The sequence below is a fragment of the Hemitrygon akajei genome, unplaced genomic scaffold (assembly GCF_048418815.1).
Source record: "Hemitrygon akajei unplaced genomic scaffold, sHemAka1.3 Scf000075, whole genome shotgun sequence".
NCBI lineage: Eukaryota > Metazoa > Chordata > Chondrichthyes > Myliobatiformes > Dasyatidae > Hemitrygon > Hemitrygon akajei.
The window spans coordinates 2071885-2360242 of record NW_027331961.1 but is presented as its reverse complement, the minus strand read 5'-3'; the positions used below and the strand labels follow the sequence as shown (position 1 = coordinate 2360242).

Genomic DNA, 288358 nt, shown 5'->3' with positions numbered 1-288358 from the left:
AGACCAGAGAGTCTTACTTCAGTGGCTGGAAAGGAACCTGGGAGGCAGGATTTATGAACATTTGGAGAGACAGAATATGATTAGGAGTAGTCACCATAGCTTTGTCAAGGACAGGTCCTGCCTTACCAGCCTGATTGGATTTTTCGAGGATGTGACTAAACACGTTGATGAAGAGACAGCAGTGGATGTAGTGTATATGGATTTCGGAAAGACATTTGATAAGGTTCCCCATGCAAGTCTTATTGAGAAAGTAAGGAGGCATGTGATCGAAGAGGACCTTGCTTTGTGGATCCAGAACTGACTTGACCACAGAAGGCAAAGTGTGGTTGTAGACGGGTCGTATTCTGCATGGAGATTTGTGATCAGTGGTGTGCCTCAGTGATCCGTTCTATGACTCCTTCTCTTCGTGATCTTTAAAAATGACCAGGATGAGGTAGTGCAGGGATGTGTTAGAAAATCTGCTGATGACACAAAGGTTGGGGGTGTTGTGGAGAGTTGACAGAAGTTACCGGATACATCGATAGGATGCATATCTGGGATGAAAAGTGGCAGATGGAGTTCAACCCAGAGGAGTGAGACGTGGTTCATTTTGGCAGCTCAAATATAATTGCTGAATATAGTAATAATGGTGAAACTCTTGGCATTGCGGAGGATCAGAGTGATCTTGAGGACCGAGTGTATTGGATACTCAATTCTGCTGCGCAGGATGACTCTGTGATCAAGAGGCATACGATACATGGGCCTTCATCTAACGTGGGATTGAGTCTGAGAACCGAGAGGTAATGTTACAGCGACATATGATCCTGCTCAGCCCCCACTTGAAGTACTGTGTACAGTTCTGATCACCTCTCTACAGGAAGGATGTGGATACTATAAAGAGGTTTACAGGGATGTTGCCTGGATTGTGGAACATGCCTTGTGAGATAAGGTTGAGTGAACTTGGCCTTTTCTCCTTGGAGCGACGGGGGATGAGAGGAGACCTGATAAAGCTGCAGAAAATGATGAGAGGTATTGGTTGTGTGGATGGCCAGAGGCTTTTCCCTAGGGTTGAAATGGTTGATAACAGACGGCACAGTTTTAAGGTGCCTGGAAATAGGTTCAGAGGAGATGTCAGGGGAAAGTGTTTTAACGCAGAGAGTGGTGCGTGCGGGGAATGGGCGACCGGCGACGGTCTTTTAAGAGACTCCTTGTCAGTTACATGGAGCTTTGAAAAATAGAGGGTTATGCGTAACCCTAAATAATTTCTAAAATAGGTCAATGTTCGGCAGAGTATAGTGCCCGAATGACCTGTATGGTGCTGTAGGTTTTCTATGTTTCTAATAGGATTGCTGGTCCCCACAAGAATTGAAACGCCGCCCTTATCAACGGGGTCCGGGCAAATTAGCGATGCTGTATCAAGGGTCTCAGCCGCTCCCACATCGGTCTCCGAAAACTCCAGCTTCACTGACAAATTCACGCGCACTACGACCCCAGATCTCTAGGGTATTTCAATAATTAACAGACCCTATTGTGTGGGCCTCAACGACCGTCGCCGGCAGCCTATTCCACGCACTCAGCACCCTCTGCGTGAAAACCTTACTCCTGACATCTCCTCTGTATTAATGTTTATCGCCGTGCCACAGAAATAACGCAAATTTATACTTTGTTTCAGACCCTACACCACTTAACTCACACAGGTCAATGCCCCAGTCATTGTAAGTCCAGTTCTGTACATTTTGCTACACAACTGAAGACCTTTGCGTGCAAACTGACCCAGGTGTACCTGGAAAGTGCTCTGCCTGATATCTTCGCTCAGGATTCATCAGAACATAAAACCCAAAGACATAGGAGCAGAATTAGACAATTTGTCCCATCGAATCAGGTCAGCCATTTAATCATGGCCGATCCTTATTTTCCCCTCGCCAGTCCCACTCCCGGGTCTCCTCCCCGCAACCTCTGATGTCGTGTCCAACTAGGAATCTGTCGAGCTCAGCTTTGAACATACCCGACGAGATGGCCTCTACAACTTCCTGTGGTAATTAATTCAACAAGTTCACCCCACCATCTCGGCACTTCTGTTTTAAATGGACGACCCTCTATCCCTAGGCGGTGCCCTCTTGTCCCAGATTCCCTTATCATGGGAAAATATATTTCCACATCTCGTAGGTCAGCATTTACACATTCGGGAGTTTCAATGCCACCTTCTCCCTCCATAATTCTGAAGTCCCGCGAATACAAATCCAGGGGCATTAAACCCTCCTCGTATGAAAATCATTTCATTCCGAAAGTCACCCTTATGAACCTACTTGGGACCCTCTCCAACGCCAGCACACAGTTTCTCAGATGGGGCGCCCGACAGTGTTCACCGTTCCCAAGGGAAGGCGTCAGCAGTACCTTGTAGAGCCTCAGCAGCGCATCCCGGCTCTTGTGTCCCAGACCTCTGGAACTGAATTCCAGCATTGCATTTGCCTTCCTCACCACCCACTCAATGCAATTCCAGAAGGAGGAAGTACGGTCCAGTTTAAATGAGCAAAGGGTTAATTGGCAATGTGATACATAGACACAGACTGCCCGGAGGGGAATTCCACACGGCAGGGTATGAGGAAAATCAATGCCTTTGAATGGAAAATCCTCCAAAAAGTAATGGATATGGCCCAGTCCATCACGGGTAAAGTCCTCCCCACTACTGAGTGCTTCTACCTGAAGGGTTGCCGTAGGAAAACAGCACCGTCATCAGATATCCTCACCACCCAGGACATGCTCTTTTCACGGTGCTGCCATCAGGTGGAAGGTACAGGAACCTCAGGACTCGCACCACCAGGTTCAAGAACAGTTACTGTCCTTCAGCAATCAGGCTCTTGAACAAAGCTGATAACTACACTCACTTGCCCATCCAGTGATATGTTCCAACAACCAACAATCTCACTTCAAGGACACTTCATCTTGTCCTTTCATGTTAACAATATAGCCATATAACAATTACAGCACGGAAACGGGCCTTCTCGGCCATTCTAATCCGTGCCAAACGCTTACTCTCAGCTAGTCCCACCGACCGGCACTCAGCCCATAACCCTCCATTCCTTTCCTGTTCAAATACCTATTCAATTTTACTTTAAATGACAATATCGAACCTGCCTCTACCACTTCTACTGGAAGCTCGTTGCACACAGCTACCACTCTCTGAGTAAAGAAATCCCCCCTCTTGTTACTCTTAACCTTTTGCCCCTTGACTCTCAACTCATGTCCTCTTGTTTGAATCTACCCTACTCTGAATGGAAAATGCCCATCCACGTCAACTCTATCTATCCCCCTCATAATTTTAAATACCTCTATCAAGTCTCCCCTCTACCTTCTGCACTCCAAAGAATTCAAGATTTCTCTGTAACTTAGGTGCTGAAACCCAGGTAACATTCTAGTAAATCTCCTCTGTACTCTCTCTATTTTGTTGACATCTTTCCTCTAGTTTGGTGACCAGAACTGTACACAATACTCCAAATTTGGCCTCACCAATGCCTTGAACAATTTTAACATTACATCCCAACTCCAATACTCAATGCCCTGATTTATAAAGGCCAGCGTACCAAAAGCTTTCTTCACCACCCTATCCACATGAGATTCCACCTTCAGGGAACTATGCACTATTATTCCTAGATCCATACTGAATTCCTCAATGCCCTACCATTCACCATGTATGTCCTATTTTGATTATTCCTACCAAAATGTAGCACCTCACACTTATCAGCATTAAACTCCATTCGCCATCGTTCAGCCCACTCTTCTAACTGGCCTAAATCTCTCTGCAAGCATACCAAAGAACAGTCAGGGTTATATTGTATTTATCACCGGAGGGAAAGAGATGGCGTGACTCCGTGTAACTCTGTCTCACTTACCAGTGACACGCAGAGTGACGGTCTCTGAGGTGTGGGGGCCTCTCACTGGAACCATTTCCACACGGTATTCCCCACTATCCAGCAGGTTCACCGACTTCAGCAGAAGCGACCCACTGGAGATGAGTATCTCAGCCCGCGATATGTAGGCATCGCCAATATACACGTTTTGTCCGATCCACCGGGCGACTGTTCTCCCATTAAAAAGCCATCTTCCTTGACTGACTTTTCCCGACGTCCGCACTGAAAATGACGCATCATCCCCGACGGTGGCCGATATCTGGCTTTCCTCCACCTTGATGATAAACTGCTGAGACTCACCTGAGGAAGAGAAAATCGGATGAGGGAAAAGCGACAAACGCGGATAGGTACAAGAACTGCACTTCGCTCAATCAGTACAGACAGCTGTACTTAACTCAATGAGATCGTCTTTTATAACCTGCCCTTCTATCCTCCAACCACCCGGCGGTCTGTTGATTATCCGACCACCAACGGTTTAAGGGCGTGACCCTCACCCGCCGTTATGTGGAGACAAAGAACGAGAGCTGCGAAGGACAGTCCCGACATCCCGAGAGAGCAGCGCCGATCTCTGTTACACTCGGAGACTGAGCCGCACTTCCTGGTTTGCGGGTCATATATCTGGATTCTGACGTCACAGGCGGCAGCGCTGATTGGATCAGAGAGTCTGTACTTTGCTCAAATCTGCAACAAATCCTGTGTGCTGTTCTACAACTAACTGCTGTTGTGTGGAATCCGATAATGTTATCAGAGTTTCTCTCACCCACCGACATGAAGAGAAAGAGAGAGAGTAAAGTGAACGTCATCCACACGATCCCGAGAGAGCGGCGCCTGTCTCTGTTACATTCGGAGAGTGAGCCTCATTTCCTGGTCTCCGTGGCAGATGTCGAGAGTGCGTGAGAGCTGTTTGGTTTGCAGAACGAGAAACGAGGAAAATAAACAAATTTAAGGAGCTGAATAAACAAAAGGCTATTCGGCCTTCGAACATCTGCTGTCATGTTTAACCAGCTGAGGTAGCACTTTCCTCAAAACTACACTCCTCTGAAATAGATAGAATGCTTGAGTGTTGTCGCCGCACGTCAGCGGCTGGATTCTATTAGGTGATGGAGGAGATCTGGTATTGTTATGTCAACAAAGACCGGGATATGTACGGACCTGCAAGGTGGGGAGCGTTCTGTCTGTTTCCATCACCGTCTGGTCTGCGGGCCCTAATGCCCGGGATCGACACAGACTGCAAACAGCTGTGCACACAATCACACCCATCACGGTACAAGCCTCACCATAATCCAGGACATCTTGAAAACGTTGCGCCTCCAGAAGTCAAGGTCCCCAGTTAAAGACCATCGCCATCGGCATTCGGAATATGAGCCCTTCCCATTAGAGCCATCCGGAATCATTAGTTAGAACCGCTCAATGCTCCCTTCTCATTATTACAGTCAGGGATATGCTCTCCTCTCATTACTACCTTCCCAGATATGCTCTTGTCTCATTACTACCATCCGGAATATACTCTTGTCTCATTACTACCATCCGGAATATGCTCTTGTCTCATTACTACCATCCGGGATATGCTCTTGTCTCATTACTACCATCCGGAATATGCTCTTGTCTCATTACTACCATCCGGAATATGCTCTTGTCTCATTACTACCATCCGGGATATGCTCTTGTCTCATTACTACCATCCGGAATATGCTCTTGTCTCATTACTACCATCCGGAATATGCTCTTGTCTCATTACTACCATCCGGGATATGCTCTTGTCTCATTACTACCATCCGGGATATGCTCTTGTCTCATTACTACCATCCGGAATATGCTCTTGTCTCATTACTACCATCCGGAATATGCTCTTGTCTCATTACTACCATCCGGGATATGCTCTTGTCTCATTACTACCATCCGGGATATGCTCTCCTCTCATTGTTACCATCCGGGATATGCTCTTGTCTCATTACTACCATCTGGAATATGCTCTTGTCTCATTACTACCATCCGGAATATGCTCTTGTCTCATTACTACCATCCGGGATATGCTCTTGTCTCATTACTACCATCCGGGATATGCTCTCCTCTCATTGTTACCATCCAGGATATGCTCTTGTCTCATTACTACCATCCGGAATGTGCTCTTGTCTCATTAAAACCATCCGGGATATATTCTTGTCTCATTACTACCATCCGGGATATGTTCTTGTCTCAATACCACCATCCGGGATATGCTCTTGTCTCGTTAAAACCATCCGGGATATGCTCTTGTCTCATTACTACCATCCGGGATATGTTCTTGTCTCAATACCACCATCCGGGATATGCTCTTGTCTCATTACTACCATCCGGGATATGCTCTTTTCTCATTGTTACCATCCGGGATATGCTCTTGTCTCATTACTCCCATCCGGAATATGCTCTTGTCTCAATACCACAATCCGGGATGTGCTCTTGCCTCATTATTACCATCCGGGATATGTTCTTGTCTCATTGCCACCATCCGGGACATGTTCTTGTCTCATTGCCACCATCCGGAAGAAGGGACATGACTCTGAAGACCCACGCTCAATGATTTACCTACTGTCTCAATGCCACCATCCGGAAGAAGGGACATGACTCTGAAGACCCACGCTCAATGATTTACCTGCTGTCTCAATGCCACCATCCGGAAGAAGGGACATGACTCTGAAGACCCACGCTCAATGATTTACCTGCTGTCTCAATGCCACCATCCAGAAGAAGGGACATGACTCTGAAGACCCACGCTCAATGATTTACCTGCTGTCTCAATGCCACCATCCGGAAGAAGGGACATGACTCTGAAGACCCACGCTCAATGATTTACCTGCTGTCTCAATGCCACCATCCGGAAGAAGGGACATGACTCTGAAGACCCACGCTCAATGATTTACCTGCTGTCTCATTGCCACCATCCGGAAGAAGGGACATGACTCTGAAGAACCACGCTCAATGATTTACCTGCTGTCTCATTGCCACCATCCGGAAGAAGGGACATGACTCTGAAGACCCACGCTCAATGATTTACCTGCTGTCTCAATGCCACCATCCGGAAGAAGGGACATGACTCTGAAGACCCACGCTCAATGATTTACCTGCTGTCTCAATGCCACCATCCGGAAGAAGGGACATGACTCTGAAGACCCACGCTCAATGATTTTCCTGCTGTCTCAATGCCACCATCCGGAAGAAGGGACATGACTCTGAAGACCCACGCTCAAGGATTTACCTGCTGTCTCATTGCCACGATCCGGAAGAAGGGACATGACTCTGAAGACCCACGCTCAATGATTTACCTGCTGCCTCATTGCCACCATCCGGAAGAAGGGACATGACTCTGAAGACCCACGCTCAATGATTTACCTGCTGTCTCAATGCCACCATCCGGAAGAAGGGACATGACTCTGAAGACCCACGCTCAATGATTTACCTGCTGCCTCATTGCCACCATCCGGAAGAAGGGACATGACTCTGAAGACCCACGCTCAATGATTTACCTGCTGTCTCAATGCCACCATCCGGAAGAAGGTACATGACTCTGAAGACCCACGCTCAATGATTTACCTGCTGTCTCAATGTCACCATCCGGAAGAAGGGACATGACTCTGAAGACCCGCTCAATGATTTACCTGCTGTCTCAATGCCACCATCCGGAAGAAGGGACATGACTCTGAAGACCCGCTCAATGATTTACCTGCTGTCTCAATGCCACCATCCGGAAGAAGGGACATGACTCTGAAGACCCACGCTCAATGATTTACCTGCTGTCTCAATGCCACCATCCTGAAGAAGGGACATGACTCTGAAGACCCGCTCAATGATTTACCTGCTGTCTCAATGCCACCATCCGGAAGAAGGGACATGACTCTGAAGACCCACGCTCAATGATTTACCTGCTGCCTCAATGCCACCATCCGGAAGAAGGTACATGACTCTGAAGACCCACGCTCAATGATTTACCTGCTGTCTCAATGCCACCATCCGGAAGAAGGGACATGACTCTGAAGACCCACGCTCAATGATTTACCTGCTGCCTCAATGCCACCATCCGGAAGAAGGGACATGACTCTGAAGACCCACGCTCAATGATTTACCTGCTGCCTCAATGCCACCATCCGGAAGAAGGGACATGACTCTGAAGACCCACGCTCAATGATTTACCTGCTGTCTCATTGCCACCATCCGGAAGAAGGGACATGACTCTGAAGACCCACGCTCAATGATTTACCTGCTGTCTCATTGCCACCATCCGGAAGAAGGTACTTGACTCTGAAGACCCACGCTCAATGATTTACCTGCTGTCTCATTGCCACCATCCGGAAGAAGGGACATGACTCTGAAGGCCCACGCTCAATGATTTACCTGCTGTCTCAATGCCACCATCCGGAAGAAGGTACATGACTCTGAAGACCCAGGCTCAATGATTTACCTGCTGTCTCAATGCCACCATCCGGAAGAAGGGACATGACTCTGAAGACCCAGGCTCAATGATTTACCTGCTGTCTCAATGCCACCATCCGGAAGAAGGTACATGACTCTGAAGACCCAGGCTCAATGATTTACCTGCTGTCTCATTGCCACCATCCGGAAGAAGGGACATGACTCTGAAGACCCACGCTCAATGATTTACCTGCTGTCTCAATGCCACCATCCGGAAGAAGGTACATGACTCTGAAGACCCAGGCTCAATGATTTACCTGCTGTCTCATTGCCACCATCCGGAACAAGGGACATGACTCTGAAGACCCACGCTCAATGATTTACCTGCTGTCTCTGCAATCGGATTTCTGAACGATCCATTGATCCATGAATTCGACCTCACAGTTCCTCTTTTATTTATTTGTTCATTTACTATTTTTTTATTTCCTTTATTTATTCGTTCATTCGGTTGTTAACGTATTTAAATAATTTGTACATTTTATGCATTTATTATGTATTTATGTTACGCCGCCTGGCGTTTATGACAGCAGTGATAGCAATTCTCTGAATGGGTCTCCCCGATGGTGAAGGATTCCCCATTGCTGGAGCGGCCATTGCTGGAGCGGCCATTGCTGGAGCGGTCATTGCTGGAGTGGGGAATTGTTAGCGTGGGCCGCCTTTAGTTAAACAAGCTTAGGCGAGATGACGCTTGGACAAACGCAGACGCATGCTCGAAATAAGGAATGAAGTTTCTGGTAATTTGATTTCTTTTCAGTGTTATGGCATAGCTATCACGCTGAGAATAGATGTGGAGTCAGTGTCGTGTTCCTTGTGTGAGATTTAGGGAAACTGAGATACCACCTCTATCCCCCGCATAAATACATCTGCACAATGTGCATCGGGTGCAGCTCCTGAGGAAGCATGTTGAGGAACGGGAGTTGCTGTTCGATGAGCTTCGTATTCACACAGGACAATGAGGAGGTGATAGGTAGAAGCAACAGGGAGGGAGTCGCCCGAGATGAAGGGGGCAGTATCATGGGTGATCGGCAGGAGAGTGGAACGGAATATACAGCAAGAGCAGTGCCCCCTTGTGGCCATGCCCCTCAATAATAAGTATATCGCTTTAGATGGGGTTGGTAGGTTGCCGGGGCGTGGGAATGACCAGGAAGAAGATTCTGCGAACAACTCTGTGGCCCAGAAGCGAATGGTGGAAGAGGAGTGCTATGGTGATTGGGGATTTCCTCAGTTAGAGGACCAAGACGCATATTCTGTGGACATGGAAGAAATACCCGCTTCCTCTCGGAGTCACACGTCCGAGCACCATGATGAGTTTATCATGAAAGAGGCGAAGCTGCGCTGTTGCTATCTGACGCGGGCAAGCGGTCTGCCTGGTGGACTGAGAGCTCCTTGGGCTGGAACGCGGCATTCAGAGTGTGGGAGGTGAGCCGTCTCGGTGACACAGAGAACCCAAATAGACCACATTAAAAGACCGTCAAACACTCATGTGCAGGAAAAAAGATCAAACCGTGAAAACAAATGTAAACAAATGGCATAGATACCAAAATAAGAGACAGGTTCTGCATTCAATAAGCGGTGAATCTCTGGAATTCACTTCACTGGAGGGTTGTGGAGTGCCCACCCCTGACTGATTTCAAAGATTACTCGTCATCAAACGAATTGGAATTCATAGATCTGCCTTGAATTTGTTGACTGACAGAGCAGGCTTAAGGCTGTGACTGTCTAACTGATGCTCCAATTTCCGATGTTCTTATCGTTTTCTTATTGAAATCCTTCGTTTCCCTTCGAAACAGGAATTTTAACCTTCAGCACTGTGCTCTTCTCTCTAATGAAAGTACATTGGACGGAACAATGCTACAGAACAGTTACACTGTGCCCCCTCGCTTCACTCTGGGCTGATATCCACCGTACCCCTTGCTCCTCTGGTCGACTTCGGTTCTCTGGCCAATTCCGTGCACTTCCAGGAGCAGGACCTGAACCGCTGGCAGGCTTGTTGGACGAATCTTTAATGTTTATGTGGAATTCGCGTGATCTCCGGTGCATGTAGACAATTCGCGTGTTGCTTTGTGCTTAATTGTCTGAAGATTGCAGCGATAACGGCTCTGAAGATGAACGTCTTACAGATTTGTGTGATGCTGGAAATTGCTGCTGTATATCTGAAGAGGTATTTTAATTATTTTACACGCTTGGTGCAATGTTTTGAAATCAGACAAGGCGATTCTAAGGATTCAGAAAAGACCTTGGAGGTTGAAAGAGACAAGGCGCGGGGGGGGGGGGAGCGGCTCGGGGAGGCGTGCGACCGTTGCTCCCATGTTCACCTCGGGTCTGTTTCTTCCACACTGCCCCCTTGTGGTGACCAAACAAACTAACAAATAAATAGACAACTAGATAAATGAATAAATAAATACAAACAAATTGTGCAAACAATATTATGGAAATAGCACGGATAGAAAAATAAGGGATGGGTTCTACATTCAATAAGTGGTGAATCTCCGGAATTAAATACACTGGAGGGTTGTGAAGTGCCCATCCCTGACTGAATTAAAATATTACACGTCATCAAAGGAATTGGACGATATCGATCTGCCTTGAGTTTGTTGACTGACAGATCAGTCTTGAGGCTTTGAATGTCTAACTGCTGCTCTGATTTCCTATGTTTACAAATGCTTGATGCTCCAATCACTGAACATGAACTTCAGAAAGCTATGTTGTCAATGCTATCAGGTAAAGCTCCTGGACTTGATGGCTATTCGGTAGGATTTTACAAAATACAATTACTCTCTCCATATCTATTGGAAGTATTTCATGAATCTTTTGAGAAGGGCATTTTACCTTCTTCTTTTTATGAAGCTTCTGTTTCCGTAATCCTTAAGAAAGATAAAGATCCTACTGAATGTTCATCATATAGACATATTTCAAAATTAAATGTAGACGCAAAAATTCTCTCTAAGATATGGCTAACCGTTTTGAAATTATAACAAAATTATTTCTATGGCACAAACAGGCTTTATTAAAGGCCGCTACTCATTGCCCAATGTTCCGAGATTGATTAAAATTATATATTCATCATTATCTAAGAAACCCCAATGTGCTATTTCTATTGATGCAGAAAGGCATTTGACAGAGTTGAGTGGGCATATCTGTTTAAGGTATTAGAAAAAATTGTTTTGGTATTAATTTAATAGAAGGATTCAAATGATCCATAAGAACCCTACTGCTACTGTTATTACGGATAATCTTAGGTCCTCTTTATTTCACTTTCACGAGGTACTAGACAGGGATGTCCATTAAGCCCTTTATTATTTAATCTTGTACGGGAGCCTTTGACCATAATACTTCGTGAAGCTAAAAATATTCATGGTATCTCTATAAATGGGACTATACATAAGATTTCTCTTTACGCAGATGATCTTTTGGTTTATATTTAGAACCCTGAAGAATCCATTCCTCATCTTATGGACATAATAAATGATTTTGGACAATTTTCAGGATATAAACTTGACTTAAATGAAAGTGCATTGTTTACACTAAATGCTTCTATTTCCATATATAACGATATTCAATTTAGAATTGTTGATTCTTTTAAATATTTAGGTATTATAATTACTAAAAAATATAATGATCTTTAAAAAGTTAATGTAGTTCCATTAATGTAATTTATGAATCAATTATTTTCTGGATGGAAACCACTCACACTTTCTTTGATAGGTCGTATCCATGCCGTGAAAGGGATGATTTTAACCAGACATTTATAAATTTTTCAAAATATACCTATCTTTTTAAATTAAAAAAATTAGATCAAATTGAATGTATTATTTCGTCCTTTATTTGGAATAATAAAAGATCAAGAATTAATAAGCACCGTTTACAAAAATCTAAAAAAGATGGTGGACTTGCACTTCCTAATTTAAAACTGATTTATTGGGCTGTTAATCCTCGACAATTATGTTTTTGCACGACAAGAGCCAAAAACCAGCTTGGATTTATTTGGAATTAAAAGCTCTCAAACAATTTCATTTAACCTCACTATTCGGAGCTCCATTACCTTTACATCTCTCTAAAATTCCAAATTTAATCTCTAGCCTGTTGTTACACAGTCCTTACGGATTTGGTTTCAGTTTCGCAATTTTTAAAAATTTTAAACAATTTAAATTGTCCAGCTCTCTATATCGATGTTTTAATTAAAGCAACAACTGTTCCCATTTTTCTATTGTGGAGAAATAAGGGGTCTGTTTCTTTGCAGATTTATTTTGTGATGGTCGATTGATGACTTTTGAAGAGTTAATTAGTAAATATCCTCTCTCTCAAACACTTTTTTGCAATACTTTCAGTTTAGACATTTTTTACAATAATACTTATCTAAGCTTCCATATTTGCACGAATCTGATTTGCTCAATACTATTTTGAATATGAATCCTTTAGTAAGAGGTTCTATTGGTTGAATTCATAATTTATTTTTACTACAAAAGATAACCTCTCACTAAAGGTTAAACAAGATTGAGAGAGAGAACTTAATATGACTTTTGTTAACGAAGATTGGTTGCGAGTTCAGAAAATTGTCAGTTCTTCTTTAATATGTGCCAATCACTGTTTAGTTCAATTTAAAATTGTTCACTGTTATTATGTAACAAAGGAGAGACTATCTAAAATATTTCCGAACATAGACAATTACTGCGATCGGTGTAAAACTCAATTAGGCAGGTTGTCTCAATGTTCTGGTGATGTCCTTCATTAAAATCCTTTTGGAAATCTTTATTTTCTACAATTCCTAAAGCTCTGAAAATTAATTTACAACCTAATACATTAACTGCTCTATCTGGAATAGTTCCGCATCATATTCAGGGTATTTCATCTTCAGACCAACATGTAATTGCATTTGTTACATTGTTGGCAAGAAGGGCTATTTTATTAAAATGGAAAGACACCTCTGTCCCTACATTAATTCAATGGTTTTCTCAAGTAATGTTATGTCTCAGATTGGAAAAACTCAGAAGTAGAACTTTTGATCCTCGATTTGATTTTGATAGAGGATGGGGCTCTTTTGCCAAATATTATCATTTAATTTGAATTATTTTATATGGTTTCCTTCCAATTTCATTTAAAATAAACATGAATTGGCGGTTGATGATTTATTGATTATGTATATGGACGATGGTAATTCTTATTGCTTGGGGAGTTGATTCCTAATGTTTTCTTTTTCTTTTTCTTTCTCCTGTAGTTAGCGGGTTTCTCTTTTTTCCTTTTTTCTTTATATAATTTTAAAATTATCATATATTATCCTTTTTTGATAAGTTATTTTCTTCAGCTTTATTAATTGTATATATTGTTGATGTATCATGTTATAGCTGTCGAAGATTATGTATCAATAAAAAGATTTTAAAAATGAAAATGAATATATTTCATTACAGTAATTAATTTCCTGGTTTATTGATTTGTTTCAGCCTGTTTCTTTGCTGTAAATCACAAAACCAAACAGGTGAGCTCTACCTGCAGTCTGTTTCTGAGCCACCTGGAACCTCCTGTACACACCAAACACTCCCGCGCCCTGTTACTGAGCTTAATTACCCTCCCTCCTCTGACTCCATCTTGCATTACTCACACAGACACAGTGTCTTCTCGTTCAAAGTGCGCATCTGCTCTCCTTTTCACCCTCCAGGGGTCCCATGGTTTATCCTGGTTTTACTGTCAAATTACATATCCACCACCCCTTGTTACCACTGTCCATCACCTCTCAACCCCTGCCGTGGTCTCCATTTTTACACATCTGACGTCACTCCCATTTTCCAATCAGCCGCGTTTAACTGGACACCTCTGTCACGTGCCGGCTCCCATTGCACCCTCCACGCTCGACTCCTTATATAAATATCTCCCTCTTTATCATTCAGAAGATGACAGGCGATGACAGTGGAGAATTCATTGATACATTTTCTAACACCATTTCGACTCTCTGCCCGTAGCAACTGCCCATCAAAGCCTCGCTGCTGGATCACTTATCCCACACTAGATCTTGCACCAGCCGACTTTGTAAACTATCTCACGGCCCTGGTGGTGTTCAGTATCGCTGCAGGGTCTCGACACGACCCGTGACGGCTCATTGACCTCCACAGGTTTTGCATGACCGCTGATTTCTCAACATTTATTGTGTCCACTATTTCCACACTCTCTCTCCTGTCCTTTTCAGAAATACATTTTGTGCGTGACCTGCTGTAGACTTAATTTCGCAGGTGCATGTGCTGTTTCCTCAATAATAGACCGCTGCAAATTCCCCAAGCTGGAGGTCAAACTTACCTCACCTCATTTCTACGTTTCTGCTTCTTCCGCTTTCATGAAATAGCGAAGTCTCCTTCACCGCGCTCTGTAGTAACTTCGGTAAAACATCAGGAGTTGGAGAAGAGGACAACCGAAGGCTCAACACACTCAATTGTCAGACCTTGTGAAACCTCCTGTTGCAGATGGTCAGATCCAAGAGTCGAGCTTATAAACATATGTCAATTTCATTTGGACTCTGCTTTCTCTCTGCACCTGTTCCCCCACAAAGTTCCGCCTTCCCCACAAGTATAAAACAATATGCGCCAACCTCCTCAGCTATTTGCCTTCTTCCTCAATTTACTTCTGTGCGCTCTTTTGCAAAGAGCTGAATTTTAACCCTTGACAATCTTTTCTAAACATTCACAAATGCAAAGCAGGTTTTTGTTGAAGGCAGCACAGATTATATAGATTGGGAGCATTTAGAACTTCAGCTGCAGGGAGAATTTGTTTTTTTCAGTGTAATGCCTCCCAAATTGGAAGAAAGAAACTCTCTAAGTAAATAGGTTCTGGTTCACGCCTCCAATTCCCATCGCGGGTGCCTAAAATATCGCAGTTACGTCATTATTTATCGCCAAAGCATTCGTGCCCGTATATTCCTGCCGCCCACCGACTGTGAGTCTGAGGTTGCAGTCAGATCGGCCGAGATCTCCTGAAGTCGGGGAGCTGGCTCTATATGGCGATTAGCCGACCTGAGTTCATGTTTGAAATGTCAGTGGGTTAACTTCAACAGTTCGTCCGATATTCTTTCTGGATTAAAATAAGTGACTAAATAAATTGAAACTCGTAAAAAACGTGTTTTTGTGATCAGTATACAAAGGAGTATTTGTGAGCTGCAGCGAGGATTTGCCAATAGTGACGTCACCATCGTGAACCACGTGGGAACTTGCGGGGTTTTGGTTGGACAAGAGCACAGATGTACAGCTCCTGATTGCACTGCAGACAGGGTTCACGCCCCCCAACATAGGGAGCCAATCAGAAAGCAGGAATAATTTATTTATACTGACTGTTACTAATCTGTTTACTTTTTTCTTTTACTTCCCGGCCAAGAAATAGAGGCCTTGAAATTCTGAACATATTTAGGAGAGATAATATGAAAAAAATTCTGGACACTGAGGGGACGAGTTAGAACGTTTCTGGCCAATCAGCTACGAGATTCTTGAGTGATGTTTTAGTCAGAGTGCTGGGGGCGGAGGTGGTGGTGGAAATGGTATCTGACGTCACTGTTTACTGTGATCTGATAATGAAACTGCTGCCCCAGTGACCCGCGACCAGCTACGCTATGGTGGAGCACCTCAGTGGAAATAGGCTTTAAAATGCTTTCTGATACAAAACATACAATCCAGGACATAGTCAATTGATCAGACAGCATCCATGGGGGCGCAAAGAAATATCAACTCGACCTGGGAGCCTTTTACCTTAGCGCCTATAACACATCCATGCACCAGCCGCTTACACTGCATGAGAATGAGAGCGTTAAAGGGACACGTGTTCAACAACAAAGGATGCACCTTCTGCAATCCCACCAGACATTCGTGTGTTTATTCAATCACCGACCGAGTGTTGCATTTTGTCAATATCTCAGACACCTCAAACACGTCATCCTAGTATTAATGTTTTACTCACGGTCATGGTCTGGGCCAGAAATTTGTAAATATCTGTGAATTTGTCACCGCAAAGTGTTATCATTTTTTCCAAGACTCCTTGTTTACGTTACATTGTTGTTTATTTTTCCAAACCAGACCGCTAACTCTGTATTTCACAATGCCTGGAATTCCCTTCTGCTGTCCATGTTCGTGCACCAACCCTACCACCCCCCCACCTCCCACCCTTTCCAAATGCTCTTGTGCCTCTGTGACCGCGGTTTGTGGCGGAAGGCGGAGGAGTCGTTCCTGGCAACTGCTGGATGCATAAACACGCATCAAGGTGTCTATTGCGGTCCAGAATAATCCCAAGACAAGTGTCAGGGGGTAAAAGGGCAGATAGCAATATGGTTGTTCGACCAGAGGAGTCTCACATCATATAACACAGTATTTAGTGAGCGAATAGTTGTACCTTGCTAATACGAAGGCCCGGGACGGGTCGGATGAAATCATTGGAATTATTGTCACGTGACCGTTTCAGCCGCTGCTCCAGGCTCCCGGACAAGAGAAGATCGAGGCGAGTCTGAAGGTTGAGAGTCACACACTGCTATGTTTCAGATCCTCACGAAGCATGACTTTAGAAACGGAACCGCCTATAATGTGGGCAATGAGATTATTGAGATCATATCGCACAGCAACGCTGAGAGGGCAAAGGTTGGTGGAAGCATGAGGCTGCCTATCATGGGATGTAGGAGTCCGGGTTGCGGTGAGAGAACTGAGCCGCTGCGATAAAAATATGAGCCACACCCTTCAGTGATGTCTCGGAGTGAAGATGTGACACTCGAGAGACGTGTGATGGAGACACGGATAATGGTTGGAAAGAAAAGGTAGAAGTTCTGAACACTGGCTTCTTCCCCGATGATTGTCCTTCTCATGTGTGAATTCCCGGCCAACCGGCCTCTTCTATTCACCAGTGACGTCATCCGAGGAAACAATATACAATTCATGTTGGCTATCTTAGCAACCGGAGGGGAATAAAGTTGATGAGACCAAATACGGGCGATATTTCATTATTCAGCGTCAGACATCGTGTCAATGAGAATTTGCAGACAATTTATCTGTTTCGCAAGGCCACAGGCCCACGACAATTATTCCTCGGAATAGCAATGACTTGCTGCGCGTCGCCGCCTGACACCAGTCTCACAGTGTTACATGTCTTTCGTCTGTTAATCACTGGGCAATCCTTAACCCTTAAGAAAGATAAAAATCCTACTGAATGCTCATCATGTAGGCCTATTTCGTTATTAAATCTGGACGCAAAATATACTTTCTGAGATAATGCCTAACCATTTGGAAGTGCTAGCTGAAATTATTTCTAAGGCTCAAACAGGTTTCATTAAAGGCCGTTCCTCTTTGTCCAATGTTCCGAGATTGATTAACATTATATATTCATCATTATCTAAGAAACCCCAACGAGTTATTTCTATTGATGCAGAAAAGGCATTTGATAGAGTTGAGTGGGCATATCTGTTTAAGGTATGAGAAAAATTTGTTCTGTTGATAATTTGAACAGATGGATTCAAATGATCTATAAGAATCCTACTGCTACTGTTATTACGGATAATCTTAGGTCCTCTTTATTTCACTTTCACGAGGTACTAAACAGGGATGTCCATTAAGCCCTTTATTATTTAATCTTGTACGGGAGCCTTTGGCCATAATACTTCGTGAAGCTAAAAATATTCATGGTATCACTATAAATGGGAATACACATAAGATTTCTCTTTATGCAGATGTCCTTTTGGCTTTTCTTTAGAACCGTGAAGAATCTATTCCTAATCATCTGCACATAATAAATGATTTTGGGCAATTTTCATGATATAAACTTGACTTTAAAAAAAATGTGAATTGTTTACACTCAGTGCTTCTGTTTCCATATATAACGGTATTCAATTTAGAATTGTTAATTCTTTTAAATATTATGTATTATAATTACTAAAATATATAAAAATCTTTATAAAGATAATGTAGTTCCACTAATAGACTTTATGAAACAATTATTTTCTGGATGGAAACCACTTACACTTTCTTTGATAGGTCGTATCCATGCCGTGAAAGTGATGATTTTAACCAGACATTTAAAAATTTTTCAAAACATACCTATCTTTTTTAATGAAACAAATTAGATCAAATTGACTGTATCATTTCGTCCTTTATTTGGAATAATAAAAGACCAAGAATTAATAAGCACCGTTTACAAAAATCTAAAAAAGATGGTGGACTTGCACTTCCTAATATAAGACTGCATTATTGGGCTGTTAGTACTCGACAATTATGTTTTTGCTATATTTGCACCACAAGAGCCAAAGACCAGCTCGGATTGATTTGGAATTAAAAGCTATCAAACAACTTCATTTAACCTCATTATTAGGAGCTCCATTACCTTTACATCTCTCTAAAATTCCAAATTTAAATCTCTACCCTGTTATTAAACAGTCCTTACGGATTTGGTTTCAGTTTCGCAATTTTTTAAAATTTTAAACAATTTAAATTGTCTAGCTCTCTATATCGAAATGTTTTATTTAAACCTTCTATATGTAATCCCATTTTTTCTATTATGGAGAAATAAGGAGTCTGCTGTTTTGTAGATTTATTTTGTGATGGTCGATTGCTGACTTTTGAAGAGTTAATTAGTAAATATTCTCTCTCTCATATACACTTTTTCCAATATTTTCAGGTTAGACATTTTTTACAATAATAGTTATCTAAGCTTCTATATTTGCACGAATCTGATTTGCTGGATACTATTTTGAATATGAATCCTTTAGTGAGAGAGTCTATTGGTAGAATTTATAATTTATTTTTTCTACAAAAGATAACCTCTCACTAAAGGTTGAACAAGATTGAGAGAGAGAACTTAATATGACTTTTGTTAACGAAGATTGGTTGCGAGTTCTGAAAATGGTCAATTCTTGTTTTTATATGTGCCAATCACTGTTAATTCGATTTAAAAATTTTCACCGTTATTATTTAACAAAGCATAGACTATCTAAAATACTTCCTAACATAGACAATTACTGCGATAGGTGTAAAACTGAATTAGCCACTTTGTCTCAAATGTTCTGGTCATGTCCTTCATTAAAATCCTTTTGGAAATCTTAATTTTCTACAATTTCTAAAGCGCTGAAAATTAATTTACAACCTAATACATTAACTGCCCTATCTGGAATAGTTCCACGTCATATTCAGGGTATTTCATCTTCAGACCAACATGTATTTGCATTTGTTACATTGTTGGCAATAAGGGCTATTTTATTAAAATGGAAAGACACCTCTGTCCCTACAATAATTCAGTGGTTTTCTCAAGTAATGTTATGTCTCAGTTTGGAAAAAAATCAGAAGCTGAACTTTTGATTCTCGATTTGAATTTGAGAGAGGATGGGGCTCTTTTGCCAAATATTATCATTTAATTTGAATTATTTTATATGGTTTCCTTCCGATTTCATTTAAATTAAACATGAATTGGCGGTTGATGATTCATTTTTTTGTATATATGGACGATGGCAAGTCGTATTGCTCCGGGAGTTGATTCCTAATTTTTTTAATTTTTTTTTCTTTTTCCTTCTTTTCTTTATATAATTGTTATCATTATCATATATTATCCTTTTTTGATAAGTTTTTTTCATCAGCTTTATTAATTGTTGAAGCTCTGTATCATTTTATAGCTGTCGAAGATTATGTATCAATAAAAAGATTTTAAAAATGAAAATGAATATATTTCATTACAGTAATTAATTTCCTGGTTCATTGATTTGTTTCAGCCTGTTTCTTTGCTGCAAATCACAAAACAAAACTGGTGAGCTCTACCTGCAGTCTGTTTCTGAGCCACCTGGAACCTCCTGTACACACCAAATACTCCCGCGCCCTGTTACTGAAATTAATTACCCTCACTCCTCTGACTCCATCTTGCATTACTCACACACCCACAGTGTCTTCCTGTTCAAAGTGCGCATCTGCTCTCCTTTTCACCCTCCAGGGGTCCCATGTTTTACCCTAGTTTTACTGTCAAATTACATATCCACCACCCCTTGTTACCAATGTCCATCACCTCTCAACCCCTGCCGTGGTCTCCATGTTTACACATCTGACGTCACTCCCAGCTTCCAATCAGCCGCGTTTAACTGGACACCTCTGTCACGTGTCAGCTCCCATCGCACCCTCCACGCTCGACTCTTTATATAAATATCTCCCTCTTTATCATTCAACAGATGACAGTGGAGAATTCATTGATACATTTTCTAACGCCATTTCGACTCTCTGCCCGTAGCAACTGCCCATCAAAACCTCGCAGCTGGATCACTTATCCCACACTAGATCTTGCACCAGCCGACTTTGTAAACTATCTCACTGCCCTGGTGGTGTTCAGTATCGCTGCAGGGTCTCGACACGACCCGTGACGGCTCATTGCCCTCCACAGGTTTTGCATGACCGCCGATATCCCAACATTTATTGTGTCCATAATTTCCACACTCTCTCTCCTGTCCTTTCCAGTAATACATTTTGTGCGTGACCTGCTGTAGTCTTAATTTCGCAGGTGCATGTTCTGTTTCCTCAATACTAGACCGCTGCAAATTCCCCAAGCTAGAGGTCAAAGTTTCCTCGCCTCATTTCTCCGTTTCTGCTTCTTCCGCTTTCGTGAAAAAGCGAAGTCTCCTTCACCGCGCTCTGTAGTAACTTCGGTAAAACATCAGGAGTTGGAGAAGAGGACAACCAAAGGTTCAACACACTCCATTGTCAGACCTTGTGAAACCTCCTGTTGCAGATGGTCAGATCCAAGAGTCGAGCTTATACACATATGGCAATTTCCTTCAGACTCTGCTTTCTCTCCGCACCTGTTCCCCCACAAAGTTCCGCCTTCCCCACAAGTACAAAACAATATGCGCCAACCTCCTCAGCTATTTGCCTTCTTCCTCAATTTTCTTCTGTGCGCTCTTTTGCAAAGAGCTGAATTTTAACCCTTGACAATCTTTTCTAAACATTCACAAATGCAAAGCAGGCTTTTGTTGATGGCAGCACAGATTATATAGATTGGGAGCATTTAGAACTTCAGCTGCAGGGAGAATTTGGTTTTTTCAGTGTAATGTCTCCCAAATTGGAAGAAAGAAAGAAACTCTCTAAGTAAACAGGTTCTGGTTCACGCCTCCAATTCCCATCACGGGTGACTAAAATATCGCAGTTACGTCATTATTTATCACCAAGGTATTCGTGACCGTATATTCCTGCCGCCCACCGACTGTGAGTCTGAGGTTGCAGTCAGATCGGCCGAGATCTCCTGAAGTCGGGGAGCCGGCTCTATATGGCGATTAGTCGACCTGAGTTTATGTTTGAAATGTCAGTGGGTTAACTTCAACAGTTCGTCCGATATTCTTTCTGGATTAAAATAAGTGACTAAACAAAATTGAAACTCGTAAAAAACGTGTTTTTGCGATCAGTTTACAAAGGAGTATTTGTGAGCTGCAGTGAGGATTTGTCAATAGTGACGTCACCATCGTGAACCACGTGGGAACTTGCGGGGTTTTGGTTGGACAAGAGCACAGATGTACAGCTCCTGATTGCACTGCAGACAGGGTTCACGCCCCCCAACATAGGGAGCCAATCAGAAAGCAGGAATAATTTATTTATACTGACTGTTACTAATTTGTTTACTTTTTTCTTTTAATTCCCGGCCAAGAAATAGAGGCCTTGAAATTCTGAACATATTTAGGAGAGATAATATGAAAAAAATTCTGGACACTGAGGGGACGAGTTAGAACGTTTCTGGCCAATCAGCTACGAGATTCTTGAGTGATGTTTTAGTCAGAGTGCTGGGGGCGGAGGTGGTGGTGGAAATGGTATCTGACGTCACTGTTTACTGTGATCTGATAATGAAACTGCTGCCCCAGTGACCCGCGACCAGCTACGCTATGGTGGAGCACCTCAGTGGAAATAGGCTTTAAAATGCTTTCTGATACAAAACATACAATCCAGGACATAGTCAATTGATCAGACAGCATCCATGGGGGCGCAAAGAAATATCAACTCGTACTGGGAGCCATTTTACCTGAGCGCCCATAACACATCCATGCACCAGCCGCTTACACTGCATGAGAATAACAGCGTTGAAGAGACACGTGTTCAACAACAAAGGATGCACCTTCTGCAATCCCACCAGACATCCGGGTGTTTATTCATCACTGACCGAGCGTTGCATTTTGTCAATATCTCAGACACCTCAAACACGTCATCCTAGTATTAATGTTCTACTCACGGTCATGGTCTGGGTCAGAAATTTGCAACTCTCTGTGAATTTGTCACCACAAAGTGTTATCATTTTTTCCAAGACTCCTTGTTTACGTTACTGTTATGATCCAGCAACAATTAATATATAATTGAGACATGTTTTTATAACAAATAAAACATTTATTAGACACTGCTAAAAAAAACCCAAAAGTTAACAAACGACTAACTTAACCGGAAGTTGGCTGCTATGCGGCATCTTGAACAATTCTTAAAGCGATAATGTGAAACTCGAGAGACTTATGATGTAGACATGGATAACGGTTGTAGATAAAAAGTGATAGACGTTTTGAACGGTGGCTTCTTCCACGATGATTGTCCTTCTCATGTGTGAATTCCCGGCCAACCGTCCTCTTCTATTCACCAGTGACGTCATCTGAGGAAATAAACAAACAATTCACGTTGGCTATCTTATCAACCGGAAGGACATAAAGTTGGTGAGTCAAAATACGGGCGATATTTCATTATTCGGCATCAGACATCGTGTCAATGAGAATTTGCAGTCAATATATCTGTTTCGCAAGGCCACAGGCCCACGACAATTATTCCTCTGAATAGCATTGACTTGCTGCCCGTCGCCGCCTGACCCCAGTCCCACAGTGTTACATGTCTCCCATCTGTTAATCACTGGGTAACTTGGAATCACTCACAGCCGGGGCTCTGCCCAACTCATCGGCTTGACAATAATGAATGTGTTCCCTTTGCAAGTTATACTTGGCATCGACAGCCTCATGTTCTGCTGACTTACCTCTTCAGGTCACTGTAAACAGATCGATCGCCCAGAACCAGTCCCTGTTAAACGGAAGTAAATCATGTGATCAGCAAAAGTTAATAACAAACGCAGTCTGTGAGAGAGGAGAATTGGAAGAACACCGAAAAGGACTTGCACACATGTAACAAATCGGCTCGGACAGACCGTGGGACAGAGGGACCAGGGTTAAAAGAGATCCTATTACACATCACAGGAGTCAGGAGAGATCCAGTAGACCATAAGACACAGGAGAAGAATTTGGCCATTCGGCCCGCGAAGGCAGCTCCACCATTCTATCATGGCTGATTCATGACAATTCTCAACCTCAATCACTTGCCTCTTTATGTAATGTTGGACACCCTGATCTATCAACTTGCCTTCTGTCCGTAATGTTTGACAGCGTTATTAATCAAGGAACGATCAACTCAGTAGTCCTCGAGCAGGATTCGCTGTAGTTTAACAGGCAGGGAGTAAAGCAGGAAAGTGCAATGTTGCCATCACTGACTTTGAGGCCGCAGCCATATCCGGCAATAAACTGCACGGATACACCACACTCCGGCTGAAGATATTGCTCCTGATGCCTCTCTTTCAGAGGGAGCTCCTTGAATTCTGAGTTTGTGTCCTCTGGGCACAGAGCGCCCCAGGATCAGAGACCTCCTCTCCACGTCCTCTCTATTTAGGGCTTTCAATATCCAAAGTTTCAAAGTTATCGATCCCTCAATCTCCTGAACTGCCGTGAGCTTTGGGATAGAGTCATTAAACGCTCCTCATACCTGAAGTCTCCCTGAAGGCAAGCTAAGGCACCTAATGTGTTGAGAGAATTTGCGGAGGTTATAGTGGACGTGTTAGCAATCATTCGTCAGAACTCTCTAGACTCTGGGTAGGTGCCGGCGGACTGGAAGACAGCAAATGTCACGCCAATTTTTAAAAAGGATGTAGACGAAAGACTGGCAACGATAGGCCAGTTAGCTGAACATCTGCAGTTGGGAAGATGCTTGAAGCTGCTATTAAGGAAGAACTAGCGAAACATTTAGAAAGAAGTGGCGCTTTAGACAGACGCAGCATGGATTCAGAAAGAGCAAATCCTGATTGACAAACGTACTGGAGTTTTTTGAGGACATAATGAGTGCAGTGGATAGAGGGGAACAGGTGGATGTCGTACACTTGGATTTACAGAAGGCGTTCGATAAGGTGCCGCACAAGAGACTTATAAATAAGATACGGATGCAGGGAGCATGATGTAAATGGGCGTTTCTCCGGTTTGTCAGTCAGTGGTGAGTGGGGTATCGCAGGGGTCGGTGCAGAGCCCGCAGCTGTTTACCATTTGCATTGATGATTTGGAAGAGGGGAGTGAGTTTAACGTAGCAAAATTTGCTGACGGCACTAAACTGAGTGGAAAAGCAAATGGCACGGAGGATGTCCTGACACTGTCATACTGATGGTGTGCTCCACCGTGCAGACTAACACATGATACTTCATGAGTTCATCCGCCATTTCTGTGTCTCCCATTGCTGCCTCTTCGACTTCATTCTCGCTGTTGGATGTCTCCCTTCAGGGTCAGTTTCTTACTGTGTGAGGTGGAAACAATTACTTCAAAAAGGGATTGACGCAAATAATCCCCTCACCGTGTAAGTGGAGTTTCCATCTTGTTCATTGTTCCTTGCGCCCTGAAAAGAGAAATTGAAGATGTCTATTTTGCCGTTTAACCAAGTGCTCAACAATTGTATTCTGTCTCTCCACATGTAAACCCCGAGGGTATCAATCTTCACATTCATTGCAGCTTGCAGCAATATTGCAACATTCGCCATTCGACGCACTGCGTGTTTCTGATTCAGTGTGAGAGCAATATCTATTTTCTCTAACATCAGGAGCGCTCCCGAAAGACATAAATTCATTCGGAAACACTCAGCAATAAGGGTAGCATGATGCATGTTACTTGATGAGGAACTCGTCTCCAATACCATTCACCTTGAGAGATAAATCTGGATCAGAATGTGCCCGTGACAGATTGGGGATACGGACTTGTGGCCTCAGGACGCTGACCGTATTTGCTATTTCTCGTAAACGCTCACAGAGATCATTGCTGATCACAGTCAGACAGGTTCAGATCTGACCATGTTTTCCCTGATCGGGAAAGGAAGCGGAAAAGCAGAAAAAAACAGTGGAGAGGAAGGTTTTCTAGCTGGAAGGTGATAGGTGGGCCTGGACACTGGGGAAAGGTAAAGGGCTAAAGAGGATGCTGGACCATGGCAGAAATGGAAGTGGAGGGGCACCAGGGGAAGTTGTTGGGCAGGTGGGGGAGAAGATATTTGAGTCCAGAGTGGAGAATAAGTGGAAAGTGAACGAAATACCGATCGGAAAATGTCGACCGATGTTCGCTTGCAAAATAATGACCGAGATCATGAACATAAAACAAAGCTCCGACCTGTTCATTCCTTAAGAAATTTTCATAGGTTCTCGATGCGTTCACGGTGTTTGTATCCAAGGTGCCTGCGGGAACAATACAGATACGTCACACCGGTGAAGAGCATCATGGGCCGTTGTTAACACAGCAGTTGTCAATCCGGCCATAAAACAAAATGCCAGCGATAGCATGAACTACATTCTATGTAACCATATAACCATTACAGCACGGAAACAGGCCATCCCGGATCTTCTAGTCCGTGCCGAACGCTTACTCTCACCAAATCCCACTGGCCCGCACTCAGCCCATAACCCTCCATTCCTTTCCTTTCCATATACCTGTCCAATTTTACTTTAAATGACAATACCGAACCTGCCTCTACCACTTCTACTGGAAGCTCGTTCCACACAGCTACCACTCTCTGAGTAAAGAAGTTCCCCCTCGTGTTACCCTTAAACTTTTGTCCCCTGTCTCCCACAAACGCCAGAGCCAGGTAATAAGAATTTAGGTCAGATACAGAAGGGAAAATACCATACCGTCCCTCCAATTATATTGTGATCCTGAGTTGAAAATTTCCATCTTTTTAACTAGTCAACCCACCAACCCAAGCAGCATTATTCGTGACCATGGATGAAAACCTCCAGCTTCTGTGCGTTAGGAACTAACATGTTTAAATGAAATATTAAGATATCCGTGGGTTCAGTAATAGAACAGTTGAAATGCAGTTCACTCACCCTTCCTTCCGGAATTGACGCTCGTGACGTATTGGGATTGTGGCGGATCTCTGATCCTGAATAAACAGAAACAAAGGACAAATTAGGAATCCGGCAGCAAGTGACTTTCTTGCACTGATACACCAAATGATATAATTCCTATTCATCCATTGGATACTCCCTGGTTTTTACTACAAACTATTCCGGCTATCAGATGCCCGATTCCAGTCCTACTCGATCTTCACAGCAGTGGCCATATTAGATTGCACAGCGATAGTGTTTTGGGCTTTCAGATCTCAATTTGTCCGGGGAAAGTGACACATGTATCACTGAACGCTTCCGCTTTCAGACAAATGTTCACATTTCAGGAAAACAACGCTCACATGAAATCTTAATGCTGATTCTGTCCCCGGACTGTCCCTGATCTGTGGAATGATTCCGGAATTGCTGATCAATTTTAGCAGCTTTTGGGAAATGAGATGTAAAAACACAAACAGATGGAGTCCGAGCGGTCCAGGTTTTTAAAAATCACCAGAAGAGAGGCGAGATTTTACCAACTGCTCCATTATACCCGAAATTGATTGTTGTCGACAGGGTTGCCGATTGTTGTATCCAGTCACATATGGCAAATTTATTTCCCATGATAGGGGATTATAGGACAAGAGGGCACGACTTCAGGATTGAAAGGCGTCCATTTAGAACAGAGGTGCGGAGAAATTTCCTTAGACAGACTCTGGTAAATCTGTGGAATTTGTTGCCACGAGAGGCTGCGGAGGCCTAGTCATTGGATGTATTTAAAGCAGAGATAGATAGTTTCTTGATTATCCAGGGCATCAACGGGTTTGGGGAGAACGCAGGTCAGTGGAGATGACTAGAAGACTTGGGTCAACCTATGAGTGAATGGCAGAGCAGACTCGATGGACTAAACGGCCTACTTCTGCTGCTATATATTATGGCCTTATGCTCTGATATGCGTTACCGCTCACCGAAAGGACATCAGTGCCTGGTGGACATCTCCACCCATGCACCGTTCGTGTTCCATTCCTGAGCCTTTCACATGTCCCGTCACCAGATATTTATCTATTTCCCTCTCCAGCTTGTGTAATTTGCTTCATTCACCTGTCGCATCACAAATTTGTGTTAAAGCTTCCGATATCCCACTTCTGCAAAAAAAAAAAATCTACCGCACCAATTAAAAGTAGAGGCGATATTCGGAGAAAACAAGCATTTACCCGCCAGTTTTCCTCGCGATCAACCATCCACTGACTCCGCCGATGAGGCCCACGCCAAGTAAACCAAGTAGAATGCCCACGATGGCGCCAGAGCCGAGGGTACGATTGTCATCTGTTTTTGCTGATAACACACATGGAATATATATATATATCTATATCTTACATTCTGGAAATAGTTCTTTATCAGTGGCAAATTCATTTTCACTGCAATTTGACTGGTTCAGTTTAGAGTTGTATATTGTGTCACAAGGATTATTCCCGGAATGAAAGGGTTAACATACCAGGAATGTTTAATTGGTCTGGGTGTGTACTCGTTTGAATTTAGAAGGATGGATGGGGCTGGGGGGGGGGTATCCCATTGAAACTTTCCGAATGTTGAAATGTCTAGACAGAGTAGATGTGGAAAGTCTGTATCATACGGTGGGGGAGTCTAGAATGTGGAGGCACAACCTCAGGACAGAGGGGCGCCAATTTACAATAGAGATGCGCAGAAATTTTGTCAGGCAGAAGTTGGTGAATTTGTGAAATTAGTCACTACAGAAAGCTATGGAGGCCAGCTCGTCGGGTGTATTTAAGACAGAGTTTGATAGGTTCTTGAATGAACACGGCAACAGAGGCTATGGGGAGAAGGCCATGAAGTGGGTTTGAAGAGCGTGGAAAAGGATCAGCCATGGTGGAATGGCGAAGCAGACTCGATGGGCGGAATGGCCGAATCCCCGCCCCTATGACGTATGCTCTGATTGTCTAGAATAGATGTCATCTATTACCACGGGTTTCCTCTGTCACAACTCAATTCTGAATCTACGTAGCCACGTTTCTCTCCAATCCTTGATTCCTGCCTTTCCGCATGATCGCATCGCGGGGAACCTTGCCAAACACCTCACTGAAATCCATATACACCTCTGGTCGTCCTTTATTGTTAAGTCTTACCACCTCTGATATTGTCCTGTCACAAACACTTTTCTCAAAACAGGAATAAACCTTAGCCGTTCCGGACGGAAATGGTGAAATTAAAGTAGTTGGTGGCTTGTGATTGGGGAGGTTATTTTAGATTCTCTGGTCAGCATTCAACGCTCGTGGCATCGTTAAAGAAACTATTATAATGATTCTGCTTTTATTCTGAGCAGCCATTTATAAACAGGAGTGAAGGTACGGAGTGAGGAGTGAGGAGTTTGGGAAAGGGATATGTTTGGCTTTTTGCCCGTCATGTTTTTGTATACACTAGTGAGAGACAATTTCACTCACTTTCTGCGGTGACATGGGCAGTAAGATTAAAGCTTCTCTTGGTTACGCCACTGGAAAACCTGACGTTTATAATAACCAATGTTAACCGAGCTCACTGACACAAGGGTGAGTTCCTGCCTTGTCTGCCGGAGATTGTTCCCGTTGTACCATGGATATATACCCCGGGGGACTGACAGAGCAAAGCAAGTTAATGTCAGTTTTGACACAATATTTGAGGCAACTGGACTCTCTGGTAGAATTCTGACCTTCTATGGCCTATCTATAAAATGAGAATCCCTGTCGAGTTTCGTAATATCCGATACAAATGATGGTTGTTGGTTACCTGTGTATTTACAATAAACGTCCACTTCGGTCACTCCAGCGCCACTGCTGAAAGAGTTGCTGGCGATGCACTTGTACGTCCCTGCGTCGATTCTGTTCACACTGATTATAGTCAGTTTCGCCTTGTCGGGAGATGTAAATATTCTGCCGTTTTCCCGGATGGGTTGGTTATCCTTGAACCATGTCCGTGTCTGAACGGCGCCCGACGCGTCACAGCTCAGTGCGATGGTATCGAGGTTTTCCAGGGGAGTGGAATTATTGGTCGCCACGGCAACACCACTCACTGTCTCTGTAAATACAATTAAAATACAAATGGTTTTACGCTTGGTTTTATCTACACGTGTTTTGAGTCGACAACCCAATATCATCGCATTCCCTGTCCCTCATCCCCAGATGTTTCGACATCAGGTCAGATCGCAGACTGAATGGAACTCCGGCAGAGTCTAAATACTTAACGCTCTTACTTCAGGGGACTTAGTAAATTGGCTAGAGTTGAATTGCCCTCTGGAACAAATGGTAATCAGCTGGTAAAAACGTCCCTGATGGGTGTTGCACAGAGAACGCCAAACAGAACAATGATGCGGCCTAAAACTACAAGGTGTGATAGAAAATGCATGTCAAGTGTGCAATGTTACAATAAGTGATGGGGGATTTCAATAGGAAAATAGATTGGGAAAATCAGTTGGGTGCTGGATTCCAGCAGGCGGAATTGGTAGAGTCCCTGCGAGCTGGTGTTTCAGGGCAGCTCCGGGTTGAGCCCAGTAGAGGATCATTTATTCTGGCTTTGGCGTTGAGCAATGATCCAGAAATGAACAGAGACCTTAAGGGAAAAGAAAAGAAACAACTTCGATAAGTGTTTATAATATGATCGAATCCACCCTGAAATCTGTGAAGGAGAAGCTGAAGTTATAAGTATAAATATAACAATGGGTAAATTGAATTACAGACCCGTGAGACGGGAGTTGGCCAGAATTGCTTGGAAATGAGTCGATTATTAAAGATGAGGACTCAGGGTACTTAGGGGATAGAAAAGGCTGCAGTCAGCATACTTCCCTCAGGGGGAAATCTTGCCTGAAACATCTGCTAGAGTTCTTTGAAGAAATAACAGGGAGGATAGATAAAGGATAACCAGTTTATGTTGTGTTCTGGAATTTTGAGAAGGCCATGACAAGATACCATACGAGGTAACGGTATTATAGGCAAGATTGGCGAAAGCTAAAGAGGGAGCTTTATCTTTTTCTTGATCTCTTGCCAGTGAGTAGTGTAGGCCCTGCGGCTCACAAAGCTGTGCCGAACATGTCCCTACATTAGAAATTACTAGACTTCCCCATAGCCCCCTATTTTTCTGAGCTCCATGTTCCTGTGAAACGTCTCTTAAAAGACCCTATCGTATCCGCCTCCACCACCGTTGCCGGCAGCCCATTCCGCACACTCACCTCTCTCCGAGTAAAACACTTACCCCTGACATCTCCTCTGTACCTACTCCGCGGTACCTTAAACCTCTGTACTATCCACACGAAAAACGCAGCGTATCATCTTGTACACCTCTATCAGGTCACCTCTCATCCTCCGTCGCTCCAAGGAGAAAAGGCCGTGTTCACTCAACCTATTTTCATACGGCATGGTCCCCAATTCAGACAACATCCTTGTAAATCTCATTTTAAATCTTATTCACATCATTGTAAAAGACACCCGGAGTACTGTGAGCAGATTTAGGTCATTTGTCTTGGAAAGGATGTGTTGAAGTTGAACGGCTTCAAAGGAAATTCTCTCATATGACTCTATCGTTCAACGGTTGTCATATGAAGAGCATTTGATGACTTTGGGTCTGTATTCACTGGAATTCAGAAGAATGAGGGGTGACGTCACAGACAACTATCGAGTGGTGAGAGGCCTTGTTAGAGTATGTGGAGAGGATGTTTCCAGGGCCTCCCACGCTCTGAGATTAAGGTCTCAGATTAACCATCCCCTTCTCCCAAAGTCTTTCAACCGTGTTGACAGGATGTTTCCTATCGTGGGGGATTCTAGGAAGAGATAACACATATAGAGTGGATGTGGAGAGGATGTTTCCTATAGTGGGGGAGTCTAGGACCAGAGGACACAGATAGAGTGGATGTGGAGAGGATGTTTCCAACAGTGGGGGAGACAAGGACCAGAGGACACAGGTAGAGTGGATGTGGAGAGGATGCTTCCTATAGTGGGGGAGTCTAGGACAAGTGGACACAGATAGAGTGGATGTGGAGATTAGGTTTCTGATAGTGGGGGAGTCTAGGACCAGAGGACACAGATAGAGTGGATATGGAGAGGATGTTTCCTATAGTGGGGGAGTCTAGGACCAGAGGACACAGATAGAGTGGATGTGGAGAGGATGTTTCCTGTAGTGGGGGAGTCTAGGACCAGAGGACACAGATAGAGTGGATGTGGAGATGATGTTTCCTATAGTGGGGGAGTCTAGGACCAGAGGACACAGATAGAGTGGATGTGGAGAGGATGTTTCCTATAATGGGGGAGTCTAGGACCAGAGGACACAGATAGAGTGGATGTGGAGAGGATGATTCCTGTGGTGGGAGAGTCAACGTCAAGATGACACAGCTAATAACAGAGAAACCTCGTTTTAGTAGGGATCTGAAAGGGTATTTCTTCAGAAGAGGTAGTAAATATTTGGAATTGTTTGCCACAAGCAGGGGTGGAGACCAAGTCTTTATGTATATTTATCGCAGAGGTTGATAGATTTTCTATTGGTCAGGGCATCAAGGAATACAGGGAGAAGGCGGTGTTAGCATTCATTTCATGTGGACGAGATTGTAAAAGCAATGATGTGATCTTTCAACTGTTTAAGCACCAGTGAGGCCTCACCTGGAGTATTGTGAGCAGATTTGGGGCACTGTTCTTGGAAAGGATGTGTTGAAACTGAAGGGCTTCAAAGGAAGTTCACTCACATGAGTCTATTGTTTTCATATGACGGACATTTGATGCTTTGGGTCTGTATTCACTGGAATTCAGAAGAATGAGGGGTGACCTGATAGCCAGTCTCCTTCCTCTCAACTCTTCTGGATTCTAGTGAATACAGGCTCAGAGACATTAAAGGCTCATATTATGACAAGTCTTTCAATCCTGGAATCATTTCCGTGAACCCCCTTTGAACCCTCTCCAATTTCAGCACATCCATTCTCGGGTAAGGGGCCAAAAACTGTTCACAATACTCCAGGTGAGGCCTCGCCAGTGCTTTATAAACTTTCAATATTCTATGCTTACTTTTATATTCTTGTCCCCTTGAAATGAATGCTAACATCGTATTTCCCTTCCTCACAACAGACTCAACCTCTAACCTTTAGACAATCCTACACAAAGGACTGCCAAGTCCCGTCGCACATCATTCTTTTTTGTTGTATTTTTCTCCATTTAAAATATAATCAGTGTTTGACACATGGGCTAATACAGTGATACTGGCGGTAAACGTTCAGTCGATGTGGTGCTCACGTAATCGTAACGTCAGAGCTAACTGTCCTGCTTTTCATTAACCACCAATAGGAAGCATGTCTCCCTCTTGCCGTGCACTCCACACTAACTGTGTCATTGTGTTCTACTGAGTCAGCGTCATTCGATGTGGTGTTGGGCCTGGATACGGCTTCTGTAAAAATACCACAGCTCATGTATCACGTGTAACGTACTGTGCTGAAATGATGGCTCCAAGGAGATATATTCTGCTTAAAGCAAAGTACTACAGATGCTGTCTATATTCTGGTCTCCTCACTACAGGAAGGATGTGGAAGCCATAGAAAGGGTGCAGAGGAGATTTAGAAGGTTGTTGCCTGGATTAGGGAGCATGCCTAATGAAAACAGGTTCAGTGAACTCGGCCTTTTCTCCTTGGAGGGACGGAGCATGAGAGGTGACCTGATAGAGGTGTACAAGATGATGAGAAGTATTGATTGTGTGGATAGTCAGAGGCATTTTCCCAGGGCTGAAATGGTTGCTATGGTAGGACACAATTTTAAGGCGCCGGGGAGTAGGTACAGAGGAGATATCAGGGGTAAGTCTTTTATGCAGAGAGTGGTGAGTGCGTGGAATGGGCTGCCGGCAACGGTGGTGGAGGCGGATAAGATAGGGGATTTCAAAAGACTTTTGGATAGGTAAGTGGCGCTTAGAAAAATGGAGGTTATATGTAAGCCTAGTAATTTCTAAGGCAGGAAGATGTTCGGCACAGCCTTGTGGACCGAAGGGCCTGTATTGTGCTGTAGGTTTTCTATGTTTCTATGTTTCTATACTGTCATAGACATGTGGGCGGCACTGGGGAGGGAAACATCGTTAAACTTTCCGCTAGATGATTTAGAACTAATCATTTCCAGCTGACTGGAGAAACAGACCGTTTTCAAAAATAGAGTAACATACAGAACAAATGATTACTTGATGGACTAGAAGACGGAACTGACATCCGGCACGAACAAGTGCGAGCAGCCCGCAAACAGAAACGGCGATACACAGCCACGCACAACAGTGAGAACTGAACAGTCCGAGAGCAGGTCTGGCAGAGTTCACTGGAGTCCAGGTTCTGCAATCACCGTAAAGGTTGTATTGTATTCTTTCACCACAGGAATAAAATGAAAGTTATTGTCCGAGATCGCATGACTCTGTCTCACTTACCAGTGACACGCAGAGTGACGGTCTCTGATGTCATGGAGCCGCTGTTCGGAACCATAGTCACACGGTATTCCCCGCTGTCCGACATGCTCACCGACTTCAGCAGAAGCGACCCGTTGGAAGTGAATAACTCTGCCCGCGATGTGTACTCATTACTTAAAGACCCGGTTTGACCGATCCACTGGGCGACTGTTTTCTTAGTAAAAACCCAGTTTCCATTCTTGACGTTGGATGACGGCCGCACTGAAAAAAGCGCATCAGCCTCAGCGGTGACATTTATCTGGCTGTGCTCAACGATAATAGTAAACTGCTGGGACTCACCTGAGAAAGAGAAAATCATATGAGGAAATGCGACAGACGCGGATAGACTTGGGAACTGCACTAAACTCAATCTGTACAGATACCCTGGATCTGTTCTTAGCTCAGTAAGGTCGATCCTTATTACCTGATCTTCATGCCTCCTACTACCCGCCACTCTGATGGTTATCCGCAACTGAGGGTTCGAGAGAGTGACACTCACCCGCCGTTATGTGGAGACAAAGAACGAGAGCTGCGAAGGGCAGTCCCGACATCCCGAGAGAGCAGCGCCGATCTCAGTTACACTCGGAGACTGAGCCGCACTTCCTGGTTTGCGGGTCAGATATCTGGATTCTGACGTCACGAGCGGCAGCGCTGATTGGATCAGAGAGTCTGTACTTTGCTCAGATCGACATCAGATCCTGTCTGCTGTTCTACGACTATCTGCTGCTGTGTGGAATCCGATACTGATCTCAAAGAGAGTTTATCTCACCCACCGACATGAAGAGAAAGAGAGAGAGTAAAGTGAACGTCATCCACGCGATCCCGAGAGAGCGGCGCCTGTCTCTGTTACATTCAGAGAGTGAGCCTCATTTCCTGGTCTCCATGAGAGATCCCGAGAGCCCGTTATCTGAAAAGCCGGAGCTGACTGGAGCGCAGAGCGAGAAGGCGGAGAATGAACGAACCAAAAACGCTGGAGAAGCAGAAGGCTATTCGGCCCTCGATACTCTGGTGTCTTCTTCTACCAGATCATGTGGAATGTTCCTCAAAAGTACTTCCCTCCGGGATAGATAGACTGGCTGAGTGTTGTCGCCGCAATAATCTTGCACACAAGGACAGCAAGACCAAGGATGTGATTGTGAACGCCGCGAAGGAGAAGTCGGGAGATCACACACCAGTCCTCATTGAAGGGTCGGCGGTGGAGAGGGTGAGCAGGTTTAAGCTCCTTCTGAGAGAATCTCTGCTTGATCTCACATAGTTATACATTCACAAAGAAAGGCACGTCAGCGGCTGTATTCCATCAGGTGATAGAAACATAGAAACAGAGAAAGCCTACAGCACAATAAAGGCCCTTCGGCCCACAAAGCTTGAAAAGATTTGGTATCGGTATGTCACCAAAAACTGGGAAATGTTCGCACATGCAAGGCGGAGAGTATTCGGACTGTTTCCATCACCGTCTTGTGTACAGGCTTCAATGTACAGGATCGACACAGATTGCATAGGGTTGTGTACAGCAATCACATTCATCACAGTGCAAGCCTCTTCATAATCGAGAAAATCTTCAAAAGATGGCTCCTCAGGAATACCAGGTCCATAATTAAGGGCGATCACCGTCAGGTATTTGCTCTTGTCTCACTACAACCATATGGGATATACAACCTTCCTATTAGTACAAAACGGAATATGCTTTCATCTCATTGCCACCATCCGGGATGTGATCTGGTCTCATTCCTCTCATCCTGGATATATTCTCGTTTCCTTATCGCCATCTGGAAGGTAGGTACATGAGCCGGAAGACCCACGCTCTATGAGCTACCAATATCTTCTGCAATCAGATTTTTTTGAGCGGTACATGGACCCATGAAAGCGAGCTCATAATTCTTTTTTTTATTTGTTAGTTCATTTTTTTTCATTATTTAATTTATTTATTTTTTCATTCGCTTGTTTACTTACCTAAATACTTTATACATTTTATGCATATATTACTTACCAATAAACTGAGGACGCGTTGCGCCACCTGGCGGTTATGACAGCAATGACGGGACTTCTCTGAATTGGCCTGCCAATGTAGAATGATTCTCCATTGTTGGAACGACCATTGCTGGAGTGGTGAATTGTTAGAGTGGTCCGGCTTTTGTAAAACAGGCTTATCGAGAACACGCTTGGACAAACACAGCCGCATGCTCGGAGTAAGGAATGAAGTTTCAAGTAAGTTGATATCTTGATTTTTGTTATTACATAGCCAGTGCGCTGAGAATAGATGCGGAGTCAGTGTCATTTCCTTGTGTGAGATTTAGGGAAACTGAGATACCACCTCTAACCCCCGCATGAATACATCTGCACAACGTGCATCAGTGCAGCTCCTGAGGGAGCATGTTAAGGAACGGGAGCTGCTGTTCCATGAGCTTCGAATCACACGGGACAATGAGGAGGTGATAGGTAGAAGCAACAGGGAGGGAGCCACCCGAGAGGAAGGCGACAGTATCACAGGTGACCTGCAGGAGAGGCAGAGGGGATCGGCAGCCGGAGCAGTGACCCCTTGTGGCCGTACACCTCAATAGCAGGTGTACCGCTTCAGATGCATTTGGTGGGTTGCCGGTTGTGGAGATTACCGGGGGGAAGGTACTGAGACTGGCTCTGTGGCCCAGAAGGGGATGGTGAAAGGGGAGTGCAATAGCGATTGGGGATCCTCAATTAGAGGATCGGAACGCATATGCAGTGGACATGGAAGAGACACCCAGTTGCGCTCCGAATCCATGGTTTATCATGAAGAAGTCGCCGCTGCTCTGTTCTTATCTGATGCAGCCTATCAGGTAGCTGGTGGACTGAGAAGCCTTTGGGCTGGCGCGCGACATTCAGAGTGTGGCGGGTGAGCCGTCTCAGTGAAAGAGAGGACTCAGAAATCCTTTGTGTCCCTTCGAAACAGCAATCTTGTCCTTAGGCCCTGAGCTCTGCTCTCTAAAGAATGTACATTGGCCAGGAAGATGCGATGAGACAGTGGTCGTGCTCCCGTAGCTTCACTCTGGCCTGATACCCACCGCACCCAGTCCTCCCCTGGTCGATCTCGCTTCTCTGGCGGAATTCCCCTCACTTCCAGGTGCAATGGTGGCATTGCTGGGAGTTTATCTTCGACGAGTCGTTGCTGTTCACGTGGACTTCATTTGATCGCCGGTGCATGTTTAGAATTCGTGTGTCTGTTTTTGTGCTTAATTGGCCGAAGACTGCGGCGATAAAGGTTAAGAAAATATACATCTTGTAGATCAGTGAGCTGACGGAAATTGTCGCCCTATATCGCCAGTAGTGCAATGTTTTTAAATCGGATGGGCGATGTGAAGGACACAGAAAAGATACTCGAGATTGAATCTGACTGCAAAGTTGGGCGGCTCAGGGTCGCGCGTGGCCAATGCACCCATTCTGAACTCGTGTCTGTATCTTCCACACTGCCCCCTTGTGGTGACAGCGTCCCGCCTGACTTCTGCACTGACGCTCTTTCAACTTTGCCAGTGAAAGTCTGGCCGTCACTGTATTGCCGCCGGCGTCATTTATCGCCGGGTGCAGTTGTGTTTCTCCTTTTGTCAAGCCCAGCCACTGAAATTCTACGAAGTGAAGCTGCCTAATGCAGCAATACCCTTCGCATATGCAGGAAATTATATTGGGGCTATAAATGAGAGACACCTCTGCATTATCGCGCCTTTACATTTGTTCTGCAAACGGGTAGCATGTCTTCCGCTTGTTAGTTGCTGTTCTGTTAATGCCGATCTTTAAGAGGACGTTTTGCAAAAACAGCCGCTGTTCCCGCTGATACACTAAGCAAAAGCTACTTTGCAGAAATAGTGATTGAATGTCATTTGTTTTGTTAATGCTGATATTCAGGAGGTTTTTGTTGGGCAATGCGGAGAACACCGTTACTTTGGCATGAAACTGTGAGATGCTCTGAAGACAAGGATCCTTGTGGGTTTATAACAAATACTTTGGATAATAAAAGTACGTAACATTTTTGCAACCTCGCAGTGCCGGAAGGACATCACACATGGAATCCAGAGCACATTACACTTAGGTTAAGTCAAGATGCCTTGAGATCTCGCGCCACCAGATGATCTATGAAGATGTGTCAAATTCGCGATTCCTGAAACAATACTTATGAATGAACGCTGAGAGACATTGACAAGATAGTTGCCGAAAATTCAGATTTCCACTTCCATTTCAAGTTCGCAAAGTGGACACGTGAAACGGTCATTAATAAGTTCGGTAAACACGGGGCGTGAAACAAACAGCCTGGCCCCTTCTTCCCACTCCAACCAGCGTGAATATCACGGCCAATCTGATCTTGCTGTCGCTTCCATATTGCAGAAATAGTGATTAAGCGGCATTTGTTTTGCTAATGCTGATATTCGGGAGGATTTTTTTCGGCAATGTGGAGAACACGGGTATTTTGGCTTGAAACTCCAGCATCTCTGAAGACAAGTATCATGGTGGTTTTAGCACAAATCGGTAAATCCTGGGGAGGTTGGAGAGAGAGGGTGATGTGGAGATCAGGAAGAGATAAAGTGCTGAGATGGGGGAATATAACGGGAAAGGAAATAAGACCATGGAGGAAAGGGAAGGGAGCGGAGAACCAGATGGAGGCGATGGGCAGGGAAGGAGATAAAGTGAGAGAAGGAAAAGGGAACGGGGAATGTCAGAGGAGAGCCGAGCAGAGAAGTGACAGAAATGGACCAAGTGAAGTTGAGGACAGGTGGAGTTGGAGGCAAAGCTGATGAATTTGATCAGTGGAATAGACTATCCATGCGGACTATCCCTAATCAGATTGTGTCTCTCCAAATGACCATAAATCCTGCCTCTCGGGATCTTCCCCAACAAACTGTCCACCACTGAAGTAAGACTCACTGGTCTACAAGTTCCTGGATTAATTTAATCATTCGTTCATTCATCTTTGTCATCGATTTACGCATTTATGTGCTTCGTCTGTCTGTCTGTTTGTTTATTCTGCAGCTACGTTCGCCCGGAGAATAGAGACGATTGTCTCACCAATCCGCACAGGTAAAGTCCACCACAGCGAGAGGAAGGTCAGATCGGGGCTGCAATTTGGACAGTATTTTAATAGGCAAATGACACCTGAGTTACTGACTCAGAGACGGGGGTCTGACTGTCACGTGACAGCTGAAGGATTATTGTTCAACTTAGCAAGTAAATCAAAGTCAAAGTAAAATATATTATCAGTGTACATACATACACGTCACCACAAGCACCCTCAGATTCTTTTACTGTGGTCATATTAGCAAATCTATAGAACTGTAACTCTAAACAGGATCAGTGTAACTGTGCAAATGCAGATATAAATAAATAACAAGGAATCACGACTATGAGATAACAGGATAACAGGGTCCTTAAATCAGCGTGGTAACCTCCTTTTGGTGAAGAGTCTGATGGTTGAGGGTCAGTGACTGTTCTTGATTCCGGTGCTGCCAGTCCCGAGGCAGCTTTACCTTCTACCTCATGGCAGCGGCGGGAAAAGTGCACATACTGGGTCGTGAGGATCTTTGTGATGGTGGATGATGATTTTTCTCTGAGGCGTTTCACGTGGATCTGCTCAGTGGTTTGGAGGGTTGTGCCCGTGACGTACTGGGACGACTGCGCCACCTGCTGGGTGATTTGCCGCTCGAAGCCATTGGTCTTCCCACACGATGTCTGACTGCAGACTCTCAGTGCACTTTCCGCAACACATCCACAGAGGTTTGCCGATGTACTTCATGACATGCCGGATCTCGTCAGGCTCCTGAGGAATTAAAACCGTTCTCGTGCTTTGCACGCAATTACATCTCTGCGGTGGTTCCAGGCCTGATCTGATGAGAGAGTGGCTCCCATAAATTTAAAGTTACTGACCTTCTCCACCTCTGATCGTCTGATGATTACTGGCTCATGGCCCTTTGGTTTCTCAAAGGCCGAACATTTATTTGATGATTACGTCGCTTCGCTCGTGACTCTCCCTCCGATGAAAACAATTTGCTATCACACGTAGAGCTGTACAGTGCAGGAGCAGAGCCTTCGGCCATCGAAAAAAAGTAAATCACATGCCCTCTCCATGACGCGGTGGAACTGACGCCGCGCCCTCCTCTTCATGGGCTGTCATTCATTTACCATGAACACCAATACGTCGGTCACGATCGTAACTTGATCTACAGCTTCCCAGCTGAAATGATTGGACTACAGCAGAAAGGAATAATTCCAATCCTCTTTTAGTTCTATTGGCAGAGCCCGTGTCTCGTGTCAATGGAAACATCAACTATTACACTCTCAGAAAAACAACGATACAGTTGTTTTCCCCTGTGACGCTAAGGGCTCAGTTCAGATAGAGCATGCTGAGAAGATATCTAACCGAAGCAATATCTTATAGGTATGCAGGTAGCTCATTACGTTAGTTTACACTCAATATCACCGATCACAGAAACAGCATACAATCTCTACTTCTGTTGTAGATGGATCAGGCAATATCAGGATTCAGCCGCAGGGTCCTGTTGTCACAGATACTGTCACAAGTCTGAAATTAACTTTTTCTGCCCAGTCAGTTCCCAATGCTGACTCTAGATGGCGCAGTGGAGTTGACAGCAGACAGGACTGGGCGACACCATCGAGTCAGTTGTCAACGTTGCCAGTGGAAATTGTACTTGCCAGGTTCAGAACAACGTAACGGTGAAACGCAGCGGCTTTTCTGTAAAGATCAGCCTGTCGCGTAAATAAAAGTTTCTGCCGATATTCCACTTCAATGGACAACTTAAACGTCTAAGTAATTTTATTTTGCAATTTTGCAATTTTCATGTTGTGGTCTTCTGTCGACGTCGGTCACCAGAGGGAAAAAATATATGTAGTGAATATGGAGCAGAAATGCAGATATCACAGGGGGTCTGGAGGGATTTATTTCGAGGTCAATTTGCGGAAATTGAAAATATTCATGTAAGTGTAAGGCGAATAATATTTAATGTTTCCCAGAGGATAGGGAACTAAAGAGCAGGTAGAACTCTCCGGTTAAAATTATGGAGTGCCATGTCGGTCTTTCTGCCTCAGTAACCGAGGGCCGGTGCTTGTCATCAGGATCGCTCAAAGCCGCTCTTCACAGTAGCAGCTTCACTCGACATCACCACATATTGTCGAGTGAAACTCCTGACGTTCTGAGAAGTAGATGCGTTTCTCAGAATACAGATCCCCGAGCAGTGCAAGCCTGACTTCACTAAGTTAAGGAAGCTACCCCTTTGTGAATAAAATACAGCCGCCGGAGACAGTGAGCGAACCAATCTTGGAGCCAGTTACCGGGGGTAGGAGTAACATAACATTAAGGGGTAGAAACACAAACCGCTGGAAACACTTAGCAGGTCGGTCAGCATCTGTAAAAGGAGAAGCAGGAGTCGAGATTGCAATGCAGGACGGGAAGGCGGGGAACAACAAAGCGGCAGTAAAATATAAAATTAACCTTCACCGGAGCGGGTGGGACATGGGGCCGAAGGGATTCGTCCAGCAGTTCTGACAGAGGATCTTTGACTTGAAATCTTAAACATTCCTTCTCCACAGAGGCTGCCTGACCATCTGAGTGTATTCCGGGATTTCCTTTTTCTTGATATTTCCAACATCCCCAGCGCCTACGTTGTCATAAAATTCAGTCGAATCCAATTTAAATATAAAAGGAAAGATACCTTCATGTAACCCGTCCTGATGGGTGACCACTGGGAGATCCGGATTTTTCAGGTGATCGAAGCTTATGTCCCAGCAATGCGGTCTCCCACTCCACGCCGGGTCTCACCGTTCTCTGTCTGTAAATCCGTCAAGACCGTACACCCCTCTCTCCGAACCTCCCCTCCCCTTTACCCTTCCTTGTTTCTGAAGCACCCGGCAAGCATTACACATCTCCTCATTTCTGTCCCCTACAACCACCCTGTCTCTGTAAACACCTTAATTGCTGTTTCCATTAGGGTCTCTGTAACCCTCTCCGGTCCCGATAACCTTCCCCATCTCTGTTACTGCCCACACTGTTAACGAAACAAATTAAGTTTCCCGGGGAGATCTGGACCTTCTGTTGTGAAGATGCAATTTTTACCCGCTGCGTTACTATTTGTGGATGGGACAGAATTGCAAGTTTAAATCCGTTGTGTTTGGGTAATCCTGTTCTGATTTCAGGATTCATCTACCCAGGGTGGAAGTTGAAGTCCTATGGAAAACAACGTTAAGGGTGAAGTCACTTGTGACGAACAAGGGAATTCCTCAAAGACGGACATGGATAAATGATAACAAACCATCCAGGATAATGACAGGAGGTCTCAATCTTCATAAAAGGCTGATCTGAACGTAGCCCATCTTCACAGAAAGGACACAGGAAAATATAAATGTACCGTGAGCAATGATTTCAGTTGTGACGGCGCTGAGATCTACCTTCAAGTGAAAAGTAAGTTTGCAGGTAGCTCATTACGTCAAATTATCTTCCGGATAACTGAATACAGAAACAATGATTACAGATTATGCCAATAGAGGGCTCAATGGGACAAGTTATGTGCTGACAGGACAGGACTACGCCACCGAGTCAGTAATCAACGTTGACCGTAGAATTATACTTGTCAGGTTGAGAACAAAGTTACCATGAAACACAGCGGCCTGTCGGTAACGATTACAGTGCCGGGCAAGTGAAAGTTTCTGTCGATATTCCACATCCAACCACCGCTTCGACATCTGAGCAATTTTATTTTGCAATTTTCACGCTATTCTATACTGTCCACTTCAATCGTCCAGAAAAAAAAGCTGGGTTGTCAGGGACGCGGAAGATGGAGCATATATACCAGAGGGCCTTAGGAGACTGTCATGGTCCGTTTCGTGAAATTTCAATTGATGTTCACGGTCCGATTCACGGTCAGTTCCTTATTCCAGTTTTTTCATGTTTCTTCAGCTTCTGTTGAAGCAGCTGATTCGTGTTTGGGCTGGCCTCATAAATAGCTTCAGGATTCAGCCTCTGGCTGCTGGATTGTTCCTCTCCAAACCCCCTGTCTGTGTCCCTTCTCTGCACCTTCCTCCTGGAGCCTTGCCTCGCCTGAAGCCTTGTCTCGCTTCGCCTTGTCTCGGCCTGGAGCCTTCCCTCGCTTTGCCTTTCCTCTGCCTGGAGCCTTCCCCGCCTCTCCTCACCTCTGCCTGGAGCCTTGCCCCGCCTCTCCTCACCTCTGCCTGGAGCCTTGCCCCGCCTCTCCTCACCTCTGCCTGGAGCCTTGCCCCGCCTCTCCTCACCTCTGCCTGGAGCCTTGTCCCGCCTCTCCTCACCTCTGCCTGGAGCCTTGTCCTCGCCGGGTTCTGGAGTCCGAGCCCGAGTCCAGACGCAGGTTCTGGGTCCTTGTCCAGTCTCTGGCTCGGAGCCCAAGCCCAGGCTCCTAGTTCCCAGTTCCATGTCCTGGTTCCCTGTCCTAGTTAGGTCCCAGCCCAGGCTCCTAGTTCCCAGTTTCATGTCCTGGTTCCCTGTCCTAGTTAGGTCCCAGCCCAGGCTCCTAGTTCCCAGTTTCATGTCCTGGTTCCCTCTCCTAGTCAGGTCCCAGCCCAGGCTCCTAGTCCCCAGTTCCATGTCCTGGTTTCTTATTCTAGTCAGGTCCCAGACAAGGCTCCTAGTCCCCAGTTCCATGTCCTGGTTTCTTATCCTAGTCAGGTCCCAGCCTAGGCTCCTACTCCCCAGTTCCATGTCCTGTTTTCTTATCCTAGTCAGGTCCCAGCCCAGGCTCCTAGTCCCCAGTTCTATGTCCTGGTTTCTTATCCTAGTCAGGTCCCAGCCCAGGCTCGGAGTCCTTGTCCCGTTCGGGGCCGGTGTCATGTCCAGCGTCCTCTCTTCTTGTCTTCCCCCGCTTCCTTCTCACGCCTAGTCCTGTTCCTGGTAGTTTAGTGTCTGTGTCTGGCTTTTGGGTCCGCTCCCAACGCCCACATTATGGCAGAGACATATTTATAAGTCAAAATACCGGATTTATTTTAATACCAATTTGACTTAGATGATCATTTAAGTCAACCGCGAATAATGTCCCATGCTTGCCGGAACATTTCAACTCTGAAGCTAAAATAATGGAGAAACGTGCCGGTTTATCTGCCTCTGTCACAGAGGGACATTCTGTGCCCAATGCTTGTAAGCAGGATTGCCCACCGCTTCTCTTCACACCGGCAGCTTCATTTGGAATCGCCACCGACTGTGCAGTGAAGCTCCTGAAGTTTTGAGAAGTAGATCTCTGTGTTTCTCAGAGTACAGATCTCCGAGCAGGGCGGGCGTGACTTCACGAGGTGAAGGAATCGATCCCTTTGTGACTGAAATTCAGCCGCTGGACGTATCGAACGAACCAATCTTAAATCAAATTAAAATATGCAGGCAAGGAAAAAGAGGCAAACGAAATAAAAGGCGTCTTCTCCATGATTCCGTACGACTGTAGCCGGGAACCTCTTTTCATAAGCTCCACGTCATTTGCCATTCAGGCCAATCTGTCGGTCCCGATTGTAACCGGGTCTACAGAGCCCAACTGATAAGATCGGACTGCAGTGGGAAGGAGCAATTCCATTCCTCTTTCAGTTCTATTGACAGAGCCCGTGTCTCGTGTCAATGTAAACATCAACTCTTACAGTCCTCAGGAAGAGAACAATAAAGTTGTATTCACCTGTGACGCTAAGGACACAATTCAGATAAGAGACGGTTAGAAGACACCTGACCGAGACAATATCTCTGCTTTCTGAAAAACCTAATCTGAACATAACCCGTCTGAGCAGAAATGACACAGGAAAATATAGACCTACTGTCAGTATTGATTACAGCGCTTACATCTCTTACTACCTTTCCTTAGTCCTGACGAAGAGTCTCGGCCCGAAACGTCGACAGTGCTTCTCCCTATAGATGCAGCCTGGCCTGCTGCGTTCCACCGGCATTTTGTGTGTGTGTTGCTTGGAGTATTGTGTCCAGTCCTGTTCGCCTCGCTATAGAAAGTATGTGGCAGCGTTGTAAAGGGTACAGATGGGATTTACCAGGATGCTGCCTGGTTTAAAGAGTTTGCATTATGATCAAAGATTAAGGGAGCGAGGGCTTTACTCTATGGCGAGGAGGAGGATGAGAGGAGGCATGATTGAGCTGTACCAAATATTAAGATGGAGTGGACAGCCAGCGCCTCTTCCCCAGGGCACCACTGCTCAGTACAAGAGGACATGGCTTTAAGGTAAGGGGAGGGAAGTTCAAGGGGGATATTAGAGGAAGGTTTTTCACTCAGAGAGTGGTTGGTGCGTTGGAATGCACTGCCTGAGACAGTGGTGAAAGCAGAGACACTAGTGAAATTCCAGAGACTACTAGACAGGTATTTGGAGGAATTTAAGTTAGGGTTTATATGGGAGGAGGAGATAAGGGTCGGCACAACATTGTGGGCCGAAGGGACTGTACTGTGCTGTATGTTACATGTTCTATACAGGAGATACTGTGTTGCTTTGACCGTTTTCTTTTTTTCTGGTTCAATTTCAACTGCAGAAAAAACATGAGGAAATGATGACCACAGATTCCCATTCTGTTTTCTATAATTAGCAGACACTGTAGATTGAGACATTGCTACAGAGCAAACCAATGCATTTGCAACATGCACCTTCCCTTCCCTTCCTCCAGGACCAGCAGGGAATGGTCGATGTGTGCACAGTCTGTAGAATACAGCACAGTTACTCGCCAGGTCAATTCTGTGAGAATATTCGGACGACCATTCACACCACTACCAAATACCTCACCCCCAACCTAACAACAGTTCTCGCCCGGAAAATGAGGAACAAGGCGATTAAACGTCACTTTTGCCAGCAAGAAAATCTGTGTGTGTGTGTGTGTGTGTGTGTGTGTGTGTGTGTGTGTGTGTCTGTGTGTGTGTGTGTGTGTGTGTGTGTGTGTGTGTGTGTGTGTGTGTGTGTGTGTGTGTGTGAGTGTGTGTGTGTGTGTATGTGTGTGTGTGTGTGTGTGTGTGTGTGTGTGTGTGTGTGATATACATGCTGCACGTACATTGACTCCATGCCAGTTTCCTTAGTAAATACAGACGCAACAAACCCATTAAAGGTCTCCCCCATTTCTTTTGGTTCCATGCATAGCCGACCACTCTGATCTTCAAGAGCACCAGCTTTATCCCTTACTATCCTTTTGCTCTTAACATATCTGTAGAAGCACTTTGGACTATCATTCACCTTGACTGCCAAAGCTACCTCATGTCTTCTTTTAGCCCTCCTGATTTCTTTCCTAAGTATTATTGCACATTTTATACACATCAAGTACCTTGTTTGCTCCCTGTTTCCTACACATGTTATACATCTCTCTCTTCTTCTTTATCAGAGTTCCACTATCCCGAGAGAACTAATGTCCTTAACCTTAATCACTTTGCTTTTAATCCAGACTGGAACATACAAACTCTGGACTCTCAAAATTTCTCCTTTCAAGGCCTCCTACTTACCAACGACATCCTTGCCAAAGATCAACCTGTACAAATCCACTTTTTTTATATTCTTCCTCATTTCTTCAATATTGGCCTTTTTCCCAGTTTAGAACCTCAACCCAAGCATCATGTCTATCGTTATCCACGATCAAGTTGAAACAAATGATGTTATGATCCCTGGAACAAAAGTGTTCCCCTGCACACATTTCTGTCACCTGGCCTAACTTGTTTCCTATTGGGAGATCTAATATTGCATCCTCTCTAGTCGGTACATCTGTATATAGATGGAAACATGGGAAACAAGCCGAGTTGCAGGAAACTTGCTGGGTGATGGGTGTGTGGCCTATGTTTTAATGTTTACTACAGCCCTGTGAAAATGATTCACTGCTTGAGAATGTGTTGAGAATGGCTCCAGTGAGGTGTCAATATGTAGTACAGCCGACAGTCCTGATGGAGAAACAAGCTATTACTTACATCGATCTGCAAAACTGTCAGTATGTTTTTCACCATGAACTGGCCTGTGGAGGGCGGTAGTGATCGATGGAGGGAGAAGTGGGTTGTTCTGAGAGTATTTCTGGTTCATTAGAACTGCTGAAAAAACTTATTAGGAAGTAATTAGGAAGTCCTGACGAAGTGTCTCGGCCCAAAACGTCGACAGTGCTTCTCCTTTTCGATGCTGCCTGGCCTACTGTGTTCCACCAGCATTTTGTGTGTGTTGTTTGAATTTCCAGCATCTGCAGATTTCCTCGTGTTTGCTCTAGAAGGTAATTACCACAGTTTCGTATTTCTGACATATCTATTTTAAGCAGACTGTGTAGTTTTAGACCCTGCTGCAGAGCAAATGAATGCAATTGCAACATGCAAGTTCCCTTCCCTCACTACCGGCACATAATGGCCGATGTGTGCACAGTCTTAGAATGCAGCATAGTAACCTACCAGGACTATTCTACGAGAAACTCCGGACCAGCACTTCCACCAACTACCCCAGCACCACCTTAACCGTTCTCGCAGTGATGGCAAAAGTCAGCAAGGAAAATAAGGAACAAAGAGACGAAACTTCGCTTTTGCCCACAAGATAATCTTCTGGACTCCAGACAGAGCCGACAGTCTTTCCCGCTGCCCACCCCTTCCTGAAAGATTAACGAGGCATTGCAGGCTTTACCTTGTAAAACATTTTCATTCTGAATGAATTTTATTTTGAATTTTTCACCCCATCCCCCGTTGGCTCCTGGGATCTCTGCGATTGCGTGCAGGACCTCAGTTTTGGTGACGCTTCACGGGGAACGGACTAGATCCAGGCACTGGTCGCTAGCTGGGTTTGAACAACAATGCGGTCACGGCTGATATCACCATCACTGTCCTTTCGGTTCAGCGGACGACCCCTCACCTCTTCTTCTTATTCTGGAATATTGTCCCCTTCATTTCTAGTCCTGGTGAAGGGTCTCGCCCTGCATCGTCCATAGGTGATGCTGGAACTGCCAAATTCCTGCAGCATTGTGTGTTTGGTCCTGCAGGGCGCTGGGCGTTTGTACAAAGAACTGTCTGATTATTGATTGAAGTGGATTCCCGAGGAACGGGTTCAATCCCAACATCCCGGTGTGTGTGTGTGTGTGTGTCTGTCTGTCTGTCTGTGCGTCTGTGCGTGTGCGTGTGGAATCAACGTGCATGGAAAACTGCAGGGAGATTGGTTGTGTAGCCAATAGTTTAATATTTATTATATTCCTACGGAATTGAATCAAGGCTTGATAATGGGTTGAGAGGGTCCTGTGTGCGGTGTGAGTATTATACTTAGTACAAGCTCCAACCCCGATGGAAAAACAGGCTATTATCTACATCGATGTGTAAAACTTTGTATATTTTGTTCACCGTGATCTTGGGGGTAGGGGGGAGTGATCGATAGAGGTGGAAATGGGTTGTGTTGACAGCATTTCAGGTTCAATTACAACTGCTGCCCTACTGTGAGGGAGTAATTACCACAGTTTCGTATTTCTGACTTATCCATTATTAGCAGACTGTGTAGTGTTAGACCCTGTGTAGTGTCACGTACACCGTGACCGGGTTACCGAACCAACAGAAATGGAATAGACGTTGCAGTCTGGTATTAATGTAACTAATAGTGTTTATTAGTGAACTAAGTAACACAGTACTATAAAATGCAAATATATGAAACAGTTTAGCAATGATATATACAGAAGTGTAAACATAGGAATCAAAACCAAGCGGTTTCAAAGTCTAGGGGTAAATGGATAGTCTTACGATGGTGAAGAGTTCCGTTCAGTTTAGGTCGACGTAGTTGCTGGTGTAACGTTGGGGGGGGGGGGGGGGGGGGGGAGAGCGGGAGGCTCTTCACACTGACTTATCTATTATTAGCTGGCTGTGTAGTGTTAGACCCTGCTACAGAACAAACGAATGCAATTGCAACATGCATGTTCCTTTCCCCCACCACCGGCACATAATGGCCGATTTGTGCACAAACTTTAGAATGCAGAATAGTAACCTACCAGGAGTATTCTACGAGAAACACCAGACCAGCATTCCCACCACTACCAACTACCCCACCCCCACAATAACAAATGATCTAGAGCTGAGACGAAGATCAGCAAGAAAAAAAAGTGGAACTAGGAGATAAAACACTACTTTTGTCATTAAAGCAATTTTGTCCCGGACGAGCCCCCGATTTGTAACGTACGCCGTGACCGGGTTACCGAACGAGCAGAAATGGAATACACTTTGGAGTCTGGTATTACTGTAACTAATAGTGTTTATTAGTAAACTAACTAATACAGTACTGAAAAATGCAAATATATGAAACAGGTTAGCAATGATATATACAGAAGTGTAGACATAGTAATCAAAACCAAGCTCTTTCAAAGTCTCGGGGTAAATGGAAAGTTTTACGATGGTGAAGAGTTAGGTCGAGGTAGTTCGGGTGTAACGTTGGAGAGAGAGAGAGAGAGAGAGAGAGAGAGAGGAGAGAGAGAGAGAGAGAGAGAGAGAGAGAGAGGAGAGAGAGAGAGAGAGAGAGAGAGAGAGAGAGAGAGAGGAGAGAGGCAGAGAGAGAGAGAGAGAGGGGGGAGAGAGGGAGCGAGAGCGAGAGGTGATCCCGTTGCCGTGGATCTTTCCGTTGTCTTCCTGTTGCGGTCACCGACTGTGACCATACCGGGCACGACCGTTCTTCAGTGGTGAGCCTGTCACCCAGGCAAGGGTGGACAGACAAACAAGCCCCCTACCGGTCGCACCTTCACACACTGTGAGCCTCTGATCGATCCTCCAAATCCCCACCTTCACGTGGGTGCACAACTCTCTTTCAGTGTCCTGTGGTGTGCCTCCCTGGAGTATCTGCCTACGTCTTCGCAGACCTGCTTTTTATCTCCTCTTGCAGGGCACCGACCGTCCATTAGGCCCCGGTCCCGCCTTGCTGTCTCTTCATGGATTTCACAAGCAGGAAAAGAAAGTGTCCTTACAGCAAAGGTAAACTATCAGCCAAGGAGACATAATATTAAATCATGTTTCTCTCTCCCTCATCTGCGCATATATCTCTCTCATCTCTCATTAGCAGCATAGTTCATGGGGGGGGGGGGTGTCAACTCTGGACCATGTTAGCTTGGTTTACTCATCACACCCTCACCCTTTTAGGACATTTTTACGTGGGGGGGGGAAATTAAACATGCATGTACATTACATGACATATGTCATTCAATCTGCTGTTTTCAGGCGGAGATCAGAGCAATAGATAACTGTGTCTATGAACTAGGATAAGAAGCATAAAATAACCATATAACCATATAACAATTACAGCACGGAAACAGGCCATTCCGCCCTCCTAGTCCGTGCCGAACTCTTAATCTCACCTAGTCCCACCTACCCGCACTCAGCCCAGAACCCTCCACTCCTTTCCTATCCAATTTTACCTTAAATGACACAACTGAACTGGCCTCTACTACTTCTACAGGAAGCTCATTCCACACAGCTATCACTCTCTGAGTAAAGAAATACCCCCTCATGTTTCCCTTAAACTTTTGCCCCCTAACTCTCAAATCGTGTCCTCTCGTTTGAATCTCCCCTACTCTCAATGGAAACAGCCTATTCACGTCAACTCTATCAATCCCTCTCAAAATTTTAAATACCTCGATCAAATCCCCCCTCAACCTTCTACGCTCCAATGAATAGAGACCTAACTTGTTCAACCTTTCTCTGTAACTTAAGTGCTGAAACCCAGGTAACATCCTAGTAAATCGTCTCTGCACTATCTCTAATTTATTGATATCTTTCCTATAATTTGGTGACCAGAACTGTACACAATATTCCAAATTTGGCCTTACCAATGCCTTGTACAATTTTAACATTACATCCCAACTTCTGTACTCAATGCTCTGATTTATAAAGGCCAGCGTTCCAAAAGCCTTCTTCACCACCCTATCTACATGAGACTCCACCTTCAGGGAACTATGCACTGTTATTCCTAGATCTGTCTGTTCCACTGCATTCCTCAATAATAAATCAAAACGAGAAGAAAAGTTGCGGCAGTATTCATGGGTCCAGAGGTCATTCAGATATCTGATCGTGGAGGAGAGATACTGTTCCGGGTGGACTGAACGACTGTCTTCATGTTTATATACCAACTCCCTGAGAGAAACATCAATAATTGGACATAAATGACCTAATAATTCATGACTGTTAATGGAAATAAAACAACTTCAGAACGTTTTAAAAAGAGAGAACAGTACAAAATGAAGGGCACTTTCCCTGTCTCTGATATTCTAGCCTCTACACCACTCCCTCTCTGAAACCGGAACCATTCTATGCACACCCTCCCTGTCTCTTTAGACATCTTGCCCCCACGCCCATCCGACTCTATGAGTGCTCCGGCAGCAAAACCCATCTGTTTCTCTGTAACCACAGCCTTCTCCCAATACCACCTGCACCACTACACAGCTCCCGGACTCTTAACCCCGCTCCTGCCCCCCATCTGCAATCTGGAGCCTCCTCCAGTCCCCAGACGTTCTCTGTTTCTTTGTCCCTCTTCAAGCACTATACCCTTCCCCGTTTCTCTATGGCCTTCTGGCCTCTACAGACACTCTCTCTCTGTATCCATATCAATTGCTACTCCCTTCACTGTCTCTGTAACACTCCCAGGCCTCTATCGCCTTCCACATCTCTGAACCTGTCTGCACACTCAATGGAACAGTCAATGTCCTTGGGAGACATGGCTCGTGCACAAGTGTAGATCATATTTTCACTTGTCGTACCTATTTGTTGTTGGGGCAAATTGCAAGTTTTATTCTGGTTTGGGTGATGCCTTCTGTCAGATCTGTGGCAAATATGGATATATGATATATATGTACAATATATTAAATACATCTTACGGAAATGAATGTTTGAGAGACCTTAACACAAACCGCTCAGTGAGGGGTTTGTTAAGGGAGGGGTGATAAATTCCTGCCTTGCCAACAACACCCAGACCCATCCCTTAAAGAATCCGCACCACTCTTTGATGAAAATATTCCTCTGGGAATTGTTTCCCTGGTGACCATTTCTCGCTGAGTTATGTCTCAGAGGAGAGAATAAGCTCGCTGTGTAATCTATCAACACACAATGATATTGGAAAATCAGCCCACCTCCCTTACCCCAGAGCCCGAGAAACTTACCCCGTACTGCTAACCCTCTCTGCTCCTCACTAAGCCATCTAAATGATAACAACTGGGTCTGGGTGCCTGGATCAAATTTAAAATCAGCACCAACTCCATCTTCACTGACATATGGCCTTCAATCTGTTGTTTTGTGGTGGAGATACAAGTTGAACAAAAATCATTTCACGAGATTACAGTGAAACATCGACACGAGGGAGACTGATATCCACATGAAATGATCAAACTATGGGATCAATCAGCATTTTGCAAATAAGAAGCGACGTCACATGTCGGCGTATAGGAACATTGGAAAAGGGGGCTGAATCTATGTCTCGGATTGATAACCATTCACTGTGCCAATTCACGCAGCAATCAGGAGTCAACTCAGGGTTTCAGCACCGTTTTCCATTTTATTGCATTTATTATTCAGCCATGAAGCGCGGAGTAGTCACTTCGGGCCTTTCAGCGACCGATGACAAACCCGATTAACAGAAGAGATTTACAAGGTTGTTGCCTGGATTGGGGAACATGTCTTATGGGAACAGGTTCAGTGAAATTTGTGTTTTATCCTTGGAGCGACGGAGGATGGGAGGTGACCTGACAGATGTGTATAAGATAATGAGAGGCATTGATCGTGCAAGAGCAAGAGGTTTTTCCCCAGGGCTGAAATGGCGAACACGATGGGTATAGGTTTATTGTGCTCGGAAGTAGGTACAAGGAGCTGTCAGGGGTATGTTTTTCACACAGAGAGTGATGGGTGCGTGGCGAGCGAAGGTCTATACAATGGGACTTTCCAGAGACTCTGAGATTGGTACATTGAGCTCAGAACCAGAGAGGGCTATGCGGTAGGGTAATTTTGCTATATAGATCACACATTGCAGCTCATACACAACTGATCACGTGTCGAGAATAGAGTACGGACGGGATAGGGATTCGACCAGCGGTCATTCATTCTATGGAAATCCCCTGATACGCCAAAGCACCAGTCTGGGTTGACGCGAGAGAACTAAGCTGCTGCGACGGAAACGAGACAAAATCTTCTGTGATGTCTTTGTCGTGAGGCTGGGAAACGCGGAAAAGGTTTAATAGAGACCTGGAGAACGATTACAAAGAAAAAGAAAGCCATTTTGAACGGTGGATTTATCCTCGGTGGTTGTCCTTTCTCTGTGCAAATTCACGTTCCAACCATTGGCTTCCGTTCACCAGTGACGTCAGCTGCGGAAACAATTCACAATTTATGTTGACTACGTCAACAACCCGAAAGTGCGGCTGCTGGTGAGGGCAAATACGGGTGATGATTTCAGAATCTGTGTCTGACATTGTGACAATGCAACCGCAATTAATTTTTTGTATATATCGCTATAGATCCAGGAAAATTATTCCTTTCAATATCAATATATCGCTGTGCGATGCCGCCTGACTCCAGACTTGCTCTGTTACTTGTCTCTAAACTTCTAATCTCAGGGTGACTATGACATGCGCACAACCATGGCCCTGCACGGCCCATCGGCTTGAAATTAGTGAATACCTTTCCTTTACAAGTGACATTATGTGTCGGCAGCCCCAGATTCGGTTCACATACCTGTTCAGATCACCGTATACAGATCGATACTCCAGGACAAGACCCTGTTAACGCAAGGAAATCAGCAGGGTTAGTAAAAATTATTACCGAAAGCATTTATGTGTCAGAGAAGAATTCGAAGAACATTGAGAAGGACCTGCGCATTCTTAACAATTCGTGTCTGAGAGAAACACGGAACAGTCAGGCCATGATGAAGAGAGGATCAGAGACACAGTTATGATTATTAAATATCGCAGGAGGCACTATAAGTTCACAAGAGCATAAAACACAAGAGCAGAATTCGGCCCTTCGGTCCATTGGTCTCCTCCACCATTCTATAATGACGGATGGATTTTCCCTCCCAACCCCAATCATCTGCTTTCACTCTGCAATACTTGAAACTATCAACGTTGCTTCGCGTAACCCGGGGCCTTTGTCCCCAGAGCCATAAGGGACAAACAAATTACAGAGATACACCGCACTTCGGCCAAAGATATTCCTCCTCATCGCTCTCTTCTGAAGGGTTCTCTGCATTCCATAGTAGAGGAATTAGTACTCACACCATCCATTCTATACCATGCATTCTATAGCGCCGCCCTCTGGTCCCAGACCAGCACCCCCTCCCTCACGTTCAGAGAATCGCTCCACGCCCAGTCAGTGTAGGTCTTCCCATGGTTCATCTTTCAATGAGGTCACCCTTTCATTCTTCAAAACCGCAGTACACAGAGGCCTCAAGCTAACAGGCGTATTAGCTCCTGTCGTTTACTTCCCTTTCTTCAAGAAGAGCAAAGTGATGTTTGCAAATTTCCAATACTCCAATACAATTCCATGATGGTATGAGTACTAATTCCTCTACTATCACTTCAGCGGCCTATTTCAGACCCCTGGCGTGCAGTCAATCTCATCCATTCACCCCAGGTTATTTATCCACCTTCCAGATTGCCTAGCATTTTCTGTTTATTATAGTGGCTGCAACCACTTCCGTGTCCTGACACTGTCATACTGATGGTGCCCTCAACAGTGAAGGCGAACACGTGATACTTAATGAGTTCCTCCGCCATTTCTGCCTCCCCCCGTTACTGAAACTTCGACATTCTCGCTGTCGGGAGTCTCACTTCAGGTTCTGAAGTGGAAACAATTACTTCCAAAAGGGATTGACGCAAATGTTTCCCTTACCGTGTAAGTGGAGTCTCCATCCTGCGCTTTGTTCCTTGCACCCTAGAAAGAGAAGATTACGTGTTATTTTTGAGACGTTCAAACAAGTTCACAGCAATTGTATTCTGACTCTCCGCCGATAAACCCCGGGAGTATCAATGTATCACATTAGTTCGTGCTTGGGACAATATTGACTCGTTCACCATTCGCTGCACCGCGTGTTTCTGATTCGGTGTGTGTGTGTGTGTGTGTGTGTGTGTGTGTGTGTGTGTGTGTGTGTGTGTGTGTGTGTGTGTGTGTGTGTGTGTGTGTGTGTGTGTGTGTGTGTGTGTGTGTGTGTGTGTGTGTGTGTGTGTGTTACTCACATTGATCGGACATTTTAAAAGACTCTTTCATGAAATATATTACAGCAAGGGTAAGATATGATTTTGCATCACTCAGGAGTTATGGATTCTGGGGAATTCTGGGGAAATTCTGCAGCTGCTGGAAGCTCACACATAAAATGCCGCAGGGACTCAGAGTGTCGGGCATCATTAATTGAATTCATTAATCTGTTCACGTTTTGTGCAGAGACCCTTCTACTGGGCTGGGAAGAAGGCAGGAAGACGCCTGGACAAAATGGAGGCCAGCGGAATGAGGACGGGCTGGGAGGTGAGGCCTGATGAGTGGGAAAGGGGGAAAGGCTGAAGAAAAAGTAAAACGTAGAAACATAGAAAACCTACAGCACAATACAGGCCCTCCTGCCCACAAAGTTGTGCCGTACACAACCCTACCTTAGAAATTACTAGGCTTAACTATATCCCTCTATTTTACTCAGCTCCATGTACCGATCCAAAAACCTCTTACAAGACCGTATTGTATACGGCTCCACCTCCGTTGCCGGCAGCCCATTCCACGCACTCACCACTCTCTGAGTAAAAAAACTTACCCCTGACAGCTCCTCTGTACCTACTCCTCAGCACCTTAAACCTGTGTCCTCTTGTAGCAAGCATTTCAGCCCTGGGAAAAAGCCTCTGACTATCCACACGATCAATGCCTCTCATCATCTTGTACGCCTCTATCAGGTCACCTCTCATCTTCCTCTGCTCCAAGGAGAAAAGGCCGAGTTCACTCGAACTATTCTCATAAGGCATGCTCCCCAATCCAGGCAACAACCTTGCAAATCTCCTCTGCACCATCTCTATGGCTTCCACATCCTTTCTGTAGTGATGCGACCGGAACTGAGCACAGTACTCCAAGTGAAGTCTGACCAGGGTCCTATATAGCTGCAACATTACCTCTCGGCTCCTGAATTCAATCCCACGATTGATGAAGGTCAATACACCATACTCATTCTTAACCACAGTGATCCGATTGCAGAGGCGAGTGTACCATAGGGGAAGGGGAAGAAGGAGGGTCACCGGAGGGAGTTGATGGGCAGGTGAGGAGAAGAGGTAAGAGGCCGGAGTGGAAAATAGAAGAAGAGAGAAGTGAACTGAAATACTGGTGGGATAAGGTCGATGTTCATGCCATCAGGTTTCGGTCTACTTTGCGGAATATAATGTGTTGTTTCTCCATTAACGGAAAATAAGATCCGGGATCGATCATCCAGGATGGTGTTAAATGCCCAATCTGTGCCGCAGGGCCCGATGGACGCTACCCATCACATTACTGATGTTCTTATCTTCTCTTTGCAGAGAAATGAGTGAGATCACGGACATAATGCAAACATCCAACCTGTTCATCCATTTGGACATTTTCATAATATTCCGATGAGTTTACGGTGTTTGTATCGAAGGTGCCTGAGGAAACAAAACAGATATGGCACAAGGGTGCAGAGCGTCAGGAGGCTTTGCTGAACACAGCAGACGTCAAACCGGCCCAGAAGAAAAAGCCATTGATAGCATGAGCTCCCTTCCCACCAAACGCCAGAACCAGGAATTGAGGGCCGATATTGATCAATTTGAAGAGAAATTAAGTTGCATGAACTACCATTCCATTAGTTCGCTGATATTGTAATCTACAGCAGAAGTTTAAAATCAAATGTTAAGATTCCCCTGGACTCAGTATTAGAACAGTTGAAACGGAGTTCACTCACTTTTCCTTCCGGGATTTCTGCTCGTGCCATATTTGGATTTCGGTGGATCTTTGGTCCTGAATAAGCTGAAGCAAAGGACACGAAAATAATTCGTCAGGAACTTATTTTCCTGCGCTGATGCACCGAATGAGAATGGCTGCTATAATTCCATTCGATTCTTTCTAGATAGTCCTTAATACACTTCCGTTTATCGGATGCCCTGTATATTCCAGCTCGATATCATCAACGGATGGGATAAGTCGACAAAAATGTTTTGGACTTTTTGACAGCTAATGCTGTTTACAGATATATTGCTGAACACAAACCTTTTTAAGACAAATGTTCAAATTTCGCCGTGAAGGATTGATCGATTGATACCTGGAAATATGGTGTTGTAGCTATCAGTGAAACATGGTTGCAGGAGAGTGTGATTGGCAACTAAATATTCCTGGATTTTGTTGCTTCAGGTGTGATAGAATCGGAGGGACAAGAGGGGGAGGTGTTGCGTTGCTTGTCAGAGAAAATATTACAGTGGTGCTCTGGCAGGATAGATTGCCAAGAGGGCTCATCTAGGGAGTCTATCTGGGTGGAATTAAGGAATGGGAAGGGTGTAGTAACACTTATAGGGGTTTATTATAGACCACCTGATGGGGAGTGAGAATTGGTGGAGCAAATGTGCAAGGAGATAGCAGATATTTGTAGTTAGCACAGGGTTGTGATTGTGGAAGATTTTAATTTTCCACAGATAGACTGGGAAGCCCATGCTGTATAAGGGATGGATGATTTGGAGTTTGTAAAATATGTGCAGGATAGGTTTTTTTTTGCAGTAATACATAGAGGTACCAACTAGAGAACGGGCAGTTTTGGATCTTTTGTTAGGGAATGAAATAGGTCAGGCGAAGGAGGTATGTGTTGGGGAAGGATAGGACTGGACCCAGGGTTCAGATTTTTCATTGGAGAAAGGCTAACTGAGGAGATGCGAAAGGATTTAGAAGGAGTGAATTGGAACAATTTGTTTATGCGAAGAATGTAATAGACAAATGGCGATCACTTAGAGGTGACATTTTGAGTGTACAGAATCTTCATGTTCCTGATAGGTTGAAAGGAAAGGTTAAAAGTTTGAGAGAGCCGTGGTTTTCAAGGTATATTAGAAACTTGGTTAGGAAAAAGAGAAATATCTACAATAAATTTAGGCAGCATGGAGTAAATGAGGTACTCGAGGAACACAAAAAATGTAAGAAGAATCTGAAGAAAGAAATTAGAAAAGCTAAAAGAAGATACGAGGATGCTTTGGCAACTAAGGTGAAAATAAATCCGAAGGGTTTTACAGTTATCGGATGCCCTGTACCAGTCCAGCTTGATAGCATCGACAGATGGGATAAGTAGACAGAAATGCTTTGGCCTTTTTGACAGATAATGCTTTTCACACACATATTGCTGAACGCAAACCTCTTTCAGACAAATTTCAGACAGACAACTTCGCCGTGAAGGCGGAATGCTGATTCTGCCCACAGATGGCCCCTGCTCCGAGCAACAATGTTTTCTGCCGAAATTCTCATACAATCATTAAGGGTAGGAAGGAGATTATGGGAAGAAATGCGTTTACCCGCCAGTTTTTCTTGCGAACAGCCATCCACTGAATCCTCCAACCAGGCCCATGATAAGTAAACCAAGTACAATGCCCACATCGCGCCAGAGGTGAGGGTACAATTGTCATTTGTTTTTGGTGCTAAAACAGAAAACAAGCATATATTTTCATGGCGAAAACTCATCTTTATTTAAGAAATGATAATTGATCCACGCTCCAGAACGTTCTGGTCGCTGGTCTCGATATTGAATCAATTTAAGTCAATGATTATTTGATTTTGGTAAGCCATTTAGAAGGAGGAGTGAAGGTAGGGCGTGAGGAGAGCGTGAGAGGGAAATGGTTTGGATCTTTGATCATCGGGTTTACATGGACGAATGAGAGACACATTCACTCACCTTGTGCGCTAAGTACACTTTGTAAGATAATTGTTCCGCCGTTAGTAACCCGACATGTATAACTACCAACGTTAACCGAGCTCACTGACACAAGGGTGAGTTCCTGCCCTGGCTGAGGGAGATTGTTCCCGTTGTGCCATGCATATATACCGCAGGGGACTGACAGAGCAAAATAAGCTAATGTCATGTTTGACGCAATATTCGACACAACTGGACGCTCCGGTACAATTCTGACCTTCTCAGGTCCATTTATAAAATGAAAAAAAGACGTTGATTAGAGTAATATCGTGGCGGATCCCGGATATTCTGACCTTCTCTAATGAGGGAAACAATGAGAACATGTGTTGATAAATGTAATTTCCGGTACAAATGCAGCGGTTGACTAATTGTGTACTTACAGTAAACTTGCACGTAGGTCTCTCCAGCGCCAACGCTGAAAGAGTTGCTGGCGATGCACTTGTACGTCCCTGCGTCGTTTCTGGTAACACTGATTATAGCCAGTTTCGCCTTGTCCGTAGATGTAAATATTCTGCCGTTTTCCCGGATGGGTTGGTTATCCTTGAACCATGTCCGTGTCTGAACAGTGCCCGACGCGTCACAACTCAGTGCGATGGTATCGAGGTTTTCCAGGGGAGTGGAATCATTGGCCACCACAGCAACCCCAGTCACCGGCCCTGTAAATACAATGAAAATGCAAATTTATTTACACGCGGTTTTATCTACATCACGAACATAATATTTGGATGCTGCCAACTCAATATCGTCGGCATTCCCAGTTCGTATCCTTATGTGTTTCGATATCACGTCGTTATCCAGCTTGAACTAAACGCCGGCACTGAGTTTAAAGTTTTACTGCTGTTACCCAAGGGGACGGTGAGCAACCTATTCCCGTTTCAGATGGTCCTCAATGCTTGGACTTTCCCGCAGTGAGAATATACATTATCTATCAAAGCAGACTAATACAGAATTGCACTTGGCTATAGTTTAATTGTCCCGTGGATCATGTGAAAATAAGCTACCTTTGCCCCCTGCTTTTGAGGCCAAAAGTAGAGAGATTTCGCATTTAATACGTGGCTGAGGAGTTGGCGGAGGAGGGACGGCCATGTGAATTAGGATCATGGGTTTTCTTCCAGGGATGTTGCGACTGGAGAGAAGGGGCTGTTTGCTCCTAAACTGGGGACTGTTGAATATCCTTGTGGGAAGTTTTATTGTTGGTGCACGATAGGGTCAAAACTGGAGTTGCAGGGGGATGGGAACCAGATTGCTGGAAGGGTTTGTGGAGATCTTGTGGAGAGACATATCGGTAAGACGTCGGCTGCTCGGGGCTGGGTGTTATATGCAATGAGCCAGAATTGAATGGGGACCTGAAGGAAAACTGAAACTTTGGAGTAAGTGATCAAAATATAATCGAATGCATCCTGAAATTTGAGAAGGATAAGCAGAAGTCAGATGAACCAGTATTACAATGAGTTAAAAGGAATTAGAAAATCACTTGTATGAAAAAGAACACTGGCAGGGGTGACGGCAGACGAGTAAGAAATATTCTAAAGGAAAGATGACATAACCGATGGATAACAAAAGAAGTCAAAGCTAACACAAAGGCGAAAAGGATACTATACAAAGGAACAATCATTAATAGGATGTTAAATGATTGGGAAGATTTTTAAAAATAGCAGAAGGCAACTAAAACGTCATCATGAAGGTAAATATGGAATGCAAAAGCACTCTAGACAATCATATTAAAGAGGATATGCCAAGTTTCTTCAGATTCATGGAGTGTAAAAAGAGAAGCGAGAGTGGATATCAAACTGCTGGAAGCCGAGAGAGGAGAGGTAGTATTTGGCAACAACGAATTGGTAGACGAGTTGAATAAGTATTCTGCAACAGCCCTCACTGTGGAGTTCACTGGCGATATGTTGGACTTCCCAGGTATCAGAGGTCATGCAATGAAAGCATTCATTAGCAGGGTACGGGAATATAAAAGCAAGGAGACAATGCTGAAACATTATAAACCAGTGGTGAGGCCCCACTTGGAGGATTGTGATCTGTTTTGTGCCCCTTATTGTAGAAAGGATGTATTGAAACTGGAGGCGTTTCAAAGAAGGTTCAGCAAAATAATTTCAGGATTGAACAGCTCTTCCTAAGAAGAGGGTTTGATGGCTCTGGGCCACCATCCACTGGAATTCAGAAGAATGCTGGGTAAACTCACGGAAACCCTTCGAATTGCGAAAGGACTTATTGAAGTGGATGCGGAAAGGATGTTCCTTATGGTGGGAGATTTTAATACTAGAAGGATCAACATCTGAATAGCATGGCGTTCCTTTATGAACGGAGACGAAAGGGCATTTATTTCAATCGAATGTGGTAAATCTGGGAATTGTGTTCCTTAGACAGCTGTAGAGGCCATGTCGTTATGTAAGTTTAAAGCTGAGGATGATAGATTCTCGATGGATCAGGGCATGAGAGAATATGCGGAAACGGCTTGTGAGTGGGTCTGAGAGGAATGTTGGATCAGCCATGATGAAATGGCGGAGCAGACTCCATTGGCCAAATGGTCTAATTCTCTTTCCTTTGCTGTATCGCCTTGTCGTCTTAACTGCAGCAATTAACCATGTGCAATTCAATCCGCAATTCAGATCAAATCCGATTCACATTTTCATCAATACACTTATTCATAAAGATGCACCGTTGTCAAATGATATTGCCAGACGATATTCTAATCGGGTTCAGGCATTTAGTTGAATTACACGGGCCTGTCTCCACCAACACCATTAATTATAGGACCTCAACAAGGGAGGAACGGACTACCTACCGAAAACATTGATTTGCGTGGTTGAGGCATTATTCCTTTTTGTAACCATGTTATAAGCCTCACAAGTATACTTCCCCGTGTGGCTCACAGGGATGTTGTCGAGGATGACCTCATACCCACTTTGTAGGTGGGCACCGTTCAGTTGCCAATTCAATTTAGCATCTGGGCGGGACTCTGTGAAACATGTTAACCTTATGGTGCTTCCGGCAACGTGAAAAGAGGAGTTCGGTTTAGAGATGATATATGGACGATCCGGTCCGTCTAAAACAAACGGACAAAATAGATTGCATCAAATTACACAGGAAATGCAACAGAGTTCCTCAGCGAGAGAGGAAGAACAGCCCACCACCAGAGAAATCGCTCCTACACACCGGAGAATGCATTCGTCTGGAAGTCACACGCGGGAAAGAGGAGAGTCGGGACACTGTGTCAGATTATCCATGTCTTACGAAACTATGAATTGCACAGTTACCTCATATCCCAAAACCCGTCTCCTCCTCCAAGCTGGATTCAATGCACGCCCGTCATAAGCGTATCGCTTTGTATAACTTCCCTATGTGTGTGTTTTGTGGGAAAGAGTTCAGGAAAACTTTCCAAACAAAATACCCAGCGTCTCTCTGCAACTTGCAGTGTAGATGCAATAACTCATGTAATCAGGGTTCGAGCCGTATGTCATGTGGGCCCACACTATACCGTCATGTCACTGACCACGTGTGCAATTATAGGGACACTCCAGTTTACAGAGTGTTATGGTAGGACCCGTTTTCAGTTCCAATATTCTAGGTTTAGTCTCTATCTGTGAGGACCGGTGGTTGTAACACCACTGCAAGTTATGATTTTCATCCCGATCTAATAGCTGTAACTTCCAAGTTCTATCTATGGACGTTTGCCAGATGGGTTGTGGGGCTGATAAGGGCTGTGGGCGTTTTACACTCTGAACTTCCCTGTCCCTTCCGGTGAACGGAATTATTATCAAATTCCCTAAACGGCCTTACACAGCGCCGGAGATTCAATGGTCCATTTGTCGAAAAAAGAAACATCTTTGTCCTCACTGTACCAAGTTCAGATCAGTTTTCATTGAGTTGAACAAATATCAAACCAGAATAAGAGCTTTGAAGAGATAATTTGGATATGAATGAATAGAACTGAAGTGATACTCAAAACTCAGCAGAGTCAAATCCAGATTTAATGAACATCACAATTGCCTTTGAACTGTGGGCGTTGGAAATGTTCAAAACACATTGTTTTGTGTGAAGACCCATGCAGGGCAGACCAGGCTATCCTGCACCTTTCTTTCACCTGAATTGCAGAAGTGAACCGACATAGTTGTAGTTTAACCGCCGCCGTAATGCAACTCGGATTTGAAATTCAAAATTTTAATTTTAATTCCCCAGCGTCCGAGATAGACCCGGATCCTTCTCCCAACTAACCGCTCAGTTGTTCCAAGTGTTAGTCGATAGTGTTTTAAACCTCAGGCAACGATCACTAAGGTATTCAAACACTCCCGGAACCCCGTATCTCGCAGGAACTGTGATATTATATGTAACTACCGGAGACTCGGGACACTTACAGTTGACATGAAGAGAAAACGGAGAGCTTGTGATTTCGTTAATCATGTTGCTTGCTCTACAGGTGAATCTTCCGTCTGTCCGTAGCACTCCAGAAACAGTGAGTGTGCTGTTATCTTCATTCAGAACAATCCTGCCGCCAGGAATTACCCTGCTATTCTCCTCAAGCCACAGGTAAGAGACATCCGTGCCTGTTGCGGAGCAGGTTAGTCTGACGGTGTCGCTGTACTCAATCAGAATGGTGGCGTTAGATGTTACAGTGACATTGGAAACAGGTTCTGTCGAAACATAGGGGATTGGTTAGTGCACGACACAAGAACAGAATCTGCAGGTTTATGAATTCCGTTACGAATCTGGAAATGAAATCAAACATTTATTATTCCATAATAAGTAACCATTAAGAAGTTATTCAATTTGATGGACATGAGGTTTTGAGATGGACGTTACAGGGTTCGGGGGAAAATTGCGAAGGTTGGAGGTTGGCTAACTGTGATCCATTCATCGCGACCAGTGGGAAGTATAAGCATACACGGTACAGGAACCGTGGTGTACAAAGGCCGTTGTAAACAGAGTCAAGAAGAAAAAAAAGACCTTACGAAAAGTTCAAAAACAGGGCAATGATAGAGATCTAGAACCTGTAAGGTAAGCAGGAAGGAGCTTAAGAATGAAATTAGGAGAGCCAGAAGGGGCCATGAGAAGGCCTTGCCAGACAGGATTAAGGAAAACCCCAAGGCATTCTACAAGTTTTTGAAGAGCAAGAGGATAAGAAGTGAGAGAATAGGACCAATCAAGTGAGACAGTGGAAAAGTGTGTATGGGACCGGAAGAGATGGCAGAGGTACTTAATGGAAAGTTTGCTTCCGTATTCACTACGGTTACATATCATGGCGATTGTAGGGATGACTTGCAGCGGACTGAATAGCCTGAGTATATAGATTCTAAGGAAGAGAATGTGCTGAAGATTTTAGAAATCAAGTGGGATAAGTCTCCGGGACCAGGCTGCTGTGGGAGGCGAAGGAAGGGATTGTTGAGCCTCTGGCGATGACGTATACATCGTCAATGAGGACAGGAGAGGTTTCCGGAGGATTGTGGGATTGCGGATGTGCGGTCTTATACAGGAAAGGGAGTAGAGTTAGCCCAGGAAATTATAGTCCACTGAGTCTTACTTCACCGGTTGGTAAGTTGATGGGGAAGATCCTGAGAGGCAGGATTTATGAACATTTCGAGAGGCATAATCGGATTACCAATAGTCAGCATGGCAGGTCAAAGGCAGGTCGTGCCTTATGAAATTGATTGAGTTTTTTGAGGATGTGATGAAACACACTGATGAAGGTAGAGCCGCAGGTGTAGAGTATACGGATTTCAGCAAGGCATTTGATAAGGTACCCCGTGTGAGGGTTATTGAGAAAGTAAGAAGGCATGGGATCCAAGGGGACATTGCTTTGTGGATACAGATCTGGCTTGCCAACAGAAGGCAAAAAGTGTTTCTAGACGGGTCATATTCTGCACAGAGGCCGGTGACCAGAGGTATGCCTTAGCGATCTGTTCTAGGACCCCTACTCTTTGTGATTTTTATAAATGACATAGATTAGGAAGTAGAGGGATGGATTAGTAAATTTGTTGATGACAGAAAGGTTGGGATGTTGTGGATAGTGTGGAGGGCTGTGAAAGGTTACAGCAGGACATCGATAGGATGTAGAACTGGGCTGAGATGTGGCAGATGGATTTCAACTCAGATAAGTGCGTGTTTGTCCATTTAGGTAGATGATGGCAGAATATGGTGGCAGAATATAGCATGAATGGCAAGGCTCTTGGCAGTACGGGTGATCAGATGGGGTCCGAGTCCATAGAACACTCAAAGTTGCTACGCAGGTTGACTCTGTGGTTAAGAAGGCGTACGGTGCATTGGCCTTCATCAACCGTCGGATTGAGATTAGGAGCTGAATGTAATGCTGCAGCTAGAAAGGACCCTGGTCAGAACCCCACTTGGAGAACAGTGCTGAATTCTTGTTGCTTCACTACTGGAAAAATGTAGACACCATAGAAAGGGCGTAGAGGTGACTTACAAGGATGTTGCCTGGATTGGGGAGCAGGCCTTAAGCGAAAAGTTTGCGTGCACTCGACCTTTCCTTCTTAGAGAGACGGAGGATGGGAGGTGACCTGACAGATGATGAGAGGCATTGATCGCGTTGATCGTCAGAGGCTTTTTCCAAGGGCTGAAATGGCCAGCACGAGAGAACATAGTTTTAACGTTTTTGGCAGTAGGTACAGAACAGATGCCAGGGGTATGTCTTTTGCGCAGAGAATGGTGAGTGTGAGGAATGTGCTGCCGGCGGCATTGGTGAAGGCGGAGACCGATAGGGTCTTTTAAGAGACTCCTGGATGCAGCTTAGAAAAATATAGGGCGATGTGTAATCCGAAGTAGCTCTAAGTTTCGGCACAGATTTGTGGGCCGAAGGGCCTGACCTGTGCTGTATATTTTCTGTGTTTCAATGTGTCTATATCTAATTAATCCTTTGGTTTGTTTTCTCCAGTAGGCAAATGGGGAGTAGATGCTGGTAGGACAGTGGAGTTTGTCTACATGGGCTTCCGTACGGCCTTCAAATGTTTTCACATAAAAATGCATCCGGGTTTAGGGGAAAGAGAGACATGTTAAGAGGGAAAGATATAAAAGTGATACGTATCCGTAATGAGCTGGCTGAGGAAGTGGTCGAGGAGGACACAGTTGCTACGTTTAAGAGAGACTTGGATAAATAATTGGAGGAAGTAGTTTGCTGTGTTCCTTGTTGTTTTAATATATAATTTAATGGTGTTTCAAAAGTTCACATTACCAATACCGATAACCGATACAACTGGCAAATAAATGGATCTGGTGAAGGAAGAAGTTGGAATGAATTGACTTCAGGAAAGGGTCACTTGGCAATGAGAAAGGTGACGCATAATCACTGGTCAGCACAGAGGAGAATTGCTGACAACAGTTTGTAATATCCTCCGGATAAGCTATCGTTACTGAAATGATGCAAAGTTCAGTGTCAGTGTCAATGTAATGGAGCCAATGAAAATTGTTGTCTCACACAGCCGAACAAATGCAAACTGGGGTTCATCTGAAAAGCATGAATTGCAAACCAAACAACGGATAATAACACGGATGTGAATTCCGTAATCAGCACCGGACTCGACATTACCAGATAGAAACACAGAAACATAGAAAACCTGCAGCACAATACAGACACTTCGGTCCACAAAGCTGTGCCGAACATGGCCTGACCTCAGAAATTACCTCGGGTTACCCATAGCCCTCTATTTTACTAAGCTCCATGTACCTGTCCAGGAGTCTCTTAAAAGACCCTATCGTATCGGCCCCGACCATCGGCGCCGGCAGCTCATTCCACGCACTCACCACTCTCAGGGTAAAAAACATACACCTGACATCCCCTCTGTACCTACTTCCAAGCACCTTAAAACTGTGCCCTTTTCGTGCTAGACATTTCAGCCCCGGGAAAAAGCCTCTGACTATCCACACGATCAATGCCTCTCATCATCATGTACAACTCTGACAGGTCACCTCTCATCCTCCGTCGCTCCGAGGGGGAACAGGCCGAGTTCACTCTATCCATTCTCATAAGGCACTCTCCCCAATCCAGGCAACATCTTAGTAATGCTCTTCAGCACCGTTCCTGTGGTTTCTACATACTTCCTTCAGTGAGCCGACCGGTATTGAGCACAGTCCTACAAGTGGGTCTGCCCGAGTTCCTATATGGCTACAACATTACCTCTCGGGTTTTAAACCCAATCCTTATGGTGTCTTAACCACAGAAGCAACCTGTGCAGCAGCTTTGTGTGTGTTACAGTAATATACTCGAACCCAAGATCCTTCAGAGTCTTACCATTGATGCTATAATGAGACGGATCTGGATACCTTAATCAGCACCGGGCTCTACCTTACCAGATGGAAACACAGAACACCTGCAGCAGAATACAGGCACTTCGGTCCACAGAGCTGTGCCGGATATGACCTGATCCTTGAAAACACCACTGGTTACCCATGACCCTCTATTTTACTAAGCTCCTTCTACCTATCCAGGAGTCTCTTAAAAGCCGTGTCGTATCGACCTCCACCACTGGCGCCGGCAGCACATTCCACGAACTCACCACTCTCTGCGTAAAAAACTTACCCCTGACATCTCCTCTGTACCTATTTCCAAGCACCTTTGTTATGAACAGACCTGATGGAAATGGGGTCCAGAGATAACCTCCCCTTGGGAACTATGCTGCTAATGACAGAGAGAGATGAAGAACAGAGAAATTGGGGGGCGGGTGGGCAGTGAATCGGGGTATACTTCCATTAATCTAATCTAATCTGGTTGTGTGAAATACTAGAGAGGCAAACAGCAGAAATGGATGTTGACGAATTTCTGTTAAGTCCGGACCCTGTGGGTTTACAGAGGGCTAAAAAGTCTGAATTGTGGGATATGGTGGGGACCTTGGAACTCAAGGAGGTTAAGAAAGGGATGACGAAGGCTGAGATACAACGTAAGATAGCTGAACATTATGTCGCGAGGAAGATATTCAAGCCGGAGATGTTAGAACACTTTCCTGGAGGGAAAGGGGTGGTCCAGTTACGTGTAGAAGAGATGCGTTTGGAGAGAATTAAGTTGGAGGTGGAGGAGGCAGAACAACAGCGTCAGTTCGAGAGGGGGAAATGGGAACGTGTGGATACCGGGGCAGACCGTGGGGAAATGTTTAATGTTAGTCAGGAGATTAGGTTGGTACCTCCGTTCGAGGAGACGGACATGGATCGGTACTTCTTGCATTTTGAAAAAGTGGCCGAGAGATAAGTGGGTGGTGCAGTTACAAAGTGTACTTAAAGGGAAGGCTCAACGAGCATATGCGGCGTTGTCTGCGGAGGTTGCAGAAGGATGAAAAGTTTGTGAGGAGCAATCCTTGCCAGTAAGCCTTTGGGAAGTTGAAAAACATACTGTGTTACCGCCCTGTGGGGATGAACCTGAACACCCAGTGGCGTATTTTTCTAATAAGTTCAATGTGCACTTGAGAAATTACTCCACTCTGGAAAAGAATTACTGGCACTTATCCTGGCGTTACAGCATTTTGAGGTCTACATTTGTTCGGCAGCGAGACCATTGAGAGTTTACAATGATCATAACCCCTTGGTATTTTTGGCTCGCATGAAGAATAAAAATAGGCGGTTATTAAGTTGGAGTATGTCGTTACAAGAATTCGATATTAAAATACAACATGTAAAGGGAACTGACAATGTAATTGCTGATTGTTTATCCAGGTGTTAAGTTGGAAGTATGTCTGTGTTACTCTTGTAGTTAATGACAACTTCTGTATTATATTAGACTCTGTAGTGTGCTTTACTGGTGAAAATTCCTGGAAGGATGAGGGTGTTATGTGTGCTGAACAGACCTGATGGAAATGGGGTCGAGAGATACCCCCCCTCCCCAGGGAACTATGCTGCTAATGAGAGAGAGAGATGAAGAACAGAGGTAGGGACATCTGCTACAGATGAGAGAGAGAGAGAGAGAGAGAGAGAGAGAGAGAGAGAGAGAGAGAGAGAGAGAGAGAGAGAGAGAGTGAGAGTTGATTTATGTATTTTGGCTCTTCACCGATTATTTATCTTCCGCTGCAAGGACGTTACGTTGCTCGTTAACATTCCTGAGGAGACAGCAGGAGTGGCTTAGTTTGATGGACATCGACATGTGGAGTTGATGGATGGCTGATACCCTGTCCATGGGGATATAAGAGGTCTGGGGAGACACCCCTCAGACACACCAGTGGACACTGAAAGAGTGTTGTGCACCCACAGGAAGGTGAGGGCTTAGAGGACCGAATCAGGAGATCGGTCACAAAGCTCACAGTGTGACGGCAGGGCCGGTGCGGCCTTGTGTGTATGTCCACTCATGCCAGAGTGACGACTCCACCACGGCAGAACGGTCTCCCGAGAACGGAGGGGTCATAACCGAATGATCACATCAGTACCACGGAATAAGAAAACAACAGAAGGTTTGCTGGCTGCAGCTGTTAAATCTCTCTCTCTCTCTCTCTCTCTCTCTCCTCTCTCTCTCTCTCTCTCTCTCTCTCTCTCTCTCTCTCTCTCTCTCTCTCTCTCTCTCTCTCTCTCTCTCTCTCTCTCTCTCTCTCTCTCTCTCTCTCTCCTCCCCACCCCCAGAACAACACAACAGCCAACTACCTCAGCACGGAATGAACTGAACTCTATATTCTCTTATGACATTTCATTTACGCCAAGACATTGATAGAGCTTGTTTATTACTGTAGGTTATTATTGCTACACTTCTGTTTTTATTATTGCTAACCTGTTTTATATGTATATTTGCATTTTTGATACTGTATTGCTTAGTTTACTAATAAGCACCCTTAGTTACAGTACCACCAGACTCCAACGTATCCTTCCATTTCTGCTGGTCTGTTAACCCAGTTGCGGAGTACGTAACACCTTAAAACTAGCAAACACAAAGTACACTGCAGATGCTGTGGTCAAATCAACACGTACAAACAAACTGGATGAACTCAGCAGGTCGGGCAGCATCGGTTGAAACGAGCAGTCAACGGATGCTGCCCGACTTGCTGAGTTCATCCAGCTTGTTTGTACCTTAAACCTAGGCCCTCTCGTGCCAGCGATTACAGTTCCGGGAAAAAAAAGCCTCTGACTATTCACTCGATCAATGGTTCTCAGTCAGGAGGGGGAAGGGGAAGAGTCAGGTACTAGAGAGTACCCCTGTGGCTGTACCCCTTGACAATAAGTACTCCTATTTGAGTACTGTTGGGAGGGACAACCTACCTAGAGGGGAAGCACAGATTCTGGTCCTGTGGCTCAGAAGGGTAGGGAAAGGAAGAGGAAGGCAGTAGTGATAGGGAAGTCTATAGTCAGTGGTTCAGACAGACGATTCTGTGGACTCAGGAAAGAAACTCGGATGGTAGTTTGCCTCCCTGGTGCCAGGGTCCGGGATGTTTCTGATCGCGCCCAAGATATCCTGCGGTGGGAGGGAGAACAGCCAGAGGTCGTGGTACATAATGGTACCAATGACATAGGTAGGAAAAGGGAAGAGGTCTTGAAAGAAGACTACAGGGAGTTAAGAAGGAAGTTGAAAAGCAGGACCTCAAAGGTAGTAATCTCAGGATTACTGCTTGTGCCACGCGACAGTGAAAATAGGAATAGAATGAGGTGGAGGATAAATCCGTGGCTGAGGGATTGGAGCAGGAGGTAGGGTTTCCAGATTTCTGTATCATTGGGACCTCTTTTGGGGCGGGTGTGACCTGTACAAAAAGGACGGGTTGCACTTGAATCCCAGGAGGACCAATATCCCGGCGGGCAGATTTGATAGAGCTGTTGGGGAGGGTTTAAACTAGTTTGGCAGGGGGTAGGAATCAGAATGTGAGTGCAGGGATTAAGGTAGAAGGACAATGGCATAATGCTAAGAGTTCTGAGTTGATGAGGAAGGACAGGCAGAGGACAGATCATAACTGTAGCCAGTTAAAGGGGTTGAAATGTGTCTATTTCAATGCTAGGAGTATTAGGAACAAGGAAGATGAACTTAGAGCATGGATTAGTACATGGAACTACGATATAGTGGCCGTTACTGAAACTTGCTTGGAGGAAGGGCAGGATTGGATGACGCAGCTCCCGGGTTTCAGGTGTTTTAAAAGGAATAGGATGGGAGGTAAAAAAGGGAGGCAGTGGCGTTGCTGGTCAGGGGTAGTATCACGGCTATAGAGAGGGAGGACGCTGCAGAAGGAGTGTCCACGGAGTCAGTCTGGGTGAAAGTCAAAAATAGGAAGGGGTCAATTCTGTGCTGGGAGTAGTCTATAGGCCCCAAAATAGCCCTCGGGACACCGAGGAGCCGATAAGCAAGCAGATTTAAGAATGGTGCAGGAAATACAGGGTAGTAGTCCTGGGTGATTTCAACTTCCCTCATCTTGACTGGCACCTCCTGAGTGCAAGGGGGATAGATGGGGCTGAATTTCTCAGGTGTGTTCAAGAAGGATTCGTGACACAGTATGTGGACCGGCCGACGAGAGGAGAGGCTATCCTGGATCTAGTTCTGGGTAATGAACCTGGTCAAGTGACAGACCTCTTGGTGGGGGAGCATTTTGGTGAGAGTGACCACAACTCCCTCAGCTTCAGCACAGCTATGGTAAGGGATAAAACCAGACGAAATGGTAAAGTGCTTAACTGGGGACAGGCTAAATTTGAAGGGATGAGGCAGGAACTAGCGAGAGTAAATTGGAAACAGATGTTCAAAGGGGAAAGCACAAAAGACACGTGGGGGGTGTTTAGGGACAACTTCAGCTGAGTTCACTGAGGCAAGGAAAAAAATGTTAGGAAAAAGGATCCGTGGCTGACGAAACAAGTGAGGCAACTCGTCAAGAGGAAAAATGAAGCATATGTTAGATAAAAGAAGCAGGAAGCAGGCGGGGCTCATGAGGAATATAGGGTAGCCAGGAAGGAGCTAAAGAAAGGACTTAGGAGAGCTCGAAGGGGGCAGGAGAAGGCCTTGGCATGTAGGATTAAGGAGAACCCCAAGTTGTTCTATGCGTATGTGAAGAATAGGAGGATGACGAGAGCGAAGATGGGACCGCTAAAGGATAAAGCGGGCAACATGTCCTTGGAAGCGGAGGAGTTTGGGGAGGTCCTAAATGAATACTTTGCTTCAGTATTCACAAGTGAAAAGGATCTTGATCAGGATGAGGTCGAAGCAGAGCGGGTCTGTGTGCTGGACAATGTGGAGATTAGGGAAGAAGTGCTGGATCTTCTTAAAAACATTAAGATTGATAAATCCCCATGGCCGGATATGATACGCCCCAGGTTGTTGTGGGAATTGAGATAAGACATCGCAGGAGCATTAGCTATGATCTTTGAATCCTGTTTGGCTGCAGGGGATGTGCCGGAGGACTGGAGAAGGGCAAATGTAGTTCCCTTGTTTAAAAAAAAAGATAATAGGGAGATTCCTGGGAACTATAGACCGGTGAGTCTTACGTCAGTGGTATGTAAACTACTGGAAAGGATTCTTAAGGATAGGATCTACGAGCATTTGGAGAAGTACAGTCTACTCATGAATAGTCAACATGGCTTTGTGAAGGGAAGATCGTGCTTTAAGAGCCTGATTGAGTTTTCTGAAGAGATAACAAAAGAATTTGATGAGGGTAGGGCAGTGGATGAAGTCTACAAGGACTTTAGCAAAGCATTTGACAAGGTCCCTCATGAGAGACTCATCCAGAAAGTCATGATGTATGGGATAAGTTGAGCCTTGGCTGTTTGGATAAAACAAAAATTGTCTCAAAGGAAGAAAGCAGAGGGTCGTTATGGAAGGAAAGTATTCTGCCTGGAGGTCGGTGACTAGTGGAGTGCCGCAGGGATCTGTCCTCGGACCTCTGCTATTTGTGATTTTTATAAATGACCTGGATGTAGGGGCGGAAGGATGGGTGAGTAAGTTTGCGGATGACACGAATATTGGAGGAGTTGTGGATGGAGCTGTAGGTTGTCGAAGGTTACAAGAGGATATAGACTGCAGAGTTGGGCAGAGAAAATGGCAGATGGAGTTGAATCCGGACAAGTGTGAGTTGATGCATTTTGGAATGACAAACCAGAAGACTGAGTACAGGATTAATGGTCAGTTACTTAAGAGTGTGGGTGAACAATCGGACCTTGGTGTTCAAATCCATACATCCCTCAAGGTCGCTGCGTAGGTTGATAGGATAGTTAAGAAGGCCTATGTGATGCTAGACATCATTAACAGGGGGATTGAGTTCAAGAGAAGAGAGGTCATGTGTCAAATCTACAAATCTCTGGTGAGACAGCACTTAGAGTATTGTGTTGAATTCTAGTCTCCTCATTATAGGAAAGATGTGGAAGCTATGGAGAGCGTGCAGAGGAGATTTACCAGGATGTTGCCTTGTTTGGACAACAAGTCATATGGAGCCGGGACTTTTCTCTTTGGAGCGTAGAAGAATGAGACGGGACTTGATCGAGGTCTACAAGATTCTGAGAGGTATAGATAGGGTGGATAGTCACTACTTTTTTCCCAGGGCACCGATAGCCAATACCAGAGGGCATATGTACAAAATTAAGGGAGGGAAGTTTAGGGGAGACATCAGGGGTAAGCGTTTTACACAGATGGTTGTGATTGCCTGTAATGACTTGCCAGGGAAGGTGGTGGAGTCTAAAACATTAAGGGTAATTAAGAATCACTTGGACAGGCACATGGATGAAAATAAAATGGAAGGTTATGGGGTAGTGTGGGTTTAGTACTTTTTAAAAAGCATTATATGGGTCGGCACAACATGGAGGGTTGAAGGGCCTGTACTGTGCTGTTGTGTTCTATGGTTCTATGGTTCTTATAGACTTGTTCATGTCTATCAGGTCACCTCTCATCCTCCTGTGCTACAAGGAGAAAAGGCCGAGTTTACTCAACCCAACCTCATAAGGCATACTCTCGATCCAGGCTCCCCAATCCAGGCAACATCCTTGTAAACCTCCTCTGCACCATTATTACTAGATCACTCTGTTCTACTGCATCAGAGTGTCATCAGCAAATTTACGAACCCATCCCTCCAGATCCTCATCTATAAAAACATTATAAAAATCACGAAGAGCCGTAAAACTGATCCCTGATGCACACCACTGGTCACCGACCTCCATGCAGAATATGACCCGTCTACAAACTCTCTTTGCCCTCCGTGTGCAACCCAGTCCTGGATTCTCAACGTAATGCTCCCTTGGATGCCATGACTCCTTACTTTCTCAATGAGCCTTGCATGAGGTACCTTATAAAATGTTTTTCTGAAATCTATATACACTACATCTACAGTTCTACCTTCGTTAATGTATTCATAAATCCTGCCTCTCAGGTTCTACAAATATCTCTGTTATCTCCACCGGCTCAGGGCACACTTTTCCACTGTCACACTGGATTGGTCCTATTCTCTTACGTCTTATCCTCTTGCTCTTCACAGACTTGTAGAATGCTTTCGGGTTCTCCTTAATCCTGTCCTGTCTTCTCATGTCCCCTTCCGGCTCTCCAAATTTCATTCTGAAGCTCCTTCTTGCTAGCCTTATAATCTTCTAGATTTCTATCACTACCTACTTTTGCACCTTTCGGCAGCTCTTCTTTTCTTCCTGACTAGATTTATAACAGCCCTTGTACACCACGGTTCCTGTACCTGTGCAGAACCCCGCGCAAATACCCCCTGAACATTTGCCGTAAGTTTCCCTGAGAAGATCTGTTTCCAATTTATGCTTCGAAGTTCCTGCCTGATAGTCTCACGTTTCCCTTTACTCCAATTAAACACTTCCGCAACTTGTCTATTTCCAACCCTCTCCAATGTTATGGTGGAGGGGATAGAATTGTGATCACTATCTCCAAAACGCTCTCCCACTGAGTGACCTGACATCAGACCAGGTTCACTACCCAATACCAGATCAAGTGCAGCCTCTCCTCTTTTAGGCTTATCTACATATTGTGTCAGGAAACCTTCCTGAACACACCTGACGAATTCCACCCCATCTAAACCCCTTATTATATGGAAATGTCAAACGATATTTGGGAAATTAATAAACCCCACCACAACGACCCTGTTATTATTACTCCTTTCCAGAATCTGCCTTCCTATCTGCTCCTCGATGTCACTGTTACTATCGGGAGGTCTGTAAAAACACCCAGCAGAGATTTTGACCCCTTCCTGTTCCTGTCTTCCACCCAGAGAAACTCCGTAGACAACCTCTTCATAACTTCCTGCTTTTCTCCAGCCGCGACACTATCGCTGACCATCAGTGCCACGCCCATCTCTTTTGGCTCCACTCACGGTCCTTTCTGAAACATCTAAAGACTGGCACTCGGAGTAACATTTCCTGCCCCTGATCATCCATGTCTCTATATCGGCCGCAACGGCAGAGCCCCGTGTTGATGCACGCTCTGAGCTCATCCGCTTTGTTCATAATGCTCCTTGCATTAAAATACACACATCGCAAATTATCAGTCTGAGCGCGTCCCTTCTCTGTCACCTCCCTCTCGCAGTGACTTCGCAATTCTCTGTTTGTGAGCCAGCCGCCCCTTCCTCTGTCACTTCAGTCTGGTTCCCAGCCACAGCAATTCTAATTTAAACTCCCCCTAATAGCCTTAGTAAACCGTCCCGCCAGGATACTTGGCCCACTCGGATTCAAATGCAAACCGTCCTTTTTGTACAGGTCACACCTGCCCCAGAAGAGGTCCCCATGATGCAGAAATCTGAATCCTTGACCCCTGCTCCAATCCCTCAGCCACGCATTTATCCTGCGTATCATTCTATTCCAATACTCACTGTCACGTGGAACAGGCAGTAATTCCGAGATTGCTACCTTTGTGGTCGTGCTTCTCAACTTCCTTTCGAACTCCCTGTGTCTGTTTTCATTAACTCTCCCTTTTCCTACTTATGTCGATGCTGATAATTGAAATAAAGAAAAAATAATCTCTCTGTTTATGGATACAAACTCCGACAATTTTCGACCACTTTTTGATGGAGAAGATGCTGAGAGGCAGCTTTTAAGAACAGCTGGAGAGGTGTAATATGATTAGGAGTAGTGGGCATGGCTTTGTCAAGGGCAGGACGTGCCTTACGAGCCTGACTGAAATATTTGAGGTTGTGAGTAAACACATTGATGAAGGAAGAGCCGTAGATGTAGTGTATATGGATTTCAGCAAGGCATTTGATGAGGTACCCCATGCAAAAATATTCAGAAAGTAAGGAGGCATGGTATCCAAGGGGACCCTGCTTTGTGGATCCAGAACTGGCTTGCCCACTGAGGGAAAAGAGTGGTTGTAGACGGGCCATATTCTGCATGGAGGTCGGTGACAGTGGTGTGCCTCAGGGATCTGTTCAGGGACGCCTACTCTTTGTTATTTTTATAAATGACCTGGATGAGGAAGTGGAAGGATGGGTTAGTAAGTTTGCTGATGACACAAAGGTTGAGGGTGTGTGGATAGTGTGGAGGGCAGTCAGAGGTTACGGCGGGAAATTGATAGGATGCAAAACTGGGCTGAGAAGTGGCAGAGGGAGTTCAACACAGATCAGTGTGAGGTACTTCATTTTGGTTGGTCAAATATCATGACAGGATATAGTATTAATGGTTAGGCTCTTAACAATGTGGAGGATCAGAGGGATCTTGGGGTCCGAGTCCATAGGACACTCAAAGCAGCTGCGCAGGTTGACTCTTTGTTTAAGAAGGCGGACAGTGTATTGGCATTCATCAATCGTGGAAATAATAGGAAAACATTAAGAAATAATACTATTTGATGGACATGAGGTTTGAAATGCAGACCGTAGACCAGAGACACGTCACTTCATCCTTGGGTAAGAAGGCATACTGTGTATGGGCCTTCATCAATTGTGGGACTGAGTTTAAGAGCCGAGAGGTAATGTTGCAGCTATAAAGGACCCTGGTCAGACCCCACTTGGAGTACTGTGCTCAGTTCAGGTTGCCTCACTACAGGAAGGATGTGGAAACCATAGGAAGGGTGCAGAGGAGATTTGCAAGGACGTTGCTTGGATTTGAGACCATGCCTTATGGGAATAGATTGATTCAACTTGGCCTTTTCTGCTTGGAGCAACGGAGGATGAGGGATGACCTGATAGAGCTGTATAAGATGATGAGAGGCATTGATCGTGTGTATAGTCAGAGGCGTTTTCCCAGGGCTGAAATGTTTGCCACAAGAGGACACAGGTTTAAGGTGCTGGGGAGCAGGTACAGAGGAGATGTCAGGGGTAGGTATTTTAGTCAGAGAGTGGTGAGTGCGTGGAATGGGCTGCCGGCGACGGTGCGGAAACGATAAGGTCTGTTAAGAGACTTTTGGATAGGTACATGGAGCATGGAAAGATAGATGGCTATAGGTAAGCGTAATAATGTTTACGGTCGGGACATGTTCGGCACAACCTTGTGGGCCGAAGGGCCTGTATTGTGCTGTAGGTTTTCTATGTTTCTATCTTTCTATACTGTCTGAGACAGGTGGGCGGCACTGGGGAGGGGAACATCGTTAAACTTTCCTCTAGATGATTTTAGAACTAATCATTTCCAGCTGACTGGAGAGACTTGTCTGTTTTCAAAATTAGAGTAAAATACAGCACAAATGATTACTTGATGGCCTTGAAGACGGAACTGACATCCGGCACGGACAAGTGCGAGCAGCCCGCAAACAGAAACGGGGATACACAGCCACGCACAACAGTGAGAACTGAACAGTTCGAGAGCAGGTCTGGCAGAGTTCACTGGAGTCCAGGTTCTGCGACCACCGTAAAGGTTGTATTGTACTCTTTCACCACAGGAATAAAATGAAAGTTATAGTCCGAGATCGCATGACTCTGTCTCACTTACCAGTGACACGCAGAGTGACGGTCGCTGAGGTTTGGGAGCCATTCGTTGGAACCATATTCACACGGTATTCCCCGCTGTCCGACATGTTGACCGACTTCAGCAGAAGCGACCCATTGTGTGGAAATAACTCTGCCCGCGATCTGTACTCATTATCTACAGTCCCGGTCTGATCGATCCACTGGGCGACTGTTTTCCCTTTAAAACACCAGCTTCCACTGCGGACGCTGGACGACGGCCGGACTGAAAAAAGCGCATCAGCCCCAGTGCTGACATTTATCTGGCTGTGCTCAACGATAATAGTAAACTGCTGGGACTCACCTGAGAAAGAGAAAATCATATGAGGGAAAAGCGACAGACGCCGATAGACTTGGGAACTGTACTTACTCGATATGTACAGATACCAGGGATCTGTTCTCAGCTCAGTAAGGTCGATAATTATAATCTCATCTTCATCCAACTAACCACGCGTCGTTCTGTTGATTATATGATCACCAGTGGTTGGAGAGAGTGACCCTCACCCGCCGTTATGTGGAGACAAAGAACGAGAGCTGCGAAGGGCAGTCCCGACATCCCGAGAGAGCAGCGCCGATCTCTGTTACACTCGGAGACTGAGCCGCACTTCCTGGTTTGCGGGTCATATATCTGGATTCTGACGTCACAAGCGGCAGCGCTAATTGGATCAGGCCCAATGACAGAATCTGTACTTTGCTCAAATCTACATCAAATCCTGTGTGCTGTTCTACAGCTATATGCTGTGGTTTTGCATCAGATAATATTGTCAAAGAGAGTTTCTCTCGCCCACCGACATGAAGAGAGAATGAGAGAGTAAAGTGACCGTTATCCACGCGATCCCGAGAGAGCGGAGCCTGTCTCTGCCACATTCGGGCACGTCAGCGGCTGCATTCCATTAGGTGATAGAAACATAGAAACAGAGAAAGCCCACAGCACAATAAAGGCCCTTCGGCCCACAAAGCTTGAAGAGATTTGGTATGGGTATGTCACCAAAACCTGGGAAATGTACGCACATGCAAGGCGGAGAGTATTCTGACTGTTTCCATCACCGTCTGGTGTGCAGGCTGCAATGCACAGGATCGACACAGATTACAGAGGCTTGTGTACAACAATCACATTCATCACAGTGCAAGCCTCTTCATAATCGAGAAAATCTTCAAAAGGTGGTTCCTCGGGAATACCAGGTCCACAATTAAGGGTGAACACCGTCAGGTATATGCTCTTGTCTCATTACAACCATTCGGGATATACACACTTCCTATTAGTACAATACGGAATATGCTTTTTCCCATTACTACCATCCGGAATATACTCTTGTCTCATTACTACCATCCGGAATATACTCTTGTCTCATTACTACCATCCACGATATTTTCTTATTTCCTTACCACCATCCGGAAGTAGTTACATGACCCTTAAGACCCACGCTCAGAGATTTACCAAAATCTTATGGAATCGGATTTCTGAACGGTCCATGGACCCATGAAAGCGACCTCAAAATTCATTTTTTATTTGTTACTTAATGTACTTTTCCTTTAGTTAATTAATTTGTTCATTCATTTGTTTGTTCACTTACCGAAATATTTTGTATATTTTATGCATATATTACTTATTCATGTACTGAGGACGCGTTGCGCCACCTGGCGGTTATGACAGCAGTGATGGGACTTTTTCTCTGAATTGGCCAGCCAGATGAAGAAGGATTCTCCATTGTTGGAACGGCCATTGCTGGTGAATTGTTAGAGTGGTCCGGCTTTTGTGAAAGAAGCTTAGGCGAGAACACGCTTGGACAAACACAGCCGCATGCTCGAAGTAAGGAATGAAGTTTCAAGTAAGGTGATTTTTTTTTAATTATTACATAGCTAGTGCGCTGAGAATAGATGCGGAGTCAGTGTCATGTGTGAGATTTAGGGAAACTGAGATACCGCCTCTATCCCGCATAAATACATCTGCACAACGTGTATCGGGTGCAGCTCCTGAGGGAGCATGTTAAGGAACGGGAGCTGCTGTTCCATGAGCTTCGATTCACACGGGACAATGAGGAGGTGATAGGAAGAAGCTACAGGGAGGGAGCCACCCCGAGATGAAGGGGGCAGTATCACGGGTAACCGGCAGGAGAGGCAAAGGAGATAGACAGTCGCAGCAGTGCCCCCTTGTGGCCGGACCCCTCAATAATAGGCGTGCCACTTCAGATGCATTTGGTGGGTTGCCGGTTGTGGAGATTACCAGGAGGAAGGTACTGAGACCGGCTCTGTGGCCCAGAAGGGGATGCTGAAAGGGGAGTGTAATAGCGATTGGGGATCCTCAATTAGAGGATGAGAACGCATATTCGGTGGACATGGAAGAGACACCCAGTTGCGCTCCGAATCCATGGTTTATCATGAAGGAGTCGCCGCTGCTCTGTTCTTATCTGATGCAGCCTATCGGTCTCTGGCGGAATTCCCCCGGTCACTTCCAGGTGCAGTACTTGCATTGCTGGGAGTCATGTGCGATGAGCCGTTAAAGTTCATGTGGAGTTCGTATGACCGCCGGTGCCTGTAGAGAATTCGAGTGTTTTTGTGCATAATTGGCAGAAGACTGCGGCGATACCAGCTCAGAAAATGTACATCTTGTAGATTTGTGCCCTGCTGGAAATTGTTGCTGCATATAGAACGTAGAACACAGAATAGTACAGTACATTACAGGCCCTTCGGCCCGCAATGTTGTGCCGACCCTCAAACCCTGCCTCCCATGTAACCCCCACCTTAAATTCCTCCATATACCTGTCTAGTAGCATCTTAAATTTCACTAGTGTATCTGCCTCCACCACTGTCTCAAGCAATGCATTCCACGCACCAACCACTCTCTGAGTGAAAAACCTTCCTCTAATATCCCCCTTGAACTTCCCACCCCTTACCTTAAAGCCATCTGCTCTTGTACTGAGCAGTGGTGCCCTGGGGAAGAGGCGCTGGCTGCCCACTCAATCGCCAGTGGCATTTTAATTATTATACACGTTCTGTGCAATGTTTTCAAATCAGACAGGGCGAGGTTATGGAGACAGAAAATATCCTGGAGACAGAAGGAGACGAGGTGCGAGATCAGACTGCAAGGTCTGATCGGCTCAGGGACTGTGTGACCATTGCTCCCAGTCTGACCTCGTCTCCGCATTCCGACACTGCCCCCTTGTGGTGACACTGTGCCGCCTGCTTTCTGTGCTGTTGCTCTTTCAACTTTGCCAATGGAAGTCCGGCCGTCACTGTATTGCCACCGGCGTCAGTTATCACAGTGTGCAGTTGTGCCTCTTCTTTTGTCATGCCCAGTCACTGAAATTCCTGCGTGAAGCTGCCTGATACAGAAATACCCTTCTGATATGTAGGAAATTATATTTGGACTATAAATGAGAGACACCTCTGCATTATCGCGTCTTTAAATTGGTTCTGCAAACGGGTAGCATGTCTTTCGCTTGTTAGTTGTTGTTTGTTAGAGCTGATCCTCAAGAGGACAATTTGTAACAACAGCCGCTGTTCCCGGTGATACACTGAACACAATCTACTTTGCACAAATAGTAATTAAGCGGCATTTTGTTTCGTTCATGCTGGTATTCGGGAGGATTTTTTCGGCAATGTGGAGAACACGGGTATTTTGGCTTGACACTCCAGCATCTCTGAAGACAAGTATCATGGCGGTTTTAGCACAAGTAGGTAAACCTGGGGAGGTTGGAGCGAGAGGGTGAAGTGGAGATCTGGAAGAGATAAAGTGCTGAGAAGTGGCAATATAATAGGAAAGGAAATAAGACCATGGGAGAAAGGGAAGGGAAAGGAGAACCGGATGGAGGCGATGGGCAGGGAAGGAGATAAAGTGAGAGAAGGAAAAGGGAACGGGGAATGTCAGAGGGGAGCCGAGCAGAGAAGTTTCAGAAATGGAGCAAGTGAAGTTGAGGACAGATGGAAGCTCGAGGCAAAGCTGATGAAATTGATATTTTTATAAGGAGTTTCAAGACACTCGAAAACTTCCACAGATATATAGCGTGGTGAGGATTCTGACAGGCCGTAGTGCCATATCGGGGGTGGTGGAGGGGTGATTGCAAACTGCGGAGGGTCGTAAGAAGCTACAGGAAGCTGTAAAATCATCATGGACACCAGCCTGCACAGTCTCCAAGACATCTTCAAGGAGCGGTGCCGCAGAAAGGGGGCATCCATCGGAAAGGCAACCCGGCACCCAAGGCATCCCCTCCTCTCACTGCTGCCATCTGTTAGGAGGGACAGAAGCCTGAAGTCACACCCTCAACGCTTCAGGAACAGATTCTTCCTCTCGACAATACGATTACTAATTGGACCTTGCACCCATGAACATTACCTCACTTTTTGCATTAATTTTAATTTAAATATTATATATATATATTCTGTCTGTAATCATTTATCCTCATTTATTTATTCTCTATATTATAATGCATTGCATTGCACTGTTACCGCTAAGATAACAAATTTCACCACATATGCTGAAGGGGTGTTTCTTTTCTGTAATTCTCAAAAAAAAACACGTGAGCACCACCTGCCATCTACTACTTCGGAGCTACCTACACACACACGCACGCACACACACACACACACAAACACACACACACACACACACACACACACACACACACACACACACACACACTGTCTACTCGCTCAAATTGCGCATCGGCTCTTGTTTTCACTCTCCAGGGTTCATAGGTTTTAAACCTTCAATAACTGATCCCATTTTTCTATTATAGAGAAATAAGGGGTCTGTTTTTTTTTTGCAGATTTATTTTGTGATGGTCCATTAATGACTTTTGAAGAGTTAATTAGTAAATATTCTCTCTTTCATACACACTTTTTGTAATAGTTTCAGGTTAGACATTTTTTACAATAATAGTTATCTAAGTTTCCATATTTGCACGAATATGATTTGCTGGATACTATTTTGAATATGAATCCTTTAGTAAGAGGTTCTATTGCAGAATTGGCAATATTCTTGCCAATTATATTGTTGGCAAGAAGTGCTATTTTATTAAAATGAAAAGACACCTCTGTCCTTACATTAATTCAGTGGTTTTCTCAAGTGATGTTATGTCTCAGTTTGGAAAAAAATCAGAAGTAGAACTTTTGATCCTCAATTTGATTTTGAGAGAGGATGGGGCTCTTTTGCCAAATATTATCATTTAATTTCAATTATTTTATATGCTTTCTTTCCAATTTTATTTAAAATAAACATGAATTGGCGGTTGATGATTTATTTTTTATGCATATGGACGATTGTAAGTCGTATTGCTCCGGGAGATGATTCCTAATGTTTTCGTTTTCTTCTTTTTTTTCTTTTTTCTTCCTCTTTTAATTAGTCGGGTTCTCTTTTATCCTTCTTTTCTTTATATAAGATTTGCTCATTTTCATATATTATCCTTTTTGATAAGCTTTTTTCTTCAGCTTTATTAATTGTTAAAGCTCTGAATCATTTTATAGCTGCAGAAGATTATGTATCAATAAAAAGATTTTTTAAATGAAAATGAATATATTGCTTTACAGTAATTAATTTCCCGGTTTATTGATTTGCTTCAGCCTGTTTCTTTGCTGCAGATCACAAAACAAAACAGGTGAGCTCTACCTGCAGTCTGTTTCTGAGCCACCTGGAACCTCCTGTACACACCAAACACTCCCGCGCCCTGTTACTGAGCTTAATTACCCTCCGTCCTCTGACTCCATCTTGCATTACACACAGACACCCACAGTGTGTTCTCGCTCAAAGTGCGCATCTGCTCTCCTTTTCATCCTCCAGGGGTCCCATGGTTTACCTGGTTTTACTGTCAGGTTGCTTATGTACCAGCCCTTGTTACCACTGTTGATCACCTCCCAACCTCGGCCGCGATCTCCACGCTTACACTTCTGACGTCACTCCCATCTTCCAATCAGCCGCGCTTAACTGGACACCTCTGTCACGGGTCAGGTCCCATCGCACCCCCCACGCTCGACTCTTTATATAAATATCTCCCTCTTCATCATTCAGAAGATGACAGTGGAGGATTCTTTGATACATTTTCTTACATCATATCCACTCTCTGACCATCGCAACTGCCCATCAAAGCCTTTCACCTCGATCCGCTTCTCAGCCACCAGAACTTGGTAAAGTGGCTCCCTGCCCTCCGGGTGTTCAGTATCGCTGCAGGGTCTGGACACGACCCGTTGACGGTCCATCTCCCTCCGCGGGTATTGCGTCACCGCTGCCTTCCCTCGCAAAGGCAAACCTGTTGCTCCAGACGTTCAGGATTTTCACGCTCTCTCTCCTGACCTTTCCATTAATAGATCTTGTTCGTGACCCACTGAACTCTTAGTTACTCTTCCCTCAACAACACGCCGCTGCAGATTCCAAAATCCAGATATGAAACTACCCTCGCCTGACTTCTCCATTTCCCCTCTTCCGCTTTCATGAAATAGCGAAGTCTCCCTCACGGCGCTCTGTAGTAACTTCGCTAAAAAAAATAAGGAATTGGAGAGGAGGACAACAAAAGGATCCACACACTCCATTGTCAGACCTTGTGAAACCTCCTGTTGCAGAGGCTCAGATCCAAGAGTCGTGCTTATAAACCGATGTCAATTTCCTTTAGACTCTGCTTTCTCTCCGCACCTGTTCCCCCACAAAGTTCCGCCTTCCCCACAAGTACAAAACAATATGCGTCAACCCCCTCAGCTATTTACCTTCTTCCTCATTTTACTTCTGTGCGCCCTTTTGCAAATAACCGAATTTTAACCCTTGACAATATTTTCTAAACATTCACAATTGAAAAGCTGGCTTTTGTTGAAGGCAGCACAGATTATATAGATTGTGATTCTTTAGAACTTTAGCTGTGGGGAGATATTTTTTTCAGTGTGGTCTCTCTCAAACTGGAACATGGAAACTCTCAGAGTAAACAAGTTCTGGTTCCCATCCAAGAGTCGTGCTTATAAATAAATGCTTTCTCTCGGCACCTGCTCTCCCACAAGTACAAAACAATATTCGCCAACTTCCTCTGCAAATTGTTTTCTTCCTCAATTTACCTCCGTGAGCTCGTTTGCAAAGCACAGCATTTTAACCCTTCACCATCTTTTCTAAATATTGTTATTTGCAAAGCTGCCTTTTGTTGAAGGCAAGCGCAGATTACACAGATTGGGCATCTCAGAACTGTGGCTGTAGCGAAATTGTTTTTGTTTCAGTGAGGTGTCTCTCAAACTGGAGCAGAGAAACTCCACGTAAACGAGTTCTGGTTCACGTCTCCAATTCACTTCTGCAAGCTGGCAAAGATATGGCAGTTACGGTGTCAGTTATCACAGAGTGCAGTCGTGTCCGTCCGTTTCCGATGCCCACCAACTGTAAGTCTGAGGTTGCAGTCTGATCGGCCGAGATCTCCTGAAGCAGGGCAACATGCTCTATCTGCCGACTGGCCGACCTGAGTTCACTTTAGAAATGTAAATGCGTTCACCTCAGCCGTCCGCCCGATATCCTTTATGATTTAAAGTAAGTCATTAATGAAATTGCAACTCGTATAAACGTGTTTCTGGGAACAATTAACTGATGAGTATTTGTCAGTTGCAGTTCGGATTTGCCAGTAATGACGTCACCACAGTGAACCACGTGGGAACTTGCGGCGACTTGGTTGGACAAGAGCACAGATGTACAGCTCCTGATTGCACTGCAGACAGGGTTCACGGCCCTCAACATAGGGAGTCAGTCACAAAGAAGGAATAAGTTATTTACAGCGTCTGTTACCGATCTATTTAGAACCATCGAACACTACAGCACAGTAGAGTCCTTCAGCTTTCCATGTTGTGCCGACCCAAATAATCCTCAAAAAAATGTACTAAACCCACACCACTCCATAACCCTCCATTTGTCTTTCATCCATGTGCCTGTCCAAGAGACTCTTAAAATCCCCTAATGTTTTAGCCTCCACCAGCATCCCTGGCAAGTCATTCCAGGCACTCACAGCCCTCTGTGTAAAAAACTTACCCCTGATGTCTCCCCTAAACTTCCCTCCCTTAATTTTGGACATATGCCCTCTGGTGTTTGCTGTTGGTGCCCTGGGAAACAGGTACTGGCTATCCACCCTATCTATGCCTCTCATAATATTGTAGACCTCTATCAAGTCCCCTCTCGTCCTTCTACACTCCAAAGAGAAAAGTCCCAGATCTGCTAACCATGCTTCATATGACTTGTTCTCCAATCCATCCTGGTAAATCTCCTCTGCAGCCTCTCCATAGCTTCCACATCCTTCCTATAATGAGGTGACCAGAACTGAACACAATACTCTAAGTGCGGTTTCACCCGAGATTTGTAGAGTTGCAACATGACCTCTCTACTCTTGAACTCAATCCCCCCGTTTATGAAGCCTAGCATCCCATAGGCCTTCTTATCTACCCTATCAGCCTGTGCAGCGACCTTGAGGGATGTATGGATTTGTACACCAAGCTCCCTTTGTTCATCCACACTCTTAAGTAACTAACCATTAATCCTGTACTCAGTCTTCTGGTTTGTCTATCCAAAATGCATCACCTCACACTTGTCCGGATTGAACTCCGTCTGCCATTTTACTGCCCAACTCTGCAGCCTGTCCACAGGTGAGTCTTGCTTTTTTATATTCCTAGACCACTTGAAATGGACGCTGTCGTTGCATTTGCCTTCCTCAAGCTGCAAGTGAACCTTGAGGGAATCCTGCAGCAGGACTCCCAAATCTATTTGCGCCTCAAGATTTTTTGATGTCACCCCCTCCGCCCGTCCGAACGCCGGCCGCAGTCCCAGCCATGGCCGGGAGGGGTCGCCGCTGCGCCGGGTCTTTCGCGGGACGGGACGGCGGGAGAGGAGGTCCAGTTGAAGGATCGACTTCCTCCGGCCCCCTCCCACCAAACCCGTCCAGCACCCCCACATCCGAGAGGGTGGGGCCGAACTCCGGGAGAAAGAAAACATCGGGCACAGGGTGAGGGTGGAAGAAATAGAGAGGCAGAGAGAGTGAGAACAAGAACAAACAAGTTTATTGAAGAGTTAGTGTCGACACTGAAAGATAACAGGTAGGTCGGGAAGCACAGACCGATCTGTCCTCGCTCTCCGCCGCCTCATACTGACCTTCCGGAATCTGAAGTGGATCTGGTGAGTGTTTGTGTTAATAGAAGCATAGAACCACAGGACATTACAGCACAGTACAGTCCCTTCAGCCCTCTATGCTGTGCTGACCCATATAATCCTCAAAAAGGTATTAAACCTATACCAACCCATAACCCAACATTTATCTTTCATCCATGTGCCTGTCCAAGAGGCTCTTAAATACCCCTAATGTTTTAGCCTCCACCAGCATCCCTGGCAAGTCCTTCCAGGCATTCACAACCCTCTGTGTAAAAAACTTACCCCTGATGCCTCCCCTAAACTTCCCTCCCTTAATTTTGGACAAATGCCCTCTGGTGTTTGCTGTTGGTGCCCTGGCAAACAGGTACTGACTATCCACCCTATCTGTGCCCTCTGGAGTGTTCTTTTCATTTCTGACGAAGAGAGAGTGGGTTTGAAATTCAGACGATATTTAGGACGGATAGTTTGAATGAACTTTGGACACTAAGGGGTAAAGTAGGAAAATGACATCACAGCTTCTGGCCAATCAGCCACGTGGTTTTTGAGTGATGGGTTAGTCAGGGAGCAGGGGAAATGGTCATTTGAAGTTCCTATTTAATATGAGCTGACAATGGCCAGTTAACCCGCGACCAGCTGCGCTATGGTCCCCATCTGAGTTGAATAGGATGTAAAATGTTTTCGGATACAAATTATACAATCCAGGACAAAGCCAATTGGTCAGATAGCATCTACGGAAACGCAAAGGAATGGTGTTTCTAACTCGGAGCCATTTTACCTGAGTGCCCATGACACAGCCATGCACCAGCCGCTTATAATGCATGAGAATAACAGCGTCGACGAGACACGTGTTCAGCAACAAATGATGCACCTTCTGCAATCCCACCAGACATCCGCGCGTTTATTCAATCACCGACCGAGTGTTGCATTTTGTCAATATCTCAGACACCTCAAATACGTCATCCTGGTATTAATGTTCTACTCACGGTCACAGTCTGGGTGAGAATTTGATAATTCACTGTAGAGGAACGAAAGAAGCTACAGAAAGTGGTAAAATCATGATGGAGACGCGAAATCTTCGGGGTAACCGCAGGTCTGTGTCTTTGCTGTCGCTTTGCTCACGCTGGAGTGCTCGGCGGCGGCGCCGATGTTTTTGTTTTTGCCGGTGGGGGGGGAGAGGGGATTGTTGCTCGCTGGCGCCTACGCGCGGGAGGGGGGCATCTGGGGGGGACTTTGGGGTTCTAACATTCAACTCTCCTTCATTCTTTGGGGCACTCCTCTGTTTTCCTGGATGGTTGCGAAGAAAAAGCATCTCAGGATGTATATTGCACACAATTTTCTGGCATTAGATTGTACCCTTGAAAGATTGAACCTTTGAGAATGATCCCAAAACAAATAGGGCTGGATGTCACGGATAAAAATCTGGTTGCTGGATAAGACGATACTCACATCATATCTCTCAGTATTCAGTGAGCTAATTCTTATAACTTGCTAATACGAAGCCGCGGACGGGTCGGATGAAATCATTGGAATTATTGTCACGTGACCGTTTCAGCCGCTGCTCCAGGCTCCCGGACAAGAGAAAATCGAGGCGAGTCTGAAGGTTGAGGGTCACACATTGCTGTGTTTCAGATCCTCACGAAGCATGACTTTAGAAACGGAACCGCCTATAATGTGGCCAATAAGATTATTGAGATCATATCGCACAGCAACGTTGACAGGGCAAAGGTTGGTGGAAGGATGAGGGTGTCTAACATGGGATGTTGGAGTCTGGGTAGAGGTGACTGTCGAGAGAGGTATGACGGAGACATGGATAACGGTTGTATATAAAAAGTAAGAGATGTTTTGCACGGTGGCTCCTTCAACGATGATTGTCCTTCTCATGCGTGAGTTCCCGGCCAACCGTCCTCTTCTATTCACCAGTGACGTCATCTGAGGAAATAAATAAACAATTCATGTTGGCTGTCATAGCAACCGGAAGGAAATAAAGTTGGTGAGTCAAAATACGGGCGATATTTCCTTACTCGGTGTCAGACATCGTGTCAATGAGAATTTGCAGACAATTTATCTGTTTCGCAAGGTCACAGGCCCACGACAATTATTCCTCTGAATAGCAATGACTTGCTGCCCGTCGCCGCCAGACCCCAGTCCCACAGTGTTACATGTCTCTCATCTGTTAATCACTGGGTAACTTGAAATCACGCACAGCCGGGGCTCTGCTCAACTCATCGGCTTGGCAATAATGGACATGTTCCCTTTGCAAGTCACATTTTGCATCGACAGCCTCATGTTCTGCTGACTTACCTCTTCAGATCACCGTAAACAGATCGATCGCCCAGAACCAGTCCCTGTTAAACGGAAGTAAATCACAGTGATTAGCAAAAGTTAATAACAAACGCAGTCTGTGAGAGAGGAGAATTGGAAGGACACCGAAAAGGACTTGAACACATGTAACAAATCGGCTCGGAAAGACCGTGGGACAGAGGGACCAGGCTGTGCTCCACAGTCCAGACTAACACATGATACTTCATGAGTTCATCCGCCATTTCTGCCGCCCCCATTGCCGCCTCTTCGACGTCATTCTCGCTGTCGAATGTCTCACTTCAGGGTCTGTTTCTTATTCTGTAAAGTGGAAACAATTACTTCAAAATGAGATTGACACAAATAATTCCCTCACCGTGTAAGTGGAGTTTCCATCTTGTGTATTGTTACTTGAGCCCTGTAAAGAGAAAAGGCGATTTATTTTTATCGTGACGTTTAACCAAGCGAGCACCAATTGTATTCTGACTCTGCACATTTAAACCCCGAGGGTATCGGTTTTCACATTCACTGCTGCTGGGAGTTCGCTGTTCGACGGACTGCGTGTTCCTGATTCACGCAGAATATTGACTGGAAGATTGCAAATGTCACTCCGCTATTTAAGAAGGGGGCAAGGAAGCGAAAAGGAAATTATAGACCTGTTAGCTTGACATCTGTGGTTGGGAAGTTGTTCGAGTCGATTGTCAAGGATGAGGTTACGGAGTACCTGGAGGCACATGACAAGATAGGCAGAACTCAGCATGGTTTCCTTAAAGGAAATTCCTGCCTGAGCAGATTTTTGAGGAAATTACAGGTAGGCTAGAAAAGGGAGATGCAGTGGATGTTGTGTATTTGGATTATCAGAAGGCCTTTGACAAGGTGCCGCACATGAGGCTGCTGAACAAGATAAGAGCCCATGGAATTACGGGGAAGTTACATACGTGGATAGAACGTTGTTGATTGGCAGGAAGCAGAGAGTGGGAATAAAGGGATCCCATTCTGGTTGGCTGCCGGTTACCAGTGGTGTTCCACAAGGGTCCGTGTTGGGGCCACTTCTTTTTTCGTTGTATATCAACGATTTGGATTATGGCTTTGTGGCTAAGTTTGCTGATGATACAAAGATAGATGGAGGGGCCGGTAGTGCTAAGGAAACAGAGAATCTGCAGAGAGACTTGGATAGATTGGGGGAATGGATAGAGAAATGGCAAATGAAATACAATGTTGGAAAGTGTACGGTCATGCACTTTGGTAGAAGAAATAAACGGGCAGGCTATTACTTAAATGGGGAGAGAATTCAAAGTTCTGAGACGCAACGGGACTTGGGAGTCCTCGTGCAGGTTACCCTTAAGGTTAACCTCAAAGTTTAGTCGGTAGTGAAGAAGGTGAATGCAATGTTGGCATTCATTTCTATAGGAATAGAGTATAGGAGCAGGAATGTGATGTTGAGGCTCCATAAGGCACTGGTAAGACCTCACTTGGCGTACTGTGTGCAGGTTTGGGCTCCTTATTTAAGAAAGGATATGCCGACATTGGAGAGGATTCGGAGAAGATTCACTAGAATGATTCCGGGAATGAGAGAGTTAACATATGAGGACCGTTTGACCGCTTTTGGACTGTACTCCTTGGAGTTTAGAAGAATGAGGGGGGACCTCACAGAAACATTTCGAAAGTTGAAAGGCATGGAGAGAGTGGATGTGGCAAAGTTGTTTCCCATGGTGGGGGAGTCTAGGACGAGAGGACATGACTGGAGGATTGCAGGGCGCACATTCAGAACAGAGATGCGATTTTTTTTTCAACGAGAGGGCGGTGAATCTGTGGAGTTTGTTGCCAGGGGCGGCAGTGGAGGGCGGGTCATTTGGTGTATTTAAGGCAGAAATTGATAGGTATCTGAACAGCGAGGGCTTGAAAGGTTATGGTGAGAAGGCGGGGGAGTGGGACTAAAGGGGAGATTGGATCAGCTCATGATGAAATAGCGGAGCAGACTCGATGGGCCGAATGGCTGACTTCTGCTCCTTTGTCTTTTGGTTTTATGGTCTGATATATTTTTTTCCCTGACAGCATTCATATGCATTCAGCAATTCGGGCAGCATGATACATGTCACCTGACGAGGAACTCGCTTTCAGAACCGTTCGCCTTGAGCGATAAATCTGAATGAGAACGTGTACGTGGCGGATTGGGGATGTTGTGGTGGAGGGAGTACATTCAGATTGGAGGGTTGTGACGAGTGGTGTCCCACAAAGATCGGTTCTGGTACCTTGGCTTTTCGTGTGTTTTATTAACGACCTGGATGTGGGGGTAGAAGGGTGGGTTGGCAAGTTTGCAGATGACACAAAGGATGGTGGTGTTGTGAATAGTGTAGAGGATTTTCGAAGATTAAAGAGAGACGTTGATAGGATGCAGAAGTGGGCTGAGAAGTGGCAGATGGTGTTCAACCTGGAGGTGGTACACTTTGGAAGGACAAACTCCAAAACAGAGTACAACGTAAATGGCAGGATATTTGGTAGTGTAGAGGAGCAGAGGGATCAGGGGATACATGTCCGCAGATCCCTGAAAGTTGCCTCACATGTAGATGGGGTAGTTAAGAAAGCTTATGGGGTGTCAGCTTTCATAAGTCGAGGGATAGAGTTTAAGAGGCCCGGTGTAATGATGCAGCTCTATAAAACTCTAGTTAGGCCACACTTGCAGTACTGTGTCCAGTTCTGGTCACCTCACTATAGGAAAGATTTGGATGCATTGAAAAGGGTACAGAGGAGATTTATCTACCTGTTTTAGAGAGTATGCATTATGATCAGAGATTAAGGGAGCTAGGAATATATTCATTGCAGAGAAGGAATATGAGAGGAGACATGATAGAGATGTACAAGATATTCAGAGGAATAGACAGAGTGGACAGCCAGCGCCTCTTCCCCAGGGCACCACTGCTCAGTACAAGAGGACATGGCTTTAAGATAAGGGGAGGGAAGTTCAAGGGGGATATTAGAGGAAGGTCTTTCACTCAGAGAGTGGTTGATACGTGGAATGCACTGCCTGAGTCAATGGTGGAGGCAGATACACTAGTGAAGTTTAAGAGACTACTAGAGAGGTATATGGAGGAATTTAAGGTGCGGTTTTATATGGGAGGCAGTAATCGGTTTGCTGAGGCGAGCGTGCCTTAGGAGAAAGGGGAGAAGGAGTGTCACCAGGGGGAGTTGATGGGCAAGTGAAGACAAGAGATAAGAGGCCAGAGTGGAAATAGAAGAAGAGGGAAGTGAACAAAAATACCTGTGGGATAAGCTCATCAGGTCTGGATCTATTTTGCGGAATATGACGTCTTGTTTCTCAATTAACTGAAAAGGAGTTCCGGGATCGATCATCCAGGACCTTATAAATTGCCGAAAGACCCGATGGACGCCTCCGATCTTATATCCTCTTTGCGAAACAATGACTGAGATCATCTCCATCCTACCTGTTCATTCCTTGGGAAGTTTTCGTAGTTTTGCGATGCGTTCACGGTCTCTGTGTCCAAGGTACCTGTGGGAACAAAACGGATACATCACAACGGCGCAGAGCATCGGGAGCCCTTGTTGAACACAGCAGACGTCAACCCGGCCCAGAACAAAACGCCATTAATAGCATGAGCTTCCTTCCCACCCATCGCCGGACCCAGGAAGTGAGGGCCGATATTGATCAATATGAAGCTAAATTAAGTTGGATAAACTATCATTCCATCTCTCCGCTGATATTGTAATGTTGAGCAGAAAATTTCGACTTAAATAAGTGGAAAACTCAACGGCAGAATTCGCATAATTCGTGACCATTCGCTCGGATGAAAACCTCCAGCTTCCGTGCACTATGAGCTCCTAAAGTTAAATCAAATGTTTAAATTTCCACGGGAACAGCAATGGAACAGTTGAAACGGAATTCACTCACTTGGTCTTCCAGAATTGATGCTCGTATCGAGTTTGGATTGCGGTGGATCTTTGACCCTGAACAGACAGAAACAAAGATCAATACATGAATCGGGCAAGATGTCAATTTCCTGCGCTGGTACACCGAATGAGAACGGCTCCTGTAATTCCATTTGATTCTCTCTAGTATTCCCTTTCACGGCACTGGTTATCAGATGCCCGATTCCAGTCACCGTCATGGGTAAAGTGGAGAAAATTGCCCGGGCCTTTTTGACATACACAGCTTTCCACACAGATATTGCTGAACGCAAACCTCTTTCAGAGAGACGTTCAAATGTCAGACAAACAACTCCGCCGTGAACGCGGAATGCTGGTTCGGTCCACAGATGCCCCTGAATCCGAGCAGAAGCCGTTTCCGCCGAAATTCTCAAACACTAATTAAAGGTAGAAATGAGATTCGGAGAGAAATGCGTTTACCCTCCCGTTTTCCTCGCGATCAACCATCCGCTGACTCCGCCGATCAGGCCCACGCCAAGTAAACCAAGTACAATGCCCACGATCGCGCCAGAGGTGAGGGTACAACTTTCATCTGGTTTTGGTGCTAACACAGAAAACAAACATCAGTTTTACATTGCGAAAACGCATCTTATTTTTTTTTAGAAATGATGACTGATCCACGCTCTGAATCGTTCCGGACGCTGTCTCGACATTGAACATTGGTTTGGTCCAATGTTCTGACATCATGTCGATGCCATTCGTCTGTAATCCGTAAAGACAACATAGTGTTCAACTCACCACGCAAGGAGATTTGGGAATCACCTACTTCCGGAGAGGGGTGAACAGGAAAGGTAAAGTGAATGAACGCGAATTCAGCTACTGGAAACTGTCATTGAATTTGTCACTGAGATACAAAACCCAAGCCCCGGCTCTTCTACTTTTTCTGACTGCATGACGCCCATGCAGAATGCCTGCCATCCGTTTACTACCGTGTTCCTTCTGTAACCGATCAACCCACGCAGCAAAGCTTCTCTCGGCCCCGTGAATCCCGACTTTCCGAATGATCTCCTCGTTGGGAACCTTGTCCAACACCTCACTGAAATCCTGATACATCACTGCTCTGCAGTTGATCACCCCCAATGTTGCCCTGTCGGTTTCGAGCTGTGCTTGTGATTCTACCCACGGTGTTCTCAAACCAGGAATATAACTTACCCGTTCTCACGGAAGTTGTGAATTTAAATTAGTGGGTGCCTTGTGAATGGCGACGTCATTTTTATTCACTACTTTTTGTTCAATGCTCGTGGTGTCGCTCAGGGTCTTCTTTTAAATCGATTATTACTTTAACCTGATCAGCCATTTACAAGTACGAGAGAATGTATGGAGTGTGGAGAGCGTGAGACGGAAATGGTTTGGATCTTTGATCATCGGGTTTACATGGACGAATGAGAGACTCATTCACTCACCTTGTGCGGAAACATGGACAGTGAGGTTACTGCTCCGCTTGGTTACGTCGTTAGTAACCCGACATGTATAACTGCCAACGTCAACCGAGGTCACTGACACAAGGGTGAGTTCCTGCCCTGTCTGCAGGAGATTGTTCCCGTTGTACCATGCATACATACCCCAGGGGACTGACAGAGCAAAGCAAGTTAATGTCAGGTTTGACACAATATTGGACACAACTGGACGCTCCGGTACAATTCTGACCTTCTCTGGTCCATCTGTAAAACAAAAATAAATATATTGATGAGAGTAATGTCCTGGTGGATCCGGGATATTCTGACCTTCTCTGGTCCATCTGTAAAAAAAAAATAAATATATTGATTAGAATAATATCCTGGTGGATCCGGGATATTCCGACCTTCTCTGGTCCATCTCTGTAAAGAGAACACATTTTGATAAATGTACTATCCGATACAAAAGAAAGCGTTTGACTAACTGTGGACTTACAGTAAACTTGCACGTTGGTCTCTCCAGCGCCACTGCTGATGGAGTTGCTGGCGATGCACTTGTACGTCCCTGCGTCGTTTCTGTTAACACGGATTATAGTCAGTTTCGCCTTGTCGTGAGATGTAAATATTCTGCCGTTTTCCCGGATGGGTTGGTCATCCTTGAACCATGACCGTGTCTGAACAGTGCCCGACGCGTCACAACTCAGTGCGATGGTATCGAGGTTTTCCAGGGGAGTGGAGTCATTGCTCACCGCAGTAACCCCGGTCACTGGCTCTGTAAATACAATTACAATACAAATGGTTTTACGCTTGGTTTCAGCTACATCATGTTCATAACATTTGGTTCGCCAACTCAAGATCCCTGCCTATGTAAATGCAACCAAATTGCAAATTGTTTTACACTTGATTTTCTCTGCACGTTCAGAAAATTTATGTGTCTCCAACTCAATATCGTCGCAATTCCTGTCTCTTATCCTCATGTGTTTCGATATCAGATCAGATCGCAGATGGAATGAAATTCCGGCAGAGTTTAGTTTTACTGTTGTTTTTAGGGGGACTAAGCAACTTGGCTAGAGTTTAATTGTCCTCTGGAACAAATGAGAATAAGCTGGTCTCCCCGTATACTCTGTCTTTACACATCTTATAAGACTTACAAAATTAGTCCTATAATATTTAAGGCAACATTGTATCACGGCGGAAAGGTTATAGCCGGGTGTTTGATACATATTGTATCAAAAGGACAGGCAGAAACACAAGCGGGTCGACGTTGCTCTGTTGGTGAAAAAGTGAAGTTAAAGTATTAGAAAGGGGTGAAAGTGGGTCGGAATGTATTAAACCGATGTGCAGAGAGCTGTGGAACAGCGAGGGTAAAAGGTCCCTGATGGGAATTGCACAGAGACCGCCAAACAGAGTAATGATGCGACCTAAAACTACAACGTGTGATAGAAAATGCATGTCAAAAGGGCAATGTTACAATAAGTAAGGAGGGATTTCAATAGGAAGATTGATTGGGAAAATCAGGTTGGTGCTGGATTCCAGTTGGGCGATCTTGTAGAGTCCCTGCGAGCTGGCGTTTCAGGGCAGCTGGTGGTTGAGCCCAGTAGAGGATCATTTATTCCGGATTTGGTGTTGAGCAAAGATCCAGAATTGAATAGAGACCTTAAGGGAAAAGTAAACAAACAACTTCGAGATGTTCTTTATAATAGGATCAAATTCACCCTGAAATTTGTGAAGAAGAAGTCACATGTACCAGTATAACAATGGGGTAAATTGAATTACAGACCCATGGGAGGGGAGTTGGCCAGAATCATTTGGAGAGGATTCAATCATTAAGGATGAGGTCTCAGGGTACTTGGGGGCACATGATAAAATAGGCTGCAGTCAGCATGCTTCCCTCAGGGGGAAATCTTGCCTGACAAATCTGCTGGAATTCTTTGAAGAAATAACAGGCAAGATAGACAAATGATAACCGGTTGATTCTGTGTTCTGGAACTTTCAGAAGGCCATGACATGGTGCCATACATGAGGCTGTGTTATAATGGACGGGAGTTGGCCAGAACTGTTTGGAAAGGAGTCGATCATTATGGGTTATGTCTCAGGGTACTTGGAGGCAGTCAGCATCCCACAGCGGGAAATCTAGCCTGACCAATCTGTTGGAATTCTTTGAATAATGGATGTGGAGAGGATGCTTCCTATAGTGGGGGAGTCTAGTGCCAGAGGACACAGATAGAGTGGATGTAGAGAGGATGTTTCCTGTAGTGGGGGAGTCTAGGACCAGAGGACACAGATAGAGTAGATGTGGAGAGGATGTTTCCTAGAGTGGGGGAGTCTAGGACCAGAGGACACAGATAGAGTGGATGTGGAGAGGATGTTTCCTATAGTGGGGGAGTCTAGGACCAGAGGACAGAGACAGAGTGGATGTGGAGAGGATGTTTCCCATAGTGGGAGAGTCTAGGACCAGTGGACACAGACAGAGTGAATGCGGAGAAGATGTTTCCTGTAGTGGGGGAGTCTAGAACCAGAGGACACAGATAGAGTGGCTGTGGAAAGGATGTTTCCTATAGTGGGGGAGTCTAGGACCAGAGGGCACAGATAGAGTGGATGTGGAGAGGATGTTTCTTACAGTGGGAGAGTCTAGGACCAGAGGACACAGATAGAGTGGCTGTGGAGAGGATGTTTCCTATAGTGGGGGAGTCTAGGACCAGAGGACACAGATAGAGTGGATGTAGAGAGGATGTTTCCTGTAGTGGGGGAGTCTAGGGCCAGAGGGCACAGATAGAGTGGATGTGGAGAGGATGTTTCCTATAGTGGAGGAGTCTAGGACCAGAGGACAGAGACAGAGTGGATGTGGAGAGGATGTTTCCCATAGTGGGAGAGTCTAGGACCATTGGACACAGACAGAGTGAATACGGAGAGGATGTTTCCTATAGTGGGGGAGTCTAGGACCAGAGGACACAGATAGAGTGGATGTAGAGAGGATGTTTCCTGTAGTGGGGGAGTCTAGGGCCAGAGGGCACAGATTGAGTGGATGTGAAGAGGATGTTTCCTATAGTGGATGATTATGTATCTATAGTTTCCTACAGAGAGGATGATTCCTGTGTTGGGAGAGTCAATGTTAAGGTGACAGAGCTACCATTAGAGGATCCTCAGTTCAGAACGGAGACCAAGTCTGTATGTATATTTAACGCCGAGGTTGATGGGTTTTCTATTGGTCGGGGCATCAAGGGATACGGGGAGAAGGCGGTTTTAGCATTCATTTCATTTGGAGGAGATTGTAAAAGCAATGATGTGACCTTTCAACTGTTTAAGCACCAGTGAGGTCTCACCGGGAGTATTGTGAGCAGATTTGGGGCACTGTTCTTGGAAAGGATGTGTTGAACCTGAAGGGCTTCAAAGGAAGTTCACTCACATGAGTCTATTGTTTTCATATGGCGAACATTTGATGCTTTGGGTCTGTATTCACTGGAATTCAGACGAATGAGGGGTGACCTGATAGACAGATTCCTTCCTCTCAACTCTTCTGCATTCTAGTGAATACAGGCTCAGATTCATTAAAGGCTCATATTATGACAAGTCTTTCAATCCTGGAATCATTTCCGTGAACCCCCTTTGAACTCTCTCCAATTTCAGCACATCCATTCTCGGGTAAGGGGCCAAAACTGCTCACAATACTCCAAGTGAGGCCTCGCCAGTGTTTTATAAACTTTCAATATGATATGGTTACTTTTATATTCTTGTCCTCTTGAAATGAATGCTAACATCGCATTTCCCTTCCTCACAACAGACTCAACCTGTAAATTAACCTTTAGACAATCCTACACAGAGGACTGCAGAATGCTGTCAATATTCTGGTCGCCTCACTACAGGAAGGATGTGGAAGCCATCGAAAGGGTGCAGAGGAGATTTACAAGGTTGTTGCCTGGGTTAGGGAGCAGGCCTTGTGAGAATGGGTTGAGTGAACTCGGCCTTTTCTCCTTGGAGTGACGGAGCATGAGAGGTGAACTGATAGAACTGTACAAGATGATGAGATGCATTGATCGTGTGGATAGTCAGAGGCTTTTTCCCAGGGCTGAAATGTTTGCCACAAGAGGAAACAGGTTTAAGCTGCTGGGGAGTAGGTACAGAGGAGATGTCAGGGGTAAGTTTTTTTACTCAGAGAGTGGTGAGTGCGTGGAATGGGCTGCCGGCAACGTGGTGGAGGTGGGTACGATTGGGGCTTTAAAGAGACTTTTGGATAGGTACGTGGAGCTTAGAAAAATGGAGGTTATATGTAAGCCTGACAATTTCTAAGGCAGGGACATGTTCGGTACAACCTTGTTGGCCGAAGGGCCTGTATTGTGCTGTATGTTTTCTTTGTTTCTATGTTTCTCTACTGTCTGAGACATGTGGGCGGCACTGGGGAGGATAGCGTCGTTAAACTTTGAAGTAGATGATTTAGAATTAATCATTTCCAGCTGACTGGAGAAACGGTCCGTTTTCGAAAATAGAGTAAAATACAGCAAAAATGATTACTTGATGGCCTTGAAGACGGAACTGACATCCGGCACGGACAAGTGCGAGCAGCCCGCAAACAGAAACGGGGATACACAGCCACGCAAAACAGTGAGAACTGAACAGTCCGAGAGCAGGTCTGGCAGAGTTCACTGGAGTCCAGGTTCTGCGACCACCGTAAAGGTTTTATTGTATTCTTTCACCACAGGAATAAAATGAAAGTTATAGTCCGAGATCGCATGACTCTGTCTCACTTACCAGTGACACGTAGATTGACGGTCGCTGAGGTTTGGGTGCTACTAGCTGGCGACATACCCCCAACGGCGACATTTATCTCGCTGTGCTCAACGATAGTAGTAAACTGCTGGGACTCACCTGAGAAAGAGAAAATCATATGAGGGAAAAGCGACAGACGCGGATAGACTTGGGAACTGCACTTAACACAATCTGTACAGATACCCGGGATCTGTTGAGAACTCAGTAAGATCGATTATTATAATCTCATCTTCATTCCTTATAAACTATTCTTCATGCCTCCTACCACCCGCCACTCTGATGGTTATCCGCCACTGAGGGTTCGAGAGAGTGACACTCACCCGCCGTAATGTGGAGACAAAGAACGAGAGCTGCGAAGGGCAGTCCCGACATCCCGAGAGAGCAGCGCCGATCTCTGTTACACTCGGAGACTGAGCCGCACTTCCTGGTTTGCGGGTCAGATATCTGGATTCTGACGTCACAAGCGGCAGCGCTGATTGGACCAGAGAGTCTGTATTTTGCTCAAATCTACATCAAATCCTGTGTGCTGTTCTACAACTATCTGCTGCTGTGTGGAATCCGATACTGATCGCAAAGAGAGTTTCTCTCACCCACCGACATGAAGAGAAAGAGAGAGAGTAAAGTGATCGTCATCCACGCGATCCCGAGAGAGCGGCGCCTGTCTCTGTTACATTCGGAGTCTGAGCCTCATTTCCTGGTCTCCATGAGAGATGCCGAGAGCCCGTTATCTGAAAAGCCGGAGCTGACTGGAGCGCGGAGCGAGAAGGCGGAGAATGAACGAAACTAAAACGCTGGAGAAACAGAAGGCTATTCGGCCCTCGATACTCCGGTGTCGTCCTCCACCAGATCAGGTGGAAATTTCCGCAAAACTACTTCCCTCCGGGATAGGTAGACTGGCTGAGTGTTGTCGCCGCAATAATCTTGCACACAAGGACAGCAAGACCAAGGATGTGACTGTGAACTACGCGAAGGAGAAGTCGGGAGATCACACACCAGTCCTCATTGAAGGGTCGGAGGTGGTGAGGGTGAGCAGGTTTAAGATCCTTCTGAGAGAATCTCTGCTTGGCCTCACATAGTCATACATTCACAAAGAAAGGCACGTCAGCGGCTGTATTCCATTAGGTGATAGAAACATAGAAACAGAGAAAGCCTGCAGCACAATAAAGGCCATTCGGCCCACAAAGCTTGAAGAGATTTGGTATGGGTATGTCACCAAAAACTGGGAAATGTTCGCACCTGCAAGGCGGAGAGTATTCTGACTGTTTCCATCACCGTCTGGTGTGCAGGCTGCAATGCACAGGATCGACACTGATTACAGAGGGTTGTGTACAACAATCACATTCATCACAGTGCAAGCCTCTTCATAATCGATGAAAATCTTCAAAAGGTGGTTCCTCAGGAATACCAGGTCAATAATTAAGGGTGATCACCGTCAGGTGTATGCTCTTGTCTCCTTACAACCATTCAGGATATACACCCTTCCTATAAATACAATCCGGAATATGCTCTCTTCCCAGCAGTACCATCCGGGATATGCTCGCGTCTTATTACTACCAGTAGGGACATGCTCTTGTCTCATTACTGCCTTTCGGGATATTTTCTTGTCTCAGTACTATCATCCAGGATATTTTCTCGTGTCCTTACCACCATCCGGAAGTAGGTACGTGACCCTGAAGACCCACGTTCAGAGATTTACCTAAATCTTCTGCAATCATATTTCTGATCGGTCCAAGGACCCATGAAAGCGACCACATAATTCCTTTTATACTTGTTAGTTCATTTACTTTTTCACTAGTTAATTTATTCGTTCATTCGTTTGTTTATTTACCGAAATACTTTGCATCTTTTACGCATATATTACTTATTAATGAACTGTGTGCGCGTTGCGCCACCTGGCGGTTATGACGGTAATGACGGGACTTCTCTGAATTGGCCAGCCAGATGTAGAAGGATTCTCCATTGTTGGAACGGCCATTGCTGGAGTGGTGAATTGTTAGAGTGGTCCGGCTTTTGTGAAACAGGCTTAGGCGAGAACACGCTTGGACAAACACAGCCGAATGCTCGAAGTAAGGAATGAAGTTCCAAGTAAGTTGATATTTTGTTTTTTGTAATTACATAGCTAGTGCGCTGAGAATAGATGCCGAGTCAGTGTCACGTGTGAGATTTGTGTGAGATATAGAGAAACTGAGATACCGCCTCTGTCCCGCATAAATAGATCCGCACAACGTCCATCCGGTGCAGCTCCTGAGCGAGCATGTTAAAGAACGGGAGCTGCTGGTCCATGAGCTTCGATTCACACGGGACAATGAGGAGGTGATAGGTAGAAGCTACAGGGAGGCAGCCACCCGAGATGAAGGTGACCGTATCACGGGTGACCTGCACGAGAGGCAAAGCAGAGAGACAGCCAGAAGAGTGCTCCCTTGTGGCCGTACCCCTCAATAATATGTGTACCGCTTCAGATGCATTTGGTAGGTTGCCGGGAGTGAAAATTACGAGAAGGAAGGTACTGAGACTGGCTCTGTGACCCAGAAGGGGATGGTGAAAGGGGAGTGCAATAGCGATTGGGGATCCTCAATTAGAGGATCGGAACACATATTGAATGGACATGGAAGAGACACCCAGTTGCGCTCCGAATCCATGGTTTATCATGAAGGAGTCGCCGCTGCTCTGTTCTTATCTGATGCAGCCTATCGGTCTGCCTGGTGGACTGAGAACCCTTTGGGCTGGAGCGCGACATTCAGAGTGGGGCAGGTGAGCCGTATCAGTGAAAGAGAGGACTCAGAAATCCTTTGAGTCCTTTCGAAACAACAATCTTGCCCTTAGGCCCTGTGCTCAGCTCTCTAGTGAATGTACATTGGCCAGGAAGATGCGATTGAACAGTGGTCGTCTTCCCGTAGCTTCACTCTGACCTGATACCCACCGCACTCCGTCCTCCCCTGGTCGACCTCGCTTCTCTGGCGGAATTCCCCTCACTTCCATGTGCAATGGTTGCATTGCTGGGAGTTTATCTTCGACGAGTCGTTACTGTTCGTATGATGGCTGGTGCATGTAGAGAATTCGCGTGTCTGTTTTTGTGCTTAATTGGCAGAAGACTGCGGCGATAACAGTTCAGGAAATGTACGTCTTGTAGATCAGTGAGCTGACGGAAATTGTCGCCCTATATCGCCAGTGGTGCAATGTTTTTAAATCGGACGGGAGATGTTAAGGACACAGAAAAGATACTCGAGATTGAAGGAGACTGCTTGGTGGAGCGGCTCAGGGACGCGCGGGACCAATGCTCCCATTCTCACCTCGAGTCTGTATATTCCACACTGCCCCCTGGTGGTGACAGCGTCCTGCCTGACTTCTGCACTGATGACCTTAGGACCTTGCCAATGAAAGTCCGACCGTCTCTGTGTTGCCGCCAGTGTCATTTATCACCGTGTGCAGTTGTGTTTCTCCTTTTGTCATGCCCAGCCGCTGAAGTTCTTCGAAGTGAAGCTGCCTAATACAGAAATACCCTTCTCATATGCAGGAAATTATATTTGGGCTATAAATGAGAGACACCTCTGCATTATCGCGTCTTTGCATTAAGGAGAGAGAGAATTGGAGAGGGAGAAAGAGAGAGAGAGAGAGAGAGAGAGAGAGAGAGAGAGAGAGAGAGAGAGAGAGAGAGAGAGAGAGAGAGAGAGAGAGAGAGAGAGAGAGAGAGAGAGAGAGAGAGAGAGAGAGAGAGAGAGAGAGAGAGAGAGAGAGGGAACTCTGAGATGAATGAGTCAGTACGGATCGGAGGATGAGAGGTGGAGAGGTTCAGTAACTTTATGTTCCCGGATGTAACCATCTCAGAGGCCCAGCCCTGGACCAAATATATAAATATAATTACAAGGTGAGCACAACGGCGCCTCCTCTTCCTCAGGGGTCTGTGGAGATTCGGCATGTCATCGAAAACCTTGGCAAATATCGGCAGGGGTGCGGCAGGAAGGTGCTGACTGTCTGCATTCCGGCCTGGTGTGGGGAACCCAATGCCTTTGACCGGAAACCCCTGCAAAAGACAGTGGATTTGTCCCAGTAAATCACGGGGAAAGCCCCCCCCCCCCCAACCACTGGGAACATTATTTGAAACGTTGCCCTGGAGAGGTGGCAACCATCAGCAAATGCGCTCACCAGCCAGGACACGCTCTTTGCTCGCTGCTGCCATCAGGGAGAAGGCACGAGTGTCTCAGGGCTCGGAGCGCCGGGGTCAAGAATGGTTACTCACCCTCAACCATCGGACGCTTGAACAAAATGGAATAACTACACATATTCTCTTCCTGCTCGTCCCATAACCAATGAGCTGACAATTGTGGTCCCGAGGGTGGGGGAGGGATCGGGTCCGGCTTTGTGTTGGAATTGCATATGTGTTGGAACATTTGCGGAGTGGGTCCGGGTCCTGAAGATCATTCGGTGTTGCTGAGGGTCAGGGGGCGGGAAAGTTCAGTATAATCGGGTGCGTTGCCCGGAATTCGGGTGGGGGGGGGGGGGGTCTGTGTAGGGGCATGAGGTTGGGATTTGTTGTTGTGTAGTTCGGTTTGGGACTATGATAGAGTGACGGTGGTCAGTGTTAAAATGAAGGGTGACTGAACAGGTCAAAGGAATGACGAAGATGCCTGAATAAACCTTGAACTGTCCAACATTATATAATCTTAACATAATTGCACAGCAAACGAGCTGAAATTGCGCGCAGGAGAAACGAGGCAAATAAATGATATCCTCCTCAGATGATATTTAGTGGGATGAAGAAGATGTGAAGAGTAATGACGCAGTGCATCCTGGCTACTGATACTGGTACCTGGATTATGAGGATTCACCACCTGCAAGGTTCATAGAAACACAGAAAACCTACAGCACAATACAGGCCCTTCGGCCCACAAGGCTGTGCCCAACATGTCTTTACCTGAGAAATTACCTAGGGCTATCCATAGCCCTCTATTTGTCTGAGCTCCATGTACCTGGGCCAGGAGTCTCTTGAAAGACCCTATCGCATCCGCCTCCACCATTGTCATCAGCAGCCCATTCCACGCACTCACCACTCTCCAAGTCGAAAACTGAAACCTGACATCTCGGTTGCAGCATTCACTCATCCTGGGTCCTTGACTGCACTACTGCTAGAGTTATAAAGCAAATTACTGAAGGTTGTTCCTGGTCTCCACTAGCTACCACACACTGAAATTCCAAAAACATCTGCCCTGCCATCCCTGACCTGTCTCATATCAGAAGGATCATCCTATTTTCACTTGATATTTGGTTACATCCAACCAGATAAATTATCCGCTTTAAATTAAGCTGGTTTAAGTTATTAATTTGTGCACATGATGACATTTGAGCTGTTCTGTTATCTCAGATTCTCCCAACCCAAACTTAGAAAACTAAAATGATGTGATATTTATCAGCCAGTCAGTATGTTTCTAACCATTGCAGACGTTTTTACTTAACCCATAAAGTGGGGTTTCATTTCCCCTCTTTGGATAGGTTGGTGTTTGTTTTTAACTTAAGGCTTTATTTATGTGCACAACTCTCACCTTTTCTCCCATTTGTCTCGTCATATTGCTTCAGCCAGGCAGGTTGAATTAAGCCAGTTTCAAGAAAAAAAAATAGTTATTCACATCCTTTCCTGAAGTCCGAAAATGCTTTCCTAGATAACGAAGTACTTCTGAAGTGTAGCCACAATTTCCAATGCAGGAAATACATTTTCATATTTGTGCTTATCAAGCTCTTCCAGACCAAAATGTGATAATGAATAGGTAGTTGTGTTTTAGAGTTGTCTGTGGGATTCATTGGACATGTGATTAGGAAAGAGGAGTTAGAATGCACGATAACTAGGGGAAGGATTGAAGGGAAGAAAGCAAGAGGAAAGCAAAGACAAATGATGATGGAGACAGCAGCCAGAGAACTGGAAATGAATAACAATGAATTGATCCACTTGATCCGAAACAGGAGTGTGCGGGCCATGACAGTCAAAGCTCACACTGGACACGGCACCTGATGATGATGATGATGATGTCTATGGGATACTTGGGACAGCTCCTGCTTCATCATTGAAGCGAGTCCATGACACTCTTCGGCCTAGAGAGCTGATGTACTGTAGTGCTGATGTGCTGTAGGATTCAGTGCTAAGCAACCGAAAGCGCGCTTTCCTCGGAATGCCACATAATAACCATTTTCCAATGTCCTAAGGCCCAAATACTCCATTGATCAAAACTCCAAAAGCCAAGCCGATCACAGACTCTGACTGGGTGTGGAAGCCTTCTCTAATTGCCCACATCTCTAAGTATCCAGCCTTCATGTAGTCAGCTTTGCACAAAAGGGCTCCAGAAGTGACGATTCAGCAATGTCTGAACAGCCCCATTTGCAGTGATGGACTCATAAGTAGCAGTCAGTACAATGGCATCGTACTGCGCTCATCATGCTACACCATGATGTTTGAGTCTTCATGTTCGTATGAGAGCAGCGTAAACCTTGGATTAATAGATGGACATCTAACAGAGTCTGACTGTTACCCTGGGGAGGCAGCATAGATGCACTGGAGTGGGACTTAAGATCTAGAGGTGCGACTGCTACTAGCTGACTCAGGGTGACAAACCAAACCTTCAGGGATATTGATTAGTATCGTCCAGTCCTCTATAAGCTTAGTGCAATAGTTAAGTTTTGCTGATTGGAATTACGGGCGTTTAAACTTGAGAATTCTTCAAAGCTTTTACACTATCAAGGGTAGAAGCCAAGAGTTACTGAATCACTAACGGTACTGCATATGCCACTCCATGGGGTATCTAACTGAAGAGCATCATCTTGTGCTGGGGCATCACCTCTCGGATCCTAGGTTATTTCAGATCTGGTATAAAATCGGAGGCTCCGTTGATTTCAGTGAAGAGTCTTTGCCTGCAGATTCATAAGCAAAGTAGCAGGCTTTTATTTTAATTATTTTACCTCAGTGTAATATATTTCATTATTTGCAAATGGTTTAATTTGTTCCCGTTAGCAACTCAAAATATTTAAGGAAGTCATTATTTGATTTACAATAATTTTTAAATAACTATTATCAGTGGTGATACCTTTGACAGAAGTTGAAGCTCCACGCGCAGTCTTTACCTTTCATCTGCAAGGAGTGTGTCAGCACAGAGCTATTGTGCCAGGGGTAGGATATGTTAAAGTGCCGGGGTTAGGACTGAGCTTAAGTTACTATTCAATGTATTTTAGTAAACTATTTAAGAACTTTTTAAAAGCTATTTATTAATGCTTTTTGAGAGGGTGATTTTAGATGCATATCATATTATACTGAGTTAAGTATTGTATGTAATTAGTTTTGGTGCAATAAGTGTATGGGACATTGGAAAAAATGTTGAATTTCCCCATGGGGATGAATAAAGTATCTATCTATCTATCTGTCTATCTATCTATCTATCTATCTATCTATCTATCTATCTATCTATCTATCTATCTATCTATCTATCTATCTATCTATCTATCTATTTTCATCTGAGTATTACCTCGCTAACCTAACCATTTTAGAATTTCAACTTTATACTTTTACAAAACGCAACCAAGTTGTATCCAGTAATGAAATACAATCACAGAAGATTCAGCAGGTGCTGCAAACCTTGAGCAGTACACACAAAATACTGGAGGAACTCTGCAAGTCAGGCAGCTTTTGTGGAATGGAATGAACAGTGTACGCTTTGGGCCAAGACCCTTCATCAGGACTGGGGAAAAAGGGGCAGAATAATTTTATTTTGAGTTATGCATTGCAACATTCAGCAAGTCGTGTCAGTACCCTCACTAACTATAACAAATTGCTTAAACTAGTCTACGTATAGATCCTTATCTTAGCTGTTTGCTGCATATGATTATTCTTGGAATTGTCCGTTTGACTGGAAGGACTTGTTGAATTTGACTGAACGGGATGATGACTCCTCTGACTAATCAGGTCAGCTCTTGTTCTGAGTGCAGTAGCAATGTTCATGCCTCCTTACCTTTATTCCCATTGACCACCAAAACAATGTTCTCCCAATTGGTCATGTTTGCTCATTGTTTTCTTGTTACATAGGTCTAGGTTCCAATGTCTTGGATAATCTCATGCAAGATTTATTAGACTATTGTTCTCTTGTATATTCTAAATCGTCTTTCAGTTGCTAAAATAAAGTACAAATCAATACTAGGATCTAGTCTAATGGTTTTCAGCAATTGTAAGTTGTACTTTGAAAGAAAGGGTTTTTTTTCTGTTCAGTTTGTTGAGGCCAAGAGAATAATTCCATAAGTCACCTACCTCAATGATGCAGGAGCATATGGAAATCAGTCCTCCGGAAACGACCCCTGGAAAGGGGGCGGAACGGTAGCATAGCAGTTAGTGTAACACTGTTACAGCCACAGTGACCCTGTTTCAATTCTGCCACTCTCTTTAAAGAATTTGTATTCTTTCTCCCTGACCATGTGAGTTCTTCTGTGTGCTCCAGTTTCCTCCCACATTCCAAAGATGTGCGTGTTAGTAGGTTAATTGGTCACATTGTTGCAATTGGGAGACACAGACTCATTAGGCCGAAAGGCCTATTACCATGCTGTATCTCCAAATGAATATAAGTAAGTGCAGATGGGCAAACCCAGCAAGATCTGGCCATTCATAAAATGTTAACAATCAATGATGGCTTGAGAAGAGATGCAAAATACATCTACTGTTCAGCATGTTCAAAAGAATAATCAACGCATGTCAAGTTGTACTATTCTCCTACATACCACTCTCAAGATAGTCTCTGAAAATAGTTCCTCCATTTGCTATGATAGTGCAGTTCATTAACACAACAACAGCAGAGATTAAATTGCATAATGTTAAAAACACAAAATGCTGGCAGAACTCAGCAGGCCAGACAGCATCTATGGGAGGAGGTAGTGACGACGTTTCGGGCCAAAACCCTTCCATGTTACTTCACTCCTGATAAAGGTTTCGGCCCGAAACGTCGTCACTACCTCCTCCCGTAGATGCTGTCTGGCCTGCTGAGTTCTGCCGGCATTTTGTATTTTTATTTATTTCCAGCATCTGCAGATTCACTCGTGTGCCTTTGCATAATGTTGTTCATTTTGATAGCTCGTCAGGTTTTCTGACAGGTAAGGCCACGGATAAGTATTTTTTTCACAATATAAAAGCAGAAAGAATTTGATCTCTAAAACACCTATTAAAAATCCATTCACTAAATGTTAGAAATTGACTTAAGTATTAATATTCACTATAAATCTTTGGCTTTATTCTTTAATGTTTTCCTTGGCCAGTAAATATAAATGTTGTGAAGCCCTACCTACCGAGCAAAAGTCAGACTGTTATGAATCAGATTTTTGCAATGAGGAGTAACAGATATTATCTTTGTCCCGGTAGAACCTAAAACTCATACATGGGGAAAATAAAAACACTACTTCATGAGGGAAAAACTGTATTTAAGGTTTATATAGTGGAAATAAAGAGAGTAGTGAATCAGACATTTAAAGTTGAGTCTGCTGTACAGTTCCGTGTAACATGTTCATTTGTGCATTAAATATTTATTGCTAAATCATGTCAAAAACATGAATTTTGGTCTTCATTAGTGACCTTATGAGATATCTGTGAAAAATGTCAGGCAGAAAGTTGATCGTGAGAGATGATATGCTTACAACTCATCTTGGAAAATTTCCTTTTGATCAATTTAAGTATGGAAAAATAGACAAATTCTAACAGGTGTGAATTTACCTGTTATATTGTCCTTTCATTGTAATACTGTAATAATACTTAAAGGCCAGGCAGTTGACTCCTTAATGAATCCATTGCAGATCTTTTTCTTATTTCATTGAATCATTGGAAGCTAACATGAAAGTTATCTGTCCTGTGAGTGTTAATTTGTCAATTGCCATCTAATGCCTAGGTGTCCTGCATCCCACAAATACTTTCTAAGCAACTGTCACATAAATTTCAAAATGGCCATTTACTTTTCTGCTGAAAACCACCCATCCAAAGGCTGAAACTATAGGCCATCTGGGTGCTGTGACAGCTGCCTCACATTTCCGGTGGCCCAGGTTGAACCCTGAAGTCCAGTGCTGTCTGGAGTTTGCATGATTTGCAACTGCTTGGCGATTAGCCCGGAATCCATAGCGCTTTGAGCCTCTTGGATGACTCGATGACAATCGTTGGGTTTCTTAAATCACAATTCAAGTTCGAGAATAAAGCTGTTGAAATAGCAAATTGCTGTCCTTTACAAACTGTAGGATACCAGTTTCCAGTAGAAAAACACTAAAGCATGACTTAACAATTAGTTACATCAGGTGTTGAGCTAACAGTACTCACAAAAGAAATAGCTTGAGGCTCCTTTTCAGAACGTAAACAAAAGATACTTATTTGAAGGTTCAGTTTGTATGTTGGAGATCAGATACCTATTCACAAAGGAACCTCGTATGCAAATTGCTATTTTTGTTTACCTCTGTTGCAGAGTTCTGGAAATGATGTGTATTAACTTTTTCAATAGCCATTACTAGATAGTATGCAGGACCCAGGGATGGATAAATTAACTTGAATGCAAAGAAGGATTCTGTGAACAAATAAATGATTATGAGCTTCATCTCATTCAAAGGCTGAAGTAAATGCAGAACAACCTATATGTAGGTAGTTGAGCCAAAATGTTGCATTGAGACCTAAGTAACTTTTGGCCTGGAAATTGACCATGCATTCAGAGTAGTTTTCTACTTTCATCCACCCATTAAAGCAAATAGATTCAGTAAATAAACACAAGTAGAGCTGATATAGATCAGCAACCATAATTATTTTTAATATTTAAACAATACTATTATGAGAAGAGTACCCCTTCTTGTTTGAAAGATCGTTGTGGATTATATGGTCTGTGGCTTCTTCTGGTTGACTGGGGTTGTACACTGGAGACTTCATTTACATTTGACCATTTCTCTACATTTGTATGAATGATCATTGGACATCATTGGATCAATAGTCTGTGAGCATTGGACCAATAACAAGGTGTTGGCTTAGTTTTTTTCTATCTGTTTCAGTTCATTGGGGTTGAGTTTGTGTGACTGAAGGACAATCATGACTGCTAAAAATCAGTCATGATCAAATGGCAGAGCACACTCGATGGGCTGAATGGCCTAATTCTGCTCCTATGTCTTGTGGTTTTATGGAAAGGCCTGAGCAGCTTTAATCAAATGTGAAGAGCGGGGAGACAATGATTTCTTAGTTTGCAGGGATTAGGTAGTCTGCTATTTCACAATGAGTGGGTGGAGAGCAATGTGTGACAACAATGGGCACCTAGAATCTTGTGGTTGGAACTTAGGATTCCAGTAATGCATCACATCTGAATTTTCATCACTTCACTAAATCATGTGTGACTTCTTCTGGTGCGAACTGCACATCAGAACTAATTTCTAGCAGATATCTGGAATCAGTTTAGTCTCTGCAGACTTGTCATAACCTGGATTAAATGTCTGATATTGCATTTTTACAATGCCGTCTTGCCTCTAAGCACTGCACCTGCTGAATAATAGATTTGGACTGAGATGGGTTCAGTTCACTCTGGTTTTTCAAACACCACAAAGTTCAGTCCTCTTACCAATGCTCTTTAAAGGACGTGTACTCAAGCTGCTGATGAAATTGCTCAAACTTATCCCAATGAATAAGCTAGCCCTGGTACTGCAGATCAACACCTTCACTTCCATCATCACCTTGAATGCGAAACTGAATAACACAGAGGAATATTACTGGAAATGAAGACACTGAAGAGGAACAGTCACTACCACCTTGATAATAGAATTGAAGACTATTACCACATTTATGGAGTTTTAAGTGACATCTGGATAGGCAATATGATGGAGCAGAAAATGGAAGGATATGGACATTATGTAGGCAGAAGAGTTTAGTTTATTATTTATTACTAATTTAATTGTTTCTGCACATCATTGCAGGCCGAAGGGCTTGTTCCTATGCTGTACTGTTCTGCGTTGTATATTCTATGACCCTCTTTGAGCCCTTACGGAATGACGTTTCACTGCATGCAAAATTTCAATGACCACTTGAAGGAAGGTCCTGGGTCCAGAAACCAGAAAACTCAGGCTGAGAAGTAATAACATCAGTGCTGCAGATATCTGCGTTGTCCTCTCGTGTACTGCAAAGCCAAGTACTAAACCAGAAATAATCACTCACTACCTATTTGACTTCATAAACTGATGAGCATTTTATTTTAACAGGCTCATTAGGGAATCTTTTGTTCACTTGAAACATGAGATAATGAAAGTGCGCAGAATAACTTATTGCAGTTTGTTTAAGAAGGTTACTCAGTTATATAGCAGTGACTGGAGCAAGGCTTAGGAGGGCCACCAGAGAGGTGGCTGAAGAGGCAGAAAAGTGAGGCTTTTGGCTGCGGCTGAGGAGTAAGGACAGAAATTTGGCGATATTCTAACCCCATTGAAAGGAGAGGGGGGTGGTAGGGAGATGTAGCTGCCAATGCTCCGCCACCAGGAGATATACCAGGGCTAGGAGAGTGAAGCATCGATGAATGGTGGTCTCCAGTTGATTATCCTGCAGCAGATTTAAGGGCACTGCTGGATGTGCGGCGGGAAACAACGTCTTATTCAGTTGCTCCTCAGTCACTCCAGCCCAGTTGGAGTCGCAGAAATGCAAGAATCTAAATTATTCCTGCTGTTTTACAGGCAACCAGTATATCAGGATAGAGCTAAATTAAAGGCGGGGGAAATACTCTCTTACTTCAGCATTGCAAATGTGAAAACCAGCAACTATTGAGCAACAATACCCCTGTAACAGAATTTAATCATCCTTCTAATATATCTATGATTAGTTGACAATTTGTTGATGGAAATCACAGGATGAAGGAGCCTGCCTATAATCACAGCAATTATACTTGAAGAAACATTCACAACAAGGAAAGTCAAAACAATAGGTTTCATAAATTGGAAAACTCTTCTTATTGGATATGCTGATAAAATTAATTGAGCTGCTATTATTACTGCTATGAAGATGGATGAAGATGCTATGAAGATGCTTCTAGCTAATCAATGGTACTCAAGGAGATTGCTTCAATTTTTCACATGGTCCTTTAGTAAAGGGATAATTTCCTAAGAAACAGATTTTCAACACCATGAACTGCTCTCCCGTCAGTCTTGGAAGACAGGATTACTGCGAGGAAAAATAAATTCCCATTTAGCGTTTCATTTGAAAAAATACCATCTCTAAATTTTCAATAATGTAGTGTTAATTTAGTAAATGATTCACATTTCAAATAATATGTGTGGTTATAATAAGTAAATAATGCTTAAACTATTCAATTTTCTTTCCACACTGTTTTAACATTAAGGCAATTATCTCAGAGGAATTTGCTGTTGATCACATAAATTAAAATGTTCAGCTTTATAGGCCAAGCATTACTTTTGTCTTTGAACTTTGTGAACTCACAAGATGAGCCTGGGCAAGACTCCTTTTAGTTCTCCTCCATACCTCTGATCTTCCCTGGGAGTAAGAGTAGGTAATAAAAGAATGAAATTTGATATGCTCTTCTATTTACATTGGGAACAGTTTATTGAATCAGTTCATTTGTAGCATTTGACACATCATTTTCTTTCCTCTTTTGCCTCTTGGTAAGAATTATACAAAATGTTGAATGAGTTTGCTTCATTTGCTTTCTTAACCTTATGAAATGCAATTTCTGTACTTGAATTTGTATTTGTGTACATTTTAAACATTTAATCAGCTTGTCTTAATAAAACATTCCATTTATTTATTTAACAAAATTATGTGTGGGTTTTAACCCTGGCTGTACAGATGGCACTAACCTATCTATCTAGTTGTCTTTGGTTTATTTATATTGAAAGAGGAACTGACTTTTTTTTTAAATAAAGGATATCAAAGGTTTTTTTTTGTCTTCCTGAATGTGAAACATTACAATTTTGATCAATATGGTTCTGGAAAAGAGTGGAGTGGTCTAACACAGTCCGTAAAATTACATCATTTCTTTCCTAGTAAATGATGAGTTTTTGGCTCCTCACTCGACTTCCAAGTGGTTATCTCTACCCTCTCACGAAGGCACTGATGTTTTCTGAGGACAGCCATCCAATATGCTTCAGACCAGTTTTCTTCTGTGAGCCATGCCAGTGAAAAATTGTCAGCTTATTCATTCATGAGTCTGACCCAAATTTATCCTTCTCCTGCTGTGTGCATACACAAACCTTGCAAGCTGATGCTGCTGGATGACAGTCAGGGAGCAGAAAGCCCAGCTAATAGTTCTCTCTTCACCCTCAGGAAAATGGAAGGCTATTGGCTATGATCAAATACCATCCCTTTAAAATCTATATAACGTCAAAATTGAACATTTTAATGAGCCAGAAGCTCCCCAGAATGCCTTTCTAAACTGCAATGAAAGTGTTATATTAGACAGCACCACAGAGTAGGCTAGTAAAATGGTAATATGATGCACATCGTTTTGTAAGCTGGAAATAGCATGGCTTGCATGGAGCTAACCTGACTACAATGGGAAGAGCATAAATCTTCAATCCCATTATAAACAGTAAACTCAAACTTTGTCACTTGGTATGGCTTAGCCAAACATTCAAGAAAAATTAACTGGATGAAACTTTGAATGCAATTTCCTATGTATATCTAAAATAATGTAAATTTGCTGCATTCTAACTGGTTCCTAACTGAAATAATGTAGGTCGATAAGAAAAAACTGGTCAGGTGTGTTCACACTGGGGAGCAATATGGCATTACAGATTACTGTCATTCCTCTTGTTCAATATTACAATGTCTTAACTTCCCTGCCAATAAAGGATTAGAAAGCAGAAAATATCCTCAAATGATTTTCAAACAAATATTACAAACGTGTTCAACTGACAGAATAAAAAATAAGTACAGGCATTGGGAGAAGTTTAAAGCATGTATGCCATATTTTGAGAGTAAGAATTATTTTCTGGCCTTGCTGGAAGACATCACTCTTCTCATTAAATCGGAGATGGGGCACTAATGTTAAACTCCTATAAATATAATTATCCATCGATCATCAAAATTAATTGTTTTCAATAGAAAACTAGAGATTTTGCTATTTTGATACATCTGAACTTTTTTAATGAATGTAAGAAGTGCAATCTAAACCAAGGTTTAAGTTTAGAATGCTTCAACGTTCCATATTGAAGAGAATCTTTGCCTTGCAAAGATCTTACCTTTGACAGGTAAATTTAATCTATTTTTTTCTGTAATTTATTTTGGAGCATTGTCCATAGAAATGTGTTATTTGCTAACATTGGTGTGAATTGAGTCCTAGAGTATTCAAGCCCATACCTCAGTTTTGTAATAAGTCAGTAATGAACAATGTTGATGCTCAGGTATCTTGTTTTCTGATCTGTGAGGAGCAACAATTTGACCCACATGGTACAAGTCTAATAGTGATGCAGGAACAGTAAAGTCTGAGGATGTATGTACAGCAATCATTGAAGATGACTGGACATTTAAAGAAAGCTCTTTAGAGAATGGTAATTAAGATCCTTGGTTTTATCAGTAGAATAAAAGTAATAAAGAATGTGTTAATTTTATAAGCAGGTTGTAGTCTAACCAGTGAGGAAAAAAGCAGCCTTGATTCTAATGTCTATTTTAGTCTAACAATATAAATTCCTGAAATAGTTTTGAAAAATGTTCCCTCAGATTTTAAGAGCAATTTCTTTAAATTTTGTTAAGTGATACTTATTCATTTAAAATCACCCTAAGTTTTATTAAGATTGTTAAAGTTAATAAAATGAGATAAATGTTGACAAATAGTTAGAAAAATGTTACCAAATGGCTTCATACTGCTGCCAGTGCAGTTCTTGGCCTTGAATAAATTCACTTCTCTTTAATGTTCTATAAATATTTTCCTCTCTGGCTGTGCTGTGCCTGAGAATGCTGGTTTTGACATTACCCATGCCCTGGTCCCCAACCTATTTGTGTATGAGCTATTCATGATTAAATTTAATAACTTTTCAACGGATTGGATAGAAATCCTACGTACAAATGATACTTATGAGATTGGCATACTCATAAAATTTTGATTCAAAACGATCTGTAAGTACCCTCACTAAAACTATATTTTACGTTGTTAAATGATACTAAATTTTCTTAATAGTGTGAAACGTACTCTATACTATCTATTGTGAATAACCTAATGCTGTATTTTATTTTCAAATCAGGACACAAAAGACTACCAGTTAAAAGCTAACTACATAGTTTAAAATACACCAACTAAATTTCTGGAAGAGCTACAAATTAACTATTACGATCAAGGCAGAATGGCACAGATTAGAGAGGGAAAACGAATGTCAACATAAAGCAGAAGCCTAGCGAGACAGGTTACAACAGGAAGTCCTGGAATATCGGCAAAGAGCTGACGCCGAGCGAGAGAGGTTACAACAGGAAGTCCCGGAATACCGGGAAAGAGCTGACGCCGAGCGAGAGAGGTCAGGAGGAGAACACAAACGGCCCCAAAAGGAGCAGAAAGCTTCAGAGAAAGAGTTACTGAGTTACAGGGTCAGAGAGGTCCGGGCTTGATGCATATCAACCAGTTTCAGTGAAAGTGAGAGAAATTACTTAAAGAGAAAACAATAACTAATCTGGAGGTCAGTGATGCGCCACCAGCTGACGTGATCGTTCTGTTCACTTTATGTTGACGTGGTGGGGTCACTTTGAAGGAGGAAGGCCTGCCAGTGATTTCAGTCATGTTCCAGAAATGCAATAAAATTAATGGTTCATCCTCACGCTCGATGGTGAAAGTTTGCTTTCGTTCGTGAAATACCCGAATCTATAGAATATTGTTTGCGTGAAGTCGTGGTAACCTGTGCAGATCAGGAAACTGTCAATATGATCCATTGCAGATGAACGGAATTCCCTGGCTGACGTCATTAAGATTAAAGCGAAGGGTTTTCCCCCCCAACATAACCTGGATATAGAAACGCTGGTGGGAAGTGCTGGTACTGCAGGGGGACGATACGTGCAATCTAAACGTAGAGTAGAAGTTCTAAACGTAGAGGGAGGACACAAAAGTAATACTTCCCGTTATCATTCGTCAGGAAAGCGGTCATTACAGTTGCAGTGTTCACTGAAGGGAAGGGGAAATTCTGCCGCTGTTCTTCATAAATAATGTGGATATTCTCATGTCCGTAAATAAGAACAAATCCCCAGGGCGGAGGGAGATCTTATCCCATGGTGTCGTGTGGTAGGCTGGGTGGAAATTTCCAAAGACACGGAGAAACAGGCCACTCGGCCCGTGTAGTCATGCTGAACTATTCTACCGAGTCCCATCGACTTGCACCATGACCATAGCCCTGCACTCCACTCCCGTCCGAGTACTTATCCAAACTTCTCTGAAATGTTGTAATCCATCCTGCGCTGGTCACTTCCACTCTCACCAAACTCATGTTCCCCTTCATCATTTCACCTTGCACCCTTAACCTATGACCATCAGTCCCACCCAACCTCAGTGGGAAAGATCTGATTGAAACATATAAGATTATTATGGGTTTGGACACGCTAGAGGCAAGAAACATGTTCCCGATGTCGGGGGAGCCCAGAACCAGAGGCCACAGTTTAAGAATAAGGGGTAGGCCATTTAGAACAGAGTTGAGGAAAACCTTGTTCACCCAGAGAGTGGTGGATATGTGGAATGCTCTGCCTCACAGGCAGTGGAGCCCAGTTCTCTGGATGCTTTCAAGAAAGAGTTAGATGGAGCTCTTAAAAATAGCGGAGTCAAGGAATATGGGGAGAAAGCAGGAACGGGGTAATGATTATGGATGATCAGCCATGATCACACTGAATGGCAGTGCTAGCTCGAAGGGCCGAACGGCCTATCCCTGCACCTATTGCCTATTGTCAATAAAACTGCACCGTCTGGCACCGACAAACATTCCACTCTCAAAATCACTGAGATCGCATTTCATCTCCATGGTGATGTTTGTCTGGAGACAGAACGTACCTTGTGCTAAGGAACAGGGCGCGGAGAGAACCGCAGGTAACGCTGTGGGTTTAGTTAATGATTATCACCAGGAGCTGACTGAACATTAACCAGGGTGTGTTCATTATTTACAGAACCCGTAACACAGCCTTACCGGGACAGGGTGGTAACAGAACCTGGAGCCGTTGTACACGGTAAGAAGCTCTATATACTGAAATATAAACATCATAAAGATAATTAGCCCTGTTATGAGCACTTGGATGGGATTGATAAAGTATTGTGTTGATCGACATTAGAACTGTAGCGAATCGCTTTTGAAAGAATTAATAATTCCCTTCAGCTAATTGAACGCATCGACTTCCTGTGCAGGTCCCGCGGGAAATCGAGGCTGTCGATGGTGTTATCGGAAACGCCGCTCTTTCAACCCAGCTCTGAATCACCAGCAAAGGCTCGGGAGGTGCGAGCCTCCCGCATCTCGTAACTGTCCCCGGGCTACCGCTTGCAGTAACAGGAAGCCGATCCGTCCACACTCGGGGCTTTACCGATCCCCGACCGAGGGAACTGAGGATTGGCTTTGCTTATTCCTTCACTGGCGGGATCGACACTATCTCTCCATCCTAGACGTCATTGCGGTTCGTGATCAAATGTATGGAACCACCCATACTGGAGATTACAGCCGGGGCGGGGGGTGGTCGTGGGGGAAGGCGGTGTAAGGAGTTGATGGTTCCATTATACAGTCGGTTGGCGAGACCTGTTATGGATCACCGTCTGCAGTGCTGTTTCCCTTCTGTCAGATGCGAGTGGGCAGGTGGGAAATCAAAAGAAGGTTTACCAGACAGATATCTACCCCCGTGAGTTTTTCTATGAGGATTCTGTTGTGATCTTGACTTGTGGTGTGACTTAAAACAGGGGAGACATTACATTTTTTTAAATTAACAATGTACTTGACTGTATCCGCGGAAATTTGGTAAAACGAGTGGGAACTTCGATGAGACATAAAGTATACACGGAGTTTGATAGGGACGTGGACAAAATAGTTCCTGTTGTGTGAGGACCTGAAACCAGGCTCCGTCTGGAGCCCAGAACCAAAGGCCAAAGTTTAAGAATAAGCGGGAGGCCATTTAGAACAGAGTTGAAGAAAAACTTTTTCACCCAGAGAGTAGTGGATCTATGGAACGCTCTGCCTCAGAAGGCAGTGCAGGCCAGTTTCTGGATGCTTTCAAGAAAGAGTTAGATAGAGTTCTTAAAAATAGCGGAGTCAAGGAATATGGGGAGAAAGCAGGAACGGGGTAATGATTATGGATGATCAGCCATGATCACACTGAATGGCAGTGCTTGCTCGAAGGGCCGAACGGCCTATCCCTGCACCTATTGCCTATTGTCAATAAAACTGCACCGTCTGGCACCGACAAACATTCCACTCCTAAAATCACTGAGATCACATTTCACCTCCATGGTGATGTTTGTTTGGAGACAGAACGTACCCTGTGCTAAGGAATAGGACACGGAGAGAACCGCTGATAACGCTGTGGGTTTAGTTAATGATTATCACCAGGAGCTGACTGAACATTAACCAGGGTGTGTTCATTACTTACAGAACCCGTAACACAGCCTCACTGGGACAGCGTGGTAACAGAATCTGGAGCCGCGGTACAAGGTAAGAAGCTTTTTTTACTGAAATATAAACATCACAAAGGCAGTTAGCCACTTAAATGAGACTGAGAACTTATTCAGTTGTTCAACAATTGAACTGCAGCGAATCGCTTTTGAAAGGATTAATAATTCCCTTCAGCTAATTGAATACATCGACTTCCTGTGCATGTTCCGCGGGAAACCGGTATAGTTGGAGGTGTTATCGGAAACGCCGCTCTTTCAGCCCAGCTCCGAATCATCAGCAAAGGCTCCGGAGGTGCGAGCTTCCCGCATCTCGGAACTGTCCCCGGGCTACCGCTTGCAACAGCGGGAAGCCGATTCGTCCACACTCGGGGCTTTACCGATCCCCGACCGAGGGACTGAGGATTTGCTTTGTTCATTCCATCGCAGGCGGGATCGACGCTATCTGTCTACCCTTTACGACATTTCGGTAGGTAGCTACTGAGAGAGAGCGAAATTATGAGAACTGCTCACACTGCAGTTTATGGGGGGCGGGGTGGGAGCGGGGGAGGTGTGTAAAGATGTGATGGTTCCATTATAGAATCGGTTGCTGAGACTTGTTGTGGATCACCGCCTGCAGTGTTGATACCCTTCTGTCAGAAGTGTGTGGGTAGGTGGGAGATCAAAAGAAGGTTTAACAGAGAGACATCCGCACCGTGTGAGTTGTCCTGTGAGGAAATGTCTGTGATCTTGGCTTTTTTTCAGTGACTGAGAAGAATTCGATATGACCTGAGTTTACAGGGTGGTGTATACATTGCAGTTTTTTTTTTAAAATAACAATGTACTTGATTGTATCCGTAGTAGTTTGGTGAAACCAGTGGGATATTTGATGAGAAGTAAAGTATCCTACAGCATCCTGATAGGGACGTCGGCAAATTCTCTCTCTCTCTCTCTCTCCCTGTCCCTCTCCCTCCCTCCCTCCCTTACCATCATCAAGTTCTCTCTTATTGGTTCCTTCACCTGTTACGTACCCCATAACTGGGTGTCTGACCAGCAAAGATAGAAGAATCCGTTGGAGTCTGGTGGTACTATTTTCAAACAGTGTTTATTAGTAAAATATACAAATCAACATCAACAATGCAAATATATAGATAATACACGTTAGCAATTCTAAACCTAAAATTGTGGGTATAATAATAATCAATAATAAACAAGCTCTATCGATATCCAGGGGATAATGAATTGTCATATGCGAATATAAAGTTCAGTTCAGTTCATACGTGCTGAGGTAGTGAGGTAGTTGTTGGTGGTTTTGTTGTAATTGTTAGGGAGGGAGAGAGAGAGAGAGAGAGAGAGAGAGAGAGAGAGAGGAGAGAGAGAGAGAGAGAGAGAGAGAGAGAGAGAGAGAGAGAGAGAGAGAGAGAGAGAGAGAGAGAGAGAGAGAGAGAGAGAGAGAGGAGAGAGAGAGAGAGAGAGAGCGAACAGTGACAGCTACAGTGAGTCAAACCTCCCTTTACGATCTTGATCCGTCGATGTGTTGTTGTGGCCTTTCAGGTATGACCCCTCTGTCCTTCAGCTAGACCGTTCTTCTGTGGTGGATTCGTCACTCAGGCAAGGGCGGACACATACACAAGCCCCCACCGGCCCTGTTATAAACACTGTTAAACTGACCGATCCTTTGTTCGGTCTCCGATGCCCCACACCTTCTCGTGGGTTCCAACACTCAAGCAGTGCTCACTAGTGTGTCTCCTGGTGTGTCTGAGGGGTGTCAGACCTCACTTTTATCCCTACTCAGGGGGGTCTCAGGTGTCAATCAGTTTTGAATGGCTTAGTCCATCAAACCAGCCCACTCCGGCCTCCACTGAGGAATTTATTGAACAGAATGGTACCAAGTAAACAGCCCTCTCCGGAGCCGTAAGTCTTACAGGAGTCATAATATGGTGGAACAACAAGTCTCTGTCTCCCGGTGTTATCTCTCCCTTATCTGAAGCAAATGTTCTAGTCCCAGTATGTTTTCCCTTTGTCTCTCTTTCTCTCTCATTAGCACCGTGGTAACAGTAACAGTTAGTGATTCTCCCGGGGGGGGGGGGGGGGGCGGAACATGGGCAACTCTGTACCCTTCTGCCCATCAGAGTTGTTCATCCTTCATAGCACCCCCATCCTTCTAGGAATTTTCACCAAAGGGGAAAATTAAATAATACAGCGTCTTACAGAATTACAGAAACTAACAAAATACAGAAATTTTTTAACTGCAAAGCAATACAGATATTCCTTCAACTTAGCATCTAGATAAACAATCAGCGATTAGATTGTCACTTCCTTTAATATGTTGTATCTGAATATCAAACACTTGTAGCATCAGACTCCAATTTAAAGGGTTATGATCTTAGCTTAAGTGTATATTACAAAATGTGAACCAATACATGTGTAATTATATTGTGGTACATTACAGAAGTTTGTGCAAATACCAATCTCTATTTTACTTTTAACCTTAACAGTCAATCTTCCATGGTGTTTTTATCTTTCACATGCTTTGTCAAATTCCCTCAAAACCAGATCCTGTTATTCAAAGTGGCATTTTGTTAACCTTTGCCCCTTTTCCACTTAACTCTCACGTGGTTAGCTTGCTCACCAGTGTGGAATAGGCTTTCACATACTCCGTTCATAGGAGTTATCTTATCACCAATGTTTTCCAAACTTAGCCCATTTTCTGAACTTCCACACAATTCTTTATTTTTCAGCAAGTCATTAATTTTATCTTCAGGACCCTTCATTCTATTAGTTTTCAGTTTAACATCTGCAAGTGATCCCTCTTTGTCAAAACAACACTTTCGGTTCTGTCGCTCCAAATCACATCTTTGAATAACATCAGCGAATTGTTTACCTTTAAATTCCAAAACAAACTGTAATTGATTCACAGGCATCTTGTTAACAAACCATTGTTTCTTCAGCCTGGTTACTGCTTCTAAAACCAATCCAGACTTTAAATTTTCTTTATTCAATAGTCCAGGAACAATACTTTTCCCTTCAATAATATTCACATCACCAGCTTTCATCTCCTCACTAACCTTTAACACACCTTCTAACACAAACAACTGAGAATTTTCACTTTTCACTGGTACCTAGGTTAACCCTTTCTTCACTGAACCAAGTCCATCTGACCCAAAAGTACTGCATTCCTTTTCAACTAAATCAGATAGCTCATCCTTTTCCTGAGTTTCAATACTAGGTTCAGTACCCTGTGCATCCACATCCTGAACACAAGCAAACGGGACATCTGCCTCTTCTAGGCTTCCAAAACCAGTCCCTTTTTCAAATTCTAAGTTCCCCTGATCCTCCCAGTTACTCTCTGGGCAACTCCTATCCCGAGTAAACTCAACCCTGCAGGTTAAAACAACTTCATCTGCTAACCCAGCAGACTCCTTCAAGGTAGCAGCATCCTTTTCATCTAGGACTGCCTTTATATCATCGGGAACACATTGAAATTCTTCAGCTGAAAACAGCTCTGTCAAACCAGACAGATCATCCGTGTCCAACCCTGGATCTTCTAACTACCTTATTTGTTTCTCATCTTCACTCTGTGCCTTTATAATTTCCTTCCTTGCTAAGGGTAGGTCTTCCTCCTCTCCTTTATTCTCTTTCACCTCCCTATTCTCCGCTTTACCATCCCCTAACCCCTCTTGGTACAGGGTCGGTAAAAACGTCTCAGCCAAATCAACACTGGACTCATTTAAACTGTCCTCTTTCTCAGCCGCTTTTCTCGACATGCTGCGAGTGATCGCGCATGCGGGATAGATCTTAGAGTCTATGGGCGGGTCCTCAGCACTCACAGGCTTACTTGTCAGCTTCACTGCTGAACACACGTCACCACCTGCTAAGTCGTTACCAAGAAGGACGTCCACGCCGTCTCTTGGTAATTCTGACCGCACCCCTACTTCGACCGGGCCAGATAACAGGTCACATTTTAAAATGATCTTGTGCAAAGGTACAGCTTCTGTCCCTTTTCCTATACCTCTTAATACCACCTCTCCAGTTTCGGGACCGAAATCTAGCACCTTACTTAGGATCACTGACTGGTCAGCCCCAGTATCCCTCCAGATTCTCACAGGAACTGGGGTTTCTCCTTCTTTCACAGACACTGTCCCTTCCGAAATAAATTTCTCACGGCCCTCTTGTACTCTGTCTTCACTTGCCTCCCTCATCGATCAGCTAATGCAACCTCTCGTGATTGCTGTTTTCCCTTTTCCTGTCTCCTTCTTCGGAGCAAAGCACTTAGATGCAATATGATCAACCTTTCCACAATTATAACAGGTCAAGCCAGGAACCTTCCTGCCAGCCTGCTTGTCCTCCTCCTTACCTTTACCACTAGCTCCCGGCTTATTCTCTACCTTAGCCGGTGGACTTTCTCTACCGTCCCTACTGCCTTTCTGGTAACTCTTATTTGGGGTAAACTTTGTCTTGTGGGTTAGGGCATATTCATCTGCGAACCTGGCAAATTCCGATATAGACTTATTCGTCTCGTTCAGATATATCCGGATATTAACCGAAACATAAGCTTTAAATTTCTCAATCAGAATTAACTCTCTGAAACGATGGAACTCCTTCTCCACCCTTTCTGCAGCACACCAGCGATCCAAGAGCACACCCTTTTCATAGGCAAACTCTGCATACGTCTGATTCCACAGTTTCTTTAAATCTCTGAACTTTTGTGTATACGCTTCAGGTACCAACTCTTAGGCCCGAAGGATAGCCTGTTTTACTTCCTCATAATCCTCAGACTCCCCCCCGGACAACGCCGCATATGCCTGTTGAGCTTTCCCTTTTAATACACTTTGTAATAACGCCACCCACTGATCTCTGGGCCACTTCTGATTCACTGCCACCTTTTCAAAATGCAAGAAGTAACTATCAACGTCTGTCTCATCGAACAGAGGTACTAACCTAAACTCTACTAACATTAAACTTCTCAATTGAGCCTTCCCCTCGCTCTTTTCCCTGTTGCTTTAATCTCTCAATGTCCAGCGCATGCTGCCTATCTCTCTCCCTTTCCCTTTCCTCCAACTCCCTTTCGCTGGAGCTCATACTCCCTTTTCTTCTGTTCCGCGTCCAACCTTAATTTGTCTGGTTACTTCTCAGGGAACAGATCCAATACCCCAGCCGAAAACACCTCCACCGATATATAGTGCTGGGCTATGGCCCTCTGTATCTCCCACTTTTTCATTGACGACTTCACCTCTGGGAGATTTAATCGTTTTGCAATAGTCACCAAGTCTGCATTTGTGGCCTCCTCAAGCGCCTTCAAAGTCGGGCTTTCTATAAATTTGTCTATATCCATCAGTGCAGAATTCCCGTCTGGTTACCAACGCAACCAGATCAAATGATGGACTTGTAGCCCGATTCAGTTGCCCCACCCATTTTGTATACAAATCCCGGGCGAGCCCCCAATTTGTCACGTACCCCGTAACTGGGTGTCTTACCAGCAAAGATAGAAGAATCCGTTGGAGTCTGGTGGTACTATTTTCAAACAGTGTTTATTATTAAAATATACAAATAAATATCAACAATTCAAATATGTAGATAATACACGCTAGCAATACTAAGCCTAAAAGTGTGGGTATAATAATAATCAATAATAAACAAGCTCTTTCGATGTCCAGGGGATAATGAACTGTCATATGTGAATATAAACCAGTTCAGTTCATACGTTCTGAGTTAGTAGTTGGTGGTTTGGTTGTAATTGTTGGGGGGAGAGAGAGAGAGAGAGAGAGAGATGAGAGAGAGAGAGAGAGAGAGAGAGAGAGAGAGAGAGAGAGAGAGAGAGAGAGAGAGAGAGATCGAACAGTGACAGCTACAGTCAATCAAACCTTCCTTTACGTTCTTGATTCGTCGATGTGTTGTGGCCATTCAGGTATGACCCCGCTGTCCTTCAGCTAGACCGTTCTTCTGTGGTGGACTCGTCACCCAGGCAAGGGCGGACACACACACAAGCCCCCACCGGCCCTCCTATAAACACTAAGTTAAACTGACCGATCCTTTGTTCGGTCCCCGATGCCCCACACCTTCTCGTGGGTTCCTACACTCAAGCAGTGCACACTAGTGTGTCTCCTGGTGTGTCTGAGGGGTGTCTCCACAGACCTCTCTTTTATCCCTACTCACGAGGTCTCAGGTGTCAATCAGTTTTGAATGGCTTAGCCCATCAAACCAGCCCACTCCAGCTGTCCACTGAGGAATTTTAATGAACAGAATAGTACCAAGTAAATAGTCCTCTCCGGAGCCATAAGTCTTTCAGGAGTCATAATATGGTGGAACAACAAGTCTCTGTCTCCCGGTGTTATCTCTCCCTTATCTGAAGCAAATGTTCCAGTCCCAGTATGTTTTCCCTTTTTCTCTCTTTCTTCTCATTAGCAGCGTAGTAACAGTAACAATTTGTGATTCTCCCGGGGGGGGGGGGTGGAACATGGGCAACTCTGTACCCTTCTGCCCATCAGAGTTGTTCACCCTTCATAACACACCCTATAATTCATTATCTTCCTCACCGGGACAACGTTATCCCTAACATCCCTCAAGAGATCCTTCAACATCGACCGCATCTCCATAGTGCATTTCCCTGCAAAAACATAATCCCAATTCACACCCACAGTTCTAGCCTGATAGACTCATAATTTGCCCATCCCCAATTAATTTTTTTCCTGTCCTCTCTGATTCTATCCTTTTCCATCATAATGCTAAAGGCAGGGAGCGGTGATCACTGTCCCCCAGATGCTCAGCCGCTGAGAGATCTGTGACCTGACCCGGTTCGATACCTAATGCTAGATCTAGTATGGCATTCTCCCTAGTCGGACTGTCAACATACTGCGACATGAATCCGTCCTGGACACACTTAACAAACTCTGACCCATCTAAACCCTTGGAACTAATCAGGTGCCAATCAATATTAGGGGAGTTAAAGTCACCCATGATAACAACCCTATTATTTTTGAACCTTTCCAAAATCTGCCTCCCAATCTGCTGCTCGGTATCTCTGCTGCTACCAGGAGGCCTAAGGAATAACCGCAATAGAGTAACTGCTTCCTTCCTGTTCCTGACATCCATCCGTACTGACTCAAAAGAGGATCCTGCTAGATTACCCACCCTCTCTGTAGCTGTAATCTTATCCCTGACCAGTAATGCTACCCCCTCCTCCCCTCCCCCTCCCTTGTCTATCCCTTTTAAAGCACTGAAATCCAGGAATATTGAGAATCCATTCCTGTCCTGGTGCCAACCAAATCTCTGTAATGGACACTACATCATAATTCCATGTATGTCTCCCAGCTCTCAGTTAATCACGTTTGTTCCTGATGCTTCTTGCATTAAAGTACAAACAGTTTAGCCCTTCTACTTTACTACCTTTACACCCTTTATTCTGATTCTCTTTCCTGAAAGCCTCTCTATATGTTAGATCTGGCTTTACTCCAAGCACTTCTTCACTGCTCTTTCGCTCCGGGCTCCATCACCCCTTGCAATTTAGTTTAAACCCTCCCGAACCATGCTTGCAAACCTACCTGCAAGGATATTGCACCCCCTTGAGTTCCGGTGGAACCCATCCAATCTGTACAGGTCCCGCTTTCCCCAGAAGAGATCCCAGTGATCCAAAAATCTAAAACCCTGCCCCCTGCACCAACTCCTCAGCCACGCATTCAACTCATCCAATTCTTACCATCACCATCACGTAGCATTGGCAGCAATCCTGAGAACGCCACCCTTGAGGTCCTGTTCTTCAGCCTTCTGCCTAGTTCCCGAAACTCACACTTCAGGACCTCATCCCTCTTCCTGCCTATATCTTTGGTACCAACATGTATCATGACGTGACAGACAGACAGACATACTTTATTGATCTCGAGGGAAATTGGGTTTTGTTACAGTCGCACCAACCAAGAACAGTGTAGAAATATGGCAATATATAACCATAAATAATTAAATAATGATAGTAATTATGCCAAGTGGAAATAATTCCAGGACCAACCTAGTGGCTCAGGGTGTCTGACACTCCGAGGGAGGAGTTGTAAAGTTTGATGGCCACAGGCAGGAATGACTTCCTATGACGCTCAGTGTTGAATCTCGATTGAATGTACTCCTGTGCCTAACCAGTACATTATGGATGGGATGGGAGACATTGTCCAAGATGGCATGCAACTTGGACAGCATCCTGTTTTCAGACACACCATCAGAGAGTCCAGTTTGGCCCTCACAACATCACTGGCCTTACGAATGAGTTTGTTGATTCTGTTGGTGTCTGCTACCCTCAGCCTGCTGCCCCAGCACACAACAACAAATATGATAGCACTGGCCACCGCAGACTCGTAGAACATCCTCAGCATCGTCTGGCAGATGTTAAAGGACCTCAGTCTCCTCAGGAAGTAGAGACGGCTCTGACCCTTCTTGTAGACAGCCTCAGTGTTCTTTGATCAGTCCAGTTTATTGTCAATTCGTATCCCCAGGCATTTGTAATCCTCCACCATGTCCACGCTGACCCCTTGGGTGGAAACAGGGGTCACTGGTGCCTTAGCCCTCCTCAGGTCCACCACCAGCTCCTTCGTCTTTTTCACATTAAGCTGCAGATGTTTCTATTCACACCATGTGACGAAGTTTCCCACCGTAGCTCTATACTCAGCCTCATCTCCCTTGCTGATGCATCCGACTATGGCAGAGTCATCAGAAAACTTTTGAAGATGGCAAGACTCTGTGCAGTAGTTGAAGTCCGAGGTGTAGATGGTGAAGACAAAGGGATGCAGCATATTGACAGATTGGCATGCATGAGATTGTGGGCGTCACTGAATCGTGGCTGAAAGAATATTTTAGCTGGGAGTTTAACATCCAATGATACACACTGTATCGAAAGGACAGGCAGATCGGCAGAAAGGGTGGCGTGACTCTTGGTGAAAATGAAATCAAATTATTAGAAAGAGGTGACATAGGGTAGGAAGGTTTTGAATCCTTGTGGGTAGAGCTAGGAAACTGCAAGGGTACAAAGACCCTAATGGGGATTATATACAGACCCCCACACAGTAGTAATGACATGGTCTGAAAATTACAACGGGAGATAGAAAATATATGTTAAAGGGACAACGTTACGATAGTCATGGGGTATTTTAACATTCTAAAATCGTGCTGTTATGGTGTTTTATTACCCCACTTGTCACGATAGTATTTCTAGAGTTTCCACCAGTTCAATATTGTCCGGAAGATTGCCTGGATTTACGGATGCGTGTTTTTTTTTTATTCTGTGTAATTTTGTGAGCAAAGACGGTGTATATCTGGCAGTGATATTTAAAATATAAAAAATCCATTAGTAAATCTCTCTGGCCGTTGTTAAAATTATGGACGTCTACACTTAGTGGGCAATTCTTATCTACTTCCTGTCCCTAATATTGTGGCCAATGAGTGCACGTTCGGGGTTTACCGCGGCTGTACCCCGTCCAAATCCGATGTTCGGCGTTCAGTGACGCTCTTCTGCACCCTGGCTTTTGGAGCGCATGGCAATTTAAGTTACAGTCACCTTCCTGTCGGATTTAATCAGTCTGGTCAATCTCCTTGATCTCTCCCATTAACAAGGCGTTTTCACCCTCAGAACTGCTGCTCACTGGATTTCCTTTCATTTAGTTTTCGCACCATTCGCTGTAAACCGAGCGAATTGTGCGTGAAAATCCAAGGAGATGATCAGTTTCCGTAATGCTCATGCTACCCTGTCTGGCACCAGATATCATTCCACGGTCAAGGTCACTTAGACCACATTTATTCCAGATTCGGATGTTTCTGAACAACAACTGAACCCCTTGAACATATCTGCATGTTTTATCCTTTGAGTTGCTGCTCCCGTTAATGATCTGATGTACAGTTGTAACTAATAACACGGCCATTTAGTGCATTTTCCATTTAGACGGGCCCTCAACTATCTCGAATTTGAATATGGGTGAGATCTGGTGCTGATCAGTGCGATTTTCCTGTTTCCAACAACAGGTTGTCGCTGACAAGGCAGTTTGGGGTAACCTGGAGAGAGAGACTGTCACTGTTCCTTCTGAGCTGCGCCGGTGTGCGGCTGCGCTGTGATTAAAATGCTCGCGTCACGGAGCCTTTGTTGCAGCGCAGATGGATTATAATGCAGCTGGAAAAAAGTTCGTGAAATCTGAGAGTTTTTCTTTGTTGCACTGTAATTTGTCATATCCTTTCATTAATAGATAAAGACAAAAGTATATATTTTTTGTCAGTCCATTCTAAATATTCATAGATGCGCATTACAAAAAGGAACATATCAGAGATGCAGCGCTTTCTTCAGGCCGTGTGAAGATTTCCGGCTCAGAACAATGGCTGATCCACACAGCGGCAAAAATAGTAATTTAGTGGGAATATTGGAGACTGGACCATGTGAGATTCAATGCATATTAATCACGATTGAATATGACACATTACTGTACTTCATTATGATACTTTATTTCGGTATCTTATTTTCTATTATTAGCTAGCTTGCCTTTATATTTCACCTTTTCTCTGCTTATTCCTTTTTTAATTGCCTTCTTTTAATTATTAAAAGCTGCCCGATTCACCTATTTTTTCTATCTGGGATTTCATTTTAAATCAGTATATAGGTAGTCCAACAAAAGCAGGAGCTGTACTGAAACTGATGTTGGGTATTTATGCTAGCTAGATACCCGACCATTTGGTGGGTGAATGGTTAGGGCAGAACTCCTTAAGTTTAAGAGAGCTATAGAGAAGGAAAGTGTAGACTTTGCGGGAGTGTAAAGAATTGGATCAGGGTAAATTACTAATTCACTAAGCGAGAACTATGGAGAGTTAATGGGAGACAACTGTTTCTGGCAAGCCAATAACTGACATCAGGAGGGTGTTTAAAGTCCATCTGCACGGAGTATAGGACGGCTATATTCCAGTATGAAGAAATGACGAGATTGGCAGCGTCAGAGAACCTTAAATATCGTGAGAAGTGATGAATTTAGTCAAGCAGGAAAAGGAGAAGTACGTAAAGCTCAGGAAGGTCGAATCAAACAGAGCCCTCGAGAATGTGTGTGGGTCCTTAATGAGTAACTTACATCAATGCTTACCAAGGAGAAAGACACGGAGGATAGGGAGATCAGTGCGTAGAGTACTGGTATGCTCGGGCATTTTGAAATAAAGAAGGAGAGAGTGTTGGGTCTCTTAAAGCGCATCAAGGCGTATAATTCTCCAGGGCCTGACGGGATATACCCAAGTTACAGAGAAAGGCAAGTGAAGAAATTGCTGGGGCCTTGACCAATATTCTTGTGACCTGCCTAGACACCAGCAGACTCCGAGAGACCTGGCTAGTACCTCATATTGATGCATTATTCAAGACATGATCCAGGGAATAATCCTGATGAGCATTGAAACTGCCGAGAGACAGTCGGCTATGAGCCAAGTGCTGATAAATGGGGCCAGTGTAGACAGTGAGTGGATGGTCAGAACAGGTATGTCCGGCCAAAGGCTGTTCCCGTGCTAAGAGACCCTCCACTCTGGACACGCTAAATTAACGATGGTGGCACCACAGGGCACTGATTTCAAAACTCCACATCCCTGTCCAATTTGAAATAAACCAGCCTGTACCACTCGTCCCCACTGCGAATATCTGTTTCTGTCAAGGGAACATACAGACTGGACACGTCAGCTAAACAACTGGCAACTGATGAAGTCCCTGTGTCTTTTTCCATTAATGTTGCTTCAATACAGCAAAACTAACCCTCTGACTGTGTCAGAATCGGTGATTAAATCCGACCCCAAACACTGTGCTTTCATCATTGCACATTGTAACTTGAACCATCCCACTGCGGGTCTGATGGAGACACAGACTCTGTCCTCTACTCATACGATCACATCTCCGCTGCTTCTGACATTTCAAATACCCTCAGAATGGCTTTCCGATTTAGTCTGGAGGTTATGGAACATTCAACTCGTTTTCAGACTTGACAAACCATGTCCTCCCACAGCCAGTTCCACCTGTTGGTGTGTCCTCTTTCCTCCACCTCCAGGGAAGCTGCATTTCCAAAAGACCATATGACCTCCTTCCAATCAGGCACTGATTTATTCATGCTGGAATCTTTCCTGTAATATCTTGCTAAGCAGCCTCGAGTGTGGCACATTGTCAAAGGCCTTTCGAAAATCCAAGTACCCAACATCAACTTATTCACCTCTCTCTAATCCGACTGTTATTTCTTCAAATAGAAATAGTCGAATATGCTGCTGCTAATTCAACATGTCAGCAACAACCTCTGACAAATTAGAGACCCAGCGAGTTTAATTTTTCGAGTTCTTCCATCACTCACCGATGAAAAACGGTTGCTGTATGTGTAAAGTAAATGCGATATCAGGCAAATTCACCAGCAGGAAATGGTCTAAATTTCATATGATGGCGCTGTGATCCTGCAATTTGTTTCCAGTGAGTGAACAATAAACTGAAGGAGAAGGGCATCAAAATCTTGCTGTGGACTTTGAACGGTTGTTATCTCTGGGAGATGGTAATCTCGGCACAACCGATCCCCAATTGCCCATTACCCAAAGGTAACAACTGCGAACAACTGTTAAAGATGGCTTTTAAATGGCCAACTTAAATCAGTGCAGGTCGAGGCTACGGGGGCACAGTTAAATCTGGAGAAAGAGAATGTCCGCTGATTAAAAGAGAACATTATTCCAAATGCATAATATTTCATCAGAGTGGAGAGCGCCCTTCCTTCTGCTCACTCTGTGCAATAAACCCACAGCGATCTTTGCCCTGAGCTGTCGCTGGGGTTTATAATCTGACAATAAACTGGTCCCAAGGTGGACAATAACTTAAAGCGACGGCACCAACCGAACGGAACCAGGATGCGGGTTATGATTCCTCTCTGGAGGTGGTAAAATGTCGCGCACTGAAGTATTAATTCTAGTTCGGACCACAAGTTAGAAAGACTCATTCAAGCAAGGTGAGTCTTTGTGTGGTTTAACACAAGCGTTGTGGAACAAGGTGTGGCGTTACATGCTGAATAGACTGAAGTTCTGGTTTATGAGCGTGTTATCAACTGAACATTGCTCAGGGTGTGTTCACTTACTGTTATGGACATAAAATTCAGATACTCGGATTCACTGAAACCAGACCCAGGAGTCCAGCATCAGGTAGGAACATGGACTGTATTCGGGAATGTTATGGTGTTTTAATAATCCTACTTCTAACGGCAGTAGTTCTAATATTTCTACCATATCAATATTACCATTGAAATCGCGCGGCTTTACGGATCTGCGCGCTCGATTATTCTGTATGTGTGTTTTTTTAGGGAAGACGAGGTAGATCTGACAGTGATATTTATATTAACAAATAATGTGATAATTCTTACCGATCGTAGACAAAAATAGCAAATTCTACATTCAGTGGGCGCTTTACTATGTACCTCCTGTACCTAATAATGTGGCCACTGAGTGCATGTCCGGGAGCATCTGCTGCTGTTACCCGTCCGCTTCAATGCTGACCTCTACTCTGTGTTCGCTGGAACTCGATAAAGACGGGGAGTTGAATGTATTCGCTGTCATTTAGATGAAGCTGAGGAGATTTTATCCCCTGGTGGTTACATAAATGAATTAAGCTTATGCTGGAGACATCGAACATCACCTGGATTCCGAACAGGAATGTGGGGAACATGTTTGCTGCTGTAAGGGGAAACAGTTTTTTTTTCCACTGAGGTGGAACTAGTGCCTCTTTTCCTCAACGGGAAAGAGAAGAAGAGTTTTCTTTCAATGTGGTTAATTCAGCAGCGCACAGATCCTCGACAGGCAACGGAGTGAAGTGTTGCAGCCGGTCGCAGGAATGTGACACTGAGATCACGGTCCAGCTGTGATCATAGAGAATGGCGGAACAGGACTGAGGGGACGAATGTCCTGTTACTACTTCAATAGACCAGTAGCACACTCTGACAATTAAGAGACCCGGTTTATTTAACATTTGAAGTTTTCCCTTCGATCTCAGACGAGGAACGGTAGATGTATTTGTAAAATAAGTGCAATGCCTGCCAAATTGGCCAGCGGGACATGGTCATAATTTCATCTGATTCTAGGTTGTCATGGTAACTTGTTTCCAGTAAGTGAGCAATAAACTGAAGGGGAAGGGCGTTCATATCTCGCTGTTGACTTTGACCGTTTGTTATCTCTGGGAGATGGTTATCTCGGCACAGTTGCTCCACAATCGGCCCATTATTGTAATGGACCAACTGCGGACTTCTGTTAAAAATGGTTCTTTCTAAACAGGCTGACCATCAAGTCAGCTCCAGGCAGCTGGGGCAGACTCAGGGAATGCCCAGTGTTCAAAAGGAAAAATATATATATAAATGGCTCCAAATGCATAATATTTTACAATCGCCCTTCCTTCTGCTCTCTCTCTGCAATAAACCCACAGCGATCTTTGTCCTGAGCTGTACCTGGAGTTTATAACCTGACTATAAACTGGTCCCAAGGCGAACCATAAATCAAAGGGACGACACCAGCAGAACCGAACAAGGATACGGGTTGTGCTCCCTCCCTGGAGCAGATCAAATTTTCGAGAGAAAGGTAATCATTGCATCGGGCAGTGAAGTCGCACTTTTGGCTCGAACCACAGGTTAGAAACGAGTTTTTGCGTTTTTCACTACAAGCGTTGTGGAACAGGGTGTGACGTTACATGCTGAATAGACTGAAGCTCAGGTTTATGAGCGAGTTATCAACTGAACATTGCTCAGGGTGTGTTCACTTACTGGTAGCGCCATAAAATTCAGATACTCGGATTCACTGAAACCAGACTCAGGAGTCCAGCACCAGGTAAGAACAGGGACTGTACTGGGCTGTGTTATGGTGTTTCAATAAGCCCACTTGTCTCGGCAAGTACTTCTAGTTTTTCTACCGTATCAATACTATCAGTTGCTGTTCCAGGGGAAGCTGAAACAGGTGAAGACAGATGAGGTTATTTTTTATGAGGTGGAACTGTTTTCAAAGGAAATGAGAAGCAGGGTTTAGTTTTTTCAATGTTTTAAATTCCGCAGGGCACAGATTCCGGACAGGCAAGGGAGTGAAGTGTTGCAGACTGTCGCAGGGATGTGTCTCTGAGTTCTCTGTCCAGCTGTGATCATAGAGAATGGCGGAACAGGATGAGGGAGTGAATGTCCTGTTACTAATTCAACAAACCAGCAGCACACTCTGACAGAGAAGAAACGCAGTGAAATTAATGTTTTTACCCATCGTTCTCTGACGAGGAACGATACAAGTTCCTTTAAAATAAATGCGAGGCTGGTGGATGTATGTGTGAAGTGAACGGGTTGCCAGGCAAATTCGCCAGCGGGATACGATCATTATTTTAATATGATTGTTACTCTGATGTGGTAACCTGTTTCCAGTCAGTGAGCAATAAACTGAAGGAGAAGAGCGTCCATATCTTGCTGTCGACTTTGACCGGTAGTTATCTCTGGGAGATGGTTATCTCGGGACAGCTGCTCTCCAGTCGGCCCATTACTGCAATGGTCCAACTGCGGACTACAGTTAAAGATGGCTCGTTATAAACGGGGTGACCTTGAAGTCTGCTCCAGGCAGAGGGGTCACAGTAAAATCTGGAGAAAAGGAATGCCTCCTGTTCAAAAGAGATCATCATTCCAAATACATAATATTCCATCAGAGTTGAGAGCGCCCTTCCTTCTGCTGTCTCTGTGCAATAACCCCACAGCGATCTTTGCCCTGAGCTGTCGCTGGAGTTTATAATCTGACAATAAACTGGCCCGAACTGGTACAATAAATTGAAGTGACGACGCCAACCCAACCGGACCAGGATGCGGGTTGCGATTCCTCTCCAGAGCAGATCAAGTATTCTGGAGAGAGGAAATTACTGCACCGCTTGCACTGTAGTATTAATTCTGGTTCAGACCCCTTGTAAGAGTGACTTGTTCATGGAAATTAAGCTTTTATGTAGTTTAACACAAGCGTTGTGGAACAAGGGGTGGCGTTACATGCTGAATAGGCTGAAGATCAGGTTTATGAGCGAGTTATCAACTGAACATTGCTCAGGGTGTGTTCACTTACTGGTAGGGACATAAAATTCAGATGTTCTGATTCGCTGGAAACAGAATCAGGAGTCCAGCACCAGGTAAGGACAGGGTCATAGGGGAAATGCTATGGTGCTTTATTACGCCCACTGGTCGCCCTAGTAATGCTATTGTTTCTATCAGTTCAATATTGTCCTTAGGGTTGCGTGGATTAACGAATATGTGTGTTTTATTTTGTTTGTGTGTTTTGCTTTTTAACAAAGACTTTATATATCCGGCAGTGATATTTAGGATAAAAATTCCTGTAATAAATCTCACTGACAGTTGATAAAAGTATGGAAGTCTACACTCAGGGACACGTTTTTATGTACCCCTGTTCCTAATGATGTGACACTGAGTGAATGCTCGGGGTTTACTGCGGCTGTACCCCGTCCACATTCTATGTTCGGTGCTCAGTGACGCTCTCTTGCACTCCGCTGTTGGAGTGCGTGGTTATTTGAGTTCCTGCCGCTTTCCTGTCGGATTTAATCAGTCTGCCCAATCTCACTGAGTTCTCTCATTAACAGGGCCTTTAGACCCGCTGTTCACTGGATTTTCCTTTGGTTTGATTCCGGACCATTCTCAGTAAACCGAGAGATTTATACTTGAGAATCCAAGCTGCTGATCAGGTTCCGTAACACTCAGACCACCCGGTCTGGCACCAGCGATCGTTCCACGGTCAACGTCACTTACATCACATTTATTTCCTCTTCAGATGTTTGGCCTGAATAACAACTGAACCTGTTGACCATATCTGCATGTGTTTGTGCTTTGAGTTGCAGGCAGATGATTAACAGATTCATATTAATGAGCTGGTATAGAGTTGTACTTAACAAAGAGGCCGTTTAGTGCATTTCCCATTTAGGCAAACCCTCACCCATCTCGAATATGAACACGGATGAGATCTGGGCCTGATTGTTGACGATTTGCATGTTTGTAACAACAGCCTGTCGCTGTCAAGGCAGTGGACAAAACACTGTTATAAGTTGGGGATAATCTGGAGAGAGAGACCCGTCACTGTTCCCTCTAAACTGCGCGTCTGCATAACCAAAATGCTCCCACGAACGGAGTTTCTAGCACTTTATAAGAGGCCGCAAGAATATGGCATTGGGGCGAAAAAAAAAATCAACCATGATTGAATGATGGAGGAGACTCGATGGACTGAATCACTTCATTCTGCTCTGATATCTTATCATGACTGAATGATGAGTCCTTCGTATCCCGTATGAGGATTTGTGACGTATGAGGGACAATTACAGATTTGTTCCATGAGATCCTTTTATTTGTCTTCAGCGTTTAAATTTCAGTGAGATTCGCTTTTTAAAAAATTGAGCAGAAATATTTTTTCTCCTTTGTATTGTTAATGTGCTTCATTATCTCTCTGGTTAAAGTTAGACAGGCGGTGAGAGATTTATTGGAAGAAAAGCCCACAGCTGGAAAGAAGCCACAAATGAGAACGAGGGAACAGCGACAAGTGAACCAGCCCGAGGACTGAGAGTACCAACTGAAGAGAACCCTCTGACTCAGAGTTTTCATTGATTCAGTCAGGAGAAAGTTTGGTGAGTCTCATTCACTCGAACACTGGTCCTGTAAACATTACATTTCTTTACAAAGGAAGGTACGAAATAGGTGGAATGCCTCGGTCAGACCCAATTGCAATCACTCCAAGTCCGGTAATGTGCTTTCAGAAGCCCAGCTCTTTACAGTCACTCACATTCTCTGAGTGTTTGCTCATTTGAAGGTCCTGCATCATCTGAAGTAGCTTTTAGTTAGTTCTGATGTTTCCTTGTTACGTTATAATCATCTTAAAATGCGTTGACAATTTCCTCCCTTTATAAGAAGCCTCAAGTGTGTCGTGTTGTAGTGATTGTAGAAATGTGGAATTACCATGAACTGCAGCAACATGCCCTTGATCCCATTGGCTATTGCAATCTGCAGTGATATACTTACCCTCGAATATATCGTCGCGTAGGCCTCTGCTGAGAACAGACCATTTATAAAGCAAAATATCCCAACACTGCATTTTATTCAGTCCTAACTAGCACACGGCAACCCATAACTTACATTGACATACCTTGGCCTCATCAAGTACTTTTCTGCTAATTACATTGTCAGAACCTGTGAACGTGACATTAAGCAGAGGTGGAAATTCAAAGTTATTTTCCCATGGATGCTGTCCATGGGACTTCAGTAAAGCCTTTGACAAGGTGTCACATGGCAGCTTGGTCTCGATGATCAGGTCCCATGCTGTCCGGAGAGAGCAAATTGGATGTATTCTAAGTTAGATTCAAGGTAGCAAGCAAAGAGTGGTGGTTGAAGGTTTCTCCTCGCAATGGAGGCGAGTAATTAGCGGTGTGTCGTGTCGCTACAAGTTGGGACCTTTGATATTCGTTATTTTATGGCAATGATTTGGATGCGATTACACAAGGATTACTTGACGGGTAAGTTCGCAGAATGCACAACATTGGTAGTTGCTGTTCACAGAGAAGATTATCGTAGCATCTAGGGGATCTAAATGGACAGGGGCTGGTAAAGAGATTGCAAAGCCAATCTGATCAGCAGCGGATTCATGCAGATGTTGGGGATCATGTGGAGGAAACAGCCAGAGGAAGTGGATGAGGCAGGTGCAGTTCCATAATTCAAAAAGCAGTTGGGGTGTGTAGATGGAGTGAAGAGGCCAGAAGGGAGATGGCCCCATCACAGGAAATTGTGACCATCTCAGTGGACACTGTGGTTGGCATTGTCTCGTTGGGTTGAACGCTCTGAATTTGGATTTTATTGCTCTGTGACTCTGTCAGCAGATGCGCCAGGTATCAGTGGACAGATATGGTGTGGAAGTGGTTACTAACAGGGAATGTTTGGTCCCCATGCCAAATGCTACAGGGGATGGAAATACTGTCATATTTGCAATGTAGTCGTACTCTCTGACTCACTGTCTGCTTGTTGTGAAATTTAGAGCCTCACCAGCAGGTGGCGCTGTCCTGCAGGGCGACCAAAGTGTAAACAAGACGACGACAATCAACAATCGCCAGTCAGAATCAGAATGGACAAAGGTATGATCACAGGGATCTTTGAATTAAACTTTTATCGCGTTTGTACACAATAGTTCAGTGTAAAAAACTGACACAGGTGTTAACAGTACATAGAAAAGTTTCATCCAGCAGTGTCATTTATCCCACCGGTAAAGCGGCCTTGAGTAATTGATCAACCCAACAGTTCCAGCGCAGGGACCTGACACCAGTAATGGTCGAATCACTCCCCTCATCATACAAAGCTTCAGCTGAGTGAAAGGAGGAGAGGCTCCTGAATCAGGTGGTCGTGAGTGAAACACAGACAGGAATGTGACAGCGACCTTGTGGTTTATGTGAATGTTCAGGGTCAGGGTCCGTTTCACTTCCAGACAGGCCCTGAGGAGTAAGACATCTTCAACTTTCATTTATAAAATCCAGAAGCAGATGATAGGAGCATTTCCGGGATTTCCGAGATTCTATGATAACACAGCATTTCAGGTTTTGGAAGGAAAGCTACCAACTCCCCCCTGGTTTTTCTTGCCTGCTACGCAAAGGAGGAGGGGTGTCACCGAAATCTGTTTTCTGTAGCGGAGTGGAGATCATTGCCGGTGCTGGGAATGGCTGAGGATCAGGAGGCAGCTCATTGTAGATACATTTGTGATCTGCTTCGGAGTTTTAACACCCCAGTGAATGTCTGGGCTGTGGAGAAATGGTGAACCTGAGTTTCTAAATATTTCCCTCTTGATATGATCTTCTACCTGAATTTAAATTCCCAGGATCTTGGCTGGGAAACCCGGCATAACCAATGACCAAATGTCTCTGTCACCTGTAGACATTGTGATTGTGCTCAAATCTGAGATTCCAGCTGGAATAAAAACGATGCTCCTGCCTGGAAACGGGTCCTTCGGCCCATATAATTCATGCTGATCTAAATGTCCCATTTTCCTGCCGTTTTCCCAAACTTCCCTCGTAAACTTCTTCTCCCCTTTTTCCTGCCCACATGCTCTCAATTTTGTAATTTTATTTGTGTTTGCGGCCTCCTCCGGATGCCTGTACTTTATACCCATCAGCAACCACGTGGAAAAATGCCCCTTTAGTCCCTTTTAAATCTCTGCCCTCGAGTCTCAGACTCCCTTACCCGGGCAAAAAGACTGTGACCATCTACCCTATCTGCACCCCTGATTATTGTATGTGTGTGTGTCTGTGTAAGGTTTCCCTTCAAGCTCCTGAGCTCCAGGGCAAGCTGCCCCAGCCCAACCATATAACACAAAAAACAACACCCTAGACCAGTACCGTAGTGTTCATTCTTCACTTCACACTTTCCAGCTTCATCACCTCCATCCTATAGATTAGCAACTGCAACTACACACAAAGCTCTATAACCAAGAATTTGCCAATGACATGCATAGTTGTTACATGATGATCAGCAGGTGGGGGATAAGATGGGAACCAGGGGAGAGGACAGCATAGATCTCAAGGGAATGGTCAGCCTGCGACCCAGGGGACCGGACGACGTGCGTCTCAAGGGAATGGTCAGTCTGTGACCAAGGGGACTGGAGAAAGCAACTCCAGTCCCCTTGTCCAGTCTCCAGCCACTCGTGTGAGCAACTGGAGAATGTGTGATTCAGCAGACTGGACCATGTGTAATCCCGTTGCTGGTCTTTGTGTGACACAGACTACTGGACAGTTAGTGACCGAGGGAGATTTTAGCTTGTGGAAGATAATCACAGTGATATTTCCCAGTATCACCGGACACCGGTACATTATGATCCCGTGGCAATCCGTGCGTTCAGCTGCTGTGATTAGTATTACTGTGCTTATCGTGCTATTTTAATGGGAGTAAATGTGTCCAGTCACCGGCTTATCGGGATGGTCACCTGACAGGATGTACGGGTCACATTAACCAGCACAGTTTCACTCCAAATCTGGTCACAACACAGAGGAAAAAAAAACACACAACAACTACACTAAACTACACACCCATCTAGGACTGCATAAAGTGCACAAAACAGTGCAGACATTACAATAAATAATATACGTGACAATAGGGCAGTAAGGTGTCATGCCAGGCACTGGGTATTGTGGAGTCTGATAGCTTGGGGGAAGAAACTGTTACATAGTCTGGCCGTGAGAGCCCGAATGCTTCGGTGCATTTTCCCAGATGGCAGGAGGGAGAAGAGATTTTATGAGGGTTGCATGGATCCTTTATAATGCTGCTGGCTATACGGATGCAGCGTGTGGTGTAAATGTCCCTAATGGTGGGAAGAGAGACCCCGATGGTCATCTCAGCTGATCTCACTATACGTTGCAGGGTCTTGCGATCTGAAATGGTGCAATTTCTGAACCAGGCAGTGATGCAGCTGCTCAGGATGCTCTCAATACAACCACCTTAGAATGTGATGAGGATGGGGGGTGGGAGATGGACTTTCCTCAGCCTTCGCAGAAAGTGGAGACGCTGTTGGGCTTTCTTTGCTATGGAGCTGGTGTTGAGGGAGCAGGTGAGATTCTCCGCTAGATGAACACCAAGAAATGTGTTGGAGCACTCCGTGCTCAGTGTGATGGTGTGATGGTGTTGGAGATGGAGAATTAATCCAATTTTGTATCTGTAGGCAGGTTCAAGACACGGTTTTTTGTTGAGTTGGGTGAGAGCGGTGGAGACGTGGGATATCTGAGTTCAAGCCTACATTTTCCTTTTTATATTCACAGAGCCAGAGTTTACAATCTCTGACCTCCTGGCGCAGGGGGAGGAATATCGACTGTACCAACTGACAAAGTTCTACAGGGACAGACTCAAACAAGCAATTGAAGAAAAGGTTGAGAGACTGGGTTGGATGTTGACAAAGGAGGGACATTTCAGTAGAGAAGAAAATGAGGTGAGTGCAGTTCGTGTATTGTCACTGATCTGCTGGTATCAGCGGGAATAGTGATCAACATTAATCTCCTGCACGTTTTAGGAGATTGACTTGGGAATGGAGAGTTTGATCTCTGACTTGTCTCTCGCAGATCTGGTTTCAGTTTTTAAGGTGGGGAGCACTGGGAACTGCAGGTTTAGCATCACCTTTTCTTGTATCACCTGCTGTATTTATCAGTGTGAAGTAAGAGCAGTGGCTGCATATCTGGACTTCCAAAAGGCATTCGGTCTGAAACTAATTTCAAATCTTGGCTGAACCGTCGGGTAGCTTCACCTCATCTCATTAATCCAGGATGAGTATTAAACTGTCAATTGGGCCAACCGGCTTCACTGCGGTACCTGAGGGAGGGAAACCAGCTAACCACAGCTTGTCTTGGTTCCGTGAGTTCCCAAACAATGTGTGGCTGACTTGTCATAGTCAAAGCAAAGTACAGTGCAGAAACAGGCCTTTTGGCCCATCTATTCCATGCCAGACTACAGAATCTACTTATTCCCATTGACCTGCACCGGGCAATGGCGCTCTATACGCTCATTACGCAAGCATCTATTCAGAATTCTCCTAACCACTTGCACTACTTGCCCTGCTAGCTAGTTTCACACTCTCACCACCCTCTGAGTAAACGGGTTTCACCTTTGTACCCTTTGAACTTTTCACCTTTCACCCTTAGTGATAACCTCTTGTTGTAGTACCTCTTTACCTCAGTACAAAATGCCTGCTTGCATTTATCCTATCTATATCCCAATGTAATTGTGTACACTTCTATCAAATCTCCGCTCAGTCTTTCATGTTCTAATGAATAAAGTCCTAATCAGTTCACTCTTTTCTTATAACTTAGGTCTTCCAGTCCAGGTAACATCCTTGTAATGTTTTTTCTGTACTCTTTCAAACTTATTTCCATCTGTCCTGAAGATAGGTGTGCAGAACTGCACATAATATTCAAATTAGGCCTCTCCAACGTCTAATACAACATCATATCGTACACGATATTTTCATTTACCAAGGTTAATGCGCTAAGAAACTTTCTTTCACAGCCTAGCAAAATTTACTGCCACTTTCAATGGCTTGTGTACCTGTATTCCCAGATCACTTTGTTCTACCGGTCTCTCAGTAAGATCTACCCTGATTGGTCCATCCAAAGTGCTACATCCTACACCTGCCTGCATTAAATTGCATCGGCCCCTTTTAAACCCATTCTCCAGTTGGTCCAGATCTCACTGCAAGCTCGTGTAGTCTTCCTCTTGGTCCACTGCACCTTCCAAATGTTGGAGTCAACAGCAAATTTGCTGATGCTGTTAACAGTAATTTCATCCAGATCATTGATATAGATGACAAACAACAACAAGCACAGCACTGATCCCCGTGACACTGCACGAGCTATAGGCGCCAAACAGAAATAGTGACCCTCCGGATTCTTTCCAAAAAGTTAGTGTCTAATCCAGTTTACTACTTTATCTTGAATGCTAAGCAACTGAATCTTCTAGACCGACCTCCTATACGGGACCTTGTTAAATACCGTGCTGAAGTCCATGTAGACAATATCCACAACCTTGCCTTCATCAACTTTCCTGGTAACTTCCTCGAAAAACTCTGAGATTGAATAGATGTGAAAGATCACGCACAAAGCTGATATCTTATGACCACAAACATCAATAGTTTGATCTAAAAGGGCAGAAGAAAGCACAAAACATAAAATAAATCTGGTGATATCTGATATCTCATGATCCCAAAAAATCAACAGGTTGTCCTGAAAGGGAAGAAGATCAATAGGATTTCCTGAAAGGGAAGGGGCAAACAAAAAAAAACTGCTATCTTGCTGAATATCTGACTAATGAGAGACAGGGACACACCATTTCAGGTCACTCTCCTTGGAGCTCACAAGCAGTGATTGTCTTGTCCTAGATCTGACCTATTCAGCCATGAGTGATATTAGAAAATCAAGTGTGTTACACCCGTGAGTAACTCTGTTCTCGTTGGGATTCATTGGCGCTGTCTGTAATGAATCACACAGGCATTATCCAAAGGCAAGAGGTAATCTGTAAATCTGATGCTGATCTATAAATTCATCATCTGGAGACGTCTGCTTTACTGGTTAAATTTCTTTCACAACTGTAACTCCTCAGACCTGGTAGCAGTGAAACTGAGGGATTATTTTACAGTGCAGTGGGCCATTAGGGAATTATGCTGATTTATTTCATAATTGTTGTCCATTATTCCCTACTGATATCTGTTCCAGAAGATCAATCATTCAAATCCAGGACAGAGAACATAGAACATAGAATAGTACAGCACAGTACAGACCCTTCGGCCCACAATGTTGTGCTTACCCTTAAACGCTGCCTCTCTTATTTCTCAGAGCAAGGTCCTAAGTCCATCCATATTCAGTTACCTTAATTCCATCATAGGTGTATGTTGCTTGAAGACTATTCAATGTTTAATTCATAATTCCTCAGTTAATCAGGAAGCCCATGCCTGCATTCAGGAAGTGATCAGCATTTTACGGTATGAGTGCCAGGCAGTAACCATCTCCATTATAAGATAGCCGCACTGACATTTCTTAATCTTCCTTTATCTTTACACATCATAAGACCATAAGGCATCAGAGCACAATTGGCCATTAGGCCCATCGATTCTGCTCCGCCATTACATCATGGGTGACTTACTATCCCTCTCAACTTTGCTGACCAGACTAGTCAAGAAGATACCAGCCTCTGTTTTAAATATACCCAATGATCTGGTCTCCGCAGCTGTCAGTGCCAATGAATTCTACAGATTCACTGCTCCTCAGCTAAATAATCTCCTCATTTCTGTTCTAAATGGACGTCCCTCTAATCTGAGGCTGTTCCGTCTGGTTCTAGACTCCCCCACTTAGAAACATCATCTCCACGTCCTCTCAATGCCTTTCGATATTCCACAGGTTACAATCAGATTCCCCCTCATCCACACTCCAGCCAGTACAGGTGCATCCAGGATCCATTCCCATCAAAAACTGGTTTAATATCACAGGTTCTGTTCGTTTAGATTCCTCTCTGGATTTTTCACAATGCCATCACATATTTTCTCTGATCAGGGGATCAAAATATGCGAGTGCAGTCTGGCCAGTGCTTGTTCTTCTATTCTGATCCTCTTGAAATGAATGCTGGCATTTGTATTTGCCTTTCCGAACACCGACTCAACCTGCACGAAATCCTGCACCAGGTCTCCAGAGACTCTTTACAACTCCGATTACTGAATTTTCTCCCAGATTCAAAAATATTCTACGTCTTCATTATTTCTGCTAAAGTATATGGCCACGTACCTCACTATACTACATTCCAATTGCCACTGATGTGTCCATTTTTTCATCGGTCTATGTGGGACACCTGGTCAAAGGTTCTCGGGAAGTCCAAGTAAACAACTTGCACTGACTCTCCGTTGTCGACCCAGCATGCTGTTCTCTCAAAAAATTCCAACAGTTCTGTCAGGCAAGATTCCCTCCCATGGATGTTGGCCTTTTTCTTATCATGTGCGTCCAAATACCCCGAAACCTTATCCTCAATAATCGACTGCTGACATCTTCCCAAACGCTGATCAGACTAACTGGACTATAGTTTAAAATGATCAGTCCTCCGGAACCATTCCAAAATCTGGTGATTCTTGAGCGATCATTACTAATGTCTCCACAATCTCTTCAGCCTCCTCTTTCAGAAGCAATCGGGTGAGTTGATCTGGACTCATCTATCTTCAGAACTTTCAGCTTACCAAGCGCCTTCTCCGCAATAATTGCAAATACACTCACTTCTGCCACCGGACATTCTCAAATATCTGGCACGTTCTAGTGTTTTTACAGTGAGGACTGACGCAAAATGCCGACCAATATCTTCCGGCATTTCCTTGTCCCCTGACAGTACCACTCCACTGTCATTTTCCGGTGGCCCAATATCCACTCACCACTCTTTCAATCTTCATATATCAGACGGACGTTTTGGTAAGCTATTTTACATCATTCTCTAGCCTACCTTCATATTTCATATTTTCTCTATTTACGGTTTTTGAATTGCCTTCTGTTGATTTGTAAAAACATCCCAGTCCTCCAGCTTTCTACTATATTTTGTAATACTCTGTGCCCTCTCCTTTGCTTTTGTGCTGCTTTGACTACCTCGTCAGCCACGGATGATCATCCTCCCTTTAGAATAATTCTTCATCCTTGTGATCATTTGTCCTGCACCTTCTGAATTGTTCCGAGAAACTTCAGCCATTCCTGCTCTGCCATTGTGTCATTTTCGAATTTATTATTGCCCAGCTCCTCTCTCATGCCGAGGTAATTCCTTGATTCTACTGTAGCACTGATACCTCTAACTTTACTTTCTCCCTTTCAACCTGCTGGCTGAGTTCTGCTATTTTATGATCACTGCCTCTTAAGGGTTTATTTAGCTGAAGCTCCCTAATCAAATCTGGTTCAATACACAACACAGAATCCAGATCCGCCTTTCCTATAGTGGGCTCAACCATAGGCTTCTCTCAAAAGCCATCTCATAAGCATTCTATGAATTCCCTCACTTGGGATTCAGCACCGACCTGATTTTCCAAAGCTACCTGGATATTGAAACTCCCGTGACAATTTTAGCATTGACCTTTTTCCATGCCTCTCCTCTCCCCCGTTGTAATTTGTAGCCCACATCCTGGCTACTGTTAACATGCCTGTATATAATTTCCATCAGGGTCATTTTACCTACGCAGTTTCTTAACATCCACATTGTCTAATCCGATATCACCTCTTTCTCAGGACTATTCATTTTTAATGACAGCAGCTTCGACCCAACACTTTCACCTACCTGCGTATCCTTTCGATTCAATATTTATCCTTGGATTTAAGCACCCAACTATAAACTTTTGTCAGCCACGATTCAGTGATGCCCGCCATCCATTTGTTTTTGCTCTCTCTTTCCCCTCTCTTCCGTTCTTGTTGTCACATCTTGTTGATGTAATGCTGCACATTGACAGATCAAGGAAATTAATCACATTGCATCTACTGCAGGGTGTCAGGAAATCCTTATTCTTACACACTATTGATTTAGAATTTCCTTCAGTTACTGTTTCTCTGTTAATGACTGAACCCAGAGAGGATGAGGCAGCAGCCCAGTGACTGCATCTGTTCTGAAGCTACTGGGACCATGAACAGATACTTTCCTGTACATTCTCCATGTCTGTCTGTCTGCTCCACAATAAGTCCATTGTTTCCTTTTGTAGAAAGTCACTGAACTGACAGAGAAGGGAAACCGGACAGAGAGTTCCAGACTCTTCCTCAGTTTGGTGAATGGCAAAGGCTCCCAGGCCCGGAGGGCGATGTGGGAATCCTTTGTGACATGGAGGACTGAGTTACCGAAGTTGGACAGAATACTGAGCGAAATACAGGAACTCGGTATGTTAAAACCACGCACTGAACACAAAGGCACATTGAGATAAACATTTTAGTTATTTTAATTATTTTAACTCTGTTTCCATGGATTTTTTTTTATATTTAAATAGGTCCTGATCCACAGAAATACATGAACATCGGCCAAGGTTTATCGGAATTACCCACTCAGCTGATCGGTGAGTGATCAAATGCACAGTTCAAACTACATCTCAAGTGTTAGTCTGTGACTTGGCAAAGCCTGGGAATCAAAATTCGCCATTAGTCATTCGCTGAACTCTGGATTCAAGTAACAATTCAAAGAATCTCTCTTTGCAGCCTGAATATTCTACAATATATCTTTCTATTAATCCAGCTGTTGGTTCTGATGAAGCCTTCACTCCAGGTCCTCACGCTCTGGGAATCCCCGCACACCCCAGGCAGGCTCCTGATACACTGTATGACCCAGTCCAGGTGACTTTTCTATCTTCAGACCTTTCATCTTCCAAGCCCCTTTTCCTTTGTAATAGCACTACACGCAATTCTGTTTGCTGATGATCTTTACCTTTTGGAATTCTGCCAGTGACTTGCACAGAGTTTGTCTGGCATTTCCTTTTCACCCGTTACTGCAACTACAACAGCAGTTTCTAGTGATCCGATATCGACCCTCTCCCTTTTTTCACTCTTTATATATCTGGGAAAGAAAGAAAATATACTTTGGTATCCTTTCTTATATTATTGACCATTTCCTTGCATTTCCTGCACATTCATGTATAACTAGGAGCATCTATAACATAGTTGCCTGCGACATGACCCTGGTCACTAGACTCTAGACACTAGAATACTACAGCACAGTACAGGCTCTTCCGCCCTGGATGTTGTGTCGACCCATGTATTCCTTTAAAAAGTGTACTAAACCCACACTACCCCGTGACCCTCTATTGTTCTTTCATCCATGTGCCTGTCCAAGAGGTTCTTATATACTCTTAATGTTTTAGCCTCCACCACCATCCCTGGCAAGTTGTTCCAGGCACCCACAACCCTTTGTAAAAGACTTACCCCTGATGTCTCCCCTAAACTTCCCTCCCTTAACTTTGTACATATGTCCTCCAGTGTTTGCTATTGGTGCTCTGAGAAACAGGTACTAGCAATCCACCCTATCTATGCCTCTCATAATTTTATAGACCTCTATCAAGTGCCCTCTCATCCTTCCACGCTCCAAAGAGAAAAGTCCCAGCTCTGCTAATCTTGCTTCATATAACTTGTTCTCCAAACCAGGCAACATCCTGGTAAATCTCCTCTGCACCCTCTCCAGAGCTTCCACATCCTTCCTATAATGAGGTGACCAGAATTGAACACAATAATCTAAGTGCGGTCTCACCAGAGATTTGTATATTTGCAACTTCGCCTCTCTACACTTGAACTCAATCCCCCTAATAATGAAGCCTAGCATCCCATAGCCCTTCTTAACTATCCTATCAACCCGTGCAGCGACCTTAAGGGATGTATGGATTTGAACCCCAAGGTCCCTCTGTTCATCCACACTCTTAAGAAATCAATGATTAAACTTGTACTCAGCATTCTGGTTTGTCCTTCCAAAATGCGTCACTTCACACTTATCCGGATTGAACCCCATCTGCCACTTTTGTGCCCAAATCTGCAACCTGTCTATATCCTCTTGTAACTTTCGACAACCTACAGCTCCATCCACAACTCCTCCAATCTTCACGTCATCCACAAATTTACTCACCCATTCCACATCCAGGTCATTTATAAGAATCACAAATAACAGGGGTCCCAGGACAGATCCCTGCGGCACTCCACTAGTCACCGACCTCCAGGCAGAATACTTTCCTTCCACTACTACCCTCTGCTTTCCTCCTGTAAGCCAATTATTTATTCAAACAGCCAAGGTTCCACTTAGCCCGTGCCTCATGGTTTTCTGGATGAGTCTCTCGTGAGGGACCTTGTCAAATGCCTTGCTAAAATCCATGTAGACCACATCTACTACCGTACCTTCATCAATTGCTTTTTGTTACCTCTTCAAAAAAACTCAATTAGCCTCGTGAGGCACAACCTTCCCTTCACAAAGCCATGTTGACTCAGACAGTAAATTCCAGCCACCCAGAACTCTGTTAAAAAACTACCCACAATTGCTGTAAATTTACCCCATCTAACCTTAACCAAATGCCCTCTGGTATTAGACACCAGTCATATGTAAAAAAAAAACAAACAAAATACAGGCTGTCGACCCAAACTCTTATCTCTCAAACTTGTACACCTCAAACAGGACATAGAGGGTAGTAATCTCCAGATTGCTGCCTGTGCCACGTGCCAGTGAGGGTAAGAGTGCGATTCTCTGGCAGATGAACACGTGGCTGAGAAACTGATGTAGGGGGCAGGGTTTCAGATTTCTAGATCATCGGGACCTCTTCAGGGGCAGGTGGGACCTGTACAAGAGAGACGGGTTACACCTGAACTACAAGGGGACCAATATACTTGGAGGGAGGTTTGCTAGTGTTATTGGGGAGGGTTTAAACTAGATGGGAACCAGAGTGCCAGAGTAGATAGTGGAACGGGGATAAAAATAAATGATGTTGGTAGTTCATGCAAAGTCACAAATAGCAAGATTGTGTGTGTTGGTAATAATCTTCTGAGGTGTGTATATTTCAAAGTGTGGAGTATTGTGGGAAAGGCAGACGAGCTGAGGGCCTGGATTGACACATGGAATTATGACATCATAGCCATTACTGAAACTTGGCTACAGGAGGGGCAGGACTGGCAGCTCAGTGTTCCAGGGTTCCGATGTTTCAGACGTGATACAGACAGAGGGATGAAGGGTGGGTGGTGGCTTTGCTCGTCAGGGAAAATATTACAGCAGTGCTTCAGCAGGACAGATTAGATGGCTGTTCTACTGAGGCCATATGGGTGGAGCTGAGAAACAGGAAGGTATGACCACATTAATAGGGTTGTATTATGGACTACCCAATAGTCAGCGAGAATTGGAGGAGCAAATCTGCAGAGAGATAACAAACAACTGCAGGAGACAGAAATTTGTGATTGTAGAGGATTTTAATTTTCCACATATTAATTGGGACTCCCATACTGTTAAACGTCCAGATGGTTTTTAGTTTGTAAAATGTGTTCAGGAAAGTTTTCTAAATCAATGTATAGATGTACCAACTAGATAGAATGCAATATTAGATCTCCTATTAGGAAATGAGTTAGGGCAGGTGACGGATGTCTGTGTAGGAGAACACTTACGTTCCAGTGATCATAACGTCATTAGTTTCAACTTGATCATGGATAAAGATAGATCTGGTCCTTGGGTTGACTTTCTAAACCTGAAAAGGGCCACGTTTGAAGAAATGAGAAGGGATCTATAAATTCGTAGATTGGGACAGGTTGTTCTCTGGCAAGGATGTGATTGGTAAGTGGAAGACCTTCAAAGGAGAAATTTTGAGAGTGCAGAGTTTGTATGTTCCTGTCAGGGTTAAAGGCAAAATGAATAAGAATAAGGAGCCTTGGCTATTGAGAGATATTGGAACTCTGATAAAGAAGAAAAGAGATGTATAACATGTATAGGCAACAGGGAGGAAATAAGATGCTTGAGGAGTATAAAAAGAGTAAGAAAATACTTAAGAAAGAAATCAGGAGGGCTAAAAGAAGACATGAGGTTGCTTTGGCAGTCAGGGTGAATGATAATTTTAAGAACTTCTACAAGTATGTTAAGAGCAAAAGGATAATAACGGATAAAATTGATCCTCTTGATGATCAGAGTGGTCGGCTATGTATGGAACCAAAAGAAATTGGAGAGATATTAAATGGGTATTTTGCATCTGTATTTACTAAGGAAACTAGAATGGAGCCTATGGAAACAAGGCAAACAAGTAGGGAGGTCATGGAACTTATACAGATTGAAGAGGAGGAGGTGCTTGCTGTCTTGAGGCAAATCAGAGAGGTTAAATCCCCAGGACCTGACAGTGTATTCCCTCGGACCTTGAAGGAGACCAATGTTGAAATTGCAGTGGCCCTGGCATAAATATTATGTCGATATCCACGGATCGGTTGCCTGAGGATTGGAGGATAGCTCATGTAGTTCTGTTGTTTAAAAAAGGCTCAAAAAGTAAGCCGTGAAATTATAGGCCGGTAAGTTTGACATCGGTAGTAGATAAATTATTGGAAGGAATACTAAGAGATAGGATCTCCAGGTATTTGGATAGACAGGGACTTATTAGAAAAAGTCAGTATGGCTTTGTGCATGGTAGATCATGTTTAACCAATCTATTAAGAGTTTATCGAGGAAGTTACCAGGAAAGTGGATGAAAGGAAGGCAGTGGATGTTGTGTACATGGCCTTCAGTAAGGCCTTTGGCAAGGTCCCGCATGGGAGGTTGGTTAGGAAGATTCAGTCGCTAGATATACATGGAGAGGCAGTAAATTGGATTAGACATTGGCTCAATGGATGAAGCCAGAGAGTGGTAGTGGAGGATTGCTACTCTGAGTGGAGGCCAGTGACTAGTGATGTGCCACGGGGATCAGTGCTGGGTCCATTGTTATTTGTCATCTTTCTCAATAATCTGGATGAGAATGTGGCAAATTGGATCAGCAAATTTGCTGATGATACAAAGATTGGAGGTGTAGTGGACAGTGAGGAAGGTTTTCAAAGCTTGCAGAGGGATTTGGACCAGTTGGGGGAATGGGCTGAAAAATGGCAGATAGAGTTTAATGCGGACAAGTGTGAGGTATTGCACTTCGGAAGGTCAAACCAAGGTAGAACATACAAGGTAAATGTTAGGACACTGGGGAGGGCAGTAGCACAGAGGGATCTGGGAGTATAGATACATAATTCCCTAAAAGTGGCGTCACAAGTAGATAGGGTCATAAAGAGAGCTTTTGGTACATTGGCCTTTATAAATCAAAGTACTGAGTATAAGAGTTGGAATGTAATGGTGAGGTTGTATAAGACATTGGTGAGACCGAATTTGGAGTATTGTATGCAGTTTTGATCACCTAATTGCAGGAAGCATATTAATAAGGTTGAAAGAATGCAGAGAAGGTTTACAAAGGTGTTGCCGGGACTTGAGAAAAAAAAACATTAGTCATGGGTTAAGGGTGAAGGGGGAAAAGTTTAAAGGGAACATTGGGGAAGGTGCTTCTTCACTTCAGAGAGTGGTGGGAGTGTGGAATGAGCTGCCAGATGAAGTGGTGAATGTGGGCTCACTTTTGACATTTAAGAAAAACTTGGACAGGTACATGGATGAGAGGGGTAGGGAGGGATATGGGCCAGGTGCAGGTCAGTGGGACTAAGCAGAAAAATGGTTCAGCACAGCCAAGAAGGGCCAAAAGGCCTGTTTCTGTGCTGTAATGTTCTATGGTTCTATCTGAGGTGAAAGAGGTGCTGTTGTGCCTTTTTTCACCACACAATTGATGTGTACAGACCACGTGAGGTCCTCAGTGATGGGAATGCCGAGGAACTTAACGCTGTTCACTCTCTCAACCCCAGATCCATTGATGTCAATAGGGGTTAGCCCGTCTACATTCGTCTTGTCTGTGCAACATTGCATCCAGCTCCTTTGTTTTTGCGACATTGAGGGAGAAGTTGTTTTCTTGTCACCACTGTGTCAGGGTGGTGACTTCTTCTGTGTAGGCTGCCTCATTATTATTTGAGATTTGGCCAATAAATATAGTATCCTCAGCAAATTTAATTAACAGATTGGAGCTGTGGGTGGCGACACAGTCATGCGCATACAGAGAGTAAAGGAGGGAGCTTAGGACACAGCCCTGAGGGGCTCCTGTGTTGAGGGTCAGAGGGGTAGAGATGAGGGAGCCCACTCTTACCACTTGCTGGTGATCTGACAGGAAATCCAGGACCCAGCTGCACAAGGCAGGGTGAAGGCCGAGGTCTCTGAGCTTCTTGTCAAGCCTGGAGGGAATGATGGTATTGAATGCTGAACTGTAGTCTAATAACATCATTCTCACATAAGCATCCCTCTTCTCCAGATGTTTAAGGAGGTGTGCAGAGTAGTGGCTATTGTGTCATCTGTTGATCGGTTGTGTCGGTAGGTGAATTGTAGGGGGTCCAGTGTGGGTGGTAACAAGCTGCAGATGCAGTCCTTGACCAGTCTCTCAAAGCATTTGCTTATTATTGAGGTGAGTGCGACAGGACGCCAGATGTTCAGACATGTTGCCTCAGTTGTTTTAGGTACAGGAACAATGGTGGATGATTTGAAGCAGGAGGGAACTCTACATTAGGAGAGGGTGAGATTAAAAATATCCGTAAATACACCTGCCAGTTGTGTCGCGCGCATCCTGAGTACCCGCCCTGGGACGCCGTCCGGTCCCGCAGGCTTGCGACTGTCCACTCGTTGGAAACACCTCCGAACTTCAGCCTCAGAGATGACCAATGTGCAGGTCGCTTTGTGGGCTCTCCTCGGGTCTCAGTGTTGGCGATATCGAACCGAGCGTAAAGAGACTTAGATCCTCTGGGAGACAGGCAGCGATGTTGGCAGCACCACTGCACTTAGCTCTGAAGTCTGCATTGGGGTGCAGAGCTTGCCATAAGCTGTGTGTGTTGTTGGTGGAGAGCTGTGCCTGAATACGATCTCTGTATTGTCGTTTCGCTGCCTGGATGACTGCACAGATCGGAGCTGAATTTCTTGAGCTCCTGCTGATCACCGGCAATGTAAGCAGTCGGTCACATGGCAAGTGCTGTTCACACGGAACTGTTGATACAAATTTTGTGGTTTGGGAAGTCCTGACCGATATCTGAAGGGAATCATCTCCCCTCTGTGACAATAACACACAACTGGGGGATGTTGTTATTACACAGCTGTGATAATAACAGCCGGGAACTCCCTTGGCAGCCGGAAAGGTTTACACAGCAGCACCAGGTACTCCAGATCTGGGGAACAAAAGGGTTTGAGGGCATGGACATTCCGGGGTTTCACCAAGCATTAATGATCATGAAACATACCCTAAATCCTGTTCTCTTCCCAAATATGTGTGTGTGTGTGTGTGTGTGTGTGTGTGTGTGTGTGTGTGTGTGTGTGTGTGTGTGTGTGTGTGTGTGTGTGTGTGTCTGTGAGGGGTGGTGGTGGTACCGGATAACGACACGATTGTTGGTGACGGTTGGGGCCAATTCTGGATCTGTGGACTCGGGAGCAGTTGGGACAGAGGGACAGCTGGGATGCAGGCGCTTGGGTAGTTGGATCCTTCTTGCATCCCCTCTTCTTTTCAGCAGTCGCTCTTCTGGGTTCCTCAGACTTCCTGGCTTTTCCGTGGATCAGCGGCTGCCACTCGTTGACCTCCATATTTACCTGAGAGAGCCTCTGCTTAATTTGGTCCTTGTACCTCCTGCGCGGGGCACCACGATCTCTCTTGCCCTGAGAGAGTTCTCCGTAGAGTACTGCTTTTGGTAACCTGGAGTTATCCATGCGAGACATGTGGCCTGTCAGACGGTGGATCTGGCTGAGCAGCGAAGTGGCTTCAGGGCCTGGAAGTTGAACATATATAGCTGTGCATGTCTGTGTGATTATATGAAATATTAAACTAAATAAGTAGTGCAGAAATAGAAATTTAAAAAGAGATTACTGAAACACTATCGATGGGTTCAATATCCATTCGGAAACTGCATGGTAGAGGAGAAGTTGCTCCTGAATCGTTGAGTGTGCGCCTTACTCCGTTCCTCGTGAACCAGACGGTGATGCAGCCAGTTACAATGCTCTGCAAGTTACATCTGTAGAAATATTCAAGTGATGTTGGAAACTCCTGATGAAATATAGCCACTGTTGTGCCTTCTCTGTAGTTGCATCGATATATTGGGTCCAGGTTACATACTCGGAGATATTGACAGCCAGGAATTTGGAATTGCTCACTCTTTCCACATCAGATCCCTCTGTGAGGACTGGTGTGTCGTGTTCCCTGATCTCGCCTTTTCTGAAATCCACAATTAGCTCTACTGACATAGATGTCGACAAGGAAGCGTCGAGCCCCTGGCTCAGAGTTGGAGACCTCTTCCCAGAAACAGAAGGGATCATTGTAGCAATACAGGACAAGGTTGTTGACACATGTAGTTATCAATAATACAGAATAAATGACTGATAGTTCCAAGACGATATATGCTGAAAATTATAAGAGAAACTACAAACAATCCTACTTTACAAGATCCTGCAGTAGTTCAACTGAATCTCATTACTTGCACAAGCACAATAAAATGGCGGACAACATTCACAAAAACATTGCTTAAACTACAACTGATGAAAAACACCATAATTTACTAAACGTACAAGCCTCTTCCACTTTTAGAGTTAGAGTCCTTCATATCATACTGCGTCCGATCATTATTTCGGATAGGATAATACATGATCTGCGTTCGGATGTAATTTTACAGGATAAACAAGCAAAAGCAACTTTTTAAATATATATAGCTATTCCAAACACACATAACTTACAGAAATGAATTAGTAAAAAACAATACCAGAAATATGTTGAATTGAAAGGGCAAAATGAAAGACTTTGGAACACGAACAGGGTATTATTTATCCCAATCGTAATATCAATAACTGGTATCATCCTAAAGGCTTTACAAAATAGTATTAATAAATTAGGCCCACACGGCGATAATTCTTTGAAAACCCATAACACTATACACCACGAGAATAGTCTGAAATCTCCTATCAACTGAGACATGAGTGTGCTAGGCTATGCCTGTACCTCAAGTTTTACCAGTTTAGGCTAAGATGATGATGATGATGATGATGATGATGATGATAATAATAATGACTTATTTATAAAGCACCTTTCATCCAGACGATGCCGTTCAAACCGCATCACAACGAGATAAAGTGCAAACTAGAAAATGAAAGACAAAATGTGTCAGTCCTAATATACACCTCAGACTTCTGCACAGTACTGTAGTTTAAGGTGTTGATTTCTACAGTTTAGGAACATAGTCACAAAAAAACTCAACGCTGACCTCCCAATGATCCTTTGGCCTTCTACCTTATCGTCTGCCTGCACTGCATTTTCTCGGCAACTGAAACACTGTTTCCCTGAACTATTCTGTTCCATTTTCCCTTGTACAACCTCATTGCACCGATGTGATGTAATGATCTATTTGGATCGCATGCAGAAAAGTTTTCCATTTTACAGTGGGGCTGTCACAATAATAAACCAATTTACCGATTCATTGTCAATAATACAGCGCACCTTGGTTGCTTAAGATTGTTATAACCGGGGGGGGAGGGGGGTGACAGTGCGGATGAGCTGCCACGACCTATTAAATGCTCCCAGTGGCGAGTAGCCTCTGTCCATCTCCTGGCCTTCACGTGCGGTTTAGCCTCTAATCCCGGTATAAGCGTTTCTTCTGACAGGAGAAGGGGCAGAGGTGGGTTACTGGTGCCTTACAACCATTCCTGTCATTCCGATGGGTTATCGATTCGCAACGTCACTGTGATTCTCCCCCAGATGCTGCCCAACTTGAGTATTTCTCGCGTATTCTGCTCCAGTTTTGATGCAAGAGCAGTGGACACCTGTGACTCCCCAGTGTGCAGATTGGCCACAGTGTCCTGCTCTCCATAGTTCCACACCAGATCAACGTTAACATCGTCTGTTAATGAGGCAAACAGTGCCTTAAATATAGTGAAATGTTGTTGTAACGGGAGTGCAGTCAGGACTGCAATAGGATATTCAAGATTCAAAAACTTTATTGTCGTTCCAACCGTACATCAGCTCTGCAGTGTAGAATGAGACAGCGTTTCCCAGGAGCAGTGCAATCATAACATAACAAACGCAACACTAAATAACAAACACAACAATAAGTAATAAAACACAACAGCCACATATCGCTTTTAATCAAGTTGTAAGTGTCCGGTCCAAGTTAGAAGTGTCCAAAGCAGAGTCAGATAGAGCAGCTATTTAGCAGTCTGACTGCCTGTGGGAGGAAGCTGTTTAGTAGCCTTGTGGTTTTAGTTTTGATGCTCCTGTAACGTTTACCTGATGGCAGAAGAACAAACAGTTCATGGAGAGGGTGTGAAGGGTTTTTAATGATATACCGTGTCTTCTGGAGGCATCGACGTTGAAAGAGGTCTTGGAAGAAGGTAGGGAGACCCCAATAACCTTCTCTGCTCCCCTAACCACCCCCTGCAAGGCTTTTTTGTCGGCAGCACTGCAGCTGGAGTACCAGGTTGTGATGCAAAAGGTCAGCACACTCTCAACCACGCCTCTGTAGAATGTAGTTAAGGTGTTAGTGGGGAGTGATGCTTGTTTAAGCTTCCTCAGAAAGTGCAATCAGGGGAATGTTGACCTTTACAAATAACAAGAACCAGAAATTGAGGATTGGACATTTTCAGGGACATCCATTGCTGTTAATTCCGTGTCTGTGAACAGAATTTTACTTTCTGTCCTAATATCCATGGAAGCATTGAATTTATTCATGTAATCTCAAACACTGAATGCTGAAATACCGTTATAAAGTTCTTTGTCAGATGAGCCGTTTAACATTTTGAATATGTTCTCTGTTCCCATGGAAGATGTTCAACAGAAACACAAGGAGACTCTGCGGGCACAAACTGAAACACTGAGAGTGAACACGATCCTGATGACGGAGAAGGTGAAGGTTTTCCAGCTGGCTGATAGATACGCTGAGCTCACGGTCATTTCTACTGTTCGAAATCGGAGACTGGTGGAACATGAGCTGCTGGCAAGAGGCAGAGACCATGAGGATTATCGAGAGAAACAGCTCCGCAGACAGCTGGAAAAAATCCGTACTGATCAGTTATTCCAGAGCAGCTTTTCCCGGAGTAAATCCAAATCTGGGAGTTCAGCAGCAGTGGCCGGAGTCCCGGGGATCGGGAAAACAACGATGGCACAAAAGATTGTTTATGACTGGGCCATGGGGAAAATATACCAACAATTCCAGTTTGTCTTCAGTTTCAAATTCCGAGATTTAAACACCATTAATTGTCGAATAAACCTGAAGGAACTGATTCTGGATCAGTATCCTTACTTTGGGAATATCCTGAGAGAAGTCTGGAAGAACCCAGAGGGTTTACTGTTTATATTCGATGGTTTAGATGAATTCAAACACAAAATCGATTTTGCGGACAGTCGGAGAGATACAAATCCCAAGCACCAGTGCCCAGATCCCGAGTGGTGGTGTGAAGTGTCTGACATTGTGTACAGTTTAATCCAGGGCAAGCTGCTCCCAGGGTGTTCAGTGCTGGTGACCACCCGTCCCACTGCATTACATTTATTGGAAAAGGCAGAGATCGCTGTCTGGGCTGAAATCCTGGGATTTGTTGATGAGGAACGGAAGGAATATTTCATCAGACATTTTGAAGATCAGACGGTGGCCAAAACTGTTTTCAATTATGTGAAGGAGAACGAGATCCTGTACACCATGAGCTACAACCCCTCCTACTGCTGGATCCTCGCTCTGGCACTGGGCCCCTTCTTCACACAAAGAGTCAGGGACCCACAGCGAGCACCCAAGACCATCACCCAACTATATTCCTACTATATTTACAACATCCTGAAAAACCACGGCCGTGAGATTGAGACACCCAGTGATGTGTTACTCAGGGTTGGTCAGATGGCCTTCAGAGGAGTGTCCGAGAAGAAGATTGTGTTTACAGATGGAGATTTGATCAAGTACAATCTGCAGCCTTCCCAGTTCCTGTCCGGGTTCCTGATGGAGCTTTTGGAGAGAGAGGATTCTGCCCAGAGCGTGGTGTACACATTCCCACACCTCACCATCCAAGAGTTTGTAGCTGCAGTCGCACAATTCCTGAATCCACAACCCGGGGATATCCTGAAATTCCTCACTGAAGTTCACAGCACGACAGATGGGCGATTTGAGGTATTTCTCCGTTTTGTTGCTGGTCTCTCCTCCCCAATGACAGCTCGGGGCCTGGTGGAGTTTCTGGGTCCATTTCCTCATGAAACAACCTGCCGGGTGATTGACTGGGTGAAGGAGGAGGTTAAACGTCAGAGTGGAAACAAGAGGAGTGAAGCTGGTAAAAGGGGGCTTCTGAACACATTGCACTACCTGTTTGAGTCTCAGAATCGTGGACTGGCTCAGGCCGCACTGGGATCTGTGAAAACACTTTCATTCCGTGGAATGACACTGACCCCGATTGACTGCGCGGTCCTGTCTCATGTCATCGGACTCTGTGATACAATAAAACACCTCGACCTGGAGGACTGCCACATTCAGTGTGAAGGAATCCAGCGGCTGGGACCCGGGCTGCACAAGTGCCAGGAGTTGAGGTAACTTGATTTATCTCTCACTCTGAACTGTGAAGCTGTTCTATTGTGCCATTTCAATGTAAAGGGATTTGGGTTAAACTGTGATAAATCAGATTGTGATGAACTGTGACAAATGCCCAGGGGATCGGTCAGTAATTCCCCAAGGACGGGAGGGTTCTGTGGTTCCTTGTGAAGGGATGTTGGAGACTTCATCGGATCAGTGAACAACGACCATTGGTTTAATGGTAGTAAATCACAGGAATGACTGTGTTTCCTGCTGCCTGTGACACGTCCATTGACAATGTTCCTTCTCACTGTTACTGACACCCAGACCGACACTGACTGCAGCAGGTGGGTCAGAGATTCACACCCCCTTCCCGGTGAGGGACAAGAGACCGTCAGCAGACTGTCCCAGTGAGAAGGAAAGAAATACCATTGTGAGATTGTGTTCCCCTGCCCTTGATAGTGTGTGACTTTGCTCACTACCAGATACACAGAGAGAGAGGCCGCATCTCCTCTGGGTCTCTGTTCAGACCCAACACACGCGTACAAAAATTTTCTGCATCCTCTCGTCTTGTAGGATTATCGTTTACCTTTGGAATCCTCCTGTGGGACTTTTTATCCCAATCCCCCTTCGATTCTTAGGGATCTCGTCCCCATCCCCATTCCTCCTGTGGGCTCTCTGTTACCCTTTCCTCATCCTCCAGTGGAATGTCTTTTCCCCACCCCCTTCCTGCGGGATCTTTCTTCCCCTTTCCCCTTCCTCCTGTGGGTTCTCTCTTTCCCATTCTCTTTTTTCCCGTGGGATCTCTCTTCCCCATCCCCCATCCGCCTATGTGATCTCTCTTCCCCATCCCCCCTTCCTCCTGTCAGATCTCTTTTTCCCATCCCCCATCCGCCTATGGGATCTCATTTCCACATCCGCCTTCCGCCTGTGGTATCTCACCCCCATCCCCCTCCCTCCTGTGGGATCTCTCCTCCCCATTCCTCTGCCTCCTATCGGATCTCTCTTCCCCATCCCCCTTCCTCCTGTGGAATCTCTCTTCCCCATCCTCCCTTCCTCCTGTCAGATCTCTTTTTCCCATCCCCCATCCGCCTATGGGATCTCATTTCCACATCCGCCGTCCGCCTGTGGGATCTCACCCCCATCCCCCTCCCTCCTGTGGGATCTCATTTCCACATCCGCCTTCCACCTGTGGGATCTCACTTCCCCATCCCCCTCCCTCCTGCTGGATCTCTCCTCCCCATTCCCCTTCCTCCTGTCGGATCTCTCTACACCATCCCCCTTCCTGCTGTGGGATCTCTCTTCCCCATCCCCCTTCTTCCTGTGGGAACTGACCTCCCCATATTCCTTCATTGAATTGTAAAATCATAGAGCACTAAAGCATAGAAAACAAGCCATTCGGCCCTTCTGCTCTGTGCCAAAACTTTATTCCGCTAGTCCCATTGACCTGCACCCAGTCCATAACACTCCAGACCTCTCCCATCCATGCATCTATCAGATTTATTCTTAAAACTTAAGAGTGTGTCCGCATTTTCCACATCAGATGGCAGCTCGTTCCACACTCTCACAACTCTCTGAGTGAGGACGTTCCCCCTAAACCTTTCTCCTTTCACCCTGAAGCAAAGTCCTTTTGTAATGTATCTCTCCTAATCTGTGTGGAAAGAGCCCATTCGCATCTACCCTGTCTATATCCTCGTAAATGTGTAAACTTCTATCAAATCTCCCCTCATTCTTCTGCGCTCCAAGGAATAAAGTCCTAACCTGTTCAATCTTTCCTTGTAACTCAACTCCTGAAGAGCCGGCAACATCCTCGCAGATCTTTTCTGCACACTTTCAGTCTTACTGATATCCGTCCTATAGTTCAGTGACCAGAACTGCACACAATACTCCAAATTTGGCCTCACCAATGTCTTATACAACCTCACCATAACATTCCAACTCCTATACTCAACTTTGATTTATGAATGCCAGGATGCCAAAAGCCTTCTTTACAACCCTGTCTCCCTGTGACGCCACTTTCAGGGAATTATGTATCTGAACTCCCAGATCCCTTTCTTCCTGCGCACTCCTCAGTGCCCTACCATTTACTGTGTATGTCCTACCTTGATTTGTCCTTACAAAATGGAACACCTCACCACTTGTCTGCATTAAATTCCATCTGCCATTTTCTGGCCCATGTTGCCAGTTGTTCCAGATCCCTCTGCAAGCTTTGAAAGCCTTCCTCGCTGTCCACAACGCCTCCAATCTTAGTGTCATCAGCAAACTTGCTGATCCAATTTATCACACTATCATCTAGATCATTGATATAGACATCAAACAACAATGGTCCCAGCACAGATCCTTGAGACACACCACTAGTCACAGGCCTCCAGTCTGAGAAGCAATGATCCACTACCACTCTCTGCCTTCTCACACACAGCCAATTTCGAATCCAATCTACAACCTCTCCATGGATACCTACTGTCCAAACCTTCTGAACTAACCTCTCAAGTGGGACCTTGTTAAAAGCCTTACTAAAGTTCATGTAGACAACATCCAAAGCCTTTTCTTCATGTGCATTCTTGGTAACCTCCTCGAAAAACACTACAGGATTCATTAAACACGATCTGCCATGAACAAAGCCATGCTGACTATCTTTAATCAGCCCTTGGTTGTCCAAATCCTTGTATATCCGATCTCTCAGAACACCTTCCAATAATTTGCCTAATACCGATGTCAGGCTCACTGGCCTGTAATTACCTGGTGCACTTTTGGAGCCTTTTTCAAACAACGGAACAACATGAGCTACCCTCCAATCCTCCGGCACCACAATTGTGGCGAAGGACATTTTAAATATTTCTGCCAGGACCCCTGCAATTTCTACACTAGTCTTTCTCAAGGTCCGAGAAAATATCATGTCAGGCCTGGGGGATTTATTTACATTTATTTGCTGTAAGGCAGTAAGAACCTCCTCCTCTTTAATCTCTATATGTTCCATAAAACATAGAATAGTACAGCACATTACAGGCCCTTCGGCCCACAATGTTGTGCCGACCCTCAAACCCTGCCTGCCATTAAACCCCTCCACCTTAAATTCCTCCATATGCCTGTGTAGTAGTCTCTTAAACTTCACTCGTGTATCTGCCTCCACCAGTGACTCAAGCAGTGCATTCCACGCACGAGCCACTCTCTGAGTGAAAAACCTTCCTCTAATATCCCCCTTGAACTTCTCTCCCCTTACCTTAAAGCCATGTCCTCTTGTACTGAGCAGTGGTGCCCTGGGGAAGAGGCGCTGGCTGTCCACTCTGTCTATTCCTCTTAATATCTTATACTCACCTATCATGTCTCCTCTCATTCTCCTCTCCAAAGAGTAAAGCCCTAGCTCCCTTCATCTCTGATCATAATCCCTACTCTCTAAACCATGCAGAATCCTGGTAAATCTCCTCTGTACCCTTTCCAATGCTTCCACATCCTTCCTATAGTGAGGTGACCAGAACTGGACGCAGTACTCCAAGTGTGGCCTAACTAGAGTTTTATAGAGCTGCATCATTACATCGCGTCTCTTAAACACTATCCATTGACTTATGAAAGCTAACACCCCATAAACTTTCTTAACTACCCTTTCTACCTGCGAGGCAACTTTCAGGGATCTGTGGACATGTATCCCCTTATCTCTCAGCTCCTCCACACTACCAATGATCCTGCCGTTTACTTTGTACTCTGCCTTGGAGTTTGTCCTTCCGAAGTGTACCACTTCACACTTCTCCGGGTTGAACTCCATCTGCCACTTCTCAGCCCACTTCTGCATCCCATCAATGTCTCTCTGCAATCTTTGACAATCCTCTACACTATCTACAACACCACCAAACTTTGTGTCATCTGCAAACTTGCCAACCCACCCTTCTACCCCCACATCCAGGTCGTTAATTAAAATCACAAAAAGTAGAGGTCCCAGAACAGATCCTTGAGGGACACCACTAGTCACAACCCTCCAATCTGAATGTTCTACCTCCGCCATGACCATCTGCCTTCTGCAGGCAAGCCAATTCTTAATCCACCTTTCCAAACTTCCCTGGATCCAATGCCTTCTGAGTTTTTAAATAAGCCTACTGTGTGGAACCTTGTCAAATGCGTTACTAAAATCCTTGTAGATCACATCCACTGCACTACCCTCATCTATATGCTTGGTCACCTCCACAAAGAACTCTATCAGGCTTGTTTGGCACGATCTACCCTTCACAAAGCCATGCTGACTGTCCCTGATCAGACCATGATACTCTAAATGCCCATAGATCTTATCTCTAAGAATCTTTTCCAGCAGCTTTCCCACCACAGATGTAAGGCTCACTGATCTATAATTACCTGGACTATTCCAACTAACTTTTTTGAACAAGGTGACAGCATTCGCCTCCCTCCAATCATCCTGTACCATTCCCGTGGACAACGAGAACATAAAGATCCTAGCCAGAGGTTCAGCAGTCTCTTCCCTTGCCTCGTGGAGCAGCCTGGGGAATATTCCAGCAGGCCCCGGGGACTTACCCGTCATAACAACTCCAACATCTCCTCTCCCTTAATATCAACATGTTCCAGAACATCAACCACACTCATATTGTCCTCACCATCATCAAGTTCCCTCTCATTGGTGAATACCGAAGAGAAGTATTCACTGAGGACCTCGCTCACTTCCAGAGCCTCCAGGCACATCTTCCCGCTTTTATCTCTAATCGGTCCTACCATCATCCCTGTCATCCTATTGTTCCTCAAATAATTGAAGAATGCCTTGGGGTTTTCCTTTACCCTACTCGCCAAGGCCTTCTCATGGCCCCTTCTTGCTCTTCTCAGCCCCTTCTTAAGCATTTCTTGCTACCCTATATTCCTCAATAGACCCATCTGATCCTTGCTTCTTAAACCTCATATATGCTGCCTTCTTCCACCTGACTAGATTTTCCACTTCACTTGTCACCCATGGTTCCTTCATTCTACCATTCTTTATCTTCCTCACAGGGACAAATTTATCCCGAACATCCTGCAAGAGATCCTTAAACATCGACCACGTGTCCATAGTACATTTCCCTGCAAAAACATCATCCCAGTTCAAACCCGCAAGTTCTAGTCTTATAGCCTTATAATTTGCCCTTCTCCAAATAAAAAAAATCCTGTCCCGTTTGATTCTATCCTTTTCTATGATAATGCTAAAGATCAGGGAGCGGTGGTCACTATCCCCCAGATGCTCACCCACTGACAGATCTGTGACCTGACCCGGTTCGTTACCTAATACTAGATCTAGTATTGAATTTTTTGAAGTAGTTACGAGGAATGTTGACGAGGGTAAGGCAGTGGATGTAGTCTATATGGACTTCAGCAAGGCCTTTGACAAAGTTCCACATGGAAGGTTAGTTAAGAAGGTTCAGTCGTTAGGTATTAATGCTGGAGTAATAAAATAGATTCAACAGTGGCTAGATGGGAGATGCCAGAGAGTAGTGGTGGATAATTGTTTATCGGGATGGAGGCCGGTGACTAGCGGGGTGCCTCAGGGATCTGTTTTGGGTCCAATGTTGTTTGTAATATACATAAATGATCTGGATGATGGGGTGGTAAATTGGATTAGTAAGTATGCTGATGATACTAAGATAGGAGGTGTTGTGGATAATGAGGTGGGTTTTCAAAGCTTGCAGGGAGATTTATACCGGTTAGAAGAATGGGCTGAACGATGGCAGATGGAGTTTAATGCTGAGAAGTGTGAGGTTCTACATTTTGGCAGGAATAATCCAAATAGAACATACAGGGTAAATGGTAGGGCATTGAGGAATGCAGTGGAACAGAGAGATCTAGGAATAACAGTGCATAGTTCCCTGAAGTTGGAGTCTCATGTAGACAGGGTGGTGAAGAAGGCTTTTGGAACTCTGGCCTTTATAAATCAGAGCATTGAGTACAGAAGTTGGGATGTAATGTTAAAATTGTACAAGGCATTGGTAAGGCCAAATTTGGAATATTGTGTACAGTTCTGGTCACCGAATTATAGGAAAGATATCAATAAATTAGAGAGAGTGCAGAGACGATTTACTAGGATGTTACCTGGGTTTCAGCACTTAAGTTACAGAGAAAGGTTGAACAATTTAGGTCTCTATTCATTGGAGCGTAGAAGGTTGAGGAGGGATTTGATCGAGGTATTTAAAATGTTGAGAGGGATAGATAGAGTTGACGTGAATAGGCTGTTTCCATTGAGAGTAGGGGAGATTCAAACGAGAGGACATGATTTGAGAGTTAGGGGGCAAAAGTTTAAGGGAAACACGAGGGGGTATTTCTTTACTCAGAGAGTGATAGCTGTGTGGAATGAGCTTCCTGTAGAAGTAGTAGAGGCCAGTTCAGTTGTGTCATTTAAGGTAAAATTGGATAGGTATATGGACAGGAAAGGAGTGGAGGGTTATGGGCTGAGTGCGGGTAGGTGGGACGAGGTGAGATTAAGAGTTCGGCACGGACTAGGAGGGCCGGAATGGCCTGTTTCCGTGCTGTGATTGTTATATGGTTATATAGTATACATTCCCCCTCGTCGGCCTGTCAACATACTGTGACAGGAATCCATCCAGGACACACTTAGCAAATTCTGCCCCATCTAAACCCTTGGAACTAATCAAGTGCCAATCAATATTAGGGAAGTTAAAGTCACCCATGATAACAACCCTGTTATTTTTGCACCTTTCCAAAATCTACCTCCCAGTCTGCTCCTCGGTATCTGTGCTGCAACCAGGGGGCATATAGAATACCCCCGGTAGAGTAGTTGCTCCCTTCCTGTACCTGACTTCCACCCATACTGACTCAGAAGAGGATCCTGCTACATTACCCACTCTTTCTGTAGCTGTAATAGTATCCCTGACCAGTAATGCCACCCCTCCTCAACTTTTCCCCCCTCCCTATCCCTTTTAAAGCACTGAAATCCAGGAATATTGAGAATCCATTCCTGCCCTGGTGCCAGCCAAGTCTCCGTATTGGCCACTACATCATAATTCCATGTATGTATCCAAGCTCTCAGTTCATCACCTTTGTTCCTGATGCTTCTTTTATTGAAGTACACGCACTTTAGCCCTTCTACCTTCCTGCCTTTATATCCTTTATTCTGCTTCTCTTTCCTCAAAGCCTCTCTATATGTTAGATCTGGCTTTACCCCATACACTTCTTTCACTGCTCTATCGCTCCGGGTCCCATTCCCCTTGCAAATTAGTTTAAACCCTCCCGAACCATGCTAGCAAATCTACCAGCAAGGATATTGCTCCTCTTCGAGTTCAGGTGCAACCCATCCAATCTGCACAGGTTCCACCTTCCCCAGAAGAGATCCCAATGATCCAAAAGTCTTAAACCCTGCCCCCTGCACCAACTCCTCAGCCACGCATTCAACTGCCATCTCCTCCAATTCTTACCATCACTATCACGTCGTACTGGCAGCAATCCTGAGAACGCCACCCTTGAGGTCCTGCTCTTCAGCCTTCTGCCTAGTTCCCGAAACTCACACCAGGACCTCATCCCTCTTTCTGCCTATGTCATTGGTACCAATATGTATCAGGACTTCTGGTTGCTTTCCCTCTCGTACCAGGATGTCATGTACCAGGTCAGACACATCCCGGATCCTGGCACCCGGGAGGCAACAAACCATGCGGGTTTCCTTCTCACGTCCACAAAATCTCCTGTCTGCTCCCCTGACTATAGAGTCTCCAATGACGACAGCTCTCCTCCTCTCCGTCCCATCCTTCTGCACCACAGGGTCAGACTCAGTGCCAGAGGCCCTGACACCGTGGCTCACACCTGTTCAGTCGTCCTCACCAACAGCATCCAGGACGGTAAACTTATTATTCAGGGGAATGGCTACAGGGGTGCTCTGCACTACCTGTCTACTCTCCTTCGCTTTCCCCCCTCTGACTGTCTCCCAACGACCTGTTTCCGGCAGCCTAGGTGTGACTACCTCCCTGTAGCTCTCACCTACGTCTGCCTCATTCTCCCTTATGAGTCGAAGGTCATCCAGCTGCTGCTCCAGATTCCTCACACGGTCTTCCAGATCGCCCAGCCGCAAGCACTTCTGGCAGATGTGACTCTGCGGGAGAGGGGAATTCCCCCAAGACTGCCACATCTCACAGGAAAGGCACATCACCGTCTCAGGAGGCATTGTAAAGACCTGTCAAAGCCTCAAATCTCCACTCACTCACTGGCCGCTCAGCTTGAGCTACCCCTCTATTTATTTGTTTGAGCTTTTCAAACTGCTTGGTCAATCAGCTGCTTTCTGCTGAGTCTGAGCTATTCAAATTTTGGTTGTCTTGATTTGCACAGTCCAATTGCCAAAACTGCCAGAATCTCTCGAGTCAAAGCATCAAATTTCCACTCCTTCACTGGCCCACTCACTCACTGGCCGCGTTCCATGACACTACTGCTTGTTTCCTTTAATTCCATATCCGCTATGCCAGTTTCCTGAGTAGACACTGAAGCAAAAAACCGTTTAAAATCTTCCCCATCTCATGATGCTCCACACATAGACCACATAGACAACCACTCTGATCTTCTAGGGAACCAATCTTGTCCTTTACTATCCTTTTACTCTTAATATACTTGTAGAAACCCTTCGGGATTACCTTCACATTATCTGCCAACACAACCTCATGTCTTCTTTTTGCCTTCCTGATTTCCTTCTTTAGTTTTCCCTTACATTCTCTATACTCTTCAAGTATCTCATTTGTTCCTTGTTGCCTGTACCTGCTAAACACCTACTTAACCAGATCGCCAACATCCCTTGAAAAACAAGGTTCCCTATCCCTGTTAACTTTGCCTTTAATCCTGGCAGGAACATGCAAACTCCGGATGTAAGCACAGTTCAGAAACTCCACTTACTGAATACATCATTGCCAGAAAACAACTTATCCCAATCCACTCTTCCCAGATCCTCTCTTATTTCCACAAAATTGGCCCTTCTCCAATTCAGAACCTTAACTGGTGGACCAGTCCAATCCTTATCCATAATTATCTTGAAACTAATGACATTATGGTCACTGGACCCAAAATGTTCGCTTACACATACTTCTGTCACCTGACCTGTCTGATTCCCTAATAGGAGATCAGGTACTGCACTCTCTCTCGTTGGTACCTCAATATATTGATTAAGAAAACTTTCCTGAATACATTTGACAAACTCCACGCCATCTAACCCTTTCACAGAGAGGGAGTCCAGGTCAATATGTGGGAAGTTAAAATCCCCTATGATTACAACTTTCTGTTTCTTACATTGGTGTGCTAATTCTCTACAGATTTGCTCCTCCGATTCTCTCTGACTCTTGGGCCGTATATAATAATACCCTATTTGTGTGGTCACTCCTTTCCCGTTCCTCAGCTCCACCCATACGGCCTCTGTAGATGAGACCTCCGGGCTGTCCCGTCTCCGCACAGCTGTGAGATTCCCCTGACTAGTAACGCCACTCCTCCCCCTTTCATCCCTCCCCCTCTATCACGTCTGAAACAACGTAACCTCGGAACATGAAGCTGCCAGTCCTGCCCCTCCTGCAAACCAAGTCTTACTAATAGCAATAATGTTGAAATCATCATGTGCCAATCCACACCCTAAACTCATCTGCCTTACATACAATACTCCTTGCATTGAAATAGATGCACCTGAGAACATTTCTATCACGGACAAACCATTGATATCTGTCTATACAGGCAGTCGTCGCATGACCATTATCCTCCTCCACATCACTATCTGCTCTAACGCTCTGCCCCCTCCCCCTGCAACCTTGTTTAAAACCCCCGGAGCAGAACTTGCTAACCTACCGGCAAGGATGTTAGTCTCCCTCCAGTTCAGGTGCAAACTGCCCAATTCGAACTGGTCCCACCTCCCCTGGAAGAAAGCCCAATTGTCCAGAAACATGAACCCCTCCCTCATGCACCATCCCCTCAGCCACGTATTTAGCTGCATTATTTCTAGACTCACTAGCACGTGGTACGGGTAGCAATCCACCTGTGGGATCTCACTTTCCCATCCCAAATTCATCCTCTGGGCTCTCTGTTCCCACTCCAACTTCCTGTTGTTGGATCTCTTCTCAGCACCCCCCTTCCTGCTGTTGGATCTCTTCTCAGCATCCCCCTTCCTGCTGTTGGATCTCTCCTTCCATCCCTCTTCCTCCTGTTGGATCTCTCATCCCCATCCTCCTTCGATCTAACTTCCCGATCCACATTCCTCCTGTGGAATCTCAACTCCTCATCAAATTCCTCCTGTGAGATATCTTTTCCCCATCCCCCTTCCTCCTGTGCGATCTCTCTTCCTCATCCCCCTTCCTCCCATGGGATCTCTCTAACCATCCACCCTGTAGAGCCTCTATCCCCATCCCCCCCACTTCCTGGGGGGTTTCTCTCCACCATCCCCTTACCTTCTGTGGAATCCATTTTCCCCATCCCAAATCCTCCTGCAGGATCTCTGTTCCCCTTCCTGCTTCCAGCTGTGGGATCTCTCTCCCCCATCCTCCTTCCTACTTCGGGATCGCTCGTCCATCCGATTCCCTCCTGTGGGCTCTCACATCCCCACCCCCATTCCACCTGTGAGATCCCCCTTTCCCACCCCCATTCCACCTGTGGGATCCCCCTTCCCCATCCCCCTTCCTCCTGTGAGGCCTCTGCTCCCATCACATCATTTCCTGTGGGATCTCACATCCCCATCCCCATTCCACCTGTGAGATCCCCCTTCCTCCTGTGGGGACTCTGTTCCCATCACACCATTTCCTGTGGGATCTGTCTTTTCCATACACATTCATCCTGAGGTATCTCTCTTCCGCATCCCGATTCCTGCTGTTGGGCCTCTGTTCCCAATCCCCCTTCCTCTAGTCTGAGCTCTCTGCCCGATCCCCTTTCCTTCCGAGGGAACTCTCTTCCCTAACCCCTTCCTCCTGTGAGTCCTCAGCTCCTTCGCACCCTCTTCCAGTCGGATCTCACTTCCCCATGCTCCTTCCTCCAGTGGGATCTCTCTTCCCCATTCCCCTTCCTCCTGTGGGATCTCTCTTCTACATCCCCTTCCTCCTGTGGGATCTCTCTTCCCCATCCCTTCCTCTTGTGGGATCTCTCCCCCCATCCCCCTTCCTTATGTGGGATAACACTTCTCCATTCCTTTCCTCCTGTGGGCTCTCACATGCCCACCCCCATTCCACCTGTGGGATCCCCCTTCCTCCGGTGGGGACTCTGTTCCCATCACACAATTTCCTGTGGGATCTGTCTTTTCCATACACATTCATCCGGAGGTATCTCTCTTCCGCATCCCGCTTCCTGCTGTTGGGCCTCTGTTCCCAATCCCCCTTCCTCTAGTGCGATCTCTCTTCCCGATCCCCCTTCCTTCCGAGGGATCTCTCTTCCCTTAACCCTTCCTCCTGTGAGTCCTCAGCTCCTTTGCCCCCTCTTCCTGTTGGATCTCACTTCCCCATACACCATCCTCCAGTCGGATCTCACTTCCCCATTCCCCTTCCTCCTGTGGGAACTCTCTTCTACATCCCCTTCCTCCTGTGGGATCTCTCTTCTACATCCCCTTCCTCCTGTGGGACCTCAATTCCCCATCCCCCTTCCTCCTGTGGGATCTCTCTCCCCCATCCCCCTTCCTCCTGTGGGATTTCTCTTCCCATTCCCCCACCCTCCTATGGGATCTAACTTCCCGATCCACATTCCTCCTGTGGCATCTCACTTCCTCATCAAATTCCTACTGTGAGATATTTCTTCCCCATCCACCTTCCTCCATTGGGATCACTTGACAATCCAACTTCCTCCTGTGGGATAGCTCTACCCCATCCCATTTCCTCCTCTGGGATCTCTCTTACCCATCCCCCCTCCTCCTGTGGGTCTTCTTTTCTCAACCCCCTCTTCCCGTGGAATCTCTCTTTCCCGTCCCCCAATACTTATGAGGTATCTCCCCTAGTCATCCCCATTTCTCCTGCACGATCTCTCTTCCCCATCCCACATCCTCCTGTGTGATCTCTTCCTTATGCCCCATTCATCCTGTGCCATCTCTCTTCATCCACATTCCTCCGGTTGGGCCTCTGTTCCCATCACCACACTTCCTGTGGGATCTGTCTTTTCCATCCACATTAATTCTGAGGTATCTTTCTTCCCTATCCCCCTTCCTCCTGTGGGATCTCTCTTCCCCATCCCCCTTCCTCCTGTGGGATCTCTCTTCCACATCCCCCTTCCTCCTGTGGGATCCCTCTTCCACATCCCCCTTCCTCCTGTGGGATACTCTCCCCGATCCCCCTTCCTCTTGTGGGATCTCTCTTCCACTTCCCCCTTCCTCCTGTGGGATCTCTCTCCCCGTCCCCCTTCCTCCTGTGGGATCTCTCTTAGCCATTCCCCCTTCCCCCTGAGGGATATCTCTTCCCCATCCCTAACTCTTGTGGGATCTCTCCCCCCATCTCCCTTCCTCATGTGGGATCTCTCTTCTCCATCCCTTTCCTCCTGTGGGCTCTCATATCCACACCCCCATTCCACCTGAGGGGACTCTGTTCCTATCACACCATTTCCTGTGGGATCTGTCTTTTCCATACACATTCATCCTGAGGTATCTCTCCTCCGCATCCCGCTTCCTGCTGTTGGGCCTCTGTTCCCAATCCCCCTTCCTCTAGTGGGATCTCTCCTTCCTTCCGAGGGATCTCTCTTCCCTAACCCCTTCATCCTCTGAGACCTCAGCTCCTTTGCCCCCTCTTCCTGTCGGATCTCACTTCCCCATGCTGTTTCCTCCAGTGGGATCTCTCTTCCCCATTCCCCTTCCTCCTGTGGGATCTCTCTTCCCCATCCCCCTTCTCCTGTGGGATCTCTCTTCCACATCCCCCTTCCTCCTGTGGGATCCCTCTTCCACATCCCACTTCCTCCTGTGGGATCTCTCTCCCCCATCCCCCTTCCTCCTGTGGGATCTCTCTGCAACATCCCCCTTCCTCTTGTGGGATCCCTCTCACCCATCTCCCTTCCTCCTGTGGGATCTCTCTCCCCCATCCCCCTTCCTCCTGTGGGTTCCCTCTTCCCCATCCCGCTTCCTCCTGTGGGATCTCTCTGCAACATCCCCCTTCCTCTTGTGGGATCCCTCTCCCCCATCTCCCTTCCTCCTGTGGGATCTCTCTGCCCCATCCCCCTTCCTCTTGTGGGATCTCTCCTCCACATCCGCTTCCTTCTGTGTCTTTCCATCCTTTACCTTAGGTGATGTCTCTGCCTCCATCTCCCATCGACATTTCCCGATTCTCAAATCTTCCTCACTGTTTGACTTTCTCCCCTTCACCCCTGCCCTTTCCGACTGTCTTACGTCAGGAACACTTTTCTAACCATCAGGGAATGAGAGAGAATATGTGGAGTTTACAGGGTCACACCGACAGACGAAATTACTGACATTCGGTGAATTCATTGGAGCTGGGCAGTGAGGGACATTGACAGTGATGGGAACTATGATCAGTGAATTAATAAAGGGTTTAATGTTCCCTGAAATATTCGAGTGAGAGAAATGCCCTCAGACCCACGGTTTTAATCACTATGTTCATCAATTTGTCTGATTGTGTTTAGAGTGAACAATAATAACCTGGGAGATTCAGGAGTGAAACTGGTGTCTGCGGCTCTGAGGAACCCGGAGAGTAAAATACAGAAACTGCGGTAAGTACCAGACTGTGGGAGATTGTGTTTACAGTCACTGGGTGTCTGACACTGAACATTAATGTGATCAGTAATTGTGTTACTGATAAACACTGGGGATTTGTACCGTCTCCTGTCTCTCTGTCTCCTTCACTCTCACTCTCTCTCATCTCCAGGCTGTTCAATGTCGGTCTCACAGATTCTGGTGCCGAGGATCTCGTCTCCGCTCTCAGTACAAACCCATCACTGACGGGGCTGAACCTGATATCAAACTCGCTGACAGACTAGCCTTATAATCTTCCAGATTCATATCATTGCCTAGTTTTTGAACCTTTTGGAAGCTCTTCTTTTCTTCTTCACTAGATTTACAACGGCCTTTGTGCACCACGGATCTTGTACCCTCCCATCCTTTCCATGTCTCATTGGACGTATCTACTCAGAACCCCACACAAATATCCCTTGAACATTTTCTACATTTCTTTGGTCCGTTTCCCTGAGGGCATCAATTTCCAATTTATGCTTACAAGTTCCAGCCTGACTGATAGGCTCATAGCTCCCCTTACTCCAATTAGAGGTTTCCCTAACTTCCCTGTTCCTATCCCTCTCTAATGCTATGGTAAAAGAGATAGAATTGTGATCACTGTCTCTAAAATGCTCTCCCACTGAGAGACCTGACACCTGGCCAGGTTCATTTCCCAACACCAGATCAAGTACAGCCTCTCCTCTTGTAGGCTTATATACATATTGTGTCAGGAAACCTTCCTGAACACACCTAACAAACTCCACCCCGTCAAAACCCCTCACTCTGGATATGCCAATCAATATTTGGCAAATTAAAATCTCCCACTTCAACAACTCTGTTATTGGTACTCCTTTCCAGAATCTGTCTCCCTATCTGCTCCTCGATGTCCCTGTTCCTGTTGGGAGGTCTATACAAAACACCCAGTCGAGTTATTGACCCCTTCCTGTTCCTCACCTCCACCCACAGAGACTCCGTAGACAATCCCTCCACGATGTCCTCCTTTTCTGCAGCCGTGACACTATCTCTGATCAACAGTGCCACGCCCCCACCTCTGTGGCCTCCCTCCCTGTCCTTTCTGAAACATCTAAAGCCGGGCACTCGAAATAAACATTCCTGTCCCTGCACCATCCGAGTCTCTGTAATGGCCACCACATCATATCTCCAAGTACTGATCCACGCTCTAAGCTCATCTGCTTTGTTCACAACACTCCTTGCATTAAAATAGACACACCTCAAACCATCGGTCTGAGAGCGTCCCTTCTCTATCACCTGCCTATGCTCCCTCTCGCACTGTCTCCAAATTTTCTCTATTTGTGAGCCAACCTCCCTTTCCGCCATCAATTCATTTCAGTTCCTACCCCCTCCCAGCAATTCGAGTTTAAATTCTCCCCAATAGCCTTAGCAAACCAGGATATCGGTTTCCCTGGCGTTCAAGTGCAACCCGTCCTTTTTGTGCAGGTCACAGCTGCTCCAAAGGAGGTCCCAGTGATCCAGAAATCTGAATCCCTGCCTCCTGCTCCAATCCCTCAGCCACGCATTCATCCTCCACCTCATTCTATTCCTGCACTCACTGTCGCGTGGCACAGGCAGTAATCCCGAGATTACTACCTTTGCCGGTTCTGCTTCTCAACTTCCTTCCTAACTCCCTGTACTCTGTTTTCAGGACCTCTTCCCTTTTCCTACCTATGTCACTGGTACCAATATGTACCACGACCTCTGGCTGTTCTCCCTCCCACTGCAGGATATCTTGGACGTGTTCTGAAACATCCCGGACCCTAGCACCTGGGAGGCAAACGACCATCCGCGTTTCTTTCCTGCGTCCACAGAATCGTCTGTCTGGTCCTCAAACGACAGACTCACCTGTCACTACTGCCTTCCTCTTCCTTTCCCTGTCCTTCTGAGCCACAGGGCCACTGTTGCCTCCACCAGGTAGGCTGTCCCCACCCCTCTCCAGCAGTACTTGTACAGGGGTACTTATCGTCAAGGGGAATAGCCACAGGGGTACTCTCTAGTACCTGCTTCTTGCCCTTCCCTCTCCTGACTGTGACCCACTTCTTCAGTCTCCCGTGACCCCGGTGTGGCCACCTGCCTGTAACTCCTCTCTATCACCTCCTCGCTCTCCCTGACCAGACGAAGGTCATCGAGCTGCATCTCCAGTTCCCTAACTCGGTCCCTAAGGAGCTGCAGCTCGACACACCGGGTGCAGATGTTGCCGTCCGGGACGCTGGGAGTCTCCAGGATCTCCCACATCTGACACCGAGCACAGAAAACCAGCCTCACACACATACTCTCTGTCTGTATTGTAAACAGATAACCTACCTCGCCTCGACCCTTTATCGCCGAAGCCCCGTTGATCCAAAGCCTTCCTACTCTGTCTCCCGTTCCTCTGTAAATCTGTCTTCCTTTTAAACTCTTCTCGCTGTTCTCACTGGCCGACTTGCGCAGTCGTACTGAAGAAAAAAATCAGTAATTGTGTTACTGATAAACACTGGGGATTTGTACCGTCTCCTGTCTCTCTGTGTCCTTCACTCTCACTCTCTCTCATCTCCAGGCTGTTCAATGTCGGTCTCACAGATTCTGGTGCCGAGGATCTCGCCTCCGCTCTCAGTACAAACCCATCACTGACGGAGCTGGACCTGAGTGATAATAAACTGGGGGATTCAGGAGTGAAACTGGTGTCTGCAGCTCTGAGGAACCCGGAGTGTAAAATACAGAAATTGGGGTAAGTACCAGACTGTGGGAGATTGTGTTTACAGTCACTGGGTGTCTGACACTGAACATTAATGTGATCAGTAATTGTGTTACTGATAAACACTGGGGATTTGCACCGTCTCCTGTCTCTCTGTGTCCTTCACCCTCACTCTCTCTCATCTCCAGGCTGAGGGGTGTCGGTCTCACAGATTCTGGTGCCGAGGATCTCGTCTCCGCTCTCAGTACAAACCCATCACTGACGGAGCTGGACCTGAGTCGTAATAAACTGGGAGATTCAGGAGTGAAACTGGTGTCTGCGGCTCTGAGGAACCCGGAGTGTAAAATACAGAAACTTGAGTAAGTACCAGACTGTGGGAGATTGTGTTTACAGTCACTGGGTGTCTGACACTGAACATTAATGTGATCAGTAATGGTGTTACTGATAAACACTGGGGATTTGTACCGTCTCCTGTCTCTCTGTGTCCTTCACCCTCACTCTCTCTCATCTCCAGGTTGAGGAATGTCGGTCTCACAGATTCTGGTGCCGAGGATCTCGTCTCCGCTCTCAGTACAAACCCATCACTAACGGAGCTGAACCTAGGATTAAACTCTCTGACAGACCGATCTGTCCCCGCTCTCCGCCGCCTGATACTGAAACTCCCGAGTCTGAAGTGGATCCAGTGAGTGTTTGTGTTAATGTTCAATGTGATAAAATATCAGTGGATCCGCGGGTTTTCTGGTGATATTTGTCCATGAGTGTTGTTGAAACATTAACCCCAGTCCCCTGTTACTGACACTGTTGTGTAATCTGTTTATTTCATCTTTATTCTCCCATCTGTTTCAGGTTGAAGGGGAATCAGTTCAGTCGGACCGGCAACAAGGAACTGGAGCCTCTGGAGGGAGTCAGATCCGGACTGACAGTGTGGATCTGAACATCTGAATGTGTGAACATCCCCGCCCGCGGGATGGCGACATTTGGCCGATTCCCCGCCCTCCCCTTTAACTCCCGCCCTTACCTTTAACGGCCGCGCGCCGGGGCTGATTCCCAACGGTTTTAAAGGAACCAGCTCGGGACTCGCGCTGTGTGCGTCGCTCGCAGCGATCCCTCAGTGACGTGTTTCCGCCTGCCGTCCGGCGGGGCAGCTTCCGCCGGATGTGCGTGTGCGAGACTCTTCACGTGACGCCCCGCAGAATTACCCAGACAGGAAGAGCCCGGGGGTCCGGGGCTCAGTCTGGGACACCGGTGTCCCGGGGTGGGATTATCCCGGGAGAGAATCCTTTTGCTCCCTTTGCTGAGGACGGTGCATTCGGCAGCCTGGCCGATATAATGATGTTAAATGGACAAATCCCTCGGCAGTGACCCTGGATCTGCAGCGATCCCGGACACGGCCCTGAAGTGTGATTTTATAATCATCGGTTCCCCGATGCAGAGTGACGGTGAGAAACGGGACTGATTATTCAACCGGTCACTCCTTGTCGCCGGTCAGTTAATTGTGTGTGACTGTGAGCAGATTATTTATTCCCGCACGTTAGCAGCTCACACATTGTTTCATTTATATTTCTCATAAAAAATCAATAAACCACTGTATCTTCCTGTCTTGTGTCGGACTCGAGATTTATTTGAGGTTTCTGTTGCCCTCCACACCCTGTGCACTGCAACAGTGGGTCGGAGCTCCTCACACTGACACAGTAGCGTCTCAGCTCCAGGCTGAGGGAGGTCGGACAAGCAGAGACTAGGAGCCCAGCTTCTCATCTCCACCAAAGCCCATTCCAGGCTAATTGACCCCCGCCTGTCCCCCGCAGTTAAAATCGACGTGAATCCACTGAGGTCCGGGGTCAGACACAAAATGATTCTCCCTCCACACCGTCCCATCACACACTCCCCGGGTCAGACACAGAGTGAATCTCCCTCCACACCGTCCCATCACACACTCCCGGGGTCAGACACAGAGTGAATCTCCCTCCACACCGTCCCTTCACACACTCCTGGGGTAAGACACAAAGTTAATCTCCCTCCGCAACGTCCAATCACACAATCCCGGGGTCAGACACAGAGTGAATCTCCCTCCGCAACGTCCAATCACACACTCTCGGGTTCAGACACAGAGTGAATCTCCCTCCACACCGTCCCATCACAGACTCCCGGGGTCGGACACAGAGTGAATCTCCCTCCACACAGTCCCATCACACACTCCCGGGGTCAGACACAGAGTGAATCTCCCTCCACACCGTCCCATCACACACTCCCGGGGTCAGACACAGAGTGAATCTCCCTCCACACCGTCCCATCACACACTCCCGGGGTCAGACACAGAGTGAATCTCCCTCCACACAGTCCCATCACACACTCCCGGGGTCAGACACAGAGTGAATCTCCCTCCACACAGTCCCATCACACAATCCCGTGGTCAGACACAGAGTGAATCTCCCTCCACACCGTCACATCACACACTCCCGGGGTCAGACACAGAGTGAATCTCCCTCCACACTGTCCTATCACACGCTCCCGGGGTCAGACACAGAGTGAATCTCCCTCCACACAGTCCCATCACACACTCCCGGGGTCAGACACAGAGTGAATCTCCCTCCACTCCGTCCCATCACACACTCCCGGGGTCAGACACAGAGTGAATCTCCCTCCACACCGTCCCGACACACACTCCCGGTGTCAGACACAGAGTGAATCTCCCTCCACACCGTCCCGTCACACACTCCCGGGGTCAGACACAGAGTGAATCTCCCTCCACACCGTCCCGTCACACACTCCCGGGGTCAGACACAGAGTGAAACTCCCTCCACACCGTCCCATCACACACTCCCGGGGTCAGACACAGAGTGAATCTCCCTCCGCACCGTCCCAACACACACTCCCGGGGTCAGACACAGAGTGAATCTCCCTCCACACCGTCCCATCACACATTCCCGGGGTCAGATACAGAGAGGAGCTGTTCTGATTGCGCTGGGAGAAATCGGGGAAAAACTGCTTTATGAAGGTCGTGGGTTACTTGGAAATTGCTTTGAAACGTCTCTTGAACATCTAAGTGAGCAGCCGGTTTAGAGTGGAAGCTTCGTTTGGAGTTTTTCTGCCAGTTTGGACGGGGTTCGTTGACGGCTGCGAACTGCGTAGCTCCCTGCTGTGGCCGCCGGCAACTCGCCGGGAAGCCGGGTCGCTCTAAAAACCGGAGACAAACGACGTTGCTTGTCCCCACTGACATCGGGACAACATCCTTCCATCTCTATCGTCGGGATTCTCGTTCGGTGTAGGAGCCGAAACATCGTTTGAGACGTCTCGACCTCTCATGGCCTGGAAGTTCTGCAGGAATAACGGAGCCTTTCCTGGCGTTGGAATTTCTGGCACTGAGCCAGCAAGGTACTGTCGGGTACAAACTTTTCCAGCCAGTTACTCCACTCGCTCCAGGACTTTATAAGCAACACCACCACCGTATCATTCTCGATTGGGACACAGAAGCAACATGCCGGACTAGTCTACAGGGAGTCGCAGGCCTTCGGGGAGTTATGCAAAGGCGGCTGCTTCTCCAGCCTCGGACAACGCCCTGTTTCGGTCGGTGAAAGTTGAACGCGGGGTGCAATGTATTTTGCGAACTGGAACTACCCTGGAAAAGTGCGCGGAGGCTATGGAGGACTTGTTGGGGAGAGATGGTGTTTTGGCCATCGAGAAAGCGGTCGGGAAGGCAGTGTTTTACCTGAGGAATGAGTTGGTGCATCGGGCCCTCAGTACTAGGATCACGGTGGAGAACATATTGTTTACAGATGGAGCTAGTGACAGCTCCCACACAGCGCATCGTCCTCGGTCACGTAAAGCCTTTCATCCCCAACGAGGACCTGCTTCCCGCACTGGCCCGCTTGGGGCAAGTACGGTCAGAAATAACTACCATCAGGCACAAATTCAGGAGACGCACCCTCCGTACCGTAATCTCTTTCCGGAGACAGGTATTCATGCAGCTGGAAAAGGAGGACGAAGTTGAGGGCCGGTTTACTGTCCGGCACGAGGGGGTAGATTATCAGGTGTATTGGAACTCTGAGCGCCCACGGTGCCATGCGTGCGGGGAGGTGGGGGACTTTCGGAGGGATTGTCCGAACACCCGAAAACCCAGGGAGTCCACTTCGGGAACTAGTGCCCCAGCTACCTCTGCCCCTGATCTCATTCCTGCTCCTACACCTGTTCCGACCCCTGCTCCTGCCCCTGACCTTGTCTCTAACCCTGTCCCTGTTCCTACGTCTGTTCCAGTCTCTGCTCCTACCCCTGTGGTTCAGGCGGGTGATCCTGGGGCTACGTGCAGGGAGGTTCAGGCGAGGGACGGGGTGGAGCCTGTGCGGGGAAGGAAAGCGAGGAAGAAATCCAAACACATTAAGAAGTCGGCCCCCGAGACCGCAGAACTCACGCCCATTTGCCCTGAAGTAGAGCGGGAGGCTCGGGGAAGTGCACAGTCGGACGGGGTGATGGAGGCGGGGAGTAACGCTCCATCGGTGAATTCCGCACCTGTGTGCTCCTCCGGCTTGAAGAGGAGATGGGATTGTTCCCCCAAGAGGGCAGAGAATGTAGATGAGGGGGAGTCCCAGAAAGGGGTGGGCATCCGGGTGGCCGTTGTGTCTAACCCTGAATCCCCAGATGTAGCCACCAGTCCTGTGGTGGGTGGTGGGGTTGTGCAGGAAGCTAGTACTGGGCCTGTTTGCACAACTAAGACAGACCTGGAGCCCTCCACCCAGGACTTAGCAGTAAGCGCCTCCCTGGCGGCAACTGTATTAAATAGGACAAGCGGAGAGGAGACCAAGCTCTCTCACAGTCAGCATCAGGCAGCCGGTGAATCCATTGGACCAGAGCTGCTGTGGTCCCCTGGGCAGGGTGATATAACCTGCATGCCGACCCCATCAACTAATGGCCAGCAGGGAGTCCCTGGGGATTTTCCCTTATTCGTCGCTACTGTGGATAAGACTGATGCGACGGTGGAGCGGGAAGGTATGAGGGAGGTACCCGCTGTGCAGTGTGGGTTACAGGGGCAGCCACCTTATACAACTCATGAGGAGGAAGATGGGGAATCTGTCTGCAGTGAGGGGTTGGAGGGAGATTCTTTTGATAGCGAGACAATGGACATCCTCACCCCTCCTGAAAAGTCCCCATTGATACCTGTGGAGGAGATCAGAGAGTTCATTCACTCCGCTGTGGGTGCAAAGCATCGGCCTAAACTAGCCTCGCTTCGCTGGCCTAGCATGCCAAGGCTGGTGAAATCCCTGCGCGTCATCCTCAGACGGAAGGGGCAGGGGAAAGGGAAGGGCAGGAAGAATGCTGTGTCAGGGAATGACAGACGGCAGCTGAAATCCTTCCTGGATGGCCTGGTGAGGGACATCAGGGTGAAAAACAGCCTCGCTCCTTCGGGAGATGGTGGATCACAGGGTAGTGATGGTAGCAGTCGGGCCCGGAAGGCAAAGAATATTCTTGGTTTTCTTCGGGGTTGTGCGGCTGAGGGCGCCACCGCTCTCAGCGGGAAGGGTACCGGTGCTGAGGCCCAGTGTGCTCCCGATATGAAACTTACCATAGCTAGTTTGAATGTAAACGGTAGCAGGGGCTCTCTCCGCAGATATAACAATCTCTCAGTCCTCAGGGGTGGGAGATACGCGGTGGGTTTCCTGCAGGAAACCCATAACACCCCGGGGGACGAGTCCGCTTGGCTCCTGGAGTGGCAGGGCGGGGTCTACATGAGTCACCTTAGCTCCAACTCTAGCGGGGTGGCGATCCTGTTGGCCCCAGCCTTCCGGCCAGAGATCGTTGGGGTCCAAGATGCTTTGCCCGGACGTCTGCTCCACCTGGCTGTGCGCCTCGATGGAGTACCGCTGCATTTTATCAACGTGTATGCTCCAAGGCGCAGGATGATGCAGACGCGCCTATTCTGTCTGCTGTCCACCTTGCTGAGTTCCATCGATCCTGGGGACTGCGTCATCCTCGGGGGAGGCTTCAACTGTACACTCGAGGTGGAGGACCGCTCGGGCCTCCAACGCGACCTAGCCTCGGCGAAAAAGTTAAAGGAGCTAGTCGGCTCCTTTGACTTGGTGGACAGCTGGAGGAATCTTCACCCCGACTCTAGCGCCTTCTCCAGAAGATCTAGAGAGGGGGGTTCCCGGATAGACCGCCTGTATATCTCTCGGGCTTATGTCTCCCGCGTGTCGGCGTCCTCCATGCGGCCGGTGTCGTGCTCGGATCATTACCTCGTGTGGATGGAATTTACTCCTCTGCACCCTCGGGTGGGATCCGGGTATTGGCACTTTAACAACCGGCTGCTGGAGGAGAGCCGATTCCGGGATTCATTCCGAGCGTTCTGGGCCACCTGGAGAGAGAGACGGAGAGAGTTCAGCTCCCTACGGCTGTGGTGGGATGTGGGCAAGGCCCACATCCGGTTTTTATGTCGGGAGTACACTAGGGGGTCGACAAAGAGGCGGGGCTCTGAGATTGAGCGGCTTGAGAGAGCGTTGCTTGACCTCGAGTCCCGTCTTGGTCCGACCGGTGGAGACCATCAAATGTAGCAGGAATACCAGGAGAAGAAGGACGCACTCAGACATCTGCAGCTTCAGCAGTCCCGAGGTGCATATGTGAGGTCACCGATCCAAATGCTGCAAGATTTGGACCGCGGCTCTCCCTTCTTCTACTCGTTGGAGTAGTGGTGGGGAGTTCAAAAGCAGCTGGTGGAGCTACTGGCTGCTGATGGCTCCTCCATCACGGATCCTGACGAAATTATCAAAGAAGTCCGCACTTTCTATCGGTCATTCTCCAAGACATTGGAACCTAGGTCTATGTAACAAGAAAACATTGAGCAAACATGACCAATTGGGAGAACATTGTTTTGGTGGTCAATGGGAATAAAGGTAAGGAGGTATGAACATTGCTACTACACTCAGAACAAGAGCTGACCTGATTAGTCAGAGGAGTCATCATCCCGTTCAGTCAAATTCAACAAGTCCTTCCAGTCAAACGGACAATTCCAAGAATAATCATATGCAGCAACCAGCTAAGATAAGGATCTATACGGAGAATAGTTTAAGCAATTTGTTATAGTCAGTGAGGGTACTGACACGACTTGCTGAATGTTGCAATGCATAACTCAAAATAAATTATTCTGCCCCTTTTTCCCCAGTCCTGATGAAGGGTCTTGGCCCAAAGCGTACACTGTTCATTCCATTCCACAAAAGCTGCCTGACTTGCAGAGTTCCTCCAGTATTTTGTGTGTACTGCTCAAGGTTTGCAGCACCTGCTGAATCTTCTGTGATTGTATTTGATTACTGGATACAACTTGGCTGCGTTTTGTAAAAGTATAAAGTTGAAATTCTAAAATGGTTAGGTTAGTGAGGTCTCAGCAGTGAATACTCAGATGAAGCAGCACAATAGCTCTGTGCTGACACACTCCTTGCAGATGAAAGGAGCTTCTGTCACAGGTATCACCACTGATAATAGTTATTTAAAAATTATTGTAAATCAAATAATAATAACTTCTTTAAATATTTTGAGTTGCTAACGGGAACAAATTAAACCATTTGCAAATAATTAAATATATTACACTGAAGTAAAATAATTAAAATAAAAGCCTGCTTCTTTGCTTATGAATCTGCAGGCAAAGACTCTTCACTGAAATCAACGGAGCCTCCGATTTTATACCAGATCTGAAATAACCTAGGATCCGAGAGGTGATGCCCCAGCACAAGATGATGCTCTTCAGTTAGATACCCCATGGAGTGGCATATGCAGTACCGTTAGTGATTCAGTAACTCTTGGCTTCTACCCTTGATAGTGTAAAAGCTTTGAAGAATTCTCAAGTTTAAACGCCCGTAATTCCAATCAGCAAAACTTAACTATTGCACTAAGCTTATAGAGGACTGGACGATACTGATCAATATCCCTGAAGGTTTGGTTTGTCACCCTGAGTCAGCTAGTAGCAGTCGCACCTCTAGATCTTAAGTCCCACTCCAGTGCATCTATGCTGCCTCCCCAGGGTAACAGTCAGACTCTGTTAGATGTCCATCTATTAATCCAAGGTTTACGCTGCTCTCGTACGAACATGAAGACTCAAACATCATGGTGTAGCATGATGAGCGCAGTACGATGCCATTGTACTGACTGCTACTTATGAGTCTATCACTGCAAATGGGGCAGTTTAGACATTGCTGAATCGTCACTTCTTGAGCCCTTTTGTGCAAAGCTGACTACATGAAGGCTGGATACTTAGAGATGTGGGCAATTAGAGAAGGCTTCCACACCCAGTCAGAGTCTGTGATCGGCTTGGCTTTTGGAGTTTTGATCAATGGAGTATTTGGGCCTTAGGACATTGGAAAATGGTGATTATGTGGCATTCCGAGGAAAGCGCACTTTCAGTTGCTTAGCACTGAATCCTACAGCACATCAGCACTACAGTACATCAGCTCTCTCGGCCGAAGAGGGTCATGGACTCGCTTCAATGATGAAGCAGGAGCTGTCCCAAGTATCCCATAGACATCATCATCATCATCATCATCAGGTGCCGTGTCCAGTGTGAGCTTTGACTGTCATGGCCCACACACCCCTGTTCCGGGTCAAGTGGATCAATTCATTGTTATTCATTTCCAGCTCTCTGGCTGCTGTCTCCATCATCATTTGTCTTTGCTTTCCTCTTGCTTTCTTCCCTTCAATCGTTCTCATAGTCATCGTGCATTCTAACTCCTCTTTCCTAATCACATGTCCAATGAATCCCATAGACAACTCCAAAACGCAACTACCTATTCATTATCACATTTTGGTCTGGAAGAGCTTGATAAGCACAAATACGAAAATGTATTTCCTGCATTGGAAATTGTGGCGACACTTAAGAAGTACTTCATCATCTAGGAAAGCATTTTCGGACTTCAGGAAAGGATGTGAATAACTATTTTTTTTTTCTTGAAACTGGCTTAATTCAACCTGCCTGGCTGAAGCAATATGACGAGACAAATGGGAGAAAAGGTGAGAGTTGTGCACATAAATAAAGCCTTAAGTTAAAAAAAAAACACCAACCTATCCAAAGAGGGGAAATGAAACCCCGCTTTATGGGTTAAGTAAAAACGTCTGCAATGGTTAGAAACATACTGACTGGCTGATAAATATCACATCATTTTAGTTTTCTAAGTTTGGGTTGGGAGAATCTGAGATAACAGAACAGCTCAAATGTCATCATATGCATAAATTAATAACTTAAACCAGCTTAATTTAAAGTGGATAATTTATCTGGTTGGATGTAACCAAATATCAAGTGAAAATAGGATGATCCTTCTGATATGAGACAGGTCAGGGATGGCAGGGCAGATGTTTTTGAAATTTCAGTGTGTGGTAGCTAGTGGAGACCAGGAACAACCTTCAGTAATTTGCTTTATAACTCTAGCAGTAGTGCAGTCAAGGACCCAGGAAGAGTGAATGCTGCAGCCGAGATGTCAGGGTTCAGGTTTCGACTTGGAGAGTGGTGAGTGCGTGGAATGGGCTGCTGGTGACAATGGTGGAGGCGGATGCGATAGGGTCTTTCAAGAGACTCCTGGCCAGGTACATGGAGCTCAGACAAATAGAGGGCTATGGATAGCCCTAGGTCATTTCTCAGGTAAGGACATGTTGGGCACAGCTTTGTGGGCCGAAGGGCCTGTATTGTGCTGTAGGTTTTCTGTGTTTCTATGAACCTTGCAGGTGGTGAATCCTCATAATCCAGGTACCAGTATCAGTAGCCAGGATGCACTGCGTCATTACTCTTCACATCTTCTTCATCCCACTAAATATCATCTGAGGAGGATATCATTTATTTGCCTCGTTTCTCCTGCGCGCAATTTCAGCTCGTTTGCTGTGCAATTATGTTAAGATCATATAATGTTGGACAGTTCAAGGTTTATTCAGGCATCTTCGTCATTCCTTTGACCAGTTCAGTCACACTTCATTTTAACACTGACCACCGTCACTCAATCATAGTCCCAAACCGAACTACACAACGACAATTCCCAACCTCATGCCCCTACACAGACCCCCCCCCCACCCCAATTCCGGGCAACGCACCCGATTATACTGAACTTTCCCGCCCCCTGACCCTCAGCAACACCGAATGATCTTCAGGACCCGGACCCACTCCGCAAATGTTCCAACACATATGCAATTCCAACACAAAGCCAGACCCGATCCCTCCCCCACCCTCGGGACCACAATTGTCAGCTCATTGTTTATGGGAAGAGCAGGAAGAGAATATGTGTCGTTATTCCATTTTGTTCAAGCGTCCGATGGTTGAGGGTGAGTAACCATTCTTGACCCCGGCGCTCCGAGCCCTGAGACACTCGTGCCTTCTCCCTGATGGCAGCAGCGAGCAAAGAGCGTGCCCAGGCTGGTGGCCAATTCTCCAGGGCAACGTTTGAAATAATGTTCCCAGTTGTTGGGGGGGAGGCTTTCCCCGTGATTTACTGGGACAAATTCACTGTCTTTTGCAGGGGTTTCCGGTCAGAGGCATTGGTTTCCCCACACCAGGCCGGAATGCAGACAGTCAGCACCTTCCTGCCGCATCCCTGCGGATATTTGCCAAGGTTTTCGATGACATGCCGAATCTCCACAGACCCCTGAGGAAGAGGAAGGTGCTCACCTTGTAATTATATTTATATATTTGGTCCAGGGCTGGTCCTCTCTCTCTCTCTCTCTCTCTCTCTCTCTCTCTCTCTCTCTCTCTCTCTCTCTCTCTCTCTCTCTCTCTCTCTCTCTCTCTCTCTCTCTCTCTCTCTCTCTCTCTCTCTCTCTCTCTCTCTCTCTCTCTCTCTCTCTCTCTCTCTCTCTCTCTCTCTCATTCCCTCCCTCTCTCCCTTCCCTTTCTCCCTCTCCCTTTCTCTCTCTCCTTAATGTAAAGGCGAGATAATGCAGAGGTGTCTCTCATTTATAGCCCAAATAGAATTTCCCGCATATGAGAAGGGTATTTCTGTATAAGGCAGCTTCACTTCGAGGAATTTCAGAAGCTGGGCATGACAAAAGGAGAACCACAACTGCACACGGTGATAAGTGACACCGGCGGCAACACAGAGACGGTCGGACTTTCATTGGCAAGGTCCTAAGGGCATCAGTGCAGAAGTCAGGCAGGACGCTGTCACCACCAGGGGGCAGTGTGGAAGATACAGACTCGAGGTGAGAATGGATGCATTGGTCACGCGCGTCCCTGAGCCGCTCCACCTCGCAGTCTCCTTCAATCTCGAGTATCTTTTCTGTGTCCTTAACATCGCCCGTCCGATTTAAAAACATTGCACCACTGGCGATATAGGGCGACAGTTTCCGTCAGCTCACTGATCTACAAGACGTACATTTTCTGAACTGTTATCGCCGCAGTCTTCTGCCAATTAAGCACAAAAACAGACACGCGAATTCTCTACATGCACCAGCGATCATACCAACTCCACGTGAACAGTAACGACTCGTCGAAGATAAACTCCCAGCAATGCCACCATTGCACCTGGAACTGAGCGGAATTCCGCCAGAGAAGCGAAGTCGACCAGGGGAGGACGGAGTGCGGTGGGTATCAGGCCAGAGTGAAGCTACGGGAACACGACCACTGTTCCATCGCATCTTCCTGGCCAATGTACATTCATTAGAGAGCAGAGCACAGGGCCTAAGGACAAGATTGCTGTTTCGAAGGGACACAAAGGATTTCTGAGTCCTCTCTTTCACTGAGACGGCTCACCTGCCACACTCTGGTTGTAGCGCGCCAGCCCAAAGGTTTCTCAGTCCACCAGGCAGACCGATAGGCTGCATCAGATAAGAACAGAGCAGCGGCGACTCCTTCATGATAAACCATGGATTCGGAGCGCAACTGTGTGTCTCTTCCATGTCCACTGAATATGCGTTCCGATCCTCTAATTGAGGATCCCCAATCGCTATTGCACTCCCCTTTCACCATCCTCTTCTGGGCCACAGAGCCGGTCTCAGTACCTTCCTTCTCTTAATTTCCACTCCCGGCAACCTACCAAATGCATCTGAAGCGGTACTCCTATTATTGAGGGAATGGCCACAAGGGAGCGCTTTTCTTGCGTTCTATCTGCTTTGCCTCTCGTGCAGGTCACCCGTGATACGGTCGCCTTCATCTCGGGTGGCTGCCTCCCTGTAGCTTCTACCTATCACCTCCTCATTGTCCCGTGTGAATCGAAGCTCATGGACCAGCAGCTCCCGTTCTTTAACATGCTCGCTCAGGAGCTGCACCGGATGGACATTGTGCGGATCAATTTATGCGGGACAGAGGCGGTATCTCAGTTTCTCTAAATCTCACACAAATCTCACACATGACACTGACTCGGCATCTACTCTCAGCGCACTAGCTATGTAATTACAAAAAAATATCAACTTCCTTGGAACTTCACTCCTTACTTCGAGCATGCGGCTGTGTTTGTCCAAGCGTGTTCTCGCCTAAGCCTGTTTCACAAAAGCCGGACCACTCTAACAATTCACCACTCCAGCAATGGCCGTTCCAACAATGGAGAGTCCTTCTACATCTGGATGGCCAATTCGGAGAAGTCCCATTATTGCTGTCATAACCGCCAGGTGGCGCAACGCGCACACAGTTCATTAATAAGTAACATATGCATAAAATGTACAAAGTATTTAGGTAAGTAAACAAACGAATGAACGAATAAATTAATTAATGGAAAAAGTAAATGAACTAACAAGTAAAAAAGGAATTATGAGGTCGCTTTCATGGGTCCATGGACCGTTCAGAAATCTGATGGCAGAGGATTTAGGTAAATCTCTGAGCGTGGGTCTTCAGGGTCATGTACCTACTTCCGGATGGTGGTAAGGACACGAGAAAATAACTTGGATGATAGTAATGAGACAAGAAAATATCCCGAATGCAGTAATGAGACAAGAGCATGTCCCGACTGGTAGTAATGAGACGAGAGCATATCCCGGATGGTAGTAATGAGACAAGAAAATATCCCGAATGGCAGTAATGAGACAAGAGCATGTCCCGACTGGTAGTAATGAGACGAGAGCATATCCCGACTGGTAGTAATGAGACGAGAGCATATCCCGGATGGTACTGTTGGGAAGAGAGCATATTCCGGATTGTACCAATGGAAGGGTGTATATCCCGAATGGTTGTAATGAGACAAGAGCATATACCTGACGGTGATCGCCCTTAATTATGGACCTGGTATTCCTGAGGAACCACCTTTTGAAGATTTTTGAAGATTTTTTGAAGATTTGAAGGAACCATCTTTTTTGAAGATTTACTCAGGTAAAGGTTAATTTTATATTTTTGTGCCGCTTTGTTGTTCCCCGCCTTCCCGTCCTGCATTGCAATCTCGACTCCTGCTTCTCGTTTTACAGATGCTACCCGACCTGCTGAGTGTTTCCAGCGTTTTATGTTTCTACCGCTTAATGTTATGTTACTCCTACCCCCGGTAACTGGCTCCAAGATTGGTTCGCTCACTGTGTCCGCCGGCTGCATTTTATTCACAAAGGGGTAGCTTCCTTAACTTAGTGAAGTCAGGCTTGCACTGATCGGGGATCTGTATTCTGAGAAACGCATCTACTTCTCAAAACGTCAGGAGTTTCACTCGACAATATGTGGTGATGTCAAGTGAAGCTGCTACTGTGAAGAACGGCTTTGAGCGATCCTGATGACAAGCACCGGCCCTCGGTTACTGAGGCAGAAAGGCCGACATAGCACTCCATAATTTTAACCGGAGTGTTCTACCCGCTCTTTAGTTCTGTATCGTCTGGGAAACATGAAATATTATGCGCCTTGCCCTTAAATTAGTATTTTAAATCGCTGAATATGCCACAAAGTTAATGCTAAAATATCCCACACCCCATCGCTGCAAACTGCCCTCTGAATAAATCCCTCCAGACCCTCCATGATACGCTGCTCCATATTTACCACATACTTTCTTTTTCCTCTGGTGACCGACGTCGACAGAAGACCACAGCATGAAAATTGCAAAATTGCAAAATAAAATTACTTGGACGATTAAGCTGTCCATTGAAGTGGAATATCGGCAGAAACTTTTATTTACGCGGCAGGCTGATCTTTACAGAAAAGCCGCTGTGTTTCACCGTTACGTTGTTCTGAACCTGGCAAGTACAATTTCCACTGGCAGTGCTGACCACTGACTCGATGGTGTCGCCCTGTCCTGTCTGCTGTCAGCTCCACTGCGCCATCTAGAGACAGCATTGGGAAATGACTGGACAGAACAAGTTAATTTCAGACTTGAGACAGTATGTGTGACAACCGGACCCTGCGGCTGAATCCTGATTTTCCCTGACCCATCTACAACAGAAATAGAGATTGTACGCTGTTTCTGTGATCGGTTATGTTGAGTGTAAACTAACATAATGATCTAACTGCGTACCTACAAGATATCAGATCGGTCAGATGTATTCTAAACATGCTCTATCTGAATTGCGCCCTTAGCGTCGCAGGGGAATACAACTGTATCGGTGGTTTTTCTGAGAGTGTAATAGTTGATGTTTACATTGACACGAGACACGGGCTCTGCCAATAGAACTGAAAGAGGAATGGAATTATTCCTTTCTACTGCAGTCCAATCATTTCAGCTGGGAAGCTGCGGACCAAATTACGATCGTGACCGACGTATTGGTCCTAATGGCAAATGAATGACAGCTTATGAAGAGGAGGGCGCGGCGTCAGTTCCACCGGCTCATGGAGAGGGCATGTGATTTACATTTTTTCGATGGCCGAAGGCTCTGCTCCTGCACTGTACAGCTCTATGTGTGATAGTAAATTGTTTTCATCGGAGGGAGAGTCACGAGCGAAGCGACGTAATCATCACATAGATGTTCGGACTTCGAGAAATCAGAGGTCCATGAGCTAGTAATCATCAGAAGATCAGAGGTGGAGGGGTCAGTAACTTTAAATTTCTGGTTACCACTCTCTCATCAGATCAGGCCTGGAACCACCGCAGAGATGTAATTGCGTGCAAAGCACGAGAACGGTTTTAATTGCTCAGGAGCCTGACGAGATCCGGCATGTCATGAAGTACATCGGCAAACCTCTGTGGATGTGTTGAGGGAAGTGCACTGAGAGTCTCCAGTTAGACATCTTGTTGGAAGACCAATGTCTTCGAGCGGCAAATCACCCAGCAGGTGGCGCAGTCGTCCCAGCACGTCACGGGCACAACCCTCCAAACCACTGAGCAGATCCACGTGAAACGCGTCGCAGAAAAGCATCATCCACCATCACAAAGATCCTCACGACCCAGTGTGTGCACTTTTCCCGCCGCTGCCATGAGGTAGAAGGTAAAGCTGCCTCGGGACTGGCAGCACCGGAATCAAGAACATTCACTGACCCTCAACCATCAGACTCTTCACCAAAAGGAGATTACCACACTGATTTAAGGACCCTGTTATCCTGTTATCTCATAGTCGTGATTTCTTGTTATTTATTTATATCTGCATTTGCACAGTCACATTGATCCTGTTTACAGTTACAGTTCTATAGATTGGCTAATATCTAACAGTAAAAGAAACTGAGGTTGCTTGTAGTGACGTGTATGTATGTACACTGATAATATATTTTACTTTCACTTTGATTTACTTGCTAAGTTGAACAATAATCCTTCAGCTGTCACGTGACAGTCAGACCCCCGTCTCTGAGTCAGTAACTCAGGTGTCATTTGCCTATTAAAATACTGTCCAAAATACAGCCCCGATCTGTCCTTCCTCTCGCTGTGGTGGACTTTACCTGTGCGGATTGGTGAGATAATCGTCTCTATTCTCCGGGCGAACGGAGCTGCAGAATAAACAAACAGACACACAGACGAATCCCATAAATGAGTAAATTGATGACAGAAATGAATGAAGGAATAATTAAATTAACCCAAGAGATTATACACCAGTGAGCCTTACCTCAGCGGTGGGAAGGATGTTGGAGAAGATCGCGAGAGGCAGGATTTATGGTCAATTTGCGAGCAGGCTTTTTCCACTGAGGATAGGGGAGGAAAAAAGCAGAGGACATGAGTTAAGGGTGAAGGGGGAAAGTTTAAAGCCAACATCGGGGCGGGGCTTCTTCACACAGACAGTGGTGGGAGTGTGGAATGAGCTGCCGGCTGAAGTGGTAAATGCGGGCTCACTTTTAACACTTAAGAAAATCTTGGACAGGTCCATGGATGAAAGGTGTATGGAGGGATATGGTCCAGATGCAGGTCAGTGGGACTGGGTGGAAAAATGGTTCGGCACAGCCAAGAAGGGCGGAAGGGCCTGTTTCTGTGCTGTAATGTTCTTCTCTAAAATCACGGCTCAAGAACATGCGTGCTGTCCGCCCGTCCCTTAGATTCTGTGGGTAACACAGGAGACTCGCGAAGGACTGATCCAGTGGAAGCCCCGCCTCATCGCCCTCAGGATGATCCCCAGCCTGGGGGTTTCAACCGGATACGGCGAGACCTGCTCGGAGCCATGGATACCAACAAGAGGAACACATACAGTCACCATACCAGGCATTTGGTCCGCGGGTACAGCTGGGCACAGAATGAAGGTCCTGGACACTCGCCGGACTGTTTGACGCTCGGGCGCGATGCGAGGTTGCCTGTAGATCTCTGTTTTGGGACTGGCAGTGAGAGACTTCGCACAGAAGACCTTCATTAATGACTTGGCTAATCTGAGGAGGATCTGCTGAAGGCCCGTGAACTAGAAGAGGTCTCTTCTATTAAGCAGAGTCAAGGAAGCAAGAGAGATAGGATCAAAAGATTAGATTCGCCCAACTGAGGCCGGGAGGATGAGTCGTAACAAGGCGTTTGGAGCTATCAGCGAGGATTCAATTGGCTCAATCGTTTCGGTGAACACCGACGCTCTGTCCGCTAGAGAAAGCAGGATGTCCCAGTGGCCACGCATTTTAATTCCACGTCCCATTCCCATTCTGATATGTCTATCCATGGCCTCCTCTACTGTCAAGATGAGGCAACACTCAGGCTGGAGAAACAACACCCTATATACTGGCTGTGTACCCTCCAAACTGATGGCATGAACATTGACTTCTCTAACTTCCGTTAATGCCCCTCCTCCCCTTCTTACCCCATCACTGATATATTTAGCTGTTTGCCTGTTCTCCATCTCCTTCTGGTGTTCCCCCCCCCCCCCCCGCTTTCTTTCTCCCTAGGCCTCCCGAAACCATGATCCTTTCCCTTCTCCAGCTCGGTATGTCTTTCACCAATCACCTTTCCAGCTCTTAGCTTCATCCCACCCCCTCCGGTCTTCTCCTATCATTTCGCAGTTCCCCCTCCCCTCACTACTTTTAAATCTCTTACTATCTTTCCTTTCAGTTAGTCCTGACGAAGGGTCTCGGCCCGAAACGTGGACAGTGCTTCTCCTTATAGATGCCACCTGGCCTGCTGTGTTCCACCAGCATTTTGTGTGTGCTGTTTGAGTTTCCAGCATCTGCAGATTTCGAACGTTCAGTAGACGAACGGTCTACTCTTTTCCACAGATACTGCCTGTTGTGCTGAATTCCTTCAGCATTTTGCGGGGATTGCTTTGGATTTCCAGCGTTTGCAAGCTTTCTTGTGTTTAAGTGTGGTAATTACCGCAACAATTATTTGGGTTTTGTTGAGATTGTACCTGGAATATGGTGTAAAATCCCGTTCTCCATACTCACACGGGTTATACAGACCAAAGAACAAACCGCCGGAGGAACCATGGACGTCCAGTGTAGTTTCTCCTTTGGCTCCTCCCACTTCCGCCAAACCAAGGGTGTAGCCATGGGCACCCGCATGGGTCCCAGTTATGCCTGCCTTTTTGTTGGCTTTGTGGAACAGTCCATGTTCCAAGCCTATACGGGTTTCCGTGTCCCTCTTTTCCTTCGCTACTTCGACGACTGCATTGGGTCTGCTTCCTGCACGCATGCTGAGCTCGTTGACTTCATTAACTTTGCCTTCAACTTTCACCCTGCCCTCAAATTTACCTGGTCCATTTCCGACACCTCCCTCCCCTTTCTTGATCTTTCTGTCTCCATCTCTGGAGACGGCTTATCTGCTGATATCTACTATAGGCCTACAGACTCTCACAGCTACCTGGACTATTCCTCTTCCCACCTTGTCTCTTGCAAAAATGCTATCTCCTTCTCATAATTCTTCCATCTCCGCCGCAACTGCTCTCAGGATGAGGCTTTTCATTCCAGGACGAAGGATATGTCTTCGTTTTTTAAACAAAGGGGCTTCCTTTCTTCCACCATCAACTCTGCTCTCAAACGCATCGCTCCCATTTCCCGCACATCAGCCCTCACCCCATCCACCCGCCACCCCACTCGGGATCGGGTTCTCCTCGTCCTCACCTACCACGCCACCAGCCTCCAGGTCCAACGTATAATTCTTAGTAACTTCCGCCACCTCCAACGGGATCCCACTACCAAGCACATCTTTCCTTCCCCCCCCCTTCTACTTTTCGCAGGGATTGCTCCCTACGCGACTTCCTTGTCCATTCGTACCCTCATCCCTTCCCGCCGATCTCCCTGCTGGCATTTATCCTTATAAACGGAACAAGTGCTACACCAGCCCTTACACTTCCTCCCTCACCACCATTCAGGGCCCCAGATAGTCCTTCCAGGTGAGGCGACACTTCACCTGTGAGTCGGCTGGTGTGGTATACTGCGTTCGGTGCTCCCGGTGTGGCCTTTTATATATTGGTGAGACCCGACGCAGACTGGGAGACCATTTCACTGAACACCTGCGCTCGGTCTGCCATAGAAAGCAGGATCTCCCAGTGGCCACACATTTTAATTCCACGTCCCATTCCCATTCTGATATGTCTATCCATGGCCTCCTCTACTGTCAAAATGAATCCAAACTCAGGTTGGAGGAACAACACCTTATATACCGGCTGGGTAGCCTCCAATCTGATGGCATGAGCATTGACTTCTCTAACTTCCGTTAATGCCCCTTCTCCCCTTCTTACCCCATCCCTGACATATTTAGTTGTTTGCCTTTCTCCATCTCCCTCTAGTGTCCCCCCCCCTCCTTTCTTTCTCCCTAGGCCTCCCGAATCCATGATCCTTTCCCTTCTCCAGCTCGGTATCACTTTCACCAATCACCTTTCCAGCTCTTAGCTTCATCCCACCCTCTCCAGTCTTCTCCTATCATTTCGCAGTTCCCCCTCCTCTCACTACTTTTAAATCTCTTACTATCTTTCATTTCAGTTAGTCCTGACGAAGGGTCTTGGCCCGAAACGTCGACAGTGCTTCTCCTTATAGATGCTGTCTGGCCTGTTGTGTTCCACCAGCATTTTGTGTGTGCTGTTTGAATTTCCAGCATCTGCAGATTTCCTCGTGTTTCCGCAACATGAAAGCCAGGACATCAACAGGATCCGGGACAGCTTCTTCCACCAGGCTATGAGAATGATTAATTCATGCTGACAAAATCGTATTTTATGTTCTATTGTTGAACATACTATTTATTATAAAGTACTATAAATTGCACATTGCATATTTAGACGGAAACGTAAAGATTTTTACTCATGTATATGAAGGATTTAAGTGTAACTATCTTGGTCAACCATTGTCCAGCCTGTATCCCACCACCACAAAGATATATATATATATACACCATCTTGGTCAACATCTGTCCAGCCTGTATCCCATTAACGATTATATATCAACAATCTCTCTTCTGCCGTTGTCTTCATTATGACGTATTTTTGACTCACTGAGTTGATGCTGAAATCGGTGTTTGTTACCTGGAACTACCGGAGGGTTTATTGAATACAGCACGTAGTAAGTTAAAGACAGCCATTGCGATTTTAGCTTCAAAGTTAAAATGTCTGCTGTATTAATCGTTGTCGGAAGGAGGGTTGGAAGCAGAGAATACAGATTGATAGTTGGGTGGGATGGATGTTGTGAGCATTGACTGCATTATCCCCGTATTTGATTGAAGAGAAAACTAATGAATATTGGTATTACATTTGTGCTAATTTGTTCTGACCGTCACAGATATCGTGTAATCAGTTAATAGTTGTGCATCATTTAAAGTAAAAAGAGAAAATGGCGGAAATCTTCAGCAGATCGGGCAGCGTCTTGGACAGTCCCGGTTCAGATACTGGGTCTTCCACAGTTTCTCTTTCCACACATCCAATCTGATGTACCGAGTTTCCAATACATGACTTTCAATTTTACATTTAAAATGTTTTATTCCTATTAGCCTGCAGGAAATGTGACGGGCAATTGTGCTGGGCAAGATCTCATTTAACAATAGCATAATGATAAAATGTGTTCAGTTTATCTGGTGGAGACAATGTGTAACATTATACCCGCCTGCTGTTGCCCCGCGCCCAGGTTTTCCAGCCCGATCTCTGGCCCAGTCAGAGGTTCATCAGGTTCCCGTTCTGACACAGGTTGATGTCGGAGTGTTGGTGTTTGAAGTCTGAATGGCCGAGACACTGCAGCATATTACTGGCAACAAGGAGTCCTGGGCGAGTTGCTGCTTGAGCTGTAACCCTGGGAAACACTGGGCCTATGTAGCTGTCAGTATCGGGGATTTGACCCAGGTCAATACTTCCACAGATGGGGGCTGGATGTTCCTCCTTTCACAATGAATCAAAAGCCTCGGGGTGCTGGGCATTGGCTATGGGGAAATTTCTGATTATACCACGCAGTGTGAGATGCGGGGACGATGTGTGAGGATTCGGGGGTCGGTGAGTGGCAGATTCGGCTGTGTGACCCTGTGAGGTTAGGTCCTGAGATATCACAGTTTTAGATCCAAGTACAATGGACCCGGGGTTCAAGCTGCCCAGGTTTATGAGGTGTTGAGCCAGTATTTCTGTTCTGGGCTCAGATGTTTGTTTCGGGAGTTTCTTTGGAAGAAATGACTGCTATACCGAGGAGAGGATGAGTTACCATCCCATCCCTCACAGTGACAGGCTGTGAGTAAACGGGCTGTACCGTGTTTGCAACAGTAGAAATAGACCCTGAGTTTGGTGTTCAAACTGTGTTTGGAAGTCCCCCCTCATTGTCTCCTGCCTGTCAATCGTTGGAAATGAAGCAGATGTGTTCAGTACAACTGTGGCTCACGTGGTTCACAAGAGTAATCTCAGGAACGAGAGGGTTTCTGTACGAGGGTGATTGATAAGTCTGTGGCCTGTGGTGGAAGGAGATGAGTTATTAACTTCAAACTTTATGTATAATCACTCAAAGAGTTGATATGAATGTGCATGTAACGAGAGCTGTATAACCCGTCTCCTTCTACCTTAGGCCATAAACTTATCAATCACTCTTCCTGTCGACCAGCTCTGGAGGTCCAAGTTGTCGAATTCTGCAAAGAAGGGATCCGTTAGCTCCACGACCGCTGGACTAAGCGTGTAAATGTAGGCGGGGACTATGTTGAAAAATAAACGTGCTGGGTATTTGTAAAATGGACTCCTTCTACCTTGGGCCACGAACGTATCAACCACCGCTCGTATGACAAGCATTTGATGGCTCTGAGCTTGTACTCTATTGAGTTCAGAAGTACAGAGGTGGATGGGATCTTATTTAAACCCACAGAATACTGAACAGCCTGGAGACAGTGGACACGTGGAGGATGTTTCCATCAGACGGAGAGTCTGGGGTCTGAGAGGACAGCCTCGGAATAATCAAGCTTCCCTTTAAAACTGAGAGAAACTTCTCCAGCCAAAGAGTGGTCGATCTGTGGAGATTGTTGCAACAGATGGTGATTGGGGCTGTCACTGGATATATTTCCGGCAGAGGTTAATATATTATTGATCGCTAACTATTGTCATTTTTTGTTAGCCAGAACTATCAGAGGATTATTGAATACAGCATGTTAAAAGCAGACTTTACAGTTTTAGATTCTTCATTTCAAAATGGCTGCAGTGTTAACCTTTTTCAAAATTATACTCACAGCATACGGTGTTGAGTTTGTTATTTCCCTTTTCGGTTATTTTCGGTGAGCCACTTGCTCCGTTTCCAGGGTAACGGCCCACCAGAGCTGCAAGAAGAGTTGGACATTTTTTTATCGCTCTGTGGTCACCGCCTCTCAGCGTAGAGACAGTGGCCTCGGGAGCAAATGTAACAGAGTGATAGTGGGAGGAAAGGATGCTGTGAGCATTGGCTGTATGGGATGTGTTACACCAGGGTCAGAATGAACTCAGAACTAACAGAGTGGTTGGGGTGGGGTGGCATTTACAGTTCAGGGTGGCAATCAGTTACTATCTGTGCATTAAAATGAAGAGGGAGAAAATACTACCGTTGCAGGAAATTTAAAGCAAGGAAGGGAAAATACTGGAGACGCTCAGCAGATCGGCAGCATCTTGGACAGTCTCAGTTCTGGAACTGGGTCTTCCACCATTTGTCCTTTCAGAGACGTAGTCTGATGTACTGAGCTCCCAGCATTTTCTACTTTATAATTTTACATTTTGTTCCTGCTACACTGCAGGAAACATGGCAGCCCGCTCTGCTGTGCAAGATCCCACACAGCGATGACATAGAGATCAAATGTGCTCGGTTTAGCTGCTGGGGTCAGGCTGAAGTGTATCCGCATCCTCTATACAGACCGGGGAACCAGCCTGAGCACCGGCCCCGGCAGAGGGTCATTAGGTTCCAATTCCACCTTAGTTTGTGAATCGGAAATGGCAGGAACTCCACGGCAAATTGCCGGCACCAAGGCGTCTTTGTATGGGTGATAATATTGGGCTGGTGACTCTGATGATATGGAATTGGCAGTATACGGGCTACAGTCCAGGTTGGTAATTCTGCAGCTGGGATCGGAATTTTCTCAGTCTGCAGTGAAGCTGAAATCCCGGGCGGTTGGGCATTGGTTATGAGGAAACCATAGTCAACACTGTCCAATAGGATATCATATCTGTCAAGCATTTTGGAGATTATTTAAGAATGAACTAGGGCGTTAGGTGAAGTTGGGCAGTGACGTTGTTCATCTGAACTTTGGTAAAGTCTGTAACAAGATCCTGCATGGCAGCTGATCGAGGAGGTTCGGTCACGTGGGATTCACAGGGGGCTGGCGAGGTGGATTCACACCGGGCTAGAGAACAAGAAGGAGAGGGGGATGAATGTAGATGGTTCTAACGAATGGAGGCCTGTGACGAGTGGGATGTGAGTGTCAGTGTTGAGATCTCTGTAATTTACTATTCATGCCATTGATTTGTATATGAATGTACATGGCTACACAGAGTATTATGTATCGTTGTGTTCACCCTACTGTAGTAAATATATTATCAAGCTGGAGAGGGTGCAGAAGAGATTGTTGAAGATGTTGCCTGGACTAGAGGGCCGAGTCATAGGAAGCATTTGGCTGAGCTGGATCTTTAGTCCAGATGAGAATGAGGGTGACAGTGTAGGAGTTCATGAAATCAAGATGGGATATAAATAATGAGGTTGGTCGTGGCATTTTCCCCAGGATTCAAGATACAAAAATGTTTGATGTCATTCTAGTACACAAGTGTAAAAGAGAACAAAATAATTCATACTCTGGATCCAAAGCAAGACAGAAAAAATAATGATAGAGACCACAATAATAAACAAAACGCAATAAATAAAGTATGATAGTTTAAAACGATTGATTGTCTGTCCATAAAGTGACGTTAATCACAGGAGTGTCTGGGACATATGAGACTGACATTGATACTTCTTCTGCATGTGCCTTGCGCGTTACACGCTTGGACGATCATGGGTCTCCACATCCGATGACTCCTCACAGCGTCAATGATATCCCGCACACTTAGATCTGTTAGTTCTTCCACAGTCTCCATATATTTTCTTCTTTGTCTTCCTCTTCCGCGTTTCCCAGGCATAGGGCCTTGCAATGTAAGGCATTCTATTTCTCCCTTTCCGATGACATGGTCCAGGAATTTAAGTTTCCTCTCATTTAATGTTCTCATTAAAGATCTTTTTGCATGTGCACGTTGGAGTACCGTCTCATTAGTTACCCTATCTCTGTATGATATTTTCAGCATTCTTCTAAAAAAAAACACACACATTTCTGCTGCTTCTAAGTTTTTTTGGAGTTCAGGTGTTACAGTCCATGTTTCGGAAACATACGGCAAGATTGACCAGATGTAACACTTTAGTAGCCTAAGCCTTGTTTTCATAGAAATGTGTCTGTTGGTAAAAATGGTTTTCATTTTTTGGAAACACGAGTGAATCTGCAGATGCTGGAAATAAATAAAAACACAAAATGCTGGCAGAACTCAGCAGACCAGACAGCATCTATGGGAGGAGGTAGAATGATGAAGGGTTTCGGCCCGAAACGTCGTCACTACCTCCTCCCATAGATGCTGTCTGGCCTGCTGAGTCCTGCCAGCATTTTGTGTTTTTATTCATTTTTTGGACGTTGGTTTTGGCAATGGTAATTCTTCTTTTTATTTCTACTTTACTTCTAGCATCTTGTGATATAAAGCTACCATGGTAATTAAAGCCGATCTTTTGTTCAATCTCTTGGTTACCGATGGACAATTGGCAGTTGGGAGTATCCTGCCCTTTTTATATTTCCATATATGTGCGTTTTTTTTTACCGTTGATGGTTAGACCAAAATCTGCACTTGTTTGTACTAATTTGTCCAGGAGGATTTATAAGTCTTCTGCAGCACTTGCTATTAGGGGGATATCGTCTGCATATCTTATATTGTTGATGCAAACACCTCCAATTTTTATCCCATCTAGGTCTTCTATTTCTCTGAGAATCATTTCAGTATAGATATTAAATAATTCCGGTGAGGCAACGCATCTCTAACTCCCCTTTGAATTTTAGTCTAACTGCTTATATTATCATCAATTTTTACAGCCACTGTTTGATTCCAATATAAATTTTGAATAAGTTACTGGTCCCTTCCGTCAATGTTTAGTTAAGTGAGAATTTGAAATCGTTTTTCATGTTACACTTTGTCGAATGCTTTAGTGAAATCAATAAAAAATAAAAAAGACATCATTTTGACACTCAATTGTCCTTTCTGAAAGCATTCGTAGTATGAGAATTGCGTTCCTTGTTCCTCTATCCTCCATAAGCCCATATTGCAGTTCAGAAGTTTCTGGCCTTAACTTGTTTTTAATTCGACTCAGAACAATTATCAAAAAAATCTTTATTATGTGACTCATAAGACTGATTGTTCTATATTTTTCGCAGTCAATAGTTCCAGGAATTTTAGGCAGAATTATAAATACTGATTTCAAGAGATCATCAGGCAATACACCAGACTCATATATGCCATTAAACTTTTCAAAATGAATATCCATGCCCAGATCTTCTGGGGCTTGTATCATTTCCACTGAAATTTCATCAGGTCCAGAGACATGGTCAACCTTTGCCCCTTTTCCACTTAACTCTCACATGGTTAGCTTGCTCACCAGTGTGGAATAGGCCTTCACATACTCCTTTCATAGGATTTATCTTATCACCAATGTTTTCCAAATTTAGCCCATTCTCTGAACTTCCACACACTTCTTTATTTTTAAGCAAGTCATTAATTCTATCTTCAGGACCATTCATTCTATTAGTTTTTAGTTGAACATCTGCAAGTGATCCCTCTTTGTCAAAACAGCACTTTTGGTTCTGGCTCTCCAAATCACATCCTTGAATAACATCAGCGAGTTGTTTACCTTCAAATTCCAAAACAAACTGTAATTGATTCACAGGCACCTTGTTAACAAGCGAGTTTTCCTTCAGCCTGGTTACTGCTTCTAAAACCAATCCAGACATTAAATTTTCTTTATTCAATTTAGGAACAACACCTTTCCCTTCTCCTTCAATAATATTCACATCACCAGCTTTCATCTCCTCAGTAACTTTTAACACACCTTCTAATACAAACAACAGAGAATTCTCACTTTCCACTGGTACCAACGTTAATCCTTTCTTCAGTAAACCAAGTCCATCTTATCCAAAAGGAGTGCATTCCTTTTCAACTAAATCAGACACCTCAGACTTTTTCTGAGCTTCAACTCTAGGTTCAGTATCCTGTGACTCCACAGGTACTTCAACAACCTGAAGACAAGCAAACGGGACATCTGCCTCTTCTAGGCTTCCAATACCAGTCCCCTTTTCAAATTCTAAGTTCCCCTGATCCTCCCAGTTACTTTCTGGGCAACTCCCATCCGGAGTAAACTCAACCCTGCGGGTTAAAGCAACTTCATCTGCTAACCCAGCAGACTCCTTCAAAGTAATGGCATCCTTTTCATCTAGGACTGCCCTTAAATCATTATCGGGAACACATTTAAATTTTTCAACTTCTTCAAACAGTTCTGTCAAGCCAGACAGATCATCCGTGTCCAACCCTGGACCTTCTAACTGCCTCATCTGTTTCTCATCCTTACTCTGTGCCTCTATAAATTCCCTCTTGGCTAAGGGTAAATCTACCTCCTCTCCTTTACCTTCTTTCACCTCCCTGTTCTCCGCTTCACCATCCCCTAACCCCTCTAGATACAGGGTCGGTAAAAACGTCTCAGCCTAATCAACAGTGGACTCATTTAAACTGTCTTCTTTCTCAGCCGCCTTTCCCGACATGCTGCGAGTGATTGCGCATGCGGGATAGATCTTAGAATCTAGGGGCGGGTCCTCAACACTTACAGGCTTACTTGTCAGCTTCACTGCTGAACACACGTCACCGCCTGCTAAATCATTACCAAGAAGGACGTCCACGCCGTCTCTCGGTAATTCTGACCGCACCCCAACTTCAACAGGTCCAGATACCAGGTAGCATTTTAAAATGATCCTGTGCAAAGGTACAGCTTCTGTCCCTTTTCCTATGCCTCTTAATACCACCTCTCCAGTTTCAGGACCGAAACCTAGCACCTTATTTAGGATCAATGACTGGTCATCCCCAGTATCCCTCCAGATTCTCACTGGAACTGGAGTTTCTCCTTCTTCCACAGACACCGTCCCTTCCAAAATAAATTTCTGACGGCCCTCTCGTAGTCTATCTACCTTTGCCTTCCTCGTTGATCTGCTGATCGACTCAATGCAACCTGTCGGGATTGCTGGTTTCCCTTTTCCTGTCTCCTTCTTCGGAGCAAAGCACTTAGATGCGATATGATCAACCTTTCCACAATTATAACAGGTCCAGCCAGGAACCTTCCTGCCAGCTTGCTTGTCCTCCTCCTTACCTTTACCACTAGCTCCCGGCTTATTCTCTACCTTAGCCGGTGGACTTTCTCTACCGTCTCTACTGCCTTTCTGGTAACTCTTATTTGGGGGAAACTTTGTCTTGTGCGATAGGGCATGTTCATCTGCTAACCTGGCAAATTCCGTTATAGACTTATTCGACTTCTCGTTCAGATTCGTCCGGATATTATGCGAAACACAACCTTTAAATTCTTCAGTCAGAATTAAATCCCTTAAACGATAGAAATCCTCTTCCACCCTTTCTGCAGCGCACCAGCGATCCAACAGCACACCCTTCTCATAGACAAACTCTGTATACGTCTGATTCCACAGTTTCTTTAAATCTCTGAAGTTTTGTGTATACGCTTCAGGTACCAACTCGTAGGCCCGAAGGATAGCCTGTTTTACTTCCTCATAATCCTCAGACTCTTCCATGGACAATGCCGCATATGCCCGTTGAGCCTTTCCTTTTAATACACTTTGCAACAACGCCACCCACTGATCTCTGGGCCACTTCTGCTTCACGGCCACCTTTTCAAAATGCAAGAAGTAACTATCAACGTCCGTCTCCTCGAACGGAGGTACTAACCTAAACTCCCTACTAACATTAAACTTCTCCACTCGGTCTGCCCCGCTACACACATGTTGCCATCTCTCCCTCTCGAACTGCCGTTGTTTCTCTTCCTCCTCCATCTGCCTTTCAGCTTCCTCTTTCCTCCTTTCAGCTTTCCTTTCTTCCTCCTCTGCTTCTAGCTGCCTCATCTGAAGTTCATGCTGCCTCTGCTTCTCCTTCTCAACCAACTCAGCTCTTTCGTTCTTCCTTTTCGCCTCCAACTGCTTTAGCAGGATCTCATACTCCATTTTCCTCTTCTCCATCTCCAACCTTATTTTTTCCATCTCTAACTGAGACACCCCATCAACTGGTTTCTTCTCAGGGAACAGGTTCAATGCATCAAGCGCGAACACAGACTTGGATATATAATGCTGGGCTATGGCCCTCTGTATCTCCAACTTTCTCATCGACGATTTCACCGCCGAGAGATTTAATCGTCTCGCAACACTCACCAAACCCACCTTCCTCGCATTCTCCAATGCCCCCAACGTCAGGTAAATTTGTCTATTTCCATCTCTGCTGGTTCCCGTCTGGTTGCCCACGCAACCAGATCAGATAATGGACTTATAGCCCAATTCACTAAACCCCTAATAAAATACACAAATCCCGGACGAGCCCCCAGTTTGTTACGTACCCCGTAACGAGGTATCAAACCAGCAGAGAAAGAAGTATCCGTTGGAGTCTGGTGGTACTATTTTCAAACAGTTTTTATTAGTAAAATACACGAATCAATATCAATAATGCAAATATATAGATAATACACGTTAGCAATACTAAGCCTAGAAGTGTGGGTATAATAATAATCATTAATAAACAAGCTCTATCAATGTCTAGTGGATAATGAATTGTCATTTGTGAATATGAAGTTCAGTTCAGTTCATAAGTGCTGAGGTAGACGTTAGTCGTTGTGTTGTAATTGTTGGAGAGAGAGAGAGAGAGAGAGAGAGAGAGAGAGAGAGAGAGAGAGAGAGAGAGAGAGAGAGAGAGAGAGAGAGAGAGAGAGAGAGAGAGAGAGAGAGAGAGAGAGAGGGAGAGAGAGAGAGCGAGGGAGTGAGCGAGCAGGATGTAACAGCTACAGGCAGGCAAACCTTCCTTTAATTTCTTGTTCTGTCGATGTGTTGTGGCCATCCAGGTATGACCCCTCTGTCCTTCAGCTAGACCGTTCTTCTGTGGTGGACTCGTCAGCCTGGCATGAGTGGTCTCGTACACAAGCCCGCACCGCCCTGCTATAACACTGTGAGTTAAACTGACCGATCCCTTTGTTAGGTCTCCGATGCTCCACACCTTAAGGTGGGTTCCAACACTCAAGCAGTGCTCAATAGTGTGTCTCCTAGTGTGTCTGAAGGGTGTCTCCCCAGACCTCACTTTTATCCCTGCTCACGGGGTCTCAGTTGTTCCATCAATTTTGAATGGCTGTGTCCATCAAACCAGCCCACTCCAGCTGTCCACTGAGGAATTTTAATGAACAGAACGGTACAAGATAAACAACCCTCTCAGAAGCCTTAAGTCTTTCAGAAGTCATAATATGGTGGATCAACAAGACTCACTTCCCTGCTTTATTTCTCTCTTATCTGCAGCAGATGTTCCAATTCCAGCATGTTTTCTCTTACATCTTTCTCTCTCATTAGCAACATAGCAACAGTAACTGTTCCTGATTCTCCAAAGGTGGGGGGGGGGGACATGGGCAACTCTGCACCCTTCTGCCCATCAGAGCTGTTCATCCTTCGTAACACCCCCATCATTCTGTGAATGTTCACTAATCTGAAAATTAACTAATACAGCGTCTTACAGGATTCCAGAGTTTAACAAAAATACAGAAGTGTTCTTAACTACAAAGGTAATACAATTATACATTCAACTTAGCATCAACTTTAATATGTTGTATCTCAACATCAAATTCCTGTAGCATCAGACTCCAATTCAACAACCGCCCACCTCCTTTCTTTTCGTCAGCAAAAACAAAATACCAAAGGGCTGTGATCCTAGCCCAAGTGCACACTACAAAATGTGAACCAATGCATGTGTAACTATACTGTGGTACATTACAGAAGTTTGTGCAAATACCAATCTCCATTTTACTTTCAAACCCAACAGTCAATCTTCCATGGTGTTGTCTTGATTATTCACATGCTTTGTCAAATTCCCTCAAAACCAGATCCTGCCATTCAACATGGCACCTGGTCAACCTTTGCCCCTTTCCACTTAACTCTCACATGGTTAGCTTGCTCACCAGTGTGGAATAGGCCTTCACATACTCCTTTCATGGGAGTTATCTTATCACCAATGTTTTCCAAACTTAGCCCTTTCTCTGAACTTCCACACAATTCTTTATTTTTGAACAAGTCATTAATTCTATCTTCAGGATCCTTCATTCTATTAGTTTTCAGATTAACATCCCTCTTTGTCAAAACAATACTTTTGGTTCTGTCTCACCAAATCACCTCCTTGAATAACATCAGGCAGTTGTTTACCTTAAAATTCCAAAACAAACTGTAATTGATTCACAGGCACCTTGTTAACAAGCCATTGTTCCTTCAGCCTGGTTACTGCTTCTAAAACAAATCCAGACTTTAAATTTTCTTTATTCAATTTAGGAACAACACCTTTCCCTTCTCCTTCAATAATATTCACATCACCAGCTTTCATCTCCTCACTAACTTTTAACACACCTTTTAATACAAACAACTGAGAATTCTCACTTCCCACTGGTACCAAGGTTAACCCTTTCTTCACTAAACCAAGTCCATCTGACCCAATAGGACTTCATTCCTTTTCAACTAAATCAGATACCTCAGACTTTTTCTGAGCTTCAACACCAGGTTCAGTATCCTGTGACTCCACAGGTACTTCAACAACCTGAACACAAGCAAACGGGACATCTGCCTCTTCTAGGCTTCCAATACCAGTCCCCTTTTCAAATCCTAAGTTCCCCTGATCCTCCCCGTTACTCTCTGGGCAACTCCCATTCGCAGTAAACTCAACACTGCGGGTTAAAACAACTTCATCCGCTAACCCAGCAGACTCCTTCAAGGTAATGGCATCCTTTTCATCTAGGACTGCCCTTAAATCATTATCGGGAAAACATTAAAATTTTTCAAATTCTTCAAACAGTTCTGTCAAGCCAGACAGATCATCCGTGTCCAACCCTGGACCTTCTAACTGCCTCATCTGTTTCTCATCCTTACTCTGTGCCTCTATAATTCCCTCTTGGCTAAGGGCAAATCTACCTCCTCTCCTTTATCTTCTTTCACCTCCCTATTCTCCGCTTTACCATCCCCTAACCCATCTTGGTACAGGGTCGGTAAAAACGTCTCAGCCAAATCAACAGTGGACTCATTTAAACTGTCTTCTTTCTCAGCCGCCTTTCTCGACATGCTGCCAGTGATTGCGCATGCGGGATAGATCTTAGAATCTAGGGGCGGGTCCTCAGCACTCACAGGCTTGCTTGTCAGCTTCACTGTTGAACACATGTCACCACCTGCTAAATCTGTCCCTTTTCCCATGCCTCTTAATACCACCTCTCCAGTTTCAGGACCGAAATCTAGCACCTTACTTAGGATCACTGACTGGTCAGCCCCAGTATCCCTCCAGATTCTCACTGGAACTGGGGTTTCTCCTTCTTTCACAGACACCGTCCCTTCCGAAATAAATTTCTGACGGCCCTCTCGTACTCTATCCACCTTGACCTCCCTCATCGATCTGCTGATCGACTCAATGTCTCCTTCTTCGGAGCAAAGCACTTAGATGCAATATGACCAGCCTTTCCACAATTATAACAGGTCAAGCTAGGAACCTTCCTGCCAGCCTGCTTGTCCTCCTCCTTACCTTTACCACTAGCTCCCGGCTTATCCTCTACCTTAGCCGGTGGACTTTCCCTACCGTCCCTACTGCCTTTCTGGTAACTCTTATGTGGGGGAAACTTTGTCTTGTGGGTTAGGGCATATTCATCTGCGAATCCGATATAGATTTATTCGTCTTCTCGTTCAGATACGTCCGGATATTATCCGAAACACAACCTTTAAATTCTTCAATCAGAATTAACTCTCTTAAACGATAGAAATCCTCCTCCACATTTTCTGCAGCGCACCAACGATCCAAGAGCACACCCTTCTCATAGGCAATCTCTGTATACGTCAGATTCCACAGTATCTTTAAATCTCTGAACTTTTGTCTATACGCTTCAGGTACCAACTCGTAGGCCCGAAGGATACCCTGTTTTACTACCTCATAATCCTCAGACTCTTCCATGGACAATGCCGCATATGCCCGTTGAGCCTTTCCTTTTAATACACTTTGTAACAACGCCACCCACTGATCTCTGGGCCACTTCTGATTCACGGCCACCATTTCAAAATGCAAGAAGTAACTATCAACGTCCGTCTCCTCGAATGGAGGTACTAACCTAAACTCCCTACTAACATTAAACTTCTCCGCTCGGTCTGCCCCGCTACCCACATGTTGCCATCTCTCCCTCTCGAACTGCCGTTGTTTCTCTTCCTCCTCCATCCTCCTTTCAGCTTCCTTTCTTCCTCATCTGCTTCCAGCTGCCTCATCTGAAGTTCATGCTGCCTCTTCTCCTTCTCAACCAACTCAGCTCTTTCTTTCTCCCTTTTCGCCTCCAACTCCTTTAGCAGGATCTCATACTCCATCTTCCTCTTCTCCATCTACAACCTTATTTTCTCCATCTCTAACTGAGCCGCCCCATCAACTGGTTTCTTCTCAGGGAACAGGTTCAATGCATCAAGCGCGAACACAGACTTGGATATATAATGCTGGGCTATGGCCCTCTGTATCTCCCAATTTCTCATCGCCGATTTCAGCGCCGAGAGATATAATCGTCTCGCAACACTCACAAATTCCACCTTCCTGGCTTTCTCCAATGCCCCCAAAGTCGGGTTCTTTATAAATTTGTCTATTTCCATCTCTGCTGGTTCCAGTCTGATTACCCACGCAACCAGATCAGATAATGGACTAATAGCCCAATTCACTGGACCCCCAAATTTTGAAATCAAATCCCGGACGAGCCCCCAATTTTTTTACGTACCCCGTAACTGGGTGTCTAACCAGCAGAAAAAGAAGTATCCGTTGGAGTCTGGTGGTACCATTTTCAAACAGTGTTTATTAGTAAAATACACAAATCAATATCAATAATCGAAATATATATATAATACACGTTAGCAATACTAAACCTAAAAGTGTGGGTATAATAATAATCAATAATAAACAAGCTCTATCAATGTCCAGTGGAAATTGAATTGTCATATGTGAATATAAAGTTCCGTTCAGTTCATACGTGCTGAGGTAGATGTTGGTCGTTCTGTTGTAATTGTTGGAGGGAGAGAGGGAGAGAGAGAGAGAGAGCAAGATGTAACAGCTACAGGCAGGCAAACCTTCCTTTACGTTCTTGATCCGTCGATGTGTTATGGCCATTCAAGTATGACCCCTCTGTCCTTCAGCTAGACCGTTCTTTTGTGGTGGACTCGTCACTCTGGCATGAGTGGACACACACATAAGCCCCCACCGGCCCTGCTATAACACCGTGAGTGAAACTGATCGATCCCTTTGTTCGGACTCCGATGCCCGACACATACACGTGGGTTCCAACACTCAAGCAGTGCTCAATAGTGTGTCTCCTGGTGTGTCTGAAGGGTGTCTCCCCAGACCTCACTTTTATCCCTACTCACAGTGTCTCAGTTGTCCATCAATTTTGAATGGCTGTGTCCATCGAACCAGCCCACTCCGGCTGTCCACTGAGGAATTTTAATGAACAGAATGGTACAAGGTAAACAACCTTCTCAGAAGCCATAAGTCTTTCAGAAGTCACAATATGGTGGATCAACAAGTCTCACTCCCCTGCTTTATCTCTCTCTTATCTGCAGCAGATGTTCCAATTCCAGCATGCTTTCTCTTACATCTCTCTCTCTCATTAGCAGCATAGCAACAGTAACGGTTTGTGATTCTCCAAAGTGGGGGGGGGGGGCATGGACAACTCTGCACCCTTCTGCCCATCAGAGCTGTTCATCCTTCGTAACACTGGCGTCCACATCTGACATGTGGAGGGTGTTTACTGCACGGAGTATAGGACGGGTATATTCCAGTATGACGGAGTGACAAGATTGGCAGCGTCAGAGAACCTTAAATATCGTGAGAAGTGATGAATTTAGTCAAGCAGGAAAAGGAAAAGTATGTAACGGTCAGGAAGGTCGAATCAAACAGAGCCCTCGAGAATGTGTGTGAGGTCCTTAATGAGTAACTTACATCAATATTTACCAAGGAGAAAGACAAGGAAGATAGGGAGACCAGTGCGGAGAGTACAAGTATACACAGGCATTTTGAAGTAAGGGAGGAGACAGTGTTGGGTCTCTTAGAATGCATTAAGGAGTATAAGTCTCCAGGCCCTGTTGGGATATACCCCACGTTACAGAGAGAGGCGAGTGAAGAGATTGCTGGGGCCTTGACCAATATACTTGTGACCAGCCTAGCCACAAGCAGACTCCGGGAGAACTGGCTAGTACCTCATATTGATCCGTCATTCAACACGTGATCTAGGGAATAATCCTGATGAAAATTGAAACTGCCGATAGACAGTCGGCTATGAACCAAGTGCTGATAAATGGGACCAATGTGGACAGTGAGTGGATGGTCAGAACAGGTACGACTCACCAAAGGCTGTTCCCGTGCTGTGTGATCCACCGCTCCGAACACGCTGAATTAAAGATGATGGCACCACAAGCCATTGATTTCAAAACTCTGCTTGTTCTTTCTTCAAATAAAAATAGCCGAATATCCTGCTACTAATTGAATATGCCAGCAAGAACCTCCGACAAATAAGAGATCCCGTGAATTTAATGTTTCGAGTTTTTCCATCGCTCACTGATTGAAAACGATTCATGTACGTGCAAAGTAAATGCGATATCAAGCAAATTCACCAGCGGGAAATGGTCTAAAATGCAAATGATGGCGCTGTGATCCTGCAATTTGCTTCCAGTAAGTGAAAAATACACTGAAGGAGAAGGGCATCCATATCTTGCTGTCGACTTTGACCGGTTGTTATCTCTGGGAGATAGCAATCTCGCCACAGCCGCTCCCCATTGCCCATTACCCGAAGTTTACAACTGCGGACAACTGTTAAAGATGGCTTTTAAATGGGCCAACTTAAAATCAGTGCAAGCCCAGGCCAAGGGGGCACAATTAAATCTGGAGAAAGGGAATGTCCGCTGATCAAAAGAGAACATTATTCCAAATGCATAATATTTCATCAGAGTGGAGAGCGCCCTTGCTTCTGCTCACTCTGTGCAATAAACCCACAGCGATCTTTGCCCTGAGCTGTCGCTGGAGTTTATAATCTGACAATAAACTGGTCCCAAGGTGAACAAGAACTCAAAGCGACGGCACCAACCGAACGGAACCAGGATGCGGGTTATGATTCCTCTCTGGAGGTGGTAAAATGTCGCGCACTGAAGTATTAATTCTAGTTCGGACCACAAGTTAGAAAGACTCATTCAAGCAAGGTGAGTCTTTGTGTGGTTTAACACAAGCGTTGTGGAACAAGCTGCGGCGTTACATGCTAAACAGACTGAAGTTCTGGTTTATGAGCGTGTTATCAACTGAACATTGCTCAGGGTGTGTTCACTTACTGTTAGAGACATAAAATTCAGACACTCGGATTCACTGAAACCAGACTCAGGAGTCCAGCACCAGGTAAGAACAGGGACTGTACTGGGCTGTGTTATGGTGTTTCAATAAGCAAGTATTTCTAGTTTTTCTACCGTATCAATACTATCAGTTGCTGTTCCAGGGGAAGCTGAAACAGGTGAAGATAGATGAGGTTATTTTTATGAGATGGAACTGCTTTCAAAGAAATGAGAAGCAGAGTTTGGTGTTTTCAATGTTTTAAATTCCGCAATGCACAGATTCTGGACAGGCAAGGGAGTGAAGTTTTGCAGAGTGTCGCAGGGATGTGTCACTGAGATCACAGTCCCCTGTGATCATAGACAATGGCGGAACAGGACTGACGGGGCGAATGTCCTGTTACTAATTCCACACTCTATGTGGTGGAACTTGTGTGTGTTTAGAATGCTCTTCCTCAAAGAAAACGAGAAGCAGTGATTATTTTCAGTGAGTTTAATTCCGCAGCAGAGAGATTCTTGACAGGCAAGGGAGTGAAGTGTTGCAGACTGTCGCAGGGATGTGTCACTGAGATCACAATCCCCTGTGATCACAGAGAATGACAGAACAGGACTGAGGGGGTGAATGTCCTGTTACTAATTCAACATACCAGCAGCACACTCTGACAGAGAAGAAACTCAGTGAAATTAATGTTTTTACCCATCGTTCTCTGACGAGGAAAATAAATGCGATGCTGTTGGATGTATGTGTGAAGTAAATGGGTTGCCAGGCAAATTCGCCATCGGGTTATGATGATAATTCCATATGATTGCTACTCTGATGTGGTAACTTGTTTCCCGTCAGTGAGCAATAAGCTGAAGGAGAAGGGCGTCCATATCTCGCTGTTGACTTTGACCGGTTGTTATCTCTGGGAGATGGTTATCTCGGGACAGCTGCTCTCTCTGTTAAAGATGGCCCTTTATAAACAGGATGACCTTGAAGTCTGCTCCAGGCAGAGGGGTCACAGTAAAATCTGGAGAAAAGGAATGTCTCCTGTTCAAAAGAGAACATTATTCCAAATACATAATATTCCATCAGAGTTGAGAGCGCCCTTCCTTCTGCTGTCTCTGTGCAATAAACCCACAGCGATCTTTGCCCTGAGCTGTCGCTGGAGTTTATAATCTGACAATAAACTGACCCTAACTTGTACAATAAATTGAAGTGACGACGCCATCCAGCCGGACCAGGATGCGGGTTGCGATTCCTCTCCAGAGCAGATCAAGTATTCTGGAGAGAGGCAATTACTGCACCGCTTGCACTGTAGTATTAATTCTGGTTCAGACAACTTGTAAGAGTGACTTGTTCATGCAAATTAAGCTTTCATGTGGTTTAACACAAGCGTTGTGGAACAAGGTGTGGCGTTACATGCTGAATAGGCTGAAGTTCAGGTTTATGAGCGTGTTATCAACTGAACATTGCTCAGGGTGTGTTCACATTCTGTTAGGGCCATAAAATTCAGATGTTCGGATTCGCTGGAAACAGAATCAGGAGTCCAGCACCAGGTAAGGACAGGATCATAGGGGAAATACTATGGTGCTTTATTACGCCCACTGGTCGCCCTAGTAATGCTATTGTTTCTATCAGTTCAATATTGTCCTTAGGGTTGCGTGGATTCAAAATGTTTGCGTGGATGTTTCAAAATGGCGCCGCAGATGGCGGCCTCGGTGCCGAGCTCTCTGGCTTTTTGTGTGTTTTTGTGTCTTTTTATTGTTTTTGTTCAAGCGGATCCAGTCATATTCAGCAGGGATGAGCTCCTGAACACCAGGCAGATCATTAACAACTACCTTCCAACTTTCCACTCTGACCCGAATAGTTTTTCTGAGATCTTGGTCGGTGGAGCAGCGGTTCTGTATCGATTATGGAAGAGTCGTAAACGAGGGAAGAGAGCCAGTGTGCTTGTTAAACTGAGACTGCGGGGATTCCGCTCCGCGCTCCCAGCGATACACCTCGCCAACGTTCGCTCTCTTCCTAATAAGATGGACGAGCTGCTTCTTCTGACCAGAACCAGCAGAGACTTTGCGAATTCTGCGGCTCTTTGTTTCACTGAAACGTGGCTCAGTGATTCCGTTCCGGACGGAGGTCTGCACGTCTCCGGCTTCCAGCTGCTGCGAGCGGACCGCGTCACGGAGTTATCGGGGAAATCAAGGGGTGGTGGAATCTGCTTTTACATCCATGAAGGCTGGTGCACTGACGTTAAGGTTCTTCACAGACACTGCGACACGAACCTGGAGTTTCTCGTTCTGAACTGTAAGCCTTTCTATTCTCCGCGAGAGTTTTCCTCATTTATCCTTGTTGGTGTTTATGTTCCACCTCAGGCCAACGTGAGCGAGGCCGTTCGGCGGCTGGCTGATCATATTATGCGTTTAGAACGGGAACACACAGATTCGCTGTTGATCAACAGAGCTAGACTGAATTACGAACTCCCGAAATACAGACAACATGTTAACTGCCCCACCAGGGACAGTAACACTCTGGACCACTGTTATACTATCCTAAGTAATGCTTACCGTTCTATTCCCCGTGCAGCCTTAGGACTCTCTGACCACTGTCTGATCTACCTCATCCCAGCCTATAGGCAGAGACTTAAATCTGCTAAGCCTGTGGTGAGGACAGTGAAGAAATGGACCAGTGAGGTGAAACAGCAACTTCAGGACTGCTTTGACACCACTGACTGGGGTGTCTTTGAAGCTGCAGCCACCAATATACATGAACTGACAGATACTGTGACATCCTACATCAGTTTTTGTGAGGATGCATGTGTACCCACAAAAACTTTCCGGACCCTCGCCAACAATAAGCCACGGTTTACCCCCAACTCAGACATTTTCGCCAAGCTAAGGAGGACGCCCACAGGAGTGGGAATAGGGCCCTGTACAGGCTGGCCAGAAATGCACTGACCAGAGAAATCAGAGTGGCCAAGCGGTTCTACTCCGAATAGTTGAGGAATAATTTCTCAGCTAACGACTCATTGTCGGTGTGGAGAGGCCTGCAGGAGGTCACTGGCTACAGGAGACGCCCTGCCCCCCCCCCCCCCCCCCCCCGCTGAGGTTAACAAAGCTTTGGCTGACGACCTTAATACCTTTTACTGTAGATTTGAGAGGGTCCATCTTACACCTGTCCCTCCCCCCTCTTCGGTCTCTCTTCCTGCCTTCCCTCGACCATCACTCACTGGCACTCATCCCCCAATCACTGCAATCACCTCCCCACCATCTCTGCCCAGCCCCCCTGGATCACAGCTTAGAATCAGCGAAGGAGAAGTATGTCGACTGTTCCAGCGACTTAAGACCCGAAAATCTCCAGGCCCAGATGGGGTCTCCCCCTCCTGTCTACGAGCCTGTGCTGATCAGCTGGCTCCCATCTTCACTCAGCTCTTTAACAGATCTCTGGAGCTGAGTGAGGTTCCGACTTGCTTCAAGCGCTCTATCATCATCCCGGTCCCCAAGAAACCCACCATCACAGGACTGAACGACTACAGACCTGTCGCACTGACATCTGTAGTCATGAAATCCTTTGAACGTTTGGTGTTGAACCACCTGAAGACCCTCACCAGCAGCCTGCTGGATCCCCTGCAGTTTGCCTACTGGGCAAATAGGTCAGTAGACGATGCAGTCAACCTGTGACTCCACTATATCCTGCAACATCTGGATCGTCCTGAGACCTATGCTCGGATGCTGTTTGTGGATTTCAGTTCGGCGTTTAACACCATCGTCCCTCATACCCTCTGCTCCAAATTGTCTCACCTTACTGTGCCACCTGACCTCTGCGATTGGATTTACAGCTTCCTGACCAACAGAAGTCAGCAGGTAAGGATGGGACAGGTCACCTCGGATATTCGAATCACCAACACCGGCGCCCCCCAGGGGTGTGTCCTCTCTCCACTGCTGTTCTCCCTCTACACCAATGACTGCACCTCCTCCAACCCCTATGTGAAGCTTTTGAAGTTTGCAGACGCCACTACCGTCATCGGACTCATCCAGAATAGTGATGAGTCTGCATATCAACAGCAGGTGGACCAACTGGCGCTCTGGTGCAGTCGGAACAATCTGGAGCTGAACACGCTCAAGACAAAGGAGATGATAGTGGATTTCAGGAGACATCCCTCCGCTATGTCTCCCCTCACAGTCCTCAGCAGCCCTGTGTCCACCGTGGAGAACTTCAGGTTCCTGGGAACCACCATCTCTCAGGATCTGAAGTGGGAGCAGAACATCAGCTCCATCCTGAAGAAGGCCCAGCAGCGGATGTATTTCCTGCGGCTCTTGAGGAAATACAGTCTGCCTCAGGAATTGCTGCTGCAGTTCTACACTGCAGTCATTGAGTCTGTCCTGTACACCTCCATCATTGTGTGGTTTGGAGCCGCCACCAAGCAGGATAGAACCAGACTACAGCGCACAGTGAGGACTGCCGAGCGCATTATTGGAGCCTCCCTGCCCTCTATTGTGGACCTGTACTCTTCCAGGTTGAAGAAGAGGGCGGGGAACATCATAAAGGACTCCTCCCATCCTCCGCACGGACTGTTTGATCTGCTTCCGTAAGGTAGGCGCTTCAGATCCCTCCAGACTAAGACTAATAGTCACTGGAGAAGTTTTTTTCCCTACTGCGGTCACTTTGCTGAACAGTTAACTGCCGGTTAACTGTCGGCTAACAATTACTTGGATTGCACTACCTGTATGTATAATCTATATTTTCATTTATATTTATCATTATTATTGTTATGAGCAGAGAGACAACATCTGCCGGATGTAAATTCCTTGTATGTGCATAGGTACTTGGCGATTAAAGTCTGATTCTGATTAACGAATATGTGTGTTTTATTCTGTTTGTGTGTTTTTTTTAACAAAGACTTTATATATCTGGCAGTGATATTTAGGATAAAAATTCCTGTAATAAATCTCACTGACAGTTGATAAAAGTATGGAAGTCTACACTCAGGGGGTACGTTTTTATGTACCCCTGTTCCTAATGATGTGACACTGAGTGAATGCTCGGGGTTTACTGCGGCTGTACCCCGTCCAAATTCTATGTTCGGTGCTCAGTGACGCTCTCCTGCACTCCGCTGTCGTAGTGCTTGGTTATTTGAGTTCTTGCCGCTTTCCTGTCGGATTTAATCAGTCTACCCAATCTCACTGAGTTCTCTCATTAACGGAGCCTTTAGAACCGCTGTTCACCGGATTTTCCTTTGGTTTGATTCCGGACCATTCTCAGTAAACCGAGAGATTTATACTTGAGAACCCAAGCTGCTGATCAGTTTCCGTAACACTCAGACCACCCGTTCTGGCACCAGCCATCACTCCACGGTCAACGTCACTTACATCATATTTATTTCCTCTTCAGATGTTTGGCCTGAATAACAACTGAACCCGTTGACCATATCTGCATGTGTTTGTGCTTTGAGTTGCAGGCAGATGATTAACAGATTCATATTAATGAGCTGGTATAGAGTTGTACTTAACAAAGAGGCCGTTTAGTGCATTTCCCATTTAGGCAAACCCTCACCCATCTCGAATATGAACACGGATGAGATCTGGGCCTGATTATTGACGATTTGCATGTTTGTAACAACAGCCTGTCGCTGGCAAAGCAGTGGACAAAACACTGTTATAAGGTGGGGATAATCTGGAGAGAGAGAGAGCCGTCACTGTTCCCCCTAAACTGCGCGTCTGCATAACCAAAATGCTCCGACGAACGGAGTTTCCAGCACTTTATAAGAGGACGCAAGAATATGGCATTGGGGCGAAAAAAAAAATCAGCCATGATTGAATGATGGAGGAGACTCGATGGACTGAATCACTTCAGTCTACTCTGATATCTTATCATGACTGACTGATGAGTCCTTCATATCCCGTATCAGGATTTGTGACGTGTGAGGGACAATTACAGATTTGTTCCATGAGATTCTTTTATTTGTCTTCAGCGTTTAAATTTCAGTGAGATTCGCTTTTGAAAAAATTGAGCAGAAATATTTTTTTCTCCTTTGTCTTGTTAATGTGCTTCATTATCTCTCTGGTTAAAGTTAGACCTGCGGTGAGAGATTTATTGGAAGAAAAGCCCACAGCTGGAAAGAAGCCACGAATGAGAACGAGGGAACAGCGACAAGTGAACCAGCCCGAGGACTGACAGTACCAACTGAAGAGAACCCTCTGACTCAGAGTTTTCATTGATTCAGTCAGGAGAAAGTTTGGTGAGTCTCATTCACTCGAACACTGGTCCTGTAAACATTACATATCTTTACAAAGGAAGGTACGAAATAGGTGGAATGCCTCGGTCAGACCAAGTTGCAATCACTCCAGGTTTGGTAATGTGCTTTCAGAAGCCCAGCTCTTTACAGTCAATCACATTCTCTGAGTGTTTGCTCATTTGAAGGTCCTGCATCATCTGAAGTAGCTTTTGGTTAGTTCTAATGTTTCCTTGTTACGTTATAATCATCTTAAAATGCGTTGACAATTTCCTCCCTTTATAAGAAGCCCCAAGTGTGTCGTGTTGTAGTGATTGTAGAAATGTGGAATTACCATGAACTGCAGCAACATGCCCTTGATCCCATTGGCTATTGCAATCTGCAGTGATATACCTACCCTCGAATATATCGTCGCGTAGGCGTCTGCTGAGAACAGACCATTTATAAAGCAAAATATCCCAACACTGCATTTTATTCAGTCCTAACTAGCACATGTCAACCCATAATTTACATTGACATACCTTGGCCTCATCAAGTACTTTTCTGCTAATCAAATTGTCAGAACCTGTCAACGTGACATTAAGCAGAGGTGGAAATTCAAAGTTATGTTCCCATGGATGTTGTGCATGCGACTTCAGTAAAGCCTTTGACAAGGTGTCACGTGGCAGCTTGGTCTCGATGATCAGGTCCCATGCTGTCCGGAGAGAGCAAATTGGATGTATTCAAAATTAGCTTCAAGGTAGCAAGCAAAGAGTGCTGGTTGAAGGTTTCTCCTCGCAATGGAGGCGAGTAATTAGCGATGTGCCGTGAGGCTTCAAATTGGGACCTTTGATATTCGTTATTTTGTAGCAATGATTTGGATGCAGTTGCACAAGGATCACTTGACAGGTAAGTTCGCAGAATGCACAACATTAGTAGTTGCTGTTCACAGAGAAGATTATCGTAACATCTAGGGGATCTAAATGGACAGGGGCTGGTAAAGAGATTGCAAAGCCAATCTGATCAGCAGCGGATTCATGCAGATGTTGGGGATCATGTGGAGGAAACAGCCAGAGGAAGTGGATGAGGCAGGTGCGGTTGCATAATTCAAAAAGCAGTTGGGGTGTGTAGGTGGAGTGAAGAGGCCAGAAGGGAGATGGCCCCATCACAGGAAATTGTGACCATCTCAGTGGGCACTGTGGTTGGCATTGTCTCGTGGGGCTGAACGCTCTGAATTTGCATTTTATTGCTCTGTGACTCTGTCAGTAGATGCCCCAGGTATCAGTGGACAGATATGGTGTGGAAGTGGTTACTAACAGGGAATGTTTGGTCCCCATGCCAAATGCTAGGAAATACTGTCATATCTGCAAAGTAGTCGTACTCTCTGACTCACTGTCTGCTTGTTGTGAAATTTAGAGCCTCACCAGCAGGTGGAGCTGTCCTGCAGAGCGACCAAAGTGTAAACAAGACGACGACAATCAACAACCGTCAGAATGGACAAAGGTATGATCACAGGGATCTTTGAATTAAACTTTTGTCGCGTTTGTACACAATAGATCAGATGAAAAAAAACTGACAGAGGTGTTAACAGGGCATAGAAAAGTTTCATCAAGCAGTGTCATTTATCCCACTGGTAAAGCGGCCTTGAGTAATTGATCAACCCAACAGTTCCAGCGCAGGGATCTGACACCGGTAATGGTCGAATCACTCCTTTCACCACACAAAGCTTCAGCTGAGTGAAAGGAGCAGGGGCTCCTGAATCATGTGGTCGTGAGTGAAACACAGACAGGAATGTGACAGCGAAATTGTCGTTTATGTGAATGTTCACGGTCAGGGTCCGTTTCACCTCCAGACAGGCCCTGATATGTAAGACATCCTCAACTTTCATTATAAAATTCAGAAGCAGATGATAGGAGCATTTCCGGGACTTCCGAGATTCTATGCTAACACAGCATTTCAGGTTTTGGAAGGAGCGCTACCAACTCCCCCCTGGTTTTTCTTGCCTGCTACGCAAAGGAGGAGGGGTGTCACCGAAATCTGTTTTCTGTAGCGGAGCGGAGATCATTGCCGGTGCTGGGAATGGCTGAGGATCAGGAGGCAGCTCATTGTAGATACATTTGTGATCTGCTTCGGAGTTTTAATACCCCAGTGAATGTCTGGGCTGTGGAGAAATGGTGAACCTGATTTTCTAAATATTTCCCTCTTGATATGATCTTCTACCTGAATTTAAATTCCCAGGATCTTGGCTGGGAAACCCCGCATAACCAATGACCAAATGTCTCTGTCACCTCCAGACAATGTGATTGTGCTCAAATCTGAGATTCCAGCTGGAATAAAAACGATGCTCCAGCCTGGAAACGGGTCCTTCGGCCCATATAATTCATGCTGATCTAAATGTCCCATTTTCCTGCAGTTTTCCCAAATTTCCCGAGTAAACTTCTTCTCCCCTTTTTCCTGCCCACATGTTCTCAATTCTGTAATTTTATTTGTGTTTGCGGCCTCATCTGGATGCATGTAATTTATACCCATCAGCCACCACGTGGAAAAATGCCCATTTGGTCCCTTTGAAATCTCTGCCCTCGAGTCTCAGACTCCCCTACACGGGGAAAAAGACTGTGACCATCTACCCTATCTGCACCCCTGATTACTGTGTGTGTGTGTGTGTGTGCGTGTGTGTGTGTGTGTGTGTGTGTGTGTGTGTGTGTGTGTGTGTGTGTGTGTGTGTGTGTGCGCGCGCGCGCGTGTGTGTGTGTGTGTGTGTGTGTAAGGCTTCCCTTCAAGCTCCTGAGCTCCAGGGCAAGCTGCCCCAGCCCAACCATATAACACAAAAAAACAACACCATAGCCCAGTACCGTAGTGTTCATTCTTCACTACACACTTTCCAGCTTCATCACCTCCATCCTATAGATTAGCAACTGCAACTACACACAAAGCTCTATAACCAAGACTTTGCCAATGACATGCATAGTTGTTACATGATGATCAGCAGGTGGGGGATAAGATGGGAACCAGGGGAGAGGTCTGCATAGATCTCAAGGGAATGGTCAGCCTGCGACCCAGGGGACCGGAGGACGTGCGTCTCAAGGGAATGGTCAGCCTGCGAACCAGGGGACCGGACAATGTGCATCTCAAGGGAATGGTCAGTCTGTGACCAAGGGGACTGGAGAAAGCAACTCCAGTCCCCTTGTCCAGTCTCCAGCCCCTCGTGTGACAAAGCAACTGGAGAATGTGTGATCCAGCAGACTGGACCATGTGTAATCCCGTTGTTGGTCTTTGTGTGACACAGACTACTGGACAGTTAGTAACCGAGGGAGATTTTAACTTGTGGAAGATAATCACAGTGATATTTCCCAGGATCACCGGACACCGGTGCATTATGATCCCGTGGTCATCCGTGCGTTCAACTGCTGTGATTAATATTACCGTGCTTATCGTGCTATTTTACTGGGAGTAAATGTGTCCAGTCACCGGCTTATCGGGATGATCACCTGACAGGATGTACGGTTCACATCAACCAGCACAGTTCCACTCCAAATCTGGTCAGCCAGAGTCTCAGCTCCATTGCAGTCTGAATCAATTTTGCTCAGATCTAAATCATACTTGTATAACGTGCAATTCATTATTTATTTCATGTGGAAAATTGAAACTAGTATGGAACGTTCTGAAGAGGTTTTTACCAGGCGGATCATCGAGGGAAGATGATTGGGACACGAGAAGCAAGATACCAAAGCAGGGTCAGATTGAGAGCGATGTCCCAATGGAATGCGGTCCGGCCGCAGAGGAGGAGGAGCAAATTCAGCCCAGAGACAGTGACGTCAGAGACACCGATCAGGACCCTGGAACCAGCACAAGTGAGGCAACTGCCTGTCGGCTCGGAAGCTCATTAAAGACAGAACTGTCAAGTCCCCAAGAAGGAGCGGGTGAGTGAAATATGAGGGTGATGTGCTCACAGAATGCGGCAGGGTGGAGGGTAAAGGTGAGGCCTTGTTGGAGGGTTGGTCAGAGGAGAGGGAAAATGTGTGGGTGTGGTACATGTGGTGCACTGGGCAGCCGTTACCCCACTACAGGAAATGTACTACCTGCTCTGAGGATTTCCAGGATGTGAATTGGAGGAAATGCAGCTGTCCAGATGAGGAGAGTGTTTCCGGGATGTGTATCAAGGGAAATGTATTCGCCAGGATAGAGAGAGTATCTCTGGGAAGCGAATATTACCAACAATCCCAACGTTTATGCCCTTCCAAATTTAAATAGGTGAATGGGTCGGATGGGGGATGGACTGGTTTATATTAAATGTGGTCCTTCTATTACGTAATGCCTAGAACATTGTTGGGTAGGCTTTAAGGCAAGTGTTAGATTCAAGTCAAGTCAAGTCACTTTTTTATTGCCATTTCGACCATAACTGCTGATATAGTACATAGTAAAAATGAGTCGTTTTTCAGGACCATGGTGTTGCATGACACATTACAAAAACTAGACTGAACGACGTAAAAAAACATCAGAGGAAAAGAAAAAAAAACACAACTACACTAAACTACACACCTATCTAGGACTGCATAAAGTGTACAAAACAGTGCAGACATTACAATAAATAACATACGTGACAATAGGGCAGTAAAGTGTTAGGTCAGGCACTGGGTATTGAGGAGTCTGATAGCTTGGGGGAAGAAACTGTTACATAGTCTGGCCATGAGAGCCCGAATGCTTTGGTGCATTTTCCCAGTTGGCAGGAGGGAGAAGATATTATATGAGGGGTGCATGGATCCTTTATAATGCTGCTGGCTTTACGGATGCAGCATGTGGTGTAAATGTCCGTAATGGCGGGAAGAGAGACCCCGATGGTCTTCTCAGCTGACCTCACTATACGCTGCAGGGGCTTGCGATCTGAAATGGTGCAATTTCCGAACCAGGCAGTGATGCAGCTGCTCAGGATGCTCTCAATACAACCCCTGTAGAATGTGATGAGGATGGGGGGTGGGAGATGGACTTTCCTCAGCCTTCGCAGAAAGTAGAGACGCTGCTGGGCTTTCTTTGCTATGGAGCTGGTGTTGAGGGACGAGGTGAGATTCTCCGCTAGATGAACACCAAGAAATTTGTTTTGTTCACATTCAGAGACAGGCTGCTGGCTCTGCACCAGTCCGATAGCCACTGCACCTCCTCTCTGTAAGCTGACTCGTCGTTCTTGCTGTGTGTTGCAGCACAGTCGTGGGTCAGCAGAGTGAACAGCAGTGGTCTGTTCACACAGCCGTAGGGGGACTCCGTGCTCAGTGTGATGGTGTTGGAGATGGAGAATTAATCCAATTTTGTATCTGTAGGCAGGTTCAAGACACGGTTTTTTGTTGAGTTGAGTGAGAGCGGTGGAGACGAGGGATATCTGAGTTCAAGCCAACATTTTCCTTTTTATATTCACAGAGCCAGAGTTTACAATATCCGACCTCCTGGCACAGGGGGAGGAATATCGACTGTACCAACTGACAAAGTTCTACAGAGACAGACTCAAACAAGCAATTGAAGAAAAGGTTGAGAGACTGGGTTGGATGTTGACAAAGGAGGGACATTTCAGTAGACAAGAAAATGAGGTGAGTGCAGTTCGTGTATTGTCACTGATCTGCTGGTATCAGAGGGAATAGTGATCAACATTAATCTCCTGCACGTTTTGGAAGATCGACTTGGGAATGGAGACTTTGATCTCTGACTTGTCTCTCGCAGATCTGGTTTCAGTTTTTAAGGTGGGGAGCACTGGGAACTGCAGGTTTAGCATCACCTTTTCTTGTATCACCTGCTGTATTTATCAGTGTGAAGTAAGAGCAGTGGCTGCATATCTGGACTTCCAAAAGGCATTCGGTCTGAAACTAATTTCAAATCTTGGCTGAACCGTCGGGTAGCTTCACCTCATCTCATTAATCCAGGATGAGTATTAAACTGTCAATTGGGCCAACCGGCTTCACTGCGGTACCTGAGGGAGGGAAACCAGCTAACCACAGCTTGTCTTGGTTCCGTGAGTTCCCAAACAACGTGTTTCTGACTTGTCATAGTCACAGCAAAGTACAGTACAGAAACAGGCCTTTTGGCCCATCTATTCCATGCCAGACTACTGAATCTACTTATTCCCATTGACCTGCACCGGGCCATGGCGCTCTATACGCTCATTACGCATGCATCTATTCAGAATTATTTTAACCACTTGCACTACTTGCTAGTTTCGCACTCTCAGCATCCTCTGAGTAAACAGGTTTCACCTTTGTACCCGTTAAACTTTTCACCTTTCAGCCTTTAGTGAAAATCTCTTGTTGTAGTACCTCTTTACCTCAGTACAAAATGCCTGCTTGCATTTATCTATCTATATCCCAATGTAATTGTGTACACTTCTATCAAATCTCCGCTCAGTCTTTCATGTTCCAATGAATAAAGTCCTAATCAGTTCACTCTTTTCTTATAACTTAGGTCTTCCAGTCCAGGTAACATCCTTGTAATGTTTTTTCTGTACTGTTTCAAACTTATTTCCATCTGTCTGTCCATAGGCCTCTCCAACGTCTTATACAACATCATATGGTACACGATATTTTCATTTACCAAGGTTAATGCGCTAAGAAACATTCTTTCAGAGCCTATCAACATTTGCTGCCACTTTCAATGGCTTATGTACCTGTATTCCCAGATGACTTTGTTCTACCGGTCTCTCAGTAAGATCTACCCTGATTGGTCCATCCAAAGTGCTACACCTTGCACCTGTCTGCATTAAATTGCATCGGCCCCTTTTAAGCGCATTTTCCAGTTGGTCCAGACCTCACTGCAAACTCATGTACTCTTCCTTTTTGTCCACTGCACCTTCCAAATGTTGGAGTCAACAGCACATTTGCTGATGCTGTTAACCGTAATTTCATCCAGATCATTGATATAGATGACAAACAACAACAGGCACAGCACCGATCCCAGTGACACTGCACGAGATACAGGCGCCAATCAGAAATGCAACAGTCTATAGTGACACTCCGGATTCTTTCAAAAAAGTTAGTGTCTAATCCAGTTTACTACTTTATCTTGAATGCTAAGCAACTGAATCTTCTAGACCGACCTCCTGTACGGGACCTTGTCAAATACCGTGCTGAAGTCCCTGTAGACAATATCCACAACCTTGCCTTCATCAACTTTCCTGGTAACTTCCTCGAAAAACTCTGAGATTGATTGGATGTGAAAGATCATGCACAAAGCTGATATCTTATGACCACAAGCATCAATAGTTTGATCTAAAAGGGCAGAAGAAAGCACAAAATAAATCTGCTGACTGGCTGATATCTCATGATCCCAAAAAATCAACAGGTTGTCCTGAAAAGGAAGAAGATCAATAGGATTTCCTGAAAGGGAAGGGGCAAACAAAAAAAAACTGCTAACTTGCTGAATATCTGACTAATGAGAGACAGGGACACACCATCTCAGGTCACTCTCCTTGGAGCTCACAAACAGTGATTGTCTTGTCCTAGATCTGACCTATTCAGCCATGAGTGGTATTAGAAAATCAAGTGTGTTACACCCGTGAGTAACTCTGTTCTCGTTGGGATTCATTGGCGCTGTCTGTAATGAATCACACAGGCATTATCCAAAGGCAAGAGGTAATCTGTAAATATGATGCTGATCTATAAATTCATCATCTGGAGACGTCTGCTTTACTGGTTAAATTTCGTTCACAACTGTAACTCCTCAGACCTGGCAGCAGTGAAACTGAGGGATTATTTTACAGTGCAGTGGACCATCAGGGAATTATGCTGATTTGTTCCATAATTGTTGTCCATTAATCGTGTTATGGAAAACCTTTCCAATTCCCTACTGGTAACTGTTCTAGGAGATCAATCATTCAAATGCGGGACACAGAACATAGAACATTGAACAGTACAGCACAGTACATGCCCTTCGGCCCACAATGTTGTGCTTACCCTTAAACGCTGCCTCTCTTATTTCTCAGAGCGATGTCCTCAGCCCATCCATATTCAGTTACCTTAATTCCATCATAGGGGTATGTTGCTTGAAGACTATTCAATGTTTAATTCATAATTTCTCAGTTAATCAGGAAACCCATGCCTGCATTCAGGAAGTCATTACCATTTTACGGTATGAGTGCCAGGCAGTAACCATCTCCATTATAAGACAGCCGCACTGACATTTCTTAATCTTCTTTTGTCTTTACACATCATAAGACCATACGGCATCAGAGCACAATTGGCCATTAGGCCCATCGATTCTGCTCCGCCATTTCATCATGGGTGATGTACTATCCCCCTCATCCCCATTCTCCTGCCTTCTCCCAGTGAACTTTGCTGACCAGACTAGTCAGGACTCTGTTTTAAATATACCCAATGTCCTGGTCTCCGCAGCTGTCACTGCCAATGAATTCTATAGATTCACTACTCCTCGGCTAAATAATCTGCTCATCTCTGTTCCAAATGGACGTCCCTCTAATCTGAAGCTGTTCCGTCTGGTTCTAGACTCCGCCAATTAGAAACATCATCTCCACGCCCTCTCAATGCCTTTCGATATTCCACAGGTTACAATTAGATTCCCCCTCATCCTTCCACACTCCGGCCAGTACAGGTGCATCCAGGATCACTGGTTCTGTTCGTTTAGATTCCTCTCTGGATTTTTCACAACGCCATCACATATTTTCTCTGATCAGGGGATCAAAATATGCGAGTGCGGTCTGGCCAGTGCTTGTTCTTATATTCTGATCCTCTCGAAGTGAATGCTGGCATTGTATTTGCCTTTCCGAACACAGACTCAAACTGCACGGAATCCTGCACCAGGTCTCCAGAGACTCTTTACAACTCCGATTTCTGAATTTTCTCCCAGATTCAAAAATAGTCTACGTCTTCATTATTTCTGCTAAAGTATATGGCCATGTACCTCACTATACTACATTCCAATTGCCACTGATGTGTCCATTTTTTCATCGGTCCATGTGGGACACCTGGTCAAAGGTCCTCGGGAAGTCCAAGTAAACAACTTGCACTGACTCTCTGTTGTCGACCCAGCATATGCTGTTCTCTCAAAAAATTCCAACAGTTCTGTCAGGCAAGATTCCCTTCCATGGATGTTGGTCTTTTTCTTATCATGTGCGTCCGAATACCCGGAAACCTTATCCTCAATTACCGACTGCTGACATCTTCCTAAACGCTGATCAGACTAACTGGTCTATAGTTTAAAATGATCAGTCCTCCGGAACCATTCCAAAATCTAGTGATTCTTGAGCGATCATTACTAATGTCTCCACAATCTCTTCAGCCTCCTCCTTCAGAAGCTATCGGGTGAGTTGATCTGGACTCATCTATCTTCAGAACTTTCAGCTTCCCAAGCGCCTTCTCCGCAATAATTGCAAATACACTCACTTCTGCCACCGGACATTCTCAAATATCTGGCACGTTCTAGTGTTTTTACAGTGAGGACTGACGCAAAATGCCGACCAATACCTTCCGGCATTTCCTTGTCCCCTGACAGTACCGCTCCACTGTCATTTTCCGGTGGTCCGATATCCACTCTCCTCTCTTTCAATCTTCATATACAGACGTACGTTTTGGTAAGCTATTTTACATCATTCTCTAGCCTGCCTTCATATTTCATATTTTCTCTATTTACGGTTTTTGAATAGCCTTCTGTTGATTTGTAAAAACATCCCATTCCTCCAGCTTTCTACTATATTTTGTAATACTCTGTGCCCTCTCCTTTGCTTTTGTGCTGCTTTGACTACCTCGTCAGCCACGGTTGATCATCCTCCCTGTAGAATAATTCTTCATCTTTGTGATCATTTGTCCTCCGAGAAACTTCAGCCATTCCTGCTCTGCCATTGTCCCTGTTAGTGTCATTTTCGAATTTATTATTGCCCAGCTCCTCTCTCATGCCGAGGTAATTCCTTTATTCTACTGTAGCACTAATACCTCTAACTTTACTTTCTCCCTTTCAAACTGCTGGCTGAGTTCTGCTATTTTATGATCACTGCCTCTTAAGAGTTTATTTAGCTGAAGCTCCCTAATCAAATCTGGTTCAATTTGCAACACAGAATCCAGATCCGCCTTTCCTATAGTGGGCTCAACCATAGGCTTCTCTCAAAAGCCATCTCATAGGCATTCTATAAATTCCCTCACTTGGGATTCAGCACCGACCTCATTTTCCAAAGCTACCTGGATATTGAAACTTCCCGTGTCAATTTTAGCATTGACCTTTTTCTATGCCTCTCCTCTCCCCCGTTGTAATTTGTAGCCCACATCCTGGCTACTGTTAACATGCCTGTATATAATTTCCAACAGGGTCATTTTATCTACGCAGTTTCTTAACATCCACATCGTCTAATCCGACATCACCTCTTTCTCAGGACTTTTCATTTTTAATGACAGCAGTTTCGACCCAACACTTTCACCTACCTGCGTATCCTTTCGATTCAATATTTATCCTTGGATTTAAGCACCCAACTATAAACTTTTGTCAGCCACGATTCAGTGATGCCCGCCATCCATTTGTTTTTGCTCTCTCTCTCCCCTCTCTTCCGTTCTTGTTGTCACATCTTGTTGATGTAATGCTGCACATTGACAGATCAAGGAAATTAATCACATTGCTTCTACTGCAGGGTGTCAGTAAATCCTTATTCTTATGTAACGGGGGATTTTTTCTTTTTCTTTGTTACTGTGTATGTAATCAAAATGGCGCCTGTGTTAATAGTAGGAATGCTAGCGTCTTTGTTATGATAAGTGCTGGAAGCTTGTTTGGGACTGTAAACTGATTGTTGGCGGGGATTTTGGGGAGTCGGGGCGATGGAGTGAGAGAGAGAGGACGGGATGCTGGAAGCTGGGCGACGGTCCCCGGCCCAAGGTTTTCGGTGATGAGAGGAGACGGAGACAGAGGAGTGTGGAGCGACTGGTCGACCACCGTGGGGGTCCCAGGAGGCGGGTCGAGGAAGTCGGAGGGGATCGAATGGTGGCCAGAAGACTTCAGTAATTGAGCTCCAACGGTTGTGCACGAAGTGGTTTGGACTTTGATAAGTTTGGCGCCTTTTCTTTTTTTCTCTCTTATTCATATATACTGTATCGTTAGTAATCGCTTAGTTATAGTAATCTTTATAAATTGTACTCATTTAATCGCATAAGGTGTACTGTCTGTTTTTTGAGCGAGGCGGGGACATCACACAGCATCCACACCAGCTGATTACCCAATTTGGCGGGGCCGAAGGCTGCTCCCCCTAGACTAGAACGAGTTTGAGCGATGCCTGAGGCGACCCAGGGGTTACACTTACACACTATTGATTTAGAATTTCCTTCAGTTACTGTTTCTCTGTTAATGACTGAACCCAGAGAGGATGAGGCAGCAGCCCAGTGACTGCATCTGTTCTGAAGCTACCCGGGGCCATGAACAGATACTTGCCTGCACATTCTCCATGTCTGTCTGTCTGCTCCACAATAAGTCCATTGTTTCCTTTTGTAGAAAGTCACTGAACTGACAGAGAAGGGAAACCGGACAGAGAGTTCCAGACTCTTCCTCAGTTTGGTGAATGGCAAAGGCTCCCGGGCCCGGAGGGCGATGTGGGAATCCTTTCTGATGTGGAGGACTGAGTTACCGAAGTTGGACAGAATACTGAGGGAAATACAGGAACACGGTATGTTAAAACCACGCACTGAACACAAAGGCACATTGAGATAAACATTTTAGTTATTTTAATTATTTTAGCTCTGTTTCCATGGATTTTTTTTTATATTTAAACAGGTCCTGATCCACAGGAATACATGAACATCGGCCAAGGTTTATCTGAATTACCCACTCAGCTGATCGGTGAGTGATCAAATGCACAGTTCAAACCACATCTCAAGTGTTAGTCTGTGACTTGGCAAAACCTGGGAATCAAAATTCGCCATTAATCATTCGCTGATCTCTGGATTCAAGTAACAATTCAAAGAATCTCTCTTCGCAGCCTGATTATTCTACAATATATTTTTCTATTAATCCAGCTGTTGGTTCTGCTGAAGCCTTCACTCCAGGTCCTAACGCTCTGGAAATCCCAACACACCCTAGGCAGGCTCCTGATACACTGTATGACCCAGTCCAGGTGACTTTTCTATCTTCAGACCTTTCATCTTCCAAGCCCCTTTTCCTTTGTAATAGCACTACACGCAATTCTGTTTGCTGATGTTCTTTACCTTTTGGAATTCTGCTAGTGACTTGCACAGAGTTTGTCTGGCATTTTCTTTTCACCCGTTACTGCAACTACAACAGCAGTTTCTAGTGGTCCGATATAGACCCTCTCCCTTTTTTCACTCTTTATATATCTGGGAAAGAAAAAAAATACTTTGTTATCCTTTCTTATATTATTGACCATTTCCTTGCATTTCCTGCACAATCATGTATAACTAGGAGCATCTATAACATAGTTGACTCCGACATGACCCTCGTCACTAGACTCTAGACACTAGAATACTACAGCACAGTACAGGCTCTTCCGCCCTGGATGTTGTGCTGACCCATCTATTCCTTTAAAAAGAGTACTAAACCCACACTACCCCGTGACCCTCTATCTTTCTTTCATCCACGTGCCTGTCCAAGAGGTTCTTAAATACCCTTAATATTTTAGCCTCCACCACCATCCCTGGCAAGTTGTTCCAGGCACCCACAACCCTTTGTAAAAAACTTACCGCTGATGTCTCCCCTAAACTTCCCTCCCTTAACTTTGTACATCTGTCCTCTAGTGTTTGCTATTGGTGCCCTGGGAAACAGGTTCTAGCAATCCACCCTATCTATGGCTCTCATAATTTTTTAGACCTCTATCAAGTGCCCTCTCATCCTTCTACGCTCCAAAGAGAAAAGTCCCAGCTCTGCTAACCTTGCTTCACATGACTTGTTCTCCAAACCAGGCAACATCCTGGTAAATCTCCTCTGCACCTTCTCCATAGCTTCCACATCCTTCCTATAATGAGGTGAGAAGAATTGAACACAATACTCTAAGTGCGGTCTCACCAGAGATTTGTAGATTTGCAACTTGGCTTCTCTACTCTTGAACTCAATCCCCCTATTAATGAAGCCTAGCATCCCATAGGAGTTCTTAACTATCCGATCAACCCGTGCAGCGACCTTAAGGGATGTATGGATTTGAACCCAAAGGTCCCTCTGTTCATTCACACTCTTCAGTAATCAACGATTAAACTTGTACTCAGCATTCTGGTTTGTCCTTCCAAAATGCGTCACCTCACACTTATCCGGATTGAACCCCATCTGCCACTTTTCTGCGTAAATCTGCACCCTGTCTATATCCTCTTGTAACCTTCGACAACCTACAGCTCCATCCACAACTCATCCAATCTTCATGTCATCCACAAATTTACTCACCCATTCTTCCACCTCTGCATCCAGGTCATATATAAAAATCACAAATAGCAGGGGTCCCAGGACAGATCCCTGCGGCACTCCACTAGTCACCGACCTCCAGGCAGAATACTTTCCTTCCACTACTACCCTCTGCTTTCTTCCTGGAAGCCAATTATTTATCCAAACAGCCAAGGTTCCACTTATCCCTTGCCTCATGATTTTCTGGATGAGTCTCTCGTGAGGGACCTTGTCAAATGCCTTGCTAAAATCCATGTAGACCACGTCTACTACCGTACCTTCATCAATTGCTTTTTGTTACCTCTTCAAAAAACTCAATTAGCCTCGTGAGGCACGACCTTCCCCTCACAAAGCCATGTTGACCCAGACAGTAAATTCCAGGCACCCACAACTCTGTTAAAAAACTATCCACAATTGCTGTAAATCTACCCCATCTCACCTTAACCAAATGCCCTCTGGTATTAGACACCAGTCATATGTAAAAAATAAACAAAATACAGGCTGTCGACCCAGACTCTTATCACTCAAACTTGTACACCTCAGTCAGATCTCTATTCTAACTCCAGAATAAACAAACCAGGTTTATCAAACCTCTACTTGTAGCACATGTCACCGAATCCAGGCAACATCCTGATGAACCTGTTCTGTACCCTCTCCAATCCTTCCAAGAGCTGGAAAATCAGAAGTGAACACAATACTCCAGATGCGCCCTAAAACCGTAAGACCTAGTAGCAGAATTAAGCCATTCGGCTCAGTGAATTTGCTCTTCAATTCCTCTCTACCCCATTATCCCAGTAAACGTCGACACTCTTCCTAATCAGGAACATATCGAATTGCATTTTAAATATATCCAATGAAGTGTCTTCCTCAGCCGTCTATGACAATAATTTCACAGATTCACCACCCGCCAGCCAAGAAATTTCTCCCAGTTTGTGTCCCCGGCAGCCAGGACAGTTCCCTACAGTTCTCAAGCTTGTTAATATTCTGTATGAGCCTCCTATGTGGGACTTTGTCAAACATTCTACCAATATACAAGTAGACAATATCCATGTATATCTTCATCCATCACCTTTGTCACCTCCTGGAGGAACTCAATCAAGCTGGCAAGACACAAACCCGAGCCAACGCCTTGCTACTGAACCCCAAACCACCTCATACATCCTCTCTGTCATACTCCCATGGGGCAGAACATATAAAAGGCTGAAGGTATGTACCACCAGTCTCAACGACAGCTTTATTCTGCATTTATAAGATTACTAAATGGTCACCTACTATGTTATTATTGGCTCTTAATAATAATAATGACAATTTTAAATCTAAAATTACAGCATCGTACATCTCGTAACTAATAACAACTCAGATAACAACTTAGATAACCACAATATACTCACAGGAGAGCAGACAGAATACCGTTCGGGTTTGAACAACAGATAACAGATTATCTAACTCTATTTCAAACCCTGCGGAAAGCAGAAAACTTTCAGTGTTATATTGTCAATAAAAAAAACACATCTGATTCTGTTCCTCGTGTGTTTAAGAGAAGTTCCAAATATATTTAAAATTCATACAATGCTTGTAAAATTTCTACAACTGATGAAGCATTCACGTAAAATAAACATCCTATTAATAACCACAGAGGAACAACGACCACTATCAAAATAAATGGAGCGATTTTCCACAGCGACTCACTAAGCCCACTATGGTTTTGTCTAGCTTTAAGCCCACTCATAATTTACTGAAACAGATAAAAATCAGGGATCTGATCAGAAAAAAAATACGAATTACACCTTGACACAGCTATACATTGATTATTTGAAATTATTTGCTCTTGCATCAGTAAAGCTGAAACAAACAAATCAAATAATGGAACTAATTCCCAAATATATAAACATGAACTTTAGACTAGGAAAGTACAGAACATCATTAAACATAAAGAAAGGTGCAATAGAGCCGGTAGAATATCAAACAGAGCATCGGGATGCAATGCAACAGAATATGAAACGGATATTTAGGATATCAATAAGCAAATAAAATAGATAATAGTGTGATAAAGGAAAACCTTCCAACAAAATTTACTTGAAGGCTGAAGAAAATCTGAATTTACTGCAAGGCTGAACAAACTTTGAATTTACATCAAGGATCAAGAAAATCAGCCAAACAGAGCTGAACAGTAAAAATATAACGAAGGTAGTAAACACTCACTGTGCCGATATTGACGTATAATTTTGGTAAAATGTCCTGGTCTGAAACAGATCTGGAAAATATGCAAAAAAATAAGAACTTAAATCGCAATTTCTGGAAAACCCCATGTGCACTGGAGCGCACTTGGATTGATATGAACGAGGACAGTTTGAGGATGATGAATAATAGATCTAAAAAAATGAGACAACAGCCAGATAAAAATTTTCAGGATCAGGGTTAATATCATGGACACATGTCGTGAAAATTGTTTTTCTGCGCCAGCAGCACGATTACAGTAAAGTGTGTGAAGTGAGTCTGTATTTATGTATACAATTGTGGAAATAGAATTGTATCAGCGTGAATTAATCAGTCTGATGGCCTGGTGGAAGAAGCTGTCACGGAGCCTGTTGGTCCTGGCTTTTAAACTGCGGTACCATTTCCCAGATGGTAGCAGCTGGTACAGTTTGTGCTTGGTGAGACTTGGGTCCAGAATGATCCTTCGGGCACTTTTTACCCCCTATCTCTGAAATGACCTGAGTAGTAGGAAGTTCACACCTACAGATGCGCTGGGCTGTCCGCACCACTCTCTGCAGAGTCCTGCGATTGAGAGAAGTACAGTTCCCATACCAGGCAGTGATGCAGCCAGTCAGGATGCACAAAATTGTGCCCCTATAGAAAATCGTTAGCATTTATGGGCCAATCCCAAACGTCCTCAACCATCTGTTTTTCTGTTTTCTTTTTTTTTGTTCAGACTAGAGAATATGCCAGGCAGGATGTTCTAATGCTCCTCTTGCAGGATGTGGGAAGTCAGGGAGACATCCAGTGTCCCTGACAACGATATCTGCAAGAAGTGCATCCAGCTGCAGCTCCTAACATAGCGCATTAGGGAAATGGAGCAGGAGCTGGATGACCTCCGGATCATTCGAAAGACTGAGCAGATTATAGATAGTAGCTTCCCGGAGGTAGTTACACCTAAGGAACAGGGCACAGGTAATTGGGTTACCGTCAGGCGAGTGAAGGGGAAAGGGCAGTTAATGCAGGGTTCTTCTGTGGCCATTCCCCTTCAAAATAGGTATACCAATTTGGATACTGTTGGGGTCGGGGGAGGATTGCTTACCTGGGACAAGCTGCGGCAGCCGGATCTCTAGCACTGAGTCTGGTTCTGCAGTGCAGAACGGAGGGAAGAGGAAGAGGAGAGCGGTAGTGATAGGGGACTCCATAGTCAGGGGTACAGACAGAGATTCTATGGTCGTGACAGAGACTCCCGGATGGTTTGTTGCCTTCCGGGTGCCATGGTCAGGGATGTCTCTGATCGCCTGCACAGCATTCTGAGGTGGGAGGGTGATCAGCCAGATGTCGTGGTACACATCGGTACCAATGACATAGGTAGAAAGCATCAGGATGTCCTGAAGAGTGAGTACAGAGAGCTTGGTAGGAAGTTGAAAAACAGGACATAGAGGGTAGTAATCTCCGGATTGCTGCCTGTGCCACGTGCCAGTGAGGGTAAGAGTGCGATGCTCTGGCAGATGAACACGTGGCTGAGAAACTGGTGTAGGGGGCAGGGTTTCAGATTTCTAGATCATCGGGACCTCTTTCAGGGGCAGGTGGGACCTGTACAAGAGAGACGGGTTACACCTGAACTACAAGGGCACCAATATACTTGCACGGAGGATTGCTAGTTTTATTGGGGAGTGTTTAAATTAGATGGGAACCAGAGTGCCAGAGTAGATAGTGGAACGGGGGTAAAAATAAATGATGTTGGTAGTTCATGCAAAGTCACAAATAGCAAGGTTGTGTGTGGTGGTAATAATCTTCTGAGGTGTGTATATTTCAAAGCGTGGAGTATTGTGGGAAAGGCAGACGAGCTGAGGGTCTGGATTGACACGTGGAATTATGAAATCATAGCCATTACTGAAACTTGGCTACAGGAGGGGCAGGACTGGCAGCTCAATGTTCCAGGGTTCCAATGTTTCAGACGTGATAGAGACAGAGGGATGAAGGGTGGGTGGTGGCTTTACTAGTCAGGGAAAATATTACAGCAGTGCTTCGGCAGGACAGATTAGATGGCTTGTCTACTGAGGCCATGTGGGTGGAGCTGAGAAACAGGAAGGTATGACCACATTAATGAGGTTGTATTATCGACCACCCAATAGTCAGCGAGAATTGGAGGAGCAAATCTGCAAAGAGATAACAGACAACTGCAGGAGACAGAAATTTGTGATTGTAGAGGATTTTAATTTTCCACACATTGATTGGGACTCCGATACTGTTAAACGTCTAGATGGGTTAGAGTTTGTAAAATGTGTTCAGGAAAGTTTTCTAAATCAATATATAGCTGTACCAACTACGGAGGATGCAATATTAGATCTCTTATTAGGAAATGAGTTAGGGCAGGTGACGGAAGTGTGTGTAGGGGAACACTTTCGTTCCGGTGATCATAACGTCATTAGTTTCAACTTGATCATGGATAAAGATAGATCTGGACCTCGGGTTGACGTTCTAAACCTGAAAAGGGCCAAATTTGAAGAAATGAGAAGGGATCTATAAATCGTAGATTGGGACAGGTTGTTCTCTGGCAAGGATGTGATTGGTAATTGGGAGACCTATAAAGGAGAAATTTTGAGAGTGCAGAGTTTGTAAGTTCCTGTCAGGGTTAAAGGCAAAATGAATAAGAATAAGGAGCCATGGCTATCGAGGGATATTGGAACTCTGATAACGAAGAAGAGAGATGTATAACATGTATTGGCAACAGGGAGGAAATAAGATGTTTGAGGAGTATAAAAAGAGCAAGAAAATACTTAAGAAAGAAATCAGGAGAGCTAAAAGAAGACATGAGGTTGCCTTGGCAGTCAGGGTGAACGATAATTTTAAGAACTTCTACAGGTATGTTAAGAGCAAAAGGATAATAAGGGATAAAATTGATCATCTTGAAGATCAGAGTGGTCGGCTATGTATGGAACCAAACGAAATGGGAGAGATATTAAATGGGTATTTTGCATCTGTATTTACTAAGGAAACTAGAATGGAGTCTGTGGAAACAAGGCAAACAAGTAGGGAGATCATGGAACTTATACAGATTAAAGAGGAGGAGGTGCTTGCTGTGTTGAGGCAAATCAGAGTAGATAAATCCCCAGGACCTGACAGGGTATTCCCTCGGACCTTGAAGGAGAATAACTGTTGAAATTGCAGTGGCCCTGGCATAAATATAATGTCGATATCCACGGATCGGGTGTCAGAGGATTGGAGGATAGCTCATGTAGTTCTGTTGTTTAAAAAAGGCTCAAAAAGTAAGCCGTGAAACTATAGGCCAGTAAGTTTGACATCGGTAGTAGGTAAATTATTGGAAGGAATACTAAGAGATAGGATCTCCAGGTATTTGGATAGACAGGGACTTATTAGAAAAAGTCAGTATGGGTTTGTGTGTGGTAGATCATGTTTAACCAATCTATTAGAATTTATCGAGGAAGTTACCAGGAAAGTGGATGAAGGAAAGGCAGTGGATGTTGTATACATGGACTTCAGTAAGGCCTTTGGCAAGGTCCCGCATGGGAGGTTAGTTAGGAAGATTCAGTCGCTAGGTATACATGGAGAGATAGTAAATTGGATTAGACATTGGCTCAATGGAAGAAGCCAGAGAGTGGTAGTGGAGGATTGCTACTCTGAGTGGAGGCCTGTGACTAGTGATGTGCCACGGGGATCAGTGCTGGGTCCATTGTTATTTGTCATCTATCTCAATGATCTGGATGAGAATGTGGCAAATTGGATCAGCAAATTTGCCGATGATACAAAGATTGGAGGTGTAGTGGACAGTGAGGAAGGTTTTCAAAGCTTGCAGAGGGATTTGGACCAGTTGGAGGAACGGGCTGAAAAACGGCAGATGGAGTTTAATGCGGACAAGTGTGAGGTATTACACTTCGGAAGGTCAAACCAAGTTAGAACATACAAGGTAAATGGTAGGACACTGAGGAATGCAGTAGAACAGAGGCATCTGGGAGTACAGATACGTAATTCCCTAAAAGTGGCGTCACAAGCAGATAGGGTCGTAAAGAGAGCTTTTGGTACATTGGCCTTTATAAATCAAAGGACTGAGTATAAGAGTTGGAATGTAATGGTGAGGTTGTATAAGACATTGGTGAGACCGAATGTGGAGTATTGTATGCAGTTTTGGTCACCTAATTACAGGAAGGATATTAATAAGTTTGAAAGAGTGCAGCGAAGGTTTACAAAGATGTTGCCGGGACTTGAGAAACTGAGTTACAGGGAAAGTTTGAATAGGTTAGGACTTTATTCCCTGGCATGTAGGAGAATGAGAGGTGATTTGATAGAGGTGTATAAAATTATGATGGGTATAGATAGAGGGAATACAAGCAGTCGTTTTCCACTGAGGCTCGGGGAGAAAAGAAATCAGGGGTCATGGGTTATGGGTAAAGGGGGAAAACATTAAAGGGAACATGGGGGGGGGCTTTTTCACACAGAGAGTGGTGGGAATGTGGAATGAGCTGCCAGATGAAGTGGTGAATGCGGGATCACTTTAACATTTAAGAAAAACTTGGACAGGTATATGGATGAGAGGGGCTTGGAGGGATATGGGCCAGGTGCAGGTCAGTGGGACCAGGCAGAAAAATGGTTCGGCACAGCCAAGAAGGGCCAAAAGGCCTGTTTCTGTGCTGTAATGTTCTATGGTTCAATGGTTCTATCTGAGGTGAAAGAGGTGCTGGTGTGCCTTTTTTCACCACACAATTGATGTGTACAGACCACGTGAGGTCCTCAGTGATGTGAATGCCGAGGAACTTAAAGCTGTTCACTCTCTCAACCCCAGATCCATTGCTGTCAATAGGGGTTAGCCCGTCTCCATTCCTCTTGTCTTTGCAACATTGCATCCAGCTCCTTTGTTTTTGCGACATTGAGGGAGAAGTTGTTTTCTTGTCACCACTGTGTCAGGGTGGTGACTTCTTCTGTGTCGGCTGCCTCGTTATTATTTGAGATTTGGCCAATAAATATCGTATCCTCAGCAAATTTAATTAGCAGATTGGAGCTGTGGGTGGCGACACAGTCATGCGCATACAGAGAGTAAAGGAGGGAGCTTAGGACACAGCCCTGAGGGGCTCCTGTGTTGAGGGTCAGAGGAGTAGAGATGAGGGAGCCCACTCTTACCACCTGCCAGCGATCTGACAGGAAATCCAGCACCCAGCTGCACAAGGCAGGGTGAAGGCCGAGGTCTCTGAGCTTCTTGTCAAGCCTGGAGGAAATGATGGTATTGAATGCTGAACTGTAGTCTAATAACATCATTCTCACATAAGCATCCCTCTTCCCCAGATGTTTAAGGAGGAGTGCAGAGCAGTGGCTATTGTGTCATCTGTTGATCGGTTGTGTCGGTAGGTGAATTGTAGGGGGTCCAGTGTGGGTGGTAACAAGCTGCAGATGCAGTCCTAGACCAGCCTCTCAAAGCATTTGCTTATTATTGAGGTGAATGTGACAGGACGCCAGATGTTCAGGCAAGTTGCCTTAGTTGTTTTAGGTACAGGAACAATGGTGGATGATTTGAAGCAGGAGGGAACTCTACACTGGGAGAGGGTGAGATTAAAAATATCCGTAAATACACCTGCCAGTTGTACCGCGCGCATCCTGAGTACCCGCCCTGGGACGCCGTCCGGTCCCGCAGGCTTGCGACTGTCCACTCGTTGGAAACACCTGTGAACTTCAGCCTCAGAGATGACCAATGTGCAGGTCGCTTTGTCGGCTCTCCTCGGGGTCTCAGTGTTGGCGATATCGAACCGAGCGTAAAGAGACTAAGATCCTCTGGGAGACAGGCAGCGATGTTGGCAGCACCACTGCACTTAGCTCTGAAGTCTGCATTGGGGTGCAGAGCTTGCCATAAGCTGTGTGTGTTGTTGGTGGAGAGCTGTGCCTGAATACGATCTCTGTATTGTCGTTTCGCTGCCTGGATGACTTTGCACAGATCGGAGCTGAATTTCTTGAGCTCCTGCTGATCACCGGCAATGTAAGCAGTCGGTCACACGGCAAGTGCTGTTCAGACGGAACTGTTGATACAAATTTTGTGGTTTGGGAAGTCCTGATCGATTTCTGAAGGAAATCATCTCCCCTCTGTGACAATAACACACAACTGGGGGATGTTGTTATTACACAGCTGTGATAATAACAGCCGGGAACTCCCTTGGCAGCCGGAAAGGTTTACACAACAGCACCAGGTACTCCAGATCTGGGGAACAAAAGGGTTTGAGGGCATGGACATTCCGGGGTTCCACCAAGCATTAATGATCATGAAACATTCCCTAAATCCTGTTCTCTTCCCAAATAGGGTGTGTGTGTGTGTCTGTGTCTGTGAGGGGGGGGGGGGTGTTGGTACTGGATGACGACACGATTGTTGGTGACGGTAGGGGCCAATTCTGGATCTGTGGACTCGGGAGCAGTTGGGACAGAGGGACAGCTGGGACGCAGGCGCTTGGGTAGTTGGATCCTTCTTGCATCCCCTCTTCTTTTCAGCAGTCGCTCTTCTGGGTTCCTCAGAATTCCTGGCTTTTCCGTGGATCAGCGGCTGCCACTCCTTGACCTCCATATTTACCTGAGAGAGCCTCTGCTTAATTTGGTCCTTGTACCTCCTGCGCGGGGCACCACGATCTCTCTTGCCCTGAGAGAGATCTCCGTAGAGTACTGCTTTCGGTAACCTGGAGTTATCCATGCGAGACATGTGGCCTGTCAGACGGTGGATCTGGCTGAGCAGCGAAGTGGCTTCAGGGCCTGGAAGTTGAACATATATAGCTGTGCATGTCTGTGTGATTATATGAAATATTAAACTAAATAAGTAGTGCAGAAATAGAAATTTAAAAAGAGATTAGTGAGGCAGTATCGATGGGTTCAATGTCCATTCGGAAACTGCATGGTAGAGGAGAAGTTGCTCCTGAATCGTTGAGTCAATCCAGAAACAATCCAACACTTTACAACATCCTGCAGTAATTTAACTGAATCTCATGACTTGCACAAGCACAATCAAGTGGTAGACAACATTCCCAAAAAGCTTGCTTGAACTACAACTGATGAAAAACACGATAACCTACAATAAGTACAAGCCTGCTGCACTTTTAGAGTTAGAGCCTTCATATCATACTGCGTCCGATCATTATTTCGGATAGGATAATCCATGATCCGCGTTCGAATGTAATTTTACAGGATAAACAAGCAAAAGCAACTTTTTAAATATATATAGCCATTCCAAACACACATAACTTACAGAAATGAATTAGTAAAAAAAAAACCTAATTGAAAGGGCAAAATGAAAGACTATGGAACACGAACAGGGTATTATTTATCCCAATCGTAATATCGATAACTGGTATCATCCTAAAGGCTTTACAGAATAGTATTAATAAATTAGGCCCACACGGCGATACTTGTGTAAATCTTCGAAAACACATAACACGATACACCACGAGAATAGTCTGAAATCTCCTATCAATTGAGACATGATTGTGCTTGGCTATGCCTGCACCTCAAGTTTTACCTGTTTAGGCTAAGATGATGATGATGATGATCATAATAATAATAATAATAATAATAATAATAATAATAATAATAATAATAATAATAATAATAATGACTTATTTATAAAGCACCTTTCATCCAGACGATGCCGTTCAAACCGCATCACAACGGGATAAAGTGCAAAATAGAAAATAAAAGACAAAATGTGTCAGTCCTAATATACACCTCAGACTTCTGCACAGTACTGTAGTTTAAGGTGTTGATTTCTACAGTTTAGGAACATAGTCCCAAAAAAACTCAACACTGACCTCCCAATGATCCTTTGGCCTTCTACCTTATCGTCTGCCTGCACTGCATTTTCTCGGCAACTGAAACACTGTTTCCCTGAACTATTCTGTTCCATTTTTCCTTGTACAACCTCATTGCACCGATGTGATGTAATGATCTATTTGGATCCCATGCAGAAAAGTTCTCCATTTTACAGTGGTGCATGTCACAATAATAAATCAATTTACCGATTCATTGTCAATAATACAGAGCCCCTTATTTGCTTAAGATAGTTATAACCGGGGGGGAGGGGTGACAGTGCGGATGAGCTGCCGCACCTATTAAATGCTCCCAGTGGCGAGTAGCCTCTGTACAGCTCTTGACCTTCACGTATGGTTTAGCCACTAATCCCGGTGGAAGCGTTTCTTCCCACAGGAGAAGGGGCAGAGGTGGGTTACTGGTGCCTTACAACCAGTCGCCTTGGGCAGATGGGGCTTGTCGGCAGTGATTGGCAGCTCACCCAGGAACAAGAAAACTCTGATCTCAAAACTCCACTGCCTTGTAACTGTAACCCCTCATGGGGAAGAGTTTGGGAGTAAACCCAATGGGAAAAGCCTGGAGCTGGAGTCCCTGAGTTAGTGTTAAACACTGTTCAACGCAGACTGGCATCTCCTGCGACACCTCTGGTGCCAAGCTGTGTCAGTCTCTGCCGTTCCTTTGAGTACATCAGATGCATGGAGAGAGGGAGCTTGCTACATCGGCAGAAGCTTCCTCTCCATATCGGAGTGCCCCGGCTTGCAGGGGCAGGACATCCATGGTCGACTCTGACAGACGGAGGCCTCATTAGACAGCGCCCCACACCCCCACAGCAAGACTGATGAGCAGCAGTTGCCAAGAGTTCACCACCCTGTCCCACAGACACGATGTACATCACTGACACAGACCCTTGTGGCTTCTTCCATTAACACAGATTCCACCTTTCCACCAATCCTCCATCACTGCGATTGAAAACTACCCATTTTCATTCCTGTCATTCCGATGGGTTATCGATCCGCAACTTCACTGTGATTCTCCCCCAGACGCTGCCCGACTTGAGTATTTCCCGCGTATTCTGCCTCTGTTTTGATGCAAGAGCAGTGGACACCTGTGACTCCCCAGTGTGTAGATTGGCCAAAATGCACAGTGTCCTGCTCTCCATAGTTCCACACCAGATCAACATTAACATCGTCAGTTAATGATGCAAACAATGCTTTAAATATAGTAAAATGTTGTTGTAACGGGAGTGCAGTCAGAATTGCAATAGGATATTCAAGATTCCAAAACTTTATTGTCGTTCCAACCGTGCATCAGCTCTGCAGGGTAGAATGAGACAGCGTTTCCCAGAAGCAGTGCAATCATAACATTACAAACGCAACACTAAATAATAAACACAACAATAAATAATAAAACACAACAGCCACATGTCGCTTTAAATCAACTTATAAGTGTCCGGTGGAAGTTATAAGTGTCCAAAGCAGAGTCAGGTCGAGCAGCTATTTAGCAGTCTGACTGCCTGTGGGAGGAAGCTGTTTAGTAGCCTTGTGGTTTTAGTTTTGATGCTCCTGTAACGTTTGCCTGATGGCAGAAGAACAAACAGTTCATGGAGAGGGTGTGAGGGGATTTTAATGATGTACCGTGTCTTCTGGAGGCATCGACGTTGAAAGAGGTCTTGGACAGAAGGTAGGGAGACCCCAATAACCTTCTCTGCTCCCCTAACCACCCCCTGCAAGGCTTTTTTGTCGGCAGCACTGCAGCTGGAGTCCCAGGTTGTGATGCAAAAGGTCATCACACTCTCAACCACGCCTCTGTAGAATGCAGTTAAGATGTTAGTGGGGAGTGATGCTTGTTTAAGCTTCCTCAGAAAGTGCAATCAGGGGAATGTTCACCTTCGCAAATAACTAGAACCAGAACATGAGGATTGGACATTTTCAGGGACATCCATTGCTGTCAATTCCGTGTCTGCAAATAGAATTTTACTTTCTGTCCTAATATCCATGGAAGCATTGAATTTATTCATGTAATCTCAAACACTGAAATACCGTTATAAAGTTCTTTGTCAGATGAGCCATTTAACGTTTTGAATATGTTCTCTGTTCCCATGGAAGATGTTCAACAGAAACATAAGGAGACTCTACGGGAACAAATTGAAACACTGAGAGTGAACACGATCCTGATGACGGAGAAGGTGAAGGTTTTCCAGCTGGCTGATCGATACGCTGAGCTCACGGTCATTTCTACTGTTCGAGATCGGACACTGGTGGAACATGAGCTGCTGGCAAGAGGCAGAGACCATGAGGATTATAGAGAGAAACAACTCCGCAGACAGCTGGAAAAAATCCGTACTGATCAGTTATTCCAGAGCAGCTTTTCCCGGAGTAAATCCAAATCTGGGAGTTCAGCTGCAGTGGCCGGAGTCCCGGGGATCGGGAAAACAACGATGGTACAAAAGATTGTTTATGACTGGGCCATGGGGAAAATATACCAACAATTCCAGTTTGTCTTCAGTTTCAAATTCCGGGATTTAAACTCCATTAATTGTAGAATAAACCTGCAGGAACTGATTCTGGATCAGTATCCTTACTTTGGGAATATCCTGACAGAAGTCTGGGAGAACACAGAGGGATTACTGTTTATATTCGATGGTTTAGATGAATTCAAACACAAAATCGATTTTGCAGACGGTTGGAGAGATACAGAACCCAAGCAACAGTGCCCAGATCCCGAGTGGAAGTGTGATGTGTCGGACATTGTGTACAGTTTAATCCAGGGCAAGCTGCTCCCAGGGTGTTCAGTGCTGGTGACCACCCGTCCCACTGGGTTACATTTATTGGAAAAGGCGGATATCAGTGTCTGGGCGGAAATCCTGGGATTTGTTGACGAGGAACGGAAGGAATATTTCATCAGACATTTTGAAGATCAGACGGTGGCCGAAGCTGTTTTCAATTATGTGAAGGAGAACGAGATCCTGTACACCATGAGCTACAACCCCTCCTACTGCTGGATCCTCGCTCTGGCACTGGGCCCCTTCTTCACACAAAGAGTCAGGGACCCGCAGCGAGTTCCCAAGACCATCACCCAACTGTACTCCTACTATATTTATAACATCCTGAAAAACCACGGCCGTGAGATTGAGAGCCCCCGTGATGTGTTACTCAGGGTTGGTCAGATGGCCTTCAGAGGAGTGTTGGAGAAGAAGATTGTGTTTTCAGATGGAGATTTGGTCAACTACAGTCTTCAGCCTTCCCAGTTCCTGTCCGGGTTCCTGATGGAGCTTTTGGAGAGAGAGGATTCTGCCCAGAGCGTGGTGTACACATTCCCACACCTCACCATCCAAGAGTTTGTAGCTGCAGTCGCACAATTCCTGAATCCACATCCCGGGGATATCCTGAAATTCCTCACTGATGCCCACAGCACGACAGATGGGCGATTTGAGGTATTTCTCCGTTTTGTTGCTGGTCTCTCCTCCCCAATGACAGCTCGGGGCCTGGTGGACTTTCTGGGTCCATTTCATCATGACACAACCTGCCGGGTGATTGACTGGGTGAAGGAGGAGGTTAAACACAAGAGTGGAAACACAGGGAGTGAAGCTGGTAAAAGGAGGCTCCTGAACACATTGCACTACCTGTTTGAGTCTCAGAATCGTGGAGTGGCTCAGGCCGCACTGGGATCTGTGGAAACACTTTCATTCAGTGGAATAACACTGACCCCGATTGACTGCGCGGTCCTGTCTCATGCCATCGGACTCTGTGATACAGTAAAACACCTCAACCTGGAGAAATGCCACATTCAGTGTGAAGGAATCCAGCGGCTGGGACCCGGGCTGCACAAGTGCCAGGAGTTGAGGTAACTTGATTTAACTCTCACTCTGAACTGTGAAACTGTTCTATTGTGTCATTTCAATGTAAAGGGATTTGGGTTAAACTGTGATAAATCAGATTGTGAAGAATTGTGACAAATGCCCAGGGGATCGGTCAGTAATTCCCCAAGGACAGGAGGGTTCTGTGGTTCCTTGTGAAGGGATGTTGGAGACTTCATCAGATCAGTGAATACCGACCATTGGTTTAATGGTAGTAAATCACAGGAATGGCCGTGTTTCCTGCTGCCTGTGACACGTCCATTGACAATGTTCCTTCTCACTGTTACTGACACCCAGACCGACACTGAATGCAGCAGGTGGGTCAGAGATTCACACCCCCTTCCCAGTGAGGGACAAGAGACCGTCTGCAGACTGTCCCAGTGAGTAGGAAAGAAATACCATTGTGAGATTGTCCTCCCCTGCCCTTGATAGTGTGTAACTTTGCTCACTACCAGATACACAGAGAGCGAGGCCGCATCTCCTCTGGGTCTCTGTTCAGACCCAGCACACACGTACAAAAATTTTCTGCATCCTCTCGTCTTGTAGGATTATCGTTTACCCTTGGAATCCTCCTGTGGGACTTTTTATCCCAATCCCCCTTCGATTCTTAGGGATCTCGTCCCCATCCCCATTCCTCCTGTGGGCTCTCTATTACCCTTTCCTCATCCTCCAGTGAAATGTCTTTTCCACACCCCTCCTTCCTGCGGGATCTTTCTTCCCCATTCCCATTCTTCCCGTGGGATCTCTCTTCCCCATCCCCCATCCGCCTACGGGGTCTCTCTTCGCAAACCCCCTTCATCCTGTGGGATCTCACTTCCCCATCCACCTCCCTCCTGTTGGATCTCTCCTCCCCATTCCCCTTCCTCCTGTCGAATCTCTCTTCCCCATCCCCCTTCCTCTTGTGGAATCTCTCTTCCCTATTCCCCTTCCACCTGTGGGATCTCTCTACCCCATCCCCCTTCTTCCCGTGGGATCTCTCTTCCACATTCCCCTTCCTCCTGTAGGTTCTCTCTTCCCATTTCACTTCCCTCCAGTGGTATCCCTTCTCATCCCCCATTCCTTCTGTCAGATCTCTTTTCCCCATCCCCCATCCGCCTACGGGATCTCATTTCCACATCCGCCTTCCGCCTGTGGGATCTCAGCCCCATCCCCCTCCCTCCTGTTGGATCTCTCCTCCCCATTCCCCTTCCACCAGTCGGATCTCTCTACCCCATCGCCCTTCCTGCTGTGGGATCTCTCTTCCCCATCCCCCTTCTTCCTGTGGGAACTGACCTCCCCATATTCCTTCATAGAATCGTAAAATCATAGAACACTACAGCACAGAAAACAAGCCATTCGGCCATTCTGCTCTGTGCCAAAACTTTATTCCGCTAGCCCCATTGACCTGCACCCAGTCCATAGCCCTCCAGACCTCTCCCATCCATGCATCTATCAGATTTATTCTTAAAACTTAAGAGTGTGTCCGCATTTTCCACATCAGATGGCAGCTCGTTCCACACTCTCACAACTCTCTGAGTGTCCCCTTAAACCTTTCCCCTTTCACCCTGAAGCAAAGTCCTTTTGTAATTTATCTCTCCTAATCCGTGTGGAAAGAGCCCATTCGCATCTACCCTGTCTATACCCCTCGTAATTGTGTAAAATTCTATCAAATCTCCCCTCATTCTTCTGCGCTCCAAGGAATAAAGTCCTAACCTGTTCAATCTTTCCTTGTAACTCAACTCCTGAAGAGCCGGCAACATCCTCGCAGATCTTTTCTGCTCACTTTCAGTCTTACTGATATCCGTCCTATAGTTCAGTGACCAGAACTGCACACAATACTCCAAATTTGGCCTCACCAATGTCTTATACAACCTCACCATAACATCCCAACTCCTATACTCAACTTTGATTTATGAATGCCAGGATGCCAAAAGCCTTCTTTACAACCCTGTCTCCCTGTGACGCCACTTTCAGGGAATTACGTATCTGAACTCCCAGATCCCTTTCTTCCTGCGCACTCCTCAGTGCCCTACCATTTACTGTGTATGTCCTACCTTGATTTGTCCTTACTAAATGGAACACCTCACACTTGTCTGCATTAAATTCCATCTGCCATTTTCTGGCCCATGTTGCCAGTTGGTCCAGATTCCTCTGCAAGCTTTGGAAGCCTTCCTCGCTGTCCACAACGCCTCCAATCTTAGTGTCATCAGCAAACTTGCTGATCCAATTTATCACACTATCATCTAGATCACTGATACAGACAACAAACAACAATGGTCCCAGCACAGATCCCTAAGACACACCACTAGTCACAGGCCTCCAGTCTGAGAAGCAATGATCCACTACCACTCTGTCTTCTCACACAGAGCCAATTTCGAATCCAATCTACAACCTCTCCATGGATACCTACTGTCTGAACCTTCTGAACTAACCTCCCATGTGGAACCTTGTCAAAAGCCTTACTAAAGTTCATGTAGACAACATCCACAGCCTTTCCTTCATGTGCATTCTTGGTAACCTCCTCGAAAAACACTACAGGATTCATTAAACACGATCTGCCATGAACAAAGCCATGCTGACTATCTTTAATCAGCCCTTGGTTGTCCAAATCCTTGTATATCCGATCTCTCAGAACACCTTCCAATAAATTACCTAATACCGATGTCAGGCTCACTGGCCTGTAATTACCTGGTGTATTTTTGGAGCCTTTTTCAAACAACGGAACAACATGAGCTACCCTCCAATCTTCCGGCACAGCAATTGTGGCGAAGGACACTTTAAATATTTCTGCCAGGACCCCTGCAATTTCTACACTAGTCTCTCTCAAGGTCCGAGAAAATATCATGTCAGGCCTGGGGGATTTATTTACCTTTATTTGCTGTAAGGCAGTAAGCACCTCCTCCTCTTTAATCTCTATATGTTCCATAAAACATAGAATAGTACAGCACATTACAGGCCCTTCGGCCCACAATGTTGTGCCGACCCTCAAAACCTGCCTGCCATATAACCCCCCACCTTAATTTCCTCCATATGCCTGTCTAGTAGTCTCTTAAACTTCACTAGTGTATCTGCCTCCACCACTGACTCAGGCAGTGCATTCCACGCACGAACCACTCTCTGAGTGAAAAACTTTCCTCTAATATCCCCCTTGAACTTCCCTCTCCTTACCTTAAAACCATGTCCTCTTGTACTGAGCAGTGTTGCCCTGGGGAAGAGGCGCTGGCTGTCCACTCTGTCTATTCCTCTTAATATCTTGTACACCTCTATCATGTCTCCTCTCATCCTCCTTCTCTCCAGAGAGTAAAACCCTAGCTCCCTTAATCTCTGATCACAGTCCATACTCTCTAAACCAGGCAGAATCCTGGTAAATCTCCTCTGTACCCTTTCCAATGCTTCCACATCCTTCCTATAGTGAGGTGACCAGAACTGGACACAGTACTCCAAGTGTGGCCTAACTAGAATTTTATAGAGCTGCATCATTACATCGCGTCTCTTAAACTCTATCCTTTGACTTATGAAAACTAACACTCCATAAGCTTTCTTAACTACCCTATCTACCTATGAGGCAACTTTCAGGGATATGTGGGCATATATCCCCTGATCGCTCTGCTCCTCCACACTACCAACTAAATTGCCATTTACTTTGTACTCTGCCTTGGAGTTTGTCCTTCCGAAGTGTACCACCTCACACTTCTCCGGGTTGAACTCCATCTGCCACTTCTCAGCCCACTTCTGCATCCTATCAGTGTCTCTCTGAAATCTTCGACAATCTTCTACACAATCTACAACAGTACCAACCTTTGTGTCATCTGCAAACTTGCCAACCCACCCTTCTACTCCCACATCAAGGTCGTTAATAAAAATCACAAAAAGTAGAAGTCCCAGAACAGATCCTTGCGGGACACCACTAGTCACAACCCTCCAATCTGATTGTTCTACCTCCACCATGACCATCTGCCTTCTGCAGGCAATCCAATTCTGAATCCACCTGGCCAAACTTCCCTGGATCCTATGCCTTCTGACTTTCTGAATAAGCCTACCATGTGGAACCTTGTCAAATGCCTTACTAAAATCCTTGTAGATCACATCCACTGCACTACCCTCATCTATAGGCCTGGTCACCTCCTCAAAGAACTCTAACAGGCTTGTTAGGCACGATCTGCCCTTCACAAATCCATGCTAACTGTCCCTGATCAGACCATGATACTCTAAATGCCCATAGATCCTATCTCTAAGAATCTTTTCCAACAGCTTTCCCACCACAGATGTAAGGCTCACTGATCTATAATTACCTGGACTATCCCTACTACCTTTTTTGAACAAGGGGACAGCATTCGTCTCCCTCCAATCCTCCCGTACCATTCCCGTGGACAACGACAACATAAAGATCCTAGCCAGAGGTTCAGCAATCTCTTCCCTTGCCTCGTGGAGCAGCCTGGGGAATATTCCGACCGGCCCCGGGGACTTATCCGTCCAAACAACTCCAACACCTCCACTAGCTTAATATCAACATGCTCCAGAACGTCAACCTCACTCATATTGTCCTCACCGTCATCAAGTTCCCTCTCATTGGTGAATACCGAAGAGATGTATTCATTGAGGACCTCGCTCACTTCCACAGCCTCCAGGCACACCTCTCCACTCTTATCTCTAATCGGTCCTACCATCATCCCTGTCATCCTATTGTTCCTCACATAATTGCCTTGGGGTTTTCCTTTACCCTACTTGCCAAGGCCTTCTCATGCCCCCTTCTTGCTCTTCTCAGCCCCTTCTTAAGCTCATTTCTTGCTACCCTATATTCCTCAATAGACCCATCTGATCCTTGCTTCCTAAACCTCGTGTACGCTGCCTTCTTCCACCTGACTAGATTTTCCACTTCACTTGTCACCCATGGTTCCTTCACCCTACCATTCGTTATCTTCCTCAGCGTGACAAATTAATCCCTAACATCCAACAAGAGATCCTTAAACATCGACCACATGTCCATAGTACATTTCCGTGCAAAAACATCATCCCAATTCACACCCGCGTTCTACTTATAGCCTCATAATTTCCCCTTCCCCAATTAAAAATATTCCTGTCCTCTCTGATTCTATCCTTTTCCATGATAATGCTAAAGGTCAGGGAGCGGTGGTCACTGTCCCCCAGATGCTCACGCACTGACAGATCTGTGACCTGACCCCGTTCGTTACCTAATACTAGATCTGGTATGGCATTCCCCCTAGTCGGCCTGTCAACATACTGTGACAGGAATCCATCCTGGACACATTTAACAAACTCTGCCCCATCTGAACCCTTGGAACTAATCAAGTGCCAATCAATATTAGGGAAGTTAAAGTCACCCATGATAACAACCCTGTTATTTTTGCACCTTTCCAAAATATGCCTCCACATCTGCTCCTCGGTATCTCTGCTGCAACCAGAGGGCCTATAGAATACCCCTAGTAGAGTAACTGCTCCCTTCCTGCTCCTGACTTCCAACCATACTGACTCAAAAGAGGATCCTGCTACATTACCCATCCTTTCTGTAGCTGTAATAGTATCCCTGACCAGTAATGCCACCCCTCCTCCCCCTTTCCCCCCTCTCTATCCCTTTTAAAGCACTGAAATCCAGGAATATTGAGAATCCATTCCTGCCCTGGTGCCAGCCAAGACTCCGTAATGGCCACTACATCATAATTCCATGTATGTATCCAAGCTCTCAGTTCATCACCTTTGTTCCTGATGTTTCTTGCATTGAAGTATACACACTTTAGCCCTTCTACCTCACTGCCTTTATACCCTTTATTCTGCTGCACTTTCCTCAAAGCCTGTCTGTGTCAGATCTGGCTTTACTCCATGCACTTCTTTCACTGCTCTATCGCTCTGGGTCCCATCCCCCTTGCAAATTAGTTTGAACCCTCCCGAACGATGCTAGCAAACCTACCAGCAAGGGTATTGCTCCCCCTTGAGTTCAGGTGCAACCCATCCAATCTGTACAGGTCCCACCTTCCCCAGAAGAGATACCAATGGTCTAAAAATCTAAAACCCTGTCCCCTGCAGGAACTCCTCAGCCACGCATTCAACTGTCATCTCCTCCAATTCTTACCATCACTATCACGTAGTACTGGCAACAATCCTGAGAACACCACCCTTGAGGTCCTGTTCTTCAGCCTTCTGCCTAGTTCCCGAAATTCACCCTTCAGGACCTCAACCCTCTTCCTGCCTATGTCATTGGTACCAATATGTATCACGACTTCTGGTTGCTTTCCCTCTCGTACCAGAATGTCATGTACTCGGTCAGACATATCCCGGACCCTGGCACCCGGGAGGCAACAAACCATGCGGGTTTCCTTCTCACGTCCACAAAATCTCCTGTCTGCTCCCCTGACTATTGAGTCTCCAATGACGACAGCTCTCCTCCTCTCCGTCCCACCCTTCTGCATCACAGGGTCAGACTCAGTGACAGAGGCCCTGCCACCGTAGCTCACACCTGGTCGGTCGTCCTCACCAACAGCATCCAGGACGGTAAACTTATTATTCAGGGGAATGACTACAGGGGTGCTCTGCACTACCTGTCTACTCTCCTTCGCTTTCCCCCTCGGACTGTCACCCAACGACCTGCTTCCGGCAGCCTAGGTGTGACTACCTCCCTGTAGCTCTCATCTATGTCTGCCTTATTCTCCCTTATGAGTCGAAGGTCATCCAGCTGCTGCTCCAGATTCCTCACACGGTTTTCCAGATCGCCCAGCCGCAAGCACTTCTGGCAGATGTGACTCTGCGGGAGAGGGGAGTTCCCCCAAGACTGCCACATCTCACAGGAGAGGCACATCACCGTCTCAGGAGGCATTGTAAAGACCTGTCAAAGCCTAAAATCTCCACTCACTCACTGGCCCCCTCACTCACTGGCCGCGTTCCATGGCACTACTGTTTGTTTCCTTTAATTCCATATCCGCTATGCCAGTTTCCTGAGTAGACACTGACGCAAAAAAACTGTTTAAGATCTTCCCCATCTCGTGATGCTCCACACATAGACCACATAGACAACCACTCTGATCTTCTAGGGGACCAATTTTGTCCTTTACTAACCTTTTACTCTTAATATACTCGTAGGAACCCTTTGGGTTTACCTTCACATTATCTGCCAACACAACCTCATGTCTTCTTTTTGCCTTCCTGATTTCCTTCTTTAGTAGTCACTTACATTCTCTATATTCTTCAAGTATCTCATTTGTTCCTTGTTGCCTATACCTGCCAAACACCCAATCTGCTTATCCCAATCCACTCTTCTCAGATCCTCTCTCATTTCCACAAAATTGGCCCTTCTCCAGTTCAGAACCTTAATTGGTGGACCAGTCCTGTCCTTATCCATAATTATCTTGAAACTAATGACATTATGGTCACTGGACCCAAAATGTTCACTTACACATACTTCTGTCACCTGACCTGTCTGATTCCCTAATAGATCAGGTACTGCACCCTCCCTCGTTGGTACATCAATATATTGATTTAAAAACTTTCCTGAACACATTTGACAAACTCCACGCCATCTAACCCTTTCACAGAGTGGGCGTCCAGGTCAATATGTGGGAAGTTAAAATCCCCTCCGATTACAAATTCCTGTTTCTTACATTGGTGTGCTAACTCTCTACAGAATTGCTCCTCCGATTCTCTCTAACGATTGGGCCGTATATAATAATACCCTATTCGTGTGGTCACTCCTTTCACGTTCCTCAGCTCCACCCATACGGCCTCTGTAGACGAGACCTCCGGGCCGTCCCATCTACGCACAACTGTGATGTTCTCCCTGACTAGTAATGCCACTCCTCCCCCTCTATCACGTCTGAAACAACGTAACATCGGTACATGAAGCTGCCAGTCCTGCCCCTCCTGCAAAACAAGTCTTACTAATAGCAATAATGTCGAAATCATCATGTGCCAATCCACGCCCTAAACTCAACTGCCTTACCTACAATACTCTTTGCATTGAAATAGATGCAACTGAGAACATTTCTGTCTCGGACAAACCATTGATATCTGTCTATACAGGCAGTCCTCGCATGACCATTATCCTCCTCCACATCACTATCTGCTCTAACACTCTGCCCCCTCCCCCTGCAACCTTGATTAAAACTCCCGGAGCAGAACTTGCTAACTTACCGGCAAGGATGTTAGTCCCCCTCCAGTTCAGGTGCAAACTGCCCAATTCGAACTGGTCCCACCTCCCCTGGAAGAAAGCCCAATTGTCCAGAAACATAAACCCCTCCCTCATGCACCATCCCCTCAGCCACGTATTTAGCTGCATTATTTCTAGCCTCAATAGCACGTGGCACGGGTAGCAATCCTCCTGTGGGATCTCACTTTCCCATCCCCCATTCATCCTCTGGGCTGTCTGTTCGCACTCCCCCTTCCAGCAGTTGGATCTCTCCTCAGCATCCCACTTCCTCCTGTGGGATCTCTCTCCCCCATCCCCCTTCCTCCTGTCCGATCTCTCTGCCCCATCCCCCTTCCTCCTGTGCGAACTCTCTTCCCCATCCCCCTTCCTCCTGTGCGATCTCTCTCCCACATCCCCCTTCCTCCTGTGGGATCTCTCTTCCCGATCCCCCTTCCTTCTGTGGGAACTCTCTCCCCCATCCCCCTTCCTCCTGTGGGTCCTCTATTCTCCATCACTTCCTCCTGTGGGAACTCTCTCCCCCATCCCCCTTCCTCCTGTGGGATTTCTCTCCCCCAACCCCCTTCCTCCTGTGGGATCTCTCTCCCCCATCCCCAGTCCTCCTGTGGGATCTCTCTCCCCAATACCCCTTCCTGCTGTGGAATCTCTCTTCCCCATCCCCCTTCATCCTGTGGGATCTCTCTTAACTATCCCCGTTCCTCTAGTGGGATCTCGTTCCCCCATCCCTTTCCTCCTGTGGAATCTCTCTCCCCCATCCCCCTTCCTCCTGTGGGATCTCTCTCCTCCATCCCCATTCCTCCTGTGTGATCTCTGGTCCCCATCCCCCTTCCTCCTGTGGGATCTCTCTCCCCCATCCTCCAGTGGGATCTCTCTCCCCATCCCCCTTCCTCCTGTGGGACCGCTCTCCCCCAATCCCCTTCCTCCTGTGGGATCGCTCACATCCATCCCACTTCCTCCTGTGGGATCTCTCTCTCCCCATCCCGCTTCCTCCTGTGGGATCTCTCTTCCCGATCCCCCTTCCTCCTGTGGGAACTCTCTCCCCCATCCCCTTCCTCCTGTGGGATCTCTGTCCCCCATCCTCCAGTGGGACCTCACTCCACATCCCCCTTCCTCCTGTGGGAACTCTCTCCCCCATCCCCCTTCCTCCTGTGGGATCTCTGTCCCCCATCCTCCAGTGGGACCTCACTCCACATCCCACTTCCTCCTGTGGGACCGCTCTCCCCCATCCCCTTCCTCCTGTGGGATCTCTCTCCCCCAACCCCTTTCCTCCTGTGTGATCTCTGTTCCCCATCCCCCTTCCTCCAGTGGGATCTCCCTCCCCAACCCCCTTCCTGCTGTGGGACCGCTGTCCCCCATTCCCCTTCCTCCTGTGGGATCTCTCTGCCTCATCTCCCGTCCTCCTGTGGGATCTCTCTCCCTCCATCCCCCTTCCGCCTGTGGGATCGCTCTCCCCCATCCCCCTTCCTCCAGTGGGATCCCTCTTCCCCATCCCCCTTCCTCCTGTGGGATCTCTCTACCCCATCCCCTTCATCCTGTGGGAACTCTCTACCCCATCCCCCTTCCTCCTGTGGGATCTCTCTTCCCCATCCCCCTTCCTCCTGTGGGATCTCTCTTCCACATCCCCCTTCCTCCCGTGGGATCACTCTCCCCATCCCCCTTCCTGCTGTGGGACCGCTCTCCCCCAATCCCTTTCCTTCTGTGGGATCTGTCTGCCCCATCTCCCGTCCTCCTGTGGGATCTCTCTCCCTCCATCTTCCGCCTGTGGGATCGCTCTCCCCCACCCCCCTTCCTCCTGTGGGATCTCGCTCGCCCATCCCCTTTCCTCCTGTGTGATCTCTGTTCCCCATCCCCCTTCCTCCCGTGGGATCTCTCTCCCCATCCCCCTTCCTGCTGTGGGACCGCTCTCCCCCAACCCCTTTCCTTCTGTGGGATCTCTCTGCCCCATCTCCCGTCCTCCTGTGGGATCTCTCTCCCTCCATATTCCGCCTGTGGGATCGCTCTCCCCCATCCACTTTCCTCCTGTGTGATCTCTCTTCCCCATCCCCTTCCTCCTGTGGGATCTCTCTCCCCCATCCCCCTTCCTCCTGAGGGATCTCTCTCCACCATCCCCCTTCCTGCTGTGGGATCTCTCTTCCCTATCCCCGTTCCTCTTGTGGGATCTCGTTCCCCCATCCCCCTTCCTCCAGTGGGTCCTCTATTCTCCATCACTTCCTCCTGTGGGATCTCTCTACCCCATCCCCCTTCCTCTTGTGGGATCTATATCCCCCATTCCCTTCCCTCCTGTGGGCTCACCCTTCCCCATCCCCATTCATCCTGTGGGATCTCTCTTAACTATCCCCGTTCCTCTAGTGGGATCTCGTTCCCCCATCCCTTTCCTCCTGTGGAATCTCTCTCCCCCATCCCCCTTCCTCCTGTGGGATCTCTCTCCTCCATCCCCATTCCTCCTGTGTGATCTCTGGACCCCATCCCCCTTCCTCCTGTGGGATCTCTCTCCCCCATCCTCCAGTGGGATCTCTCTCCCCATCCCGCTTCCTCCTGTGGGATCTCTCTTCCCGATCCCCCTTCCTCCTGTGGGAACTCTCTCCCCCATCCCCCTTCCTCCTGTGGGATCTCTGTCCCCCATCCTCCAGTGGGACCTCACTCCACATCCCACTTCCTCCTGTGGGACCGCTCTCCCCCATCCCCTTCCTCCTGTGGGATCTCTCTCCCCCAACCCCTTTCCTCCTGTGTGATCTCTGTTCCCCATCCCCCTTCCTCCAGTGGGATCTCCCTCCCCATCCCCCTTCCTGCTGTGGGACCGCTGTCCCCCATTCCCCTTCCTCCTGTGGGATCTCTCTGCCTCATCTCCCGTCCTCCTGTGGGATCTCTCTCCCTCCATCCCCCTTCCGCCTGTGGGATCGCTCTCCCCCATCCCCCTTCCTCCAGTGGGATCTCTCTCCCCATCCTCCTCCCTCCTGTGGGACCCCTCTCCCCCATCCCCTTCCTCCTGTGGGATCCCTCTTCCCCATCCCCCTTCCTCCTGTGGGATCTCTCTACCCCATCCCCTTCATCCTGTGGGAACTCTCTACCCCATCCCCCTTCCTCCTGTGGGATCTCTCTTCCCCATCCCCCTTCCTCCTGTGGGATCTCTCTTCCACATCCCCCTTCCTCCTGTGGGATCTCTCTCCCACATCCCCTTTCCTCCCGTGTGATCTCTGTTCCCCATCCCCCTTCCTCCCGTGGGATCACTCTCCCCCATCCCCCTTCCTGCTGTGGGACCGCTCTCCCCCAATCCCTTTCCTTCTGTGGGATCTGTCTGCCCCATCTCCCGTCCTCCTGTGGGATCTCTCTCCCTCCATCTTCCGCCTGTGGGATCGCTCTCCCCCACCCCCCTTCCTCCTGTGGGATCTCGCTCGCCCATCCCCTTTCCTCCTGTGTGATCTCTGTTCCCCATCCCCCTTCCTCCCGTGGGATCTCTCTCCCCATCCCCCTTCCTGCTGTGGGACCGCTCTCCCCCAACCCCTTTCCTTCTGTGGGATCTCTCTGCCCCATCTCCCGTCCTCCTGTGGGATCTCTCTCCCTCCATATTCCGCCTGTGGGATCGCTCTCCCCCATCCACTTTCCTCCTGTGTGATCTCTCTTCCCCATCCCCTTCCTCCTGTGAGATCTCTCTCCCCCATCCCCCTTCCTCCTGAGGGATCTCTCTCCACCATCCCCCTTCCTGCTGTGGGATCTCTCTTCCCCATCCCCCTTCCTCCTGTGGGATCTCTCTCCACCACCCCCCTTCCTGCTGTGGGATCTCTCTTCCCTATCCCCGTTCCTCTTGTGGGATCTCGTTCCCCCATCCCCCTTCCTCCAGTGGGTCCTCTATTCTCCATCACTTCCTCCTGTGGGATCTCTCTACCCCATCCCCCTTCCTCTTGTGGGATCTATATCCCCCATTCCCTTCCCTCCTGTGGGCTCACCCTTCCCCATCCCCATTCATCCTGTGGGATCTCTCTTAACTATCCCCGTTCCTCTAGTGGGATCTCGTTCCCCCATCCCTTTCCTCCTGTGGAATCTCTCTCCCCCATCCCCCTTCCTCCTGTGGGATCTCTCTCCTCCATCCCCCTTCCTCCTGTGGGATCTCTCTTCCCGATCCCCCTTCCTTCTGTGGGAACTCTCTCCCCCATCCCCCTTCCTCCTGTGGGTCCTCTATTCTCCATCACTTCCTCCTGTGGGAACTCTCTCCCCCATCCCCCTTCCTCCTGTGGGATCTCTCTCCCCCATCCCCAGTCCTCCTGTGGGATCTCTCTCCCCAATACCCCTTCCTGCTGTGGAATCTCTCTTCCCCATCCCCCTTCATCCTGTGGGATCTCTCTTAACTATCCCCGTTCCACTAGTGGGATCTCGTTCCCCCATCCCTTTCCTCCTGTGGAATCTCTCTCCCCCATCCCCCTTCCTCCTGTGGGATCTCTCTCCTCCATCCCCATTCCTCCTGTGTGATCTCTGGTCCCCATCCCCCTTCCTCCTGTGGGATCTCTCTCCCCCATCCTCCAGTGGGATCTCTCTCCCCATCCCCCTTCCTCCTGTGGGACCGCTCTCCCCCAATCCCCTTCCTCCTGTGGGATCGCTCACATCCATCCCACTTCCTCCTGTGGGATCTCTCTCCCCCATCCCCCTTCCTCCTGTGGGATCTCTCTTCCCGATCCCCCTTCCTCCTGTGGGAACTCTCTCCCCCATCCCCCTTCCTCCTGTGGGATCTCTGTCCCCCATCCTCCAGTGGGACCTCACTCCACATCCCACTTCCTCCTGTGGGACCGCTCTCCCCCATCCCCTTCCTCCTGTGGGATCTCTCTCCCCCAACCCCTTTCCTCCTGTGTGATCTCTGTTCCCCATCCCCCTTCCTCCAGTGGGATCTCCCTCCCCATCCCCCTTCCTGCTGTGGGACCGCTGTCCCCCGTTCCCCTTCCTCCTGTGGGATCTCTCTGCCTCATCTCCCGTCCTCCTGTGGGATCTCTCTCCCTCCATCCCCCTTCCGCCTGTGGGATCGCTCTCCCCCATCCCCCTTCCTCCAGTGGGATCTCTCTCCCCATCCTCCTCCCTCCTGTGGGACCCCTCTCCCCCATCCCCTTCCTCCTGTGGGATCCCTCTTCCCCATCCCCCTTCCTCCTGTGGGATCTCTCTACCCCATCCCCTTCATCCTGTGGGAACTCTCTACCCCATCCCCCTTCCTCCTGTGGGATCTCTCTTCCCCATCCCCCTTCCTCCTGTGGGATCTCTCTTCCACATCCCCCTTCCTCCTGTGTGATCTCTCTCCCACATCCCCTTTCCTCCCGTGTGATCTCTGTTCCCCATCCCCCTTCCTCCCGTGGGATCACTCTCCCCATCCCCCTTCCTGCTGTGGGACCGCTCTCCCCCAATCCCTTTCCTTCTGTGGGATCTGTCTGCCCCATCTCCCGTCCTCCTGTGGGATCTCTCTCCCTCCATCTTCCGCCTGTGGGATCGCTCTCCCCCACCCCCCTTCCTCCTGTGGGATCTCGCTCGCCCATCCCCTTTCCTCCTGTGTGATCTCTGTTCCCCATCCCCCTTCCTCCCGTGGGATCTCTCTCCCCATCCCCCTTCCTGCTGTGGGACCGCTCTCCCCCAACCCCTTTCCTTCTGTGGGATCTCTCTGCCCCATCTCCCGTCCTCCTGTGGGATCTCTCTCCCTCCATATTCCGCCTGTGGGATCGCTCTCCCCCATCCACTTTCCTCCTGTGTGATCTCTCTTCCCCATCCCCTTCCTCCTGTGGGATCTCTCTCCCCCATCCCCCTTCCTCCTGAGGGATCTCTCTCCACCATCCCCCTTCCTGCTGTGGGATCTCTCTTCCCCATCCCCCTTCCTCCTGTGGGATCTCTCTCCACCACCCCCCTTCCTGCTGTGGGATCTCTCTTCCCTATCCCCGTTCCTCTTGTGGGATCTCGTTCCCCCATCCCCCTTCCTCCAGTGGGTCCTCTATTCTCCATCACTTCCTCCTGTGGGATCTCTCTACCCCATCCCCCTTCCTCTTGTGGGATCTATATCCCCCATTCCCTTCCCTCCTGTGGGCTCACCCTTCCCCATCCCCATTCATCCTGTGGGATCTCTCTTAACTATCCCCGTTCCTCTAGTGGGATCTCGTTCCCCCATCCCTTTCCTCCTGTGGAATCTCTCTCCCCCATCCCCCTTCCTCCTGTGGGATCTCTCTCCTCCATCCCCATTCCTCCTGTGTGATCTCTGGACCCCATCCCCCTTCCTCCTGTGGGATCTCTCTCCCCCATCCTCCAGTGGGATCTCTCTCCCCATCCCGCTTCCTCCTGTGGGACCGCTCTCCCCCAATCCCCTGCCTCCTGTGGGATCGCTCACACCCATCCCACTTCCTCCTGTGGGATCTCTCTCCCCCATCCCCCTTCCTCCTGTGGGATCTCTCTCCCCCATCCCCTTTCCTCCTGTATGATCTCTGTTCCCCATCCCCCTTCCTCCTGTGGGATCACTCTGCCCCATCCCCCTTCCTCTTGTGGGATCTCTCTTCCCCATCCCCTTCCTCCTGTGTAATCTCTCTTCCCTATCCCCTTCCTCTTGTGGGATCTCTCTCCCCCATCCCCCTTCCTCCTGTGGTATCTCTCTCCCCCATCCCCCTTCCTCCTGTAGGATCTCTCTCTCCATCCCCCTTCCTATTGTGGAATCTCTCTCCCCCATCCCCTTTCCTCCTGTGGGATCTCTCTCCCCCGTCACCCTCTCTCCTGTGGGATCTCTCTCCCCCATCTCCCTTCCTCCTGTGGGATATCTCTCCCCCATCCCCCTTCCTCCTGTGGGATCTCTCTCCCCCATCCCCCTTCCTCCTGTGGGATCTCTCTCCCCCATCTCCCTTCCTCCTGTGGGATAACCCTCCCCCATCCCCCTTCCTCCTGTGGGATGTCTCTCCCCCATCCCCCTTTCTCCTATGGGATCTCTCTCCCCCATCCCCCTTCCTCCTGTAGGATCTCTCTCTCCATCCCCCTTCCTCTTGTGGAATCTCTCTCCCCCATCCCCCTTCCTCCTGTGGGATCTCTCTCCCCCATCACCCTCTCTCCTGTGGGATCTCTCTCCCCCATCTCCGTTCCTCCTGTGGGATATCTCTCCCCCATCCCCCTTCCTCCTGTGGGATCTCTCTCCCCCATCCCCCTTCCTCCTGTGGGACCTCTCTCCCCCATCTCCCTTCCTCCTGTGGCATATCTCTCCCCCATCCCCCTTCCTCCTGTGGGATCTCTCTCCCCCATCCCCCTTTCTCCTGTGGGATCTCTCTCCCACATCCCCCTTCCTCTTGTGGGATCTCTCTTCCACATGCGCTTCCTTCTGTGTCTTTCCATCCTTTACATTAGGTGATGGCTCTTCCTCCATCTCCCGTCGACATTTCCCGATTCTCAAATCTTCCTCACTGTTTGACTTTCTCCCCTTCACCCCCGCCCTTTCCGACTGTCTCACGTCAGGAACACTTTTCTAACCATCAGGGAATGGGAGAGAATATGTGGAGTTTACAGGGTCACACCGGCAGACGAAATTACTGACATTCGTTGAATTCATTGGAGCTGGGCAGTGAGGGACATTGACAGTGATGGGAACTACGATCAGTGAATTAATAAAGGGTTTAATGTTTGCTTAAATATCCGAGTGAGAGAAATTCCCCCAGACCCACGGTTTTAATCACTTTGTTCATCAATCTGTCTGTTTGTGTTTAGACTGAACAATAATAACCTGGGAAATTCAGGAGTGAAACTGGTGTCTGCGGCTCTGAGGAACCCGGAGTGTAAAATACAGAGACTGTGGTAAGTCCCAGACTGTGGGACACTGTTGTTACAGTCACAGGGTTTCGGTCCCTGAACATTAATGTGATCAGTAATGGTGTTCCTGATAAACACTGGGGATTTGTACCGTCTCCTGTCTCACTGTGTCCTTCACCCTCACTCTCTCTCATCTCCAGGCTGAAGGATGTCGGTCTCACAGATTCTGGTGCCGAGGATCTCGTCTCCGCTCTCAGTACAAACCCATCACTGACGGGGCTGGATCTGGGATCAAACTCTCTGACAGACCGATCTGTCCCCGCTCTCCGCCGCCTCATACTGACCCTCACGAGTCTGAAGTGGATCTGGTGAGTGTTTCTGTTAATGTTCAATGTGATAAAATATCAGCGGATCCGCGGATTTTCTGGTGATATTTGTCTGTGAGTGTTGTTGAAACATTAACTCCGGTCCCCTGTTACTGACACTGTTGTGTAATCTGTTTATTTCATCTTTATTCTCCCATCTGTTTCAGGCTGGCGTTGAATCGGTTCAGTGAGACCGGGTGGAAGGAACTGAGATCTCTGGAGGAACTCAGACGCAGACTGAGAGTGACCGTGTGAACATCTGAATGTGTGAACATCCCCGCCCGCGGGATGGGGACATTTTGGCCGACTCCCCGCCCTCCCCTTTAACTCCCGCCCTTACCTTTAATGCCGCACGCTGGGGCTGATTCCCAACGGTTTTAACGGAACCGGCTCGGGCCTCGCGATGTGTGCGTCGCTCGCAACGGTCCCACCGTGATGTGTTTCCGCCTGCTGTCCGGCGGGGCAGCTTCCGCCGGAAGTGCGTGTGCGATACTCCCACGTGACACCCCGGGGAATTACCCGGACAGGAAGAGCCCGGGGGCCGGGGCTCAGTCTGGGACACCGGTGTCCTGGGGTGGGGGGGGGGGATGATCCCGGGAGAGAATCCTTTTGCTCCCTTTGCTGAGGACGGTGCATTCGGCAGCCTGGCCGATATAATGATGTTAAATGGACAAATCCCTCGGCAGTGACCCTGGATCTGCAGCGATCCCGGACACGGCCCTGAAGTGTGATTTTTTAATCATCGGTTCCCCGATGCAGAGTGACGGTGAGAAACGGGACTGATTATTGAAACTGTCACTCCTTGTCGCCGGTCAGTTATATTGTTTTGAAGTCTGACGTAAAAAATATAAATGAAGGTTTCTAATTGCTGTATTCTCACTTATGGATAAAAAAATTGCCGTAAATTACCAAAAGATTTGTGATAAAGAAAGGATTATTTCTCATGTAACCATATAACCATATAGGGTTGAGAGAGAGGAGCTGGACAAGGTAGATTGGAAGAAGCTGCTGGCAGGGATGTCAGCAAAGCAGCAATGGCGTGTGTTTCTGAGAAAAATGAGGAAGGTGCAGGAGACGGGTATTCCAAAAATGAAGAAATACTCAAATGGCAAAATAGTGCAACCGTGGCTGACGAGGGAAGTCAAAGCCATTGTAAAAGCAAAAGAAAGGACATTCAGCAAAGCAAAAATTAGTGGGGAGTTTTTAAAAACCTGCACAGAGCAATTAAAAAAATCATTAGAAGGGAAAAAGATGAAATATGGAAGCAAGCTCACGAACAGCATCAAAGTGGATAGTAAAAGTTTTTCTCAAGTACGTTAAAAATAAAAGAGAAATGAGGGTGGTTAGAGGACCACGAAAATGAGGCAGGGGAATGGCTGTAAGAATTTAAAAACATGCACTGCACTTAACAAGTTTGAAAAGATATTCAAAAATCATTTAATGAAGAAATATAAAATGCATGATTTAAAATGAATGGGAGTAATGTAAATAAATGATAACTGGAATTGGATTTTGTGTTAAAAGATTATGAATTTTTTCTGTTTTTGATGTGATGACTGACGCCAAATCTGTTCCTGTTCAAGTAATAAGCTGCCGCTTCAGCCGACACCCTATCGGTCAGTTTTAAAGAATATCTGTGCTTTTTGTTGTAATTTTGTCCTGTGAAATCATCGATATCAATGATGCTTTTTGTTATGTTCTGTACTGACCGAAATAAATTAATTTCATTCATTTATTTAATTAATTAATTAATTCATGCATCCCTTTCTTGAATAATGGAACAACATCTACCACCCCCCAATCCTCCGGAACCTCTCCCGTCCCCATTGATGATGCAAAGATCATCGCCAGAGGCTCAGCAATCTCCTCCCTCGCCACCCACAGTAGCCTGGGGTACATCCCATCCAGTCCTGGTGACCTATCCAACTTGATGCCTTCCAAAAGCTCCAGCACATCCTCTTTCTTACTATCTACATGCTCAAGCTTTTCAGTCCCACTGCAAGTCGTCCCTACAATCGCCGAGATCCTTTCCCGTAGTGAATACTGAATCAAAGCATTCATTGACTATCTCCGGGATCTCCTCCGGTCCCATACGCACTTTCCCACTGTCACACTTGATTGGTCCTATTCTCTCACGTCTTATCCTCCTGCTCTTCACATACTTGTAGAATGCCTTGTGGTTTTCCTTAATCCTGCACGCCAAGGCCTTCTCATGGCCCCCTGCTGGCTCTCCTAATTACTTCCTCTTTCTGTTTGACGGCGGTTGGCACCCGGCTTAATGGTGCAATACCGCCACCTTCTGTTCCGGAGTGAGGATCAGACGATAGACTTACATTCTAAATCCATTCACCCATTCTCTCTCTCTCTCTCTCTCTCTCTCTCTCTCTCTCTCTCTCTCTCTCTCTCTCTCTCTCTCTCTCTCTCTCTCTCTCTCTCTCCTCTCTCTCTCTCTCTCTCTCTCTCTCTCTCACACACACACAGCACACACACACACACACACACACACACACACACACACACACACCCACACCACCACCACCACCACCCCCGCCCCCCCCCCCCGCCGCCACCAGTTTACCCATTCTCCTAATTTCATTCTTAAGCTCCTTCCTGCGAGCCCTGTCATATTCTGGATCTCTAGCATTACCTAGATTATTTTCGAACCTATTGTAAGCTTTTTTTTTTCTTGACTAGATTCACAACAGCGTTTCTACACCACCGTTCCTGTATCTTACAATCCTTTCCCTGTCACATTGCAACATATCCATGCAGAACCCCTGAGGCTCCTGTACCTCCTTTCTGATGGTTGAGGGGTAATAACTGTCCCTAAACCTGGTGGTGTGGGAGAGAGAGAGAGAGAGAGAGGGGAGAGAGAGACAGAGAGACAGAGTCTGTGTACTCCGGTCCTAGACTCCCCCACCAGAGGAAACATCCTCTCCACATCCATTGTATCTGTGTCCTCTGGTCTTAGACTCCCCCACTATAGGAAACATCCTCTCCACATCCACTCTATCTGTGTCCTCTGGTCCTAGACTCCCCCACTATAGAAACATCCTCTCCACATCCACTCTATCTGTGTCCTCTGGTCCTAGACTCCTCCACTATGGGAAACATTCTCTCCACATCCACTCTATCTGTGTCCGCTGGTCCTAGACTCCTCCACTATAGGAAACTCTCTATATGTCCACTCTATATGTGTCCCATAGCCCTCTATATTATTCAGCTCCATGTATCCATCCAGGAGTCTCTTAAAAGACCCTATAGTTTCCGCCTCCACCACAGTTACCAGCAGCCTATTCCACGCACTCACCAATCACTGTGTAAAAAACCTACCCCTGACATTTTCTCTGTACCTACTTCCAATCACATTAAAACTGTGTCCTCTTGTGGCAACCATTTCAGCTCCTGGTGGAAAAGCCACTGACTACCCACATGATCAATTCCTCTCATCATCTTGTACACCTCTATCAGGTCACCTCTCATCCTCCGTCGCTCCAAGGAGAAAAGGCCGATTTCACTCAACCTATTCTCAAAAGGCATCCACCCCAATCCAGGCAACATCCTTGTAAATCTCCCCTGCATCCTTTCTATGGTTTCCACATCCTTCCTGTAGTGAGGCGACCAGAACTGAGCACAGTACTCCAAGTGGGGTCTGACCAGGGTCCTCTATAGCTGCAACTTTACCTCTCGGCTCTTGAACTCAATCCCACGAAAGAAAGAAAGGAAACATCAGTCAATGAAAGCAAGCATGCAGGTACAGCAGGCAGTGAAGAAAGCTAATGGCATGCTGGCCTTTATAACAAAAGGAATTGAGTATAGGAGTAAAGAGGTCCTTCTGCAGCTGTACACGGCCCTGGTGAGACCCCAACTGGAGTATTGTGTTCAGTTTCGGTCTCCAAATTTGAGGAAGGACATTCTTGCTATTGAGGGAATGCAGCGTAGGTTCACAAGGTTAATTCCCGGAATGACGGGACTGTCATATGTTGAAAGATTGGAGCGACTGGGCTTATATACACTGGAATTTAGAAGGATGAGAAGGGATCTGATTGAAACATATAAGATTATTAAGGGATTGGACACGCTGGGGGCTGGAAGCATGCTCCCGCTGATGGGTGAGTCCAGAACTAGAGGCCACAGTTTAAGAATAAGGGGTAAGGTCATTTAGAACAGAGATACGGAAAATCTTTTTCACCCAGAGAGTGGTGGGTATGTGGAATGCTCTGCCCCAGAAGGCAGTGGAGGCCAAGTCTCTGGATGCATTCAAGAGAGAGTTAGATAGAGCTCTTATAGATAGCGTGGACAAGGGATATGGGGAGAGAGCAGGAACGGGATACTGATTGTGTATGTTCAGCCATGATCACAGTGAATGGCGGTGCTGGCTGGAAGGGCCGAATGGCCTACTCCTGCACCTACTGTCTATTGTCTATTGAAACAAACCGGTGAATCACACTCTAGGTACATCCTCTTGTTGAGGAAGTGTCTCAGAGCCAAAGCCTCAACTCCCCACTCACACACTGGCCCACTCACACGGTGACCGCTCCCACAATCGCCGCCGGCTTCCAAGCTTCCGATTGGCCCTTGCCGATGACCCCCCGCGGTCTGCCTCGCACGGGGAGTCCAGCCGGGCCCCGCTTGCTTCAGCGCTTTCCACTCGCTGCCCCGCAAACCAGCGCCTCGCGTCAATCTGTGATGACAGATGCTCGGCATTTTTGCGGAGTTCGAGTGGGAGGGCGAGGTGCTGAGGTGTACGGGGGTGACCCTGAGGGTCAGCGTGTGTTTGTCGGTGATCCAATCACAAAACGGGAGGAAGCCTACAGACGCTCGGAAACCAGCCAACACACACAGAATGATGGAGGAACTCCTGAAAGTTGCCTTACAGGTAGATGGGGTAGTTAAGAAAGCTTATGGGGTGTCAGCTTTCAAAAGTCGAGGGAGAGATTTTAAGAGTCGCGATGTAATGATGCAGCTCTATAAAACTCCAGTTAGGCTACACTTGGAGCACTGTGTCCAGTTCTGGTCGCCTCTGTATAGGAAGGATGTGGAAGCATTGGAAAGGGTACAGAGGAGATTTACCAGGATGCTGCCTGGTTTAGAGAGTATGGATTATGATCAGAGATTAAGGGAGCTAGGGCTTTACTCTTTGGAGAGAAGGAGGATGAGAGGAGACATGATTGAGGTGTACAAGATATTAAGAGGAATAGACAGAGTGGACAGCCAGTGCCTCTTCCCCAGGGCACCACAGCTCAGTACAAGAGGACATGGCTTTAAGGTAAGGGGAGGGAAGTTCAAGGGAGATATTAGAGGAAGTTTTTCACTCAGAGAGTGGTTGGTTCGTGGAATGCACTGCCTGAGTCAGTGGTGGAGGCAGATACACTAGTGAAGTTTGAGAGACTACTAGACAGGTATATAGAGGAATTTAAGGTGGGAGGGGGTGTAAATGGGAGGCAGGGTCTGAGGATCAGCACAAAATTGTGGGCCAAAGGGCCTGTAATGTGCTCTACTATTCCATGTTCAGTGTAACTCAGCACGTCAGACAGCATGTATGGGGGAAAAAACGTTCAGTCGACGTTTGGGACCATGACAGGGTTAATGTGTGACTATGTGGGTATTGGTAAAAATATCCTCCTTGTGTCCGTGTATCTGGTGATGAAATTTCAGTTCTGCATCAACCCGCCGCTTCGGAATGCCCCAAGCATCCATCATGCTGTGTCAGGTGCGCCTGCCTTCCTTGGGATCTAAGCTTCTCAATAACTTACTCGCTCAGGGTTATTCTTTCTGGCAGATGTCATATTCCGCAGTTCCAGCTTCTTTTTAACCATCTCATTCCTTGCTGCCTCTTTGTTTTCTTTTGTAATTCAATAATTTATTATTTATTTTTATTTTACAAAGCAGCACAGCATATCATAGAGCAGATACAGTACAACATATTTACACAGCCATCCCATGACAGGCAAACATATAAAACTAAGAAATAGAAAAAAAACTTCTAATTTAAGTTTAAATTAACATAAAACCGAAATTGACACCAGGCGTCTTGCACTTTTCCCTCACTGTTAATTCTTCCCAACATGTGTTCGTATGATGAAATCTTAAACATTTCCTCAGTCCATTCCCTCACAGTGGGACATCTGTTTTTTTTTTTAAAACCAGTTTTGCAATAAAATTATTGAGCTGTGACGAGACCCACCTTTAAAATCGTAAATTTGTCATTGTCCGCATTAGGTATCAGTGTCCTATCACCCAGGAGACAGACGGCTCTTTGTCATCTTATGAAACTGGCTTTATATTGTCGAGTCAGAGAACCCCGCAGCGCAGAAATATGACCTTCGGATCTTGTAGTCCGAGTCCATCTGTTCCGCAGCCTCGCCCAATCAATCCGCGCCAGAACCACAGCCCTCCGTGACGTGTCCATGACGCCATGCATCTCTTTCACAACTTCTGAAATGGAACCCACGTCCACTGTTTCTTTTTCAGCTCAGCATTCCACTACGAGGGGAGATAGAGTCGGCAGAAATTGTACGAGCCGGAATTCAGACCTGTCAGCGGAGATCTTATTGACGCTTATAAAATTGTGAAAGGGATAGAGAGGATAGAGGCAGGAAATCTGTTTCCACTGTTGGGTGAAACTCGAACCACGGGTCTCTCATCCGCATGATTCGAGGGGTGTAGATTTAGGACGGATGTGAGGATGAAGGGCTTTTCCCAGAGAGTGGTGAATCTGTGGAATTCTCTGCCGAATGAGGCAGTGGGGGCTCCCTCAGTGAACATATTTAAGACAAATTTGAACGGAGATTTGCATCGAAGGGGAAGTAAGGGTTGTGGGGGAAAGGCAGGGAGGCGGAGTTGTGCCCATGGCCACATCAGCAATGAGTTCATTGAATTTCGGAGCGGGCTGAACGGGCCTGGTAGTCCTCTCCTGCTCCTGTTCCTTATGTTTTATTGTTCCGCACCCTCAGAGAGAAGTTCCACATAACATCACCAGAGGACAAAGAGGGCAACGTGTGCCTGGAGGCGGAGGAGGTTGGGGAGGTCTTAAATGAATACTTTGCTTCAGTATTCACAAGTGAAAAGCATCTTGATCAGGGTGAGGTCGAAGCAGAGCGGGTCTGTGTGCTGGACAATGTGGAGATTAGGGAAGAAGTGCTGGATCTTCTTAAAAACATTAAGAATGATAAATCCCCAGGGCCGGATATGATACACCCCAGGTTGTTGTGGGAATTGAGAGGAGAGATCGCAGGAGCATTAGCTATGATCTTTGAATCCTCTTTGGCTGCAGGGGAAGTGCCGGAGGACTGGAGAATGACTAATGTAGTTCCCTTGTTTAAAAAAGGTAATAGGGAGAAACCTGGGAACTATAGACGGGTGAGTCTTACGTCGGTGGTCTGCAAACTACTGGAAAGGATTCTTAAGGATAGGATCTACGAGCATTTGGAGAAGTACAGTCTACTCATGGATAGACAACATGGCTTTGTGAAGGGAAGTTCGTGCCTCACGAACCTGATTGAGTTATTTGAAGAGGTGACAAAAGAAATTGATGAGGGTAGGGCAGTGGATGTGGTCTACATGGACTTTAGCAAGGCATTTGACAAGGTCCCTCACGAGAGACTCATCCAGTAAGTCATGAGGCATGGGATAGGTGGAACCTTGGCTGTTTGGATAAAAATTGGCTTAACGGAAGAAAGCAGAGGATAGTTGTGGAAGGAAAGTAGTCTGCCTGGAGTTCGGTAACTAGTGGAGTGTCGTAGGGATCTGTCCTGGGATCCCAGCTATTTGTGATTTTTATAAATGACCTGGATGTAGGGGAGGAAGGATGGGTGAGTAAGTTTGCGGATGACACGAAGATTGGAGGAGTTGTGGATGGAACTGATGGTTGTCGAAGGTTACAAGAGGATATAGACAGGCTGCAGAGTTGGGCATAAAAATGGCAGATGGAGTTCAATCCAGTTAAGTGTGAGGTGATGCATTTTGGAAGGACAAACCGGAAGACTGAGTACAGGATTAATGGTCAGTTATTTAAGAGTGTGGATGAACAAATGGACCTTGGGGTTCAAATCCATACATCCCTTAAGGTCGCTGCACAGGTTGATAGGGTAGTTAAGAAGGCCTATGGGATATTAGGCTTCATTAACAGGGGGATTGTGTTCAAGAGCAGAGAGGTCGTGTTACAACTCTACAAATCTCTGGTGAGACCGCACTTGAGTATTGTGTTCAAGTCTGGTCACCTCATTATAGGAAGGATGTGGAAGCTATGGAGAGGGTGCTGAGGAGATTTACCAAGACGTTGCCTGGACTGGAGAACAAGTCATATGAAGCAAGGTTAGCAGAGCTGGGACTTTTCCCTTCGGAGCGCAGAAGAATGAGGGAACTTGATAGAGCTCTACAAGATTATGAGATGCATAGATAGGGCGGATAGTCAGTGCCTGTTTCCCAGGGCACCAATAGCAAACACCAGAGGGCATATGTACAAAATTAAGGGAGGGAAGTTTAGGGGAGACATCAGGGGTAAATTTTTTACACAGAGGGTTGTGAGTGCCTGGAATGACTTGCCAGGGAAGGTGGTGGAAGCTGAAACATTACGGGTATTTAAGAGCCTCTTGGACAGGCACATGGATGAAAGAAAAATAGCGGGCTATGGGGTAGTGTGGGTTTAATAGTTTTTTTTAAGGATTATATGGGTCGGCACGACATGGAGGGCTGAAGAGCCTGTGTACTGTGCTGTCGTGTTCTATGGTTGTATAACGTTGCTCTCAAACATTTCATCTTTCCCCTTTTACCAAAACACCTGGTCCCCCTCTCAATCTCAGTTGAAAACCCGATGGCATTTACACTTTCTGCATTTTTCCCATAATTCCGTACTCGTTTGTCAAAACTCCCCTCATTCCGGTGGCCTGAGCGAGTATAGCTCACGTCATAGTGACATCCTTGTAAAGTTTCTCTGCACTCTTCCTGTCTTATCGATATCCCACTTGCTGATGGGTCACTAGAATTTTTCGACGTTACAGCAGAAAATGGCAAACATTTAGGGAACGTTTGCATGGAGTTCTGCACAAGAATGGAATTAGGAGAGCCAGAAGCGGCCATGAGAAAGTCTTGGTAAGAAGGATTAAGGAAATCCCCAAGGAATAATATCAAAGATGGATGTGTCGGTATTTCAGTGGAGTAAAGGAAATTACAGTGGCATAAGAGAGGAACTGGCCAAGGTTGACTGGAAAGGGACACTAGCGGGAAGGGCGGCAGAGCAGCAGTGGCTGGAGTTTATGCGAGAAGTGAGGAAGGTGCAAGACAGATATATTCCAGAGAAGAAGAAATTTTCGAATGAAAAAAGAATGCAACCGTGGCTGACAAGAGAAATCAAAGCCAAAGTAAAAGCAAAGCAGAGGGCATACAAGGAAGCAAAAATTAGTGGGAAGACAGAGGATTAGGAAGTTTTTAAAAGCTTACAAAAGGAAACTAAAAAGGTTATTAAGAGGGAAAAGATGAACTATGAAAGGAAACTAGCAAATAATATCAAAGAGGATACTAAAAGCTTTTTCAAGTATATAAAGAGTAAAAGACGGGTGAGAGTAGATATAGGACCGATAGAATATGATGCTGGAGAAATTGTAATGGGAAATAAGGAGATGGCGGAGGAACTGAACGAGTATTTTTCATCAGTCTTTACTGAGGATGACTTCAGCGATATACCGGACATTCAAGTGTGTCAGGGAGGAGAAATATGCGCAGTCACAATTCCGACAGAGATAGTACTCAGGAAGCTGAATAGACTAAGGGTAGATAAATCTCCCGGACCAGATGGAATGCACCCTCGTGTTCTGAAGGAAGTAGCAGTGGAGATTGCGGAGGCATTAGCAATGATCTTTCAAAAGTCGATAGATTCCGGCCTGGTTCCGGAAGACTGGAAGATTGCAAATGTCACTCCGCTGTTTAAGAAGGGGGCAAGGAAGCGAAAAGGAAATTATAGACCTGTTAGCTTGACATCGGTGGTTGGGAAGTTGTTGGAGTCGATTGTCAAGGATGAGGTTACGGAGTACCTGGAGGCATATGACAAGATAGACAGAACTCAGCATGATTTCCTCAAAGGAAAATCCTGCCTGACAAACCTAGTGCAGATTTTTGAGGAAATTACAAGTAGGCCAGACAAAGGGGATGCAGTGGATGTTGTGTATTTGGATTTTCAGAAGGCCTTTGACAAGGTGCCGCACATGAGGCTGCTGAACAAGATAAGAGCCCATGGAATTACGGGGAAGTTACATACGTGGATAGTGCGTTGTTTCATTGGCAGGTAACAGAGAGTGGGAATAAAGGGATCCCGTTCTGGTTGTCTGCCGTTCACCAGGGGTCCGAGTTGGGGCCGCTTCTTTTCACGTTCTGTATCAGCGATTTGGATTATGGAATAGGTGGCCTTCTGGCTAAGTTTGCTGATGATACAAAGATAGGTGGAGGTGCCGGTAGTGCCGAGGAAACAGAGAGTCTGCAGAGAGACTTGGATAGATTGGGGCAGGGGTCGGCAACCCTTACCACTGAAAGAGCCATTTGGACCCGTTTCCCACAGAAAAGAAAACAGTGGGAGCCACAAAACCCGTTTGACATTTAAAATGAAATAACACTACATACAACGTTTTTTTTTTGCCTTTATGCTATGTATAAACAAGCTATAATGTGTTGCATTTATGAAATCGATGAACTCCTGCAGAGAAAACGAAATTACATTTCTGCATGCAACAAAAACATTTGGAACTCCGAAAAAAAGACGTTGGGTTAAAGGTTACTTTTAAGTAAAATACTCAATGTCTATTTGAGTCCTTCTTGTATTTATGAAAAACGCCGAACTTAAATTGTCCGCCAGCAGCAAACCAAAAATAACGTCAGCCAGCTGTCAACCTGAAAAATAAAAGGACTATTTCACTGAGCAATGAAAAAATACAAATATACGTAAAATAATAGGCAATTAAAATATTTATCATACTTGGTTAATGGGATTTCTGCTCCTGGACCTCAGCGCACAGCGTCTGCACATCATGGCTGTATGACGTCACCTTCATCTTTACACAGGATCGCAAGCTGTCATCTGTGAGGCGTGCGCGATGTTTGTTTTTAATAAAGTTCATGTTGGAGAACACCTGCTCACATACATATGTGGATCCAAAGATCGACAGGTCTCCAAGCGCATACTTTTTAATGTTTACATAAATGTCGGGGATAGCATTCCATGTTTCGAACACAAGTTTGTCCGGTTTGGGGAGGTTTTCAATATCACTCCATTTGTGATTCTGAGCAAGAACGGCCTTCTGACGGGCAACATCTTCAAGGTCTGCTGTCAAGCGTCTAAACTTGGACACCCATATGTCTTTGTCGGCTATGTCGGCCAGTTCCAGCTCAAGATCAGGTTGACTCACACCTGCCAATGCAGTCGTATTCAGTAGGGATGGATCGATGCTTCGGGGAGTGACCGGGAAGGATAATGTGTTTTTTTCCTCTGAACTCACAGAAGCTTTTCCCAAACGATGCTTGTGTTGCGATGATTGCAGAATGTAAATACTCCGAATTTATCATGTCGTGAGCTTGTTTGAACTCTCTCAAATTGGGGAAGTGAGACAATGTGCTTTTCTGTAAATCTCTGGCAAGCACTGTCAACTTGCTCGAATGCCAAAACATCCTCCAACATGTGCAGGGCTGTGCGTCCTTTCCCCTGAAGAGCTGTGTTCAGCGTGTTCAGGTGCGCTGTCATGTCTACCATGAAGTGTAGCTTTTCCAGCCACTCTGGCTGTTCCAGCTCAGGAAAGGTGAACCCTTTGCTGCCCAGGGAAGTTTTCACTTCTTCCAGACACGCGACAAAGCATTTCAGCACCTCCCCTCTGGACAGCCACCGGACTTTGTTGTGCAGCAGGAGATCAGAATACGTGCTTTCCAGCTCGTCCAGTAACAAACGGAATTGACGGTGATTTAAACTTTTTGCCATTATTTTATTGACAATCTGAATGACAACATCCATTACTTCTGTGCATTCCGGAGGAAATGTTTGAGCGCACAGTGCCTCTTGGTGCAAGATGCAGTGAAAAGTCAGCAGCTTTCTGTCCAGCGACTTCTGCAGTAAAGCCACAAAACCCTTGTGCGCTCCTGTCATACTTGGTGGCCCATCAGTAGCTACTGACACCAGGTGGGTGGTCTTTATTCCTTTGGCACTTAAATAATTCAAGACAGCCTCACAGATGTCCTCCCCCCGTGTTTGGCCTTTTAGAGGTATCAACTCAATCATTTCTTCCTGTGGCCCGGCAGAACAGCGCTATTTGTTCAATATCACCTTTGTCTTTAGACTCGTCACAGGCAATCGAGTAGGCCACAGCTGAATTGATGTCTTTAATTTGTGTCTTGTGATGTCTTCTGCCATTTTTATGGTTCTGTCTTTGACAGTCTTTGCAGAGAGGGGCATATCCCTGATTTTCTGCACAATTTCTCTTTTGTTTTTAAAGTCCGTGAATAGATGTTCTGAAATCTTAATGAAAGATTCTTTTATATATTCACCATCTGTAAACTGCTTCCCGTGCCTGACTATTTCCTGAGCGGCAACAAAACTAGCATATGTAGTTGATTTTCCAGACTTCATCCACTTCTTGAAATGATGTTTGCTCAGATCAACCTTCCGCATCAGTTCCGAAAGGCTTTTTTTCTCTCATCTCCATCCGGATATTTTTGAGCAAAAGCTGCGTGTTTATTCTGGAAATGTCTTGCGACGTTTGACTTTTTGTTGTTTGCTAGTTTCTCATTGCATATTAAGCATACCGGTAAACCAGTCTCGTCAGCAGTGAAAGCAAATGAATCTGCCCACGTATCATTAAACGTTCTGTTTTCTTCAGTCACTTTTCTTTTTTTAGAATTCTCCATAGTTAGCCTACCTTGGATCGAAAAATTAAAGAACTCGCGCACTGGCGGGTGTCAGGCATTGGCAGTGGTGACGTATATTAATAGCGACAAAAAACACGTTTTATTTAGATTGTACAAGATCACCATAATCTTCAAATTTAGAATTACATTTCAAAAACTGACAAACTAACATAAAATACATTTTAATTAAATACTCATCATTTATTTTCCGAAGCCACAGGGAGTCGCAGCACAGAGATGAAAGAGCCGCATGCGGCTCCGGAGCCGCGGGTTGCCGACCTATGGATTGGGGGAATGGGCAAAGAAGTGGCAAATGATATACAATGTCGGAAAGTGTGCTGTCATGCACTTTGGTGGAAGAACTAAACGGGCAGACTATTATTTAAGTGGGGAGAGATTCAAAGTTCTGAGATGCAACGGGACTTGGGAGTCCTCGTGCAGGATACCCTTAAGGTTGACCTCCAGGCTGAGTCGGTGGTGAAGAAGGCGAATGCAATGTTGGCATTCATTTCTAGAGGAATAGAGTATAGGAGCAGGGATGTGATGTTGAGGCTCTATAAGGCGCTGGTAAGACCTCACTCTGAATACTGTGTGCAGTTTTGGGCTCTTTATTTAAGAAAGGATGTACTGACGTTGGAGAGGGTTCAGAGAAGATTCACTAGAATGATTCCAGGAATGAGAGGGTTAACATATGAGGAACGTTTGCCCACTCTTGGACTGTACTCCTTGGAGTTTAGAAGAATGAGGGGGGACCACATAGAATCATTTCGAATGTTGAAAGGCATGGACAGAGTGGATGTGGCAAAGTTGTTTCCCATGGTGGGGGAGTCTAGTACGAGAGGACATGACTTGAGGATTGCAGGGCGCCCGTTCAGAACAGAGATGTGAAATTATTTCTTTTAGCCAGAGGGTGGTGAATCTATGGAATTTGTTGCCACGGGCGGCAGTGGAGGCCAAGTCATTGGGTGTATTTAAGGCAGAGATTGACAGGTATCTGAGTAGGCAGGGCATCAAAGGCTATGGTGAGAAGGCCGGGGAGTGGGACTTAAGGGGGGATTGGATCAGCTCATGATGAAATGGCGGGGCAGACTCGACGGGCCGAATGGCCGATTTCTGCTCCTTTGTCTTATTGTCTAAGATTCTGAGAGGCAGGATTTATGAGCATGAGGAGAGACATAATCTGATTAGGGATAGTCGTCATAGCCTGATCAAGAGCAGGTCGTGCCTTACGAACCTGACTGCATTCATTGAGGAAGTAAGAAAGCAAATTGATGAGGTGAGAACAGTGGATGTAGTATATATGGATTTCAGTACGGCATTTGACAAGGGTCCCCGTGCAAGGCTTATTCAGAAAGCAAGGTGGCATGGGATCCATGGAGACCTTGCCTTCTGGATCCAGAATCGGCGTGCACACGGTTATGTATAGTTTGTTTTCCGCATGGAGGTCGGTAACCAGTGGTGTTCCGCAGGGATCTGCTGTGGGACACCTCCACTTTGTGATTTTTATACATCACCTGGATGAAGAAGTAGAAGGGGTGGGTTAGTACGTTTGCTGATGGCACTGAAGTTGAGGGTGTTGTAGATAGCCTGGAGGGCCGTCAGAGTTTACAGCGGGACATCGACAGGATGCGGAGCCGGGCTGAACAGCGTCAAACGGGGTTCATCCCAGATAAGTGTGAACTGTTTTCATTTGGTATGTCTCTTGGCAGTGTGGAGGATCTGACAGATCTTGGTGTCTGTGTCGACAGGACACTGAAAGCTGCTGCGCAGGTTGACGGTGATGTTACCCATGTAACCACATAACAATTACAGCACGGAAACAGGCCATCTCGGCCCTTCTAGTCCGTGCCGAACGCTTACTCTCACCTAGTCCCACCGGCCCGCACTCAGCCCGTAACCCTCCATTCCTTTCCTGTCCATATACCTATCCAATTTTACTTTAAATGACAATACCGAACCTGCCTCTACCACTTCTATTGGAAGCTCATCCCACACAGCTACCACTCTCTGAGTAAAGAAGTTCACCCTCGTGTTACCCTTAAACTTATGCCCCTGAACTCTCAACTCATGTCCTCTTGTTTGAATCTCCCCTACTCTCAATGGAAAAAGCCTATCCACGTCAACTCTATCTATCCCCCTCATGATTTTAAATACCTCTATCAAGTCCCCCCTCAACCTTCTACGCTACAAAGAAAAAAGACCTAATTTGTTCAACCTTTCCCTTAACTTAGGTGCTGAAACCCAGGCAGCATTCTAGTAAATCTCTGTACTCTCTCTATTTTGTTGACATGTTTCCTATGATTCAGTGACCAGAACTGTACACAATACTCCAAATCCGGCCTTACCAATGCCAGGAAGAAGCCATAATACGTAAATCAAATGTCTCCCTCCCTCTTATCTGTAGCAGATGTCCCTGCCTCTGTGCTTCATCTCTCTCTCTCTCTCTCTCTCTCTCTCTCTCTCTCTCTCTCTCTCTCTCTCTCTCTCTCTCTCTCTCTCTCTCTCTCTCTCTCTCTCTCTCTCTCTCTCTCTCTCTCTCTCTCGCAGCATAGTAATAGCAATAGTTCATAGTTCTCAAGGGGGGGGGGGGTGAAATAGTTAACTCTTCACCCCATTTCCATAAGGTCTGTTCAGCACTCATAACTCTGCCAGCTCCTAATCAATATCTGACATCTTTACTATCATTCGGTGACCAGAATTGTACACAATACTCCAAATTCACCCTCACCAATGCCTGGTACAATTTTAACATTACATCCCAGCTCCTATACTCAGTGCTCCGATTTATAAAGGACAGCATCCCAAAAGCTTTCTTCACCACCCTATCCACATGAGATTCCACCTTCAGGGAACTATGCCCCATTATTCCTAGATCACTCTGTTCTACTGCATTCCTCAACGCCCTACCATTTACCATGTACGTCCTATTTTGATTAGTCCTACCAAAATGTAGCACTTCACACTTATCAGCATTAAAATCCATCTGCCATCTTTCAGCCCACTCTTCTAACTGGCCTAAATCTCTCTGCAAACTATGAAAGCCTATTTCATTATCCACAACGCCACCTATCTTGGTACCAGTACTTACTAATACTTACTGACGGGATACGAGCAGTTTGGGCCTCAGATAAAATGTTGAATCAGCCATGATGAACCGGCGGCGCAGACTCAATGGGCCGAACAGCCTCATTCTGCTCCTATATCTTTGGGTCTTATAACTCTCCACCCCGGTGTTTATCAAGCATCCAGACCTTCAATATAATCAAAAAAATCTTTACTTCCGCCGGCCACCGAGAAGGGCTCCAAACAATTACAATCCACCCGAACAGAATAAAAGAAACAGATATATATCGATGTATTCACCTGAAGTAATGTATTTTGAAAACCGAACAGGATAGGGCTGTACAGCCCTCGCATGAAACGTTTAATGCTGATTCTGGAACAGTTCTTAATCTTGATATAAGGTATGGAAAAATCCCAACATGTAAAAACAACCTCAGGGATACAAACACCAGCATGGCGAGAAGAAGTTTATCACTGAGCTAATGAATTCTTGATCACTGATACAAACCGCAGGCAGTAGTCTGGTTGGAAATGAAAAGTCGGAAAAAATATTAACAATGTTCTATTTCCTTGTGGGTATATTTCCAAGTAATGGCCTTCGCCCTTCATTTCAAACAATGAGCCGAAGAATATTTGGCTGGTTTAGGAGTTGTGGGTTAGGGATAAGGTTAGTTCCTGATGAAAGGTCTCGGCCCGAAACGTCGACAGCGCTTCGCCCTATAGATGCTGCCTGGCCTACTGTGTTCCACCAGCATTTTGTGTGTGTTGTATGATGTTATGTCTAACCATTTCTGTTTTCAGCAGAGAGCAACAGACTCCATGACACGGTGGAATATAAAATAAGATGCAAGGCAATTCTGACAGTTGCTTCCCAACTTTCTGCGTGTTCACGCCTTTCTTTTAAATAAATCAGTCTGTGACATTCTTCTTTCTAAACACCACGGTTATTCAGTGTCCTTTCTTCTTATAGAGAGAGAGAGAGCGACCGATGATGGGATCCTGCCACTGGGGATTTGAGACCTGTGCAGACAAGATGGTTTGCGATGAACTGGATGGGGACTCATACCCTAGTGGGAATGTTTGCTTGTGGTGTACGGGATGGGGTTGGGGGTATAAACCGGAGTGGGAGGGGGATGAAATTCGGAGAGCCAGAACTGATACTGGAGAGTTGTCGCAGCTAGATGTTGTTTAGACCTTTGGCAAGTTCAAGCGTCAAATGGTTGAGCACAGTTCGACTAATGTTCGACTGGGCTGCGGATAGATCGATGCTAGTGTTACGTACTCGTGACACGTGACAGTGGTACCCTTGTCACGTGACTGGGGTTGAAGTTATACTGGACTTGAGGTAATGGTCTTGTGATGCTGGAGTGACGTCATTTTCCCCACCAGTAGAGGTCATGTGACAGGTTTTTTTTACAGGGTATAAAAGGAAGACCCCACCCGGTGGGGAGGGGCAGTTCGTGGCTGGATTTGCCATGTTGACTTCATGCCACTGCGTGATTTACTTTTGAGTGGTTTGTTTTCAGTGTTTAATAAACGTGTTATTTGTTATAAAAACCCTTGCCTAACTCACATATATTTATTGTTGCCTGAATTTGTAACATAAATATGGGGGCTCGTCCGGGATTGGATCGTTTGAGTTTAAATGCTTGTTAACTTTTGAGTCGGTGTTTTGGAAACGGGGAATACTCGATTCTTTTGTTTGATTGGCTTGTGAGTGGTATTCGGCAACGATGAATATTGATGAGTTTCTGGCTTCGCCAGGCGCGGAGTTGTAGGCGAAGGTGAAAAAGACTGAGGTGACTGAGATAGCTAGTAGATTGCAACTTAAAGGTATTTTGACGACTACATCAAAAGCTGTTATACAGAGAAAAATCGCGTCTCACTATGTGGATTCGGGTGTTTTTGATGATTCGGTTTTAGAATCGTTTCCAATAAGTAATCTGGAGATGCAGTTGCAAATCGAAGAAATGATGTCAGAGCGTTGTAAATTAGAGGCTGCACAAAAACAGAGAGATTTTGAATATGCAATGGAGGAATTAAGGTCTGGGAATCAGTCTTCTGGTTCTAGAAAGCCGTTTGTTGCGAGTCAAGGAATTAAATTGGTCCCTCCATTTAGTGAAACAGAAGTGGAAAGATATTTTCAACATTTTGAAACTATTGCTCGGATGTCAGAGTGGCCGAGAGATAAATGGTCAGTGTTGTTACAGAGTGTAATTAAAGGTAAAGCACAACAAGTTTGCTGCGCAAGCATTAGATTATGATATTGTGAAAACGCATAATCTCAAAGCGTACGAGTTAGTCCCAGAAGCTTATAGGGAAAGATTCAGAAGTTTGAAAAAGTCTGTGGAAAAGACATGTGGAATTTGCCTACGATAAAGCTGTGTGTTTTGAGAGATGGGTTTCTTCTAAAAATGTAAATGGGGACTATGATACATTGAAAGAGCTGATTTTAATGGAGGAATTTAAAAGAAGCATTCCTGTTGAAGTAAGGACCTACTTAAATGAGAGGGATACTGATAAATTGCAGGACTGTGCTAGATTAGCTGATGAGTATGTTTTAATCCATAAGAATAAATTTCCTCAGGACAGAATTTTTAAGAGGAAAAATAACATGGAGTCTCAAGGTAAATGAGAAATTAAATCAGAGGTTAATGAGAAAGGTAAGGAGGAAGGAAAACCCGTGATGGAAAGACAGTTTGGTCTTATTTGTAACTATTGTAAGAAGCCTGGCCATGTAATAGCTAACTGTTTCAAATTGAAAAAGAAAGAGAAGGAAGCAGTTCCAGATGCTTGTGTGCAACATACTGAAGCACCTGTAAAGTTACAGGGTTTGGTAAACACAAATGAGGCTTTTTTAGAGTCTGACCAAGTTAGAAAGGGATATGATCATTTTATAACTGAAGGGTTTGTATTCTTGAAAGAAGGATCTACTCTAGTGCCAATAAAAATCCTTAGGGATACTGGAGCTTCTCAATCACTGATGTTAGACAGTGTGTTGAAGTTTAATGAAGAGAGTGATACTGGTGAGGTAAATTACATAAGAGGTGTTGGGAGTGATTTTATGCCTGTACATTTACATAAAGTAAATTTAAAGTCAGGGTTAGTTACAGGATTTGTTAAAGTAGGATTACAGCATAGCTTATCTGTGAAGGGTATTTCTTTATTGTTAGGTAATGACTTGGCAGGTGGACAAGTTTTTCCTGAAGTGCATTTGACAATGGAGTCAGAGGAACCAGAGATGAATTCTAACACAGATTCTTCCTGTGTTGTGACTAGAGCTATGGCTAAAAAGATTGATGTGCAGAATGAGGTTGTTACTCATGACTGTTCAACTCAGGATTCGAGTTTTGAGGATGTGTCAGAGACTTTCTTACCTTCGTTGTTTGGACAAGATTCTGGGAGTATGTCTGACTATGAAGATTTATCTCTGTCTCGGAAGGAGATGACAGCAGAGCAGAATAGAGATCTTGAGATTATAAAATTGAGAGAACAAGCTTTACTAGATAGTGAAATTGAGAAGGTGTCAGTAGGATATTGCTTGGAAAAGGGAGTGTTGATGAGGAAGTGGAGGTCGCCTACAATTCCTGCAAGTGAGGAATGGAATGTTGTTTACCAGGTAGTTGTTCCTAAAGATTATCGAAATGAGATTTTGACTTTAGCTCATAGTGTGCCTTTAGGTGGACATCAAGGGGTAAGGAAAACTGTGGACAAGATTTTAAAAACATTTTTACTGGCCTGGTCTAAGAAAAGATGTGGCGATGTTTTGTAAAACGTGCCATACTTGTCAAATTGTGGGTAAGTCAAATCAGGTTACACCAGTAGCTCCATTACAACCTATTCCAGCATTTGGTGAACCGTTTTCTAAAGTTATTGTAGATTGTGTTGGTCCATTACCAAAGACAAAAACTGGTTATCAGTATTTGTTGACTATCATGTGTACTTCGTCTAGGTTTCCAGAGGCAGTACCACTTAGGAATATAAAAGCTAAAACTGTGACAAAGGCTCTTATAAAATTCTTTACTTATTTTGGATTACCAAAGGAAATACAAACTGATCAAGGCAGTAATTTTATGTCTGGATTGTTTCAACAGATAGTTTATAAATTGGGAGCTAAGCAAATCACTTCGTCTGCATATCATCCAGAGTCGCAAGGTGCCTTGGAAAGGTTTCATTCTACCCTCAAGAATATGATTAGGACATATTGTGTGGAAAATGAAAGTGACTGGGATGAGGGGATAAACTTACTTTTATTTGCAGTAAGGGAATCGGTACAGGTTCTTTAGGTTTTAGTCCATTTGAACTTGTGTTTGGGCATAGAGTTAGAGGACCTTTAGCTTTATTGAAAGAACAGTGGATTAGTAAGGAAGTACACACTAATTTGTTGGATTATGTTTTGAAATTTAAGGACAGGTTACATAAAGCTTGTAGCTTAGCCAAGGAAAATTTAAAGTTGGCTCAGTAGAAAATGAAAGCTTGGTATGATAAAGAAGCTAGGATGAGGATGTTTAAGCCTGGAGATAAGGTGTTGGTTCTTTTCACAGTGCAGACAAATCCTTTACAAGCTAGATTTCATGGTCCTTATGAAATTGTGTCTAGAATCAATGATGTGGATTACGTAATAAAAACTCCAGATCGTAGAAGGTCAACACAACTTTGCCATATAAATATGATTAAACCGTATTTTGAGAAACAATCTGATACTGTGACTGTTGTGGTTAGTGAGAATGAGTTTGATTTAACTAGGAACATGATAGATGATTCATCTGACTTTCATTCTAAATCCAACATTGTTTCTGTTAGGTTACCAAATTCAACCGTTCTGGAAAATATGGATGAGAAATTAGCACATTTACAGCTAAAGCAGAAACAGCAGATGAAGGAATTATTTTTTAAATATAAGGATTTGTTTCCAGATGTTCCGAGAAGGACTACTATAGCTTCACATGATGTAGATGTTGGAGATGCCAAACCTATTAAACAACATCCATATAGGATGAACATGGAAAAATGTGAACTTGCTGAGAAAGAAATTGAATACATGTTAGAGAATGATATTATTAGACATTCTAACTCGAATTGGAGTTCGCCATCTGTTATGGTGCCAAAACCTGATGGTAGTATTAGGTTTTGTACGGACTATAGGAAGGTGAATGCTGTAACGAAAACAGATGCATATCCAATTCCTAGAGTAGATGATTGTGTAGATAAAGTTGGAAAAGCAAAGTTCCTTACAAAGATTGATTTATTGAAAGGGTATTGGTGTGTTCCATTAACGGACAGAGGTAGAGAGATTTCTGCATTTGTAACTCCATCTGGGCTATATGAATATAATGTTCTTGCATTTGGGATGAAGAATGCCCCAGGTACTTTCCAGAGGATGATTAACTCTGTGATTCAGGGATTGAAAGATACTGATGCTTATATTGATGATTTAGTGACAGGAAATGATTCTTGGGAAGCACACATGATTGCGGTGGAGAAATTATTTGAAAGGCTTTCAAAAGCTAACAACTATTCATTTAGCTAAGAGTGAATTTGGACATGTCACTGTGACTTACCTTGGTTATGTTGTGGGTCAAGGTAACGTTGCTCCTGTTCAGGCAAAAGATAGGGCAATTTTAGAGATTCCCACTCCGACGGGTAAAAAAACTCTCAGAAGATTCTTGGGAATGGTAGGATATTATCGAAAATTTTGTAAGAATTTTGCTAATGTTGCCCTTCCATTAACTAACCTTTTGCAGAAGAATGTGAGGTTTGTGTGGACAGTGCCTTGTCAAGAAGCATTTGAAAAATTGAAAACAATGATATGTCAACAACCTGTGCTTAAGGCACCTGACTTTGAAAAACCTTTTTCATCAGCTGTAGATGCTAGTGATGAGGCTGCGGGAGCAGTATTGATGCAAAGGAATGAGGGTGATGAGGTTGATCATCCAGTAGCTTACTTTTCTAAGAAATTTAATAAGCATCAAAGAAACTATTCGACAATAGAGAAAGAATTGTTATCTCTTGTTTTAGCTTTAGAATATTTTGAGGTATATGTTGGTACAACTCAAAAAACACTTATTGTTTACACTGATCATAATCCGTTAGTTTTTCTGAGTAAGATGAAAAACAAAAGCAGAAGATTATTAAATTGGAGTTTGATGTTACAAGAGTACAATATTGTGATAACTCATATTAAAGGTAAAGATAATGTGGTTGCTGATTGTCTATCTCGATGTTGAATGTACAATGTAATTTTTTTTATGGAGTGGTTTCTTTTTTCAATTGTAACACTCCTACTTAATAAGCTGGTAAGGAAGGCGGGCTCTGTCGTGGGCAAAGTACTGGAGAGTTTAACATCGGTAGCTGAGCGAAGGGCGCTGAGTAGGCTACGGTCAATTATGGAAAACCCTGAACATCCTCTACATAGCACCATCCAGAGACAGAGAAGCAGTTTCAGCGACAGGTTACTATCGATGCAATGCTCCTCAGACAGGATGAAGAGGTCAATACTCCCCAATGCCATTAGGCTTTACAATTCAACTGCCAGGACTTAAGAACTTTTTTTTAAAGCTATTATTAATGCTTTTTGAGTTAGTGATTTAGATGCATATCATATTATTACTGAGTTAAGTATTGTATGTAATTAGTTTTTGCTACAACAAGTGTATGGGACATTGGAAAAAATGTTGAATTTCCCCATGGGGATGACTAAAGTATCTATCTATCTATCTATCTATCTACTTTATTGTGAGTTGTAAGATGTTATATGATGGTATTGTATATTGTGTATGTTACAAAATTTATACATTTATTTTTTTGTAAATAATTTTAGAAATTTTTGTTCTTGTCAGACCAAAAATGTTTTTTTGGAGGGAGGTGTTACGTACTCGTGACACGTGACAGTGGTACCCTTGTCACGTGACTGGGGTTGAAGTTATGCTGGACTTGAGGTAATGGTCTTGTGATGGTGGAGTGACGTCATTTTCCCGCCAGTAGAGGTCATGTGACAGGTTTTTTTTACAGGGTATAAAAGGAAGACCCCACCCTGTGGGGAGGGGCAGTTCGTGGCTGGATTTGCCATGTTGATTTCATGCCACTGCGTGATTTAAAATGATGACGCAGTTTAGTTGAAAAATGAAGTTTTATCTAATGCCTAAAGTTTAAAAGGTCATTGCCAACAGTTTCTTTACTGTGGAGAGTGAAGATAAAAGTTCGGGAGTTAAAGATCGAGGAGAATCGAATTTCGACGGTGGAATGGTTTCGACCTTGTGTGATCCTCATTCGGAAGGATTTCATTGACTATTCTTGTGTTAATCCCTGGGATGACCAGAAAGGATTTGAGAATAGTGTGGAAGGAAAGGTCAGTGCCTTTAAACCGTTACGTTTCATAAAATTCTTCGTGGGAAGAGTTCGACGCCGGGGATCGAAGGAAAACGACGTGGAAGAGAATTTAAATCGCCCTAAAAAGTCTCTCCTTTTAAATGGACTGAGCATTTTGAACTTTTGGCAATATCGCTTTAAAGAACTGTTTTTGCAACATCGCTTTAAGAACTGTTAAGCTGCCGCACAGCAGCTGATTTCCGGTCACGTTAGTGTTTGTTTACTTTTGGGTGGTTTGTTTTCAGTGTTTAATAAAAGTGTTATTTGTTATAAAAACCCTTGCCTGACTCACATATATTTATTGTTGCCTGAATACGCAACAGCTAGAAGCACAGTAGAAAAGTTTAGGAGGCACAGTAGGGGGTTTGAACTAGATTTGCTGAGGGAGGAGAACCAGAGTGTAAGAGCAGATAGTGAGGTGGAGGAGGATAAAGGTCATGCGAGTACTGCAAGTATAGTGCATGGAGTAAAGCCAGATCTAACATATAGAGAGGCTTTGAGCAAAGAGAAGCAGAATAACGGGTATAAAGGTAGTAATGTAGAAGGGCTAAAGTGTGTGTACTTCAATGCAAGAAGCATCAGGAACAAAGGTGATGAACTGAGAGCTTGGATACGTACATGGAATTATGATGTAGTTACCATTACAGACACTTGTCTGGCACCAGGGCAGGAATGGATTCTCAATATTCCTGGATTTCAGTGCCTTAAAAGGGATAGAGAGGGGGGAAAAGTGGAGGGGGTTGTATTACTGGTCAGGGATACTATTACAGCTACAGAAAGGGTGGGTAATGTAGCAGGATCCTCTTTTGAGTCAGTATGGGTGGAAATCGGGAACAGGAAGAGAGTAGTTACTCTATTGGGGGTATTCTATAGGTCCCCTAGTAGCAGCAGAGATAACGAGGAGCAGATTGGGAGGCAGAGTATGGAAAGGTGCAAAAATAACAGGGCTGTTATCATGGTGTCTTTAACTTCCCTAATATTGATTGGCATCTGATTAGTTCCAATGATTTAGACGGGGCAGAGTTTGTTAAGTGTGCCCAGGACGGATTCCTGTCACAGTATGTTGACAGGCCGACTAGGGGGAATGCCATACAAGATCTAGTATTAGGTAACGAACCGGGTCAGGTCACAGATCTCTGAGTGGGTGAGCATCTGGGGGACAGTGACCACTGCTCCCTGGCCTTTAGCATTATCATAGAAAAGGATAGAATCAAACAGGACAGGAAAATTTTGAATTGGGGAAGGGCAAATAATGAGGCTATAAGTCTAGAACTTGCGGGTGTGAATTGGGATGATGATTTTGCAGGGAAATGTACTATGGACATGTGGTCGATGTTTAAGGATCTCTTGTAGGATGTTAGGGATAAATTTGTCCCGGTGAGGAAGATAAAGAATGGCAGGGTGAAGGAACCATGGGTGACAAGTGAAGTGGAAAATCTAGTCAGGTGGAAAAAGGTAGCATACACGAGGTTTAGGAAGCAAGGATCAGATGGGTCTATTGAGGAACATAGGGAAGCAAGAAATGAGCTTAAGAAGGAGCTGAGAAGAGCAAGAAGGGGGCATGAGAAAGGCTTGGCGAGTAGGGTAAAGGAAAACCCCAAGGCATTCTTCAATGATGTGAAGAATAAAAGGATGTCAGCAGTGAAAGTAGGACCGATTAGAGATAAAAGTGGGAAGATATGCCTGGAGGCTGTGGAAGTGAGGGAGGTCCTCAATGAATACTTATATAACTATATCACTATATAACGATTATAGCACGGAAACAGGCCATCTCGGCCTTTCTAGTCCGTACCGAACGCTTATTCACACCTAGACCCACCGACCTGCACTCAGCCCATAACCCTCTATTACTTTCTAGTCCATATACCTGTCCAATTTTACTTTAAATGACAATACCGAGCCTGCTTCTACCACGTCTACTGGAAGCTCGTTCCGCAGTTACCACTAGCTGAGTAAAGCAATTTCCCCTCGTGTTACCCTTAAACTTTTGCCCCCTAACTCTCAACTCATGTCCTCTTGTTGGAATCTCCCCTACTCTCAATGGAACAACACTATCCACATCAACTCTATCTATCCCCCTCATAATTTTAAATACCTCTATCAAGTCCCCCCCAACAAAGAATAAAGACCTAATTTGTTCAACCTTTCCCTGTAACTTAGGTGCTGAAACCTAGGCTGCATACTAATAAATCCCTGGACTCTCTCTATTTTGTTGACACCTTTCCTATAATTCGGTGACCAGAACTGTACACAATACTCCAAATTCGGCGTTACCAATGCCATGTGCAATTTTAACATTACATCCCAACTACTATACTCAATGCTCTGATTTATAAAGGCCAGCGTACCAAAAGCTTTCCTCACCGCCCTATCCACATGAGATTCCACCTTCAGGGAACTATGCACCATTATTCCTAGATCACTCTGTTCTTATGCATTCTTCAATGCCATACCATTTACCATGTATATCCTATTTGGATTATTCCTACCAAAATGCAGCACCAAACACTTATCAGCATTAAACTCCATCTGCTATCGTTCGGCCCACTCTTCTAACTGGCCTAAATCCCTCTAGAAGCTTTGAAAACCTACTTCATTTTCCACAACGCCACCTACCTTAGTATCATCTGCATACTTGCTAATCCAATTTACCACCCCATCATCCAGATCATTAATATATATGACAAACAACATTGGACCCAGTACAGTTCCCTGAAGCACACCACTAGTCACCGGGCTCCAACGTGACAAACAGTTATCCACCACTACTCTCCGCAATCTCCTATCCAGCCACTGTTGAATCCATTTTACTACTTCAAGATTAAGACCTAGAGTGGACGTGGAGAGGATGTTTCCTATATTGGGGGAGTCTAGGACAAGAGGACACAGATAGAGTGGATTTGGAGAGGATGTTTCCTACAGTAGGGGAGTTTCGGAACAGAGGACACAGATAGATTGGATGTGGAGAGGATGTTTCCTATATTGGGGGGAGTCTAGGACAAGAGGACACAGATAGAGTGGACGTGGAGAGGATGTTTTCTACAGTGGGGAGTTTCGGACCAGAGGACACAGATAGATTGGATGTGGTGAGGATGTTTCCTACAGTGGGGGAGTCTAGGACCAGAGGACACAGATAGAGTGGATGCGGAGAGGATGATTCCTGTTGTGGCGGAGTCTATGATCAGAAGACAACCTCAGAATAGAGGGACGTCCTTTTAGAACTCTGCTGAGGAGTTTCTATTGCCAGAGAGTGGTGAATCTATGTAATTAATTGCCAGTGGCGGCTGTAGAGAGCAAGTCTTTAAGGCAGAGGTGAGTAGAATCTTGATTGTTCAGGGCATGAAGGGATACAGGGAGAAGGCAGGAGGTTGGGGCTGAGCATAATATTGGATCAGCCATGATGAAATGGAGGGTAAGACCCAATAGGCGAAAAGGCTTCCATATCTTATGGTTCTTCGTGTCAGTGGGAGCAGTGAACGGGATCGGAAGGGTACGGAGCGTAGTCAGTGAACACAGTACAGATCATTAGGGGAAGTGGCCGGGCTCGTGGGGGAGTGGGCTGGGTCAGTAGGAGAAGAGGGGCGTTCAGTAGAAATAGGGGCGGGGTCAGAGAGCGTTGGGGTCATTGGTGGTGGAGAGGGTGGGGTCCGTAGGAGAAATGGAGAGGGCGGAGTCAGCGGGATAATGGGGCGTGGTCATGGGGAGCTGCGGGCGGGGCCAGTGGGAAGAGGGGGCGAAATCAATCCCACCATTCTCTATCGAGAACCAGTTTTCCTGCTTACAGCATTGAACACGCTTCGCTCAAATAACTTGCATCTGTGTCCGCGACACAGAGTTGAACTTCCTTTCCATAGTTTCCGTCTTCGGGTTCACCACATACGCTCTCGGAACTTCTTTGAATCGTTCGCCTTTTTAACTTCTTTTATCGTTTACCCCTTCCCGTGCTACACATCTCTACCTCACCTGCGGAGGCATTGTCACGTCTCTCCATTGTATCGTTTCCGAGTGGCTTTTAAATCTTATAACAGTAATATCTGCCGGCACTTTGGTGCCATTTATGAATTCTTGTACTGGTTGGCCATTCTTGATTGGGGTTCCTACCGAGTCTTTAGTTCTGCCCGTTGCACTGAGGTAACGGGAACCCTATTTCCTGAAGTCAGTATTTCACATCGGGAATCAACAGCCCACTCCAGCCATTGAAATTACTCTTTCAATCATGGAGGGACCATCATTGTGCAGAATGAAATCTCTGGCAGAAGAAGAAACTGCAGAAGATTTGGTGCGCGACCTCGGCAGAATATCTGATTCGGCGTCGAAGAAGGGGTTGATGCTGCCCCCTAGTGTTCGTTCAGGGAGATAGCAAGCCATATTGCGTTGGACTGTAGATTTCTACAACATACATGGACACAGGGTCTTAGACTATATTTTCCTGTGTGACTTCCATCATGTGTTTATCGTTAACATCTCGGATAAATGGTTTATTTGTAGCAGTGAATCTTAATGCAGGTGCAGACAATGACGGTTTTAATGTTTGAAACACTTTCAGTTCTTCATTAACAGCCACAGAGTCGGCTGAGCACTGAAAGTCTCTCAGGAGATTGCCAATCATCTGAGCAATTGCTGTTAGAACTGACACCACTGGTGTTAGCTTGTTAATACATTGATTGACAACTGTTTCACCTTCAATCCTGGGTGTGTTCACTCTCTTGCTCTGTATTCAAGCAAGCTATGGCACGTTTGTCAGTCTTAATGTTTTATCGCTGTCCTCCTCACCTGACGCGCTAGGGGTCGCTGTAGTGCCCACGTCATGACTGGCCTGCAATTCCTCTGAGTTCGGATGGTGTCACTGTACCGGGAGACTGCCAAATGCGGGCTGAAATAATTCGGAACTTCGGACGGGGCCGGCGACAGTGGGGTGGGGGGTGGGGGGGCGGGTGATTCCCAGGCTGGAGCTTCAAAGTGGCGTCACTATAAGCGTCACCGGCAGGCCCCCGCCCCTTTGAAGTCCCTGCTCAGTTTTCTTTTCACAATCATTCAGTTTGCTTCGGAGCTCTGCACAGTTCACTTCGATTGAATTGTAATCATAATGTTTGTCTTTTGCTCGTTCGGTGAATGCAGCGACCTGCTCTCTGGGCTCTGTACTGGCTCAATGCTGCTGGTTTTGCAGCGTGTCGCGGGCTTTTGCGCTTCTTTCCCAACCGATCAGTCAACGTCTTTACTCGCCTCTTCATCTGCCCACTGTTGATGAAACTGACCTCACGGTCTTATCTCCAAATTACATATTCCCGGTTTTCACTCACCCTCAGGAATTCTCTGGATTTCAGCCGATTCTCAATAACCTTACAATGGCGGCAATTCTATCTGATGCTTTCATTAATTTTATAAAACTGAGACGATGGTTAGACGGGGTTCTTCTTTTCAATCTTTTTCCGAAATATATATGTTCCATTTTTATATACTACGATCAGCTTTTATTTTTCTTCAGCTTTATTAATTGTATACACATTAATCTGTTGATGTTTTGTAACATTTTACAGCTGTAGAAGATTATGTACCAATGAAAAGATTCTAAAATGAAGATGATTTATTCAGGTGGCAGCTCTTAGTACGTTTCACAGATTTGGTTAATGTTTTAATTCGATCTTATTTTTACCTACTTTTGTTGCGTTTACCGCGATCTCGTAATG

The 288358-nt window shown here is 45.6% G+C and overlaps 2 protein-coding genes and 5 long non-coding RNA genes across 7 annotated transcripts; 4 read left to right on the top strand and 3 right to left on the bottom strand.

The window, feature by feature from the left end:
- Positions 1-23333: 23333 nt before the first annotated feature.
- On the bottom strand, positions 23334-25797 carry LOC140722332 (uncharacterized). Its single transcript, XR_012097584.1, has 3 exons — positions 25732-25797; positions 24932-24973; positions 23334-23347 (listed from the first exon to the last, which is right to left on the bottom strand). It is a non-coding gene; the product is annotated as an uncharacterized lncRNA (long non-coding RNA).
- Positions 25798-31799: 6002 nt separating this feature from the next.
- LOC140722353 (V-set and transmembrane domain-containing protein 5-like) lies at positions 31800-34451 on the bottom strand. The gene is made up of 3 exons (XM_073037117.1): positions 34381-34451; positions 33864-34181; positions 31800-31813 (listed from the first exon to the last, which is right to left on the bottom strand). The coding sequence occupies exons 1-3, from the start codon at positions 34430-34432 to the stop codon at positions 31800-31802; spliced, it is 384 nt and encodes a 127-aa protein (XP_072893218.1). The 5' UTR covers positions 34433-34451.
- Positions 34452-52918: 18467 nt separating this feature from the next.
- On the bottom strand, positions 52919-56442 carry LOC140722340 (uncharacterized). Its single transcript, XR_012097590.1, has 4 exons — positions 56378-56442; positions 54683-54724; positions 53528-53571; positions 52919-53160 (listed from the first exon to the last, which is right to left on the bottom strand). It is a non-coding gene; the product is annotated as an uncharacterized lncRNA (long non-coding RNA).
- Positions 56443-117334: 60892 nt separating this feature from the next.
- Positions 117335-217406, top strand: LOC140722341 (uncharacterized). Its single transcript, XR_012097591.1, has 4 exons — positions 117335-117568; positions 118520-118579; positions 215792-215959; positions 217349-217406. It is a non-coding gene; the product is annotated as an uncharacterized lncRNA (long non-coding RNA).
- Positions 136220-174475, top strand: LOC140722346 (NACHT, LRR and PYD domains-containing protein 12-like). The gene is made up of 8 exons (XM_073037111.1): positions 136220-136258; positions 137542-137638; positions 140303-140469; positions 145735-145906; positions 146014-146079; positions 156411-158148; positions 171662-171748; positions 174301-174475. Exons 1-8 carry the CDS (start codon positions 136220-136222, stop codon positions 174473-174475), a joined length of 2541 nt encoding a protein of 846 aa, XP_072893212.1.
- Positions 174633-176034, top strand: LOC140722331 (uncharacterized). Its single transcript, XR_012097583.1, has 3 exons — positions 174633-174797; positions 174953-175120; positions 175285-176034. It is a non-coding gene; the product is annotated as an uncharacterized lncRNA (long non-coding RNA).
- Positions 217407-242836: 25430 nt separating the features above from the next.
- Positions 242837-260154, top strand: LOC140722338 (uncharacterized). The gene is made up of 4 exons (XR_012097588.1): positions 242837-243109; positions 258952-259038; positions 259194-259361; positions 259526-260154. It is a non-coding gene; the product is annotated as an uncharacterized lncRNA (long non-coding RNA).
- The last annotated feature ends 28204 nt before the right edge of the window (positions 260155-288358 follow it).

Coding starts and splice junctions, on each gene's coding strand:
- LOC140722346 (XM_073037111.1), top strand. CDS start 136,220: ATGCCTCGGTCAGACCCAATTGCAATCACTCCAAGTCCG. Junction 137,639..140,302: donor CAGAATCAGAATGGACAAAG/GTATGATCACAG, acceptor TTATATTCACAG/AGCCAGAGTTTACAATCTCT. Junction 146,080..156,410: donor ATTACCCACTCAGCTGATCG/GTGAGTGATCAA, acceptor TTCCCATGGAAG/ATGTTCAACAGAAACACAAG.
- LOC140722353 (XM_073037117.1), bottom strand. CDS start 34,432: ATGTCGGGACTGCCCTTCGCAGCTCTCGTTCTTTGTCTCCACATAACG. Junction 34,182..34,380: donor TTGTCTCCACATAACGGCGG/GTGAGTGTCACT, acceptor TCTCTTTCTCAG/GTGAGTCCCAGCAGTTTACT.